Source organism: Podarcis melisellensis (genome assembly GCF_964234715.1).
Source record: "Podarcis melisellensis genome assembly, chromosome: 10".
NCBI classification, from domain to species: Eukaryota; Metazoa; Chordata; class Lepidosauria; order Squamata; family Lacertidae; genus Podarcis; species Podarcis melisellensis.
Genome location: NC_138542.1, coordinates 50,880,717 through 51,169,074, shown reverse-complemented (window position 1 = coordinate 51,169,074; position 288,358 = coordinate 50,880,717). Strand labels below are relative to the sequence as shown.

Here is a 288,358-nt window from a genome sequence, read left to right as displayed (position 1 = left end):
GTGGCACAAGGTGGCTTGGATGTGAACACCTATATACCTCATTATCATGAAACCAAAGTCCCTTAGGCAAACTCTCTTCACATAATGTTAAAGATATTATTCTGTTGCACAGTCATCTGGATGTGCCATAGGCTGTGTACACACTAAACCTAGAAAACACATTTGAAGGATATTTCCCCCCTCAAAGAATTCTGAGCACTGTAGTCTGTTAGGAGCTGCTGGGAATTGTAACTCTGTGAAGGGTAAACTAACAGTGCCCAAAATTCTTCGCAGAAAAGAATGTGTTTCAAATGCTTTGTGCGTATACAACCCTAGTCTTCAAATTCCCACTAAATCAGCACCTCAACATACTAGGGTCACATCCATGACATACATTTAAAGGTTCCCCCAAAGAATCCAGGCAACTGTTGTGTAGTAAGGGTACTGGAAATTGTAGTTTTGTGAGGGGCAAAGCTACAGACTCCATGATTCTCTGAGTCTAATAAGGGAAGCCAGGTGCTTAAATGCATGGTATCTTCAAGTGGCTTTGAAAGCAGATATTCTGAGAAAAAATGCATTCTGGGAAAAGTATGTGAATTAATAGTTTTGCTTGCAACTACTTTCCAAATGGTGTAGAGCAAGTGTTTTTTTTAAGGCTTCTGTGTGGTGAGAAATGACAGGGTATGGGCTTATTTTGGTGCAAAGTGGATGAAAATGCAGGATAGCCTTGACTAATCTAAAGTCTGTCTAATCTAATGTTGTTGGCATAGGAGATACTTCCTATTTCTGTCTAGCTTGTTTAGAGCAAGATTAGGGTATCCACTTTATCAAATATAGACTTTTTCATTTATGAAGCAGGCTTTGAAGAGGGAATGAGCAATTTATCCCATCAAACTGGCTTTCTCCTGACCCATTATGGAAGCTGTGAGGGGAGAAAGTAGGACAATGGTTCCACTCTTGCAACCACATTACTGTTATTTTATTATGTTGTAATTGTCATTAGATGCTCCAGATTACCGAGGCAGTGTAAACAGTACAGCTTCCAAACAGGAGCCATCAAATCATGTTCCCACACGAGAGTAATCTGCATGGTAGAAGTAAGTACTGTACCAAAACCCGCCTTCCCATCTGTGTCTCCTCATTTGCCTCAGCATCTCCATCAGTGCTGCAGGTCCTTGGCAGCCAGGGACTGGCCTAGAGGGGCTCTCAGATGACATAATCTGGGTTATCGAGTAATGTGAGAGTAGTTTATGCTTTTTGTAAAAATATGCCAGCAAAAACTGTATATCGAAGGTATTGAAACTCTCTTTTGAGAAAGTCCATTTCCAATCCACAGTTACCAACACTCAGCTGCATCCTCATATTGGTGGGCGAACCTTTAAGTGAACGGGCACTGGTAAATAAAGCACGAGCAGAGGTGGGGTTTTTTTTGCCCTTTGGAAGAGGTTCTGGGTTTTTATTTGGCTGCAGAGCGTGGCGAACTAAGTAACAATATTTAAATTAAAATGCAGCGCATGACGCGGACCGTAACAGTAGCAGGGCGGAAGCACCGTTGCGAGGTGACAGCGAGGCCGCAGCCGCCTCACGCACTTCAGTTACATAACGGCGACTTCTCCAAGGTTCGCAGCGCTGCCTCTCGCCGCCCGCGCGCTCCAGGCCACCCCCGTCGCCATCCGTGCGAGCCGAAGGACCCGAACAGCGCGCGCGCCCACGCCTCACCCATGTGTTGCAAACACGAGCCGCGCACGGGCTGGCCCAGGCGGCTACAATAAAAGCGGGGACGGGGGGGGGGGAGAAGAGCAGAGACACCAGTGCGCGCACCCCGTGCGTACGTGCACGCGCGCATATGTAACCCAGCGGCTCCGGCGCCCGCGCGCATTTACGCGGCTCGCCACGCGCTTAGCAGAAACCTCCACCGAAGCCCCGTGCTCATCCGGGACATTCGCGTCCGCCCTGAGGGCGTGGCCAGGAAGCCGGTTAGCCACGCCCCCTGGCCTCATTTTTATTTGTTTGTCCGTCGACTGAGGGCGGCTCGCGACTGGAAAGTCGCCGTTTCAGACGAGCTCGTCCCTCTGTGTGTGTGTGTGTTGACAGTGCTTTAAAGTAAACCGTTAAGTTTTGCGTGGCTCCCGAGCTCTGCGCTGCGCGCGCGGAGAGAGATACCCGCTCCTTCCCTCCCTCCCTCCGCCCGCCAGAAACCCGTAAACACATTTCAGAAACGTGAGGCGGCCGGAGGTCACGTGCCGCTCGGGCAGCCAACGGGGAGGAGGGGGCGGCGCTGGGCGGCTCCTGTAGTGCAGGGTTGCTGCGTAGAGTCACAGGGCGGGCGGCGAGGCGAGCGGCGGCGGCTGGTTTGTGGCTGCGTGTGAGGGGAAAAAACCCAGGAGGGGAACTAACCGCCGTCCGTTCAGCTGGAGCCGGGTTTGCGTCGAACTCCGCGGAGCTCTTCGAGCCCCCCCCCTCCATCTCCTAACCGCCAACTGCGTGGAGCGGGCGCGGGGCTGAGGAAAGAAGAGGTAATGCGTTTCTCGCTGGAGGCCATCGCCACTGCCACCGGAGCTGCCGCCGCCTCCACAGCCGCAGCTGCCGCCTCCACCGGGTCCTAGAGCCGCCGTCGCTGCTGCCTACGGCCCTCCGCTCCCCTTGGCGCCCCTGTTTCTTCTTCTGTATAACCCCCCCTGAGGGTGTTTTCCCTCAGTGGCGGGACCCCGGCTCGGCATGAGGCGTGACGCCGACTTCATTTATTCCTGAACAGCCGGCAGCTCTTTACCTTGACTTCTCTTCCCCCGCCCCCCCCCGCAACATCCACCGGCCTCCGCCGCCAGGAGAACCTGTGAGGGGAGTAACCGGGCGCCCCTCGGAAGATGGGGGTGAACGCGGTGCACTGGTTCCGCAAGGGGCTCCGGCTCCACGACAACCCGGCGCTGAGGGAAGTCATCCAAGGCGCCGACACGGTGCGCTGCGTCTACATCCTGGACCCCTGGTTCGCGGGCTCCTCCAACGTGGGGATCAACCGGTGGAGGTTAGTGAACGGAATGAGTGGGCGCGAGGATGCGGCTCTTTTTTTATTTAGCCGGTCGGTTTTTATAAATCCCCATTCAGAAGCTTCCCGGTTGCGGGTAGGGAAAGGGGGGGGGGAGGAAATGGGAGAGGTTTGGGCGTCGTCTGCGCACGCGCGTTGGCTGCTGGTTATACAACGCCGTTTCAGGTACTGTGTAACGCCGGTGAAATCAGTCTTGACGTCCTGGCACTCGGAGCTAATGAAAGGACGGCGCACTTCGGCCACCCGCTTATGTTCTCAGCATGACTTGATTTTTAAAGCTTGCCATTTCCCATGGGAACGGATTGCGTCGTTAACTTCTTAAGCAACTGCGCTTCTCTCACTGCATGCAAAAGAGTGCTGATTTAAAGCGATGAATAAATTCTAGCCCATGTTGGTGGTGTCAAAAGGATTTTTGGGTACTCAGAAAAATTGTATAGTTCAATTGTATAGTAACAAATATTTGTGAAAGGCTCCAAAAGTTATACCCCATTACATGTTTGTCACTGTCCGCTTTAAAGATGTGATCTTTAGTCTTAGCTTTCACTTTAATGCCCTTGCTGTGCAACAGAGGCTTTGCCGTCCTGGGTTATATATGTGTGGCCATGATGCTCACCTTCCTCTTGCTAGCTATGACCTACTCCTAATTATGCCCTTTCCAGCCTCTTCCTGATGCTGGCAGCACTGGGGTAGTTGCACTTGCAGTTCCTTCTGTTGCTGTGCAAAGCAAGACATAACCTCACTTGGATATTTCGCAAGCGGTATTATGCTCATTTTCCGACCACAGACATTGTGAGACTAAGAGGCCTACTAAAAGTTGCTTCGAATCAATAAAACATTGGGGAAACTTGTGTATATTTGTATGTAACTGTTCCAAATGGTACTGAAAAATTAGGCAATGAGAGCTGTATCTGACTTTTTTTTGGTGAGTTCAAACTTAATAGGATAGTTCTTGTCACATAAACACTGTTCAAAACTGGTGTCTGGTCACTAGCAAAGGTAGACAAATGATATGGACTACTTTGACATTCGTGGAACACAATAAAGATGAAGAGGATTAGCAATCGCTGTAAGGAGTGTGCAGGTCTTTCAAAGGAAGCTTCTTAGTTGCATTCTGAACTAATTAAACCAGTTTATTGTGAACCAGAACTGCTAGATATCCATATGTGTTCCATGGCTAATTCACAGATAACTAGAAAACTTGGTACATAATGCTGCTGGGCAACTTTTACTTGAAGTAGTACTGGTGTGGGGGCAGGGACAGGAGTCTAGTCTAGTCTTCTAGTTTATATTATGCTACTTACTATGCAGTATGGATGGTAGCAATTTCTTGGTTATGGTAGATAGTAAATATTTCTGCCAGGGCCTCTTTCGGGTCTGGATTTAAGCTGCTAAAGGTATGTTGTCATCTGTTCACCATTTTAAAAATTGTGATTTTAGAAGTCAAAAATAGGGTATTGAATGAATACTTGGTAAAATATATCAACACTGTATAGTAGGCACAAGGAAATACTAGTGGAGATGCTTAAAACTGTAAGATGTAAGGAAAATGCATAGTACACTTGTGAATGAATTTTGTCTATTGCTGTCATACTGACATGCCAGGTGCCTTGCGTGGTGTTACTGACCTCCTTTCTCTTGTCCCCATTCCTGGTGCATTTGCTATAGTTCTCATAATGTAAAAACTTTAAAGTTGAGTCTGAGTTTCTTTGTGTAATGTTTTTAATGCACCTTATTTCTTAGCTAACAAGTTGTTCAAGACGAAAGTGGCTCAGAATATTTGTGACAGATCCTGTGTACTTCATTCTGTAATGTGTTGTTGTAGTAAGACTTCTGTGAATCTTGCTCTGAATTAAGTGGCTAGCTTTCATTTGGATGCTGTTTTGGGAGTCAGAACAGTTTTAGAATTTCTCAAGTTTTGCATTAAATCAACATTGAGATAGTATATTAATTTAAAACTCTACTTTGAGACATATTAAGTGAAGTGAGTCATACATGGCAATAAATATTTCAAAAAAGAAACCAATATTTATCATTTCAAAACTTTTTAATTGCCAGGGGTAGTAGATGAAGGCAACATGAAGCATTTTCTTTTTTGTTCTTGAACTCTGGTAAAATGCAATACCAGTTATTGGTTAAACAATTAGCCACAACAAAAGGACTTCATAGGTCGGGGATTATCAGTTATTTTTTAAAAGATTAGATCTAGGCCAGAAGTGTACTTACGGTAATTCTTAAAAGAAAATAATATTGTGGTCACTTGTTAAAATGCTTAGGGGGCTGGTTAGACATATATCACGGGGCCATTTCTATCATTAGTCCCAGGGGCCTTCAGTGTCTTACTTATTAGTTAGCTAGCTTACAAGACTTAAGGTTTTTTGAGTTTCTAATAAAGGTATTCCCTGATAGTGGATTTTTGATTTTTTTTCTTTAACCAACAAAACTTCACATGCTTTAATTGTCTCTTTGATTTGTCACTGTATACCCGAGGTAAACATTACCATCATCAAAATTGAATGCCTTGTGAATGTTGCTTGGGTCCTGCAGTTGAGGAAAGTTGGAGTATAAATAAATAAAAGTTAACTGGTAGTGGCATTCATAATTTGAGTTAAGGAAATTCATTGTGACAGAGTAACTGGAGCAAGTAGATAGAACAGCCTTTCTTCAACATGCTGCCCTCCAAATGTTTTGGATTTAGGTTTCATCATCCCAGACAATGTGTCATGCTGATTGAGGATGATGGGAGTTGGAATTTGAATCATTTGGAGGGCACCAGGTTGGGAAAGCTTAAATAGAACGCTGGACTTCTGTCTCAGCTAGCCACAGATTCAGTGACTTGCCCATTTGTAAAATGAAAGGGGGGGCATTTGCAGCGGGTGCTGTAAATATGAATTAAGAATGAGTTGAGAATTGAAAGGTTCCACTACATAAATACAATATATTGTAACTTTGTGTAGTAGCAAACAATGTGTAGTAGCAAACAAACATAACTGCTACTGCTGTATTACTTAAATTGGTCTTCTTGGAAGTGTGTGTATACCTTGTTCTGGGCAATATAATCATTTGTAAAGGTAAAGGTACCCCTGCCCGTACGGGCCAGTCTTGACAGACTCTAGGGTTGTGCGCTCATCTCACTCTAGAGGCCGGGAGCCAGCGCTGTATGCAGACACTTCCGGGTCACGTGGCCAGCGTGACAAGCTGCATCTGGCGAGCCAGCACAAGCGCAGCACACGGAAACGCCATTTCCCTTCCCGCTGGTAAGCGGTACCTATTTATCTACTTGCACTTTGACATGCTTTCGAACTGCTAGGTGGGCAGGAGCTGGGACCGAACGACGGGAGCTCACCCCACCGCGGGGATTCGAACCGCCGACCATGCGATTGGCAAGTCCTTGGCACTGAGGTTTTACCCACAGCGCCACCCGCGTCCCAATCATTTGTAGACATGTTTTAAAAGTATAGTGGAACCTCGGGTTATGTACCGTCCTCCTTACGAACACTTTGGGTAACGAGCTCCACTAACCTGGAAGTAGATGCTCCTGGTAGCGAACTTTGCCCCAGGATGCAAGCGGAAGTCGTGGCACGGCTGCAGCATGATGCCCCATTAGCGAAAGCGCGCCTCAGGTTGAGAACGGTTTCGGCTTAAGAACAGACCACTGTAAATAAACAAATGTTAACATTGATCAAATATGTAATTTTATTTTTTGCATTTGGAACAAGAATCTTTCAAACATGTTTTTAATTGATTTCCCTCTGCAAGAGTCATGTTGTGTTTTAACCCATGTTTTCTGAAATGGGTGCATAATTCTGGTGTAGAGCAGGGAGTATATTCACTATATCTTGATGACAATACGTTAAATGAATGGCTTCCCTACTCCCCCTGAAAATCCGCTTGTAAAGCAAATAGGATCCAGTTCCTGGAATCCTCAGGAGGAAAGAGTGCTGTTGTGCTCAGGTCCTACTTGCAGGCTTCCATATGCATCAGGATGGCCACTGTGAGAACAGGATGCTGGACTAGGTGGATCACTGGCCTGATCCAGCAGGGCTATTCTTACGTTTTTGTGTAAATATAGTGGGTATAAGAGGAATCTGGTGGAATGGGGATGATCATTCAGGGCTCTCCTGAATACACAGAGCGAAGAAATGTGTCTTAAGGGTGGAATAGCACTGCATGTCAAGGAGGGCATAGAAGCCAATCTAGAAAAGGTGCAGACTCCTCCACAGAAGCAGGGTTTGAAAAATAATGTCATAATGGAGACATATTATCATGCTCCAACCCCCAATCAAGTTGAACTTGAAATGGAGAAATAAATCAGAGGGATCCAAAGTGTTAATAGTGGGTGATATTGCATAGAGTTATATAATGACAAAGAGACAACTTTTCTAGATACCCTAAATGACTGTTTTTTTAAAACAGTTGGCTAGGGAATGAATGGGGCATGGAGCTGGAATTAATTGTGTTGACCAGGACCTAGAGCAAGATGTAAGTGTTGCTAAACTAAGGCGAACAGTGGCCATAGTGATATGAAACTCAATATACATGTAACTGGGAAATTGCCAGTAGAAATCCAAGGTTCTGTATACACTATATCTTTAAAGCATATTCTTTCCCTCAAAGAATCCTGGGCACTGTAATGAGATGTTGATGGGAGTTGTAACTCTGTGAGGGCTGAGCTACAGCGCCCATAATTCATTGAGAGAAAGAATGTGTTTTGAACATTCTTTAAAACTATAGTGTGTACACAGTTCAAAACAGTCACATTTGACTGAAAAGTAAACTTATTTTAAAAATGAGTATGACAGGGAGAGTCAAGAGAATCACATCTCTTTTAAAAGCTTGGAGGTTATTTAAAGCCATGGCAACAGAAGGTCAACTAGAACATATGCTACAGATTCAGGGGCAAGAAGGCACCCCCCCAAAAAAAAATTGAATAAGAGAACATTAAAGCAAAAAAGAAGCAAAATATTATGCAAAAGAGGGAAGCAGAGGGAAGGAATTGAGTATACATTAGCAGCACAATCCTACATGTGTCTGCTCAAAAGTGAGTCCCATTGAAACTGGCTATAGGGCTGAAGCCTAAAACAATAAAAACTGATATGTTTGAATATGTTGGAAACATATTCAGTTTCTGTCCAAGACATGTTTGGATCCTGATAAGAGATGGAAAGGTGTGCTAGGGAAAGATGGAGAGCTTGGAGCGAGAGTTCTAGTACTAACTGACAGATCACTGGGGCAATAAATCCACTTGAGTTCTTAAGGAACCCAAATATAAAATTGCTGATCTTCTTACAATAATGTATAACTTGTTCCTAACATTAGCTTCTATACTAGAGGGCTGCAAAGTAGCTAATTGAACATCCAGGAAGTTACCAGCTAATTATAACAACTGTTCTGTATAAATTGGTAGAAAGCGCTATCAAATTATCAAACAAGCTTCTGCCCTGCTAACATTTTTTGAGAGAATTAATAACTGAAAGGATAGGGAAGATCAAAATGATCAGGAGGCTGGAGCATAGTCCCCACAAGGAAATGTCACACTGGCCTGGTTTCCATGACATGGTAAACCAGACTGACTTCCTGGAGTTGTATGGGCTCCTGGAGAGAAGCTCTAAACTGCATTGCTCCTCCCCAGTCTTGAATAGTCCCATGGTGAGCTAAGCAAAAGTTTGACTTAGCTAGCAGTTTTAATCCAGTGCTGTGGTTAAGCACTCTCCTCGCTAACCATGAATTGTAGCCTAGGGTTATTCCTGTATTGCATGTGGACAAGGCTGTTTTCGGAGGGAAGAATTGTTCAATATGGCTCTAAATTTGTGCACTGGCCCAGTGTAACAACATGCTATAGTTTGAATATGAATGAGCTGACATGAACTGCAGGCCCACTTGCCATCCTCTTTCCCTTTTTACTCCATGAGAAATGATATAAAGCTTGGATTACTGGTTAGCAACATATTGTTTGTTGCTGCACCCAAACTGGCAAGGAGTTGTTTGTTCACACTACAGATTGCTAACAAGCCAGAATACCAAACCAGGATTGAAGTCTGTCTGTGTGATTTGCTTCCTGCATTTTTATCTCTAGTGTTTTAACCCTTACCTTAAATGGTATTACTTTCAGCGCTCTTAAAATTGTCTACAAGTAAAACATAACTGTTTAAATGTGGAACAGTATTCAGTAACCACAGATTTAATAGGTATAAGCTTTTTGCTTACAAGTATGTGTGGTCACCTGTGGAATAGCCTGTTGTTAGGCCTTCTCTGCATTTATTTATTTATTTATTTATTTATTTATTTATTTATTTATTTATTTATGCATACATATACCACTTGATTGGAAAAAATATTAAAGTGGTTTAGAAAAATATAAAACAAATTTGAGAAAAAATCATAACTATATTGAGTTACTCTGTTTCTGTCTGGTGGCATTGGTTTACTTTACTTTCATATTGACTAGGCATCAGCAAAAAGGTCATTATTATGTGGCTTCAGATTATAGTAACTGAAGGAATCCCTCAAATTCTAAGAAATTCTCATTGTGAGTCACTCTCTAGGCTTTGGGCAAATTTTCATCACTCTCTCCCCCCTCCATTTATTAGTCACTTGCTACCTAAAGGTCAAGGGACGCGGGTGGCGCTGTGGGTTAAACCACAGAGCCTAGGACTTGCTGATCAAAAGGTCGGCGGTTCAAATCCCTGCAACGGGGTGAGCTCCTGTTGCTCGGTCCCTGCTCCTGCCAACCTAGCAGTTCAAAATCACATCCAAGTGCAAGTAGATAAATAGGTACCGCTCCGGTGGGAAGGTAAATGGCATTTCTGTGCGCTGCTCTGGTTTGCCAGATGTGGCTTAGTCATGCTGGCCACATGACTCGGAAGCTGTACACTGGCTCCCTCGGCCAATAAAGCAAGATGAGCGCCGCATCCCCAGAATCGGTCACGATTAGACCTAATTGTCAGGGGTCTCTTACCTTTACCTTTACCCAAAGGTCTCTAAGCTACTTACAGCAAAAAAAGACATACAATACACAATACCATAAGAGGGAAATCATATAATACATCAATATTTCATATAACAAAACATCTGGGAGGGGTAGCAAACACCATTAACAATACTCAAATAACAAACAAAGCAATACTCTGACCCATTAATTAGCAAATAAACAAAACCTCAAGCTTCTCCAGTCCAAAAATCATTCACATAAAAACAACACCCTCCTCCCCATTTTAACCTCTCTACTCCACTCAGAAGTATGGTGTCAACACCATCTGTTAGAAATCAGCGGGTGGGTCCAGTGTCTTCCAAGGATGATCTGGCATCTCTCCTCTCCCTTCATGGGGTGAAAGGTAGAAAGCAAAGCAGGAAGATGGTAATGAGAGTTTAACCTGCTTTGCAGTTGACCTGGTCAATGCTCCTCTCCTGTTGTTGGTGAGGGAGTGGTGAATGATTGTAATCATAACCACTATATAACTACAGGCCATGGAGATCAGTCGAACAGTGCATACAAGCACTACTTCCAGCTTGGGCAAGAGGGGACAGACAGTCATGGTGCTGATGCACTTGTAAACTCTGTTCTCCTGGTACTCAAGCTACATAACTGTCCCTTCAAGAAACAGATTCTGGCAGGTAGAATGTAGGTAGGTAGTTTCTCTTGGTAATAAACTAAGGTGCTGCCTTTTAGAAATTACTTTGTCTCTTAAGTTGGGATTTAATTTTATGCAGAGTTGTATCTGACTTTATTTCTGGACCAAAAATGTAAATAAATGTTTAGTTGATCAACAAAAGAGTGAAATAAGCCTGTTGAAATCAAAATGAATTATTTTAGAACATCATACTTTATCAACCTTATACATGGTGAATGCTGACGAGAGCTTTTGAAACTACAAGACTGACATTCTGAAGCATATTAAAGCACTTCATAGGACAGTTTGATGCTGCTGTCTGGGATATCACTTTTAAAAAAAGAAAAATGGCTTCTGTGTAAGATGATAAAATGAACAAAAACAGAAGCATCATTAGTCCTTTATTTGCCTGAATACTTCAGCTAAGACACCATAGACCAGTACAGTTGTATAACTAACTGAATGAGTCATCTGTTAAAGAAGCAAGTGTTTTGAGAACTAAATAATGTCAAGCAGTATATAAAGATTTGGTTATATCGGAGAAGACCAGTTTGTTCAGTATAAATACAGCATAGTTTGTACAATGATAGTGACACAATGGACTTTCCTTGCAATGAGCAAATGTGTGTACCTGCTATATTGAATGTGATATATAGATGATGTAAGATTCTGTCCTAGAAACCTTTACCTGTTTATCTGGCATAAATTCTATTTATGATAAGCACATGTACGGTAAACAGACTTCACAACACTTTTTCTTCCATGAGTTCTTTCTACTGTTCTCATTGCAATGGACATTCTTAAATAGCATTTTAATTTTCATTAATGGGAATCCAAATATGGAAGATTTTAACTTTAGTTTTTGTGTTTGTTTTTAATTGCATGACTAGAGTAAATGTTCTCACTAGTTTAATTCTCATTCATTGAAGCAATATCAGTTCTGCTTTTCAGGATCATGGATCCTTCCAAGGCAATTTATACTTAAAATAAAAGGTGACAGCAATAATGCAACATTGTTAACTACAGAATTGAAATCAATACAATGTTGATATTACTAAATAAAAACAAATCAACAGCAGATGATATAACCATATGTATTACAGCCACCCCCTCACTCTTAGTACTGTGGTACCTCAGGTTAAGTACCATATACAGTATTTCGCCCTATAGGACACACTTTTCCCCCCTCCAAAAATGAAGGGGAAATGTGTGTGCGTCCTATGGGGCGAATGCAGGCACCCTCTCGCTCTCCAGGCTTCAGGAAGCTATCTGCAAGCCTTGGGAGCCCGCGGGAGTTCCCGCTGGGCTCCCAAGGCTTGCGGACAGCAGCCTGCAGCCCGAACCCCGGGGAGTGCAGTGGAGATATCCACAAGCCTGGGGAGACCGGCGGGAGTTCCCGCCGGGCTCCCCAGGCTTGCGCATAGCAGCCTGTTCTGGGGGCTGGGGTCGGGGGAAGCTTGGGCTTCCCCTGCCTCAGCCCCGTGCCTGGGGGAAAAATATTTTTTTTCTTTATCCCCCCCAAAAAACCTAGGTGCGCCCTATGTGCCGGTGTGCCCTATAGGGCGAAAAATATGGTACTTAATTCGTTCCGGAGGTCCGTTCTTAATCTGAAACTGTTCTTAACCTGAAGACCACTTTAGCTAATGGGGCCTCCTGCTGCCACCGTGCCACCGGAGCACGATTTCTGTTCTCATCCTGAAGCAAAGTTCTTAACCCAAGGTACTATTTCTGGGTTAGCGGAGTCTGTAACCTGAAGCGTCTGTAACCCGAGATACCACTGTATAGGATACCAGCTTAACTAATTGGAAATGTAGTTTGTAGGATCTTTCTAAAACAAATTTGAACAGCTGTCAGAGAAGGAAGTTCTATAGATGGGACTGCCACCAAAAATCCTATCTTATATGTCTGCCAGGCTAATTGTACCCACAGCCTCCAAGGCTGATCTTAAGATCTAGGCAGCTTCCTATTTGTAGTTGATCCTTCAAGTATCCCAGTCCCAAACCATTAAGGGTTTCAAAGGTCATAACCATCACTTTGAATTGGACCTAAAAATGAACTGGCAACCATTGCAGCTGTTAAACTATTGTAGTTATATGCTCGGAGCACCTCATCCAGCCAACATTTGGGCAACGGCATTTTACCCTAGGTGAAGTTTCTGAAGTATCTCCAGAGGCAGCCCCACATGGAATGCTTTGCAGTAGTCAGTCTGGATTTAACCAGGACATCACTACCTGATTCAAGATCTGTTTAATCTAAGTAGGGCTGCTGCTGGTACACCAGCTGAACTTGGTAAAAGGCACTCCTTGTCCCACCATCTGTGCTATAAATGCACATTATGCTTACTCACCTAAATTCTATGTTATAATTACATTCTATCTAGTGGTGATTCATATTTTCCCAGGTTCAAAAAATAGTGTTTTATCATAACTGAAATATGTAATATTGTAACTAGATGATAACTACAGAAATTTATGTAGATAGTGTACAAAAAATGAGTGTTTCTTACCCACACAAAAGTGATTTTGTGACACTGCCTTAGAGAAGTTGAGGGAATTTTGGTGGAAGTGTTTTGTCAGAACTGAAATATATAATATTATAACTAGATGCTAACTACAGAAATTTATGTAGATAGTGTACAAAAATGAGTGTTTCTTACACACACAAAAGTGATTTTGTGACACTGCCTTAAAGAACTTGAGGGAATTTTGGTGGAAGTGGATTTCCTAGCTCAGTTGATAGACTCCCCCACCCCAATTGTATCACATCCAAAAAGAGGTAATTAATAGGTAATAAAATTAACATTTTTTGAAAATTGAAAAACACTGATGACAAGCAATAAAAACATGTTAATTCTCAAGGTGAGCCTCCCCCCCATTTTTTTCAAAATTGAAAAAAGGGTGAAATTCCATGTTAGTCATACATTTCAGTAGGTGAGCATTAGTATGTCTTAAGTGGGTATTGCCTACTCTTTATATCAGGTACATCCATAGTTTGTTTCAGGTGCCTAATCCGGCCCTTCACTTCATCAAATCTGGCCCTCTTTGAAAAAAGATTGGAGACCACTGCTTTATATATATTGACTTTCAATATTCAGGTTTAACTTCTGTGCATCCAGACTTCTGAGCAAAGTTTTGGAGTCCTAGAACTTTCATGATAGAAAATCTGAACTATAGTTTTGTTGGGCACTTTGATCCATTATGCCATAAGAAAGAAAGAACTTCTTTAGTCTGTACTGTAGCACTTTCGTCAGTAGCCCTACATAGATATTGTTCTGACTGCTGCCTATAAACGGTAAAAATTACCATTTGTGATACTAGTTTTGATCACATGCATTTGGGAGAATGGAAGAAAACTAGATTGGTTGGCTTCCTTACACTGTACTATATTCTTTCATGTTGTAGAAGGCTTTCTTATACTATTTCTTACACCTTTCATAGCACAGTTGCAATTTTAAAATAAGTATTTTTGAAATTTGAATATTGTGTGTTCAAAGATGTAATTTTTCTGCGAATTATGGCGAATAGTTCAGCTGTGGTACCCTTTTTCTGTTTCAGCAAATGTCTGATTTATTTCTGGCTGGTAATGCAGTGTGATCTCTTCAAAACATTGCAGTGATTAACTTGAAATTCTAGTTATGAAACTGTGTTGTAGCATGATCCTTAAAGTAGGTCATTGTGACGGGAGTAGTCCAAACAGGCTGCTGGTTGCTAGAGCAACGACCTATTTAAGAAGCCCTTTCTGTTGATTCATATTGAAACAATCCTTTAGAAATCATATAAGGAAATGAGTTAAAAGCTAACACAGATGGAGAGAAATATTAAGGGTTTGTTATACTGGGTGTCTTTCTCTTCCCTACTCCCTTTCCCCAATCTGTTGGGGACTTTGAAGATTAAATTGTATATGTTCTGTTCTCAAGAGGTTCTCTTTCCATTTAGGCCTCCTTTGCACACTTAGATTGATTATCATTTTTCTTAAAGCATGCATAGTATTGTTTCATTTAATTCTAACTTGATAAACTGGTGTTACAAATTATTCAGTGTGTCTGTATATTGAGTTTTCATGCAAAGTACTTAGACATTTTAAATAGAACAATGTAATTCTGATTATGTGCAAGGAAATAGTTGAATATGTTATGTTAATAGCTTGCCTTTTCCTCTGGGAAAGTGAAAATGGCATTTTAACCTTAAAACAATTCTGAAAGAAGTAGCTGAGGCTGAGAGATTATATGTTTGTATCTGTAGTTAGTGAGGAGATTTGATTCTGGATTTCACACATCCAGACTCTAGTCATTGCACTACACTGTAAGTGTATGCATGGATGTACACACAGAGTAACAAAAATGGATACATACGTATTTGAAAATCTTTGGTTGATCAGCAGAGGAATGCTTTGATCAGCTTTCAATGTAGCATTTGCCTACTCTGTAAAAGTTGAAAAGATAGATGTGAGAGCAGGGTAGAAAATACTTCTAGAATCTCAGAAGGGATTGTCAGTAGTGGGAGCGTCTTCCTTTCATCTGCATTAGGTGAACAGAAAAGCTAATAATTAGTTGTGTATTTTTTCTTTGCTTATTTTTGCCCTCTAGATTCACAAACAAAGAACCAGTGTGATCTGAAGTTGAGAATCAGATCAAGATGGAGTGGGGGATCAAATTCTTAAAGCCAATATGTTCACTTGTGGACCCTGGGCCAATCACTGTCTCGCAGCCTAACCTGTCTCACATGATTGTAGTGAGGATAATATGGAGGGAGGAACCAGTACCCTGCACATCTTCAAAATCTGCTCCTGTGTATTGGGGACCTTCTGGAGCAGATTTGGGGTTGGGAGGAGAAGAGAGTCCTGTTGCATAAACAGATCTTTACTGGTACAGCATTAAATACAGCTGTCTGTGTGCTGCATCTTGAAGCATGTGCTTCTTGGAAGAAGAGGCAGAATATAAAAATTGCAAATGAATAATAAGTGCATAAAGAATATCAGTTGAGCTTGTGCAAATAATATTTTTCATAGCACAAGATATCTAAGAACTATAGGTTATGAATAGTAGCTTTCACCATTCAAAAAATAGAGCTTATAATGGTTGGGGTGGGCAAATGGGGCTGGGAATGAGAGTCTAGGATCCAGCAGCTATGGGCATCTCTGCCTCTGCTCTAGAAAAGAACCACTTTTTGAGGTTGGCACTGTTTATTTGAAATGAGGTAATTTTGATCAGACTTGGGTGATAATTTTAGAACTGTTCTTTAAAATTGTTAATTTGCATTTTAATAAATTCATAAACTTGTATGGTTGCTATACAGATTATAGGTCACATTTGATACTTAAGACTACATACAGACGATCACTACTGTTGAATAAGAACAACTTCCTCTTCCACTTAACTGAAGTACTATGTTTGCAAATAAGATAAAAGGTAAAGGGACTCCTGACCATTAGGTCCAGTCGTGGCCGACTTTGGGGTTGCGGCGCTCATCTCGCTTTATTGGCCAAGGGAGCCGGCGTACAGCTTCCGGGTCATGTGGCCAGCATGACTAAGCCGCTTCTGGCGAACCAGAGCAGCTCATGGAAACGCCGTTTACCTTCCCGCTGGAGTGGTACCTATTTATCTACTTGCACTTTGATGTGCTTTCGAACTGCTAGGTTGGCAGGAGGCAAATAAGATAGGTGTTACATAAATATCTTCTATAGCTTCATCTCTGATTATATGGGCTAAGAGCACTCAGGTCATAATATCAGACGTAGTGTACATAATAGAATTCCTCTAAAAATGAATTGTTGTTGAATTGTGGCTGTTCAGCTGGTTGCCAGTCTGCTACTGGGCCAGGTTCAAGGTGTTGCTATTATTATACAAAACCCATAATAACTTGGGACCAGTTTACCTACGAGATTGCCTTACCCCACATGTGCCCACTTGAATGCTTCAATCAGTGGAATTGGCACTAGTATAGGTGCCACAAAATACCCATTCCACATTTGTGAGAACTCAATTGTTTAGTGTGGCAGCACCTGCACCTTGGAACTCCCTGCTTATTGATATCTAGCAGGCATTTTCTTTGTATTCTTTTTGGCGCCTACTAAAAACATTCTTATTTAGGCAAGGCTACTGAAATGCTTAGAAATGCTGGTGTGAATTTTAATCTGTTTTAGTATTTTAATGTTTTGTTTTAAATAATTTTATTTATCTTTTTGTAAACCATGGTGAGGTGTTTTTGGTTTTTGTTTTACAATCAAGCTGTTTATCACTTTTATGAAACAAACAAACAAAAATACTGATGGCTAGAAAGAAAGCATTCCAGTTTGCAGTTTTTTCTCTCTTTGCCACTCAGCTGAGTTATTTTGGTCACAGTGAGTAGGTTTTAATGCAATCCTTTAAAACAATAGTTGAAATATAAGTCTGTCTTAAATATCAGTGCACATCTGTGTTTCTGAAAAATGAGAAACATACCCATCAAACTATAGGAATATTGCAGAAGACCTGTAGGATTAAGCAAGGCAGGCAGTTGACTTAGTATTGCTATTCTATAATTACAATTGTTCTAAGTCTGATAATTCAATTTAATAAAGGAATTTAATTATGCAACAATGAACTATTAAACATTTCTAGGAATGCTACCATAAATATATGAGATGAATTAGAAAAAGCTTAAAGGTAAAGACTTATACATTTCTTAACAAAACTGCTGATCTCAGCCCCCTTCCCCTGGGGTTTGGCTATATCATGCTTAGAATCATAGAATCATAGAGTTGGAAGAGACCACAAGGGCCATCGAGTCCAACCCCCTGCCAAGCAGGAAACACCATCAGAGCACTCCTGACATATGGTTGTCAAGCCTCTGCTTAAAGACCTCCAAAGAAGGAGACTCCACCACACTCCTTGGCAGCAAATTCCACTGTCGAACAGCTCTTACTGTCAGGAAGTTCTTCCTAATGTTTAGGTGGAATCTTATTTCTTGTAGTTTGGATCCATTGCTCCGTGTCCGCTTCTCTGGAGCAGCTGAAAACAATCTTTCTCTCTCCTCTGTGACATCCTTTTATATATTTAAACATGGCTATCATATCACTCCTTAACCTCCTCTTCTCCAGGCTAAACATGCCCAGCTCCCTTAGCCGTTCCTCATAAGACATTGTTTCCAGGCCTTTGACCATTTTGGTTGCCCTCCTCTGGACACGTTCCAGTTTGTCAGTGTCCTTCTTGAACTGTGGTGCCCAGAACTGGACACAGTACTCCAGGTGAGGTCTGACCAGAGCAGAATACAGTGGGACTATTACTTCCCTTGATCTAGATGCTATAATTTAATGCTTAAATTAAAATTGTTTCAGGAGAAAAATGCATTTTAAAGTGTATATCTAAATTCATTCCAGTTGACCCTGCTATTATATCTCTACTTAAGCATTCTGTGTTGAACCAGACTCTGGTCCATAAAAATTAATAGTGTGATAAATCTGTTACCATTCTGGAATTTCTTACAATGTAAGATCACTCTTTGCCATTCAGGAAAATGAAGCTAACTGTATTAGGCACATTTAAAGGTAAAGGACCCCTGACAGTTAAGTCCAGTCGTGAACGACTCTGGGGTTGCGGCGCTCATCTCGCTTTACTGGCTGACAGTATTTCCGGGTCATGTAACCAGCATGACTAAGCCGCTTCTGGTGAAACCAGGGCAGCGCACGGAAACATAGTTTACCTTCCCACCAGAGTGGTACATATTTATCTACTTGCACTTTGACGTGCTTTCAAACTGCTAGGTTGGCAGGAGCTGGGACCGAGCAAGGGGAGTTCACCCCATTGCGGGGAATTGAACCACCGACCTTCCAGTCGGCAAGCCCTAGTCTCAGTAGTTTAGACCACAGTGCCACCCGCATGTATTAGGCACATTTAGCAGCACATAAAATTCAGTAGTTTCCCATGAATTGTTGTACCTGAAATATAATATAATATGAAATTATAATTAATGTAACAAAGTACCTGAATTTGCTTTGATGAAGAAAGCAAAGGTGTTTGACAGCTAATAGATTCTGTGGAAAACATTCTGTGCAAAACATTTAAATCCTGTCTGAGCTTAATCGTCTTAAGAGTTCCAAAAGTGCATATTGGTCCTGCTATTATTCCATTACAGATATCACAGAGTAATACATCTTCTCTGAATTTGCTGACATCTTTGGCAGCACTGTAAACTGCTCTGTGATCCTCAGATGGGCAATATTTAAATTTATTTAATAATAATAATCTTGACTATTGATTTTTTTTGGCAAATCATCTACACAGTGAGACTATGCACTGAGAAGATGTCAGCAGTTTCGTGTTCCCCATCCTAGTGTCCATCTACATGCTGTTGGTCTGGAAATAATAATCCCTGACCATAAGATATGCTAGCCAAGACTGATGTAGTGCAGCAGTATCTAGGGCGTACAAGGTTGGGGAAGGCTGCTAAAATGTGAGGTTTTATTATAACACCAGTTTTTACACTATTAGAACATTTACATGAACCCTTGAATGTGTGCATAATTGTGACAGTTGGGTCACAACTGTTCCTTCATGCAGAAAATCTTGTTAACTTCAGAGAGGCTTTTCAGAAAATAAATGTGTCCCCCCCTTATATCTTCCTTACAGGTTTTTGCTTCAGTGTCTTGAAGATTTGGATGCCAATTTACGAAAGTTAAATTCTCGTTTATTTGTGATTCGAGGGCAGCCTGCAGATGTGTTTCCAAGGCTCTTTAAGGTAAAATCCGATGCTTTTCTCCAGTGCTGTTTCCGTGCAACTTCTATACATTTATCAAGTTGTTTCAACGTAACATAATGTATTCACATTTGATTTGGAGAGCTCTTGAAACTCACACAGGAACATGAACAGATCCAGCTACTCTGGATCAATGGTCTCTTTTTTTTAGTGCTAGGGCAAAATTTGAAAAGCAGTACACACACAACAGGTTCAGGTGTGTAACTTTTCTCAGATATATATAAAAATGTTCAAAATTAAAACTCCCTTCAAAAATTGTTTTATTTTCATTGTGATGCAATACTGTCACAATACACTGTACATGTACACAAACATTAAGATGTTTGTAGTGAGAAACAAAAAACTGCTTAGGGTATGTTTTGGTAACAGTTGCATCTGCTCATTCCTTTCTCTTTTGTTCTTCCTTCCTACAAAGCTGTCAAAAATTGGTAGATATTTTTCAAGTGAAACAAAGGTAGAGTGTGTGCAAAAAGACTTATGAAAGAGGAAAGGCCTGCTTCCATATATTAATGATCCTGTTAATCTGGATTATGCATCTGATCAGTTGGTCTTTTCAGGCAGTGGCTGAAAAAAGTGAATATTAGGGATATACTTGTCAATTTACAGTGGTACAGACGCTTCAGGTTACAGACACTTCAAGTTACGGACTCCGCTAACCCAGAAATAGTACCTCGGGTTAAGAACTTTGCTTCAGGATGAGAACAGAAATCTTGCGGCGGCGGCAGGAGGCCTCATTAGCTAAAGTGGTACCTCAGGTTAAGAACAGTTTAAGAACAGACTTCCAGAACAAACCCAAGGTACCACTATACTCTTAAGGCCTTTGAGACTGCATTTGGCATAGATATTCATTTTTCTGCAAGCCTGTACTGTTACACCTATAGCTTCCTGAGAGGAGGGAGCTATAGATACTACTTCAGTTTGCTTAAATCTTTCATGGCAGAACTCTTGGCTCACATATTCTGTGCGGCCAACTACAGTTGCAGAAATTCTGAATTTTTTGGGCTGTTCATATGCTACTGTATACATTTGGCCACTTGTGTTTTTGGTTTGACTGTATTAATGTTCATATATGTTATCCCTATTTCTCCATGATCTGAAACAACTATCCTTTTAACCCTTTTTCAAAACTGCAGGAATGGAACATTACAAAACTTTCTATTGAGTATGACTCTGAGCCATTTGGGAAGGAGAGAGATGCAGCAATTAAGAAGTTGGCTAGTGAAGCAGGAGTGGAAGTCATTGTACGAATTTCACATACTTTATATGACCTAGATAAGTAAGTTAATAGTTTTCTGAATTTAAAATGAGAAAGATAAGCTTCCTGGTAACATAATATGCAATATATATAACTTTTAGCAATGATGTGGGGAAAAATCATTACCATATTTTCCATGAATATGTTCCTATTTTTGAATGTATTGCTTCATAAATATTGTCACATAATGATTTGGTTCCATACCAGTCAAATTTGGCAGCTTACTTACCAGTGTTTTCAAAGTGTGGAAAGTGTGTTCTATTTATTTATCGCATCTTGGAATACTCAGTATTCACAAAAAAATAATAATAATTTCCAGCTGGGGAGGAAAAAAGCTGCCCCAGAAGCTGTCCTTTGAAAGCAGTGCATGGACACCATGCTTCTTGCTTTTGCGAAGCACTTCCAGGCAGCACTCCTGCCTCCTGTTTGAGCCCTAAGTCTTGCGATGCTACCAAAAGATAGATTTTCCTCCCCTCTCAATCACCTGATAGGGAGAGGAGCAAAGAAGGAACTTTTTGGGAAATTTCAGCGGCTGGGGGGGGGGGGGAGAAAACCCTTGGACTCTGCACTTTCACCCATCAGCTGACCTCATGAGAGGCATCAGCCAATGAATAGGTGGGCATAGTCTGGGGAAAATGGCATTACAGGCCAAAATTGGCTCTTCATTCCAGATGAAAACTGCAGTGTATGGCTTTCACTAGTTTTCTTGTCACCTTTTTATAAATATTTCTTGTCTAACTTATTTCTATCATTAATTCATAGGTTGGTTATTTGCCTGGGTGGTAATGCTTACACTTGCAGTGTACAACTACAGTGGTTGACTCTTTAGGCTTTTCTGTGGACATTTGATAAAGGAATGTAAGCTCTGTAACTGCAATATAATGGGACTGTTATTTGTAGATATAAGAGAATTCATGTCAAGGGTAAGAAAAATATGCAGTTTCCTACAGTGTTTTGTAACAACATTACCTTAAGTTAAAATTTTCTTCCATGTTTTTAGGATTATAGAATTAAATGGAGGACAGCCACCCCTTACCTATAAAAGATTCCAGACTTTAATAAGTAGAATGGAGCCATTGGAGATGCCTGTAGAAACTATTACTGCGGAAGTAATGTCAAAGTGTACCACTCCAGTTTCTGATGACCATGATGAAAAATATGGTGTTCCATCTTTGGAAGAACTAGGTAATCCAAGAAACTTCATTAATATTCTTCCCACACTACAAAAATAAATGCCAGTATTTTTAATGGCCCTTCTGTTGTACTGTCTGTGTTCGTAGAAAATTGACAATCAGGGCTGCGCACAAAAAGTCTGTCCCTGGTTTTCCCTCAACCTGTGACCAAAGGGATTATAAATCCCTGACACTGTAGGATACAATAGCTGACTTGAAGAAGAATAATGAGCAAATGCTGTTGGTTAGTTAGTATCACGTTGATAGAAATATCCTTGAATTAATTCAAATTGAATTAATTCATTAATTCAATTTGACTGTCAAGAGAAGCATTTTTCCTAATACACTTAATTTATTCTCCCAGTACTGTATTCAAGGTGGAGTGTCTAAAGCTAGTAACTTTTACAAGAAGAATGAATAATCTCTCTTCAGAGGACACTTACAACCATTGACTTAAAAAAACTTTTATTATAACAGAAAATAGACCTGGTTTGCTTATTTGACAAGAAATATGAGTAAGACTGTAAGACTTTGTAGGGGATCACATACCTTTTATTTCAGTTAAATACAAACATTTGGTCAAAGGATATCAATCTAGATGCATGGGCATTAGAGACCAATTATAAATTCTGTATTCAGCAATTCTTGGAATCATAGAATTGAGGTGAAAGGGATCCTGAGGGTCATCTAGGCCAGTGTTCCCCAACCTTGGGCCTCCAGATGTTTTGGACTACAATTCCCATCATTCCTGACCACTGATCCTGTTAGCTAGGGATCATGGGAGTTGTAGGCCAAAACATCGGGAGGGCCGCAGGTTGGGGATGCCTGATCTAGGCCAACCTACTGCTATGCAGTGCATCCATAACAGATGGCCATCCAACCTCTGCTTAAAAACCTCCAGTGAAAGAGAGTCCACCACCTTCCAAGGGAATCTATTCCACTGTTGAACAGCTCTTAGTACTACTACTACTTTTATTAATGCTATATCCATATGCACATAAGCATTTTTCCCCATAGCAGGGTTACTTCTGAGATGACGAATGTAAAATTATTGTTATTAATCACCTTCCACATACCTCTTAAGGAGATGTACAAAATATAATAAACAGCTAAAACAATTAAAAATAACAAGAAAATGTGTTTAAAAGGAAACCTAGTCAAAATACGTGAAGTTGATTGCTATCGTTTATCCTTAAAAATTCTGAGGGAAGCTGTTTTATTACGAAATGAAAACAGCTCTCTGTTGTTCACTTGCTAGACATTATTGCATTACAGCAAATGTTTCAGACACAGCAATAACAAAATTTGGGCTGTGTTCAGTGGTGCCCTTCTATTTTCAGAAGCCCATTTCATTTCAACAGAGACCTCTAATAGTGGTGGTGGGGGGAAGTGATTTTTGTAGATTTCTGCACCCTGTAAACCAGCTTTGGAGAGTTAAGAGACCCTTGGGTAGAGTGTTGAAAAACAGCTGAAGGGAAATGGGGAATCACCTTCTTTCCCCACATCAGCAGAGACCTGTGGTATTCAGAGAGTACAGTCCTACCTTGGTTGACGAACGCCTTGCGACTCAAACATTTTGGCTTCCAAACGCCGCAAACCCGGAAGTGAGTATTCTGGTTTGTGAACATTCTTTGGAACCCAAAGCCATCCTGCAGCCAATCAGAAGCTGTGCCTTGGTTTCCAAGCATTTTGGAAGTCAAATGGACTTCCGTAACAGATTCAATTCGACTTCCGAGGTACCACTATATCTGCAAATGGAAGGAATCATTCCATATGTCGAAGGGTACTTATGGATGTAGCCACTTGTCTGTTAATTAGAAAAGGAAATAAAAGATCTTTATTAATTTGGTGGGTAAATATGTAGCACTTTTGAAGCCATGCACATCTTTGGAATCTTTTTGGAACCTAGAAGCTTGTAGTATTTGGATATTTCCCCCTCTGTTATCCTTGATTTTTAGCATTGATATGCTAGCGAACAATTTCTCACTTGGGAAAATGAGATTCTTGACAAAATTGTTTGGCTGCTATATTTATAATTATTTTATCTTGCAGGTTTTGATACGGATGGATTGCCTTCTGCTGTTTGGCCAGGTGGAGAAACAGAAGCTCTTACAAGATTGGAAAGACATTTGGAAAGAAAGGTACATTCACTAGCCTTAACAGACATCAGTTAATCATGGTTTAATACCTTGTATAGAGGTAAAAAGGTACTGACTAGCATCTGAGGATTTCTATGCTACCTTTCAAAACACATCATCCCATGAAGGCTAAAGTTCGGTACAAAAACTAACTAAAATAACATCAAAATATTAAATACTAAAACACAAAGAGCAGCATAGAACAAAGTAGGCCAACAGACAAACAATTTAAATTGTACCCACCATTTCCCAGAAAGATGAACTGAAATAAAAAGCTCTTTCACACCTACCTAAAAAGCAGATGGGGAGGAGTGAAATGTATCTCCCTTGTAGAGGTGATCTTCCAAATATTCTTGTTAACTCTTCTAAAGAAATATAATTCAGCTACTTGTTTATGCCTTTATTAACTGGCTCAAGCATATGGCCCTTGAGGGAGGTGTCAGTATTGTATTGTTGCTGTATTTTCACATAGAGTTCACCTTTTCTCAGTACCTTTTGATTGAAGACCAATTGTTGCTTCTAGAATTTACAGGTAAATAAACTGAAGCTGGTAAACGTCAGTGGTTCCAAATTCTGAAATCTAGGTTTGCCATTAGCTGTTGCCAAGTTTCCTTTTTTAAAAAAGTGATTATAAGGGGGGGAAAAACCTGAATGAAAAATGTACATAACCTTTTCTTTTTCCTTAAGGCTTGGGTAGCGAACTTTGAACGACCACGAATGAATGCAAATTCTCTTCTTGCAAGTCCCACGGGACTTAGTCCTTACCTACGATTTGGCTGTTTGTCCTGCCGCCTGTTTTACTTCAAGTTAACAGACTTATACAAAAAGGTATGAACCAGCCAACTTGAACTGTCAAATACTCATTTAATAATAAAATAAAACTTTTGTTTTTTTAAAAAATGAATAATTTATTGTGCTATCATTTCAGGTAAAAAAGAACAGCTCTCCTCCTCTTTCTCTCTATGGCCAGTTGTTGTGGCGTGAATTCTTCTACACAGCAGCCACTAATAATCCACGCTTTGATAAAATGGAAGGCAATCCGATATGTGTGCAGATTCCATGGGACAGGAATCCTGAGGCTTTGGCAAAATGGGCAGAGGGCAGGACAGGATTCCCTTGGATTGATGCTATTATGACCCAACTACGTCAGGAAGGCTGGATCCACCACTTGGCCAGGCATGCTGTAGCATGCTTCTTGACTCGAGGCGATCTGTGGATTAGTTGGGAAGAAGGGATGAAGGTACATTTCTTTGTTCCTTAATTGATGATGATTTTTCTTTTGTATTGGCATTTTAAGATTTCAGTTTGATATTTTAGTTATGCAGATATTTCTAAATTTCAGGCAGCTTTTGCTACACAACCTATTTATACAGAATATGCTGTATCTAGTGCTGTATTGTTGGCTTTTCTGTTCATCAAGTTATATATAATGGTATTAGGCCATGGTATTTGTCTCATCCTTTGAATAAATACTCTGAAAAGGCAGTCCTAAACACACATACTAGGAAGTAAATCCCACTGATGATGGAATTTACTTCTGAGTAAACATGCTTAGGATTATACTGTAACGGTAGATATTGCTATGGCTTTAGAGTGGAATTTATAGCCCCTTAAAAAATAGTGAACGCTATGCGCTACTTGTTATATAACTTAAGCAAGGCTAGCTAAATAGCATCATCTAGTGGAGAACAGGCATTATTACATGCCACTCTCAAAGCTTCCTATGTAAATTTTCTTTACACTGCTCCCTCAAAAACAAATGCACAGCTCTAAAGCTGTTGAGAATAATACCATGAACATCTGATCCTGTGGACTGTCTTCATAGCTTTTAAATCAAGTTAAGACACTAGCGAAGGGGCAGCATCTCCCACTACTGCCTTGCTTTCAAAGAACTGAACGAACCTATTATGTTCACATTTATTCAGTACAGTACGTATCTTATATTTAAGCCAGGTGAGCAGGCAACAGTGTCCAGGCCAGCAGAACTGTCTAGGATCACTCCTTTTGCAGTGATGCCCATTTTAAGATCTCCTTAGTTTTGTTTCTCATTTTTAGTCTAAGTTTATGTATATGAGCCACTTTGTGCTTCTGGTGCAGATGAACTCACCTAGATAAAATTATTACTGCTGATTAAGCACAGTTTGGAATTCTGTTGGGCTCTGCTGTGTGTATCCTCATATGCCTTGCCTCAACAGGGATTTGGAACAAGAATTTACAGTATACGTTCCTCTGCATTATGTCAAGCGTAGGAGTTTTATGTAACTCGTCATAGTCATTTTAGCAGCCATGACTCTGATGGCTTTGTCTTAATGCTTCAAAACTGTACAGCATTGAAAAAGTATTTCTCAAAAACTATTTGGGCTGACAGAGTTTTTGTTTTAAAGGTATTTGAAGAATTGCTCCTGGATGCTGACTGGAGTGTGAATGCAGGCAGTTGGATGTGGCTGTCCTGTAGCTCCTTCTTCCAGCAATTTTTCCATTGCTATTGCCCTGTGGGCTTTGGCAGAAGAACTGACCCTAATGGGGACTATATCAGGTTAAGTACCATCGCCAATTATTAGAAAAATTAAAGGGTTAAACAAGCTGTTCTATAAAGGACTTGGTGACTTAAACTTTTTCTTCTTTTCTTTATAAGACGCTATCTGCCTGTACTCAGAGGGTTTCCTGCAAAGTACATCTATGATCCTTGGAATGCCCCCGAGGGTGTCCAGAAGGTTGCAAAATGTGTAATAGGAGTGAATTACCCTAAACCAATGGTAAATCATGCTGAGGCAAGTCGCTTGAATATTGAAAGGATGAAACAAATCTACCAGCAACTATCACGATACAGAGGATTAGGTATGGTAAAATGTTTTGATTTAGAGAAGTTCACTTCTTTCTGTACTTGACTGCTTCTCTGTAGCCACAGGGCCCAGGCATAATGAGTGTAACTAGGTGATTGAAAGGATTGGCAAATGAAAGACTGTTTCTCTTGTGCATTTCATTCATGTCAACTGTTTTATGTTGAACTGTTGTGTTAAATTTTGTGAACCACTCTATAAAGGGTTTATCCAGCTAAGGTATACTCTGAGTAGACCCATTGAAATCAATGGAATTACATAACTCAATTGATTTGGAGAGAGTACTCTGAGGATGACTTGACCAGATGCAAATCGGAATTTTTCAATGATCCATTGGATTAGATTTTTTGAAAACATGGAGTTGGATCCATTTTTTAGTCATAGTAAGTGTCTAACTTAGTTGGATACAGCTCATTGCATTCTTCTGTCTGGAAAGAGAAAATGAACATTCATATGAAAGGAGAATTTGCTGCTTTTACATACTTTCCAGATACTGATCTTGGTGCTGCCTTTGTGGCCCCCCTCCCCCGTTCCTGCATTTTTAAAATCTTTGTATTCAAATTCAGACTATGTTCTCATGCCTGGATGAACAGTCATAAATTTAACAATACTGCCAATCCTTGTAATTTTCTTCTATGATCTGTTTCTTGGAGGACCTAGTTTTCATTTTGGATGAAATACAGAAAGGCCACCAGCAGAATTGGAAAAGATAGTGACTAAACAAAAATGCATGTTCTTCATTCTGATGCTAATGTATTTTGTTTTGATTAGGTCTGCTTGCATCAGTGCCTTCTAATGGGAATGGGAATGGAAATAGTGGCCTAATGGGATATTCACCAGGGGAAACCCTTCCTAGTTGTACCAATGCCAGTGGTAAGTTCTACCTATTCTTAATAAAAGTAGGCTGGGAAATAGAAAGCAGTAAAATCTACTTAAGACTCCAATGACATTGTATTGTTTAGCAAATCTATCTTACCAACTTTCGAAAATTAGAACTTCAATAGCATATGGTCATTATTATTCATAATCACTCAGTTAATAGGTAAAGTGGACATCTACACACAGACTACAGATGGGATAGGGTTTAATTCACTCCACAGCTTTTGAGGGAGCATCATGCCTCTTATCTCAGCACCTGGACTGGAACACAATTAGCCAATAGTCAATTACTGCATTTTCCACAAATAAATGTGCACTGAAGGCAGTTTAAATAAGTAGTTTCCAATAAAGTACAAGGTTAAAAGAACTCCAACACAACACTCACAGTCTAAAAAAAACCCAGAAAGGCGAAATGCAGTGTTTTCATTTTATTTGTACAGCATCCATTATACTGATACCCAGTTGCAGGTAGAGGTCCTTTCCACTACAAAAGGGGAACTCTTCAACTTTCTTAGCGTTTACATCTGAGTATGTTATATGTATATATTAATACTGATAGGATATATATTAATAATATCGTAAAATGCAGTTGTGATGACTAAATATTTAATAGTTCTTTTCAAAATAATATGCAGATGTAGTTCTACAATACAGTATTTCGAAATCGGGATTAAGGCCTTTTCTATCTTGGTTACTTTGAACCAAGAGGAAAGTACTTGCAAGTCATTGTTTGCATGTACTAATATTCCTGTCCAAGTTCAGTTAACATGCGAAAGTAGAGATTACACATGGATTTGATTAAGAAAATGGGCTATGTAACTAGCACACAAAAACAGCTCAGGCAGTTTAGTATTTCACATGCTGAAAAAGTTCTCATAGCTTTCAGATTGTAATATTCAAAACCAAACAAAAATAGTTTGGGGGACTGACCAGAAAGTCTAATTTCTTGAATGGCAAAGGAATAAATGCTTCTTTCAGGCAGGATCATAAACGAATTGACAGTCTAGCCAGAAATTAATTTTATTGTGACTGTGGAAGTGTCTGCATTGCACTGGGACAGAGATACCATTAAAACAAATTAACTATTGATAGGAAGCTTATACCTTCCCAGAAATGAGTAGAGCTAACCATACAGATTTGTGTTCTTCCAGGATCTCAAATGGGAACAAATGAAGCCCATACAGGAAGTGTTCAAACATGCACGTTAGGAGAATCTCATACAGGAACTAGTGGAATTCAGCAGCAAGGTAAGACAACATTGCTTCAGTTTTGCATTAAATTCCTCAGAAGTCTAACTTATTTCAATACTTTGGATTATACAAATTGAACAGGGGGAATGAGGGGTTTCCTGCCATGCCGCCTGTAATTATGTACACCTTGTCTCTATCAGACAGGTTCCTTTTAAACCTTCTTTAAGTGAATGTATCTCAGCAAAAAAATCTGGCCCTCTCCAAGAGGAACCAAAATAAAGTCAAGAGAACTTCATGCTGAAGCATCAGAGTTTGTAAATCAAAGAAAAGTTTATCTCCCACTTGCCCCTACAAAGTTTCAGATGCTTTTAGTACCAATTCCCCAGCTACCCTCTGTGTAAGTGTGTTGTTGAGGACCAAGGTGCAAGAGGAAGAATTCTAGAAAATAAATGGGACTTCCTCAAGTGGGATTTGCATTGCATTGCCAGCAATCATACAGGTTGTCATTTAAAGAGAGCTAAGTATGCCTGAATAATTAAGCACTGAAATCTCACTGGCTTTAGAGAAAGTGAGATAGTTCTGTCAGTATTTATCCACCCATATGCTGGAGTTCTACAATTTTCAGCTATGCAAGTTAACCACAGATCCCAGCTGGAACGGTGGAGAAGGAAGTAAAGCAGGAACACATGGGACTTCAAAATTTTAGCCTCTTAGGTATGCACACAGCCAAAGGCTATTCCTTGGGGCCAAGGGCACGGGCTGCAACAAGACTAATTTTTAGATTTCCCTATGTCATGGGTAGGCAAACTAAGGCCTGGGGGCTGGATCTGGCCCAATTGCCTTCTAAATCCGGCCCACAGACAGTCCGGGAATCAGTGTGTTTTTACATGAGTAGAATGTGTGCTTTTATTTAAAATGCATCTCTGGGTTATTTGTGGGGCACAGGAATTTCTTCACCCCCCCCCCATATAGTCCGCCCCCCCACAAGGTCTGAGGGATAGCGGACTGGCCCCCTGCTGAAAAAGTTTGCTGACCCCTGCACTATGTATTCACCAAGCCTAGACAACTACCTTTTAAGATTTATGTAGCTTACACAATTGACAGCCCAGTTGGAGACACTTACATTAAAATGTATTATAATTGTATGAAGAATTTCTAGAACTTTGATCAGAAAAATTTATTGCAGATCTATTACACATTTCAAAAATATTTTAATGTGTTTTTAGCAGGTTACCCTCAAGGGAGTGGTATTTTGCATTACGCTCATGGGGAAGGCCAGAAAACACACTTAATTCAGCAAGGTAAGTTCTATAAACATCTGTGATGGCATTATCTGAAACTCAAATAGATTCTTAAAGTAGGTCTTTGGTTTCAATTTGCAGGAAGAGCATCTCTTGTTGCTGGAATGTGCACTGGGAAACGTCCAAATCCAGAAGAGGAAACTCAGAGCATTGGTCCCAAAGTCCAGCGACAAAGCAGTAATTAATTGGGTAAAAATAAGAACTCTGAAGGAAGATATTAATGATAGAAAACCACATGCTGATGTCAGAAGGAAAAACTAAACATGCCTCCTGAATGGTTAAGAACATAGCTTCCATTAGAGGAGTGGACCAAATATCATTGAACCTAACATCCTGCGTGGCAGTGGCCAAGAGTCCTGACATTCAGTTTATGCTTTTAGCAGTTGCATGGGACTACCATATGACTTGTGTTGCCAGTTCTGCTCCATTTAGCTTAACTTGCCCCCACCCCTTAAAACTGTGCATTCGCTTTGTCTATTTTTTGAGCTTGCAGAGTGATGATAACCATCCACTTCAGTCATCAGTTATTTGTGTAACTTTCTATGAGCAGGGAAAGGGAACGATTTTGTTTAATTTGACTCCACTCATTCTTATGCTCTTATGCATAGTTTTTCTACTGAGAAAGTGGAAGTTTCCTTTCATTTATTACCATTACATTATACAGTTGTCAGTCCTGCAACTTGCTTTTTTCGTCCCTAAGCTGCAGCAGGTCTAAAATACTGTCCTGTTGGCAGCTTCGAATCTGCACCCCCATAAATATTCATGTTCTGCTCTCCCCCTTTAGAGATAATATCCAAATGCATACCCAGTGTAAACACTGCACATAGATTTATCTAGGTTGGTTGCAGTATTTTTCTGTAGTTCTTGCACGTCTTTATGTTGCTGCAAATGTGCATCCGTAGGCCTATGAAGTGTGCATTTAGAATAAGTAGCCATGCCTGCTCTGAAGCATATTTTGTACTGAAGCAGTTACTCTGTTCTAGCCTGTTTAGAATAGCTGGGGCCATGTGTTTTCTTCTGCAGCTGTAGAGCAGGGTTTGGAGCAGTTAACAGAAAATTATTCTGTACAACAAATTACTTAAACGTCCGTATAGTTGGGAAATCTCACCTATCTTTCTATGACGACCATACCAAGAACCCTAAATATTTATATAACTGCTGAGTATTATCAGCTGACATAGAAGGGTTGAACAGTTTATTTTGCTGTATTTTTATCTGTATGCCTGAAATATTTATTGTAAGTATGAAGAATTGCTCCAGCAATTATGTTTTGATGTGTCACCTTAGTTCTGAGCTTTGTTTAAAATAATTGTGGCATTGTGATCTGAAATATGCCATATCGGTATTATGGATAAACATATTGTCAGACTTCACTTAACATTGTGCTTCCATCAAATTCAATCCATTTTACCACTCTACACACTCCTTTGCCTCAATCGGCAGCTTCTTGACTAATTTACAAGATATAAAAACAGCCATCTATTTGCCCTGCACTATTTATATTCTGTTCAAGTTTTATTGACTCCCTCCTTTATTTTACACTTTGAGGCACACCAAAGGTTGTAGGGCTATACCTCAGCGGGAGAGCATCTGCTTTGTATACAGCAGGTCCCAAGTTCAATCTGGCATCTCCAGGTAGAGCTAGGAGAGAAACTGTGAAAAGCGGCTGCCAGTCTGTAAGCAATACTGAGCAAGATGACCAGGTGCTCCAAGTATAAGGCAGCTTTCTGTGTTCCTAAGATCTAGACTTATAGGTCAAGCTCTTATGGCTAATTTTGTCATATTATCTCTCCAATAGGCCTCTAGAAAAACTTTACTTTTGTGAGTTACTGAAAGTTTAACATAGCATTGTGTGGATCATGTAAAATTTGGTAGCCTACACAAGTACTGAAGATTGGAAAAAAAAGACCAGTCTGCTCTTCTTAAAAACACAAAAAATGCATTCTGTAGCTGCCCATTATATTTGGAAATATTTTTTACCTACTCAGCTTTCACAGCAAATATTTGGCTGCAGTCCATCACACACTTCCCTGGGAGTAGGCCCAGTTCAACTCAGGGGGGCTTATTTCTGAGAAGACATGCGTGCAATTTCATTGTTAGTTTGCAGTGCATGTATGTCTATGGACAGTTGTCTTTGCCTCTTTTTCTTATCTGTTATTTTTTGACAGGGCTGTTTACAATATACAACACAAAAAGGTATAGCATAATAATGATAAACATAAATAATAATAATACACATAATTACACCCACCCATTTAATAAGCCACAGATCATTTAATTAGCCAAAGGCCTGGGAGAAGAGGAATGTTTTTGCTTGGAGCCTAAAGATACATAACAAAAAAAAGTGCCAGGGAAGCCTCCTTGGGGAGAGCATTCGACAAGTGGGGAGCCACCTCATAAAGGGCTCATTCTTGTGTTGCCACCTCCAGACCTCTTGTGTAGGAGGCAGATGAAGAAGAGCCTCAGGTGATTACTGCAGGGTCTGGGTCAGGTCATATGGGGAGAGGCAGTCCTTGAGGTACTGTGGTCTTGAGCTGTTTATAACTCTAGGTCAGAACCAGCACTTTGAATTGGGCCCAGAAACTATTTGACAGCCACTGCAGTCGGGCCAAGGCTGGTGTTATAGGCTCAAACCATCTTGTCCTCGTGAACAACCTGGCCGCTGAATTCTGCACCAAAACTGGGCCTAAACTGTAATTGAAATGGATGTAGAAAATGTGTTTCCTCCAAAAGTGCCTAGATCTGGTCTGCGACCACTCGTTGAATAACCTTGCCCAAGAAGGGGAGGTTGGTAACTGAGCAGTAATGACTTAGATTACTTGAGTGGTTTTACCACTGCCTCCTTCAAGTAGTCAGGGACCACTCCCTCTCGCAAGGAGGCATTAATCACCTCCCTTGCCCAGCAAGCTGTCCCATCCTTGCTAGTTTTTATCAGCCAAGAGGGGCAAGGGTCCAGAACACAAGTGGTCACCCTGACTGATACAAGCACCTTGCCCACAATTCATTGAACATAACAGGATTAGACAGTGCTCTGGACATCACTTACTTGTGTTCTGAAATTCCCAAATCACCATTCTTTTTTGTTTGGACTTCCACTGCTAGCAAGAAGCTACACATTGTAGCCTTATGGCACCTTACATGCAGCACAACTTATGCAAGTGATGAAGCAGTCATTAAATTAAATTATGAACAGACAATGTATGCAGAAAATGTGATTCATTACATATAAAAACATATTAACAAATATTAAAATGTATGCAAGGTATGGTAACAAGTTTCAGAAAGAGAAAACATATAATATTTATTGAGAATTAATTCCTAATGGACTGATTCATTTTTGTCTTGCAGCTTTGCTGAAAGAGAAGGATCCACACCCTAAAATTTCAGGGCAAAATTATTTCACTTCATATTGGAATTAAAAGTTTTTGTGAGAGTACTTGTATTAAAATGTGCATTTTCATGCATTTATTTTCACACAGTCTGAATGGTTGTAAACAAGTATGTTTTTTAATGCATTGTTTCTAACTGGTATTTCTATGGTTTTTAAACTTTTAATGACTCACAAAGGGGAAATAGAGAATTGTAAATAAAGCATTTGGTGATGAATTTGGTAACTTACTGTAAATATAAGCATTCATGATTAGTGATAGACTCATCAATATATTTTTGATATTTCATGTATGGCTTTCAGAAAAGGCTTTAATTGGATGGATATAAAACGGAAACTGTCCAGACAATGATGACCTTGATCATTTTTAGATTTAATATTTTTAGATTCGGGGCAGGATTTTTGACCCCTTTATGAACCAAACTGTCTTTTCAAAATGGTCAGCTCTTATATGTCTGTGTATAAAATGCAATAGAGATGTTACTCTATGAAAATACAGCTGTATATAAGTCTCATATGCCAATATTTTGTTAAACTATGAAGTTGTCATGTCTGATGTTTTGTCCTTGTATTTCCCACTGCCTTGTTCAATCACAGTGAGGATGCCCTTGTTAATAAAAATGTATATACAGGTTGTTTCATTTAAGTCTTGTTTTTGAGCAGATTTTGTATTGGTCTAGTCAACAGTTTTTAAGAAGTGCTAGCATACAAGTTTTGAATTGCTTTTACCTTGTGTTTATAGAATTTTATAGCTTCAAATAGCATTTGAAGAGTTTAATCACCCTCACTAGCTATTGTCCTAAGCACCCACAGCCAAGGAAGGCACATATCTGATAGCTAATCCTTTACTGACAAAAGTGCGTACTTAAGGCAACTCTCACAGTGCTCCAGAAGTCCAGTTACTGAACTTAAGTATGGAACATGTTTACTTCTGATATTTTGCCTCTTATCAGGGTAGTAGTTCCTGTTACTCCTTTCACAATGAGTCCCTCTGCATTTCTTTTCTGCATTCAGCTGGAAGCAGGTTTATCCCTGGTTCCATATGGCATTTGTGGTAATGCTATCTTCTACATTACTATCCTGACAGTGGTACCCCGGGTTACATACACTTCAGGTTACAGACGCTTCAGGTTACAGACTCCGCTAACCCAGAAATACTGCTTCAGGTTAAGAACTTTGCTTCAGGATGAGAACAGAAGTCGTGCTCTGGCGGCACGGCAGCAGCAGGAGGCCCCATTAGCTAAAGTGGTGCTTCAGGTTAAGAACAGTTTCAGATTAAGTACGGACCTCCGGAACGAATTAAGTTCTTAACCTGAGGTACCACTGTACTTGCTCTGGTTTTTAGTAGTAAATATTTGCTTTAGTACACAAAGAATTTAAACAGGATATAAAAAGAAAAAGACAAACATTGCCTGTTTAATTCCTGAGAACAGGTAACATATTACAAGAAATAAAATAGTGGCAATGCAGGTTGAAATGCTCCTGGTTAGTTCTATAGTAAGGAACAGGGAACTAGGCCTAAATCTGGTATGCAATTCCTAAGTAGCTGATTTTTTGAATTTAACTGACAGCAGTGCAGCAAAGTGCAACCATAAAATATAGAGCAAACATCATAGAAAGGTGGAGCTTTTTTCTGTCACCAACTGCTTCACAGTTCCACTCCTCCATGCAAGGTGAGTTAATACAACTTTGCCAGTTCCCACATTAGAGGTTAGCACCGCAGTTGCACTTAAAGTTAGAAAAAACACTGCAGCCCAGGTCTTGAAACATGGAGGACTCCCAGGAAAACACTTGAATGCAGTAGTTTTTGCAACCATTTTGTCTGGATTCTCCAGAAACCAGAATAAACTACTTAAACACCAGTTCTAGAGAAATGTTTCATATGAAAGCATTCTTTATGGTTTATTACTATCCATATAAATCTTTAGGAATAATAAAAATCCAATGAATTTATTTGTTAATCTGAATGGTGAAAGTAATCAAGCTTTTTGCGGAGTTCTTTTTTAAAAAATAAGATAAAGTCAAACCTCTGTTCTTGTCAAATTGACCTATAGAGGGTGCTCCAAGAGCTAAAGTATGATTTCTTCTTCTTCACCTCATACATCTCTGGGATAGCCAGCACTTTTGTAAACAGTATACAAACAATATGCCCAGCCAGTGCTCCATAATCTAGATTCAGAGAGTAACTTCAGTTCATCTCTTGTGAAGAGCGAAAGAGTGCATCTGATGGTCAATAGCTACCTTTCTGAAGGGAATGTGAAAGCCTGCTTTCATCTTTAATATAAACAAGAATGAGTGCCACAGAAGGAAACACTTTATTTCTGAGAACCGCAGGTCTTCCCCCCCCCCCATCTGTCTTGCAGTGTGGGGAAGTGTTTTTTAAACCATTCTTAAATTGTAACCCAGAAAGTGTTTTCTGTTCTGCACGGTAGTAGTTTATTCTACTAAAAGGGCACTTGTGCATCCCTATAAGTAATTGCACACCGTACATACAATTGGATCAATACTTACATCCCAGACCTGCTAATTGGATAGAGAGTTGACGCTTTTTGTTACCACCTGGAGAGAAATCCCTTATTGTAATGAGAACAGTTCCTTATAATTTGTTTTAATACATTTTTGTCCTGCTCTTCAGCCAGAAAGGGATCTCAAGTGACTTACAAAAAAATAAGCAAGCTGCCTTTGGCCCTCCCTGCCCTCAGCCTTACCGTTAAATTAACAGACACAACACAAAAGGGGGAAAGATGAGGAGGGAGGAGGAAAAATGTAATCTTTGGCACCAGGTCTTAAAAATTACTGTTCTTAGAATGTTTGGTTGGGATGGGACAGTAAATAAAATGGATCCATTGTTGATTGTGTGGCAAGTGTCAGTTAACTGTTGCTCTTCAAATAGCAGCTTTTGACAGCTCCCCCCTCACTTTTGTTTTTTCTAATGTCTAGACACTTCCTCTCCTCCCTCAGGTCTCATTTGTACCCAGCATTCTTTGCCCCTCCCTGCTACCTACACATTTGAATGAACAGTCAAGGTGCATCTCTTTGAAAGTCTGTAGCATCCTGCTAAATGCTAATCCTAAAGCAGAAATCAAGGGAAGTAGTGAAGTTTTCACCTTTTGACAAGACCTTACAAGTGACCAATTTAGCAAGCAGTTTCATAACACGCGTGCTGTAGTCCCATTTTGTAGGTAACATTTTCAGGTTTCAGACTCAAAAGAAGAATAGAAGCTGGATTACAGGGGACTCTGGTGTTCATGCATGCAGGTTCTGCACAACAACCACCCACTGTTCTCTTGAAAATACAGACCCATATTTCCCGTTTAATTGAGATTTACCGTTGACACAAAATATCTGAAGCCAAACAAAAACAGCAAATACTGATTAAGTGGTGGAGGGAAAATATGGAATGGCCTTTTGACGAATGCAACACATGGACACTAAAAAACCCCACTGCATGCATGAATCTGAATACCCTTAAAGCAGTAGCAGCTCCCAACCTAAAGCAAAAACCAGTGTCCTCCCTTTTGTATGTCCCTCCAGGTGTGCTAGCAGTATGCTGCTCTGGTTCCTATTGTGCTACCAGGTCCTGCATTCCCCCATTGCATTATTCGTTGTTCACTCTGCACAAGGAGAAGAAAAGCAAAGGGCTGGATCAAGAATACACAGATGCTTTTCTTTTGTGCTGGGAGAAGATTCTTCATCATACTGATTATGGAAGGTAGGAAGAGATGAGTAACATTTTGCAATGGCCGCTTAAAACAGGTGAAGCCTGGGATGGTGGTAAAACACAGTGGGGAGTTTGTGAAATTTCCAAGTGTTCCCAATTACACTAGCAGAGCCTTAAAATAGTACAGTGATTGGTTCAGCATTTAGCTTTGATACTGATTTGCTACAGCATGCCTGCAGATTCCTTATTGAAGTGATGCTTAGAAGGTGAACCATGGGCAATGCCATAATCCATACAAAATAATTTAGGTTTGGGAAGTACAAAATGATGGAAGCATTAGTCTGGTCTTCCTTCTGTGCATCTGGTGCAGTAAGTAGTGGTGGTGAAAGATAGTAATTGAAATATTCAGCTAACTTCCATTGGATTTAGTTTAATGTACCAAAAAGCAGAAGACTGTAATATTTGCATTTGCAAGATTAAAGGCTGGAATAATTGACTTACCTGGGAGTGTGAGCCCTATCGAACTCAGTGGGACTTCTTTTTGATCAGACATGTCTTGGGTTGCACTGTCCGGCAGCTGTTGACAACCCAATTCATTAATGCAGGACAGAGGATGCAAGAATATCGGCAGCTACACACAGTAAGCATCCCTCCTTCCATCATTATCTCTAATATGTGCTAATGACTCTATAGCTAGATAAGGAGACTGAGTAATTCTGATAGGCCCCTCTGGCCAAGTAAAACTCTTAAGATTTTCATAATTAAAATCCATACAGATTTCATTAATTGAAGAAAATGAATAGACTTCCCCTGTAATTAACTCCTTCACTCAAAAGGCTAAAAAAGAAAAAAACCAAACAAAAACATAAAAGCAGTTGCGGTTATGTGGTATCAAAGTTGAGCATAAGATAACGGTGTGCTGTTTCACTCTCACCAGTCCCCTCTAATTAGGACCACAATCTCACTTATTGTTCAAAGTCTTAACTGTGAATGGTATTCGAGAGATGTTTTACATTAACTCACAGCAGCCAAGGTTCAGCTCATATGGACTTCAGGTTGACACGGGCCATGGCAGTAGATTTTATTTTATTTAAATTATCTATTTCCAATGTTTGCTTTGAATACAGAATCCAGCATCCTTGATCATTGGCTATACCAGATGAGGATAATGGAAGTTATAGTCCAACAAATTTTGGTTGCCCAAGATCAAGGAAGGTTGTTCTATGACATACTTATTTGGCAGTGTCCAGGCCAATGAAAGTGAACAGTAGACAACAGAGAGACTCAGAGAAGTTGCTGTGTTAAATGTAGGAAGGGGAGTGAATGAAAATGGCCAGCAGGGTTGGTGGCGGGTCACAGGTTCCCCATCAGTGTTTGCAGCAAGCAAAGGGGGCAGGAATCAAAGTTGCCCTAACAATTTGAGGGAGAGCAGCAGAGGCACATCCTAGTCCTTTCTCTGCTGTTGTCTACTCTCCACTTCCTCACTTCCAAGAGGGAACCCTCCAAGTTGGCACTGCTGTCCCAGTGTAGGCAGTATGGTTTCTCTAGATGAGGCCATAGTTCAGTGGTGCAACATTTTTCTTGCATGCAGGTGGTCTCTGATTCATTCCCTAGCATCTCCATGTGGAGTGGGGAATGTCCCTTTTTCTGAAACCCTGGGCAGCTGCTGCCAATCAACGCTGATCATACTGAGCTAGATGGACCAATTCATTCATACCTCATGTTACTGACGCTTCAGGTTACGTGTTTTCAGGTTGCGGACCGCGGGAAATCCGGAAGTACCAGAACGGGTTACTTCCGGGTTTTGTCACTCGCGCATGCGCAGAAGCGCTAAATCACGCTTTATGCATGCGCAGAAGCGCCAAATCACACCGGCATCTGCACAGACGCGGCGAATGCTGCGGGTTGTGGACGTGCCTCTGTCACAGATTACGTCCGCAACCCAAGGTTCCACTGTAGTCTAACTTGATATAAGGCAGAGCCCTATGGGTTCTTCTTTTAAGAGTAGTGCTCAGACTTGCAGCCATATCATTTGTTTCATTTACTTGAGGCTCTCAGATCAGTGAGAGAGTTCTCTCTTTTTATGATCAATTATTAATCAAAGCAGTCTAGATTTCACTGAAGACACACAACTTTATGCAGCAAGATACAGTCGCCCTGATCCAGGGAAATTAGGCTTTCACACACATATTGGAGAACTGCATGCATTGATCAGATACTTACATGAATATGGAAGTTGTGGAAGGAGAATTTCCTTCCTCTAGCAGCCACCCCACCCCACCCTTTACTGCTCAGGAGGTCCCTCTGATGCCTTGGGGCTAGAGGTACGAATTCTAATGCATGCCCAGCTACATAGATCAGTGAAAGGTGCATAGGTGACCTCCGTATTTGGGTTGGTATTCCATTTACTCTTTATTACTTGCTTGATAATAGATGGCAAACAGAAGCACAGTGGCTAATTGCTGCTTAATTTCTACCTCCTCCCACCCAGAGGTCCTGTGCCTTTAAGAAGTCTAACAGGCAGAAATAGAACAGGTGAAGCTTTTCCAATCACTGCTTTTTCATGTCAGGAAGCTTAATGGGTTTCCTGTCTCATAGTGCTAGAATGATGCTGTGGCAGGAGAAGGTGAAATTTCAGTGATCGGCAATTGCCAGTCAGGAAAATGGGTGACTCCACCCCTTTTCATTTAGGGAAGATGGGATCTAGCTGTTTGTGGGACTTGATAAACACTAGCAGCTCTATAGCACTAACCGCAGGCAGCGCTTTGGAAAGGCAAGAGATACTGTATAGTGATGATGCTGGGGGAAAAAGAAAAAAAAGAAGAGAAATTGGGGTCAGGAATGAAAAATACAAAAGATGAAAGTGAAAAGGAAGCGCTGCTGACAGAAATGACTAAGGCGAGTGAAAGAGGTATATTATAAAGAACATCTATTTTAAAAATATTAAAAAGGAAACTGATGCAAAGTCATACAATGTTCCAGAAACACAAGTGAAAGAAAATTTGCAACACTAACAGGAGACAAAAAGTGAAAGAGATGTTTTCCGAGTTAGTATACGCAGCAAATCTTTCCTTTCCTTTTTTACTCCCTTTATTCTTTAGAAAAATACCCATTTAGGTCACAGAGTCTGTAATGCACTTTCTCCTGCGGCTTAAGAGGAGAGGTTCATCACTGAGGTCCACCTGGCCTTTGTCCTTTGTGTTAGTTCAGATGAGACAACATAGCTCAATATAAGCGCATGCACAAACCTATAAGTGACCTGTTCGCCACCTCCTCAGTCCACCTCAGGCATGTATCGTGTGGAGAGCCGGCCCTACCATGAGGCAGAATGAGGCCTTGGGCAGGAAATACTGTGGGGCAGAAAGTAGACAAGAATTAATGCAACCATAAATGCAGCCTCAGTTGCAGTGGAGACCATTGTCTTGGAAGCACAATAGCAGGGACCATTAAGAAGTAACTTAAGGAGTTAATTCTGTTATTATTCTGTATGGCAGCTGATTCTAATTGGCTGGAGATTATAGTCAGCTGGGAGTTAGCTGTGAGGAAGACTGTTATCTGATAGTTGGAAATGGAGGGAAAGGAGAGTTCTGATGCAGTTTTCCTCCTTTATGTAGGCTTGACCTCTAGTTTACTTTTCCTCAAGTTTCTGGTCTGCCAGCTTTATTCCAGTCACCCTGCTAAGTGGGAGAACCAACTTGTCCTTCACCTCAGACAGCAAAAGGGCTTTGCCTGGCCTACAACTGGGAGGGCTGCTTTGTGAGTGGGGCTGCTGTTTCCTGTGAGGGAGAACATGGCTCTGAGCAAACTGAACTGATGGTTGACTAACAAAGCAACTTCCTCCAAGGTTTGTGGGCTGACTTGCCCTTCAGGTCAATAGTCGCCACGGCAGGCCCTGACTGGACTCGGAGTCCTCAGAGGATGAACCACACCACAGACCACAGGCCAAGGCTCTTGAGGAGCAGGCAGGACCCCCTGGAACCAGAGCTGAGGATCCCCTTAAGGGAGATCCCTGCTGAAGAAGGCTTGGGGTTGTCTGGGGAAGAGGTGGGCTCACCCCCAGCCCTCCAGAACAGGAGTGGCAAAAGGACCAGGCTGCAGAACGATGGCCTAGCATGTGCCTACAGCCATTGTGCGGCTCGTGAGTAAGCAATCCCTGAAACACCTTCGCTACAAGCAGCTGGGTTTGGGGTTTGCTCTAGGAGGCCAGAGGTTTCCCTCTTGAGTCTTCCAGCTGTTGAAAATGCCACAATCTTCTGGAACCTTGCTGCTTATTTCTGCTCACCTCTCCTTGCTGTGCTGTACCTTGCCTGAACTCCTCGTTACATGACTTTGCCTCTGGATTATGTTTTAGACTAAGATGGTATTTCTGTGCTTAACCTTGGTTTGTTTGGCCTGGACTGTACCTGCAGCCCTACCTATCTCTGGGAGCGTTTTGCTAAGAGGCTTCCTTCCACCTCCTGAGACTGGGACCCTAGCACTTGAAGTCACCCACAAAAGTTTGATTTTGTGACACAGATTGGTGAGTACAGTAAATAAATAAAGCTACAGCTGTATGCGTGTGTATTTTGCCCTGTACTTCAGGGATGGGTAAACCAGTGGCCTTCCTGATGATGTTGGATTCCATCTCCCATCAGCTTCAGCCAGCTTTGCTCATGGGCCAGGAATGATGGGAGTTGGAGTCCAGCAACGTATGGAGGGCCACAGGATCCCCATTCCTCCCTATAAATGTTCTGTGAAGATTTAAAGCTGTATAAATCATCTTACAAGGATAAGTAGTTATCTCTCTTGACTCCTTCTTGGTCTACACAAATGTCCTATTTGTCCAGTCTAATTAGTGTCAGCTTGTACAGGTGTATAGCATCTGGAGCATATCCAATTAAATGAGGGGACTTTTTACAAAAGAAAACAGACCAGGGCGGGAAATTCTGAGAAGAGTGACTGAGAGCAGAAGCTGAGAAAAGGTTAGCTGAGTTTCCTGTTAAAAAGCTCCTAATTGGAATGAACACTGTTTGCTCTGAGGCAAATCTTTGAACAGGAGTGTGGTGGTCCTGTAACTGGGTTGTACGCTTGGGGAAAAGCATGTGGGGGTTTTTTTGACACTGGATGGGCTCTTAAACAAATTGAGGAACTGTAATCCTTTTACTTCTCTAGTTTGTAAAAGCAGTTTACCAAACTACAGTGGTACCTTGGGTTAAGTACTTAATTCGTTCTGGAGGTCAGTTCTTAACCTGAAACTGTTCTTAACTTGAGGTACCACTTTAGCTAATGGGGCCTCCTACTGCTGCCGTGTTGCCGCCACATGATTTCTGTTCTCATCCTGAAGCAAAGTTCTTAACCCAAGGTACTATTTCTGGGTTAGCGGAGTCTGTAACCTGAAGCGTCTGTAACCCGAGGTACTAGCTCTTGTCTCTCTCTACTGAAATACACTTTTTGTGTCAGCTTTTGCCATATGTTTTCTGCACGGTTTGTCTGTGAAAAGTGGTGGACCAATAACCTCAACCTATGCAGTTTTGAATGGTTAGGGTGGCATGCTTGTGGCACTTGTTATATTTGTGTTATATGCTAAGGCATTTCTTCTAATAAATAGAATCTTACTGCTTAATAATAATAAATTACATAATTAAATACTTTGATATACTGATTAGTTATTTGCATTTCTAAGTGGTGTGTCCATAAAACCAATCCACAGAAAATGGGGAGATAAAATGATAAAAAAAATCATTAAAACCTATTCCTTCAGTGATAGGTTTGATTTCCTGCACCTAAGCGGCTCATGCTGGCTGCACTAACCTATTTCCCCCCTTGCTGCTTCCCTGGCCTACGAGTACATTCCCACATACAGCACTATCTCTGCTAAACAGGAGCAGTTCATCAAAAGTAGAAGCTCTGATGAATAAGCAGTAGTTAGGGGACCTGTCCAAATACCTAAGACTTGTACTTAGATATGGGTGAACCTGTCAATTTTGGTTTCATCCAGTTTCTATTTTTTCCAGTTTTAAGTTCAGTTCTGCACATCTCTGCACAGTGTACATTAAAAAAAAGTTGTAATGAAAATTCACCAGCATTTTAGTGCAGATTTCTCCCAATGTACACATTTTTGTGCGCAGTTTCCCCTAATATTCATTTTTATATTATTTTCACTATTTTTATGCATTAATTTTTTTAAATACATTATTTGTTTGAAGAACTGAATCGCAAAATTTGCAGAAGTGTGAGTTTCAAAGGATACCTGTGTTTTAGTTTGCAGATTGTTTCGGAAAACATGATTTAGGTAGATTCACATTAGAATTCAAGCAGAACTGAATTTCTCCCCTACTTGTACTATAGCCATCTGCCTGCTTCTAGTGGCCCACATACTGCAAAGCACCTGCAAAAACCTAAGCTGGATGAGTACAGACTGTACTTGGTATATATGCTCAGTTGGTTAGAGAGCAGTGCTGATAATGCCAAGGTTGCAGGTTCGATCCCTGTGTATTCCTGCATTTCAGGGGGTTGGACTAGATGATAATCACGGTCCCTTCTAACTCTGTAATTGTCCTATGATTCTATGAAATAGGGAGCTTACATCTTTCATGAATTGTATCCTTTCACATCTTCAAATACTGTACTTCAAACTCTTCCAAAGCTGATTTTCATGGCACAAAATTGCCTGATTATTTTGCACACTGCTCTCCCCCTTCCCAATCAGGTTATATAGTGAAAATACAGAGAAAAGATAATGCCTTTGCAATACCAACTTCCTAAACATAATAAGTTCCAGAAAGGGCTTAGGTATTAATATAAAACCCTATTTTAAAACTCTTAAATTCTAAGCCATTTAAAAGCGGTGGCAACTTAATTCTGTTTAATCTTAATGCTCTTCTGAATGTAATGTTTAACCGGTGTGTGTGTGTGTGTGGTACGTATGCATATGCAAAGCAAATACTCCAAGATAAAAAAAGAACCTCACCAGGAAGCAGCCAAATAGATCCATTTTCTGTTTTATAGTGTTAAAACAGGGCCCTGCAGATACTGTTGTACTCCATGTCCCATCAGACCCAGTCAGCAAGGCTGGGGATGATGGGAGCTGAAAATGAACCACGTCTGGAGGGCTGCTGTTTCTCCATCCCTGCATTGTGTTTGCGTCACTGGAGTAATCCACTCCTCTTTGTGAGAATGCATGTTTTCAAGATATTCTTTTATAGGGGACTCATGAGCTTGTGGCTCTCTGGGGCTGGTAGGAGTTGCAGTCCAACTGCACCAGGAGGACCACAGGTTCCCCATCCATGCCAATGCCAGTAGAGGCTGCTCCATTGGAGTAAATGGGGTGCCCCTTCCACCTCAGTCTTGATTCTTTCAAACCCACCTGCCTTCTTGCTTACAACCAGTTCAGGGAGTGGCATTGGCTCCCAGCTTCCTCCTACTTAGTCTTAGTATTACTCTTTTCGAACTCAGCAGAAAGGAGGACAGCTGCAAAATAAGAACTAGTTGTGTCTGCCTGTCATGGGCTCTAGCTCCATCTGCTGTTAGTCTCCATGTCTTATACCCTACTAGTCACCACTGGCTAACTACCCCTCTCTGATGCGGATACCATGCAAATGTGGCTTGAAATGCAGCCGGGGAAATGTTTTAAGCTGCTAATGTGAACATACTCTTAGAGTGACATTTGTAGGAGGAGGCAGATTAAATGAGTCAAGGTTGTTGGTTAAACCACAGAGCCTAGGACTTGCTGATCAGAAGGTTGGCGGTTTGAATCCCCGCAACGGGGTGAGCTCCCGTTGCTCGGTCCCTGCTCCTACCAACCTAGCAAGTCAAAGTGCAAGTAGATAAATAGGTACCACCCTGGCAGGAAGGTAAACGTCGTTTCCGTGCGCTGCTCTGGTTCGCCAGAAGTGGCTTAGTCATGCTGGCCACATTACCTGAAAGCTGTACGCCGGCTCCCTCGGCCAATAAAGCGAGATGAGCGCCGCAACCCCAGAGTCGTCCATGACTGGACCTAATGGTCATGGGTCCCTTTACCTTTACCTTTATGTTTACACTGTTCCTCCTTTGGCATGTCCCTTTAAAGTACCTGGAAAAGTTCTTATTATCAGGCAAGCTTATCTGATGTAGCTTTTGCTTGTCGCCCATGGTTAAGCTTCAGTGGAAGCTAATCAAGATCAGAAAGGTGAAGTGTTCTGCTCTGTTCCCGTGGAATTCTATCTATGAGATGAGGCAACTCTCTGTGGTTTTTTACAAGACCCAACAGGTCACAACAGGCCACCCCAAGAACCCAGCCAGCCCCAATGAGGACAGAATTCCAGCGAGCTTCCTCTCTGAACCAATGCTGAGTTTGACATGTCAAGAAAAGCTTCTTATTATGGATGCTTTAGTTTAGTTGATATTCCTACATTGCAGGGAGTTGGACTAGATGCCCCTCAGGATTCTTTCCAACTCTACAATTCTATGATGAACAGCTGGTCTCAAGGGTCAGCATGGCTGGGCAACTGCCTTCAGCCCAGCAGGGGCCACTAACAAGTCCCCTGGACTGGCTGCAGTGAGGCTGTGGACTCCCTGAGGGTGGATGGGTGGGGGGTCCATAGAGGATGACTTGGCAAGGGCCCTAAAAAACCTGAGTTCAACTTACACTGCCAGCTGAGACTATGGACCTTAAGCTTCCTGAATAAGAAGGATGGGGGATCAGGGGGAAGAAGCCAAGCTATTGTATGCAGTTGCCTCTTCTCTGCCCCGTTGTGCAAAAAAACAAAACAAAACCAACAGCACCAAAAACCCATTCATTCCATTTTGACTGCCTTTAGGGTATGTCTCGCTGAAAGCTTCCTGTGCTCGTTTTGGTGCCTTAACACAGGAAGGGCAGAAGGTATATTCTCGGGGCTATTTGCAGAAGATTAGCAAGACATGCTAATTCCCAACAGGATAGCAGTTGTAGCAACAGCAAAGACTAAATCTCCCCCCCCCCCTAAATTAAACTGCTGAAATGAAAGCTTAGCTGTGGGGAGGGGAAACCAGGACTGGATTTTTATGTGTGAAAGAAGTACGAGCTGGTTCCTAGTACAGTGCTACCTCAGGTTAAGAACTTAATTCATTCTGGAGGTCCGTTCTTAACCTGAAACTGTTCTTAACTTGAGGTACCACTTTAGCTACTGGGGCCTGCTGCTGCTGCCGCACCTCCGGAGCACGATTTCTGTTCTCATCCTGAAGCAAAGTACTTAACCCGAGGTACTATTTCTGGGTTAGCGGAGTTTGTAACCTGAAGCGTCTGTAACCCGAGGTACCACTGTACTAAAACGTATCTTTGTGGTGAGCATAAGAGGAAATCCCTTAATTTTAAACTTGGGCTCCCTCTTACCAGAAGTCTAGAGATCTGCCTATCCTTAGCATGTACTAGGAGGCGGAGGAAATAGATAAGCAAAACCAGGTTCTCTGCAGGTACTGGATTAATGCCAAAGACATTCCAGTCTAGGTAAGTTATGTTGCCCCACAGGTAAAATGTACATTAATTGCTCTCCCTCAATTAGCCTCTGGCCCAGTCCTTGTCTTTGGAAGGTTGTCTTAAAGGGAATGTGGCCCTTGAGCTGAAAAAGATGGATTACCACGGCAGGAACAGATGACAGGAAGGACCTCTAGCTGTCTAAGACCCTGGAAAGCTGCTGCCATTCATGGTAGACACCAGTGGGCTAGATAGACCAATGCTCTGACCTGGAATAAGACAGCTTCCCTTGTTCTTAAGTTTTTCCGATCCAGTCACACAGAAATTAATGGGAGATGTGCAAGACTGCCCAATAGACAAAATGGAGCCTCTTCACCTTGGCCTTTGATACCTGAAATATAGGATCCATTCTATCATTTACTGTAAAAACAACAACAGATATTTATATTGAATCTTTATATTGGTGTAAGTTGTCCCTTGGACCTTATGGTAAAGGGTGGGTAAGAAATCCAATAAATGCTATTAGTAATAATCAATAAAGTTCATTAGACTAGATTGACAGATGGACTGTTCTTAAATTCCAACTACATTTTCACTGATGCACTGAATTCTATGTAATTAATGTGAATATTGACAATGTGTTAGGCCCCTTCACATGTCTACAGGAAGATACATACCTGGAAAAAACAACAATCCCAGCGCCATCAGACAAACATTAAAATTCTGTATTTTTTCCAACATGGGGTAACGTCAATGTTGATGGAAGGGATGGTGGAATGGGAAATGATCCTCGCTGTAAATGCAACTGTTTTTCCTAGAGGTTCTTTAGTGAGAATGGGAAATGGCTCAAGTCCATGAGGCCCCAGTCCACTCCCATAAAACAACAAATAGCCCTTGAGCATCCTTTACCTGGTGCCTCCCCCATTCAGCTATAGCTTCCAACATTTCCAGCTGGCACATTCCCCAATCACTAGACTTGCCCAGTTCTGTAAATTATCTGAAACTATGCCACATGCAACTGAGTTCCACTCTGTGGTTGTTCAAAGCAGGACATTCAGTGTGGTGGCACCCCTCTAGGTGGAATATTCGACACGCACCAATGATTTTTAGTCTTTGGCAAATGTTGAAAGCTCATTTGTTTACACAGACTTCCCAGAGCCATCTCTCTCTCTCTCTCTCTCTCTCTCTCTCTCTCTCTCTCTCTCTCTCTCTCTCTCTGTTGTGTATGGGGCTAAGCAGGTTTTGTATATTGTGCTTTATGTTGCCTTACTAAAATAATATTGCGTGCTTTGCAAATTTTGTACATGGCTTGGTGTTTCCCTAAATATAAATATTTGGAAATAATTCGAATATAAATATCCATTAGTATTGGCAGGAAGGGGAAGCACATGTGGGGTTTTCTACCTCGAGACTGGTTCAGTGCACAAGGGATGAGCAATTCTGTCCATTTCCATTTCTAAATTTTCCAGTATTAAATTCACTTTTTCATGTTTCCACATCAGTCTGCAAAGTTTGAAAAATTAACTTCCTGTGAAAATTCACCAGCATTTTCATCTGAATTTCTCTTAACATACACCTTTGCATGCAATTTTGCCTAATATACACATTTTTGCAGGGCAATTTCCCTTAATATTTGCTTCATATGTATTTCTGTACTCATCATTAGGCTGGAGAACTGCACTGCAAAATTCTGAGATGTGTGAATTTGAAAGCATAACTGGGTTTCGGTTCTTGTATCGTTTGGAAAAGTGTGAATTAGGTAAAGACTCTCCTCCCTGGAAGAGAGGGGAGTGGTTGTGGGCGGGAGCCCGAGCACCGCCCCTAGCAGGGGGCGTTAGCCTCCTGCCTCCACCTCACCTGGCTGGCGCCCACGCCCCTCGGCAGGCACTCAACCAGGTGCCTCAGAGGGGGCGTGTTCAGCAGCCTTTTGCTGTGGTGCCAGCCTCTCCCCGGCCTCATTCTTCGCTGTCGTCCCGTCACGAGTCACCCACCCTCCACTCCCTTTGAGTCAGGGCTTAGGTCATTGGCCTTGCTATGGACCCTAGGTTGGTCGCCCTGGTTGTCCAGGGGGCCTGGTAGGAGTTTTTCCATTTGGCATTAGGCTTTTTGGTTTTTTCGCCTACCTCGTAGCAATCGTCACAACTTTTGTGGTATTGGTGGGTAGGTTAGGCATTGGAATAATGTGTTGTGGTGTGTCGAAGGGCTAGGTGTGGCCATCGCCTATGCCTTCAATTTTTGGGTATTCCGTTAAAGGAATCTGGCGGTCGTGTATTCTGTCCGATGCCTGTTTGGCGGGAGGCCATGGCACGACCCGCGGTGACATCAGGGGAGAGCCTATAGTTGGATTAGCATCAACAGGCTCCACCTACTGGTGAATAAACCCACTTGTTTTAGAGATCCAATGCCTAAGCCAATACCTTTTCACTGCTGTAATCAATAAAGTTGTGGCCTTTCCTTGCCCATTAACCTTATATCACGTGTCCTTGTGTATTCATTTCACATTGCGGGGGTCCTCGAACCACAAATTTGTACTTAAATGCAAACTGAAGTGAATTTCTCTTCCATCATGGAAGAGAATTGGTATGTGTTGGATGTGTGCACTTGGTATGTGTGTGTCATTTCCTACTCCACCTCAGACAGCCAAATGTATTGGGCTGGCCCTCCATTGAGCTCATTATGTCACCAGGGCTCAGCTGAACACTAAGTGATCCACCCTTACACATAGGTCATAATCTTTCTCACAGGATGTTCATAAGCCAAATGAGGACCAGGGCCACAGAAGCAGTTGATATGTGCATGTAAGGTCCGTATAGTAAAAGCCATGATTTTCCCAGTAGTGATGTATGGAAGTGAGAGCTGGACCATAAAGAAGGCTGATCACTGAAGGATTTATGCTTTTGAATTATGGTGCTGGAGGAGACTCTTGAGAGTCCCATGGACTGCAAGAAGATCAAACCTCTCCATTCTTAAGGAAATCAGCCCTGAGTGCTCACTGGAAGGACAGATCCTGAAGCTGAGGCTCCAATACTCTGGCCACCTCATGAGAAGAGAAGACTCCCTGGAAAAGAGCCTGATGTTGGGAAAGATGGAGGGCACAAGGAGAAGGGGATGACAGAGGACGAGATGGTTGGACAGTGTTCTCAAAGCTACCAGCATGAGTTTGACCAAACTGCGGGAGGCAGTGGAAGACAAGAGTGCCTGGCGTGCTCTGGTCCATGGGGTCATGACTAAATGACTAAACAACAAATGTGCATGTAACAATGTACCTGGTCTACAGACAATATAAGTCAGATACAACCTTTTTTGACCAGTGGGCACACTTTGAATTTTGGGAGGGTGCTGTGGGCACCAGTTACCAAAAAAATCAAAAAGCTGCTATGCTGGGGAAGGGCAGCATGTCATAACACAAAATTAGAGAACCTTCCCTCAGAACCTCATCCTTACCATAGGAAGTCAGCTATATCCTGCTGGTTCTGATTTTGGAGATCATACAATATTGGTTTTGTATACATTGATGCTGTTGCTCTTTAATAGCAACAAGGAGCATTACTCTGTACCAAGAAAAATATTCAAAGTGGCAGCCCCACACTCACTCTCATGTCACAGGAATTGCTTAGAGATTACCTGCACATTGTGCCCCATAACTTTCTTTCCATGAGGCCTAGAAACTTACTTGGTTTAAAATGAAGCTTAGAGTTTGGGCCACCTGCCTAGAGGCACCAGTGAAGGTTTTTGCAGGCATCAGGTTTGCAACCCCTGAGATACAATATAAGGTTATCATGACAATCACAGCAGAGAAGAACACAATATACATGCACACAGATGGTGGATTTTGTTATACTGTACTCTTATTTCGAAAAGCACAATCAAAAATAGTTTTTAAAAGGCTTTAACTCAGAACTTATCTCCCCTTTAACATGAGTGGCCTAGTTTTGATGGTTACAGTGAGGAACTTGGTTATATGTTCCGTAGTTTTAGGGTTGGATTTTTCCATTAAAATTGAAATGTCTGTAACAAATTATGCTTGTAAAACACCCTTCTGTGAGAGAAACCACAAAGCATGGTTCGCCTAAAACCCTAGAACAATATCTGTAATTAGTAACAATTACAGTAAAACCATAACCATCTATTTCTTTAGAACATTTTTGATGTCTCAACACAAGGCCACGATTGCAAATGGTGGCTGAGCAATGGCTGAAGGCATAATTATGGAAAGCACACTGGCTCTTCCCCCTCTGCCAGTTTTAATTAGGACAGATTAAAATATCTAGCCGATGCAGATCTTAATAAATCATTTATAAGCACACATGTGAGATAATTGCATGAAACTGGTCACAGGCATCTTTCAGGGAAAGATAGGCATACTAAAGATGGAAAATTGAGCCCAGTAAAATTCTCATTTTAGGTGTACTCCAAATAGTGCCTGCATTCAGATATAATGGTTTATTTTTTTATGTAACTAAGATTAGCCTATCCCTGGGTTCATTAGCTCCTCCTTCCCCTCTTTCCCTTCAGCGTAGCCACAAAGAGAGTCTGCATAATGGAATCATAGAACTGTAGAATTGGAAGGGGTTCCAAGGGTCATCTAGACCAACCCCCTGCAATGCAGAAATCCCAGACATATGGCCATCCAACCTCTGCTTGAAAACATGCAATAAAGGAGAGTCTACCACCTTCCAAGGTAGTCTGATCCACTGGTATGGTCAGAAAGTTCTTCCCAATTTTTGATGCTTTCACTTCAATTTTTGATGCATTATACATTGACATTTTGTCTGCATCTGACAAACTGGGATTAACTACGGCTTAATCTGTCTAGACTAGAGGCATCTATGCATACAAATTAGCATATGCAATTCTTTTTCATGGGCCTGTTTCCAGCTAGTTTAGTTGCCTACCTAGAAACGCACCTGGTTGTAGTCACATTTTCAGGTGTACAAAAATCATAAAGTGATGCAGCACTGGGACAGGACTCTACCCATAGAACCTGTCATTCTCTCCCTCTTACTATGAGAAAACTAGCCAGGATATGAGCAACAGGGGACTCAGCTACATTGGCAAAATAAAAGTGCTTTGTATGCATTTTCTAACACTATGACGCCAGATGGCGCTGTGGAGTTCTGTTTTTGCCAACCTGATTTCTCATACAAAATTTAAAACACATTTAACTGAAACGCTTCTTTGATGTGTCTGGATTCAGCCTGGGACTTTGCTGCAACAAACTACTGGGGGGGAAAGCTACAGTTTCAGGGTTTGTCATTCTGGTGCTGTTGGAGGGCAAGCAAAATGAAAGAACTCTTGTCACTGTAGTGCTGGAATTCACTGGTTATTTAGTGTAATCAGTCTGTAGTGTAAATTAAAGGATTTTCCTGTCTTCACCTGCTTGTGTTGGTTGTCCATGGCCCCCAGGAACACCTTAGCCAGCTGTGAATATAAATAGTCTGACTTTGCCTCCCAGCTCTCCTCAGAGAAGTTCTTACCCTTAGGAAGGGCACACCTCCATTTTGTAATCTTAACAAAATGGAGCTGTGCCTTTCCTGAGGGCAGGAAGCCTTTGTTAATAGTATCCTTGGTATGTAAGGGAAATGCATGGGGAAGCAGTAAAACCAGCTCTCCTACTTCATTGGTTTCCAAACTCTGTTGTTTGAGCCCAGGCATTCCTCAATCATGGCGGACATCCTTTCTGGAGGGACAGCTTGTTCGCCACTACCTGTCTCCCCCTGCAGTGCATAGCCCAAGGGGCTTATCATCTCTGGGTGTGATCCTCACTCATGCAAGGCAACAGGGGAGCCTAATAAGCCTGGTCAGAGTGCCATGTTAATTGTGTGTACCCTAGAATATGCCTCCCCCCCAAATACTCTGACACATATGCAAGTGTTCTTTGGAACACAAACTAAGAGAATCCCTGAAAAAAGAAAGTTTGGACACTATGGAACTATTGCAGAATAAACTGCACAGAAAAAGGAAAATGAGATGTGAACCCTGATATCCCCACCTGTGCCCACAGCTAAGGTCTGATACCCCAGTTGCTTTAGAATAGTTTCCCCATTTCAGATGTTAAAAGGTAAAGGTACCCCTGCCCGTACGGGCCAGTCTTGCCAGACTCTAGGGTTGTGCGCTCATCTCACTCTATAGGCCAGCGCTGTCCGCAGACACTTCTGGGTCACATGGCCAGTGTGACAAGCTGCATCTGGTGAGCCAGCGCAGCACACGGAACGCCGTTTACCTTCCCGCTAGTAAGCGGTCCCTATTTATCTACTTGCACCTGGGGGTGCTTTTGAACTGCTAGGTTGGCAGGCGCTGGGACCGAACGACGGGAGTGCACCCCGCCACGGGGATTCGAACCGCCGACCATGCGATCGGCAAGTCCTAGCCGCTGAGGTTTTACCCACAGCGCCACCCGTGTCCAACATTTCAGATGTTGGGGACCTGCATATCTGATTTGGGGCTAATCTATGCTAAGTTCCAACATCTGTATGGATGGCTTGAAGGGCAGTAAAGCCCACACTTGTTCTCCTTACCTCCGTTAATGTGTGAGTCCTGTGCCATTTGGGGTATATGCTGCTGTTCTGCAAAAAGTTGAATTGGGCTATCTAGTCCCCTAGTTTAAAACTGCCTGGATGGACCTGAGCATGCAGAATGTCCCAGGTTCAATCCAATTGAAAATATCAGGTAGCAGATAAAGTGGAAGACCCAGTGTTTGAGACCTTGGAGAGCAGCTGCTAGTCAGAGCAGAGAATACAGGGGGAGAGACTGGCAAGGATCTGATACAACACTGCTTTTTGTGTTGCCTCCCCCCAAAAGGAGTAAAAACAACAACAATAATGCATGGGCTTTCTTGATTGCCAGCCAATGCCATCGACCCCAGGTGGCTTACAGGGAGTTGCTGTTGCATGAGCAAAGACAGACTTAGCAGCTGCTCTTCACAAACCAGATTTGGTTTGAAGTTTGGCAGTTGCTAACCATTATCTTATTTGACAGCTTCAGTATCTCTAGAACATGATTTACTTACTGTTCCTTTGTCACATGAAGGTGAATTAGTGCAAACTAAGGGATGGGATTCCTGCCAATCTAGCAGTTCGAAAGCACGTCAAAGTTCAAGTAGATAAATAGGTACCACTCCGGCGGGAAGGTAAATGGCGTTTCTGTGCGCTGCTCTGGTTCACCAGAAGCGGCTTAGTCATGCTGGCCACATGACCCGGAAGCTGTACGCCGGCTCCCTCGGTCAATAAAGTGAGATGAGCGCCGCAAGCCCAGAATCGGTCACGACTGGACCTAATGGTCACGGGACCCTTTACCTTTACCTTTAAGGGATGGGAAGAAATTTATTTGAGTTCACATTTAAAGGTGACTTTATCAAATCCACACTTTCCAAAGCAACATGAGAATTGAAACAACCATCCTTCGAAATCTACACTTTTCTGAATTTTGCAATGCAGTTCTTCAACCAAATAATGTTTACCAAAAATTCATGTATTAGGGAAAAGTACACATAAAAATGAATATATTAAGAGAAAATAAACACACAAAAATCAATTGCTTGCAAAAATTAGTTTGATTTATATATTTAAAATTTAATTAAAACTGCATGCAAAAATCTGTTCGTTAGGAGAAATTTGCACTAAATGCTAATTTTCATGAGGATTTTGTTTTAAAAAATCTGCAGACTGCTTCAGAAATATGGAGAAGTGAATTTAAGATTGGAAAAATGAGAAAATGGGAGAACCAAAATTGACAGAGCCTTCCAGTCTTCCTAGTGCAAACCCTCCTTCCTCTCTACCCCAAAATGTCATCCTGGAGATGGGCATAAAAGAAGATTTTGCAAAGTGCTCAACACAGAATAGGATCATGGACTACCTGCATTCTGCATTCTGCAAGATTGATAATTTGGCCCTGAGCTAAAGTCTACTAGCCAATTGGAAGAGAGCCTAAGACTAACCAACACTTGACTAAGCTTTATGAACCAAAGCAGCTGAAGGGACAGCTCAGAATTAAAATAATAATTATTATTCTTATGAAAGCTTCCAGGAGTGGTAAAGCCCTTTAGCTAAAAAGCTCAGTGCTATGCACTGAGACACCTTAGGAAAATATAGATGAGCACACTGGAGATTTATGGTGACTTTGTAACACTATATTTTCTTAATAAGGGAACAGGTGGAGCAGGAATGGCAAGGTTGCAGGAGCAAGCACACAGGCAGTCTGTGTTATTCCCAAAGTAGCAGCAGTCAAGCATTCTGCCAAGCAAACCAGCTCGCTGCTAGCCAGACCCAAGCTGCTGCTGTCCAGCTTTTCCAGACAAGCATCAGTACCAGAGGGAGATGATCAAGGCCTTAAGCTTAAGACTGGGTTTACAGAGCCAAGCCTGAATGCAGACACAAGACCACAGAAGGCAACACAAAGGAAAGCATAAAAATAAATGAGGGAGACAGTACACCTGGGGACATCAAAGTCTCTGGGAGCCCCTCCAAATGTCCTTTTTATTGTGTGTTCATATTGATGGTGCTCGTTCAGAGTGGTCATATGCAACCCCACTTTCAGCACTATTTATACAGTGGTACCTCGGGTTAAGTACTTAATTCATTCTGGAGGTCTGTTCTTAACCTGAAACTGTTCTTAACCTGAAGCACTATCTCTGGGTTAGTGGAGTGTGTAACCTGAAGTGTATGTAACCTGAAGTGTATGTAACCCGAGGTACCACTGTACCTCAAGATTTTTGGTGTTGGTTGTGCTGATTCATTTCAGGATAGCTCTGCTCTACTTCAGAAGAAATGCTTCTGAACACCAGTTGCTGGAAACTGCAGGAAGAGAGTGCTCTGGAGCTCAGGTCCTAATTGGAAGTTTCCCATAGGTGTCTGCTTGGCCACTGTGAAAACAAGATGGTGAACTAGATGAGACATTTGCCTAATCTAATGCCTCGATTTTCCCAGTGGAAACACAACCCTTGGTTGAATGCCTGGAACCCCCTGAAATCCTGATACTACTCAGCAGAGTTTAGTGGTGGTGCATAACCTTTGTAACAGTATGAACCAAACTCTCCTATCCCTAGCTATGAGGTCCTCCATTCAGCACCATTTGTTCTTAGGTTGTAATTTTATGAAAAGTATTATTCAAACATGGTGCAAATGAGTCCCGTGCAGTTATGCACAAAGACTGATCCCTTTTGATTGTCTTTTCATCATTCAGTGCAATCGGTACCTTACATAATCTTGTCCTATCTAATATTTCACAAGTATTTTACACATGAAAACAGTATTACTGCTCTAACACTAATAATGAACCCAATTTACATTTTGCATTATTTTTAAAAACTCCAGTTATAATTTCCAAAGCAGTTCAGTTCAAATGCTTATTGACTAAAATAAAAATCAGAATGAAAATATTTGTGCAGTAGATGTAGCAGTAGCAGAGGACAGGAGAATCTTCTGCTATATATTTTGGAAAAAAATGTGTTCTCCTCACATTGAAAGTTTCCCATAGGTGTCTAAGATATGTAAGATACCGTAAGGCACCTCTAACATACGGTTACCAAATTTTGCATGATGCTTGACTTATTGGTCTTTGTAGAATTGACATCGAACCACTATCTGTCAGTTTCAGCCCTCTTCATTGGAATGATAGCATTGGCCTACACTACAGAGCTTGTTAAGGCTATTTACAGTGTATGAGAAGCGTTTCAAGCACGTTGGAAAAAGTGGTTCACGAATGCTAAGTATAGTAATTAAATTAAACATCTATTAGGCAATACACTTTCTTAAACAGGTCCAGTGTTAGACAGCAGAAAGGCAGACACTGAATGGGTCAATGACTTTCTTATTGCTGCAGGAATAAATTTTCAGAAGTACCAAGTCCCTTTAATGTTTTCTTCCTCATGATATAACTGACACTGTCAATATCAAAGTTAATCTTCTTTTAACAGCAATTTTAGTGAATTACTGTTGCATCTGGTAGGATGACCTGTAGCTTACTCTTAAAATATTCATTATTCATTCATAATGCAAACCCTTAATATGTAAATCTTACATATTTGAATTTTATTAGGTAGTCTATCCATTGGTAAGTAGACAGAAATGGATTCTGTTTTGATTCTTGCAGAATTTTGAAAATGTTACTATTGTTGGAATTCTGTTTCAGATAACATGCTATGGGGCAGCTATATAAATTCAGTAAATAAATACATAATAAATTCGTATTGGGTTGTATCCAATACTAGTTCTACTCTGAGGAGACTTATTGAAATTAATGACTATGACTAGCAGGTTGGTTTTTAAAATTTAACTTATATCTAACTCAGTAGAAGATCTCTATGCAGTTTACAAATAAAAATGTAAAAACCGTTTCTTAAAAACTCTGATAAAAGCAAACAATAAAATCAACATATTATTAAAAAAGTATTAAATCTGCCATTTTAAAGTATACTTACATGTCTGGGTAGGCTTGGTGAAACAAAAATAAAATGGTAGGTGTTAAAACAATACAGTGAAATTGTCTGTCTAATATAGATAGGCAGGGAGTTCTAAAGAGTAGGGGGTGTCGTACTGAAAGGTGGTCTCCTTTGCATGGATGGCAAGTTGTCCCATTTTTTAAAAAACTGAGCGCTACCACTTGCTCATCACAACCATAAAGCAGAACTCGTGTTTGATGTGTGCCCATCCATATGTGGATGGCTCGTTGGCACTGTAAGCTTCTATGTGCATGACCTACACAAATTAAAATTGTGTCTGGTTCCTTTATGGAATTTTTTTGGGGGGAAACTTTAAACTGCAAAAGTATGTGGAAAGTGACTGAGCAGTGATGTTCTAAGGAAGCTTGCCAGAACATTTCCCAGACAATGTAGCCTTCTTCTGCTTGTTGTTGTTGTTGTTGTTGTTGTTATGGTTCTTATTTGGGAATGCTATGAAAACTCTGGGATATTAGAGAGAATCAAGCAACAAAACCATTAAGTGGAAACTTCACTCTGCTCCCTACATTAAAATTGACGCTTTGGTTAACTTTCACAAGCTGGTGTGGCAGCTGATTGATGAACAAGAGAAAGTGGCTGCTGGTGTCACAGTGGCTGGCTCCATTACTGCTTTTGCTCAAGCTGTGCCCTTGGGTTCTAAACATAAGCTGAATTGAGTGTTAACTTTGCTAAATTATTTTATTTCTTTGCAAAGGTTGCAAGCTTATTGCCCATTATCTTCTTAGATGGAGATCCTGCAGTAACTTGATTTGGGGCTTTATAATACCGCAAGAAGTGCAGGAAACTAATAATAACCACCAACAGGGATCAGTCAGAGAGTAGCCTAATAGGATGGATGAGAGAGCTCATTGTTAGCAGAAACTGCCTCCCTTCCTCCCAACTGAAATGTTGCATTGGTATATCCGATTAGGAATGGAAAAGAGACTGTGAATTTGTGGTTTCCCACAGGTATGTCTCCAACCTGGATGGGTTCAGTAAAGATCAGTTATGTTTAAGGAAGGTGATTACTATTGCGAAATGTGCAGCATTTACAGGGCCAGCCCAATATAGTTTACTGCTTGAAGCAAATGACAAAATGGTGTCAACTTCTCTCCCCACTTCCTTATACTGGAGTGGCAGTTGAATCTGACTTCAAAAGTGGGGTAACATCCTCCACCACACCTAGAGCATCTAGCTACCTTAGGAGGCTTGGTGCGGGTCATGCCTTTGTCGTCTGTCTAAAACCATAAACTGCTGCCTGACTCTGCCTAATGGTAGAGCTGGCCCTAACCATTAGGTGAGAGCTTGTATCCTGTTCTGCTGGGGCTTGAGGCCCTCAGGGTGTGAGTGGGTGTCATCATAAATACCAGAGCTGCTTCCAAGCCAGGCCAGTCAGGACCCTGAGCAGCTCTTGGGCAGTCCTGCAAGCTGAATTTGGGAAGAAGTTGTCTCAGCTTAGAGTCATCTGAAGCCTTTGAAAGGCTGATAGGACATCTCCTTCTGGCCCTTGGGACTTTCTGCAGGCCACACCCCTCACTGCCTTTGCTTTACACCATCCTAGAGTGTTTGTGCCAGGCTGGAATGTGTCCTCTGATGTCTCCTGCTTGCCTGAATGGAGGATGAAGAGGGGTGTGCATGATGATGTGTAGAAATGAGTGTACTGTGTAGTGCTAACATTTGTTCCCATTGCTCTGTCCACTTTTGCCTCTTGCCCCTGGAAGGTTGCCCAGCGTAGTGTAGTGGTTAAGAGCAGTAGACTTGTAATCTGGGGAACCGGGTTTGCGTCTCCGCTCCTCCACATGCAGCTGCTGGGTGACCTTGGGCTAGTCACACTTCTCTGAAGTCTCTCAGCCTCACTCACCTCACATAGTGTTTGTTGTGGGGGAGGAAGGGAAAGGAGAATGTAGCCACTTTGAGACTCCTTCGGGAAGTGATAAAGCGGGATATCAAATCCAAACACTTCAGAAAGGAATGGAATCCACAGAATGAGAAGGGTTCTCTCCCCGATGTAGAATTGGGGACATATTGTAACTATAACTGCCCCTCATCTTACACCTCATCTGCAATGCTTTTCTGCCCTGCTTCAGTTTGTTCTAGGTAGCCCCCCCCCCAGGTCCTGGTACAGAGGACATCCACATACCTCTCCTCTCCTCCCAATTTACCCTTGGGGATTAGAGTTGAGTGGGGAGGAAAAGGAAGGAGGGGTGTGGTAGCAGAAGGTGGAAGTAGGCTAACCATAAGTAAAGGCAGATCAGGCCAAATGTAGAGAAGAGGGGAATGTAGGTACATTATGGCTATCTTACACCTGCCCCAATTCTCTTCTTCTGTGAAACTGTTACACAGGGATCTCGGCTTCCCTCCTTCCTTTAAGCAGAGGCTTGACAACCATATGTCAGGAGTGCTCTGATGGTGTTTCCTGCTTGGCAGGGGGTGGACTCGATGGCCCTTGTGGTCTCTTTCAACTCTATGATTCTATGATTCTAGGTTAAACTGGATGTTTCCCCTGATCCAGTCCAATACATAATTGCTCACTGTTGTAAGATTGTAAAAAGCATATTTACCTAACTATTATAGTGAATATTTCCAGTGCTAAACATATGTGAGTGGAGCTACTTTTCTCTTGATCTTGTCTCCTGAGTAATTCAGAATTCCCCCCGCCCTGGAATTATCAGTGAAAAAGGACCAGATTAGACAAGACAAATTAGTGTACCCAGCTCCTCTAAGCCCACCCAAAACCTTTTCCCTAGCTCTGCCATTCATGCATGTATAAATGGGGGTGGAACATCTGAATATTGTATACATGTGTACAGTTCAACACCTATAGGTGAAAAGCAGGTGTTTTCTTTAGTACATTAAAGCAACCAGACGTATGAATGGTGGAGATACGTTATGCTGCAGGGTGAGAACTCAATGCAAGGCAGTGCCTGGATTTTTATCCCCCAAGCTTTGTGGCTGTGTGATACATGGGTGTGTGCAACAAATGCCATGGAAACCTAACATGGTGAGTCGTCATACCTGTACAGTGGGCCACAGCACTCCAACTGTGTGATCGTCACTTAAGCAATTTGCTCAATATAGGATACTGTACTGAAAAAAGAAGTTGCACATGCTAATGAAGAAACATCTATGAGGAAAGCTTGTGGGAAAGATTAGTATTGTGATTCTCTCTGATCTCCATTCCTTTGAAGTGAAGGTCTGGTTTGTTCAATAGATTCAAGTTACTCCCCACTGGGGAACTGGATGTATGCTATGGGAGACTCTTCCTGTTGCAATATGTATGTTCCTAATTGCTTGCAGCATTGTGCAAGATGGAACCAGATTTTTTTCTTGTGAGCAAAAATGGTTCATTTCAGTTGTGAAGGTGCCATGTGTATGTCATCTGCTCTCAGCTGCTGTGAATATTCTGAATAGGACTGTGGAGCAAAAGTAGCTTCAGGCTCTGTCACTTTGAAAGCAGGTCTTGCTCTTGCTAGTGGGCATAAATCATAGTTGAACTGCATGAATACCTTTGTTTCCCCCCAGCTCCTTTAGAATAGTGGTGTGGAATTTCCAGCACATAGGTCTAATTAGGCCCACCAGGCTGTTTCGGTCAAGCCATGCCTACCTGTTCTACACATGATGACATATATTTGCAAGCTCTGATTATCAGCTGATCACTGGAGCTTACGTCTGCAGTGCCATGCAAGCCCTGACAATCAGCTTGCAGGGCAAAGGGCAAGGTGCTTTGTAAACCTCCTTAGCTGCCCAAGACAAAGGACAAGGTGGCACCCCCCCAACTTTCTGATTTTTTGACAGTGGATTCTTACTTTAATTCTGATGATGGGGCATCTTCTCCCACCCCACTTGAGAGCTGCTTTTCAGGGTTCAGGACAGGCTATGTGGCACACACAGAAAGCTCCAGTACCTTCCTGCAATTCGCTATTCTTTTGCATCTGCCCCATGACTTGGCAGCCTCATTCTGCCCTAAGGGCAGGGCTTTCTTGGTGCACCTCAAACTCAAAGATGGAAGGTGCAAGTGATTCAATGTCCCATCAATAACTAGAATAGCCTCTAAGCCCCTCTTCACCCACCTCTAAGATCCATAGGTTCATGGTAGACCTCAGCAGCATGACTAAAAATCCTTGGGAATTGTGTCAGTGAATGTAGCTCTGGGACTATTGCTTTGCCTGCAATGTATATATTAGGAGAAAAGCACACAAATATTTGTATAAATTCTCATGCAGACTTTAAAAATTATCATTTTTTTAAAAAAAACAACCTGCAAGTGTTGGTAGAAATTGGGGGAAGGGTGAACTGAACTTAAGACTGGAAAAATGAGAAACTGAAGAGTTCATCCCTTGTTGCAGCAATTAACAAAGTACTGATCAACTTGAAAATGATAGAATTTTCAGGAGTAAATGAAGCAATAAGTATTAAATCACAATTAGGTTCAGTGCTCTGAGAACACCTTCTCCACCAATCTTTTAAATCTACAGATTCTTTTTTTGGGGTGGGGTGGGTGTAATACTTACAGTTTGGAACAAGAGCTTTTTGGCAAAAGGAATTGCCACTGTCACACAGGTGGTGGGTGCCAAGAGACATGGAGCCAAAGCAGGGAGGTATCAGAATTCTTGAGGGAACTCCAAGGTTTGCAGAAGTAGAAAAATTTTGTTGAAACAAAAATGGGGGCGGGCACAGACCAATGAGCATATTGTCAGTAATCAGACACCGAGTCAGAAGCTGCAGAGGCACCAGATGGGGAGTCATTTCAGGGCACAGAGGTGATTGCTAATGATAGAGAGAGCATTGTACCTGAAGCTGTTAGGCAGAAGCTCCTAGAGGAAACTCCCAGGCCTATAGGGACAGAGACTGGGTGCCTTCCACCACATGTCAACAGTCCAGTGGTTCAAGGAATTCACTGGGAGGAAGCCTATGGAACAGAGGAGGGGGACCCCATCTTCAGGCTAGAGAGCTGGCCCTTTAGGGCTCTGAAGGCCTCTACAAAGAGGTGGAGACTGAAGGAAGGCATCTGGATACAGAGGCTTAAAAGGCCTCATTCTACTTCCAACCTTTGCTAGAGCAAGTTTCTCGCTTACAGCTAACCATGGTCTGGCAAGCTTTGACCCTGCCTCTCCTTGTCCTTTGTGAAATCAGACCAGAACATGACAGATGTTGAATGTCAATTGGAAAAGAAAAATGGAAACTGAAGATAGGGGAATAGAATGGCCTGCTGGAGGAAGGCATGGCTGGAACCATGAAGAGGAGCAATCCTATTATGAGTTTATCCTGTAACATATTGTTGCAGGTCACACTTGTAGAACAGGATCTTTGGGGGTTTGCACCAGTCTTTATGTAATTTTGGTCAGCAGGTAACAACTTTTAGATATAAACAAGCATTTTTTTTAAAAAATGCTTAAATCTCCACCTTTATGACTCCTTTCTTGTTGTTACTAATGACAGTTTCCCTCTTAATTATTGTTTACTGTGATCTTATGCTTGTTTCATTGTGCTTATTTCCATTTTGACAGCCACCTTAAATCCTGTGAATGGCTGGGTAAAAATAGCCTTTTCACAAGACTGTCATTCCAATCCAGCAAGAGAGAGACCCTGAGCATCGGTGTGGCTGATGTGGTGGGTGTGCATTGTGTTGCTGCTCCAGCCCCGCTGAACTTAATAGATGCTTCTGATGAGCATGCGGAAGTGAATTCCCCTGGGACCCTGGGTGGCATGTAAACAATAGAACCTATTCTGGTGGCGAAAGCCATTCCTGCAAATTTCAGTCTTGCTACATTGAACAGCGGTGAGCTCCTGCTGAAAAGCCTTTATTAAAACACTATCACTGAAGCATGGTTTGCAGGCTTTTATTTCAAATACAGCTCATTGGGGAGCCGTAGGGCTGCAAAGGAGAAAGTATATCCCCTCTCCCACTAGGACACACTCTGCCACTTTACTAGTCCTCTGTACTGCTAAGCCTTTAGGCATCTGCTGACTTGAAGGATATTTAAGTTACAAGAACTGGAAGTGGCAGCTTGGTGGATCATATTTCTCTTAAGTACATGAATCTCTGTTTAAGTCACCAGCTGTGCAAAGTGAATAAACCACACTCCATTCCCATACTCTAAATAGTTTGTCTGCTACTGGTATGTGAGGGTGGTGTGGTGTTTGGGATTGCCTGAGGGGTTTTTCAAAGGGACAGAATCTACCACCGTGTATGACCTATTCCACACACCCCTCAATTTCTCCTTTGTTAAGGTGTCATAATTAACCTTCAAGCTATTATCTGAGATCAGGACGTTCAAGGGCAATTTGGGGTGGGGTGAGGGGGCTGGCGCCTTCTCAAAAGAAAACTCTGTTGGAAAAAAAATATATATGGGTGTGTTCATGGAATGTACTGCATGCACATTCCTAGGATCCTGATCCAGACTTATTAAGGATTGTGACAGAATGCAAGAAGCTGACTGAGCAACTATAATAACTCTGATCAGCTGGCTAATGTGTGAGATTACCTTCTGTTCTCATGAACTACACACACACACATCTCGTTTTAACTAGGGCTGGAACTTAATAATAACAACAGTTAATTGCTTAATTGTGTGGATTTTAACTGACCATTCTGTTGAGTAAATGTGCCCATCTGGGTAAAAGCAATATTCTTTTGCTTTGAAAATTTAACGAAGAAAAGGATGGGGGAAGAGAGAAAAAATTAAAGACAGTAAAATAAAGAATACAGTGTGTGTGTGTGTGTTTTAATAGTAAAAAGCAACAACACACCACTCTACTATTCGATCCATGAAAACAATCCTAAAGCAAGAGGTATTGCCTCTTGTGTAAGAGAGAAATGAGTGCTCTTCTTTTAAGATGGTGCTTCTTGTCAAGCTTATTTTTATCAGCACTTGTATCAGGGACATAAGTAGTTGCCTTATGTGGATTAGGTGCACTGGTCAATCTAGTTCAGAATTGTTCACACTTACTGACAATGGCTTTCCAGAGTCTCAGGCAGGGGGCTATGTGATAGATAGATAAAATCTGCTGCTTCAATTGCAGTTAGTTGCTGCAATGTTTTAAAATTAATCTAGCCAATTATTACTCTATTAAATGTTGCAGCTCTAATTTTATCTACAACTAGCTCCTACACACCGGCCATGATACTGTGGCTACCAATTCAAATTAGCTTCCACTTAGTCCTTGTAGCAGATATGACAGATGTGCAGCCTGGCTTATGAGCTATTGTGCCACCTTATGCATGTTTAGGAGGGTTAGGATAGGTTCTGTGTCAGCAGTGTCAATGCACTGATGCAGAATGTCATGTAGTCACAGCAGTACAGGGCAGCGTGCTACAACAATAGCAGTACCCCTGTTGCTGGAAATAAAGTAATGGCCTTGCACAAAGCAGTTGTATGATGCAGAATTGGACACAGAGGTATGTGGCATTTGGGATTATTCATAAATTACATTGATTTATGTTTAATGAATTCTGCTGCACTGAGAAGCCTGGAATAAATGTATTTTATTGAACTAGCTCCAGGTTAAAAGAAAGGGAGCATTTCCCCACTTCTCTCCCATACTAGACTAGGTACCTCCAGCAATGTGGCCTAATGCAGGGACCAATGAAGAAATGCATTCTATTTGCACCACTAGGGAGGCCACATTTAGAAACTGCAGATTGTCTCCTCCGCTCTTTTTCATTTAACCCTGGGAAGGAAGGAGGAAATTAGAAAGTAGGTTTGGGGTTGCTCAGTGCAGCCTGTATGTACATTGCCATACATTGCCAAAAAAGGGAGAATGCATCACTAAAGAAAGAGGACATTAAGAGGGCATGTAGTTACAGAAAAAATGCATTTGCTGATTTATATGTATATATGCAAATTTCATGGGACACAGGTGGCGCTGTGGGTTAAAGCCTCAGCGCCTAGGACTTGCTGATCGAAAGGTCGGCGGTTCGAATCCCTGCTGCGGGGTGCGCTCCCGCTGCTCGGTCCCAGCGCCTGCCAACCTAGCAGTTCGAAAGCACCTCCGGGTGCAAGTAGATAAATAGGGACCGCTTACCAGCGGGAAGGTAAACGGCGTTTCCGTGTGCAGCTCTGGCTCGCCAGAGCAGCGATGTCACGCTGGCCACGTGGCCCGGAACTGTCTCCGGACAGCGCTGGCCCCTGGCCTCTTAAGTGAGATGGGCGCACAACCCCAGAGTCTGTCAAGACTGGCCCGTATGGGCAGGGGTACCTTTACCTTTACCTATGCAAATTTAGAAATACTTGCTATCCTGTAAAACAGGAGTGAGGAACTTCTGGCCCACCAGGGGTTCAAATTTAACCTGTAAAGTTGTTTTCCCCAAAATATCCTGTTCTCCCCAACACTTGACATCAAATGTGATGTCAGGTACAGGGCAGTTAGAGATATGGCTGCCAATGCTCAATTGGAACCTTCAAGTGTGTTCCTGATTGTGCACTGGCAAATCAAAGCAGGTTTTGATTTTACCAACCAGTGCTTGGAGTAATAGCACCAGCAAGTTTCCTAAGGGTGACATCAGGTGACTGACAAGTTGGCTTCTTTGCTTACCTGTCAAATTTGGCCCATAAGGCTGGGATCCAATAAGAATCTGGTCCATGGAGCCAAAAAGGTTCCCTCACTCTGATTTAAATAGAAACGCAATAGATCTCACCTAGAGGAAAGACTGGGACCAGGTGACCTGCACGTTCTCAGTCTGGGGTCAATGTGCAAGTTGTAGAGGGGCAGCTTCAAGGCACCTGCTGCTCTCCCTTCTTATGGTTCTTTATCTTGAAACCACACTTGGACCAGGAAACCCTTTGGACAGAGAACACATTCAAATGGATGACAGCCTCAGTTCCCCAAAGAGGACTGTTCTCTGTCATTTAAGATGCATGGCATCCTAGCGGCCAAGGAAAGATGTATTGAAATATGGAGTCATTCTTCTTCCAAGCTTAGGCCCTTTCTACTTTGCCATAGCAAGTGGAGAGGCCACAAGGAGAACAGCAGATTATTCCAAGGCCAGATTCACACTATACAGAGTTCCCTGTAAAGAGCAATTGATTGTTAAACCACTCTGGGAATTGTAGCTTTGTGAGAGGAGTAGGGTTCTCCTAACAACTCTCAGAACTCTTAGCAAATGACAGCTCCCAGAATCATTTGGGGGTAAGCCATGAGTGTTTAAAGAGGTATCATAGTGCTTTAAATGCATGGTGTGAATGTGGTCTTTGTCTCTTACACAAAGCAGAATGAGTCTGTGGATATGTTTTATGTCCCTAGTTTCACAAGAGGGCCATTTTGAGGAAAGGATGAAGGCTCTTGGGCCAATTCCATACACATATCACCCAGGGAACTACTAGCAAGTCCCAATCCAAGGCCACCAGTCCTTCCATACACTTTCCTGGGCAGAGAGCCAGACCAACACAGTTTATTACATGAGGCAAAAGACAAGATGGCGCCCCTTGCTCATTCCGTCTACAGAGGCTGACTAGACTTGTAGGTAAATCTTGTGTCAGCCCTGACAATGGAATGACATCTTCAAGGGCACCTGTGGGCAGCAGGCTAGTTTAGGAGGTGTATGACAGGGTTGTAGATGGCTATGGTTCAATAGGAGTTGGTGGGGTGTTGACCTTTAAAGCCCTGCATGGCTTCGGCCCTGTATACCTGAAGGAACGTCTCCACCCCTGTTGTTCAGCCTGGACACTGAGGTCCAACTCTGAGGGTCTTCTGGTGGTTCCTGCACTGCAAGAAGTGAGGTTACAGGGAACCAGACAGAAGGTTGTTTTGGTAGTCATACACACCGTGTGGAATGCCCTCCTGGCAGTTGTAAAAGAGTTTAAAAAACTGCATATTTTTTGTAGACTTCTGTTTCAAGAAGCCTTTAGTGCTTGATGTTATTGTTGTGGTTGTTGTTTTTCCCATATTTTTATTGGAATCTTCCCAGATTGGCTGGGGCAACCCAGTCAGATAGGTGGAGTGTAAGGAATAAATAAATAATAGTTGTTGTTGTTGTTGGTATGCTGCATCCCAGCACATGAGATCTGAGGTGATTGCCTCACTCTGCCTAATGGTTGGACCAGACTTGCCTGGGCAGATGCAATTAAAAGTTAAGTCATGTGATCTTACTTTAGTTAATCACTGTAGCTTATATTGATGGTAATGAGTATAAGGTGAATGTTTATAAATGACTAAAAAATGTTTCCACAAGAGTTATGAAAATATAACACCTTTGGTTAATAAAAACAGATCTCAATCAGAGGCTAGAGAAACTGGGGGGGGAGAATAACTCTTGCATCAAAAGAGATATATGTTGGGCTTGTTCCATAGTATAAACTATGCTGACCTCTTACTGTTTTGTTTACAGTGATTTAGTTATTCTTGGGTGGAGAAGGGAGCTAACCTTTGGCTGAGTTCATTTTTACTCCCCTTTTAAGGGTGGGCCTCCACCCACAATCCGTTTCTCATTACCCTGACCAAATAATGATACATAAGGGAGGGAAACAGTGTCAGTGTTATGTTCCTCCTGGTATGGTTTGTGGAAGCTGCCTCTGTTTGCTGTCCAGATGGATGGATTGACTTTGAAATGCCTGGCTCACTTCTTTCTGACACCAAGCAAAATAAACTTTAGGAAATAAATGTTGAGGTCAGCTACATCCTAGTTCTGCTCAGGCAGTTTGGGAGTGTCTAATATAGATGGAATCCATCATCATCATCATCATCAATAAAATAGCAACAACATCAGACTAGAAACCCAAAGTGTTTTTCCACCCCAGGAAACAGAGGCCCTCAAACATTTCTACTTTCTGACTTGTTATTTTGACCTTATTTGTTCCTGTTATGCAACAAAAGCTACAGTATCCACACTGGACTCTTGCTGTGAGAGTCAACAAAAGCCTTTCCATCAGTTGTAGTTGTTCCAGTATGTTGACTGTAATATCTAGTGTGTTCATTATTCATCTATTAATTGTAATTTTAAAAAAATGGTTCCTGGACTCCCATTTTGGAATCCAACCCATTAGGAAGGGCCTTTTAAAAGCTCAGTGGCATTTCCTATTTGTGTGAACTTCCTGTCAGTTTCTTCTTTATCTACGTGTGCTGTGTGAAATCTATGTCGCTTCAGGTGAAATCTCATATGAATTTCTGCAGGAAAATTATTGCATGTTATAATTAATATTTGCTCAGACATTTCCCCCTGGCAGATCAGTATGCTTGGGACAGGCATGAATAATTGCTGTCCCATAGAGGGAGACAAAATCTGCTACTTGTTTTCTTTATTTAAGACATTCTTTAAAAAAATAAACAGTAACAGAAAAAGGAGCAAACTTGAGAAAAGATGGACAAGGAAATGAATGCTGATGGTAACCATTGAGAGAGTAGCACATAAATCAGTAACAGAGTAGGAACTTGAAGTGTTTCAAATCATAAACATTTCCAAATAAAACTATATTTTAAAGGGATCTGCTGACTCAGTGTCTCTGATGACAAATAGATTACAAATCCATTTCTGTTTCACCCTTCAAAAATATTGCCCCCGAAGACGCAGGGTATCTGTCCTGGTCTACACTGTTTGCCTCTGAGCTCTACCACCCTCTTGTCCTGCCACTGGTCATGCCTTTACTTTCTGTAACCTCTTCTTAGTTCTGGACCTGGTCTCCTGAAGGTGCTACAACCACTCCCACTGGCAAATTAGCTAATCCAGTGTGTTGAGAGCAGAAGAATTCCTGGGCAGCCAGTGTGCCAGGTTCAGGTGAAAGAAGAAGAGGAGTTTGGATTTGATATCCCGCCTTTCACTCCCTTTAAGGAGTCTCAAAGCGGCTAACATTCTCCTTTCCCTTCCTCCCCCACAACAAACACTCTGTGAGGTGAGTGGGGCTGAGAGACTTCAAAGAAGTGTGACTGGCCCTAGGTCACCCAGCAGCTGCATGTGGAGGAGCGGACACGCGAACCCGGTTCCCCAGATTACGAGTCCACTGCTCTTAACCACTATACCGCACTGGCTCTCAAAAGTTTGTGGGTGAAGCATGTCGCCTGCCAGGGCTGCCTCCAGGTTTGAGAAGGCCCTTGGCAAAGCGCCATCTTCTGGTGGCTTTTTTATGTCAGTGCCCCTCCAGTATGGGCGAGCTTACCTGTGGCAATGGAAGGCTGCTGTAAATGGTTATCTGTACTGCTTTCTCTCCCTTCTTGGAACTGCCTCTAAATGTGTTGCTTGCTGTGCTTTTAGCCCCTGGCTGTCTGAGTGTGTCTCACTCTCTTGTGGGACTTCCCTGCCCAGCCTCTTCTAGGCTGTTTGGCTCACCTCTGCAGCTGACTGTTGAGCTGACAGCGTGAGCAGGGAGCTGCTGCACCAGCTGTTTCTGACAAACACACCAGTGTGGCTGGTGCTTTACAAAGTACAGGATGGCAGGTCCCTGCCCCAAGGTGCTTACAATCTAAAATCTTGAGTAAATGTAGGGTTACAGTGGATCTTGGTGACACTGCAAGATCTTTTGCTGTTTAAATAGTGGGCTTTATAGGCAAACCCCCAAGTGGCCATGCCAGTGTCCTTCCTTTCCAAATGGTCACTGAAATACACTGAGATTGCTGAGTTTTTTCCCAGCCATGTGGAAGCACCAGGAGTAGTAGATGCCATTGTTTCTAATGCCATTCCCCATTTGGGGCTTCTTGGCTCTGAAATAGTTCCATTGTGTAGAGTGCACTGAGATGCTCTGTATCAAATCTGATAACCCAGCAGGGCCTGAGGTTTGACATCCTGGCTTAAAGGATAGATGACAGAAGGCTGGGGGAAACCTGCAGCCCTCTAGAGGTTGGGACTCCAACTCCCATCTGCCCCAGCTAGCAGGGGCAACAGTCAGGGACGGTGGGATCTGGAGCCAGCATCTGGAGGGCTACAGCTTCTGCATCCCAGTGCCAAGATATTTCTGGGAAGAGCTTCGTTTTCAGTTTAATGTAACCTGCATACAGTTTCCCCACAGTGAACTGCGTCCTCCAAGGCAGCTCAGGATTAAACATAAACTATCAATACACAGCTTCATAATCATGATTGGGATATATGTGTATTACAACTAGGCACCTCGAGGGCTCGTGTTTTGAGTTGGCGTTAGATAATCTTTGGCTGGTTAGGAAAGGCTCGAGCAAATCCATTACTCTGCACCACGCAGAGGCTCTTTTTCTTCACCCTCCTCCTTGTTTTGAAGTACGTGTTGCTGCGCCATCTGGGCTCCCCTATAACGATGCATTCTGTAGCCAGTGCCAACGGTGCTCGGATCCCTTCACACACACCCCGCAGCCCCACAGCACACGTTAAGGAAAACGCATGAGACTACAGGTCCTCACCTGCAGAGGAGATGCCACACATCCCAAAACGGTTTCCTGGCTCTGAGCTGGAATGCTAATATTTCTGGGCTGTAGTGTGCAAAGCAACTTGAAGGGGGGAGACGACAGGCACTCCGGCAAGAATCTGCAGCTGCCGCTGCTGCAGCCTTCGTATCTTGGTTTCTAATTTCTACTACCTGCTTCAGAGAAATAAATGCATGCCAAGTCTGGAATTTGTAGGGCTGGTCCAGCAAACGAAAATCACTGCTGCTCATTCCCACCGTCTATTTTGGATCAGCTAAATATATCCTGCGGGTTCCTCTCTCACACACACTTTTGGCCCTATTTTTCCTTCCCCTCATCTCTCTCTCTCTCTCTCCCCGCACTTCTCAACTGCAGAGTAACGGAGAAAGACAAATAAAATCACCCTGGAGCGGGCTCGAGACAGCGACGAAGGAAACCCACCACCCACTTCCAGCTCAGCACACCCAAGCGAACGCGGGAGAGAGCGAGAGCGAGAAGGCTTGGAGAGCCTGTGGATCCCACTACGAATTCCAAAAAGAAGAGAGAGGGAGAAGGGGAGGGGAAAGTGACGCGAGGGGAGAGGGAGGGTTGGGTGGGAGAAAGGTAGCAATGAAATTAGCATCGGCGCTCCCATTGGATCTCTCCGCGTGCGATTTGCATTAGCCTCGCCTCTTCTCCCAGCCGCCCCTCCCGCCTCTGCCGTTCTTTGGTTGGCTTGGGTTTTGCGGGCTAGTGCAGTGCAGGAGTCAGGGAACCGAGGAGGAGACAAGCACCCGAGGCGGCCAGCGCTGCTGCTGCTGCTGCTGCTGCCCTGCTGCCGCCGCCGGGAGTTGGCGAAGAGACCGAGGGACCTTCGACGCCGCGATCCTTTGGCCGCGCTCGCTCGCGCGCTCTCTCCCATGCCTGTGCGCTTCGCGTTTGCGGGTGGCGGCGGCGGCGGCATTTCTTTATTTTGATCGCGAAGGAGCTGCTCTGCGCGCGTGCCAAAGCGAGGAAGCTGCGAAATAAGTACGTGAGAGAGGAGGAGGAGGAGGAGGGCGCAGGTCTGTTACTTTCTCTTCTCAAAGTTTCCTGCTGGTGCAGTATGAAGTGCAGCGATGGCAAGGAGAGGTAAGACGGTGGTGAGGACGCTGGAAGATCTGACCCTCGACTCGGGTTATGGTGGTGCGGCAGACTCCGTCCGGTCCTCCAACTTGTCTCTGTGCTGCTCCGATTCCCCCCACGCGGCTCACCCCTATGGAGGAAACGGCTGGCAGCATCTAACTGACTCGATGCACAGTAGACACAACAGCTTTGACACCGTCAACACTGTCCTGGTGGAAGACTCCGAAGTGCTGGACTGCGCCGAGCAGCACTGCTCCAGGCTGCTGCCTGACCTTGAGGAGGTCCCCTGGAGCCTCGACGAGGTGGAGGCGGTTCTCCTCCTCCTGCAGCGCAAAGAGGCCAGGGGGCCGGTGGGGGTGGGCGCCGCCGCCAGCTCCAGCAGCGTCGCCAGCTCCACCACCACCATCAGCAGCGGCGGCGGCGGAGCCCCCCCTTCCAAAGATGCCCTGGCCAGACTCTCCACCTTGGTCAGCCGCGCGCTGGTCCGGCTGGCCCGAGAGGCTCAGCGCCTGAGCCTGCGCTTCGCCAAGTGCACCAGGTACGAGGTGCAGAGCGCCATGGAGATCGTCCTGGGCTGGAGCCTGGCTTCCAGCTGCACGGCGGCCGCCCTGGGCGCGCTCTCGCTCTACAACATGAGCAGCAGCGGCGGCGACCGCTTCAGCCGAGGCAAGTCGACCCGCTGCGGCCTCACCTTCTCGGTGGGCAAGTTCTACCGCTGGATGGTGGACAGCCGGGTGGCCGTGCGCATCCACGAGCACGCCGCCATCTACCTGACCGCCTGCATGGAGAACCTCTTCCGAGAGATCTACGCCAGGGTCCTGCAGCTGGGCGCCGGGGCCGCCGCGCCCCACCCCCAGCCCCACCTGCACCACCTCCCGGCGCAACAGCACCCAAACAACCCCCCGCAGCTGCCGCCGCCGCCGCCACCGCCGCACCACCACCGGGGCCAGTGCTCGGGCGCCGCCGCCGCTCTGCCTCCTCCGGCTTCTGGAGCAGCTCCTGCCGCCGCTTCGGACAACAAGGACCGAGAGAGCAGCGGCAGCAGCAGCGCCGCCGCCGCCGCCACCAACCACCACCACAGCAACGAAGCGCCAAAGTTTACGCTGGAGTCCCTGGAGCAGACGGTCAACAACGACTCGGAGCTGTGGGGGCTGCTGCAGCCTTACCAGCACCTCATCTGCGGGAAAAACGCCAGCGGTGAGTCAGGCGGGCGATGCGCAGGGCCCTGCCCACCTGTTGTTGTTGGAGTGCCAGGGACGGGAGGGGGGAGAGGGCTGCAGGCCGGGCGCGCTCTTGGCGTGCGTGCGCGCAGCCTGCCCACTAGGGGTGGATGGGGGAGATGTCTGTGCACCTCCCAGGGCCACCCAGGAGGAGAGACATCATACAGTGTTTGGCCCTTACAGAAGAAGACCAAACATCTTGTGGGCAGGAATGGCCAAAGGATGACTTGTATGGGAGTTGCACCTGCAAAGTTTGCTTGCCATTATTAGACTGCAATCTTTATGCAGGCTTGTGGCTTCCAGAGCTGGTGGTCTTCTTGTTCCTTATGGGAGAGAAGCCTCAGTGAAGAGATGAGACTGGTGTCTAGGGTTGTGCTGTAAATCTGTACATGAACTCGGAGGCATCTCCAGTCACTTTTGTTGTGCTTACTTGGGAGTCAGCTCCCATTAAACTCATTATTTGATTGTGAAAATTAATGGTGTTTCCTGAGAGGTACCTTGGAATTGTTGGGGTGGGGTGGGGGAGTGGCAGTGCAGTTGGGATGTTATTTCTCATCCACTGTTGTTGGTTTTACATCCATGCTCTTGATGCTAACGCTAAGTGGCTGAACTTGATTTCCACTTACCTGTAACAATGGAATAAGCTGCTCTCCCAAGGTTGCCAATTCACTCCTCTGACAGGGCTCCTGTGTAGCATGCCAGAGAGAAATGAGTTGCTGCTCATCACCGAATCTCCATACAGGGAAAAGCTTCAGTTTCTGCCTGCTGTGCAGCTGTTGAATAAGAAGGTCTCTTCCCTGCTCTGGAATGTGGCAGCTTCAGTCTACTGTTAATTGTGTTCTTTCATAAGGCTATACTTTGCGCCCAATTTTGATGGAGAGCTGTATTCTGTGGTTGTCTTTGGAGAAGGGCTGTACACTGTAAAGACAAGGTGTCTGGTGGTTCTAGAGAAGGTGGTATTCTGTTTCCTCTGATAGTATCTGTGTTGAAGCGGGCTGTGGGCTGCATACCTGTAATTGTTTTCAGTGGAGAGATGTACACTGCAGTTCTAGTGCTGAGGAGAAAGCTTGTGAACTATGCTCATCTAAACTGCTTGGAGCTAAGGGTTGTGTGCTGTGCCCAGACATTTCTTGTGCAGAGATGCTCATGGCCATGCTGAATGTGGTTGTGCTTTGCACCCACTTGTGTAGTCACTAGTTAAAATGTAGTTCTGGTAAGAAATCTGAACAGAAGTGTTCCTGAAATATTGCCTCTTGCTCTGATAATGGTGTAGAAATGGTGAGACTGTGTTGTAGATGGCCGCACTTCATGTCTACCTGTAGTGCATGGAGATGGGTAATAGGGAAGCAGTTTTTGGGGGGGTGGTAGGGATGTTCAAGAGGGCTGTCTTTCTCCTGTACCCTGTATAATGCATTGTTGGGCATTCTGGGGGAATTATTCCACCTAGGTTGGCTTCATCACCATCTTAGATCGCTTGCATTCTTTTATTCACAATGCTTCAGGGATCTGCTTTAAAATCTACCCATCTGTAAACCTGGCTGGCTTCTAGAATAATAACCTACTTCTTAGGGGAAGGGCTATAGCTCAGGGGCAGAGCATCTGCCTTGCATACAGAAGGGCCCAGGTTCAATCCCTGGTATCTCCAGGCAGGGATAGTCTGAAATCCTGGAGAGCCCCTGCCAGTCAGTGTAGACAGGTTTGAGTAATGGTCTGACTCGCTATAAGGCAGCTTTCGACATTATTCTCCTCAGCCTCCCTCAAACCTTCAGTATGTTACATTTATTTATTCTTATTTTGTATAGACCTCTGAATCATTAAACTGTCTTAAGTGGTGCACACACTAAAATTATCAGTAAAACACAAATAAAATCAGCAAAATATTTTTAAAAGGCCCAGCATACAGAAAGCAATTGCAGTACGACACGGTTGTATAAAACAGTAAGCAAATAGTTGCATGAGCAACTGTTGGGGAGCTTGGCTCCTTGGTTTCACCAAATCCCACTGGACTTTGCACACTTTCCAGATGTGCCACAGCCAGTTAAGAAGCAGCTGGTTTGGCACACTACAAAAGGGGAAGGAATCCTCAGCCCAGGTGATGGGAAAAGTGCCAGCTCCCAGCTTCCCAGAGACTTCAGATTAACAACTTCAAAATGGCTTTGGATATATCACTGATTAATCTTCGTTGCCACTACTCTAGTTCAGCCACACGAGGCCCATCCATACTGTTGTCTGAAGTGGATTATAAGCTTCCTGCACCTCCATTAATTTGCCATTGTCCATATGACCTCCTCCAAATTGCTGCCTCCACACATGTTCCCTCTCCCTCAGTCTGGATTTTCTCATACCAAGGATACTCTGGAAAGGGGAGGGGATGTGCAAATTTGTGATCTTTCTTCAACAAAGGTAACCGCAGAGGTACCAGCTGCAGCGAGCGCGTTGGGTGGAACGGGGCACTGCCCCACTGAGCTCAGTCTGCCCATCTGTCTACTTTCTCACTTACATCCAATCCAGAGAGTGGCTCTGGCTGCAGGTTTCCTCTTCCTTCATCTCAGTCGGGAGGAGGAAGGAGACAAATTAGCTGGCTCTGCCTGTCATTGGCTTTGGCATCACCTACTGTAGACTGCTCTGCCTTCTGTTTTACTAGTCCCAACGGGCACCAGCCACCACTGAGAGGTACTTTATGCTCCCTCTGTTCACAGCTGTGACGGTCACCATATTTCTTGCCAGCTAGTTTGGAAGCTAGTTTGCTTGCCTAGTCTGGGGAAGTTTGTGTCTGTAGGTTTTACACTGAACAATGGAGGGCTGACAGTGTGCTTCACATCAAACCTTTGGCACACGTGGCACAGAAAGCACATGAGGACACTGAAATATGAATGCGGCCCTTAACTGATTCTAAAAACTGGGTGCATGTGCATTCAAAAAGCCATTGCTGTTGTCCCCATGCATGTGTGCACACAGCTCAAGGAAAGCTCAAGGTCTCCTCCAATTTGCAGGACAAGGCCATTGGATCCTGTCCCATTTTTCCTTCTTCTGCTTAGTGGCTCACCAAGGACAGGGCTTGGTGGTTGCTTTCAGGTTTGGGCTTGAGGCAATCATGAATAAGCCCCACCCTGCTGCTTCCTCATTCCAGTTCCTTCCTATGTCCTCTTCATTCTGAGACTGCTAAGTAGGTTTTTATTTTATTTTTAATGTGAGGTAGCAGTATAATTATTTTAAGAAACCTACCTTTTTACAGTCCCCAAGTCCTTTCCACCCCTTAACTTCTAACAATTTTAATGGAACATGGAAAAGCTGAGAACCTGGGATGGATACCAGCTTCTTCGTTGAATTTTGACCCTCTTTTCACTTTACCAGCCTCTTTCCCACTCATCTCTCTCCCGACTCCCATTTGTGAGCAAAGCACTGAACTGTTGATGGCTCTCCATAAGGTTTGAATCATACAGATCTAGGGATGTCTGGTGGGGGGAAGAGACGGGGACCAGGATTGTTATTATTATCCTCACTTGTGCATCTCCAGAAATGTGCACAGTTCTGTTAAGGACTGGTGGCGGAGGCAGAGGAAACTTCCTGACATTCCTGGCTTTTCCTTTTCAGTAGGTATATGTGTGGATAAGGATAAAAAACACATGTGGTACTCCCTCCCCTCCCCCAGAAACTGCAGCTACAGTGGATGGCATGGTGGGAGGGAGGAAAGAGATATTTGGGGAGGGGGACGTCTCTGAGCATTATTTACTATAACATCTGCAGTGAACTCCAGGACCGAGTGTTTGGCTGAGTACCTCTGTTTTGTCTCCCTCTTCGCTGCTGTGTATATTTTTGTAGAGGCTTCTCATATGTTTGGGCTGCATATTGCGCACACACACACACACACACACACACACACACACACACTTCAAAAGCCTTCGTTTTTCCACAGGAAATGGTAGAACTGTAACTGAAGCTGAGAGACAGAGAGAGAGAAGAAATAAAATTTTGTTACGTGGGAGCTGCTCAACGCAGTCTTTTGCTGGGGAGATTTCATTCATGTCACTGCTTGTTTACTGAAAGCTTCAGGCACAGAAGATGCAACAAAGCTGATGCATCAGCCTCCCTGGGATAGTTTTTCATCTTTTAAAAACGGTGTCCAACCAAACTGTAATGCTTCCCCTCCCTGCCAACAAATCCAGACAGCTTCATAATGGGAAAGGCATTACAGTATGTTATTCAGATGCACACATACTGTAGGTGCAGGGCTGTGGTATGAGCTTTCACGTTCAATGGGATCTAAGCTGTGTTTGCATTATTATGTGTGTCTCACCTCCACCAAGAGATGTACCCTTCTGATATAAACCTTGGGAGGCAAAACCAGAATCTGAACAAGCCAAGGTGCAGAATGCTGAAATCAAGGGAACAAAATTTAAGCAACTTGAATCTCTTGTTCTGATACTCTGTTGTATTTTAAGATTCTTCTAAAGGGCACAAAAGGATATTTCATAATGACCAACTCATGTTGAACACTGTACAGTGTTAGCTTTCCTTTTGGTATTATGGCCCAGTTTGCACATAACACAAAGCCAAACCTAGCATGAATGAGTAAATGTTCAGGCTTCCGGTGAGGAGATTGCCGCTGCTTTGCTCCCCTCCAGTCATTTTGCTCCTGTGCTGATCTTAGACCATGATTTGGCTTAGTGTGCCACCTAAGCCAGGGCTTGTGGCTTACCTTTGTCCAGACGGCCAAACATAAGACCATCCATATACAGTTTAGCTTAGTTTGTAATGGCTCCGGTGGTGCAAGAGATAAACAGGTAGCATTATGAGACACAGCTGAAAGGAGGACCTTCTCATTTTACATTCATGGATTACCAGGGCAAGGTTTAACTGTATCCCTTAGCTTAACCAGACACTGGAGGGACCTGTCAGGAGTAAGCATGGACCAATGGTACCAAATAGTATGGAAAACAGCCGTACTAGAAAAATTAACCAATAAACTGAAACTGACATGGGGTCAAACAGAAGAAGACGCCTTTACCCCGGTATGCCTCCCCTTTATCACATACACAGCCCAACAAGACAATGACAAGAATCCACCAACAGCATACAAATCAATATGGCTAACCTGATCCAAAACACCCACCCACCCCACTCACATGAAAGCAAAGATCACCACAGCCAATCGCAAACAAACAACCACATCCTAGGCCAACCCCAACCTCTCTCACCACCAAAGGAACACAAGTGAACAGCACAAGCAACGCTGACACCAAACCCTACATACATTAAGGGTTTGAAACATAGAAACATCGCCACCCGACCCCACCCCACCCATCTTCCCTCCCTCCACCCCCCTTTTTCCCCCCTCCCCCTAATGTCTCAACAAATGAAATGGATTTGTAAAAATGTTACATGGAAAAAATATGAGAGATGTTACACTTCCTTCTGTAAAACAAGAAAATCTTTAATAATAAGAAGAAACTGTATCCCTTAGCTCATGCCGTATAAGTGAATGGTTAACATTCATTCCTATGGGGGAAATGAAAAAGCAGCATGTGACAAGATTATGCTTGCTAGCTCACCGTTCCAACCCTGCATGGCAATTCTAGGGCATGACTTCATTGATGGATGGGAGGGTGAGGGGTAGAGCAGAAGGATTCAGGTAAAGGAGTAGAATCTTCCCATCCCTTCTAATCAAATTTAGCTAGTGTGAAATAATAGTGCATGCAATTAACATAAGAGTCCATCTGTCACTAGAATCAATGGCATGACTTCCACTGATTACAATGGACCATGATCACGCCATCTCTGTTGCAGCTTACTCTAATATTTACGAATGGTCAAGAGTAATGCTCGCTGCTACTCAATGCATGTACCTGGTCATTGTCAATCTTCCCTTATTTGTAAGACAGAACCCTCCAGATGTTGTTGGACTACAATTTCCATTGGCCATGCCATTATACAGTATGTACATTCTAATTTTAACATACTTACCTCTTGCAAGATTTGATGATTTCATCATACAAAGAGTTCTCCTTCAATCTAGCAGCTAAGCTCATGCAAAGCTTATTGTTAGAATCACCAGATGCAATGAGACCAGAGATTCTGTACCTCTTAATTATGTGCAGAAGTAGAGGAAAATTCAGCAGTCATAGCTTTTCTGATCCCTGCATGATGAGTTGCACTCACTAAAGCTCCCTTGTATAAAGTTACAAGAGCTCTTCTACCTTTTGGTATCTAGGCACACTATCTGTATTGCAGTGGCATGTTCTTGCAGTGGAGGTTGCCTTGATCTGTCAGGCTTAGCATTTGCAAAGCTTTCTGTGCTATAGCGTTACTTAACATCACAACACCGGTGCATTAACCCTGGATTTTGGAGGCAACTAAGTCTTACAGTACAATCCTATGTGTGTTTACTCAGATACTGAACTTGTTCAATGAGTTTTGCTCCAATATAGGTGTGTATAGGATTGACAGCATGTTCATAGTAGAGCTAGTTAGTGGTTATAATAATGAATCTTGTCTTATTGGCTACTCCTGCATTTGGCTTAGTTTATTGCCAAACAGCACAGTGCTATCTCATGTTAAAAGAATAATAGTGTTTAGAAGGCTTGCATGAAGTGTAAACATCTTTTCAGAAGATGAGAACAAAACCTAAAAGCAAAGGAGGTAGATAAGATTATTTCCCTTTGTTGAAAGCTCAGACATACTCTGAATTTTTAGAATACCAAAAGGGAGGTTTCTGCCCCATATATCACCCTGATTCATGGCTGAATTCATACACCAGAAACTCTTTGGTTCAGGTACAGGTATGGAACATAAGGTAGTAGATCAAGGAATTGGCACAAAATTGGAATTGCATTAATCAAGGTTTCACCCCGAACAAGTATGTATCTTTTCCATTCAAATATCTGATGAAGGAATAAAGGTGTATTGCATCATAATGAAGATTCTGCCAAGGCAGTTCTTTATAAAATTAAAAACAGCTGCCCTCACTTGGTTGCTTCTGTTTAACCCATTTCAGTCTTTTTGGTTCCTGTCTCTCCACTTCTGTGCTGCTCTTTTGTGTACTACTGTTGTTAGTTTATTGTAGATGTGTGCTTTACTGTATTGTTTACAGCATTGGGTGCAATTGGTAGAAAGCCAGGATATAAACAGTAATGAATAAAACAAAACACGAAATGATTTCATGAGCTGCCTAACAATTTTTGGGCACCATTCAAAGTGCTGATTATGACCTGGGACCAGTATATTTAAATGACTTATTGCTGATAAATGAAACCAACAGGACAGACCTTTCTGGTAGAAATACAAAATAGGCATACTTAGTAGCAGACTGTAGAGTTCTTGGTTTTTTGGAGATCCATTTATCCATTTTTGTTTTGGGTAACTTGTTCTCTGCTTACCTTGATTTCCTTTGTTTGCACTGTCTGATACTTTTCTTTTTTTAAGGCAGCTGCTTTGCTGTTTTTGTGATGGTTGTTGTTGTTGTTGCTGCTGCTGTTTTTATAACGGAGTATGGCAGCCTTTGCTAACCTGTTGCCCTACTGAGGTTTTGGACTAAAGAGCCTATCAGCCTTAGCCCGGCATGTTGACTGCCTTCACCAGGCTGGTGCCCTCCAAATCTGCATGTTGATCAGGGCTGATGGGAGTTGTAGTCCAAAACATTTGGAGGATACCGAGTTGAAGGCTGATGCATTTTTAATTGAGGTTAGTCAATAGCCACCTTGATGCATTTTTAATTGAGGTTAGTCAATTGCTATCGAGTGCTCTGTGCTTCAAACTGGAAAAGCAGGTTAACAGTCTCATAATACTTAAACAGCTGATGAAGTGGACTGTAGTCTCGAAATGCTTGTGCTCTAAAAAATAAAGTGCATTAATCTTTAGGGTGCTACAAAGACCAAGTCTCTTCATATTTAACCAGCTACTTCAAACCAACATGGCTATGAACCTGGAAAGCATATAAGTAACTTGTGTTCTTTGCCAACTATTGTTGCTGGAACCTGGGTCTATAAAGGTGTTATCCAGTATGAAACCTGCTAGATCACTGAAGGGTGCTCCAAGAGATGTTACATCCTGTGTCTCATACTATACCAGATATTATACTAATGACGGCATCTGGAGGATGAGACCAGTACTGTATGTGCATCAAATCCAAGACGTGCATTTATAGGTAATGCTTCCAGGTGAGGATTTGGAGCTTGTGTTCTCTTGCTTTTAAGAACTAGATATGGAAGGCAGGTGGATGGGTCTGTCATTACATTACATACCCCAGCTGTGGAAAATCTCCACTGCTTTGTTCTCTTATCATGTTTTTCTTTCCTTGGTCCTCCAGGAGTAATGAAGTCATAATAGCTTGCAATTTTATTGGGCTGCTGCTAGTCCCCTAAGGTATAGCAGGGATTCTTTAAAGGTGAACATACCTATTTCACACTTTCCAAAACAACATGCGAACCGGAACACAAGCCCTCCTTCAAAATTGGCACTTAGCTGAATTTTGCAATGTAGTTCTCTAGCAAAATGTTGTTGTTGTTTAGTCGTTTGGTAGTGCCTGACTCTTCGTGACCCCATGGACCAGAGCACGCCAGGCACTTCTGTCTTCCACTGCCTCCCACAGTTTGGTCAGACTCATGTTTGTGGCTTCGAGAACACTATCCAACCATCTCGTCCTCTGTCGTCCCCTTCTCCTTGTGTCCTCCATCTTTCCCAACCTCAGGGTCTTTTCCAGGGATTCTTCTCTTCTCATGAGGTGGCCAAAGTATTGGAGCCTCAGCTTCACGATCTGTCCTTCCAGTGAGCACTCAGGGCTGATTTCCTTAAGAATGGATAGGTTTGATCTTCTTGCAGTCCATGGGACTCTCAAGAGTCTCCTCCAGCACCATAATTCAAAAGCAGCAATTCTAGCAAAATAGAGCAAGCAAATATGCATCTACTAGCCATAGGTGAGCATATAGTACTACTACAAATATATTATATATGCATTATATTAGCAGGGAGTCCTTTGCAAAAGAAACGTGTAAATTAGGAGATGTTCACGCTAAAATGCTAATGAAATAATGCTGTAAAAATATCACAAAGGGAATACAGAGAACTAAAGAGTGGGGAAATGTGAAACAGAGAGAAACTGAAACTGACAGGTTTGCCCATCTCTGAGGACTAGCTATGTGCAATATGAGTGAGAGAAACAAGCATAGTGTGGGGTCTGATATCACTGAGCTAGCATGACATCATGTGGGCTGAGCTGCCATATGGTGAAGCAGTAGCATGCTCACAAAACTGTGGTTAATAGCTTGGCTTGATGAAAAATATGACTCTGGTTGAAGCACATCTATGACTTGTGCACAGTCAAAATCTACCACTGCACAATATTCATTTGTGAAAGTAAGAGCGGTGTTTTTTCTATCAAGCCCTTAGCAAGAATATTAGACCTACAAACACTGGGATGCATGGGTGTGTGGAATCCATGGGGAAGTTCCTTTGCACAGTTTCCTGCTGAAATGAATTGGTTTTGTGCAAAAATTGTTTTTTTTTTAAATAAAAAACTTAGTCCGTATTAATTTCAGTGGGGCTTGCACACAGGGTGGATTGTTTTCAGAATGTTTGTGTATGAATGTTTGTGTATCCTGGGAATACAACTTGCAATCAATTTTCCCTTCACACATTCTTAAGAAGGTCCACCTGGTAAGCTGCCTGAAGATGGGTAGCTTTTGTAACATTTGGGTGGTAGGATGAACATCTTCGGATGTGTGTCTGAGAAACACTTTAAAAGCTGTAAAATTATGCGTAGTAGCTACCTCGTTGTATCATTGATGAGAACTGCACATGTCCCTGAAAAGTCACCAAGTGGCCTAATTCTGATTGGGACTGTAGCACATGGGGAGAGGCACGTAGAACTCTTCCACTTGCCCTGCCACTTTCTCCAGGAAAAACCCAGTGTTTACCACTGAATTGGAACAAACGTCAATGGGATCGATGTTTGCTCTGATTTAGTGCTAGTGGACAAGCTGTTATGCCTTTCCTCCAGCACTGTGGTTCTGATGAAAACCATTCCCTACAGAAGCTTTTATTTGACTTAGAAAGGAAGCTCCTGGTGGTTCCTGATTTTGAGAAGCTCCTATTGCTTCCACTCCTCCTGCACCCAATCCCACTAGGGCTGGCTGAACCACCAGGCAGAGTGAGGTGGCTGCATGTGGTTGCAGATGCTGGGTGGTGATTGGAGCCCCTGTTCTTGGTCTGCCTAACCACCCTGCTATTCCTTGCCTCCAGAGCCGTCACCCTGGAGTTGGCGGTGGTTGTTCATTGGTGACCTGGGCTAGGTTGCCTGTCTTGCCTATTCATTTTCTCCCAATGCCTCACAGACCGTTAGAATTCCTGCTCCGTGATTGCAGTCATGGGATTTTTGTCTATCACATGACGGTGTATGTTTTGACTCCACAAAGTGGGAAGTGACGGAGACAGGATGTTTGTGTAACTGTGTTCCGTGAAGTGGGACTATTATCCTTTGTTCTTTCTCTTTGCTGTCTGATGCTAGAGAGATAGGGAGCCATGTTGCAGTGCTCCGTGTGTGTTTATATGCAAATAAAGTAGATTAGCCAAAATGCTGAGTTGCTGAGGTCTGTCACGTGAACTGCGAAGACTCTGTGGATCCCTAAGTGTGCCGGTGTCTGTTGGCATTGGTCACTGTGATGTTCGGGCAGAAGAAAGCTTTTGAAGCTCCCGAACGAACTACCAGGAGGGAGAGAACATGCCAGTCGGGCATGTGCCTCTGCCAGGGCCCTACTCAAGAGTAGGAGGAGCTCCTGACACAGACATCACTGGGGGGGGATGCCCCTTGACCCAAGTGAGCAGGCATTGTGTCTGCCTGGTACTTAAAATGGCATTGCAAATGCGTACACATTATCTGGTGACGTGTTGTTATGCTGTTGCCAACCTGTTACAACATTTGTTTGAGCAGCCTGGGATCAGGTGCCAGGTGGAGTAGCGAGTGAGTGGGTGCAAGAAATTGGAGGACAGAGGCACGTGTGTCATATGGCCTGCCATGGCCTCCTCCTCTCCCCTTCTAGGCTTCTACCCTCAGGTGTGGTGGAGGATGCTCTCCCATTGCCAGTGTTGAAGCAAGATTCAGTGGCCAGTCTGTTTGGCTCCTGGATGTGGAATTTGCTCTTTGCTTCAGCTAGCAAAATGTATTGGGGCATGCCATGCCTCTCACACTGTCCAACAGAGCCCAGCAATCCTCCAGAGATGCTCTTCTTTTTTAAGGGTGTGTGTGTGCAGGTGGCAGCAGTGGAGTAGAGAGGATGGGAAAGTCCCCTTCTACAGGCTTTATTCTTCTTCAGCATCTCTGGATCCAAGCCATTGTATTATTTAAATCTTTGTTCAAAAATTAAGTTAACGTTTAAAAAATCAAGTAATATTTAAAGCACTGCTTGATGGAAGTTCAAGCAGAGAGATTAATAGCAGTGCAAACTTAACAGTATATTGTTGGATTTGGCAGTTGCAAAATGAGAGGGTCTGAAAATCTCTCATATCCTTCCAGCGTCCTTCGTAAGAGAGTGAATTATGCAAGCAAAGCATGTGAACTCGTGTGTACAAACACAAAATCTGAAAAATTGTACCTACTGCTTTACTTGTCAAATGATTTCCTGTCTATTGAGCCAGTCTGCTATGAAAAACGTAATAGATTGCATGTCTTTTCAGCTTGGTCGAGCCAAACTGATTTTCACAGAGGTAAGGAATTCCTAAGCTGTTCAGACAAATATCAGCGCAGACAGCTCATTTAAAGAAATCCTCTGCGTTGTTCATAACACATCATCAGCATCGTCCAGAGGATCTGAGGCCCCAAATAGCTCTGCATTGCTTTCCTAAAGTGACCTGGTCCAGTTGCGCTTGGAGTTCTGAAAAATGACATGTTATATAAGGACCTTGTTAGGCAAAGAGAGGCAGCTAAGTAGGGTGACAGGAAGGGGCAGCAAACTGAGACTTGTTTAATGTATTGTTCTTGCATTTTTACTGCCAGGGAGGTGGAAATGTGCCTGTGGAATTTTTTTGCCTATGGTGCCAAAGCAACTTTTCCTGTGCTTTGTAACTTTGCATCGTGACTTTGGGAAGGGGGTGCCATTTTGTATTGTCTTTTTTAGTCCTGGTACCACCAATAAATTTCAAGGAGTGGCCCTGCATTGGTAGGGCATTTAAGAAGGGGGAAACTGGAGTCACTTACTGAAAATTGAGAGCGGTGGGACGTAAAAAAAAAACCAAAACAATCACCATGGCGGAAGAAGAAAAAAGTAATTTAATTTTGCCCTGGGCACTCAGACTGTGTAGCTGTTTCAGTGCTACTGGGCAGAAACCTAGGAAACCCTCTGAAGACAAAACAGAATAATAGTGCAAGCAAGCCGGTGGTAGTAAAACAACTCAGAAGTGCCTTCTTGGTGACCCCCACAAGTGGCATGTCTGATACTAAAGAAGTTCAAAGCATGAATACAGGCAGTGCTTTTTTCCCTCTAAAAAAATAGGTACTCTCATTTTGACTCAAGAAAACCACCATTTTATAGTTCAAATCGGGGAAAATAAATACAGTAAATAGACAAAAGCACAAAGATTCACAAAATGTTTAGAGGGATGTGTACCCCCACGTCCCCCCAGAAAAAAAGCACTGAATACAGGTCTCATGGCTGGTGAGGACTGTAGCTCAGTGGTAGAGCATATGTGTCACATTGACAAGGTGCCCCATTCAGTTTGTGGCACCTCCACTTAAAAACATCCGGTAATAACAGATGATGCTATATGGTTTTTTCCTAAGATCTTGGAGAACTGCTTTCAATCAGCATAGACAGTTGGACCACGACTCCCATCAAATCTGGCCATTGGCCATAGTGTCTGGGGCTGATGGGAGCTGAAACTTGACATTATGTGGAGTGAACCACAATGGCAACTTCTAGTCTAGATGGACAAATAATCTGGCCTGGTATAAGGCAGGTTCCTGTAATTGCTCAATATCTCAAACTTACATTCCCAGAAATTTGTGTGTGAAGATGGGCAGTGTCTGTGTGGGGGGGTTGAGTACCAGCTCCAGTTGCCCTTCTCAATTAAGTTTGCCCACCTTTCCCCCTTGGTCCATACTTCCTCTGTTTCTCCATTTTTTAGATTCTTGTCTATGTACCTTCTTCGCCCAAATCCTGTACTGTCAGTCAGTTGCTCTCCAGACAGTGACTGTGTTAGTGCTACTGTGGTCCATCATGCATTGACAATATCACAGTGAGACTACTGTAAGGCACTGTATGTGGGGCTACTGTTGTTCTTGGTTTGGAAGCTGTAGCTAGTACAGAATGCAGCAGCTAGGGTGCTCAGTGAGACCCATAGTTATATGCACACGACAGCTGTGCTGAAATAACTGCACTGGCTGTCTGTTAGGTATCAAGCCATGTTCAAGTTTTCATTACTGATGTGTAAAGCTCTAAATAGCTTGGGATCTGGAAACCTAACAGACCACCTTCCTCACCTTCCTCATTATCTCCTTGGCCAGTCTCTCAGATACTCCAATGAGGCTTTGCTCATAATATCTGTAATTGGCAGAATGTCATCGTATGATAACTTGAAAGTGGGCCTTTTCAGTAGTGGCACCCACTCTCTGGGGCACTCTCCTACATGGTGTTTATGAGGGGGAAACAGTGGCAAGTTTCAAATGCTTTTTGAAGATCCACCTAATTGTGCAGGATTTCTCTGGTTCACAAAATTCAGTGCTCTGTTTTAGTGATTTTTTAAAAAAAACTAATGGATACTCTGCTTTTGTTGATGTTATTTCTTCTTCTTTTGTTCTGATGTGGTACAGACATTTCTTTTTCTTCTTTAAGCATTTTACTGTGTTTTAAGTAAACTACATAGAAATGTTTCATGTTAAACAGTGTGTATGGAAATAACTAATCTTGTGCCCTCCAGATTTTTTTGTACCAGGTTGGCAAATGCTCCAGTAAGCTATGATGGCAGTAGTTTGTGAATTGCAGTGATATCTATTAAACCTGAATTCAAATCCCCACTCAGCCACATGTGCCATCTTCTTTTTTTATTAACAGAGCTAGAAACACAAGGTGGATGATTAGCAAAAATATATATTAAAAACCTGCTGAGCCACTTGCAATGCACTGCAGAGGCGATTGGCAAATCCTTGAAGAGTTGAGCAATATTTCCTTTGCTGAGAGGATGCCAAGTTTTTCAGCAGCATCAGAAAGCTAAAAAGAGGAAAGAAAGATAGAAGGTCTGCTTGTGAATCTGAAATAAAATACAATACAGAAAACAACTGGCGAAGGTTTATTTTTCAAAACATATTCGAGAACCTATTTTATGTCATCAAATGCCATAATACCTGGTGGGTGGGGGAATAAATTACTAGAACTGGTGAATGTTTATGGACTAATTGGCACATGGCCTGAAGAGAGTGAGCAGATGCAAACTTGCACATGTTTTCCTGTGAGTAAGAGCCACTGAACACAGGTGGACTCACTTCTGCTTAGGGCTGAGCTACCCAGGGTTCCAGTTATGACTGACCGGATGCTTATAAGACAGTCATCACAGAGCCTGTTTGATTTGATTTGTGTGCCCTCCCTTTTAGAAGCCATTTCCGTGTTAATTTGAAATTCTTTTTCTTTCTCTCTCTTGTGTGTGTTTTGGTTTTGTGCTGGAATGACAAAGATGGGGCAGAAACAAGATTGCACTTACAAATTGCTTTTGAATTGTCAGCTATCTCTTTTTCTTTATTTCTAGCTTAGACCTTTCTCTATTTGGGGAACCTGTAGCGCTCACCTCACAAGCTTCTCGGGGTGGGGGTGGGGGGGAGGAACAGGAAATTGTTAGACTGCATTGAAGGTCTCTGGTCCCCTCTCAGCAACCATGAACTTGGCAGATGGTATATGGTTGTGCCACATATGTGGGCACATCCTAGGCCACAGCCTTTGGAACAGACCACATGCAGCTGTTCTTAACCTAGCAGAAAAGGCAGGTAGCTCATTCTGAACTTCTAAAAGGAGGGTTTGGACTAGTTCCTAGTGTAGCTATTAAAATTGAGGGGAAATGCTGATGACAAAAGATTATCTTAAAATGGGTATGTTTTTTTAAGATTCAGGGGTAAGTTTTTTTGCATATTTGTTTTGGGGAGGAACCTTCCTTGCACTTTCAGTGAACAGCATCCAGCAGTGTCAAACAAAGCGACCAATGGCCACAAGTCATGGTGGCTGTGTGCAATCTTCAGTACTGGAAGTAGTATGCCTCTCAGTATCAGTGGCTGAAAATATTCACACGTGGGAAAGTGCTGTTGCATCCAGGTTCTGCTTGTAGGCTTTTGCATAGACATCTGGTTGGCCACCATGAGAACAGAATCCTGGACTAGATGAGCCACCAGCCTAACCCAGCAGGGTTCTTACGTTCTTAGTAAAAGACACAGAATGAGGAATGGGAGCTGGTCCTCAAAGCATCATTACAGAGCCATGTGAAGTAAGCCTCCCCTTCACAACAGGAAGTATACATCCTGACAATCTTGATGGGGGCAGATAGAGCATGAATGAAAGGGAACCTCAGTGTTGGTGGGGAGATGAAGAGAAAGTGTCTCACAAAACAGTCCATGCGGACTTCAGTATGAAGCATGGGTACCACATATGAAACAGAAAGCAGGTGTTTATGGCAGTTTGGACAGGAGCAAGGGAGCCCCTCAGAGGGATGGCACCCCATTAAGCTTATATACGGTACTTACCTACTGCTTCTCCCGCACTAGGGCAAAACTATCCTTAGGAAGTGGAGGAAATGGATAAGCAGTGATGATTATCAAGTGCACTCCTTCATGCTTTGGATTTGATGCAGCACACTTGCCAAAAATAAGGATGGTCACCACTGAGAGTTATGTTCTGTTTATCATTACAGAGCCACATGGTGCCTGTTTTCCAAGTTGTTAATTTACTTAACTGTTTTGCACAAGGTTAACTATGAAACCTCTAACCATGAATCAGAAAGCTCTAATCAACCAGCAGGCTGTTGGGTGCTTGGGAAAGAAAGCGTTTTGCAAGCCCTATGCTTGGCACTTCCCAAATGCCAAGCATAGGGCTGGCAAAACCCCTGCACAGCAGTTTCAAGCTGGTTGTAGGGCATTTGGGAGACGCTGTGCAAGGGACTTGGACAGCTCTCAGTAACCTGATGTCAATATGCTATCAGGTAATTAACAGGTAGCTTGTTCTGCCCACCTGCCAAAGTTGGCCTGCGGGATGGGAAGAGATAAGAATCTTACCCCACTGGGCCAAAAAGTTCCCTTCTTCCACTCTAATGTGACATTATACCTCAGGATGGAATCAAGAAGCAGATTTCAACTTTAAGTGGGCAAAGCTCCTGCTGATTTCACATCAGTAGGCTTTGTCTGTCTCCTTCCTATCTTTAATAGAGAAATAATAGGAAGACATTTATAACAGTATTTTGTAGTGTCCTTTCATAATGCACTTTGAAAATTGATCAGTCACTTTTCGAAAGGATTCCAAGTGGCACAGATCTGCTGGAGGGTAACTTTTTTCTTCCTTTAATGTTGAAATAATAGCTGGGTTTTAGCTTTTAATTTAAGTTTAAAAGCAACTGTGACACATTTAGCTGCATCGCGGACAGATATTTCTAAGGCATAATATTCTTCTGACTCTGTTTGTAGGTGATGGCAACCTAGTACAAAACCTGGATACTTTCTGAGAATCAGATGTTAATTTCCTGGCTTAAGCTACTTCTTTCCTCAAAACTCAAAAGGGACTGAATGAGATAAAACACATAGAATGTTCTCAAAAGCAGCTTGGGCACAGGTTACAAAAAGTACCTGTGTTTTGCATTCGGCAGCTATGGGGTTATGCAAGTGATGTGGAATGCATCTTCACATCAGTGGAACAGGACTGTTCTTATTTGTGCATAGGAAATTGGTTTGTACCAGGGTCAGACTATCTATCCAGCTCAGTATTGTCTACCCTGACCAGCATTATGTCTTCCCTACCTCAGTTACCAGGTCCTTTTAACTGGAGATGCCAGGGATTGAACCTTTTGTATGCCCAGCACTGGAGAGCCAGTGTGGTATAGTGGTTAGAGTGTTGGGCTAGCGGTGTTTCTCTAACTTTGAACTCTAGCTGTTGTTGGACTACAACTCCCATTATCCCTGACCACTGGTCCTGCTAGCTAGGGCTGGTGGGAGTTTTGTAGTCCCAACACCATCTGAAGACCCAAATTTGAGAAACACTGGGCTAGGGCCTAGGAGACCAGGGTTTAAATTTCCACTTAGTCATGAAGCTCACCTGGAGTGACCCTGAGCCAGTGGCAGAATCTTAGCCTAAGCAACATCACCAGGTTGTTGTGAGGATTAAATAGGGAAGAGAGAATGCTGTATGCCCCCTTGACTTCCTTGGAAATAAGGTGGGATATATATGTTTTAATACAATAAATAAAAATAAGATAAAAAGCCTTTGCTCTGCTTACTTGTACATAGTTGTATAATATAGTTTTGGTGTTTTTGCATGAATTTTGCTGCTTCAGCCATTTTAAAAGCTGTCATATTGAGCAACTTTTCTGGAAACCCTCCCACAGTATCCCAAAGCAGGGCCTTTGGCACTGCAAAACCAGACCTGTGGAAAATCTGACCTGGTGGACATTTGGCAGGCACCAGCTGTACTAGGTTTTTGATGCCCACTGAAGACTTTTAAAAAATTTAGACAAGCCTTCTTAGAGGATTGATCCCAGCTGTGCATACTGTTATTTTATGTGAATGGTAAGAACTGCTTTTTTATTATATACAGATGTGTTAAATTCTTGTATACCACTTTGAAATGTTCTGAATTTAACACAATTAACTTTTTAAAAATAAATATGCACATCATCTTAAAATTATGCCTTTTCCCTTCCAAACCATTGTTTCAGACATATGCAAATATATGCAGATAATCTCATCCAAGATTGTTTTTTTTTAAAAAAATTGGGGAACAGTAGCTCTAATATTTATTCCTATAACTTCCAGGATTGCCATCTGCTGAAAGCAAGGGAATGCTCAGAACAGCTCAAATACTTTACTGTTTCTGAGCTAACCAAATAAAACTAGCTTGATGATGTGTTCTCCATACATGGTGAGCAATCTGTCAGGCAGGGCAAAACTGTCCTGTATAACAGGACTGGTTATTTACAGGGCTAGTACCAGACTTGAGAGGATCCTCAACACTGTGCTGCCACTGGGCTCCCAGCCCTCCAACACCCCCTCCATGTGGCTGTGCAATATTTTCCCCCTCTGTCATTCCTGCTGCTGTGCAGGTGGAAGCATCATCATCACTGACCACCCACCCCCAGAGACCCCTGGGCATCTCTCTTTGATGGCTGGGCGGAGGTGCTGCTTTTGAATTGGATCTAATACTGGCTCCCATCTGCAGTGGATGCTTTCCATCTTAATTTACCCAGAATGCAATACCCTAGCCCTACCCTTGTGAAATGTGGTCTAGAGAGGGGCCCTTCTGAGGCTCAGATGATAGATTCTTTTGTAATAAATAAACACAAAAATATTCAAAATTTTAATTAAAAACTTGCTTCCTGATTAATTAGGAATTCTTTTTTATAATACAGCCCCTAAACATGTTTACTTAGGAGACAATCCTATTGAGTTCAGTGAAATTTAGTCTCTAGCCTAGAAAGTGTGTTTACAATTGTGTCTTTTAAAAAGGTTTTTAGTCTATTAATTTAACTGCACCCTAGTCAATGCTCACAGCAGCTCTGCTTCAACACTCGCAGTGTGAAAATCTGGAAGGCATCTGGGACTGTCAAGCAGAGACTATCAAGCAGATAATATCTAAAGAGTCCTCCAAGGGAATGTTTACAAAGTCTGGGGCTCTTTAAAACAGCCTTGTAAATAAGTCTACAAAAGTTACTAGCCTGCATTTTTTAAAATTAGCCTGTTGGGGGTAGACAGAGGTGGGATAAAAACTTGGCCTCTTCTCCAACAGCCTGATGGCTATTTGCATTGGTGTGGAGGAATGGAGGGCCAGAACACCCCATCTGTCTTCTGCCAGCTTTTTCACTCATGGCAGCCATAGCTCTGTAGTAGAGCATCTGATTTGCTTATGGAAGGTCCCAGGTTCAATGTCTGGTAGACAATATTGAGCTATATGGACCAATGGTGAGCACTTGAATCCCAGGCTCCTTTAACAAATGCATCTGTGAGACAGCTGTGGCTCCCTTTAATTAGATGAAAACCTTCTACAAGGCTGGGTTTGAGACCTGCTGAAACAAAGTTTGTGCCGGTGATTAAAGCAAAGGAGGCAGCCCATTTAAACCGATAAACGAGCAAAACTTTCAAGGAACTCGGCAAAAGAGTTCAGTGCTGAAAAGCAGCCAAGACTGCTGTGCAAGTAAGTACTGGACTGACCTGTTCAATAAATGCAAACGGTGTTTGGCTTTGCTTGATGTATGAGAGGAGTAAGGAAAAACCTTTGCACTTGTACAGCTGATGTTGTCCCCACTCCCTTTAAGGCACCAGATGCCAAGATGATCACAGAGAGGGACAAGCAAATGTCACAATGGAGGAGACTATCCTGAGCTGTGTGTTCATGGAACAAATGTCTCTCAGAATTTCCAGATACAGGTAGCTTGACATACAACCCATGCAAACAAAAGTGTGCCATGGCCTTGGCAAGTGGGAAGGCACCCGAAAATGATGCCATGCTAGTCAAAGGTCTATAGGCATTTAATGTGCACACTTTTTAATCTTTAAATAGCAGCCACGGGAGAGGGATAGAGATTGTGACACATGGGTATTTCCTCTATTATTAGTGCTGGAAGGGAAAATTTCCATTGATGCCAGTGGAAATTTTCCTCCTGGGGTTAAGCTACACAGCTCATAACTATTAGAAAACATGCTTCCGTAGCTGTGGTCCCTCCAAAATGAGATCAGACTGGCACCCTCCTTGTTGAACCTCAGGTGCATGGCAACGACTTTCTTATTCCAGCAGGCATTTTAAAGTAGTGATCAGTTTTATATTTGGCTTTATGGTGAATGATTATTGCTTTACTATTTATGGTCTGTTTTTATGTACATTGCCTAGAAACGCTTATCTAAGGTATATAAATGACATAGACAGAGCAATAGATAAATATGTACACATATTTAACATCATGTGTAGTTTGGCACAGAGAAAAGTCTCAGCAATAACTAAAGCAGCCATGAGAATAAGGAATAGGTGCCTATTGCTAGTGAATGTTTGTTATTAGACATGTACTTTTAAGAATCACATGTTGCATTTCTAAGGTGTGTCATAAAACATAAAGTATGAGACTATCCCCAAGTGTGGGCAGACCAACTTGTTATTACATTTCCATGGTTTCAGCTTGGTTACTGGAAGAGAAGTAATCATTCTGAGGCCATGCATTATACTAACATTGCATAATTTTATTTTCATTCATTTCATTTATATCTGCCTTTTTGCAATGCAACTTAAGGTGGCATGGCATACATAGGACCCCCATTTATTCTCATAAGAACCATGCAAGATAGTTTATCTGAGAGTTAGTGACTGGCCCAGAGTCACCCAGTGAAGTTTGTGACTGTGGGTCTCACTGATCCTAGACTGACACTTCTAACTACTATACCACACTGACTCTCAAAGATCAATGGTGACACTAGAGACTGCAGAGATTATCACAATGCTAAGATAAATATTTGTGTAAAACTGCTTTCTCCATTGGAATTGAAGAGGAAAGTTCTATACCATAACTAGGGATGGGGAAGAAATTCTACTCAATTCATGTTTAAATATGAACCTACCTAATTTTCCCTTTCCGAAACAATGTACAAACTGAAATGCAGCTAGAGAATTTATACTTCTCTGAATTTCACAATGCAGTTCTCTTGTAATGTATACAAAAATACATATACGAAGGTGCATAAAAATGCATGTCTTAGTGAAAATAAGAGACAAAAATTGATTATTTTAGAAAATGCTTTGCAAAATGAGTATATTAGGCAAGGTTGCATACAAAAATGTCTGTATGAGGAGAAATTCACACTAAAATGTCTACGAGTGTTCATGAGAACCCCCCCCCCCTTTTTTAATGCAAACTGGTATGGAAATGTGGAGAACTGTAGAGTAGAAAAATAACAAATTGAGAAAAACTGAAATTGACAGGTTCTCCCATCCTTGCCCTCAACAAATAGTTGAATCAGGGGCTGAATCCAGAAAAAAAATGGCTGAATCACATGGAAGTGCCTGTCTTAGTAAAGCAACACATGTTTCCTTTTGACAGTTAGAATGATCACTTATTGTTCCTGAATCTGTTGTGTACTCCGCAAATGTGATGCTTTCAGACATAAAAAATGATGCTTGAAAATCATTCCCCCCCCCCCAAGTTGATCTTCAGTTACTTTCTTCTTTGTTGTATTCTGAATGCCACTATTGAGGGAGGAGAGCTCTGGAGTGATATGCACTTAATCATCCACAAAGTGAACAACTGACACCAGATAGAAGTACATATTATATCAAAAGCTTTAGTGTTTCACTCATCTGTAGCAAGCAATGATGAGAGGGATGCTCCCCTCACCTGGCAAATTTGCCATTCCCATCAAGTGGCACAATGACCTGTTGCTATCAGATTGCCTGGTACTTGCTGTCAGAAATAGCTGGCAAAATTCCTCTCCAGGTACTCTCTCTCTTTTTAAGGGCTTGCTGCCTTAGGGCAATGTCCAGAGCTCCAGCTAGTTAGGCATCAGTTTTGTTCAGAGGTGACTTAGTGTTGGATGGAGAAGCACAACACTGAACATGGGTGAATGTTCAGGATGAACACGGTCATCCTCCATGAATGTTGTAGTTGTGCAGTGATTTTACATTTCGGACTTTCAGGCAGTATGCAAGTCTCAACAACTTGGGGCAAGGTGACTTAATGGATCCACCTTGTCACATACAGTATATCCCTGTCTAGCAAGTGAACTCAGATGGGGCACTGCTCAGAGTATCACATGCCTCAAAGGTGCAGTTACTTTGTACTAGAAACTGGCTTTTTAGTGTCACAGTGCCAGCCCTCTGGAATAGATTACCAGCAGGAATTAGACAGGCACCCAGTGTTTAGGCACCTACTGAAGATGTTTTTGTTAAAAGGCTTTCCCAGAGTGTATACAATGCTGACCTAAATTGGGCCAACTGTCTGACTCTGTACATGGTGGCTTCCTATGTTCCCCTATGGCCTTCTTGCTTAAGCATGGCTCAGCTGAAACTGAAAGTCTTTGATAGTCCTTTCTGCCCAGAAGGATCCAAGCAGGCAGCCCAGGGCCAGAAGATTCTTCACTGTGAAGGCTGCCAGCTGCGGTTCAGTGACACAAGGCCGCTGCATACAGATCCAGCAGTTTCTGACAGGTCACCCTGTTAACAGATGGACAAAGCTTTCCCTCAAATGTGTCAGGTTCACTAGACTCTGGAGTGGGTTAGGGAGGGAGGAAATTGGCATTGAACGGACTGAGAAACCTTTTCCTCGGGCATGTCAATTTCACTGGGGACTGCAATGGTGAGGGAAAGCAACAGTGGAACTGGGAGGCAGACTGTGCAGAAAGAGGGCACAGACCATCAACTGTAGCCTACCACATCATGCATTGGAGGCTAGCTGCAGCCATGGAAGCAGAAGAGGAAAGGGGACTGGCCTCTCCCCCCAGTAGCTGGAGGGAATGTAAAGGTAAAGGTAAAGGGACCCCTGACCATTAGGTCCAGTCGTGGCCGACTCTGGGGTTGCGGCGCTCATCTCGCTTTATTGGCCGAGGGAGCCGGCGTACAGCTTCCGGGTCATGTGGCCAGCATGACTAAACTGCTTCTGGCGAACCGGAAACGCCGTTTACCTTCCCGCTGGAACGGTACCTATTTATCTACTTGCACTTTGTGCTTTCGAACTGCTAGGTTGGCAGGAGCAGGGACCGAGCAATGGGAGCTCACCCCGTTGCAGGGATTCAAACCACCGACCTTCTGATCGGCAAGTCCTAGGCTCTGTGGTTTAACCCACAGTGCCACCTGCGTCCCTTGGAGGGAATATGGTGACCTTTAAAGTGAGAAAACCTGAATGGAGGTAGTGTGCATTAAACCTGGCGCTGATAAATATTACCAAGTGGCTATGAAAGGGTTTGAAAATGCATGTATGGTTTCAGCCATCTAGCAACACGTTTGATAGGCAGGGCTGATGTCTACATCCTGCTCTAAAAAGTGCATTGTCAAGCCCTTTAATAACAACTTAGTTCTCCTTTCCTTGTTTTTTGCCAACCCTGCTCAGATAAGGTTGTATTTCATTGTGCTGCTTTTTCTTTTACATCCCTTAAAGGAGCTCCCCGCCCTACCTTTTGTATTTTAAAGGGAATGGTTCCTGAATCGGCTTTTGGGAACTGACTGTGGAGTTGGTGCAGTCTTTGTCTTCATCTTAGCATAGACAGACCTAACACAACAGCAGGTTGCTGAAATGAGGAGTAGCTGGCTCAGGTTGTGTCTACAGCCTCCAGTGCAGTTTAGGCTCTAGAGATGCTCCTGCTGAATAATTTTATTTAAATGTAAATTTGGGTTACATCCACAGCAAATGGATGGTGTTGTCATGCATCCCATCTCCCTTGGTACTGGGCAACCTTGGGCCAGTTTACTTAATAGTAGCAATTTACTGTATTGTTTTACTGCTCAAGAGAAGCCAGATTTCTGTGCCTTGGAGCAGAGCAGATAATGGAAACCAAATGGAAATTAAACTGTGCTTGCTCTAGCTGCTTTATGCATGCAGAAACTGTAGGAGGAAAGAACATGTTCTTTCCAGTCCTATGAAATTGCTGGACAATACCCTGTCCAGCTGGCCTGTTTGGGAATTGGAGGTCAGGCAGAGGCTCCTTTTTAAATATGTTTCTTCTCCTTCTGAAGATCTGTTTCTAGCATAGTCAGAAAGGCAACACAGGAAGCCAGACCAGGGAAAAATAAAATCCCATAATATCTTCAGGGACTTTATCAGAATCTTGCCAAGACAGTTGGCCACATCCAGAAAATCCTGAACATATGATGTATGGGGGTGGGGACTACAATTTTTTTCAAGATACCGTAGGGCCAGTCTCCCTAGTGAAGAAAGATTTATCTTGATGCAATTATGCAAGCAACTTTTCTGGCATGCTGAAACAGGTGTCTCTTATTGGGAGTTTTGTACGTTCTAAACAGGTATATTATTCCGGTTTTAATCAGTATTAACTTTGCTGTGATTCAATGCTATGGAAACTTGTTAGTTAAACTATGGAGCTCACTAGCACTTGGGTGGCTTTAGGCAAATTCATGGAGGATAAAAAGGCATCGCTCACTACTAGGCATGATGGCTAGAGGCAGAATGTCTTTGAATACCATTTGCTGGGAATCACAAATAGAAATGGTGCAGTTGAACTTATATCCTGCTCATGGGCTTCCCATAAACATCAGGCTGCCCACTACAAGAACAGAATGTTGGACTAGGTCGGCCTTTGCTCTGACACAGGAGGGATTTTTTTATGTTCTTAAATCCTAGCAGTTAAACAATGATCCAGGCTTTTGGCAACCACAATCCAGAAATTTCCCTGACCCACAAATGAGAGCTTATATTTCGTGATGGCTTCTACAGTGAACAAGAAGCAGAGCTGGCAACGCTTCCATTGTAAGTGGGAACCATGACCCAGTTTTAAGGTTGATCCCCATCATGCTTTGCAATTTTGGCTATATTACTGCTTCATTAAAATCATTTTGCACCCTTAGCCTCTATTTCTATCAATCTTGTTGTCACTGAGATTTCCTAAAGCATATTAAAAGATATGCAGACTAACCTGACTGCTGTGGACTGAAAGCTGCTGCTTTGCATTATGCAGCCTTCATAGAATAACGTATGCAGCATTATGAATTATTCCACATAAGCAACAAGTATTCCTACTGCACACATTCTGCTTTCTGCTTGCCATTAATTAGAATACCTGCTGCCTCTAGATTCTGGGTTTCTCTGTATACCTACCAGGCCAGGTTGAAGGTTCTTTAGTTAATTCACAAAGACTTAAGCACCTTGGGTTCAAAGTAGCTTATACTCCATCTTGATTACAGTACTGAGATTCTCTGATGTGGCTGTTAGGTTCAGTTGTTCTAAACAAGGGACCAAGCTTTTAGGGTGGCAGGTCCTGCCCTGTAGAACTCACTGTTAGAGGTTCAGCAGGAACCAGCCCTGCCTTCTTTCAAATGCCTTCTGAACGTGGTACTATTTAGACCAGGTCTGCACACATATAAGATGGTGGATACCTGGCTTACTAGTAGTACATGTGAAAAGGATCTAGGGGTCTTAGTGGACCACAAGCTCAGCATGATTCAGCAGCAGCAGCAGCAGCAGCAAAAAAGCTAATGCTATTCTAGAACCATCAATAGAAGTATAGTGTCCAGATCAAGGGAAGTCATAGTACCACTCTATTCTTTGGTCAGACTTCATCTGGAATACTGTGTCCAGTTCTGGGTGCCACAATTTAAGAAGGATGTTGACAAGCTGGGATGTGTGCAGAGGAGGGCAACCAAGATAATCAAAGATCTTGAAACAAAGCCTTATGAGGAATGGTTGAAGGGGCTGGGTATGGTTAGCCTGGAAAAAAGGTGAGTGAGAGGAGATATGATAGCCATCTTCAAATATCTTAAGGGCTGTCACATGGAAGATGGAGCAAGCTTGTTTTCTTCTGCTCTCGAGGGTAGAACTCGAACCAGTGGCTTCAAGTTAAAGGAGATAGGAGATGCCAACTCAACATCAGGAAGAGCTTTCTGACAGTAAGAGCTGTTCAACAGTGGAACAGTCTTCCTTGGGAGGTTTTGGACTCTCCTTCATTGGAGGTTTTTAAGCAGAGGCTGGGTGGTCTCTGTCATGGATGCTTTAGTTGAGATTCCTGCATTGCAGGTTGGTTGGACTAGAGGCCCTTGGGTCTTCTCCCCAGCTCTACAATTCTTTGATTCTATGATTTTTTCTTGTAACCAACCAGTATTTGTTGATATTTTATTGCTGTTTTTATATTATGTTTTATATATATTTATAGACTGGTTGTATTGTATTTTCATGCCATGAGCTGCCTTGATATATTTTAGGAGTAATAATAATAATAATAATAATAATAGCCATAAAATATAGCTGATACAGGACAGGCATCTCTCAGCGAAAGGGATTTGCTCATACTGTCTTTTTCTTCTCTACCTGCACCCTGATCCAGTTCTGACTTCTGTCACTTTTGAGCTATCTGCACAGAAGACTTGCAAGCCCAGAAGTGGAAAATTACTAACAGCTGTTGTAGCTATGGTTCATCATATTGATCCAAAGGAATGTCTGGAGCTCGAGACAGAAGACATCATCTTATCATAGCTAGGACTACTTACTTTTTGTTTTGTTTTTGCCTACTCTTTTGTTCTACCTTCTTAATGACAGCTCGACCTGCAGACCTTAGCAGGTGATGATGTTCTTTCCATGCCATGAAGTTTCATCTGCCGATTCCTGTTGATCGGTCTTCTGTAAAACGCACAGAAGTAAAGAAGTAAAGCTTGAGTCTTCCCTTGAGTCCTCCCAGCCTTAAGAAGGCACTGTGAATCACAGTCCTGTTGTGAAATAAAGGTGCTACTGTAAAAGATTTCCTAGATGTGGCTCCCAACAAAAAATTATAAACACAAGAAAACCTCAAATATTAAAAACTTCCCTTCAGATGTCATCTAAAAGTCATATAATTGTTTATCTGTTTGACATCTGGTGGGAGGGTGTTCCACAGGGAAGATCCTCTGCCTGGTTCTCTGTAAATTCTCTTCTGCAATAAGAAATGGCCGGGGCTGTTGAAGGCTTTAAAAGCCAGCACTTTGAATTGTGTTCGGAAATGTACTGGGAGTCAATGCTGATCCTTTAGGACCAGTTTTATATATGGTCCCAGTGGACCACATATATATACTTGCCCAGGGGTGGCCTGCCCCATTTTGTTCCTTGGGACAAAATGGGAGGGTGCAGAAGCGTCGCTTACTGGGGTTATGTGGTGGTTTCCTCAGTCTGCCTAATGGGTGGGCTGGCCCTGTGGCTGCCTCATCATTCTGTGACAGGTCATGATTTTTCTCCTTTTAAGAGATAGGGAAGAAAGATCGATCAATTAAAACTTGCCAAAGGCCATCCAAACTGTATTGTTGACAATAATTGAGTTCTTCTAGGGCAGCCTTCAGTAGCCTGGTGCTCTTCAGATGTTTAAAGCTACAACTTCAAATCCCAGACAGCATCTGGTGGGCACCTGGGTGCTGAAGGCTGTTGCAGGCCCAAATGTAATCCTGTATACCATGGGTGCATTCTACCTGCTGCCATTCCCCCTTCTATGCAGCATTTCTAAACCCTGCATGACAAGATATGCCTGCTGAAATTCGTTTTTTCATTTTTCTTAAAGCTATAGGATACCTTCCCTTTGTCCCTGATCACCCCAGCCCCTTGACCCTTCCTCACTCAATTTGTTGAAATTAATTTAAAGACTTCATCAGTTGAGAAGTTGGGGGTGGGGAACCAGCTAAATATATTGAAACTTAATTAAATTGTGGGAGTTGCCAACCCTGTAGCATAGAAATAGGCGTTTGGGAAGCAAATCATGATTAGCTGAATAATAATAATTTATGCAGTACAACCAGGAGCAGCAGCAGAGGTAACTGGAGGCCTGGAGTGTTTGTGTCATTGTTAACTACTCTTTTCATATATAGAGCAAAGGAGATGGGTATTCGCCAGTCATTCAGAAGCTCACACACCTGCTGTAAATGCTTTGCAACACTTATCAAAATGTCTATTGCAGTGTAATTTTCCACTATAAACAGTAGTTGTCCCAGGAGAACATGACAATATTTTCTCTCTTTTTAATGATGCACCACCTTCACACAGTCACGCCTGTGACAGCTTCTTTTTAAAGAAAAGTTTGGGAAACGTCAAATAATTTATAAAACTGTATTTTATTGCAATGTTACCCTTAAAGCAGGGATTGCCTTCTAGATGTTGTTGGACTACAGCTCCTAGAATTCTTTATCGTTGGCCATATCCAACGCCTTCAACCTTTCCTTATAGGAGTTGGTCTCAAGTCCCTTCACCATCTTGGACACATTCCAGTTTGCTGACATCCTTCTTAAATTGAAGTGCTCAGAACTATAGGCGTCAGATGAGGTCTGGCTGACACAGAAAGGATAAAAGGGTGGCTTTTAGTCAAATTATTTTGAAGTTTGAAGAATGCATTAGTTATCTTTGCTCCTAGTTTCCACTACCTAGAGAAGAGGAAGCACAAGGAGGGTCCTTGTAGCTTGGAGAATGGGTATTTCTAAAGCTAGCCCCAAAATTATCCTGCTTACATTGAATATTTCGGTGCTAAAAGATGTGTTCTGAGATCCAAGGCTACAAAAAAGTCACTTGAAATAATATATGGTTTAGTGAATGAAATGCATGAAAATGAAGGTGGCTTCATTTTGGGCTTCTGGGAAAGGGGATATTATGGACAATGCAGGCAGGAAGAAAAATTGATGGATGATTGAGGATTTTTATCTTTAAATTTGCCCATACTGAGATGTTTGAGAATCGCTAACATAAGGAGGGAAATGTGCACATTTTAATGGTGATTTCCATGAGGACTAGTGAACCTGAACAAAGAAAGAAGAAGTGCCCACACCAGTTTAGATAAATTTGATCTGCTTAAGGTTTTAAGACCCCTATTCCAATTAAGAAAAACAAACATATGTTTGCATCTGTTGGCCTTTTGACTTAAAACAATTATAATAAGGCATGCATTGCTTTTGTAACAGAATAATTGTAACTCATAAGTTGTGGGAGCTATAGAAATGAACCTTCAAGTTATAATTTCTAATGTCAAGCTTCTGCAATGCAATCAATATTTCCATACAACAGTAAATAGAAAGATGTTATGTGGATACAGTCTCCAGCTGTGTAGATTAGCTGCCAGCTGTGGCAAGGTAGCTATGCTGTTAGCTTGTTATGCTAATAATGCCTGTGACTTATAAATCTCTGATCTATTATTATGTCTATCTATTTGTTATTATATCTATCCATATGTCTATCTATCTATCTATTATCAAAGTGGACTCCTTTGGTATCAAAACCTTTTGAAGAACATGAGGTGACGTTCCCTGTGCCTTACTGTAGATTATTTCTTTTTAAAGAATCTGTGTTCATAAGAGCACGTTAAATATTCTGTTTTAATTTCTGAAATTAGCAATGCCTGCATTCACACACCATGTTAAAGTTTGCAGCTAAACCATAGTTTATTGTGATGTGAATGAGTCTAGGTGAGCCTCGGGCTTGCATGCTCCCCTCCCCGTAAAACAAAATATAGTTAATCTTAATCACAGTTAGCTGAGTCTGATGAAATGACAAACCATAGTTAAACAAAAAAAGGGAGTGAAAGCTTCTGAACTCCAAGGGGTAGGATGCAAGGCCAAGACCTGATTAAGCCCAGTCACATAATGATAAACTGTGTGTGATATACAAACATGTCCATTTTGTCTCCTGCCCTTTTTTTTGTAATGAAGCCACCGGAATTGTGTCTGTACAGGCATGTAGTTCTTAAATTGTCCTAGCTTAAACAGTACAGGTCACTCCTTCTGCGTGTGCCTCATTTTATACATTGCAGACCAGCTTTTGCTTCACGGCTGCAGTGTAGTGAGCTTTGTTCCAATTTGCTATCCACTTATCGCTCCCCAAATTCTTCCCTGTTGTCTGAGCAAATGCCTTTCATTTTGCACTAGTGCTGTGATTTGTTTTCCCTAAGTGTATTACTGTACATTTATCTAAATGAAATCTGATCCTATTTGAATTTGCCCATCTCCCTTAGATCTCTGGATCATTTTGTACTTTCAGTCTCTTTGCCACTGCGTTGGCAAATCCTTCTAGTTTAGCGTTATCTATAGACTTGATCAAAGGACAATATACTTTATCCTCTTGGCTTTTAATGAAGGCATTGAATAGAAGCTGTACCAAGCACTCCCTCTGGTCATGCACTTCTTCTTTGAGGTCATTCAACCAACTTCACAGTAAAATATTTTTAACAAGGCAATATCTGGTATACTGAGGGCAAGAGTTACGCAAACATTTGAGCCCATGGTTGTGACAGGCTGGGTTGTTAGTGTAAAGGCTGATCATTACTGTCCATTACTGCCCATCATTTCCTGAGCCAAGCCAAGATCAGCTCTTTGAACTCACACCACACCTACAGATTCCTCACAGTTTTGGTTTGTTTATTTACTATTATTTATTCATTCATTGTACTTCTACCCAAACCTTCATCTTAATAGACCCTAGGGCAGCTAACAAGAATCTTAAAGCCATGCAAATGTCATAACATCATACAAATATCATAAAACAATTAAAATGAGAAAAAAATCAACATCAACTTTTAAAAATACAGCAGCAAAGCAAGACCTACAGCTAGCCACCAAATGCCCAGCAAGCTTTTATGTCTTGAAGCAATGCTGAAACTTCTGCAGTACTGGGGAAAATCTAATCTCAGTTGGGAGTTCTTTAAGTGGGGAGCTGGCCCAAAATATTATAGGAACAGCCCGTTTGGCTAGTTATGTTGTAGAGATCGTTCTCCCCCAGATTTCTTCTGTCCACCCTTATTCATTTGCCTTCAACAGAAGTGTTCAGACACTTAACAGAGTTGCTCTGTGCTTGAAATTATGCAGTGCTGTGTCATGAGCACATATTATTTAAAGATAAGCCATGTAGCTCCTCAAACTTTGAAGTGTTTTGTTGAGTCAAACTGAACTACATTGAATTCATGGTCTTCCAGCTACATTTATTCCCTGTTAATAGTGACTGAAAAGACATATGGCTTTTTGTCTTGGTAGGACACATATGTACAACTGTATAAAACCATGAGTTGGGGCTGATGGGAGTTGGAGTCCAACGTTTGAAGGGGCACAGGTTCCCCATCCCAGCTATAAAAATAACTCTTTTGTGTTGTCTTTTTGCATTGTGCATGCCTTCAAGGTGGTGGGTGGGGTTTTGGTTGTGGGGAGTCAGCAAGAACAGAAAGATACAGGTTTATGATGGGCTTATTGGTCTCATGGTGGCTTGCCTGTAAGGATGCAGATTGACCTTAGCTGAGTAATACAGTACATTATTTGCATGCTTAATGTCCTGGCCTTAGCATCCTGATCTTTTCCACTGGGGAATAGTTCTGCCTGAGACCTAGGGAGCTGCTGTCTGTCAGAGAAAGCATTGTCATGATTGATAGGCAATTAGTAAGAATTGGTATAATGGTAACCTATGTTCCTTTCTTGAAGTTGCAAGTGTGCAGAGAGAACAAAACTTAATAGAGCAATTTTATGCATGTCTTATGCATCCTTCACAGAATTCCCCAAAACAAACTACAGTTCTCATGCTTCTTTGGGGGAGGCAATGTGATTGAATTGTATGGTGTGTGCACAGCCTTATTCTTAGTTAAGGGAGTACCGTATATGGACATATAGGAATGTAGCCCTAAACTTGCAGTTTTGTATCCTAAGATGAGTAACAGGGAGTTTGTTTTCTTCTCTGGCTACTGGGCAGTTTTTATGATCAATTCAATTCACTTGTCACATTTAGAAGCTGAACCATTTAGATTAGCCTCTGTTTTCATCTATACTGCTATATATACATATAGATACACAAAATTAAGGCTGTAAGTATCCTATACATGCATGCACACACTCAGCAAGTCTTACTCAGTAGTCTTACTACTTCTTATTTTTAATGTATTTTTATTAAAGATTTCTTGGTTTACAATAGTATGTGCAATGTCTCTTTTTTCAAGTTACATTTTCTACAGATCAGCTTCATTTGTTGAGACATTAGTGTTACATTAGGAAGAAAAGAGGGAAAGAGGTGGAATGGGGAATGGTGAGTGGGGGTGGGGTCAGGTGGCAATGTTTCTATTTTACTTAATGTATGTGTGCGGTTTTGTGTCAGCGTCGCTTGTGCAGGTTCTCTTTCCTATTCACTTGTGTTCCTTTAGTGGTGAGAGAGGTTGGGGTTGGCCTAGGGTGTGGTTGTTTGTTTGTGATCGGCTGTGGTGATCTTTGTTTTCATGTGTGAGTGGGGTGGGTGGATGTTTTGGATCAGGTTAGCCATATTGATTCATATGCTGTTGGTGGATTCTTGTCATTGTCTTGTTGGGCTGTGTATGTGATAAAGGGGACAAAGAGGTAAAGGTGTCTTCTTCTGTTTGTCCCCGTGCCAGTTTCAGTTTATTGGTTAATTTTTCTAGTAAGGCTGTTTCCCATACTGTTTGGTACTGTTGGTCCATGCTTACTCCTGACAGGTCTCTCCAGTGTCTGGTTATGATGTTTCTGGTTGCTGAGAGTATGTGGGTTATGAGTTCTTTGTGATGTGAGTGGGCATTATTGTCTTGGAAGATGTTTAGTAGGGCCAGTTCTGGGGTTATTTCTAATACATACTTGCTTAATTATTTTGCATATTTCTTTTATGGCTGTTGTCCAGAATAGTTGGATTTTGGGGCATTTCCACCACATATGGAAGTATGTGCCTATGGAGTTGCATCCTCTCCAGCATTTTGTTGAGGTTCCTGGGTGTATTAGCGCTAATTTCCTTCTAGGTGAGTTTTAGAGTGAATTCTTTCCTTTTCGTTGATATGGATTTAAAGGGGGGTTTAAACCACATTCTGGTCCACTGAGTGGAGTTAATCTCATAGCCTATGTTGTCCTCCCATTGTTTTTTGATTATGTCTAGGGGGTTCGTGGGGTTTGGGAGTAGTAATTTGTATATTGCGGATACCATCCCTTTGCTGTGTCCCTTTGTTTTTAGGAGGAGGTTTTCAAAGGTTGTCAGGGGTCTAGTTGCTGCTGATTTTACTACTGGATTGTTTAAGAGGGCATGTAATTGGTGGTGTGTTAACAAGGGCATTTGGGTGTCTTCTAGTTTGTCTTGTATTTCTTGTGTTGATAAGGGTTTGTTATTTTTATATAATTCTGTTAGGCGATATAGGCCTGTGGTTTGCCAGGTTTTTATTTGTAGGTTTTGTGCTGCGTGATGGAATAATGGATGGTATGCCAGGGGAATTAGTGGGGATGGGGTTGGGGACAGTTTACCTATTTTTGCTTTCCATGCTTTAAGCATGGTCTGTGTGTACCTGTTAAGTTTTGTGGGAATTTTCCCTAGTTTGTTTGGGAGGAATGGGTATGCTGTGGTGCAGGTGTTTTCAACTGTGTCCCTCTCTAGATGTATCCATTGTTTTGTCTCATCTTCTAGTATACATGGGATTATGTGGCACACTTGGTTGGCAATGTAATATGCTTATATGTTGGGGATTCCCCATCCTCTCTCTGAGGAGGGGAGGTGCAGGTATTTGTAGCTTATTCTTGGTTTTTTGTGTGAGAAGATAAATAAGTGTATTTTTTTCTGCCATTTACAGAGTTGGGTTGGGGGAATCCAGATTGGGAGGGTTTGGAATGGGTAGGTTAGTTTTGGGAGGGTGATCATTTTGATCTGCAGTCTTACTTCTCTGTAGATATGGTTAGGATTGCACTACATGGCTATGGAGTTATTTTTCAGCTCAGTCTGTATTTGTCTATTCAGATGTAAGCGTCACTGAGTTAAATGGAGCTTCATCCAGTGTAAATATAGGTGTGCAGCCTTATATTTCCATGGGAATAGAGTTTAAAGAACAGAATTTAATTAAGCATTTTACTGCTGACCTTGAGAAGGTTTACATAAAAAGCTATGCTCTTGTTTGTACACCTTTGCTGTTGTAGCAGCTACAACAATGTGACACTTTAATATATAACAAGTATTCCTAGAACCTTGATAAATTGAGCACTTTTCTAGTGCAGTACATTTGACCTACATAGAATTACTTCCTTTTGGAATCTCATCAATTCTCTGTGGATTTCAAGAAATGATAATTGATGGGTCAGAGTCCATACTATGCATTTCCTTTTGTCAGAAAATCTTCATTCCAGCTTTAACAGGTTTGCTGGCTATATATTTAACAAAATATTAAAATGTGAAGCCTCCCCAGTCTTGAAGGTTATAAACTAAATAATATTATATATTCATATGGATTGATACATTAAAAGCAGATGAAGTGAAAGAATGGTAATTTGAAATTAGCTAGACATTTCTGGGTCACATTCATATATTGTGTCATGCCAGTATGTCACTGATTTTATTTGAGTTTCACAATGGGAGAAAATTGGCTCATTAATTTCAAACAGCTATCCTTTCACTTCTCTATTACTGATTGTTTATGCAGTTCTCATGCAGATTGATATCCACATCTCATCTGTAAGATCTGCTCTCTCAATTTCCCCTTCATCCTTCAAAGAGTTTCTGGCTCTTTAAGGCTAGGAGGAAGACCACAGACTTCTACTGATATAAGAAGGGCTGCTGCAGTCCGTGTCCCCTTTGCATCATTTGGATTGTTAGAAGATCTAGGCCACATTGCAAGAGCCCAGGATGTGGGTCCAGCAGTGCCCTATTTCCTGCTGGAGTTGCAGCATTGGTATGGGAAGTAATTGCATAATGAACTTCTCATTACCAGAGTAGCACAGAAGGGACACATTCTGAATTGGTTCACATGCTGCAAAGTAATGCCGGAAGAGGCCCAAAGACAGTTGTGCATGCAGGCTCCCTAGTGCAATCATGTGGGCAGCAATATGGAGGCTGCATGTGTTGTTTGATGCACATTGATGCACTGTCAGGGAGTAGCAATTATCCAGAGGAAGCTATTGGTGATTAAAGGCAACATTCAAATTTACATGCTGAGAATGAACTTCACCACGGCCTATTATGGAAGGATGTTTCAGAATTGGGGGCAGGGATACCACAAAGAACTCATAACCCACCTACTTTCAGCAGCCAGAAACACCAAAACCAGACACTGGAGAGACCTGTCAGGAGTAAGCATGGACCAATGGTACCAAATAGTATGGGAAACAGCCTTACTAGAAAAATTAACCAATAAACTGAAACTGGCACGGGGACAAACAGAAGAAGACACCTTTACCTCTTTGTCCCCTTTATCACATACACAGCCCAACAAGACAATGACAAGAATCCACCAACAGCATACAAATCAATATGGCTAACCTGATCCAAAATACCCACCCACCCCACTCACACATGAAAACAAAGATCACCACAGCCAGTCCCAAACAAACAACCACACCCTAGGCCAACCCCAACCTCTCTCATCACCAAAGGAACACAAGTGAACAGCAGAGAACCTGCACAAGCAACGCTGAAACCAAACCCTACATACATTAAGCAAAATAGAAACATCACCACCTGACCCCACCCATCCTCCCACCCCCTCCCCCTTTTCTTCCTAATGTCTCAACAAATGAAACTGATTTGTAAAAATGTTGCATGGAAAAAATACAAGAGAGAGACATTACACATACTTCTGTAAATCAAGAAAATCTTTAATAATAATAAAAAAAGAATTGGGGGCAGGGGGGAGCTGTGAACATGTTCTCTCTCCTATTTTATCCTCACATCAACCCTGCAAGGTAGGCTAGGCTGCGAAGTCACAATTGGCCCAAGGTCACCCAGTAAGCTTCACAACTGAGTGTGAAAAGGGCCACCCAAATGATCCAGGGGATGGAGTGAACCCTATAAAGAAAGGTTGCTGCGTTTGGAGCCTTTAACGTTAAAGAACAGATGTCATGGAGGAAATGGATAGAGTAAAGTTGTTCTCATAATGCTAGAACTCATGGACATCAAATGAAGCTGAATGTTGGAAGATTTAGGACAGATAAATGAAAGTCCTTTTTCATGCAGTGTATGGTCAAAGTATGGAACTGGCTGCCTCCCAAGAGGCACTGATGGCCATTAACTTGGGTTGGCTTTAAAAGAAGATTAGGCAGACTCATGTAGGACAGGCATAGGCAAACTCGGCCCTCCAGATGTTTTGGGACTACAACTCCCATCATCCCTGATCACTGGCCCTGTTAGCTAGGGATGATGGGAGTTGTCCCAAAACATCTGGAGGGCCAAGTTTGCCTATGCCTGATGTATGAAAACATCTGGAGGGCCAAGTTTGCCTATGCCTGATGTATGAAAACACTATCATTGTAGTCCCAAAACATCTGGAGGGCCAAGTTTGCCTATGCCTGATGTATGAAAACACTATCATTGTAGTCCCAAAACATCTGGAGGGCCAAGTTTGCCTATGCCTGATGTATGAAAACACTATCATTAGTAGTAGTCATTATGGGTATGCTCTACCTCCACAGCTGGAGGCAGCAGCACTTTCAAATACCAATTGTTGGAAACTATGGGAGGGGAGAGTGCTGTTTTGCTTATGTTCTGCTCCCTGGTTTCCCACAGGCATCTGGCTGGCCACTGTGAAAACAGGATGCTGAACTAGTTAAGCCATTGGCCTGATCCAGCAAGCTGTTCTTAAGTTTTCATGATTTGAACCTGGGTCTTGCAAATCCGAGTCCAGCATTCCAACCGCTACACTGCGCTGCCGGAGTTAATTACTGAAAGGTGGGCTCTCCATGTTTCTTTGTGTTGCCTGCTGAGCTTTTTTTAAAAAAGGACTTCTGAAATAATGTCAGGTTGCTGAATCCCTACATTATGAGATTGTAAATACCGACAAGCTGGTGACCAAAAATTAATGTGCCCCTTTTCAATTAGCACATTATAAGCTGGTTGAGCGGTTTGCTTCTTGCCATAGGTGAAGTCTAATTTTGTTGATTGAGTCTCTAGTCCCATGGCCTTTTTACCTATTGATTTGCTTGTTGCCTCAGCGTCTGCACGTCCCATTCCTTGTCGGTGGAGATGACCTTGTGCCCATGAAATACCCAAGTGATAGCAATTTACAGCTGAATCAGTCACAGCCTCTGAAACCCTATCAGGGAATAACATGACTTGATAAAGGTTTGCCATGTACTCAGGGTTCTGTTTTCATTCTGCCAGAATTTAAATATCCTGAGACCTGCTCTAGGAAAACAGACTACTCATTAACAAGGAACATTTAAAGGTGCATAGACGCCTCAACTCAGGGATCCAGAATTATGCAAGGCTAGAAATGTCCCTGCCGTGCATTAAGAAAAAGGGCTGGGGAATAAGTTTTATTTATTTATTTAGCCCCCCCCCCATATTAATTAACGTATGCAAATAAATATATAATGAAATAATAAAAAGGACTAAAAATAAGTGACGTACAGCACACTAAAACAACAACAAATGTTACAAAAATACACACCATTAATGTAAATTACTACTGTAATAAAAAATACCGTTTAAAATTCTTTTTTCTGACACACTTGCTCAGTCAACACCTCTCAGTCTCCTGATTCTCACCAAGGACGTCTGTCTATTTGTAGTTAGAACTGACATGTAAGATGATCTGTAGACAGAGATCTTGTAGCAGAGGAGTAATGATAAAACAGTGGCCAGGCTTGAGGGACAATATGGGATGTTTGCCCACCTTACATGAGGAATCTATTTTATACTTCTTTAACATGACTTTCATGCAACAGTCAGTCAAGAAGTGAATCTCCCATCATGAATATCAGTAGCATTGGTTGTTCCTGATATTTATAGGTATGTTTTTTGTTTGTTTTTTTAAACAGCTAGACATATCCTAGACAGTGAAATAAAATGAGCCTGTGGAACCGAAGGGAGATCTCCTTCTTTTTGTTTACCATCAAGCCAACAAGTTGGTTATTCTGGTGAATAACCTGAGCCTGATAATTCTGTTGCTTAAGGTCAGATTGGTAACTGGTAATATACCTCACCAACCAAGCATTAAATGCTGGAAGAGCATGCTGACCTGACTGGAAATCTGGTTGAGCAGGGAGAGAAAGTGGTTCATTGAGTCAAGAACTATGGAGGTCATGAGCCCTCTTTGACCCAAGTTCTGGTCAAGTCCTACTTTTTTTGTCAGGTGTGGGCCAGGTGGGCATGGCTTAGGGAAAGCAGGCTGGTAAGCCAAATTGTGCTGGAGTTTCCCTAACCTGCCTTAGGGTTATGACTAGCAGCTATAGTAATGGATTGAATTAGCTGATTAAAACATACCTCTTTGCAAGAGCATTTTTGAACACTGTGTTTTAGTATTGCCTCTTTTAGGAATTTTGGATCTCTGTGGTATTTTTGTGTTTTTAGTATTTTATGGTCTTTTTGTATTGAATTTTTGTTATAAACCACCTTGTTATTTTATATGAAAGGCAGTCTATAAAGGTTTTAATGGTTTTTTTTAAATAAAAGTGAACACTTGGAAAATGCTATTGAGACTTTTTAGTAGCAAAGGGGGAAAACATGGGGTTTTTTGGATGAAATTGTGTGATGTGTTTCAAATTAATATCACGGGCAAAATGGTAACAATTTGTTTTATAATAATAATACTGCTTTCTAGTGATGTATAATTAGGATAAATTTCAGACCTGTGTCAATAAAATTTGGAATAAAAATTGGACTTGGAGAAGTTGGATAACTGGGCAAGGGTCAACAATACTGGGATTTTAATAAAGTAGTGTTCAAACATCAGTTTGTTTGTGGAGAGCAGACGGAGACAGGTAATAACATCAGAGAGCAGTACAAAACGGAAGGGGGGAAAAGACTGAAGTGTTGCCATGTAGAGTTCCTCTCTGAAAACACCCCTTCAGAAACAGAACATGCATTGTGGTGCTATTGCAAAACAAGCACACACAAGTTATTTTGCAAGTTCCTGATGTGCCTTTTTAAAGCCTCTGTGTACAATAAAGAGGATTCTGTGGCTAGTGCTGCAGACCATTATTAATTTGACAGTACTTTTAATGCTCACAAATGAGTACATAAAATAATGCTTTGAAACAGGCCTACACAAATCCCAAGAGTATGGCATTGATAGCCTACCAGAAGCCTTTTGTAAACAGAGTACAGTGGTACCTCAGGTTAAGTACTTAATTCGTTCCGGAGGTCTGTACTTAACCTGAAAATGTTCTTAACTTGAAGCACCACTTTAGCTAATGGGGCCTCCTGTGCTGCCGCGCCACCGGAGCACGATTTCTGTTCTCATCCTGAAGCAAAGTTCTTAACCTGAAGCACTATTTCTGGGTTAGCAGAGTCTGTAACCTGAAGCCTATGTAACCTGAAGCGTATGTAACCTGAGGGTACCAGTGTATAAACAGGCACCCTTAGAGGCTACCTCAGCTATGATGCCTCACTCTGGCGGTGGTTTGTTGGAGAGGTCTTGTCAGATGTGAGGTCCTGGAGAGCCCTGATGGGCTTGCAGTGCTGCAGCGAGGGAAAGAAAAACAGATAAACAAGTGGGTGGCAGGTGGGGGAAGGAGAAAGGGGGGGGGTTAGTGTGTGGGGCAGGGAAGGCAGTGACTGCGCCTCAGGCTTGTGCTAGGCCTGTTCTCTCCTGAGGCTGATCTTGAGGTAAGAGGAGCAAAATAAGGAAGTCACAGACCAATGAAAGCGAAATAAATAAGGTGATAAAACACCCATACAGCAGTGGACTCAAACACCCAACATCATTTCATGTAACATAATACAGCTACGGATAGCAACCATTTATTTATTTATTGAATTTATATCCGGCCCTTCCTCCCCATGGAGCCCATGTGTCAATGTATCAAATACCCATGTGTCAATGAATATACAGTACAAAACTCTCAGTGGATAAACCAGTATGAAGGCTGTGCAAAACAGAAATAATAAACACTCCCGTACTTCTAATCTTGTTCTCGTGAGTGTTTATAAACACTCCCAAGAAAGCTGAATGTAACTTTCTGGTTTACTGTCTTGAGGTAAGAAAAGCAGGTGCTAGCTACAAAATGGACTCTCACATCAGCACCGTACAATTAAAGCACATTTATACCACTTTAACAGTCATGGCTTCCCTCTAAGACTCATGGGAACTGTAGTTTAACACTCACAACTACAGTTCACAGGATTTTTTAAGGTTGGGGGAAAGCTTTAAATGTATGTTGTGGATGTGACCTCAGAAACAAGGGGTGATTATGGTAAGAACTGGCTCTTGGATTCAGATTCTTCTGTGCAGGAATGAGAGGTCTAGACAACCCTAGAATTAGGAATTAACTGGATGCTATTGTGTGTTTGCTGTTGAATTGGGTGTGGAGACGAGTTTTTAATTCCTGTTCACATCCTGGCCTATTTCAAATACTCTTCAAAAAGATTAACTGGTAAATCTGCCCTCCTAAATTCCAAAATGCATACGGAGTGGTGGTGGGGTGGAGAGAGCTGGTGGTTCATCTGGAAGTAGTTTGTCATTTCCTGAAGGATAAACCACACCAGCCTTACCTAATCAGGTGTTCTCCATGTTTTGGACTAGAACTCCCCCTATCCCTGACCATTGGCTATGATGGTTGGGGCAAATGGGAATTGTTGCTCAAATAATCTAGAGGGCACCAGGTTTGGGAAGGCCGAACTACACATTACATACAAAAACACAAAGAGAAGCTCTGATGGGATTTTTTTTAAAAAAATGTTAATTATTTATTATTTGTATTTTTAACATGTCATACAGAAAATGAATATTGACCTTAGATAGCTGTCATCCTGAGTGAATGAGTTGCTTAGATTTTCTCTCATGCATCTGTTCTTCTGCTCAAAATCAGTACCCAAGTTGTCTTTGTGCTCCTGTTGAGGTTCCAGATGGATGTTTAGGGAATCCTGTGGGTTGGAAAACAGCTGTGGTGGAATTGTGAGTATCAAAATATCTGGCAAGGGAAATTTTGCACACCCCTTCAAAAATTCAGTCTTCCAAGTCTGTTGAAAACACATCAAACCGCTGAGGCCTTGTTACACATACCAATATGTAATTTGTAGCTTGCTTGTGAATGCATTATTTCCAATTTTCACGTATGTTATTTTAAAGGAAACCTGAGGAAATGAAGCTTCCTAAAGCCTTTAAGGGGCTTGTAATTTCAATTCCCATTAAAGTTAATATGTGAACAGAGCCACCAAACTCCTTAAGATGGGGTTGAAAACAAGCACTCAATATTATGTTTCCATGTTAACAGAAAAGTTGCCCTAGGGGTGTCATTTTAATAGATGATGGACAAGAGGGTAGTTAAGGGCTTCACAATAGTGAGAATGAACAGGAAGAGCCATGTGTCAACAGGAAGAGAGGACAGTCTCTCTGGAAAATACTCCTCCATGCTACAGAAGTGTTTGTAGCACCCACAAGTCCCTTTCTGGCTATTTAACTAGCTTTATGGAATGCATTTCCTCTTCATTTCTTCACCAAAATCAATCCGTTTGTTTTATGACATCTTTATACAAGCAAAGAGACTGACTGTCTTCTTATATAGCAACTTTGTCCCAGTCCCTAAAGCAATAGAAAGCTGGTTTCTTAATCCTTGCTAATGATTTAAACCCCCATTCGCTGAACATCAATCATCTCAGCCTCCAGTGCCTAATTTTTCAGTCACTTCCTCAAAAATATTATATAGTTTTCTACAGGCATCCTCTGCACTTTCTTGCACAACATCTTGAAGCCCTCAGTTTCCCCGCTTCAAATAAATTACACACATTTCCAAAATTTCAGAACTGTGCTTTTCATGTTTGTTTGCAGACTCTTTAGATAGAATCTGGAAACTTATGAGGCCTTGAATAGCTGGTGGAGCCAATGGAATGATGGGACTTTGGAGCTGTTGGTGCTCACAAATAGTTTCAGATAGTGCCTTGGGTCAAGGATAAAAACAGGGAATGTAGAGCACAGAACGCTCATCTTTTGGGAACATGGCCCATGATACAGCTTTGGGGAAGCTTAGCAAATCCGTATTTGATAGGTTCCTGCATGGAAACCTACCTGGGAGGCCCATATATGAAATGATGTAGAGAGTATTGGTTTCAGCCAGTTTCCTATGTTTCTCTGTACAGTAGTACCTTGGTTTAAGAACAGCTTAGTTTGTGAACAATTTGGATTAAGAACGCTTCAAACCCAGAAGTAGGTGTTTTGGTTTGTGAACTTTGCCTTGGAAGCAGAACATGTTCTGCTTCCTATTGGGTGTGTTCCATTTGTAAATTGAGTCCCTTGCTGCTATGGGAAAGCACGCCTTGGTTTAAGAACGCCTTGGTTTAAGAACGCACTTCCGGAACGGATTAAGTTCATAAACCAAGGTACCACTGTATTTGCAAGTCTGTTCCATCCCTTTCCCACATTTATCTGGGATTTAAAGAAAAACTGCAAGATAATTTTGTATTGAAATGCTCTTTTATCACAAAAACACATATTTAAATGTATTTTATCTTAATGTACTTATTGTACTGTAAAATATGCATATGTAGCACATTTTAGTAGATTTTTTTTTTGAGCCAAGAACTGTGTGGCAAAATTAAGAAAAGCGCAGAATTCAAAGGATAATTATGTTCTGATTTGCACATTAGTCCAGAAGGCACAGATCTGGTTAGTTCACAGCAATCAAATTATTCCATAATGCCTATATTAATGCATATTTTTAAGCTATTATTATATAGAGCATGAATAAAAACTCATTGGGGGGGAAAGAGAAGGGTTATTGGCTTTTTAAGTTTGCATGTTATCAGGCAAAATTGCACTAACCTCAAACCTAAATTCAGTATCTGCAGACATTGCTGATGAGAGAGAGGATATAATCCTATATCAAAGTAATGTAGCCACTGCTATCAGTTGAAGCTCATAGAGATTAGGCAGAGCAAATAGAAATTTGGAAAAGTTGGGTTCCAATGAGATGTGAAGTTTTTACAGAGCCCTGGAAGGTACTTGCAGTCATCTTAATGTGGAAAACAAATGTACAACCCAGAAATATGCTGAGTGAAGGGGTTTTGGTGGCTCTGAGCAGTGTGTGTCAATGCCCTCAGTCCACTCCCCAGAAGTAGCTATTTGTGTATGGTTGTGGGGCATTTCTGGGCTGTCACAATTAATCTTCAGCATTCCTTTTTGGAAAATTCAGAAATAGAAAAGAAATTATCTTGGTCTTCCCACCCTGTAATTCTGCAGCATCTGAATGCTACTGCAGTATGTCAAAGGGTGAGCGTGGAAATCAAATGTTTGAAGAAACATTGCTGCCCCAAACCTTTATGCCTTTCTTGGATTAGCTTTTTAAAAAAGCATTTGCTCCCACTAGCCCCCATCTTCAGTGATTTCATTATCACTTGAGATATAATGGAAAAAACCTTTTCATCCCTGCAGTAACATGAATTCCCTCGTGCTTGGAGCAGCCCCTTTATTGGGAAATGTCCTCTATAACCTTAACAAAAACAAAATAAAGCATACTGAAGTTTTATGCCTAATAATATGAGGCAGAAAAACTAAAAAGGGATATGAAAAGTGATACCCTTTTATTTTCAAAGGCAATTAATAGGAAAATCTGTATATTTAATGACATGTCCTTTCTTTCTGTTAGTTTGTTACTTGTTTCTTTCCACATGCCTGTACAAAGTATATGGAGGTTTGTGTCAGGTCAGTTGGCTTTGAATGGTGGTACTAATGTTGCATTCTTCACACTGTGTATGGAGAGAAGCATATTTTGTGCAGATGGTTTCAGGGGTACAATTTTTAATCTCAGTCTCAGTGTTGAAAAGCTTTCCACTGGAGGAAAAACCCCTTGTGTAGCTATTTCCTATTCTATAGAATACATGGGTCCTTGGGAACATGTATATGTGAAAATATAATGCGTGAATGCCACAAAATACAACTGGCTTTGCTGTGGTGGAGTGTTATAGCTTGAGGCTCTAATAACCCTCTACATTCTTTGCCAAGACATTTGCATTTACTTGTCATTACACATGCAAGGAACTGGTATATTTGCTTCAGGAAATGTTCTTAATGACCTTTAAAATACAACCCCCCCCCAAGAATCACAGGATCTGGCTTTTTGTAAGCTTTTGCATTGGTTGAAGATTTATATTCCTAGATACACGCCTAGACCAGTGAACATTTCTGACTTTCAGTGGTGTTGCTTTTCTGCCTAGATGATTTTTATTTTATCTCCTCCTCCTCTGTTACTGTTGGATATGAATGTCTGAGTAGTCCTCAGGGTACCTTGTCTTAAATTGTCATGAAATCTTCTTCCCCAGTGAACTGAATGGTTTGCCTTCCAGAGATACTTTAGTTGAGTAGTCTTCAGGTTTTTCAGACCCGCTTTTGTCCATGAACTAATGGGACCTAGTTTTAATGTTTTTTGTAAATGTATCATAGCAACATAAGAAGGTATTGTATATTATGTCAGCCTGTTTGACCATATAACCCATTGTTGTCTACTGAGCTTGGTAGCAGTTCCATAGGCCTGATCACTTTGCCATTACTTGCTATCTGATCCTTTTAACTAGAGATGTCAGGGATTGAACCATGGTCTTTCTGTGTTTTTCTCAGTTTAACATATTTTTCAGTACTATAAGCAGGCTTGTTCAACCATCATTCTTTCCTTTTTTCTAAATATCCCAGGGAAACTGTTTGTGGGTAAGTGTAGAAATCCTGAAGAGAATTTTTGCTGCACAACTATATTGCAGTTCCTCATTGGTTGATTCTGTGCCTGTACAATGGACTTTCCCCTCTTTTCCTCTCGTATGCCCCTGCACCCCTGAAACTGGCTATGTGTCTTAAAAATCAGCCGCTTGTAGCTCCAACTGTAACAAAAATTCAATTTGTAATTGTTGTCTGAGTAAGCTGTAAAGTACTTTTAATATACCAGCTATGACAATTCTATGGTAAACCATGCTACACATCATGCATTTTATATTGCTAAAGTATCAAAGTGAATTTTGGTATGTAAAGCATACTTAAGAAAAAAAACCCAAGCTTGGCAAAACCCCCCCCCCCAACAATTTTTCCAAGAATTTTCTGTTCCTCCGTAAAACACAATAGAAAAATTATATTCTTATTATTATTATTTGAATTCATATATTGCCCTATACCTGGAGGTATGGAAGTGAGAGCTGGACCATAAAGAAGGCTGATCGCCGAAGATTTGATGCTTTTGAATTATGGTGCTGGAGGAGACTCTTGAGAGTCCCATGGACTGCAAGAAGATCAAACCTCTCCATACTGAAGGAAATCAACCCTGAGTGCTCACTGGAAGGACAGATTGTGAAGCTGAGGCTCCAGTACTTTGGCCACCTCATGAGAAGAGAAGACTCCCTGGAGAAGACCCTGATGTTGGGAAAGATGGAGGGCACAAGGAGAAGGGGGCGACAGAGGACGAGATGGTTGGATAGTGTTTTCGAGGCTACCAGCATGAGTTTGACCAAACTGCGGGAGGCAGTAGAGGACAGAGGTGCCTGGCGTTCTCTGGTCCATGGGGTCACGAAGAGTCGGACACGACTAAATGACTAAACAACAACAACCCGGAGGTCTAGGAAGTGTTACAGTTCTCTTCGTTATATTAGGTTTTGCTGGTAGGTGCCACAGAGGCAGCATGGTTCCAAGTGTTTTAAGAGCTTAGGTTTTAAAAGTTCTTTTAAAAAATATTATTGTGGTTTGCTCAAATAATCCTGTGTGCAAATTGGTTATCTCATAGACCACAGGAGCAGAGCTGGAGAGACTTCTCAGTGGATTCTGAAGCTGAGAGATTCTTTGATTACATGGATAACTGAACTTTCAGTTTCTGTTATATGCTCAAAATAGATGCACCTTGCTTCCTGGTCTCCTCAGTTTTCATTTTCTTCTTTAGGCCAAGCTCTAGAAGGCAGTACAATAAGTATAATGACCAGGTTATAAGTACATTCTGGTCCTCTACAGATTTTTTCCCCAATAGCAGTGCTGAAATACTTTTGGATGACTTCATCCTGAGCTGATATTATAGCAACTCAAACTTATGGATGTGTGTACGCTTTAAGAGCTTTTTATTTTAATTCAGTTAATTTGAAAATATTGAGTTTAAGTGCTTTGCTGGGGGGCGTGGAGCCACTAACACAATCTTCCAAGTTGAAGGCTAGCATTACAATTAGCATCAGCTTTTTGCTGGTGCAAATAGCAGCGGGAGGAGGAACCGTGGCTGAAACTCCAATCTACTGTATTCCCCTTGCTGCAGCTGTTACCCGGTAAAGAAAAAACAAGTATGGGAGGGCCGGTCATGTTATTCGCATCTACTTTGGCATGTTTGTGATTATTATTGGAAATGCTAGCTACAAATAAGAATGCTGGAATCCCTGGTAGGAAATTGGAAACAGGGACAGATATATACTCTTTATATGTATTATGAACCTCCACATTTCACTGAATTGTAAACTAGTTTTCTCCTCTGTTAATATGTACAGATCCCCACAGCCTCTTGACTCCTGTACATTTTCTATCTCGCTCTGGTAGCCATTGGCAAAATTGACTGCATTTTGCTCCTCACACTAAGGGCTCATCCACACGTTAGAGACGTTTTTATTTGGTCCCCGTGCTTTCCCTGGGAAAAGTAGCAGGTTTTCTGTGGGTTGATATTTGTTCTGATTCAGCAGTAAACTGTTTTTCCAGTGAAAGCGGCAAGAAAATAGACCCATGCCTAGAAATCATGGGACCCAAACAGAAGAAATCATGGGACAAAGGGAAGTGTGGTTGATCCCAGAGCTGATTTCTAATATTCTACTGTTCCATACTTAGAAAGCTGAAGTGTGAAGTATGTTATCTTGAGAGGGCAAAAATCCAAAATAGCTGTTTGTTCTGTGTACTTTTTAGATCCTTATGTGCACACAAAAATACATTATGAATGGATTAGGATTAGGATTAGGATTAGGGAGGGAAAACCATCCAGACATCAGTTACTTTTATTAGATTACAACACATACAGTTTTACAAGGTTTTCTTTAGGCCTTCACTGATGCAGCAAATAGAATTAAGCTGTCCAAACAAATTAAAACTATCAACATCAATATATTGTTAGAAAGTTTCCCCTTTCCATGCCATTCAAGATGATTCAGCCAAAGTTTTATCTTCCACAATCATCTGACCTGCATTCCTGCCACACCCTTGCGTTTAGAAGAGTTTTATTTTCTTTCGCTTAGAGACAGTGAACTCTTGACAGTGCATTCCTGAGCAAAGCTAGAGCCAGTGGGTAGGCTTTGGGAGGATATTTTAGACCACTCTTGTGCATCTTTCCCTTGAGTCATCATTGGCTATTGTGAATCCGCTGAACTCTGAATCCTAGTTCAATAAACGTCTTTGCATAAAAACTCCAGGTTTATTTATTTAATTTCTGTGCCGCCATTCATCCAAGGATCACAGGGCGGTTTATAATATGCTAGGCTTACTCAGAGTAAACCAACTGGAGTTAAAGGACATGACTAATTTAGCTTCATAAATTCAGTGATTCAATTCTGAGTCTGTCTTAGTTGGATACAACCCACCATGCCTTGAGTTTTGCTTTTTGACTTCCTTCATCCCCACTGCTTCCACCAGCTCCATGCTTAGCTATCATAAACTGCAGGAGCCAATCCAGCACCTGCCAGTGCATCCACACATTGCCAGCCTCCCCACTGCCTGAGACATCCCAGTAACTACTAGCTATGCTGCTGGTGTGAGGTCAGGTATGCAGCGGCACACTTCCCCATCAACCATATCTGCTGCTGGTATGTGACCTCTGATAGATTGCTCCCAAGGGAATGTGGCCCTCAACAGGAAAAGGTTGGGTGTTTTTTTTTTTTGCTAATTTCTTTTGTTCTGTTTATATATCCATTGTAGGATCATTCTGATTACAGAGATGCATAAACCAAAGGCTATACAGTGGTACTTCGGGTTACATATGCTTCATGTTACATACGCTTCAGGTTACAAACTCCGCTAACTCGGAAATGGTGCTTCAGGTTAAGAACTTTGCTTCAGGATAAGAACAGAAATCATGCTCTGGTGGCGCGGCAGCAGCAGGAGGCCCCATTAGCTAAAGTGCTGCTTCAGGTTAAGAACAGTTTCAGGTTAAGTACGGACCTCCGGAACGAATTAAGTACTTAACCCAAGGTACCACTGTAAAATTCTTTCTGGGAGTGACTTGAAGGTTACAGATCCAAATAATACTATTATTTAAAGTAGGCTGGAAGAAAAAGGCAGGTGAATGGAAACTTTAAAAGTTGATGCCACCACCTGGATTTTTTTATATTTTCCCAAGTTGGACAGGTTTGTGAATAACATTCATGGTGATGGCATTCTGGATTTCCTGTCTTCACTGAAACATATAGTTTTGACAATTGATACCTACAACATCCTATACAATTTTGGACCTGGTTGGCCAGTTTTATAAATGCAATGTAATAAAGCTTGATTGAAAGCCTCAATTAGTAAACAGGAAAATCCACATGGCTATCATAATGCCAAACTGTTATGGAATTCTGCAGCTTGGGTAAAATTTAAAATGCAGGTAGGTAGCCCTCATGGTAACAGAGACAGTGATGGGAGGAAATTCTGCTATTTTCTTTTTGCAGAAAAATCTCATATGGTCTATGCCCTAGTGCCCATTCTTCTCAGTCTTCCTGCTTTTAGAAATCTATTCTCTTTCTCTGGCTTTTCCCACGAGCCCAAATCCTTTCTTTGAAGTACAACACAAACATATGAATTCCAGGTTCTGAAAAACAGATGGATGGCTTGCGCAAGAGTGGAAACACCAGAAAAAAAATAGTTGGGGAAGCAAAGGGGTGACAAAAATGGAGAGCAGGGATTCTGCCACACAAACTAAATATAAAACTACTGTGACTGAAATCCAGGGGAAGCGATTGGAGTAGTGGGAGATACTTCGGGGTGGGGAGCCCCCAATTAAATATATATATATATCCCAGTAGATATCTGACATGCTTTTATTGGGTTAAAAGACATTCCAAAAAGGCATTGCAAGGATCAGTGCAATGAAGGCCTATTCATTATTATCTTAGGGCACACCCATCACCCCAAAGCATGGTAAATTGGTTTTGAAAATAATGAAAACCTTGTCTGAAGGAAGCATTCGGTGTCAGAGGCAAATCAGCAGATTCTAAAATATTTCTACATGTACCAGGGGTAACATAGACTATTTGAATATCCTACAAGCACTCATTGTTCACCCAACAGAGATGTGCATCAGGCTACAGAGGGACCATTACTGCAGAGTTTGGCATTTTTCAATGGCATGCAAATGATCTAGTGAGTGCAGAAATCAGTGAATACCATAGTAGATTTTACTGCTTTGTGCTGTGCTCTTTTACACAAATCTACCATTGATTTTACTGGCAGCTTTGGATACTTTTTTCATAGAAATGTATGAGGCTACTTTATACTGAATCAGTATAAAGCTCAGCAACTTTGGGGTTTGTCTAAAAAAAGCTCAACAACTACTTTTGGGGTGTCCTGGTTCTTACTTTTTGAAATATGGCAACCCTATTGAAGCTAACAGCCATACTCCATTTCTGGGGTGGTTTGAGGGGTAGGAAAGATGGGTTGTTTGGCACCACAATATTTTAAAGCCAAGCCAGAAAGTGTATACTATTAGGAGAGGCCTTGATCTGCCTGTCTGTTCCCCTCCCACACCCAATGCATGCTGGGAGTTCAGAATAAGATTTGCAGCTGATGTCATGGAAGGCTCGCAAACACCCTAATATTTGGGTGCATGAGGGCTATCAATATCAATTGAGAGCCAGTGTAGTGTAGTGGTTAAGAGCGGTAGTCTCATAATCTGGGGAACCGGGTTCGCTTCCCCGCTCCTCCACATGCAGCTGCTGGGTGACCTTGGGCCAGTCATACTTCTTTGAAGTCTCTCAGCCCCACTCACCTCACAGAGTGTTTGTTGTGGGGGAGGAAGGGAAAGGAGAATGTTAGCTGCTTTGAGACTCCTGAATGGGAGTGAAAGGCGGGATATCAAACCCAAACTCTCCTTCTTCCTCTTCAGTATAGGATAATTTGTGGCAGGCTTCATCTATAAATAAAATGGATTCTAGGCGTGCACAGATTTCCTTAAACAGCAGCCTCTTCCAGCGCACTTGAGTACTATGGAGCAAGGCTTTCCAGGTAGCTGATATTGTGACAAGACAAGTGTGAGCCCCTTTGTAGTAATTAGAAGCTATGGCTGTTATCAATAGGATATTCAAAAATAGTTTATGTGAGGGAAGTGAAAGGTCAGTTGGTTCAGCTTTGCAAAAACTCTCACGGCCCAGGAGCACGAGCAATTGTATTGGCAGGAAAAGCAACCAAATAGAAAGGGAAGCTGAGGGAGGCAGCTTACAGGCGGAATAATTGAATTAAGGGAGCATAGTGGACAATAGGCTGAGAGCACACACCTGAAGGCTGCAGAGGAAGAAGCAGCTTGAAGCCTCAGGGAACTGTGCAACTGAGGAAATTAAGAGCAAGAATCTCTCACAGAAGGTTATTTTAGTATAATTCAAGTATAGAGGCTATACTTCCATTACTTATTTTGAAAATAGTGGGCTATCTCCCCTGCACCCCAGTGCATGTACATCTTCCTTGGTTGCATTGATACTTCAGCTGAACATTTGCTGAATTGCTGCTCTTGGTAGGAAAAAGAAATGTATGCACTGTGGTGCCTTCTCATTAGGAAATGTGCACATGGTTTGCCTGTAGTCATGAAAAAAAGTGTAGCAAAAGCAGTTGACTTGCTACTTGCCGTTGAGAAATATCACTAGCCTAAAAATGTGACCACTCAAAGAAGCCTCTTATTGCTAATGCTCTCTTACTGTCTGACCTTAAACAGGTTTATTCTGAAGTAAATACCAGTCAGTTCTGCAAGAGTTGCTTCCTGATTTGGGCCTAGTTAGTACATTGGTACTTTGGGTTAAGAACTTAATTCGTTCCAGAGGTCCGTTCTTAACCTGAAACTATTCTTAACCTGGAGCACCACTTTAGCTAATGGGGCTTCCTGCTGCTGCTGTGCCGCCGGAGCACGATTTCTGTTCTCATCCTGAAGCAAAGTTCTTAACCTGAGGTACTATTTCTGGGATAGTGGAGTCTGTAACCTGACGCGTATGTAACCCGAGGTACCACTGTACTGGGAGTCACTGAACTGAATGGAGGTCTAGTTATAACATTCACTTATCCTAAAATAAACTACCCATTTACTTGTAGATTCATGTGGAAGGAGAAGATAGATGAAGGAAAGGTGGAAGAAGCCCTGATAAAATGTGGAGCTCTTGACTTCCCTCACTTTCATCTTTGGGTAACTGACCCATGTAAGTCAGGTGTGGAAAGCCTCAGGCCTGGGACCAAACGAGGGCCCTCCAATGCTCTCTATCTGGCCTGTGGCCTTCTCTGAAGGCCACACCCCTTACAGACCCTACTCCATACACTACTTGAGTGCTTGTGCCTGACTGGAATGTGTGCATGAGCTGTGATAAATGCACTTTGTTTGCCTGAATGGAGAGAAGTGTGTAGGGATGTGTGCATAGAAACCAGTGACTTGCATGGCTCTGGAAAAAGTTCTTCAGGCCTATTGTATGCACTAACAGGGTTGCTATTAATCTCCGGCGCAAAGAGGTGACAAGAGTTTTACATCTAACACACAGTAACTGGTAAATGACTGTCCTTGATTTTAATTGTGCTGTTTTCATTTTTGTAACTCTTATATGGTAGTATTGGAGCTGCTTTCTTGTAGCTTCTTCCCATGTATCTGAAGTGCCCAGCAGCCAATCACAGCATTGGTTCTTACGGATCCTGGATGCAGATGTTACTGGAGTCGTGTGGGAAGAAGTCATAGTGAACCCACACTGCTGCTGGTAACATGTGAATTACTTTCTACTCAAAAGCAATGCGAAATCCATAAAATGGAATGGAACGAAGTGATTCAGTATGCTCTTTTTTTGCTCTCAACCCAACCAACCAACTTTGTTTATACAGATTGTGTGTTCATTTCCCCCCAGGTCCATGGTGGCCAGCGTGTTGTCTTCTGGATGTTGTTGGACTTCAACTCTCATCCTCCCTCATCATTGGCCATGCTTGCTGTGGCCGATGCGAATTGGCATCCAACAACATCCTGAGTACAACATATTGGCTACCCCCTTCCGGGTGTTCCACACACAAACTAGCTAACTTGTGTAACAAGCTAGCTAGCTGGGACATGTTGCCAGTAGCAAGCTTGTATATGTACCTAGAATATTTCTCTGTGAATAAATCTCTCGCCCTGTTGCTGCTCATTAATGAACTGGGCACCGAGAATAGAGAGAATTAATTTGCAGAGCAGATGAGTTTGGAGTCTAAGCCCTTTCAGGCTTAAATTCCCCACCACCCTTGTTTTTAAATACAAATTATAGGCTGTGAAACAGCCATTGGAAATCACAGAAGTCTTGTATATCTGAGCAATACTATTAACATTAACAATATTAACCTTTGGTAAATAAAAGAAGAAAAGCTGTTCAGCACCTCAAGATATTTGCTCTGTCCGTGACAAAAAGAAGCATAATTAGCTATGAAATTAGACATGACATTGGAGAGAGCATTTTGGCACTTAGAAAAGTCGGCAGTGGCATCAGATGCAGTTTTGTGTGAAGCTCTTGCTGAGTGACGTAGAGCAACCAAATCCTCCCTTGAGGCTTCATCTCAAACAGAGCAATGATCTTCACCAGTAGTACCGCTGCAGGAAACTCAGACAGAATACTAATGATAGAGCAATGCACAAACAGAGCCTTACTTCAGCGTGGGAGGGGGGGAAATCCCCTAAACAAATCAAGAACATCACCACCATGAATTTATTCAACAGAAGTTTTGTTGGTGAAGTTAATAATTTACAATTGTAGCTGATACCATCACACACAATAGCAATGTGCTCACAAGGCTCCTGATGCTATTAAATATGCATGGAACTGCTGGATGAGATTTCAGAGTAATTAGGGTGAGGAAAGAACGGGGCTATCAATATGTAGATGTGTGCACCATAACTCTTAACAGTCGCTCTAGCGTTATAAGATTTTGTCAGGAAGCTGTTCTTCCCCAGCATCTTTCAAATTTAACTGTGTTGTTTTAAAGAGGGATGCTGCCTTCTGTTCCTTTGATGCTGGTGTACAAGAGAGATAAGGGCAAAGCAATAGAAACACCATCATTTAGCAGATTGGTTAGTTAAACATTAAAATAATGTGAGAATGGACTTCTTCAAATGCACACCTCCTGTTTTACAATAATAAATAAATCACAGCTCTGTTGACAGTGATGGCTGGAGCTTCTAAACAGAGCTATTTAATCTAGGGGTGAGGAACCTTGGGCCCTCCAGATGCTGTTAAACTACAAGTCCTATCGTCCCTGGCCATTGGCCATGTTTGCTGGGGCTGATGGGGTTGTAGTTTAGCAAGATCAGGAAGGCCAAATTTCCCCACCTCTGGTGTAATCTGATGCTGCAGGATACAGTTTTAGCAAGTGCTGCTAGGTGCACAATCTAGAAATACACACACAATGCCTGTTTTAAAATACAGTGGCTGCATTTGTTGCTGGTTTGTTTACTGGCTGACTTCATAGTGCTCACATTAGTATTTAAAGCCTTAAATGGCTTAGGGCTCAAATATCTCAAAGACTGCCTTCTCTACAGATCCTCCTGGCAGAAGGGCCCTCTTGGTAGTTCCAACTCCTTCAGAAGTTGAGTGGGTGGCAACCTGGGAGAGGGCATTCTCTAAATGGCCCTCAAGATACACAGAGATACATCTGGTGCCTTCTTTATGTAGGGTTTTTTTAAGGTAGTTGCATGCTGAACATGCATCTTTTAACCCTTGCCTTTGACACCTGAGATACATATTTTAGGACCCTATTCTCTTGATTGTAATTTGTTTTAACTTTTATTAATATTGTGTTTTTAAAATGTTGTAACTTGCCCTGTGGTCTGTGAAGGTAAGAAATCTTAATACAAATAACAATAACAACAATATATAATTAATAATGGAATTGCACTGACCATTGATGTGGTAGTGGATGCATTGTAAATCTCTGATGCACATGGGTATAAGGGCATGGGGATGGAAACCAAAGCATCATGCTGCACACTTGCTTAACATGAGGATATATTTTGAACTGGTCATAATCATGTAAGAGAACAGCATATCTATAACCCAAATAACAAACACTCTCAGATTTTTGAACAGCGGAGGATGAAACTATTGCAAAGTAAATAAATGCAGTGCCTACCTTATGAGGTAGGGTCTTCAGCAATTATGTCAGGGTGGAGGAAGTCTGCGACGCAAACTGTCATAGGAAAAAATGGGTTGCAACAATGTGTGTTCCTTTTTTCATTTGTAAAATGTTGAAGGGTATGTTATCGCCTGCTCCCCTTTAACAGACAGGACTTTTTCTAGTTGACTAGATAGGCTTCTTTAAACCATTGTGGTGTAGTGATTAGACTGTAGGGATTAGGAGCTGAGAGACCATGGTCTAAATGTCACTCTGTCATAAAGCTAGCTGGGTGACCTTGAGCCAGTCACTATCTCTCAGCCTGACCTACCTAGCGGGGTTGTTTTGTGGATTAAATGGAGAAGGGGATCCCTGTACATCACCTTGAGCACCTTTGAGGAAAGGTGGGATATACTGTAAATGCAATAATGATGGAAACAATGTGGAAAAGAGTTTGCATCGTCTGAAGGCATATGATGTAGCAACCATGATGAAGCTGAACATGCGTAGAGTCTCGTCAGTGCCTGAATGGAAAACCACCAGGGAACCCTTTGTATGATGCCTTGAGTTCCACAGAAGAAAGGCAGGACATAAACTTAGAAAATATGTTCCCCTTTTGGGCCACTGATGTGCCACATCAAAGTAGTGAAAATGTCTATGGGCTGCTGCATTTTATGGACCTGTCTTCAAGCCTACATTAGCAGTCACTAGCTAAGGCACTATCCAGTAGTTTAAGACAGCTTCATGCAGTAGTATTCTGCTTCCTAGTCTTAATGATTCCAATTTGTGGTTTATTTTAAAGTCAAGGTGACCTGAAGAAGCTGTGTGCTGTTTTTAGGGTGGTGGGTAAATGAGTCGATCATGCAATTACACAGGAAACTCCACAAAGCTTCAAACTGCACATCTTGAACATAAATGAAAATGTCCTTTATTTCTCATTGCTTTTTTGCTCACTACTTTGGCCAGGCTCTTCCCATTTTGGTTCTTTTACAGCACCTAGTGAGCATGGATTGGCACTGAGAGCAGTTCCAGACTGTTGCTGCTTTGTGGGTGGGATTCAGTCAAATATTAGCAAATTTCATTTGCTCAGTTAAAGTGAGTATGTTGCTCTCACCAACAGACCCACTTCCTTCCTTTTGTGGTAAGGAAAGCAATGTGAACATACACTTTAAAGTGTGAGTAACAATTGCTTGAAGGGATGTTGTGTAACCTCCCTGCAAACAAATCAGAATGAATGCTTAATAAACAGCTTATGTCATAAAATCTACCTGCAAACAACACAGGGTGAGTGCTAAAAATAAACAGGTCATCTGGAAGTGCCTGCCCTCCTCCAAAGCAATTTATGGATAGTTAGTTTTCAAGATGTTTGCTGAATTTTATCTCTAAGTATGATGTGAACTACCTTGGTAGGGTTAATCCCTGAAAGGTGATCAATAAAAAACAAAATATATTTTCTCAGCCTTTTAATTTTTGATTAAATTGTTTGACTGTTGTTTTTTCTGTTGCTTTGATTACTGTTTTACTGATGCTTCTAAATTTTATTGTTATTTTGTAAGCTGGCCTGGAAATGTTTACCACCACTGAAGGCTGAAGTTTATAAAAAAAATGCAAAAATTTCTCCCCTGACTTCTAACCTGTATGCATTACTCAAGACAGCATGCAACCTTTAAAATAACCATATCCCCGTAAAACAGCAGTACCAAATGAAATGGAACGCAGTGGAGGCAAGCACATCCCTTTAAAGCAAGTGGGAAAGGAGCAAGAACAGTCTCAGTTTCCCTTTAAGAATCTGAGATCACAGCATCCGAACTTAAGCGTATGTGTAAAGAAGGGATGTGTGTTTGCCTCATGGGAGATTTGTAGGATCAAAAAGTGTGTGTTTGTGGGATGATCTGACGATAACTCAACCCTTCAACTTTTACATTGTTGGTTTTATTATTTGTGTTAGTTTGACTTCTGTTGCATGGAAAGATAAGTGTTCTTTGATGGAAAAGAATGCATTGTTCCAAGTGACTCTACCTGAAGTCTATCTGGCTCATTTTGACGAGGCTAACAAAACAGTGTGCCGTCATTTCTTAGACCAGTTTTACAACTTTTTTCAGTTAGAATCCAGCTAACTAGAGAACCACATGATAGATCAGCATTGCAACATTTGTCTTGTGCTAGAGTTGCAGCATTTTCTGGCACAAGGAAAGATTCTTAATGAAGTAACGAGCTTATCACATACTGCATTTTTCTCCAACTAATCCCTGAGTGGCAACATTCGTATAAAATAACGAATACTGTATGCCATAACTCCTAGTCCAAAGTATAAATGCTGAAAACCATATCACACACATGTTGAGGGATCCCTTCCCTCCAGCTATGTCATTGAGCCACACAGCTAAAAGTATAAAACTTGGAAGAGGTGGGAGCCTGCACAGATAGAAATGGCTATCTGCTTCACAGGTCACCTTTCCACACACAAGGAGCTGGGATAAACTCCATGGCTTTGGGGTGGTGGTGGCAGTACTAAACATGTAGCCCCTTTGTATCCTTGTTGTTGCCTGTTTGCACGAGTAACACACAGAGAGGGCTTAATTCATGAGTAGTGCTGCTTTCATTGTCATCATTATCACTTTCATTTTCTTATGGCTCAATGCGCAAACTGCTGCATGCACACTCCTTTTTTTCTCATGGTATTGCTTCAGAAGAACAGTACTGTAGTGCAACACAAAGATGAAAGTTAGCTCCTACTAATGCAATTAATTTGTAGACGGTATGGCTTTTTCCAGTGACTATAACTCCTTTCATTCTTATTCTCATTTTAATGCATGATGGGGTTGAGGATGAGTGGTAGAGGTTTAACCAAGGGCAACTTTAATGGTTAATAAATTATCGGGGATTTGAAGGCAGGGTTCTCAGGTCAAATCGGTCCATGCTATCTGCTAGGTCATTCTGGAAATTTAGTTAGAGATTACCAGACTAAAATCAGTATTAGGCTATGTTGGCCATTGAGGGTTCCCTTTTTGAAAAGAAGATGGATCCAGACCAGAATTCCTAGTAATTTTTCATCTTGTCTCTCTTTGCTTTGACACTGGTTTTAACACTGTTTTACTTAGATTGCTCCTTGAAGAATTGTGAATGTGGGTTTTTAAATTTTCCCTTCCCAGGAATGCAGAAGTTGTCTAGTTGTACCTATCAAAACACTGATAAACATTCACTAAAAAAATCAAAATAGAGAGCTGAGGCTTTGTTTGTTAAAATTAGATTAACAAGAACTGTATGCAATGATGTATATTCTCTCTGACCTGCCTCCTACCCATCCTGTGTCTACTCAATCTACTGATTTGGTTGAAAGGCAGAATATCAATCCAGCTCCCTGCTCCTGTTGTTGAGGAGTTGTCCATGATGTTGTTTCCCACTTTTACCAATGATTAACTGTATGAAAGGATTCCTCTCAGAACCACAGTGGTTCTGAGCTCTATCATTTGCTTTGATCTGCTTATGTTCTTCTGGGGATAAGAGTGTGGGTTTTTGTGTCATGTCTTTTCTGAATGCTGTTACCTAGACTCGTTCCACTGGAGTTTGGAAAACCTCTTCATAAATGGAAATTTCCTCACTGCATCATAAGGTATTGGGTGAATTCACATTCTGTAGGATCAGTTCATGGAGGTTCAATTTCATAATGTGTGAAGGCTGAAAGGGTTGGGATTTTGAAAGTAAAATGACATGTAAGCAGATTGGTCTGTGACTGCTGCAGTTTTTCAAAAGTTTGTACGGGCCGTTTTGTTGAAACCACTATGTGGGGCAATCAAACCACACTGCTGAAACGTTTTATCTATCAAGATTCTCCCCTGACTAAGCCCCTCACCAGCCTACTCTGTTGAACTGCATTTAAACTGTGATAGACTCTCTTGCTTGCCTGCATGGTGGATTTGTGTGTGTGTGTGTGTGTGTGTGAGTAGTAGTAGTAGTAGTAGTAGTAGTAGCAGCAGCAGCAGCAGCAGCAGCAAGGGTTGTGTACAGCCTCCCAGATCCATTTTGTGACCTATTCCAGCACTTCATGGTAACCCCAACCTGGGTCAACCGGGGTGATCTAACTTGGATGCAGACCACAAACCAAATTTTGTGCTTGCATAGTGTTTAAAATACTAATTAAAATGTGGTTCAGAGGAGAGGGAGGACTCCACCGAATCCTGGATCCCAATTTGGTTCAGGATCTAGGATTCATCTAGAATTGGTGCACAGCCCTATGACATCTGCATGGCTGGAATGTACCCTACTGCACAAAGGTAAGAGTCATGCACATTGACCCCCTTGCTTTAGCCTTTGGCCCTTTCCACCCTTGACAGGTGTTGCACCTCCTGGAAGGTTGGTTATGAAGAAATCTTCTGCCCTCAGACTGAAGGGGTTCCCAACCCTGTTAGAGCCTTCCATCCTGTTGAATACCTTCTGGATTGGGGAGCACCACGCAGCGAAAAAGAAGCCCCAAAATGTAGCAAAACCATGCAAAGTCCTACTGAATGCGTAAGTGTATTCTGGACTTGGTTTTTCAAATGATAGAATCACAGACCTGGCTGTTCTTCCTGACAATATTTGCGTGTGGTTGAAGATTAGAATAATCACTAGTGACAACAGTTCTCTAGAGGAAAATGGCCATGAAATTTCCGAGTTCTTTACTAAGGGAATTTAATTACTTTGGACCAGTAATAGCTTTACAGAAAGACAATCCAGAGCCAAATAAATTGCTACAATGAAAATGGATTATTGTCTTTTAAGACAAGACTGTCCATATTATGCAAATTGCAGTGCTTAGCATGCATTGATGGAGAGATTAAAAAAAACATTGCAATCAATTTATCATGGAGTTCAGGATACTCAGGAGAGCTAAGAGGAACGGAGCATTCCGCATAACATATCTTCTAACATTCTTCAGCAAAGGGAATATGTAAATCATTTTTTCACTTAATTTTTAGCCAATGGGCTATTCAAGCAGGGTAAACTTATGGAGCTAATTTCCATACCTCAAAATGAGAAGTTCAGTTTCCATTGGGGAACATTGGTACGCAGGTCCTGTATATTTAATAACATTGCTGTAGAATTTGGAGGCATTCTTCAAAGAACGGAGTAGGAGGAACATAGATCTGTACTCTTTTATCCTATTATAAGAAGAAAACCATCTGGGTACATATCAGCATCTAGTAAATATTCTTTGTCCTCCAATCCACCCAGGACATGGTGATTTTATTAGTAAAGCATCATGGTGAAATCGAGGTTATCATGGATAGGGCCTGAGAGTTTTAGGTTTACAAAACATTTGCAGTTTAGTGCTGTATCCCTCCAAAGCTGGAGGGTGTTTTTGATTAACCAATTATCCTGAGCCCCTTGAGGGAGATTTTGAGAATTCAGAGTGGGAAGAGAGGATACTGTGAGTGGATGAATATACAAATCTGTTCACTGCTGAGCCATCTAAGCAGCATTTGGGCTATAATCAACTCAATATGTAATGCAAATTAAAGGTCCATATGAAATGGACTCAAGTCAGGGGAATGTAATCATATCTGTCTGTCTTTGAGGGTGAAAGCACAGTCTTCAGAGGCTACTTCTGGTATTGGATGCTATAAGAATTCCTTGACAAACAGAGTGGAAGTGGTGCATTAGAAGTAATTGTGGTTTAAAGGATGGGGAGTCTCCCCCCTTTTTTGTTGAACCTTTCATTGCTTCCTGCTCTCACACAAACACCCCCCCCCCCGTTCTGGTAAGTGGTGTAACAGAATGTGTAGTTCAGGTCTGGCAAACCCACAGCTCATGGGAAGAGGTGGGGTCAGGCCTTATGGCATCCCGGCTTATGACCATCAGGCCTTATGGCATCCCGGCTTATGTTACCATCACCAATAGAGAGTCAGGACTCACAGGCAGAAGCTGAGCCACCTCCAAGCCCAAGAATAACTTCCATACAAGCTGTGAACTTGATTTCCCTGTGTGTATGGCATCTCTTGCTGATGTTCTCCGACCTCCACACATGACCTTGGACTGTGGCATGACCTTGCTCTCTGGACCATTCCATAAATGGGCTGTTACATGGCAGTCAGCTGCTCCTTCCTTCTGTTTTAAGAACAGAAACAGAGTACCCTTACTCAATAAACTACTTTACTTTAATAGAATTCTAGAGTTGGAGTGGATCACAAGGGTCATCTAGTCCAACCCCCTGCAGTGCAGGATTTTTCACCTGACATCAGGCTCAAACCCATGACCCTCAGGTTAACAGTCTCATGCTCTACCAACTGAGCTATGATCTGGATTTCATCTTCTTCCAGACTTCTCTTTCCCTTATTAATATGTGTGTGTGTGTGTGTGTGTTCATTGGGAGTTCAGCTGGAGACTGCTCAGGGACCACATACATAGTGGCTTAGAGTAGTTCAAATTCCGTGCTGAGAAAACTATGGAGATAAGTTAATGTGCATAGGTTTAGATAGTTTGATTTATTCTGTTTTCAAAATTCAGATTTTCAAGTCGGTTGCAACTTGAGAAGGAAGAAATCAAATTTGAATAATGTTATGCAGAGAGTTCAAGGAACTGTGCAGGGCACAAAAATCCCGTCTTTAGACCCCTGGAAAACAAACCCCCAAATTTGCTTCCTCTCTCTGTGTTTGAGACACATGGTCAACACTTTTAAAACACCAGTTTTTCAAGTTGTACATGAGCTTTCAAGTTTTGCACATTTTGAAGTTGTAACTTAAATTCTTAGGCTGACAGACATTATGTCCCATGTTTACGTAATAGATCTGCAGAGATTTTGTAGCCCCTGACTTTAATAGAGCGAATGTTACTCTTTTTAGATTTTTTTATTTTATTTTTATGCATGGATTTTTGTTCAACTAAGCAGAGTCACTTTTGGAGATAAAGGGATTTATTTTACCCTTGCAAGATTAGAAGCTCTGTAAGACTCGCCTTACACTGTCAGGGATGCCCAAGGTGATTACTGAGGCTGTTGATTCACTGTCTTTGGTTGCTGTCCGGGGTCACTGTTGGGTGATTTGCTCTGAATTCTAAACTGTGCACACCTCTGCATGCAAATACCAGATAATGGCCTAGAGCAGTGTTTCCCAAACTTTTTTGGGCAACGGCACACCTGTTTACTGAAAAAAAATCTCACGGCACACCACCATTAAAGCCCCGCCCCGTGACGTCAGCGCGCAGCGTCACGCCGGGAGGGACGCACGAAAGTGAAAGTTTTTTCCCTCCCCCTTGCCGGGGAACCTCCAAGCTTTGGGGGTGGGAGGAGGCAGCAGAGCGAGGGACTGAGGGACGGCGGCAACTGAGGCGGCGACGGCTGTTGTGGTGGTGGCGGCGATAGCGGGCGGAGGAGGGGGCGGCGGCGGGGCTTGAGGAGCCGTCGCCGGGAGTTGCTGCTGCTGTTGTTGCTGCTGCTGCCCGGACATGCCGGCCTCCTCCTCCTCCGCTGTCTCGCGCTCCTCCCTTTTGCACGCGCTGCCCCGCCGCTCGGCACCACCACCGCGGAGCCGCCCCCGGCTCGACGCGGATCCTCGCCGCCGCCGCCTCTCACCGCCCGACTCGCCCGCCTCCCTCCCACGGCACACCAGCCAATGTCTGACGGCACAGTAGTGTGCCGCGGAACACCGGTTGGGAAACACTGGCCCAGAGTGCCTCTTACAACCATTAATCTGATACTGAAAGAGAGAAATGAAGCAAGAACCCACAAATTATCTGGGCATTTTTTCTTTAGCTTCCATCTCCAACTTGCTTCTTATTAACCCTCTGATAGGGTAAACTATTTGAACATGTGCTTAATCTCAGGTTTAAAAAAACAATTTGATTTCTAAATCACCACACAATGCTTTTGTTTATACTTTTTATGTGTCATATTTAGTGATAGGTAAATCTTCAATTTCGGTTCCTATGAACAACATCCAAATTTGAACACACAGGGGAGAGATGTCTGATATATCTTCTTTATGGTTTTTTTATATTTAGTTCTCCACATTGGTTTGCAGTGTTTCTCTCTCTCAAAATTCATTAGAATTTGAGTGTGCGTGTTTTCTAATATACACATGTTTACATGCAATTTTGCCTAATATACATATCTGTGCAAAACAAGTTTCTCTAATATAATTTATTTTTATTTGATTTTTCACTAAATGCCCTTTTTGTTCACATTTCTTTGCTTACCCAAGTAATGGGTAACGTCAAAATGGGCATGTCAAACACTGAAATCCCTTGACAGAGAGATTTGATGCACCTCTGAGAGGATTCCTGTCTAGAATTGGGTGGGTGGCCTGCTGGAGGTGTGCTATACTGCCTTACCTGGTTCTTCTCATAGAAATCAAGCAGCAACAATTACCTGTGTAAGTACTCCTGCTCAGTTTCTTATGATAACCCCAGTTAGTGGGATGTAAGGTAAAGGTAAAGGTACCCCTGCCCGTACGGGCCAGTCTTGACAGACTCTGGGGTTGTGCGCCCATCTCACTTAAGAGGCCAGGGGCCAGCGCTGTCCGGAGACACTTCCGGGTCACGTGGCCAGTGTGACATCGCTGCTCTGGCGAGCCAGAGCTGCACACGGAAACGCCATTTACCTTCCCGCTGGTAAGCGGTCCCTATTTATCTACTTGCACCCGGAGATGCTTTCGAACTGCTAGGTTGGCAGGCGCTGGGACCGAGCAGCGGGAGCGCACCCCGCAGCAGGGATTCAAACCGCCGACCTTTCGATCAGCAAGTCCTAGGCGCTGAGGCTTTAACCCACAGCGCCACCTGTGTCCCTAGTGGGATGTATCCCACCCCTACTCCCCAACCAACTGCTCTAGGGATCAAATACCCCTTGTAGTCTAGGAGGGAAAGTAAACTAAAAAAAGAAGAAGTCTTGTCTAGGTTGAGGACGTAGGAGACTGAATGTCATAAGCTCTAGAAATGTAGCAGAGCCACTCAGGTAATGCACCACTGATGATGCCTTGGTTCTTTGTGGGCATGGAAGGCTCTGTATTGACTGTGTTGCTATTTGCTGGCTCTATTTGTTCTTCTTCAGACTGGCCCAGAGAGCACATAGAAAACTCTTCTGAAACCAAATATCAAAGCTTCTTTTATTAAAGTTAATTTAGCCTACAAAGCAGAAAGTGGTGGTTTGAGAGAAACAAACTAGAAAAAGAACATGTTACATAATTTCCAGCACCCTGTGAACAACATCCAAATTTGAACACACAAGAGGAGAGAAGTCTGATAATATCTTCTTTATGGATTTTTATATTATTTTATTATTTATTGAATTTATATATTGCCCTATACCCAGAGGTCTCAGGGTGGTTCACAGAATAATATCAAAATATACCCATTTGCTTCAAAATCACCCAAAGGCCTGGTTAAAAAGGAACGTTTTTGTTTGGCGCCTAAGGGTGTATAATGAAGGTGCCAGGTGAACTTCTATGGGCAGAGATAGTTCTATGGGCAGAAATATATTTCACTGAATGCAATAGCACACACAGACTGATAGACAGACAGACAGACTAGTTATAACACTGGTTAAATAGCTCCATGGTTGGCAATACACTAGATAATGCAGGGCTAAATAAGGCAGTTACAGTAGTTATACAGTAGTTATACAACTGTGAAGAATGTGCATATCAAATTATCACCATGACCAAAAGTACTGACTGACATCTGTTGGTGAGGAAATGTTACAATGCACAAACCCAGTTACCAATACTCATAATACCTGTCATAGAGGTTTTTAAAACCAGTGCATCTGATTATCACTGGGGGTCTATCACTATAGTTACTCTTTCCACTGTGTGTCTCTTGGACCAAAGTGTCCTCTTATCAGCTACTTAAACTGGTACTTGGTTGTGGCTTGAGACATACTAAAAATACTTGATATTCACACGGTTTGTGCCCAGCATTTCTGGAAGCTAGATTTCTTAAAAGCTTCTTTGGATATCTGGCAGGGACTTAATCTTATATATATATATATATATATACACACTTGCTAGTCAGTAGCAGCCAATGGGACAGTGCAGGTGGGGCTCTGTTGCTCTCCCTGCTTCCCAACACTGCAGGTTGCTGCTGCTTACTGGGAGATATAGGATGCGGGGATCTTGAAGCAGTGCTGCAAATGGGGGCAGCAGCATTGGATTGGCTGCACCATGTGTTGCCACAAAAGCAACAGTGACCTGCAGTGTTGAGAAGCTGGAAGAGCAACGGAGCCCGAGCTGTGCTGCCAGCACCAGCTGCGGCTGTTGCTAGTCATAACCTGTAGTTGCAGCTTCAGTAGTTCATTCTGCACTTGTCAAAAATGCTGTGAGTCTTTTGAGGCATCTCTGCTTCAATAGGAAGACTTATTAGGGGAAGTTAAGCAGCAAACGATCAATACAAATTGCAAAAAATAAGGCTTTGGAAATGTAACATGTACCCAAAATGGGACTTTTGAAAGGGTGATACAAAGAGGATACTGATTGGGGTATAATTATCTCTAACTACATGATGAGAAATGATGGCGAACATAAACATAATATCAGTTGAAATGAATAGCAAAGGATTTAAGATATTTCTGGAGAGAACTAGAAGGCACTGAGAAAATAACCAGAAAAGGAACAAAATTTGACATTACCTTTCTGAGCATGTACATCCTTTAGTACTGCAAAAACTTCCGTTGGTAGTTGTATGTACAAGCTAATAGGCTTCTCATCTGGGGGGATTACGTCTTGCCCCACACTGTTTCTGCATCTCTATCATCTCCCCGTTTGCTGCTGCTCTGCTCAGCTGTACCTAAAGTGATATGAGGTGATTATTATTTTTTCCATTGGCATTTCTTAAATGATGTTGCTGCCAGTGGAGATAAGCAAAATAAACTTAGTTGCTGCATTAAACCAGAATCCACTTAGAAGAGCATCAGTGCAAGTTACTGAAGCAAGTTGAGCTTTGTGAGACATCGCTTTTAATCTGAGATTTGTAGAAGTTGTCACATTGCCCCACCTCCCAAAGATTTAACTCACTTTTATAAAATGTGTACACTTCTTTTCATTGCAGTTGTCTTGAATTTTCACCAAATGAGTTGTCTTGGTTGGTTAGGCCCAAATTACAGTTAAGCATGGCTCTGCCCCAATTGTGTGTGGAGGGTGAGGGGTGGTGGTCCGGTTCAAAGAGCAGAAGTGTGGAGAAGGAGTGCTGTGCCCTCTCTATACCTCTTGCACCCCAGCATTTCTTTCTCAACTCTGCTGACATCTTCTGTGGTAGTGATGAGAGACATCCGGCCCTCCATATGTTGTTAGGCTCCAGATTCCAGCAGCCCCAGCCAGCATGACCAAAGGTCAGGGAGTTGCAGTCCAGCAGCAACTGGAGGGTTCCATATTGGGTAACTCTACTGTGTGGATGGGTGAACACAGCAGTTCTTCAAACAGCTCTTGTTTATTCACAGGCCAGAACAGAACTGAACTGAAGGGTTCAGCCAGCCTGCTTATATAGAGCTCCAGTACAACACAACTGTAACCACTTTCTGTAACTATCCAATCACTGAATGTCACTTTCAATCCCCTATTTGCATATGTGGACCTGAGTGAAAACTATCTACAGTATCCCCCTGCTGGCCCAGGGTGAGAACTTCAGTACATAACACCTATGCTATTGGATCCCATCTGAGGAGACAAATCATGTTGGCAGACAGTCTGCTGTGAAGGAAGTCACACGTTGGGGGGGGCAGTCTACCACTCCTCACTTGTGCACCCATATTGCTCTTAACATCTGACCTCTTACCCTGTTCTGTACATGACTGACCCAGGTTTAAAGACATGGCTGTGCTGCTGCTGTTGCTAGAGTCTTGTTTTTCTTTTATAGTAAATGACTGTATCATTTGTGAAACAAGACATCATCATTTTTGTATTTTTCCAGCCTGGCTGCCAAGGGTGTGATTGAGGTATATCTAACAGATAAGGAACACACAGTTCTTTCTTTTGGGATTTCTTACGAAATATAGACAACTTGAAATGAAAAGAAACATTGAAGGCTGGAATAATGACTGTTTACATGGCCAATGCTTCCTTCCAGCCTATAGGAGTACTGTAATTCCAAGAGTGAAGGGCTGAGTAGACTTACTGATTTAATTTATAAATCATTTTCTGTGAGAATCCCAAAACTGTACTTCCAGCCTCGGTCTTAAATAGAAATAAAAGCGTGTCAGCTGCTCGGCTCATTCCTGTATGTGAACCAAAGCACATGCATTGAATAACTCAGGAGCCTAAGAAGAATTATTGACTATTCTTTGCTAGTGTGCACACTGGATAAGAAAACCTTTGCCCCGATTTCTTAGAATTGTAGAATTGGAAGGGACCACAAAGGTCCTCTAGTCCAACTCTCTGCAATGCACATAACGAGGGTATAGCTCTGCCAAAGCCTGTCTGCTGCTGCTCCTCACACCACAGAGGAAGAGGTTAAAAAGCCCTTTGTATTTGTGTCAGTAGGGGAAGCAAATGTTGCTGCCCCATCAGCCCTTCCTCAATTAAAATACAGTCATACCTCATGTTATGTCCGCTTCATGTTAGGTTCTTTCAGGTTACGTCCCACAGTGACCCAGAAGTACCGGAAAGGGTTACTTCTGGGTTTTTCTGCTTGCGCATGCGCAGAAGTGCAAAATGACGTCACACGCATGCACAGAAGCGGCGAATCGCAACCCGCACGTGTGCAGACGTGCCACTGTGAGTTGCGTTCTTTTCATGTTGCAAATGGGCCTCCGGAACGGATCCCGTTCGCAACCAGAGGTACCACTGTATGGCCCCTGTGAACAAAAAGGACCAGAAGATGTGACATCAGCCTTGCCCAAACAGGGAGGAAATTGTCATGGAAAAGTGATTGCAGCCCACTCACACTATTCTATAAATGGCATTGATTTGAAGGCCAGTGACTGTCGATGTACAATGAAACAAAAATGTGTGTGTGATTATGAATCTGACATTGCGACTGTCAGCTAAGGCTGGCGTCTTGTCATGTTGTTGTTCCTGATTCTCTATACTTTCCCTTAACCATGCTAGCTCTTTCAAAGGGCGTTGTTTACAAGATTTCTAAATGGGGGACTAAAATGGATAAGTCAATATGAACAAAGGGGTAGAAAATTATCCTTATTATTATTATTATTATTATGCTTATCACATGCTGGGGACAAAAACATGGAGGGCAGACATAATCCTGTCTTCTGATCTTCCTTGGTTGATCTGAAATCATAGAAGGGGTTGGGAGCAAGCCTAGATGAATCATTACTCAGCATGGAAAGTCTTATGTTCTTAAAGAAGTTAACTGGGCAGCTTAAAAACTCAGAACACCAAGTCTGCAACAATGAAACCACTTATTTTGAAGCCATGCCATTTTTTGTTAAGTTAGCAAGGCCACCTTCAGAGGAAATTGTTATAGGTTGGGGTGATTATAATCTATATAGTTTAAGATTAAGAGAAACATTTCTTTGTAGAAAAGATATCTAATAATGGGAGTGTTTAGACTTGAGAATTGCTGATTTATCCAAAAACAATTGGCTTAATCATGCTGCATTTATGAGGAACAGAGAAAGAGAAATTGGAAGATTAAACAACAGTAGTGAAAAATTTGTGCTGCAAAACAAAAATTGTTTCCTTCTATTCTGAGCGGAAGTCTGCAGTACAGATTTAGCTATGATTAAATCTTACATTTTGCAGAATGTATAAAAACCACCCATTTAAGTTATCAAGGATGATTGCTCCTCATGCATGATTTTGCTCTGAAAAGATGTCGAACAGCATCTTTTCATTCTGTCACAGCAAAGCTGCAGTTTCCCGTTTGTAAAAAACAGATGTTCAGGATTCTGCTTCTTTCCTTCCCAGCTCCAGCACCTGTTCAATTTTAACATTATCCCTCTACTTGGGGTGCTTTCAGATGTATGCTATGCAGGTGACTGGTGCTGTTATCCAGAACATCAGCTACCTGCATTGTACGCATTCATAGTGCTGGTGGTACAAACCAGTGCTGTGCCAAAAATATCTCCTGCAGGCTTTTCTTTTAACCATTCTACATCAATTAATGAGAAAAGAAATTGTATTTGAAACTTATTAAAGAGGAAAGAAGAGTTCAGTGAAATACTCATAAGTAGGGTGCAAGGGTGAGTTACAACAAGTCAGGTAAATTATAAATTCCCATATCCCTGTTGAATATGAAATATTCTTAGAGACCAACTAAGTTTGTTACTGGTATGAGCGTTTGTGTGCATGCACACTTCTTCAGATACATCTGAAGATGTGTGCATGCACATGAAAGCTCATACCAATAACAAACTTTGTTGGTCTCTAAGGTGCTACTGGAATGAATTATTTTATTTTTTCTTTTGTTTTGACTACGGCAGACCAACACGGCTGCCTACCTATAACATGAAATATTCTTGTTGAATATGAAATACAGAGGCAATAGATCTTCTTCAAACAATAGAAAAGGAGGGGGGAATCTAGAGTTGCTGCAGGAGATTAAGGAATTATTTATTTCTTTAAAATGACCCCTGCATTTTTATTCAACAGCTCTTTGTTTTAACAACAGACTATGGCCTAAGGGGTGGGACGCAGGTGGCGCTGTGGGTTAAAGCCTCAGCGCCTAGGGCTTGCCGATCGAAAGGTCGGCGGTTCGAATCCCTGCGGCGGGGTGCGCTCCCGCTGCTCGGTCCCAGCGCCTGCCAACCTAGCAGTTCGAAAGCACCCCCGGGTGCAAGTAGATAAATAGGGACCGCTTACCAGCGGGAAGGTAAACGGCGTTTCCGTGTGCGGCTCTGGCTCGCCAGAGCAGCGATGTCACGCTGGCCACGTGACCCGGAAGTGTCTCCGGACAGCGCTGGCCCCTGGCCTCTTAAGTGAGATGGGCGCACAACCCCAGAGTCTGTCAAGACTGGTCCGTATGGGCAGGGGTACCTTTACCTTTACCTTTATGGCCTAAGGGTGGCTTGTTAGTTGGGGAGCCACAAATCATGATCCCTGTTTCAGAAGTAACAGAAAACCAAGTCTTCCTGATATATCTTACTCATGGCAGGGGAGGAGCAAAGTAATCAGGCAGTGTACAGTAGCATGCTGCTTATTCACAGTAAACCAGTGTGAGGAATCTTTGTTGATCCAGATACTGCTGAACTGCAACTCTCATTCAGCCCAAAGGCCAGACACCACAGGGCTTATAGTTCAGCAACATCCAAAGGGCCAAAGGCTCCCCACACGTGTAGTAAACCACAATAAGCCAAAAAATCTGGCTTATATTGTTGATATGTGCAAAAATGGCAATTTGTGTGTGTGTGTGCAGTTCTAGCACATCTGCACAGGCAGCCAAGGAAAGGAACATTGGAAAAGAGCTGCTGTGCTGTTGAAAACAACAGCTAGTCTTTTGTAGGATCTTTGGATATCTTCCTCATCCTTTTGTTGAACAGTCTTCCAAAAACTTGTGGTGGGAAGCTAGAAATATGTGTCTCTAACTTTCAGACTAGGTGCCTCTGTGCTTGAGATATATATGCTGGTGCAGCAGGCACATTAGCAGCAAGCAGATTTGACAGAATCACCTAGAAGGGTATTTGCAGTGAGATACAAGCCTAATTTCCTCTCTTGGGAGACCCTGACATATCTTCAATTGGTCCTAGAAAATTAGAGAGAGACGGGGAAAGAAAGCTTGTTTGGGGGCAAGGAAGCCTTGGCTGTTTCTGCCTTGGGAGAAATACAGTGTGAAGGAAGAATTTGTGTGGCGACAGTGTGTAATGCAGAAAGCCTGTAGGCCAGAGGCCTGAAAGAATGATCAAAATAAAGTGGAGAGATAACTGCCAGGGGGTGGGAGGTTGGAAAAAGTCTTAGACCTTCCTACAGCCTTAGCTTTCCAGGGCAGGATGGTCAAACACCCAGAATTCTCTTGGCCAGTATAGCAATTTACTGTCTTATCTGGAACAGTTCACCCTATGTGATTAATTGCCTGAAACCTAAGCTCACATACTGTTATGACAGTCAGGAAAGGACTCCAGGCCCCCGTGCTTTTTGCCTGTTGTTATTCTTCCCTAATGGCACCTCCTTCTAACTAGTCCAGGGGTAGGAAGCCTGGTGCCCTCCAGAGGCTACAACTCCCATCAGTAGTAGCCGTCATAGCCAATGGTCAGGGATAAGTTGCAGCCCACCCCCTCACCTGCTGTGTGGCACACCTGAAGCCCTGCTTGCTGCAGAAGTTGTGGGATCCTTTCTTTTTTCATTGACACACCAGTTTTACCAGCTTCAGGGATTGTTAAATGTAAGAAGAACCTGTGGCCCATCTAGTCCTGTTCTCACACTTGCCAACCATATGCCTATGGGAAGCCCACAAACAGGATCTGTGCACAAGAATGCTCCCCTGCTCCTTTGGTTGCATTACTTCCTCCAACCATGGAGACAGAACATATTAGTAGCCATTGGTAGCCTTACCCTCCATAGATTTGTCCAACCCTCTTTTAAAGCCATACAAGGTGGAAGCCATCACTGGCTCCTGTGGTAGCAAATTCCATAGTTTTACTATGTGCTGTGTACAGAAGTGCTTTCTTTTGTCTATTCTGCATCCTCTGCCCACCTGCAGTCTGAAGTGCTACAACCCAGATACAAGTTTATCCATTCAGTGAGAATTAGGCCAGTAGTGTTCAGATTTTCAGGTGGCCACCCTGCATATGGGAATGTGGATAACACTGCCTGGAAATACAGCAGAGTACTAAGGATTGCTGTGCAGTTTTTAACCAAATCAAGTCAGTAGGTTTCTGCTGTTGGCATTGTTGGAGTTAGGGGTTCATCCTTAGCAAATAATCATCAAAGCTTCTAGATCCTTGGATGAAAGGTACTGTAGATGCTTCAGATACCTCATGTACTTAATTAAGTTCATGTTCCATGCAAAGAGATCTGGAGCTCATGTCCTAGATATACTGAAAACATTAATAATCAAAGATGAAAAAAGGTAGACATTTCACTCTCTCTCTCTTTTTGCTTCCTGGTGTATTTCAAAGTAAGTATTCCACCCCTCCCAAACCTTTATACTAGATTCTGAGACTTGATTTTAGAGGATGAATATCTATTTCTCATATTACATTCAGAGACAAACATGAGTTCTTGCTAGCTGCATAGGAGCCTTGCAGTGCAACCCTATATGTCTACTTGGAAGTAAGCCCTGTTAAATATAGTGGGACTTCTTCTCAGGTAAGTGTGTATTGGATTGTACTGTTAATGTGAATGAACATGTAATATGGTGTTTCAAATGTTACCCAACCTTTGCCAGTCAAGCCAACCATGTTCTTATGCCTATAGGATAAATGGAATGTAGCACCAGAAGAAGAGAAATTAGGGACAGGAATTATTCAAATCCAGAGTTTCAGTATGGAAGGGGAGGGTCAGGCTTGGAACATGACCCTCTTGCATTTGGGATTTACAAGCTAGAAGCTGCACAGTGATAACCCCAATATAGCCTTCTCCATTCATATTAAGGCATTTCCCCTCCCTGCCTCTGGGGTTAAGTATAGATTCCTTATTGCGTGGTGAGTTCCCGCCCCCCACCAGGATAAATAAAGACTCAAGACACCATAATTTAAGGTTAAATGGGCGAATTAGGCCACAACTTTATTGAATTCAGGAATGAGAGGCATTGGCTTAGGCATTGGTCCTATCGACTATCCGGCTCCAGCCCATTTGCTGGAGACACGGGAAGGGTTAACACCATAGGGGGGAGTCTCCTGCTGAGGCACGTCAACTAGGAGCTCCCCCGTGGTTAACGCTCGGGGGCGTGCCTTTGGCTCACACCTCCATAGGCTTCGGACAGGGCCACGGCCCCCCGGAGTCCTTTATCGGACCACCCTTCATTCACTGGGGGGAGGTGATGGCGTTCCTCCCCCCCACATCCTCTTAACCCCTTCTTACCAATGCCTAACCGCCACACGAGCAATTGCTCGCCGCCAATACTCTCATGCCTGAAACCAATCCCTTGTTCCCTTTGCTATATCCATCAGCTTTGCTATAGCCATCATCCAAATGTCATTTCCCACATCTGAAAGATGCACGCCATCAAGCCAAATATCATTTCCCGCATCCGAATGAGGGCCTCATTTCCCGCAGCCGGTAGAGGGCCTTGCAGTTGCCCGGGTGGTCAATGACCCACCCAGGGCTGCCACTCTACGCACCACCGTCCGATCCAAGGCTTTCCTAGCCCTATATATGGCTATTGGGCACCTGCTATCTCTCCAAGCCCGCCTTTCCATCAACAAGGCCCAAAGAATGCTGATGTTTGGATAAGAGGCCTTAAGTTCCTCAAAGCCACTAAAGATATGCCACATCAAGTTGACTGCCTTTCTGTAAGCTAAATCCTTTTCGCCTAATTGGATAACTAAAGCATCTGGGGGGCCCTCCGCTGCCGCTCTGGCCCTAATTGCGGGCAACATTTCGGCCCAGCGCATTCCCCTCCGAGAGATCCAAGATATATTGATGTAGTTAAGGTGCGGCCCGAGACCGGAATTGATGGCGCGGACCCTGGCCCAATGCACAATGCTGTGCCCGATTATCCAGATGCGCGCCCTCATAGCTCCTGCACCCTAGGTCCCCGTTAATTGCATGGTTTCTATCCCAGTGGACAGTGCAGGGCCTATAATCCAAATGTGCAGCACAACGTCACCTGAAAGCAAAAGAAGGTAACAAAGCCAGGTCAGATATTCTGTGAACAATCACAAGGCCTTACGAATATATCCCTTAAATGCATCAGACTTCCACTGCCCCCAAGTCCTTTATCTTTTCAGCTGAGAGTCTCAAATGCACTGCTGTGGTGGCGGCCACAATCCTAAAGGAGTTAGCCGCGAATTTAGCTGAGGATAAACCGCAGGCAGCAATCTCCCTTCGCATAACGCGCGTGGACTGATGCTGTGCAAGGCGGGAGCCAACCAAATGTATAAGGAATGGACCTGAGACGGTTGGTCTCACGTACATGAAATGTTTAGTGTCCTTTACTACTGATCGGTTTTGGGACATTGGACATGCAGGACTAAATTGGATCTGAACAAGGTCAGGTCTCTCAAACTACCCGGGGCAGCGGAATCTGGTTGGCCCTTACAAACCACTTCGCCAATGCGCATAGCGCCAAAGGCAATGGAGTATGCAGCTGAAAATAACCGGGCCTTGTCCTCGGACCAACAGATATCGGTACTTTTTAAAAATATATAAAAATATATTATTTTATTTATTTATTTATTTATTTATTTTGGAATTGGCATAGAATGTCATAAGGGCCTTCTACCATCACTTTTAGGAGGCTGCAGCCTGCGCCAGCCCTACAATAATAATAATAATAATAATAATTTATTATTTGTACCCCGCCCATCTGGCTGTGTTTCCCCAGCCACTCTGGGCGGCTTCCATAGAAACATATCACACATTAAAAAACTTCCCTGAACAGCAGCCTTACAGTGCCCTTCACACTAAGAAGTCCACACCAGGGTCTATGGATTAAACAACCTTACAGAAAAAAGGAGATTGCCCCCTACTGGATGTTTAAGAGTCTTTGCTGCATGACCCAGCACCCTCCAATGTACCAAGTATTGCAGAGCTTCAGCCTTGGTAGGAGGTGTGTCAAGCCTAGGATTTTTAATTTGCCTTGAGGCGTGTCAAGCCTAGCTTTTATTTATTTATTTATTTATTTATTTATTTATTTATTTATTTATTTATTTATTTGCTTGCTTGCTTGCTTGCTTGCTTGCCTTGGAACTCCATAAAGTCCAACCAAGCCTTTTTATAAGATCTAAGCGTGGACGGGGCTCCTGAAGCTAATACTCCCTTCAGGACATCACGTTCCCAAGGCTCCAAAGGCGCTCCCAGAATGGCTGTGGCAATTTGCTGCGCCTGGGCATCCGTGATGTCATTGTTAACCCTAGGGGTAAATTTGATAGAGAAATAGATGTTTAATTCTAAGCACAAAAGGACAAAGGTCCGGGGCAGATTTGCCACTCTAGGAGAGTGCGATAATTGCCTTGACAGGACACTGACAACTGTTTGATTGTCGGTCCAGAAGCATACTTGGTGATTCCTGAACTCGTCAGCCCGCAAATGCCATTGCACTTTTCCAGGAACTTTAACCCAACCTTCAGGTCTGACTTGACCACTTTAGAGAGGCGCACTCAGTGTTGCGGAGCACGCAGTCCCGCTGACAGCTTAGCCAATCGCCCACAAAAGGGGCGCCCAGGGGACACTACCCAGCATGCAAAGTTGAGGTGACCGAAGCGTGAATTGACTTTGACCAAGGGTGACCTTCTTGAGGGGAAGAAGTTGCAGAATTAATTTTTTAAGTGCTGCTAGCCTCTCCCTTGGTAGGCAGGATGTCTGTGCAATAGTGTCCAATTCAATACCCAAGATAGGTTATAGTCAAAACTGGACCCTCTGTTTTGTCCGCCACCAAAGGTACCCCAAGCTCCTCGGCCAGGGAGGTGAAAGCCTCTAAAAGAGAAGCGCAATCAGGGCTATTACTAATGATGGGGTGGGGGAAGAGTTACCGAGGTAATGGGTCACCCCTTCAGCACCAGTTCTAAAGCGAAGACCCCAGTCCAAAATTGCACTAAATGACTCAAAGGCTGCACAAGCTACTGAGCACCCTATCAGCATAGATTTGTCTATGGAATAAGCCCCCTCAAATCTAAAACCTAGCCATAGAAATTCCTCAGGATGAATTGGCAGGAGACGGAAAGTCGACTCAGTGTAGCACTTAGCCCAGAGCGCCCCCCTGCTGAACCTGCGCATAAGCTTTATAGCCTGATCAAAGGAGGCATATTTCCCAGAACAAGGCTTCTGTGGCATTGCATCATTGACTGAGCCACCTCTAGGGTAGGATAGGTTGTGGATCATAGGATACTCTCCTGGAGTCTATGGGGGGGACAATGTCTAAAGGTGAAATGAGTAAACCCGCTATAGGTGGCTCTGAAGGGGCCGGCCACCCTCCTGGCCAGAAATTTCTTTAATTTCTTTTTGCAATAGCTGGCATTTCCCAAACTAATTCTTTGGTTTGGGGGGTTCCCTGAGTTAGGGGGTAATGAAACATGGATCTTGAAGCCATAAGAGAAACTCTTTCCCAGGGTACTTTGCTGTCTCTATTTTGGGGTATTTATCGAGAAGGGTACTAAGAGGTGAGAGCTTAACAGAAGAGAACACCACAGTCAAGGGCCAAATTCATACCAGTTTGTGGCTGTTCTCTTTGGCGGGTCTGTGAGCTTTTCAAGACCCCTGGTGGAAATGCCCCCTGCTGCCCGGAAAGGGCTGTTTACCTTTAAAACATGAAGACGCTGGGTGGTTACCTAGGCACATCTCACATTCATGCGCATACTTACAATTTGGCCCCTGGCACACACCCGTGTTGTACTCCCAGCAAACCTTATGGTGAGGGACTCGCTTAGCTTCAAATTTTCCAACTTAGAGGGATCTGGCTGCTTCTTTTCCACATAGGGACCCATATGCTCCATCCAGTAATTCTGGTCGCTCAGGACCCAGCAGGTGGTGGGCAGCAGGAAAGCCTTTCTGAATCGTCCTCGGCATCAGAAGGCTTACTTCTTTTGCTCTTCTTGGCCGAATGCTTCTTCTTACTTAGACTTCTTTCTCCCTTGCCCATCATTGGAGACTGGTGCTGTTCTGTAGCTGCTGACACTTCCTCTTGCCCCTGAGTCTCTTCCTCCGATGATGTTTCAGAGCCCCCTTCCGCAGTAAAGGCTGAGGTTGTGAATCCTGTAGAATACTGGGAAAGTCTGAGGTATACTGAGAGGCAGAATGGTTATAATTGGAAGCATGAGTCCTACCACCCGAGGATCTGGCATGGAAACCCAGGGACACGTAGAACCGTAATTATGTGTGAGGATGCATAAATGGATTGCTACCCAAATGTGGAACCCTAAACAAGGAGGCCGAAGTGCAAGGGAGCTCCTCATTGCTGGACAGAAGTATTCACTAACCACTAATCCCTAATGGCAAATGAAACTGGGATCAATTGTTTATTATTTATCTATTTTAAAAGGGGTCCTTTAGTCCAGCCCCCTGCAAGGCAGGAATCTTTTGCCCAATATGGGGCTTGAACCCACAACCATGAGCCTGCACACTTCTTCAGATAAGCATGAAATGTATCTTCAGATACACACGAAAGCTCATACCAATAACAAACATAGTTGGTCTCTAAGGTGCTACACGAAGAATTTTTTTTATTTTTTATTTTGTTTCGACTATGGCAGACCAACACGGCTACCTACCTGTAACTACAACTGAATGTTGGCAGCTCTACTCATGAGTAGTCCTGCTCTTTGTCTGCATGGGCTGCACATCTGCAGCTTCATTACAGCTCCTGTTGGGAGGAGGAGATGGGACAAGCGGGCGACTTTTAGTTCCTTCTCCCTGGAAAAAGAGCTACTTGGTGCAATTGCAGCCTGAATTGCCAAGGATGCCCTTGGCCTGTTTGTCCATATTTTTCTTTTTAAAGCCTATGAGCCATTAATAGGTTGAGTTGTTGCGCTGACCTTCTTTTTTCCAGCAAATAACAAGTGCCTTTCATTTGCTGTCCTTTGCACACCCCTTAGCCTGAGAGGGAGCAGAAAATGCCTGCAGTGATTCTCTGCTCAGCACTCTCTCCCATTAGTTGTCTGATTCTAATGTGGGACTCATTAACATAGAAAAGTCACCACTCTTTTGAGGCACCACTCTTTTATTCTGCCTCCCCCTCGCAGTAATGAATGACCTGAGGGAGGCAGTTGGCAAAGAAGACAGGCCTGCCTTGGGTCAGATGAGTGACCCAGTCAGGGATGTCAAGAGTTCTTCTTGTTTATTTTTTTTTTAAAGAAAAAAAATCCCCCTGGGAGGAGAGGGGGGAAATCACTTGCTCATGGCTGGGGTTACAAAACTCCCTAGTGTAAATGCCAGCTAAAATAAATATATGCAAAATAAATAAAGCCCAAAGAACAAGGTCAAGCTAAAAGCAACAACTTAGTGTTGAACTGCTTGGAAGAATTCTGTTTCAGAGGAAAAATATTCCGTAATTTTATATCTATCCCCTTGTGATGTATAGGCATGGATAGGAGTCACATGCCTTTAAGGCATGCATATATATGCATTAAGAAGTGGGCAGCACCTTGACTGGGAAACAAAGGACTCGCTGGGGAGAAATTTGTCTTCTATGCAAATCTTTAAAGGTCCATGAGCTGAGTTCTCTTCATGTCTGGACTTTGCAACCCCATTTGTCACATTCCCAGAGTCGATAACCTATTCATAAATAAGAGATGTCTGTTTTTGACTAGGAAGTATGTCATTTGCCTAATTCCCTTTGACAATAAACACAGTGCCCAGATCCTTATATGAATGGAGCCAAAATGTAGTGGTGCACCTTGGCAATTTTAGACCCTGGACGTAGTGATCTTACACCCTCCAACCCCACTTTAGACAGCCATGTTTAGATGCAAAGTACATTGTTTGTACTTCATTCATGATATGTTAGAGGAGGGGTGGGCAATGTTAGAGCTGGCAGCCAAATGTGGTCCTCCAGGTCTCCTCCTCTCACTGGCCCATGGGACTCAGGCCACACCCCTTCATTGGCCCTGCTCCATACTTTCCTCAAGTCCTTTTTCCAACTGAAATGTGCCCCTGAACTCTCCCTGCTTGCCTGTGGAGAATAGAAAGATGAATATGGGGGTGTGGGTGGTGTAGAAACCCCTGTGTTTAGTATGGCTGAAATGTAGCCTATTGGAGAAAGCTGTGAGTTGCTCTCATGCTCCATTCTCTGGTAGGCTGCTCAAGAGGGAGTTGTCTGTCTTTAAAAAGCAGGAGGGAAATACTCTGAGCATGTCCAATTTCACATTTGAAAAACTTGCTTAAATCATAGCACCATCATGAAAACAGGAATAAATTTGAACTTGCTTGTGTTGCCAGGATGCTAAATATATTTACTTGAGAATAAGCTACATTTTGGAAGTAGAAAATGATAAAATATATGTTGTTAAAATGAAATATATATCCATGTTCATTCCTAGCCAACTTCCAACAAATTATGCTGGGTGGGGTGGTGGTGGATCTAACCTGTGGCTCTCTAGATGTTGATGGACAACAACATCAAGCCTGGCCAGCAACAACTAGAGTGGCAAACACCAGCCACTCTTGGCCTAAGGCAAATGAGGGAAATGCAGCAGGAGACTCACCCAGACCCAGAATCTTCATAACAGAAGAAGACTATATATGGCACTGCAAGACTTTCACCTGGAGGGGGAAAATGGACCCCCCAAAGCTCCAAGGCACTTGAAAGAAGTATGACTTCACTATGAGGAAGAAGCACTTTTTAAAAAATTCACCTGTAATATTAATATTTTGCCATTTGTAAATGCCTACATTAAGCCTGTCTGAATTGCTTAAGTGCAGTTTTATGGGGGGAAAGAGTACTCAGCCATGCACTGAAAGGATATATGTTTAATCTACGAAGTTAGCTTTCTTGAAGAATTAATAAGGATGTGTCTGCCTCCCTGCTTATCTGTCTTTTGACCAACAACAGCTTTGCAGATTGCTTCCCAAGCACAGTGCCCAAGTGACTGTGGATAGATAGTGCTGAGAAACCTCACACTTGGGGGAGAGTATATTGGTTTCGGTGAGTCATCCATTGCTGAAAACCTGATGACACATTATTGCAGTAACAGATTTGGGGAAACAAGTTTGTTTCCTTAAAACACAGGCTGCAATATAATACATTCTTCCCTTTGCAATGGTGACCTGTGGTATGGCAGCACTTAGTCAGCCTCATCAGGTGGTGGAATGTCATACACCAAACATGGATTTTATGGGACTACCTTTGCTGTGCCCTTAAAAGGTCATCTTTGTTTTTTCTTACCATTCCCCTAGTTGTAGTTTGATTTGATGTGTTCCCACCCATCTTGTTTCTTACCTTTAACTTTAGGTGCATGTTCTGACATCAGTGGCACTGGTCTGGTTTTCACATAACACGAAACCTTGGCTTATTAAACAGTGGCTTATGGTGTAGTGTAGTGTTGTGTGTGAGCCCTGTCCAGCAGCTTAACTATGGTTTGTTTACTGCTAAAAAAAAACATGATATGAAGCCATGCTTTATTGTTTGAATACAACCTTTTGTTAGTTTTAACTATGGCTTGGTGTTATGTCTGACCCTAGCACTCTTTCTTAACCATGGTTTGTCTGACCACTCCCTCCCAGATGCCCAGTAAACTAGAAAGACACAAGGCAAGAGCAGCTGGAAAACAAAACAGACTTTGGAGAAGCTAGCCATGGTTTGCCTGTGAGACAAGTTGTGGTTGACTTGTGACTTGTTAAATGGAACATTGCTTAGTTTAACATGTGAACCAGGCCATTATTTTTAGAATCCTTGCCTTAGGGTGGGTTGAGCCTAGTAACACATTTCAGACAATGATTAAACAATAATAAGCAAACAGGGAAGCAAATCAACCTTCCCATAATAGCTGATTTGAATGGCTTGTGGTGGCAACAGAGACTCCCTCTTCACCACTGTCTTCTTCCATCTTATGGTGTTGGTTGCAACTAGTAAGCAGGTGGCTTTGACGAAGAGTAGCAGCCACAGCTGAAACTTCCCAAATACTCTTCTTAGATCTTTTTGGGGGTGGGGGTGGGAACAGAGTTTCTTCGTTTTGTTTTATACTTGCTTCTTATTAACACCTAGTGCCTGCTGCTGCTACCACCACATTCCTCATTGTGCCTGCACACAGAAAACAGTGATGAGACTTTTGTGTGCTTGTGCTTCTTTTTGCCATTGTAGTAAGGATGAGCACCTGCAGCAGACTGCTCTGGTAGGTAGTAGGCCCCCTAAGGAGGCATGAACCTTGGTAGATGCTGTTCTGACCTTGAGCAGAAGCCTACAGGGCTTCAGCACCATGGAAAGGTCCAAGTGAGCAACTTGCTCATCAGTATCTGGGAGCTGACTGGAGCCTTTTATGACCCAGATCTAGATCTCTCACTTCCAGAAGTGGTTGGATTCATAGCTCTCATAATGTCTAACATTTGACCATGCTGGCTGAGGATGATAGAAATAGGAGTCCAACAACATCTAGAGAGCTGCAAGCTCCTTACCCTTGCTTTGCTAAACTTTAAAGACAGCAAGGCTCCCATTTAAGTCCGATCAATAGATTGATTGGGTCTCTTGCTTAACAATACCATGACCGTGGTTAGTCCAAGGCTACTGGGCATTTTAAAACTGCCTGGTCACTGATATTGAAAAGAACTTATGGAGGCTGCTTTTCTAACTTTATGAGTTGAGCTATGCTTTGCAGGAATGGTTCAGCCTTCCATAGGCAGACTTCCATAGAAATGGACACATATTCTCACCTGAGATTTTCCATTCTAAATCAAGAGATTATAAATACGTTCAAAAAAATTGATCTAAAGGCTGACCACCTGCTAGTGTTCCCCACCTCTTAACACAAAGAACAGACCAGCTTCTAGGTGCAAACTCCCCCATTCAGAGCTTCACACTTCTGTATCGAAGAGCTTATCTGAAATGTTGTTTCTGCAGGGGTAGGTAGGAATCATGCAAAGGGCACCCATATGTTATATGCCGAGGACAGCTTGGAACTGAGTATCACCTTAGCAGTGGGCTGTAGGTTTTGGACTGCTTCTGTATTCATATAAGAAATCTGATTAGCGGGTTGGCTAGCATGAATTAGTTTTGCAGAGACATTGCTGGTGGCTATCTGGCCATTTCTGTTAACGGTCAGCAATTTGTTGTAATTTGGCATGTTCTATACCTATTAACAGTTTCTCTTCTTGTTAGCACCTGGCATGTTGCCTCACTTAGCATCTTCATCAGATTAGTATAGGTTAACGTGAGAAATGGTGTGCTTGGACTTCTGTCTCTTTTTGATGCTTATTCTGCTTGGCCCACTGTGATTTCTCCCAGGGGATTGTCCAGCTTAATTTGTATTAGTCAATTTCTGCAGTGAGTAGAACTGCTTACTAGTAACTTTTGAGATTTAAAGATTAATTTGGGTTAGACTGGTGCCTAAAAAAAGCCCTGGTTAAATTCATGCATCTAGCAGAATCAAAACAGTTGATTGATGGAAACTTCCTTATCCCAGAATCCTATTTGTGTAACCTGATATCTCTAGCACCTAGCATAGACTTATTCAAACTGCAGTCTGAAAAGATTTTAATTAAATAAGAAAATGTGATGGTGAGATGATCTGTGAAGCCTTGTCTTCATTTATACAGTAATTAATTTTATACAAATAAAAATCTATATGCAACATCCCAAGATTTTCTTACTCCCTTCCAAAGGTGAATGCACTGGAAATTCTTCTGTGATGCTTTGTTTTTCTGCTTAATCTTATGCATCAAGAGAGGTACAGGACTAGGGATACATTATAGGAAAGCATAAGTTTCTATCACAGCCCATGTTCATCATATGCAGCGCTGTTTTGGTTCTGCAGCAGTTTAGCTTCCAATAAAAACTATATAAAATTACCGTATTTTTTGCTCTATAAGACTCACCTTTTCCCTCCTAAAAAGTAAGGGGAAATGTGTGCGCGTCTTACGGAGCGAATGCAGGCTGCGCAGCCATCCCAGAAGCCAGAACAGCAAGAGGGATGGCTGCTTTCACTGTGCACTGATCCCTCTTGCTGTTCTGGCTTCTGGGATTCAGAATATTTTTTTTCTTGTTTTCCTCCTCCAAAAACTAGGTGCGTCTTGTGGTGTGGTGCGTCTTATAGAGCGAAAAATACGGTATGTTTTTATCATGTTACTCCATTTCATTTTAGCGCAAAGGAAACACTTTGCAAATGGGAAAAACTGTTATCAATTACATATTGTTTGAGGACTAAAAACAACAGTGAATACGAATCATATTGACTGGATAACTAACATGGAACTATTCAGTGAACTTTGGTAATTCCTTCTTCCACTTCCATAGGAATTCTCCATCCTCTCTATACCAGACTCATGGGTTGTATTCAACATAGCACTAAGCAGTGCACAGAATGATTTCCCCCTCGCCTCCTCCCATGCCCCCCTCAGATCTGGAGTTTTACCCAACCCTCCAGAGCAGATTGGGGGATGACACAGGTAGTGCATGGGAAGGGGGAGAGGGGGAAGATGCTGCAAAAATGTCATTGAATGCACCTCATGTAAACAGAATATTTAAAAAAAACAAATAATGTCTATAATTTTACAAAAGTTTAGTAGATACTCAAGAATCCTTTTAAAGAAGCAGCATGTGGATGGCTTAGCTTATACATCAACTTTGAAAACTTTATTGTGTAGCTTTGGCAGAATTATTCAAGCCCTGTTAATTTAATTGATTGCCTGTATATTTTAAGTAGAGGGGAGTTCTTCGTGTTCATTGGGAAATCTTACAGCCTCAGATGCTCCTTGGCTAATTACTGGATCAAAGTGCGGCATGCAGAACATGAGCAGATGGGGAAAGGAAGATTAAATCCATGATGGACTCATTACATTTTTAGATCTAGAACACCAGAGGGTTGTCTCAGCAATAGTATTCCAATTATGGAATACCCTCTCCTCTGGTGTTTAGGCTGGTGCCAACTTTGGTCATTTATCAGCATCAGCTGAAGATTCTCCTCTTCTGCCAGGCATGGTGAATGGGGCTTTATGAGCTTGAGAGACAGTATGCAGGCAAGTAAGTGATATAGTCGATAGATGGACATGGGTGTATTTTAAAGTATTTTTTATTAATATGTTTGTGTTTTACATTGTTGTGACCTGTCTTGAGATCACATGTGGTATAGGACAGGATATGAAATAAATTAACAATTAAAAAATTAAAAAATATTTGTTTCAGCATTAGAACCAATAATTCAGAGAACATTTCCCCAGTACTGCTCCATCCCAACAGTACAGTAGCCCTATAACTGAATATGAACAACTGAGGCCAAGTTTGACTTTTCTCAGAAGTCTTAGATTTTTTGTTATGATGTAACAGATACAGATTTATTGTCATAATGTTAAAAATGTCAGAATGTGAACAAAGGATTTCACTCTATATTTTGTCTACTTGGGGACAGATGGATTCGTTTGTCTGAAGGAAGTTTATACTGAAATTCTTCCGTGTGTGTGTGTGTTTCATCTGCTTTCTTTCTGGACTTGGAACAATGCCTTCTGTATAACTTTGTTTTGTTTTGGTAGCTTTGGCTGAAAATAATTCATTTCTAAAAAGACAGTTTTAAAGGCTTCCATAAATTCTTTTGCCTGTTGGCATTTCGGATTTGTAAAAAGATTCAACATGAAGCTTTATTAACTGTAGCCATAGTAATTTCAGAGACACTGGTTATGCTGGAAGGCTTTTGGACACTTTGTATTCATAATGTTCTGAGAGTGTCTAAGACAGTGTGATCTATAGCTTTTAATCAGCTAATGGGTTGTCTCCCTCGGAAAAAAAACATAACTGCATTCAATCTTGTTGAAAGGGGTTTTCTTAACTTGGAGTAGGATTCCATATGTTCTAGAGCAGGGGTGGGGAATTCCTGATGTTGGTGGACTCAAAGTCCCATCAGTGCCAAGAAGCATGGCTGGCCAATGGTCAGGAGTGATAGTAATTGTAGACCAGCAGCCACAGGTTCATGTCCCTGTTCTCTACTCTCTGCTAAGGCTGCAAGTGTTGGGCCATTAGAGTGACACAGCAAGTAATACTAAGTTAAAAATAACATACTGTTTTGGTTAAAATACTGGTGTAGTGGCTGAAGCGAGTAGATGTTATGGCTGAACTGGGGTCTGGGAGACCAGGGCTTGAATCCCCCACTCAGTCATGAAGCCGGCTGTGTGATCTTGGGCCAGTCATTGTCTCTCAGTCTTTGAGCTCCTTGGAGAAAGTTGGGATATAAATGTAGTACATAAAACAGAACAAACCACCTTGGGATATTTTATTCTGCAGAGGTTTTAACTTGGGGGGGGGGGGTTAATTCTGTCCTGCTTGCCAAGTAGAGAGATTTTCCTATGATGGTAAAAGAGCAGAGTTACATTAGTCAAGCAGAAAATTCATCTTTCATCTCTGGAATTGGAGATGGGGAAGGAGTGACAGGCATTTACTGGCTTCTAGCTACTCCTCATTGGTCAACGGCACAAAGTCATTCCATCTCACTGTTTACAATGCAATGTGCTTGACAGTCTCCCTCTCAGGGGGAGGGTGGACTGATGTGCTAGAACAGAAGGAGGAACAGGACAGGAGTGTCCTGCTAGGCAAAGCCTGCAGGGAGGAACAAGCCAGCTGCCTGGTTAGTTAATTTCTGTGCTATCTGACCCAACATTTCATCTCATTTTAAAAATAAAATAAAGGTAGAGTAGAGAAGATGCTTACAATGATGCAAGGCAATCTATATTTGAGGAAGCACCTTTTCAGTCATTTTATCTGCTGCATTTTTTCACATGTGTCAGTTTCTACAAATATGAAATGTAGGTACAGTATAAAGTGTGCCTTTTTATATTTTCTCTTTTTAAATGTAATAATACAGTAGTACCTCAGGTTACATACGCTTCAGGTTACATATGCTTCAGGTTACACACTCCGCTAACCCAGAAATAGTGCTTCAGGTTAAGAACTTTGCTTCAGGATAAGAACAGAAATCGTGCTCCGGTGGCACAGCAGCAGCAGCAGGAGGCCCCATTAGCTAAAGTGGTGCTTCAGGTTAAGAACTGTTTCAGGTTAAGAACAGACCTCCGGAATGAATTAAGTACTTAACCTGAGGTACTAGTGTAATTAAATTTCCCTCTATTTTGTGCAAAAGAACTCCCTAGTGGATGTTAAGACATTTTCTACTAATATAATAATGCTGGAAAGACTGATTACAAAGGTGTAGATACAAGATGCAAATTCTGTAAGGGTAGAATGTCATGATCCAGAAAAGATGATGTTGCACTGTAATGCAGCAAAGTCTGAAGATGTTTGTAGTCAGTATGCAAATGACACTCAGCTCTGTCTCTGTTCCATCTGAATCAGGAGAGGTGGCTGAGCTGTTAGACCAGTGCTTGGAGGCAAATATGGGCTGGATGTGGACCAGTAAGAAGCTTAATCCTGAGGTGTTATGTGTCCTGAGTTCTCATGTCTGGGAGGTGAGGAGGCAGCCTGCTTCGGATGAAATTGCACTCCCCTGGAAGGAGCAGGTTCGGAGCTTGGGGATAGTCCTGATTTCAACACTAGAAGATCAGGTGCCTTTCTTCAGCTCCAGTTGGTTCACAAGCTGGACAGATATGACTTGGTCACTGTGCTCCATGTTCTGGTAACTTCTAGATTGGATTAGTATCATGGGGGTACTAAATGGGGCTGGCCTTTAGAAAGCAAAATCAACTAGTCTGAAATACAGCAGCTAGATTACTGGCTGGGGTTCCAGTTTTGTTTTGGGGGACTAATTCAAGGTGCTCACATTAGTGTTTAAAGCTCTAAAAGGCTCAAACCAAATCTGAAAGATCACCCCCTTACCTGCAGACCCATTCAGGTTCTAAAGTGGGCAAGGGTCCCCCTCTTGGTACTTCCTCTGCCCTCAGAGGCTCAGGGGGTGGTAGCCTAGGATTTGACATTTTCTGTGGCATCCCTAAGTTGTGGAATTTCCACAGAGGAGCATCTGTTGTCCCCTTCATTATTCAGCTTCTGGTGGTTGCTTGAAGATGCACCTCTTTACCCTGCTTTTGACATTTTAAGGACCAACCTTATTTCTGTGATTGTAAGTTGTCTTAAACTCTTTCTAATACATGGATGTTGCAACCTGCCCTGAGACCTTAGGGTGAAGATTCCTTGAACCAATATATGGATGAGAGGCCACTTAGGAACCTCAGGTACCATGCTTTGATCTCCTTGGAGGAACAGTGGAATGTATACACAGCAACTGAATACATTGATACCATCTGGAGATTTCATCTCTTGATAGGGTACGTTAGCCATTCTCCTCTGAGTAACACAAAAGATCAGCATTGCATTGCACCACTCACCTGGGGCATGTAAAATCCCTTCAAGGCAAAAAGCTTTGCAGATCCACTGCTGAAGTCTTTTTATGACTCATGTGCAGGTGGGCAGGCTGGTAAAAATTAACCTGAGTCAACACTGTTCCCCCACCATCCCCCTATACACGTTATGCTTAGTCTTCCAGAGAGGGATTTTATCTCAGACTTGCAGTCAATGGAATAAATTGAAGCCCCGGCTCCAGCTTTCAGATCAAGTCTGATTCCAAATCCTTCTCAGCCATACCGCCGATTAATTAAGTGTTGTTTTTGTTTTGTTGCTGCTGTAGTACTTGATTATTTATTTATTTATTTCATAACATTTATACACCGCTTGATTGTAAAAAACCTCAAAGCGGTTAACAAAAGACAAAATAGCAAATTCAATAAAATTTACAACTCTACTTCAAAACCAGCAAAAATTAAAATACTAAAATATTAAAATTACTCCCAAAATTAAAATACTAAAATACTAAAATTACCCCAACTTTCTAAGCATCTGGGTAGGCTTGCCTAAAGAGGAATGTTTTTAACAGGTCCCGAAAAGAGTACAGTAATAAAGGCACCTTCTTGATATCAATAGGTGAGGAGTTCCAAAGTGCAGGTGTTGCCACATTAAACAATTGAGTTCTTACAAATGTGGAATGGGTATTATGTGGAACCTGTAATAGTGCCAGTTTGCTGATCGAAGCAGTCGAGTGGGTACGTGTGGGGTAAGGCAATCTCCCAGGTAAACTGGTCCCAAGTTGTTAAGGGCTTTATATGCTAATAGTAGCAGCTTGAAGTTGGCTCAGTACAGTGGAACCTCGGTTTTTGAACATAATCCATTCCGGAAGATCATTCGACTTCCGAAATGTTTGAAAACTGAGGAGCAATGGGTGGTCAGCAAAATCCATTGAGAAAAACGTAAAACACACAGCAGAAGCCATTCGACTTCCGAGATGCGTTTGAAAATGGAAGCAATTACTTCTGGGTTTTTGGCGTTTGGCTTCCAAAACGTTTGGCTTACGAGACACTCAAAAACCGAGGTTCCACTGTAGCAAATTGAAACCAGTGCAGATCTCTGAGCACAGGTGATATATGCTGGCAAGGCCTCACTTCTCTTCCAAGCAGTTCTGGTTCTGATCTGGAGGCTGGGGGAAAGAGAAGCAATAGGTAAAATATAGTATCGGGCCATGTGGGATTTTTGGACCAGGGCAGGGACTTTCTTGGACAGGAGCTCTAACTATACAAAACCGTCATCACTTACAATGTGTCTTTGTACTCCCTACTGATGCAAGCTCAGTGCTGTGCCGTAAGGTGACTTATTTTGGTAACTCTCTTCTGAGTTTCAAAGTTGCTTTCATACACTCAGAGTTTTGCATGCCGATGAAACAGAAGAGCCTTATTTCCATTATTAGTTCTGCCATCAGCTGTTTCCTTTCATCTTTGACATTACAGTTCTGATGCTGCGTTTTAAGCGTAAATAAATAAATAAATCAAATTGTGAGTTTTGAATTGAGTTCTAGGAAATGACAACTCAGTGGAGATAACAGAGAGTGTGCAGTGTTGGGCCAGGAGCCTGAGAAGAGAGTCTTTCCATGAACTACAGCTACTTAAGGAGTGACAGAAATATTTATGCTCTTCAAATGCCTTGGGTACAGTCAGTAGCTGGGCCATTCAGAGCATGCAGTAATGCATTAAGACAACTGTGGGTTTTTTTTGGGGGGGGGAGAGATCTTGACCTCCAGACTGATTGGCTCCAAATTCTATGTGATGCTCCAGAGGTTTTGTATTGCTGGCACAAGTGTGTTGGATGCTGAACTCTGTAAGACCAACACCTATGACTTTTTAGAGATTCAGAATCATAGAATTTTAGAGATGGAAGTGACTGTGAAGGTCATCCAATCCAAACCTCATCTCCTTGCTATCCTCACGCAACTAGAGCACCCTTTCCAGATGGCACCCCAGACTCCACATAAACACCATCAGCAAAAGAGAGCCCAACACTTGCCAAGGCAGCCTGATAATATTATCACAAGAATATCGGCTGCCGTTTACAGTTGCATTACATCTACCAAATTCACAGGCCAGGATTTCTCTGGCAGCAATAAAAACCAGACTTAACAGTGCATTCTGGGTAAATAAGATACTTTTACTGTCTCAAAAATTAGTTCAGGCTCATAGAAGATAAAATGAAGCGTGGGCAATTGTGGGTGCCAGAACAAGAGCATACAGAAGTATTAGTGCCCAGGAATTGATTGCAGAAGCTTTGTGCTAAATGGTGCAGGTTCCCCACCAGGGTTCTGAAAATAGCAGGCTTTGCAGGTGAGCTAGCTGTTTGGGGCATAGACACTTCACACAGTTGGATGAATATGTTTCTTAACTGGATTAAGCTACAACTGCAAGAGTTGAATTGCCATGCAGGAGGTGCTCTTTGGACAAAATGGGTTTCAGCTAAACAAAATAACATTGATTATTCCCTTGGTTACATATCCAAGTCTGGCAACCACATTCAAAGGAAATTGTTCAGCAAGATAAATTCAGTTAGCACAGCCCCACAAAGAGTGGGCTCAGGAATCCAGGTGTCATCTTGGCAGAGATAGCTGGCTAGAATCTGTTTTTCATCCTGTCCTCCAGTGCATTCTTGCAGAATAATGTTTGAGCTATCTTAAAAATACTGTTGCATGCCAGGCCATTCTCTGGGTGTTGTGAGACTCCAGGGGTTTGGTTTCTTCAGAATGAGGGGCAGTAGAGGCTGGGGTGTCTTTAGGATATATGAGTTATTTACACACATATACAACCTGAGCATATGATGGAGGGGCTCACAGCATTAGCTCTCTCTTTGCCATTTCCCCTGTCCACCACCAAACCAAAAACAACAATCAGTGTTTTGTTTTTTTAAGTGCTCAAGAATTCAAACCTGAGAACCCACATCCTCTGGTGGTTGAGATCTTGTGACATAACAGAGGGCAGTGCAATTGTCATGGCATCAGAGGCGGAGGCAGCTGCACGCGCACCTGGAGTGGTGCACATGCTGCCTGCAGGGGCGCCACCTGCACTGAGCGTCAAGCGTCCCAGGGGGGCTGGGGGCGATGTCACCCCCTTCCTCCGCCAGTGCATGGCAGAAGGAACATCTCAATTCCACACATTCCTGGGTGAAGCAGATTTCCTTGAGCAGCCTTGGATGTTTGGGACTGCAACTTCCATGGCTGGGGTTGATGGGAGTTGCAGTCCAACAATATCGGGGCTGCAGTTGGAGAAGCCTGAGCTTGAGCCATTCCTTATTTATTACATTTTTGTGCTACTTTTCCTCCCAAGGTGCTCGGAGTGGACTACATGGTTCAATTCCTGCCCTTTTGATCCCTGCAACAAACACGTGAGCTAAGTTACACAGAGAAATAGAGTGACTGACCTAAGTCAGTAGGAGAGTTTCATAGCTGTGAGAGATATGGGTCTCCCTGCTCCTAGTCCAGCCATGTCACCAGAGGCCAGCTGATGACTTCATGCAAGAAGTGAGATGTGAATTGGAAACTTCATAGCTTGCTTGAAGCCACTGTTTTACACCAATTCCTCAAATATACACAATTTCCAAACTAGCTAACTAACTAACGCAAGCAAGCAAACTTGTATCCAAATTGCATATTTAAAAAGACAACACTTCTTGCTGGGTATCTTGGACCTCATGCCCCATCCTGCCTCATGTAATAAATTATATCTCCACACATTCTCTGTTAATATACCTAGTTATCCTTTCTTGAGATGCACCTTTTGATCATCCCTGCTGCCCTGCACCCTTTCACTCCCCCTCCTCTCACACATGCTTCCTCATAGTTGAGCAGTTGTTGTTTTTTAAGGTGCCAGTACCCACAATGAAGTTGTTACAATAAGTGCTGCACTTTTAACATGGGGGGGGGGGGGTAGAGAGGTGCTGGTTCTGCGTACCCTTGAGTACCTCCAGAAAAAAAGCACTGGTTCTGAGTCTGCTGGATTCATTGTCTGTTCCTCCTGGCTGCCAGCTGCCTCCCTTATCTGTCCCTTGCCTCCCTATGGTGTCAGGTTCTCCATCTTTCTTTCATTCCCTGAAGTCTCAAAATAACAGAAGCATGTGGACTGAGGTGATGCTGGGTAAGAGAGAGTTCCTTTTATCTGCTGCTGCTGCTGCTTTTGAAGCTTAAGAGCCTCTTCTTACAAAGTATGGATCCAGGCAGCGGCTGCTATTGTAAACCACTTTGGGGGTTGTGATCATGGGGAAGCAGGATAGAAATACAAAAAGTCAAGTGGGACCAGAAATAAGAAGTCTCAGAGTGGTCCTCTTCAAAGTTCAAGCCACCCCATGTCCTTTTCCAGCTCACTTAATTCCCTTCCTCCTCCTCCTCCCCATTGTCACTTGTCAATAGTCACTCAATAGTTCGTGGCCACTAGGAATAGGGGAGCAATTTGATTTTGCCTTCATTTTAGTGAAAAACTACCTAATTCACACACCTTAAACCAATACACCAGATGAATACACAGCTATCCTTTGAAATTTGCACTTCTCTGAGTTTTGTGATGCAATTCTCCAATCAAAATGTACAAAAAGGTACATATTAGGAGAAAGTGTGCATTAAAATACTTATGTTTGTGGAAACAATATTCAAAAAAATTAATGATATAAATTATTATTATTATTATTATCCTGCTCTGAAGGAACCCTGGGAGTAGAAATGCATGGTAAGAGTTTCCTTTTGTCCTTCAACTTCTGTATTGCAAATTCAACTTCTCTGAATTTACAGTGCAGCTTTCAGCTAAAAAAAGATGCATATTTTAGGAAATCCTACTCTGAGCAGACCCACTGAAATTAATGGAAAGTTAGTCATGTCCATGAACTTACATTGGTCTACTCTTAGTAGGACTTGCATTGGATACAAACCATGCAAAATTGAAACAAACTGGAAATAGAATGGTCTCAGTTGAAGGAGTTCAGATTGAATGAAATTCATGATCAGCTCCTTCAGCCCATGTGTGTCTTCATGCCAAACTGGTCTCCTTCCTATCTCTCTCACTATCCAAACTGCAGGGGATGGTGATTGCTATTCATTTTGCATGGTTAAAACTTTGAACCTGCAAAAAACCAAAACCAAAAATCAATCACTGACTCATTTAAGGTATTCCCCTTATCCCGCTTTCTACTCTGTTTTTCCTTGCAAGCACTGAATGAGAAATTGGGAAGCTGCCAACTGGGTTTGTGCCCACATTTGTTCCATGAATCATAGAGAGATGGATGTTAAATATGTCTGCCAAATCCATAAAACTTCAATGTATAAACAGAATTTTCTTCCAGTAGGTTTTGGCTGTACAATTAGTGTACTTATGTGACCGACTTCAGATTCTCCCCGTCCCCTTAGTCTAGTCTATTTTTCCATATGTATAATATGGAGTTTGTCCAGGTATACAAAAGGCTTGCTTTAGACCTTCTGTGCCATTTAAGTTCAGTTCAGGAGGAATCAATCTCAGCTGATACAAGTAAAACTTCTGCTTCGTTCCAATATAGTGGGTGTCATGGGTGAACAATGTCATTTTGTGTGTATTGTAATTGCTTTCGATTCTGTGGAAGTTAGATGAATAGCAAAATGGAATTTTCAGTATTTCTGTAGCAAGAGGTCAAGGGGGAAGGACAGCCCTGTTGCTGAATATATTATACTGAACCAAATCTATGTTGCCTTTTCTCAGCAGAGCCATCTGTTTTTATTGTACAAATTAGCTGGGCAGCAACATCTAATCCTCTAACTGGTTGGTGGAACATCTAATCCTCTAACTGGTTGGTGGAACATCTAATCCTCTAACTGGTTAGATTACTCAATTAATCCAGTTAATTAATCCAATTAATCCAATTAAGCCAGTGGATTTGTAATTGGCTGACTGACCGAACCCAAAGGGTGCTCATCAATGGTTCCTCTTCATCCTGGAGAAGAGACTAATGGGGTGCCACAGGGTTCTGTCTTGGGCCCGGTCTTATTCAACATCTTTATCAACGACTTGGATGATGGACTCAAGGGCATCCTGATCAAATTTGCAGATGACACCTAACTGGGAGGGGTGGCTAACACCCCAGAGGACAGGATCACACTTCAAAATGACCTTGACAGATTAGAGAACTGGGCCAAAACAAACAAGATGAATTTTAACAGGGAGAAATGTAAAGTATTGCACTTGGGCAAAAAAAATGAGAGGCACAAATACAAGATGGGTGACACCTGGCTTGAGAGCAGTACATGTGAAAAGGATCTAGGAGTCTTGGTTGACCACAAACTTGACATGAGCCAACAGTGTGACGCGGCAGCTAAAAAAGCCAATGCAATTCTGGGCTGCATCAATAGGAGTATAGCATCTAGATCAAGGGAAGTAATAGTGACACTGTATTCTGCTCTGGTCAGACCTCACCTGGAGTACTGTGTCCAGTTCTGGGCACCACAGTTCAAGAAGGACACTGACAAACTGGAACGTGTCCAGAGGAGGGCAACCAAAATGGTCAAAGGCCTGGAAACGATGCCCTATGAGGAACGGCTAAGGGAGCTGGGCATGTTTAGCCTGGAGAAGAGGAGGTTAAGGGGTGATATGATAGCCATGTTCAAATATATAAAAGGATGTCACATAGAGGAGGGAGAAAGGTTGTGTTCTGCTGCTCCAGAGAAGCGGACACGGAGCAATGGATCCAAACTACAAGAAAGAAGATTCCACCTAAACATTAGGAAGAACTTCCTGACAGTAAGAGCTGTTCGACAGTGGAATTTACTGCCAAGGAGTGTGGTAGAGTCTCCTTCTTTGGAGGTCTTTAAGCAGAGGCTTGACAACCATATGTCAGGAGTGCTCTGATGGTGTTTCCTGCTTGGCAGGGGGTTGGACTCGATGGCCAACAGCAGATTATACAGTCTCTTCCAACTCTATGATTCTATGATTCTAATCCGTTATAAACGTGCTCCCGGTTAAATCAAGAAGCAGATTTTTAATGTTTTGAATTTTATTTTTAGTGCAAGAATATGGCTACTGGTCTTATAACAGACATTCCTTCCTGTGTAAGAAATAATGATGTGTGGTGCTTATTCTGACATATGCATTTTTCTGTGACATATGCATTTTTCATCCAATAACAAATTAATTGTATTGTTTTATTTTAAATTGTTGGGGATTATTTTTTCTCATCTGCAAGTGTTTGTGGAGTAAATTGATTGCTCAACTAAATTCACATGATTAGGCAAATTAATGGAAGACAAGGCTATTAATGGCTACTAGTCATTTTAGCTGTATATGACCTCCAGGATCAGAGGCACTTGGCCTCTGTGTGCTACTTGCTGGGGAACAACAATAGAGGAGAGCTTTGTATGGGAATCTGGTTGACCACTGTGAGAAACAGGATGCTGGATTAAATAGACTTTTCTGATCAGGCAGAGTTCTTCTTATGCCTTTATACACAAGCATCTGGAACAATGTGCTTCCTGGGTTTCTCAAAATACTTCAGCTTGAAAGTCAGATACAGGTCTCTCTTTTTTTAAGCTGAAAGTGATTCTTCTGTTTGACTTACATAAAACTAAGTCTTCAGGTTTTGCAAATGAAGAGGCAGTAATAGTAACTCATTTTCCAGGTCAAAGAAGCTGGCGTCTGTCTTTATGGCTGAAGGTAGTTTTGTGGCAGAGGACATTTAATTGCAAAAGATCTTGCGCTCTCAGTTGGTGGCTCAAAATTCAGTCTGCCCTGAAGCAGATGCTGTAAAGCAGGTGTGGTGTGTCAATTTTTTTGTACAGTTGGCATATCAAAACCCTAGCTGAATAAACAGATGGTAGGAGACCACAGGTACTATAGCTCTATGCTTAGGTATATATTCCATTGATAGGTAGAAGAAACATTGGGGCAGTCGTGTATGATCCCTTTAAGTTGCAATCAGCAAACCTTACATACAGCAATTGCCTTCTTTGTGTTACTGCTTATAATGCTACTACAACTAGTTGTTATATATCATAGTATCTTCATCCTTAATAAACATTAGCATTGCAACAAAGACTGGAACTAGCAGCCAAAGTGTGGAAATTATGATAGCAAATACAATACCCAGTGCAAAATATGTAGTGTATGTATTACTAAGAATAGGGATTCAGATCTAGCATTGCCATCTGCAGTCGTGGATTACAAGAACATTAAAAAGAGCCATGCTGAATCAGACCAGGTGTCCACCTAGTATAGGAACTTAGACTTTGAGCTTAGACAGATGATCTAGCTTCAAATCCTGAATGCACTTAATGGTTTCCTATATGACACATGCCTTACCTGCTAAGGCATTTGTGTTATTTAAATATACCCCTTTATCACAAAACACCAGACTTATTTACTACGCATATTATACATATAGTTGCTCGATTGTAGGGTTGTTGTGATACAAGGGGACATTCCTTCTTAAAAGGTGTTATGGGTTAGTGGCAGAAGTAGGATACTCTGATATGGGAGGATCTGGCTGCCAACCACAACAGATACAATGACTGCAAAATTGATTAAAGATTCAGGTCATCATTTTCTGAGCTACTCTTCCTAAAAGTGACAGCACTATTAGAACACAGTATCTGCAAGTGTTTGTGAAAGTGTTGTCATTCCACACTACATTCCTGTAATCCCACATCCACCTGCAGAATACAAAAAGGTAACTTCCCTTTTGGCTGTGTAATATGTGTTCTAGAAAACAGCTTGATGTGTAGAGCATTTGGGGGGGAGGGGTTTGGTTGCATGGAGTTCTTTGCAGGTACTAGATTAGTGAGGAAACAATGGGGAATAAACAATGAAATATAGTGGCCCAAAGCTGGTTAACTGTTTCCAATCTCACAAGCATAGTTTGGAGACTGGGAAAGTATTGGAGGCTCTGGTACTCCCTCCCCTCTCTTTCCTTTTCAGAGCTAACCATGGTTCAGCCTGGACCAGTGTTGATACAACTGGCCAGCTTCAAGCCAGAGTTTGCAACCATGATTAGAAGCCTGGTTACAGCTAGCCATGGCTAGTGATAACACCAGTGCTGATAAAATGCTGTATTTTGAATATGACTAAGAAGGGAAAGGGGAGAGAGTGTGCAAACCTGCAGCACAGACTCCATGCTGAAGCCATGGTTAAAAGATCGGGGACATAAGTAACAAGGAATCACTGTAATTTTATGGTCTGAGAAAAAAAACAGTATGCCCCTAATAGAAGGGCTATAGAGCGAATGGATGTATGTGCAAAGAGACTCTTAGGGCTTACACATTTTTAAAAGTGTAAATGTTCCTGGTTTTTCCTGGACCCTTTTGAATAGTGTTCTCTTTCATCTATGCTTAATGTTTTCTGACCTTACTGGAAGGTTATGGTGAAATGAGCTAAGGTTTGTATGAAGAAGGGTAAGATTCCCACGGCTGTAGTGTAGTTTCAGGCCTCCTGGAGCACCTAGAGGCACTGTGCATACCACAAGGATGCTCCCTCCCCCAGGAGAAAGCATCCCCAACGGCTGTGCACAGAACTACAAATAAGCCTTTAATTTGAAGTGCTAGTCAAGCTGCCTTTTGCATTTTGTATGAATAAGCTTGTTATAATAACCCATTTACTATGCACCAGTCTCTCCAGCTGCTCTCTTTACATTGAAGCATGTTGTTATTTTGACCACCTGGTCAAAGAGAGCATCTGCTTTAAATTAATTAGGTTCCACTTCTTCTCTTTTTTTTAGTTTTTAATTAAGAGGCTTCCTGATCCCTTCCTTTGCTTTCTTCCAAAATCCTCTCCAGCTCTTTGTATGTGCCGACAAAAAGGGAAGTAAATCATCTGATAAATAAAAAGCAATGTCATATTGGAGTCGAACTACAGTGAGCCCTGCCAAAAAGATGCACAGAGCACTGTCTGAATCCAGCTGATTTGCCCTCCAACTGATTTTGACAGCGTAGTTGCAAACAAAAATAGTAATAAAAAAGGGATCCTGCTTATACTGCAGTAAGCTTAATGAGCAAAGGAAAACTGCACAATCTTGCAATAAGAGGAGAGAAGGCAGGGAAGGCACTAGAAATAAGATGTGTACATCTTGTTGTGTTGAAGATTCTGGTCACCACAAGACTCAGTGTAGCAGACCCTGCCCACAAAACAATAATTGAGTATGAAAGGTAGAGAAACAGACTTCCTCTCCTGTAATATGTGTCTCCTCATCTTGTCTACCTCTTGCTCTCCGCTTCAAAGGGGTTGGTTTGCACAAAATACATTTTCAACAAGCTTGCAATGCCTCTCAGTGACTCTAAGCTGCCATAGCTAATGCCCCACCCCAATACCTTAGGCAGCCTATGCAACAGATCATAGAGTTGGAAGTGACCCTGAGGATAATCTAGCCCAGTATTTCTCAAACTTGGGTCTCCAGCTGTTTGTGGACTGCAACTCCCATCATTCCTAGCTAGAAAGACCAGTGGTCAGGGATGATGGGCAGCTGGAGACCCAGGTTTGGGAAGCACTGAATGCCCTGCAGTGCAGGAATATACAGCTGTCCCATATGGGAATTAAACCTGATGGAGTCATTACACATAAATAGATGAAGGCAACTGAGATGTACTATGAAGTTGCTTTAAGTGATTAATTAAAGCAGGGTAACTTATGGATCAATAAAAACAAGGTATCCCCTACCCTCAGGCTCACAATCTAAAATACAAGACAGAAAGGGGAAGAGATATGTGGGGAAAGAGGAACACAAAGAAATCAAGGCACCAGTTCTTCAAATGGCCAGCTGGAATGGAAATAGCTTTAGGAAAAGATGCAGCAAAAGGAGTTTGTCCCTAAGCAGAGCCAGTGGAGTGGCCCCAGGGAGGATAAAAATCAATGTTTAAAAAAAAATAATCAGATTTTTAAAAATTTAAATTGGATTTTTACAATCAAAAGCTTTTGGAGTAAAAAATCTTTCTAACGATAGTTTTCTATTTAAGTTACATTCTAGTCCAAAGGCTATTCATCAGGAAATATAAAATCATTTAACCACATTGGTTAACAAACATGGATACATATGCTATAATGTTATTGTTTTAGTTAAATAAATAGTTTAAATTGTTATTAAGGAAATGTTTATTTTTCTCCTTCCAGTAAAGTATAGCAGAAAAGTTTTCCAAATATAAACACTAATTTCATAATTATCTGTCTATGTATTTCTAATAGTATAACCAAATCAGTAATTTTTGATATACTGTATTTTTCGCCCTCTAGGACGCACTTTTTCCCTCCAAAAATGAAGGGGAAATCTGGGTGCGTCCTATGGGGCGAATGCAGGCTTTCGCTGAAGCTTGGAGAGCGAGAGGGGTCGGTGCACACCGACCCCTCTCGCTCTCCAGGCTTCGGGAAGACATCTGCAGCCTAGGCAGCCCTGCGGGAGTTCCCCGCAGGGCTCCCCACGCTGCGGATAGCAGCCTGCCGCCCGGCGCGAGAGGCGCCCACGAGCTCGGGGGACAGCAGGGAGGCGCAGCGCCGCCATCCCGCTGTTCCTCGACCTGGTTCGGTTTCCCCGACCTGGTTTTGGGGGGGGGGAAATAAAGGATTTCCCCCCCTTTATTCCCCCCCCCAAAAAACTAGGTGCGTCCTATGGGATGGAGCGTCCTATGGGACGAAAAATACGGTAACTATAAAAACTACTGAACATTTATTATTCCAAAAATGAAACCTTCATCTGGTTGTAAATATTAAGATTATATCAGCAAGAACGAGTCTTTCTGTAAAAAAAGATGTAAATCAAGTCTGGTGATTTAAATCATGATTTAAATCAATTTGATTTAAATCAAATCCACCCTGAGTGGCCCTGCTTCCCTTCTCTCTTTCTGCTGCATCCTGATGGAATGGCTGCTGCCTGGTAACAGATGAAGAGGGAAGTTGCTCCAGGAGAGGATTATCCCTCAGATACATCACTGTACAGTATTTTATTTTATTTTTTGGTCTGGCATTTCCAGAATCTGGGTTTGAGAGCAGAGTCATGGAAATAGTGCTTCTATTGTGAAGTGAGGGTACTCTTTGTGTCTAACTGCACAGAATAGGAGGCCCAGGCAGCTTTCTAAGGCTTGATATGGTTTCTAGCAGGGCTTTCTTGACGCATGCCCTTCCAAGTAGTACAGACAGGACATTACGGAGTGTGGCAAAGGAAGGAGGAGCAATTATTCAAAGTACTTTTAATCTTTCTTTAATTAGAAGACATGCTAAATTAAACGGCCCAAGAGTGATCCCGCAGATGTCAGCTTAGTTTGAGATATTAATTGGTATAAGGAGCTAATGTTGTGCTAAGCTGAATATCTGCATTGTTATGCTTGTACATACGTTATTAACATTTTAGCCAACTTGACCTATATATGGTTCATGCAGCGTATTGTCTCCTCTCCACCCCCCCTTCCAGTTATGATATTGGAGAAGTCTTATTTAGAAGTTAACAAACAACCCGGCATTTCATAATCCCTTCTCACCCCACCCCCCACTTTAGAGGCCAGATCCCCTTTGAACCCATTGAAAAACAGTGTTCTATTGTGGCAGCTTTGTTGGGGAAGGTAATCAGGATGTATCTGAACTGTATACAATCACAGTTGGATGCTTACAGAAAAGCCATGCCCCTTGCTTTGAAAAATGGAACTTTGTGTGTATTTAGTTAGTATTTGTGCAGCCAGCAAAAAAGGAGGAGAAAGTTAACTGTGTCTCTCCTCTGGTGCTCTCGGCAAGAATCCAATGTGTAGAATTTCAAAGGCACTAGTGTAGATTCAACTGAATGTATTTTCCCCATCCCTCCCAAAAAAGAATCTTAAATTTTGTTCCAAGTCAGCTGAAGAAAAACTGCAGCTAATTTGGTATAGATGGCAGCTTGCTAAAATGAGACCCAAGATGGTTGTAATGCAGAGACTGAAGAAGGCAACGTTTGCTTCCCTGGAAGGTTATCTTTCTTAGGCAGATGGAGTAACATAGAAATGAGCAACTCTGTGTGCTTCTTACTATAATTTATTTATGAATACAAATGACTCCAATATGTTCCTTGTCATTTTTTCCTTCCTCAGCAATCACAAGACCCCTAGGTAACTGAGCATAGATGGAAAAGAGCTGGGCATATTGGATTCAGTTCTCTCATGCCCTGTTGGTTTATTTGCATCCGGCTTCCTCCCGGTTCACCCACAAAGCTAAGCCATGGTTTGTTAAACAATTGTTTAATGATCATGAACTATCCCACAGACAATCAAACAAGCCATGGTTTATTTCTCCCAAATTTGGATTGTTTTCCAGCTGCCTTTGTCAGTTGAGTGTCTCAAATGGGATAGGCAAAACAAACCATGCTTAAGGAAGGGTGCTATGTTTTTGCATAACTCCAGGCCATAGTTAAAACAAACCAAGGTCATAAGCCAAAAACAAACCATGGCTTCAGATGGTTGTTTGTTTACAGTAATCAGAAGGTAGCCAACTTTTTCTGGGCCATTTTGAAAAGTGAGCATAGCAACCAATCATATTGTTAGGAGTCATTCTGCAAAGAAACAGAACAGATGATTGTAGCTTTAAGAATTGTTCTGTGAGTGGTTTTCTAGGCTGATTAGGTACCACTAGTGATGAGTACAAAAGGAGGAGAAGTTGCAGTTGGAATTTGCCTGCAAAAGAGAACACCCACATGCTTTCTGTTTGTAAGGTTGTAAATAAAACTCTTGCTTGAGTATTTTACACCTGTCTCACGGTTCTGTCATCTGCTGCCAGGAGGATACAGCGCCAATACATATGACATCAGGTGACTGAAACGTCAAGTCACTACTGCAAATGAAGCATCGGGAGTGTAGTCTTAAATGTGCCCCTAATTCTTCCTTTGCAGCAATAGCTTGAATTTGGCGCTTTTGTGGCGCATTTTTCTGCCACTGTGCAGAAGCTCTTTTATGATTTTATTGTCTAAATTATGCCAATAAAGGCTGAATGAATGAATTCCCATGCCTGATGTCATATGACTTCAGGCATGAGAAAGGTGGGTCTGGTTCACCTGACACACACAATCTCTGAGGCCTAACGGGATACACGGGCCAGATGTTCCTCACTATTGCACTGAACACTTCTGAATATCAGTTGCTGGAAACAGGAGTGTTGAGAATGCTGTTGTTATGCTAAGGTCCTGCTTGAGCATCATATTTCTGGATCTGCCTTGGTACACCTATTTTGTATTGCCACCAGTGCTTAAAATTAGGCACTTAGCACACAGCAACATTCTTAACAGCGCAGTGAATTTGCTCATGCACAGCTAAGGGTGACAATACGGGGGGGACGGGGACTGAGCAAGCTAAGCTCCACTCTGGAAGGGGGAAAAGACTTGGAGCACTGTCCTATGAATATAGATTTCTCTTTCATATGCAAGAGCATTGACACACACCTGGTTCTGAATAGTTAAATTGGCTTTTATCTCTTGCTTCTGTTAGGAGATCTTTCCCCATGCTCTGATGAACATTTCCTTCTGCTGATCAGAGCTCCAGTCACTTGTCACTCGAGTACTTCTGCACCTGACAAGTGAGTTCTTATATGAGCATATAACAAGCATCAGTATGGGTGTTGAAATGACAATTGTGTGTGTGTGTGGCACTTGGCAATCACAGTTCTCTGGACATTTATTTATTTACTTCCTTCATTTTGCCCAAAGCAATTTACAACCAAACAAAAAAACCCACATTGATACATTAAAACCAAGGGGGAAACTAATTAACACTAAAACCACCCCACCCTGTCTCATTCTCACATTTGAAATACATATTAGAAGATTTTGAATTTGTTCAAACAAATATATGGTAGCAACTGTATTCCTGTTAAGGGAAGTGTGGTTTCTTGGTAAGCTGCAATTAATTGCTAAGTGCAATCAGTGAGACTTCTGATCCCTGTTGAATTAATGGGATTGGAAATATTCAAGGCTGCAATAAAAATGCTGTTAATAACATAGGAAGAGCCTGCTAGATCAGGACAGTGGCCTACCTAGTCCTTCAAACTGTCCTCACAGTAGCCAACCAGGTGCCTATGGGAAGCCTGCAAGGAGGACCCAAGCACAACAGCACTTTCCCTTCCGTTTCCAGCAGCTGATATTCAGAAGGACGCTGCCTCCAACAGTGGGGAAACAACATATCCATCAGAGTTGGCAACCACTGATAATCCACAAATTTGTCTAATCCTCTTATAAAGTCATCAAGTTGGTGGCCACAATCACTGCCTCTTGTGGGAGCTAATTCCATAATTAAATATAAAGGTAAAGGTAAAGGGACCCCTGAGCATTAGGTGTAGTCGTGACTGACTCTGGGGTTGCAGCGCTCATCTCGCTTTATTGGCTGAGGGAGCCGGCGTACAGCTTCTGGGTCATGTGGCCAGCATGACTAAGCCGCTTCTGGCAAGCCAGAGCAACGCATGGAAACGTCGTTTACCTTTCTGCCGGAGCAGTACCTATTTACCCACTTGCGCTGTGACTTGCTTTTGAACTGCTAGGTTGGCAGGAGCTGGGACTGAGCAACGGGAGCGCACCCTGTTGTGGGGATTCAAACCACCGACCTTCTGATCGGCAAGCCCTAGGCTCTGTGGTTTAACACCCCCCCCCCCGTGTCCCAATTCAAGTATGTGCTATGTGAAAAAGAGCTTTATTTTGTCCCTTCTGAATCTTCCAACGTTTAGTTCCATTGGATGTCCTTGAGTTCTAGGGTTGTAAGAGAGGGAGTGAAACTTTTCTCTACTTTCTCCTCACCGTGCATAATTTTATACATTTCTATCATGTTGCCCCTTACTCACCTTTTCTGCGAACTGAAAAGCCCCCAGTGCTGTAACCTTTCTTCATAGGGAAGTTGCTCCATCTCCTTAATCATTTTGGTTGCCCTTTTCTGAACTTATTCCAACTCCACAATGTCCTGTTTGATGTGAGGCAACCAGAGCTATACATGGTATGCCAAATGGGGTCATATTGGCAATGACTTCAAGAATAGATAAAGAAAATTGAGAGTGGATGGGTGGGAATTAGTAATGTACATTTTCCAGTAATAATTTTTCCAACTTCAGCAGAGTTACTGCAAAAGTTAGGATATGGGTCAGCAGGGAGAGAATGAAAGTGCTATATTAGAATTCTTATCCTGTCTTCTAGGTGGATTTTGAAACTGTGTGAATGAAGTGGAAATCTTGGCTATGAGGCATGTATGTGTATGTGTGTCTTTTTTATCATTATTCCCTCTGTTGTGGTTTCAACCTTCTGTGATTTAACAGTGTGGTGTAACAGTCATCCAAATTCCCCCACCCTCTCACAGAAGGTTTTAAAAAGGTCTTTGTTTTATGGTTACTCCTCCAGCAATTCCTGTTCTGACACAGGGGAAAGGAGTGACTGAACACTTTTGCAAGCATTAGTGTCTGCACAAATCATGTTAAGTCCACATTCAGAAGGTGATGAAAAGGCTTGGACATATGATTGCACACAATCTACATTGCTAATTTGCAGTGTATAAAGTAAGGTTGGGTAAATCAAAAAGAAGTGAAAAGTGATTACAGAACGCCAGCTGAACCTCCCCCCCATGTTGTGGGATGATGGAAAGGTGGATGTTGGGGTTAATTAGTAATTAGCAATAAGGCGTTGGGGAACAGCAATGCATTCTTGTGTGAGGTTGGCTTCAGTTATGTTTACTTGAGCATAGGGGCATCATTGTGTGAAAGGCAAGCTAGCAGGAAAGCATAGAGAGTATAGTCAGGCTGTGTTTGCAGGTTATGCTAAATCATGGTGGATGAGCCTGAAGAAAATATTGGGCCCACATGCTCCCCTTTTCCACATGGTGAGAATGATGACTTCAGATGAATTCAATTTCACATTTACAAAATCCCAGATTAACACACTTGAACCAGGAATCCTTGTTTAAAAGAAATTTGGGTTAGTTTAACAAATCATTGTTAACAGCTTCATAACCTATGGTTTGAAGCTCCGTTGATAAGACACTTACATTTGAACATAATGCTATACTGGGATTCTGTAAAAAGCGAAACTAAACTCTGCTCCACAGGGGAGAAGGAAAGCTCAAGCTTGTCAGCATATAACACTACCTTCTGGGCACACCCCTGAGGATCCAAATGACTTAACTTCCTCTGATTGCACCCTGTTTCTCCAAACTCAAAGCCACCAAAGGAGGGGAGGATCATTTCCTAGTGCAGATAACTCTCTAACTGTGGTGCCTACAGTAGAAGCCTTGTCAAAATGGTCTGCCCTGGAGGTTCTGGAATTTGTAAAGGAACTGAAAAGGAGTTCTGCAGAATATGGAAGAAGTGGACAGTGGTACGTTTATCTCTCTCTCTTCAACCTGGAGCCATTCAGTGAAGGTTGGATGGTTGGTTATGCAAATTCGGATTAGGCAAATTCATGGAGGATAAAGCTATCAGTGGCTATTCACCATGGTGGTTATGTATGACCTCTAGTGTTGGAGACAGAATGACTCTGAATACCATTTGCTGGGGATCACCTGTAAGAAGAGTGCTGTGGCGCTCAGGTTCTGCTTGTCATCTTCCAATAGGCATCTGGTTGGCCAATGTGAGAACAGGATTTTTGACCAGATGTGCCTTTGGCCTGATCCAGCAGGGTCTTCCTAAGTTTTTTTCATGTTCCAGCAATTAACCAGTGTTAAAATGCCAGTGCTAACACACCCAAACTTGAGTCATTTTGCTCTCAATTTACTGCAATGAAACTAAAGCAAGTATCAGCCTGAGGACAGCAACAGGTTGAATTTCCAGATAATGAGGCACTGAGGATCAAGGATGGTTTCAGAATTCCACATTTAAATAGCAAAAGATCAAATAAATGAAGTAGCGAATATCTTCAACTCTCAAGGAGGACAGAAAAGGTTCCAGTAGGAATACCCTGTTGACTGCCTTTATATACTTAATTCTTTCACCTTTTCTCCTCCTTTTCCTAAGATTGCATTCCTGTTAAAACAAGTTAGCTCTGTGCTTTCAGATTTTATCTAAGAACAGCCTCCCACCCCCAAAGAAGAATGGCTTTGTTTTTAGGGAAAATACAATACTGAATTGCAAAAATTCCATAGACTTGAATTCGATTTGCATTTTGTGTTTTGGGAGGGTGAAAATACATTTTTAAAATTCATCTGTACATGAGGATTCACTTGTGATTGCTTATGTGATTCTGATTTACAATGTTAGCCATGCACTTCCCCCCACAGCAGTTTTCCAGCTCCAGGCTGGTACAGACATAGCGTCAGCTTGCCTGTTAACTAAGGTTAAGGAAGTAGGAAGAGTGAGCCAACAGAACATGATGTCCCTCTCCCAATCTCTGCCCTGCTGTGTACACATTCACCCCACCTACTCCTCCTCTATCACAGTAAGGCCATATTTGTGTCTGAATGCCCTTAACCCTGCTTACACATGGAAGTAAACTCTGAAAGCAGCCTTTGAAACCCATTGCTAATCCCTTGACCCTAGTCTAAATCGGAATTGCCTCTCTGCCACTGGTTTTTTTAAAAATGCTATTGCGATTATTGTGAGCCGCTTTGAGCTCAACATTTGTTGTTGGAAAAGCGGAATACAAATATCAAATCAAACCAAATCTATTGACTCCACTAGGATTTTTGTGGGGGTTTCAGGCGTTTGAGGGGGTGGAAAAGGCAACAAATGCTTAATTACCGTCTGGTATGCCTATGCCTGCCAAACAGGTCTCAAGACTGTGTTCTGACATATTGTTTAGCTTCCAAAACTGATGCATGACAAGTAACAAAGGTATGTATCTAATAGCAATTTTCTTGCAACTGGCAAAGGCTGCAATCCTGCACATTGTTATGCTTTTTAAATCCCATTGAGGTGAAAAGCCGATTGATATTCTGTGCAGGGATATAGCAGAAGAACTAAGTATCTCAGCATCTTGTAAAGTAGCTAAAATGCACACAGAGGTTACACACACACACACACACACAGCCCAACATACGTTTTTCAGCATTAACACTGCAGTCATGCACTCTCTGCCTTGGGCGTAAGCTCATCTGAACTCGGTAGGAGTAGTAAACAGGCATAGGATCGCACTGTGAAATGTTCAGAATCCTAGATACTGGATTTTAGGATTACTTTAGCTCCCCCCTGCTCCCCCCACCCATCCAAATTATACCGTGTAAAATCAATCTAGTACAGAGGAAACAGTTCAGATCCTGTTTGAAGCCAGAGCCATAATCATCATAATTAGTCTATGTTTCTGTTTGCCTGCACTCTTCCTAGAGAGAGAGAGAGAGAGAGTGAGAGATGATATTCTGTCAAAACGGAATAAAACCCTCGCATCTGCGGGTTCTTTTGGAAGGAATTGCATTCCATTGCAGCACGTTGGTCTTCCCTCCCTCCCTCCCTCCCTCCCTCCCTCTCTCTCTCTCTCTCTCTCTCTCTCTCTCTCTCTCCCCACCCCCCTCCCCTCCATCTCCACCCTTCAACAGTAATGACAGTGGAGATATGAAATACCTCCAAGAGATGCTGTGGCAGAGACTGGCTGGAAGGAAAAGAAGAGGACAAACTCTCCAGCAAGTTCTACTGGGCAAGCCTTATTGTAAAGGAGAGTTGCACACCAGAGCACATAGTGGTAGTAAATCCAACTTTGACCCAGCCTGGGCTTTCTCAAAGGCATGGGAGCATTATACATGGTCAGAGCATTGGTCAATCTGGCTGAAGACTGTGTACACTGACTGGCCACAGCACTCAGTGGCGTAGCGTGGGGGTGCAGGGGGGGCCAGCCGCACCGGGCGCAACATCTGGATGGCGCGCTCATACTCGCAGCTCTCTGCCCCTACTAAAATCCACGGGTTAGGGGGCGCAAATTACTTGCCTTGCCCCGGGTGCTGACAACCCATGCTACGCCACTGACAGCACTCCAGGGCTTTCAGCAACAGACTGTCCCTCACCCACCTAGAGATGCTGGGGATTGAATCTGGGACCACAGCCCTTCATGTGGGCCACAGGAGGGGGAGGTTTTCCACGCTTGCCCCTTTTGGAGACCTGGATCAGGGACAGCTACACAGAAAAAAGACTACCCAGAGTTTTGGGACTACAGCATTTCATTCACTTCTGTATTCTGGATTAAGAAAAAGGTGTTTGCAGAGAGAGAACAGATGGAAATTAGACAAATTTTGAGTTATAGATCAAGTTGAATTTATGATATGCATGAAGAATTAACAAACAAGACTAATAAAATAAACTACTATTCCTTCAGTTTCTACAAAGGAAGTCGTCTTGTAAAGTTCCTACATATTTTTTATGGAATGACTGTATTTGAGTAGCTCTCTCTCTGTATGTTTGTGGTGTTAAAGCGTTGATTTCAGAACTATTCAAGTGTTTTCCCCGGGTCCCATAAGAAAAGAAGACAGAATCTCCAATAAAATGAAAGAAGGATTTGGAAATGGAAATAACTGAGGAGGGACTAGGCAGATGTGGCAGAAAAAATATGACTATTTAATTTGTTCCCTGTTAATATTCAGATTTTGAGCAGATGGTTTGCAACATCTGTGTAGATTCAACACATATGTAAAAAGGACAGTAGGGCATGTTGAAAAGGATGTGGAGAGGAAAGGCTGTCATGAGCATATGTGGCTGTGTTATGAATTTTTGCAAAAATGGACTAGAGAAGATTTAAAAGATCTCTAACCGTGGTATTTCCCTATGCCTAAAATTAACCTTGTTAAATGGCATTTAGAGGTGTGTGGACTTTTTAAGTTGCAAAAACATTGGTAATTGATTTGCTTATAGTTGTAAAGTTATTTGTAGCTTTGTATTAGAAAATGTTCAGGTTCCTTATATGGCAAGCATTGATGCATTGTAGTTTTGCAAAAAAAACAAAACAAAACCCTATATGGACAGTTAATGGTGTTCAGAAGAAAATTGGCCCCCTTTTCTGACAAATAAGAATAATCTATTTCTGAAAGGTTCAAAAGCATTTCTATTTTTTTAAAAGCAAAGGTTTATTTTGGCAATCCATCATGGACTGTTCATCTTTTAACACCCTAACTGGCTTGGAAACCAGATACCCTAAGTTCTAGTTTCTTGTGTGTGAACCTGCCCAAGTATTAACGCCATCTTTGGAAGCTTGCTTCTGGGCTCTCCATCATTACAGGTGAGGTGGTTGGTGAGGATAGAAGAAGGGTCTTCTCAGTTGTGGTGCCTCACTTTAGAAATCTCTTGCACCAGGCAACCACCCCCCCTTTTGTCCAGGCCTTGTAGGTCTTTTAGTTCTGTTCTTTGTTGGTACTGATATTAACACTTTATTGAAAAGTTTAATTTTATACATAAATTATTTCCACCTCCCATCTTCCACCCATAGACATACCGGTATATCTGCAGTGACTAAACAATATGGCAAGGTCTCTGCTAACTACTTTGGTATTTTAGTAAAGGTAAAGGTACCCCTGCCCGTACGGGCCAGTCTTGACAGACTCTGGGGTTGTGCGCCCATCTCACTTAAGAGGCCAGGGGCCAGCGCTGTCCGGAGACACTTCCGGGTCACGTGGCCAGCGTGACAAAGCTGCATCTGGTGAGCCAGAGCCGCACACGGAAACGCCGTTTACCTTCCCGCTGGTAAGCGGTCCCTATTTATCTACTTGCACCCGGAGGTGCTTTCGAACTGCTAGCTTGGCAGGCGCTGGGACCGAGCAGCGGGAGCGCACCCCACCACAGGGATTCGAACTGCCGACCTTTCGATCGGCAAGTCCTAGGCGCTGAGGCTTTAACCCACAGCGCCACCTGCGTCCCTCACTTTGGTATTTTAATGTTATCTATATATATATATAATCACTTAGCTTTTTTTGTAAGCTGTTCTAGAAGTCCTTTTTGACTGAAGTGTGATATTAAATGCTTTTAATAAATAAATAGAATTATCATGTAGTTTAAAACCTTTGAGTATAGGATGGGACTGTGTGGTTGAATAGGATGTTGCTGTTATTGTTATAATGCTCCTCTGTTTGGAAGCACATTTTTCTTTAAAAATCAATTAACATAAGTATAAAAAATAAGAAAAATACATTGGCCACTCTAAGTACTAATGTAATGGGTGAAACCCATCTAAAATAATGGATTTGCAAAGAAAAAAGTAAAAAGTTGGGTTAACAAATGTATTTATCCTCAATTAAAAAAGGTAAAAGTAAAGGAACCCCTGACAGTTAAGTCCAGTTTCGAACAACTCTAGGGTTGCAGCACTCATCTCGCTTTACTGGCCAAGGGAGTTGACATTTGTCCACAGACAGTTTTTCTGGGTCATGTGGCCAGCATGACTAAGCTGCTTCTGGCAAAAACAGAGCAGCGCACGGAAATGCCATTTACCATACCGCCGGAGCAGTACCTATTTATCTACTTGCACTTTGACGTGCTTTCAAACTGCTAGGTTGGCAGGAGCAGGGACCGAGCAACGGGAGCTCACCCCGTCATGGGGATTTGAACTGCCGACCTTCTGATTGGCAAGCCCAAGGCTCAGTGGTTTACATCACAGTGCCACCCGCGTCCCAATTTACATTTTAGTATTATCTCTCTCAAAAGACACTGAAGATCAAGACAGCCTTGCAGAAATGAAGAGGTTTAGAAAGTGCGGCATGAAAATTATTTTGGACTGAATAGGTGCACTCCAAACCATGTGGAATCCAGATGTTTCTTAAGCTTTCTGGTAAGGTAACACATCCAGAGCTGATGACTAAACAAATGGGAATTTTGTTACTGAACACAGTAGGACTTTTGAGAAGAGGATGTGAATAGGCAGGGCAAATGCTACCCCCTCTTTTTTTGCTAACTTTGATAGCAAACTGAAAGAATGACAAGGAAATGAAAGAAGATATAAAACAAAAAGCAAAATGTTGCCATCCTTCCCACTGTTTGTCACAGTGGTTTTGCTGAGTGCTGTTCTACGTGTCAGCTAGCCTGTCTTCTCTCCCACAATGTGCGCTAAATAAATCCTTCAAGGAGTATTGTCTCAGAATTACTAGTGCTAATTGTTCAGTGGCTTCAATTACTGGTAATTTGTACTGCAAAATTTGAGTGCTTTGGAAGGGAGTTAGGACGTGTTCCAACGTTGTGGCTCTAAGCCCGAATCCAAATTATTTCTAATATTATAGCCATCATAGAGACAAATTTGAGCACTGTTCAGCCTCATTGGGAGAGTTGAAGGTTTGAAATAATCTGATAGGCCAAGGGCCAATGTGGGATTCCTTCGCAATGCAAATATCATCTGAAAATGGCTCTTCAGGGCTGCAGCAAGAGAGAAAAGGCTTAAATTCATCCTCCATGCCTCTTCCGATCCTGTTGGCTATCAGTCCCCACAGCCGGATCAGATTGCATTATTTTAAACTGTACGTTTAATGCAAAGCTGTGGTTAATGTGACATCTAATGTGTTCCATAGATCATATATTTTTTCCTTTCCTAGTCTTTTTACAATGTCATAGTAAGAAATGTTGCTTGGCTGTAAAAGGAGACTGAAATGACATTCCAGGAATATTAGTAGCTGATACGGGTGTAGACAACAGATTTAGATAATGAAATTCTTTTTCGCCAAAAAGAAAAGGAGGAAAAAAACAAAGACACACACTCCTGTTTGAGAATTAATGACACAGTTTCTAAATGTCACACTGTCAGCATCCTCATAAATTTCAGGCAAACCCTTTGTGCAGACTTCTGCACATTAATATTTGTAGGGTTCTTGGAAATCTGGTGCTGCTTATTATAGCAACGAACCTTTAAATTGACCTTAAAGCATATGATATAATGAGATGGCTTTTCATTACAAGAATATGTTTTAAACACCAGCAAAGTGGAGGGAGCAATGTCTTTTCAGAATGTTTCCCAGTCTTTTAGCAGTTATTCAGCTGCCCTACTTAAGGGAGAGGAAGCTGTTGCCTTGGTTAGGCAGGATTTCACATAAGTCCTTTCTTGTGCACGCACACCCCTTTGCAATACAAAGCTTGAATCCTGGGAATTGAAAAAATGTTTTTACTACCCCACACCAGACAAATTTGCTCGTTCCTTTCTTCTCAGGAAGGAAACTGGGATGAATGAAAGGCAGAAGAAAAACAACCACAATCTTCTCCAAAACAAAACAAACCCCACCAGATTTGGGAGTAAAGTAGCAATGGGGTGCTTTGTCTCTGCCTTGAAGATCTATCAACTAATGCCTAGAAATCTTTGGGGGAATATGGCATGCATCTGTTTGATACCAAAAGTAGCAGGGCCATGCCTCTGTCTCCCTTTTCTCCCAGTAATTGCTCCCTGTAACAGCAAACTCATGGGGTGACACTGAGAAATGGAATATCCTGGAAACTCATAGAATCATAGAATCATAGAGTTGGAAGAGACCACAAGGGCCATCGGGTCCAACCCCCTGCCAAGCAGGAAACACCATCAGAGCACTCCTGACATATGGTTGTCAAGCCTCTGCTTAAAGACCTCCAAAGAAGGAGACTCCACCACACTCCTTGGCAGCAAATTCCACTGTCGAACAGCTCTTACTGTCTGACTATAACCCTGGCTGACTATAACCCTGAACAGGAGCACTCTTCTTAGGAGGTAAGGACTCACTGCAGGCTTTTGTTGCAGGTGGTTCAGTTTGTGCTTATAATACAAAACACATGACAGGATGTCATCACAGCCCATATTTCCCTGCTTCTACAAGTGGCAGCCATGAAGTGGAATGGAGCCAAGGAAACTTGCAATGCAATGATATCACCTCATGGCCATAATCCAGCACAGAGTTAGTTGCATTTATGCTATTAACTATGCCTAAGACTGCATTGGCCTGTGCATTTTGTATTATTAAATGTTACAGGCGAGGGAAGAAGAGGAGACATGTGGCAGTGCCAAGTGAGGAATTCAGTGCCAAATTGTCTAGTGCAGTGATGGCCAAACTTGGCCCTCCAGCTGTTTTGGGACTACAACTCCCATCATCCCAGTTGTTAGGGATGATGGGAATTGTAGTCCCAAAACAGCTGGAGGGCCAAGTTTGGCCATCACTGGTTTAGTGGAACGGGGTGTGTGGCAGGGATTGACAGAGCAAAAGCCCTCTGAATTGGGAATGCAGGTGGGCAAAGAGCATATTGCTTCCGTGCTTCAATTGTAAGCTTTGCCGAGGAATCTTCCTAGGAGTTTTTGGAAACAAAATGTTGGACTTTGCAAACCTGGTGTCTTCCAGATGTTTTGAACTACAGTTCCCTCAATCTCAGCCAGTACTGCTGGGTCTGATAGGAACTGTAGTCCAAGACATCTTGAGAGCACCAAGCTGACAAAGACTGGACTAGATGGACCTGTGGTTTAATCCATCAGGGCTTTTCTTAATGCACTTAAGCGCTGGAAGAAAATAATAGTAATAAAACTAGTAATAATAGTAATGAAATAAATAAAGTAATAAATAAAATAGTAATAATAGTAATAAAACAACGACAGCAGTTAAAAGCTTGACAGAAGCTGATATACAGTAAGCATCACATTGTAGTTAACCAGTTAGGAAGATGAAACAGTAATAAGAATGAGAATTACTGTTTTTCTTCAAAACAAAATTCAGAAATGTTGTGTTAGTCTTTTTGCAGTAGCCATGGTAACAATGTCATAGTAGAAGATCAAGTCAAACTAAGAGAGAGATACCAGGTGATCTTTCTCCTAGATGAGGTGATGAAATGCACCAAGCACATGAAAAGCATGATTAAGAATCTTGCCAGATTTTTCTTACAGCAAAGCAAGTAACATTAAACAAAGCCAACTCAGCAAAATACAGGAACCTTGATAACACTTAAAACATGCAGGAAGAAATAATAAAAGTGACTTGAGCAACTTGGAGGCATTTCCCCCACAGAAATGTGTTTGTCATTTAAATGTTCCATGTACATTCTCATAAGCTGCTGAATTCTCAGTTCTGTTTAATGTGGGTCTTGGATGTTGCGCATGAATTATTTCCTCTCCATCAGACTGCATTGTGGGGTGCAAAATTGTAATAGGTTTTCTAGGAAGAGAGGAGAAATGATGAAGGGTGTGTGTGTGTCAGTAAAGAAAACTACAGGAGATGTAGTTACTACGTATCTCGTGAATGTGCAGAACACTTGTTGCTTTGAAAGCATTGTATATGTTCAAGGCTGCCAGGCTGTTGCAAATGATTTAAAAACAGTCAGCTCTGCCTGAATTGCAGAAGAATTCTAGATACACCCTGAAGGTGTCTGGTTAGGTTGACATAGTTGCTTCTTGTAGGGTGACCATGTGTCTTTCTTGCTTCAGAGACGACAGTCTTCTATTTTGAAGGGCTGTCAAATGACTCTTATCTCTTTGAAAGAGGTGTTTGAAGGGCTCTCCACTCCAAGCCCAGTTTAATGATAAAGAATCATAAGAAGTAAGAGCAACCGTTGCTCATCACACTTAACAGCACCTGGTCAGCAGACTGAGCAGGCCCACATGGTACCTGATGTCTTCCTCACTAGTGTGCGATGTATTGTATTTTTATTTAAATTATAATAATTGTTTCTGAATTTTCAAAAATTGTAGAAACTACCAAATGCAAATGTCATGCCAATTGGTGTCCTTATTTTTTTGGTGATGCAAATCCTCTTTTTTGCACTAATTAACTGGTTGTTTTAGCTCAGGGGTCAGCAAACTTTTTCAGCAGGGAGCCAGTCCACTGTCCCTCAGACCTTGTGGGGGGCTGGACTATATTTTGGAAAGGAAAAAAAAGAACGAATTCCTATGCCCCACAAATAACCCAGAGATGCATTTTAAATAAAAGGACACATTCTACTCATGTAAAAACATGCTGATTCCTGGACCATCCCTGGGCCAGATTTAGAAGGTGATTAGGCCGGATCTTGCCCCTGGTTCTTAGTTTGCCTACCCATGGTTTAGCTTCATGGTGGCCCAAATACCATTAATATTGTATCTGTTTCTTTTCTCTTTTTCTCAGACAACATTATGCCATTTCTTCTCTTCACTTACTTGGAGTTTGAATACCACTGCTATGTTGCCACTGGTATACTTCCTAAAAGGAAGGCTAGAAATCCATTTAATGATGATGAGGTTGGCTGTTTCTAATGCAGTTGCATCAACCTGCATATTTGTGGTCGTCCTCTCTTTATGCCGTACCCAGCTTCCTGAAAGCCATGATACAGCATTGTGCCAAGAGAGTCCACTTGTCAGATCCTATCTACTTATTTACTGATACGTTTGCAATCATAGTATCACTTATGCTGGCTTAGTGAGAATATATATGAATTAATATGTGCAAGTAAAGATCCAAGGAGGCTGTGAACACATACAAAATGATTCTATGCACACTTCATACATCAGTATGTGTGTCTGTTTTCCTTCTCATGGGAACCATATAGGCATTATTATAGAGTCAGGAGACCCCCAACTTTTCTGGTAGCTGAATAGTGAGCCCATGCAGAACTGTTTGGGTTCTTACCATAGTATTTAAAAGGTATGCTAGTACTTTATGGCTGTGATCTGTTATCTTGTGCATGTTTGCTGTTTTTGTAATGCTTACACATCCACAACATGTTTTCCTTGTAGTTCTATCATACAGAATCTGGGATAATTCCAACTCTGGTTTTCCTTGGCTGTGTTTCTACACCATACATATACAGCACATTCTCTCTCCACCCAGTTTCCCAGCAAAGAGCCCTGAGGACTGCAGTTTACCCCTCAAAGCACTACAATCCTCAACACCCTTAACAAATTGGATTTCCCAGTGCTTTATAAGTTCACAGTGCGTTTCTCTTTTTGTCTTCCCCCTCTGTCTAAAGTTAAACCTGGCCAGGCAGAAATGGAAGATTCTAGGAGGCTTCCCTCTTAAGCCACTGATTGCTTTAAAAAACCAAACGCTGCTGTAGAACACTTTGCTGCATTTCCTTGGATTTCTGAAGAATCTTACAACTCTTGTTGTTTAAAAGTATGAAGAACCAAATGCACTATTGCATTTTATTTTCTTGCTTCAGGGTTTAATACAATTACAGGGGTAGAGATTCAGTATCCTTTTAAATTTGGATTGACAAGTACAGCTTTAATCAGGAAGTTTCCTTTCCTCTGGAATTAGGTGTTAGTAGATGAGCTATGGATGAGATGCCTCTATTATCAGGCTAGGGTGGATTTATGCTGTTCTTTGTGTATTTCCACATTACTTTATTATGTAACTTTTACAAAATGTAAACTTACGCAAACCACTTGCAGAGAAGTATGATTTCAAGACATATTGTGACCTCAGAAGTTCTTGTGTTTCAGAACGATAGAACTAAGCAAAAAGGGCACTTTTAATTCCAGTGAAACCATGTTAGACATCCTTTCCAGGGGTTAGCCTTTTCTTAGTGAATCACTTTAAAGTATTCCCCAGATTATCTGTTAAAAATATATTTTGCAGTATTCAAAATAGATCAAACTTGGGTAGCAAACAGATTTGTCTTGTTTCTTTGTCTTTTCATATTACATGCATTATGATTACCTGTATTTGTGTAGATATGCAAAATAAGTATCAGGTTTAATGTTGAACTCACTAAAATATATGGTAGTATTGCCGATGACAGAGAAAACAGATTTGAAATCATATTATCTAAGCTATGGCATGCTTACTCAAGCTGGATGTATAATAACCCAGTAAAGGAGATTCTGTAGCTGTGCTCTTAGCACCTTCCAGAAGTGGCCCTTCCACTAGACAAAGTGAGACAACTGCCTCAGGCCCAGATGCTGGAGATAGCATTCTCTTCCATTGAGCTGTGTGTGTCACACAGCCTGGCCTGTGCCCCCATAAAGTACCCTGGTGCCCTCAGTTGCCATGGAAGATAATATCCCATTGCCACTGTTGAAGTAACATTCAATTGCCAGTCCAGTTGGCTTCTGTATGTGGAAAAGGGCCAATGTCTGCCCTTTACTGCAGGCAGCAGGAATTTTGGACTAGTCCTGACATCTTTGTACACATACTCCATAGTTAATCTGTTGCCACAAAAACAAAGAAGAGTCCTGTGGCAACTTCAAAGACTATCAGATTTTGATGATGATGGTTAGTCTTCAAGGTGCCACAAGTTGTCTGTACAGTCAAGGGCATATATGTGTATAGGTATTGTCCTTTGAGGTAATTGAATGCAAATCGTGAGCTTCCACTTGACATCCCAGGTTCATCCCCTCTGTGAGAGAGCTGAGGTCATTGCATGATCAGGTTCACATGGAAGATCCTATTATGGATAAAGGATCACGTATGCATGACTGCCCCGATTCCCATAATAGTGGTGATACTTTTTCAAACAACTGCCACCACAGGGGTCAGGGTGGCCATAGATACCTACACAGAGACGGTGGACAAGCTAATATCCTGGTGAAGTGGGCATGGTGATTAGCAGTAGATTCTGCATAGAATTCATTTATGGAGCAAGATGTGCTGACTACTAGCTCAGATGCCTTTAAAAGAGTGACTTAGCTTAGATGTCTTTAAAGGGGAATTAACCCAGCCCTGGAGGATTTAGTCATCATGATAGCTGTGTGGAATTTCCAGTTACAGAGGCGGTATGCTTCTGAACAGCACTCTGGGGAGCAACAGTTGGCGATAACTCATGCATTTGCACTCTGCTTATGGGCTTTGCAGAGGCATCTGGCCAACTACTGTGGGAAGCATAACACTGAACTGTATGGACCGCAGGTCACATTCAGAAATACTCCCTTTATGTTCTTCTGTTGGCAGCTGCACATGTGAACCAAGCCTTAGCTTTCATTATGTTTAAAATGCTGCTGTTCTTGCTCCGCAAGAAAGATCTGCACGTGAAAAAAGCGTCCAATCCTAATTTTAGTGTGTGGGTGGACATTCTTGAATGCAGTAGTCTGGCTGCAAAAGATTTCAGTCTCGGCAAGAGGAATATGGCAACCACCCAGAAAGTAGTGCCTCCGGCTTTGGCTTTGGCCAAAGCCTGTGTAGACTTTGTTAATCTCATGTTTTGGATTGTGCATCTAACCTATACATCTTTTAATCTGCAAAAGCAGTGTGAGAGCCAGTGGGATATGTATGAACACTGGTGGGTTTGTTCTACAAGAGCATCAAATCCACCTTGATTGTGTAACCTGAACTTACCAGGGTGCAACCAATAGGCAGTTGAATCCCACCTGCAAAATAATGACTGACTGAAAGCAGCCCTGGTCCCAAACCATTCAGAGCAGCTTTTGCCAAGCTGGTGCTCTCCACTTGGTTTGAAGAAGAAGAAGAGTTTGGATTTGATATCCTGTTTTATTGCTATCCGAAGGAGTCTCAAAGTGGCTAACATTCTCCTTTCCATTCCTCCCCCACAACAAACACTCTGTGAGGTGAGTGGGGCTGAGAGACTTCAAAGAAGTGTGACTGGTCCAAGGTCACCCAGCAGCTGCATGTGGAGGAGCGGAGACCCGAACCTGGTTCACCAGATTACAAGTCTATCGCTCTTAACCACTACACCACACTGGGAGTTAAGCTACAACTCCCCTCAGCCCCAGCCAGATTGTGCTGGCTGGGACTGAGGGAAGTCATAGTCCAAAACACCTGGAAGGCATCAGGTTGGCGATTGCTGATTTAGGACTTTAAAGGTCAATATTTTGATTTTAAGTTGGGCCCAGAAATGCACCGGTGCCCAGTGCAAGTGATGCAGTATAGATGTCGCATGTTCTGCCTTCCAGCCTCTCACCAGTGCCTGGGGAGCCACGTTTTGCACCAGTTGATGTCCTTCAAGGCCAGATGTTGCATGACTGCTACTTGGTGCTTGTGTGAATGTAAGCTTCCCCCAAGGACATGACGACTACACAGATAATGCACCCATTTAGGAAATTGCACTTAGTGGCTTCATGAACTGCCATGAATTAAACTGTACAAACAAGTCTTGTACGCTTCCAAGGTTAGGGAGAAAGTGGTGAGCCAGGAAGAAAGAAGGCTTATTTTTAAATGAACGATTTTCATTTTAAGTCAGATAACACTTCGGATTTGTCACCCATGACTGCGTCTCATTAATTATTTTTGTACAGTTTCATGAAACGTTTTATTTGTTCTGATTATCAGTATTTCTCTTCAGTTGTGGCCATTGAACTATATTCCATCTCCCCCTCTCCCTTTCTTTCTTTTTTAAATGGCCATTAGCAAGAGTTGAATGAGCTTTACTCTAACGGGAGAGAAAAGTGATAAAGGGGTGCGCCAAAGTTTAAACAAAAGCAGATGACTGTGATAGATTCTCTGGCAGGGAATACAAAGGAGTGCCACTATGAATCTCTTGACTAAGTGGCTGAGAGATACTTAGGGAACAGCACAATAATAATTCCACTAGTAGGAATGTTCGTGAAGCAATGTTTTAAAACTAATAGACTGCTTCACTAAAGTACTTTAAGCCTCTGCTGAACATTACGAGATGAATTAATCAAACTCATAACTTAGTTTAGAAAAATGTGTCGTGCCCCTTATTTTATCGGCTTCTTCAGATTTCTCAGGGCCTTTAGAGACACCCTTGTTTTATTGGGCACACTGCACAGCTGCCTCTAATCTTCCTGGGTAACGTTACTGCAGCAAGCAACGTGGTTGTTTTCAGGAAACCAGTTTCTTACTTCAAACCACTCACTACATTTCTTAGCAATGCTTGCCCAAGAAGGCACAAGTATTGTGCATGCTTTACTGCAGGGGTAGTCAATATGGTGTCCTCAAGATGCTGTGGACTGCAACTCCCAGTTGTGATCCAACAGAATCCAGAGGACACAATGTTGGCCATCCCTGCTTTACTGTATTGGTGGTAGTTCCAGGGGTGTATTGGGTGTTAGTGGAGGGGTAGTGCCTCTTGTGAGGGGCATGTGGTGCTCCTTCTGGGGTAGTTTGTCCACCTTTGTTCCCTACCCTACACTCAGCTCTCACTTGTAGTTCCTAGAAGCTGTCCACAAGCAACAGCAGCCACACCCCAGGAAATGGCTTCAACTGGCTGGATAAACCAGGTGAGAGTAGCTGATTGGATCTCAGAGTTATGGCTTCTTCTGCATGTGAAGAAAGGCTCTGGCAGATTGTGTGGACGAGACCAATAGTGGGTCCGACAGTCAAGAAGGCAGTTTCTTCATGCTGTAGTGAGGGGCAGATGGGGCTCATCAAGCTGGGAAGGGAGCCCATCTTATAGAAGGAAAATTCTGGTCCTAAACCTCCACTGCTTTGTTGGGATAACTTTGGGAGAAGAAAAGGCTAAGGAGTAAACCCTACAGAAATCTGGAGTGGAGTCCCCAAGATGGTTGGATGGTGCCTCTTACACCTCCTTTTGGCAACTTATACAGCCAACCTGGAGCCATATGCATTGCTCTTCTTTCCTTTGGACCAGGAAAGAAGGGCAGTCCAGGAGCTCCATACATACTGCCTAGGCTTGTGCCCTGGGGAGGTCACTTAGGTGCTGCTAACACAGCAGTTCAACTTAACCCTTGGAGGGGCACTCCATTGTTTCTTGAGACTGATTTACTGGGTAGTACCCGTGAGATCTGCAATAGAAAAGTCTGAGGTTTCTTCCCTTTTGCCATTAAGAACACAAAAAAAGTCTTGTTGGATCAGGCCAAAGGAACCTTTGGAATTATCCAACGGTTTTCCAGCTTGCTTCCTTCCTTCCTTCCTTCCTTCCTTCCTTCCTTCCTTCCTTCCTTCCTTCCTTCCTTCCTTCCTTTCTTTCTTTCTTATGATGCTTTCCAGACTTTGTATACACATACACTGCAGTGAAACAAAACAGCAACATGTAAACACCAAAGCAAAGCTATCCTTTACCCACTTCTATTACATAAGGATATGGATATCACTTTCTGTGGTTTGCACTGCTAAAGACAGAAAAGTGTTATCATCACAGTAAGATAACTAATCTAGAAATGCAACCTCACTCTGTTCTGTTTTAAATTACTCACCAAATCACTTCCACGTTTATATTTTATAACAATAAAATTGCATTTTTGTGCTAAATTAAAGAAAGTTTGGCTAAATGTTTGTTTCAAACTCAAGCCCTAAAAAGCCAGAAAATGCAAATAGATACTTTTAGCATTTACTTCTTTTGCACTGCCAGTCTTGTTATTGTGTGTGGGTTATGGACAAAATCTAGAGGTGAGGGCATATTGAAATTCACTAGGCTGGAATTAGATATGCTTCTTCCTCTGGGTGTATCTCTAGACATTATGGGGAAGAAGATGTATTTCTTGATTCTCTCAACTATGATGGGATTTTCAGAATGCTGTTGGGCTATTGCAGACTTACTTTTTTTCAGCTGCCTTTCCAAATCTAGATATTATTTACTTCTTATGAGCACAGCAGGCAGATATTAAAAGGAAAGGATACATTTCTCCATCTGTCTAGTCAAATTTACTTCTCCCTCTTTATTTATTTTTACTACATCTAGGCTTGCACAGATTTGGCTACATCTAGATTTGCATTGTTTTGTCCCGTGCAGCTGCCCCATTTTAAAACAACAATAGATCTTTTGCTGCATCTTGATTTACAAAGGCAAATAGATAAATACCTGGGCATTTGCACAGAAGGAAGGAAGAAGACAAATAAATGCACAATGGCAAATTGTGAAATGTTGTGGTTTCTGCTTCTGATTGATTTGGGTGTGTGGGTGTGTAGGGGTAATGCCTATAGATTTTGCATATTGAGAAATAATCTATTCCTGGTTCTCAGACTATGAGAGAAATATGTGGTTGCATTTGGTATGTTTTCACCTGAAGTTCATTTGCAGGTGTGAGGGCGCCCAACAAAAATCACTCTCCTTAAGCTATTTGCTGCATGAGGTAAATGGCAACCGGAACTGAAAGTAGATTCTGGCCCTTAACAGATAACAGCTTCGGGAGATGGGGGTTGTCACTGAGGCTATGTGGAGGGACAGCTTAATCCCCTGCATTCTGGACCCCTAATCCTAAATGCCCCTTTGTTGCTGCTGCTTGAAAAGAAACCCAAGATATGTGAAATGCAATGGTAGATTTCACATATCATCTAATGTGAACACTGGGTTAGGAAGCCAGCATATATTGTAATTGTCCTTGCAACTGAGGACATTTTTTCATATGAGGAAACTTAAAACAGTTTTTCTTCTCCCTTGAATTAATCTGCAACACTACATGTTAAACTATTGGCTAGAATGTATGTTTGATTTACAAATGGCTCCCTTATGCTAGGAACTGCAGTTGATTGCAGGCAATCTTTCTTGTGTTTTCATTTAATCCCTTCTGCTTTCTAACATTCACATATGGCAGACATAGCCAAGGAGAGACTCCAAAGAACTTTGTACAGTCATGTGTGCAAACTATTTTTAAGAGAGTGTTTTTCTTGGGAGCAGTGCTTCTGTTCTGCAAGCTATATATATAAAAAATGAAATTGGGAGAGGGGGGTGTAGGAACAGAGTATTATGATTTACCTTCTTTGCTATTGTATCACAGAGATTAATTGTGTAATTGTTGTTAATTGTTCTCAAGATGTATAGTACTATGTATCTCACAGTGTGTGTGAAGCATTTGTAATACTGCTTCCTTTATTGTAGTCATACATCTCACTTTATGGGTCTTATTTTCAAGTGAGATATTTAATCCTCTTGCAATAAAACCTAAGGCACCAATGTACTCATCAAATGCAAGCACTGCACCAATTTAAATTAACAGACTAACAAACTACGAAGCACTTACCAACATACACAGCTGCTTCCACCCCATCCCATGTCTCCCAAGTTTTAATGCTGTTGTTTCTATTGTGCATTTAACTCTGGATATTTATATTTTAATGTTTCAGTTTCTTCTGGTTTTTATATTTTGTAAACAGCTTAGAAGCCTATTGCAACATTAGGGCATGTTTAATTTTTCAGTTTTCAAATGTGAGGGGTAGTAAAATGTTATAACAAGACTTGGGAATTCAAAATATATTTTGGTTAAATTAATATAATTAAGTTTTGCTTCATATATATATATATATATATATATATATATATATGCAGGTTTTGGTGTCCTCGGGTGTCTTCCCGTGTAAAAGTTGGGGTGTCTATGCGACGTTTCGACGAGGTCTCACTCGTCATCTTCAGGCTGGTGCTTTCGGCTTCTTGTTACTGGAACAGAGCAGGATCTCAGTGTTTGAGTTCCTATAAATACTGTTGAGGGGGTGTGGTGTATAGCCTCCAATGTTCTGGGCAGAGAGGAAGTTCCCAGGCTAGTGTGCCTTTTCTTCTTTTGTTCCTTAATTACTTGAGGGATATCTTGAGTGATTTCTTGAGTGATATCCTGAGTACCACTTAGGTGGGTCATTAGGTGTGGATTAGTTGCTAAAGTCTTTGTGTCTTGACCTCTTGAACTTTGTGAAGAGTTTTTCTGAGAAGATGGCTGTACTGCACTTAGTTGTGCTCTGGCTTGGCTTCGTGTATAGGGGCGAGCTGTGGTTTTGTGGCCTGTGTCAGCCAGATCTGTGTAGGGATTGCAGGGGGGTGCAGCATCCGGAGGTGCCACCATGGTTTGGCTACTGGATGGTGTCTGTAATTTATCTGTGGAGAGGGTCTGGGTTTGGGTCTGGTGTGGTTGATTGGTGATAGCGTTCTGTGTGCCTCTGGATCTGGTGTCAGTTTTTGTGGGGAGGGCTAATTTCCAGATGTCTGGCAAGCGGGATGTGTCGTCACGCTTGTTCATGTTGTGAGGGTGTTTCTCTATCTCGATGGCTTCCATGATTATTCTCTTGTGGTGATGTTCCATGTTAAAGAGCAATTTGGAATCTGCAAAATTAATTTCGTGTCCTGTTTCTTTCATGTGTTGGAAGAGAGAGGAAGTTTTTTCTTCTTTTTTGACGGCATTCTTGTGTTCTGCGATACGTGCATTTATTCGTCTGTTTGTTTGTCCAATGTACGTGGCTGGGCAGACTTTGCAGGGTATTTCATAGACCCCTTGGTTTTCCAACTGGATTTTATCCTTGGGGTTTCTGAGGATATTGGCTATTTTTTGGTTGGTGCAAAAGGCTGTTTTGATATTGTGTTTATGGAGGATTTTGCTAATTTTATCTGTAGTGCCCTTGATATAAGGAAGGAGGGCCATGCCATTGTTTTCTTCTGTGTCTTGGTTTTTGGGGGGTGTTTCTTTTTGGATTAGCTTCGTAACCCTGTTTTGCTGGTATCCATTGGCAATTAACACATTTGAGAGATTCTGTAACTCAGTTGTCAAGTGGTCTTTGTCAGCCAGGCGTTTGGTTCTGGAGATGAGAGTCTTGGCTACGGAGTTTATTTGTGCAGGGTGGTGGTGTGATTGTGCATGTAAGTAGCGGTTGGTGTGTGTTTTTTTCCGGTAGATAGTGTGTCCTAGGGAGCCATCAGGTTTTTTGTAGATTAGGACGTCAAGGAAGGGAAGTTGGTTGTTGGCTTCTATTTCCATAGTGAATTGTATTTTGGGGTGTAGGCTGTTGAGATGTGTGAGGAAGCTATCCAGTTTTTCCTTCCCGTGTGGCCAAATTACAAAGGTGTCGTCAACATATCTGAGCCAAAGTTTGGGTTTGTGTTCTGACTTGTCTAAAGCATTGGTTTCAAAGTGTTCCATGTACAGGTTTGCGATGACCGGTGAGAGGGGTGATCCCATAGGTGCTCCTTCTATCTGTTTGTATCTTTGTCCATTGTGGATGAAGTACGTGTTGGTTAGGCAGTGGTTGGTCAGGTCCAAGATGTATTCGGGGGGATTGTATTTGTTTTGAATGGCTGTCAAGGCTTCATTAATGGGCACTTGTGTGAAGAGAGATACAACATCGAAGCTCACAAGTAGGTCATTAGGATGTAGGTTTTGCTTCTTTATTGTTTCTATGAACTGGAAGGAGTTTGGAACGTGTGAAGAGATGGATTCTGCATAGGGCTGAAGTTGCTTGGCGAGAAATTTAGCGAGATTTTGTAGAGGTGAGCCTATGGAGCTGACTATTGGTCTGAGTGGTGTTCCTTCTTTGTGTATCTTGGGGAGGCCGTAGAGTTTGGGGCATCTGGATGATTTTTCTCTGGGGATGATTCTTAGCTGGATTTCTTCACTGATAGGAGAGGCTTTTATTTTGGATTTGGTGGTTTTTTCCAGATAGGTGGTGGGATCTGTTTTTATAGGTTGGTAGGTAGGATCTTGGAGTAGGTTTGATAGTTTTGCTTGGTAGTCCGATGTCCCACAAAAACTGACACCAGATCCAGAGGCACACAGAACGCTATCACCAATCAACCACACCAGACCCAAACCCAGACCCTCTCCACAGATAAATTACAGACACCATCCAGTAGCCAAACCATGGTGGCACCTCCGGATGCTGCACCCCCCTGCAATCCCTACACAGATCTGGCTGACACAGGCCACAAAACCACAGCTCGCCCCTATACACGAAGCCAAGCCAGAGCACAACTAAGTGCAGTACAGCCATCTTCTCAGAAAAACTCTTCACAAAGTTCAAGAGGTCAAGACACAAAGACTTTAGCAACTAATCCACACCTAATGACCCACCTAAGTGGTACTCAGGATATCACTCAAGAAATCACTCAAGATATCCCTCAAGTAATTAAGGAACAAAAGAAGAAAAGGCACACTAGCCTGGGAACTTCCTCTCTGCCCAGAACATTGGAGGCTATACACCACACCCCCTCAACAGTATTTATAGGAACTCAAACACTGAGATCCTGCTCTGTTCCAGTAACAAGAAGCCGAAAGCACCAGCCTGAAGATGACGAGTGAGACCTCGTCGAAACGTCGCCTAGACACCCCAACTTTTACACGGGAAGACACCCGAGGACACCAAAACCTGCATATATATATATATATATATACACACACACATATATATATATTGCATTACTTGACATTTTCAGACGGCAAAATTAAAATTCTTTGGACTTCCAAAAGCAACTTAAGTGCTTTTTTTATCAGATGTAGACTTTCCAAGCTAAATGTTGTCTAATCACAAAAATAATGGCAGATTTGAATTCTTCACACCCCAAAAAACATTTTTAAGATCCCTTACTGATAAAATTTGCAAATATTAAGTTTCTCTTCCTAAAATGACACATCTTACTCTGGCATTCACACATACATAAAGCACACACCCCAGTCATCAGCTAATCCCTCCCTCCCTCTCTCACACACAAATATCAAATATTGGCAGCTAAAAAAGCCAATGCAATTCTGGGCTGCATCAATAGGAGTATAGCATCTAGATCAAGGGACGTAATAGTGCCACTGTATTCTGCTCTGGTCAGACCTCACCTGGAGTACTGTGTCCAGTTCTGGGCACCACAGTTCAAGAAGGACACTGACAAACTGGAACGTGTCCAGAGGAGGGCAACCAAAATGGTCAAAGGCCTGGAAACGATGCCTTATGAGGAACGGCTAAGGGAGCTGGGCATGTTTAGCCTGGAGAAGAGGAGGTTAAGGGGTGATATGATAGCCATGTTCAAATATATAAAAGGATGTCACATAGAGGAGGGAGAAAGGTTGTTTTCTGCTGCTCCAGAGAAGCGGACATGGAGCAATGGATCCAAACTACAAGAAAGAAGATTCCACCTAAACATTAGGAAGAACTTCCTGACAGTAAGAGCTGTTCGACAGTGGAATTTGCTGCCAAGGAGTTTGGTGGAGTCTCCTTCTTCGGAGGTCTTTAAGCAGAGTCTTGACAACCATATGTCAGGAGTGCTCTGATGGTGTTTCCTGCTTGGCAGGGGGTTGGACTTGATGGCCCTTGTGGTCTCTTCCACCTCTATGATTCTATGATTCTATCCACACACACTACCCATCCATTAACCAAAACAAAACAAAACCAAGCCAACCTGCTCATGCACAATTACCTATGCTGTGTGCTACTTTCTAGACTAAGGTTACCAGACGTCTCCGGATTTACAAATCTGCCCCCTGACAAAATCCATCTATTTAGTAGGAAGTTGAAAAGTGTCTCCCAATTCATTGAAAATAATCTGGTAACCTTTTTCTAGACTACTTTATTGCTTTGTGTCCCTCAGTTATGATAGTTCTTCAAAGAATTTAGTGCTGTTGCTGCTACTGCAGAGTTTACATTGTAATACATCCCTTCCGTACCTTGAGCTACCTTGGTAGTTGTTTTCCCAGTGCCCATTGTACTTTGTGCCTCTGCCCTGGGAAGAGAAGACCTGGCAAGCGGGAGACCGAAACACAGAGCACACAGAGCAGAGGGTTGTTCTAGCTACTACATTCTGTGATTTGATGGTGTGTGCGTATGACTGCCTACTAGACTAATTGCAGACTTGGGCAGGGGCATCAACTAAGGGGGTATTTGAAGGCACATGAGATGAGGTTCACAGGTTGTCCATCTCTGCTCTAGGGAGGCATAGGAAGGCCAACAATGAGCAAGGGATTCTAGTGAGAATGACAAGAGAGAAACAGAAAGTGGGTCAAGGGCTGAGAGCAAACTGCAGTTGAGTGTGTATCACTGCATGTGACACGTACACTTCATGGTCTTCATGCCACTAGGGACGCACAAGTATGATCAATTCACGCATACTGGCATGTTTCTTTAATAAATGGGAATGTTTTTGTAAAACTAGCTGGCAAAGATCCAAATACTCATTTGCATCATGTACCAAGATCTTTGGCTATGCAAAAAAAAAATATGAATACAGTGGTTGCTTCTCCTTCCTTTAACTTCTGTGACGTGCAGAAAGAGGGAACAATATTGTCCTTGCTTTTATATTTTTTCACCTTTCAAGATGTGTGCATATTTGTGTTTGACTCCTTATCCTTTACCATGTGTGCAAAGAGAAAAGAGTGTGTTACTGTCTCCTTATCCTTTCCTTTCATAATACATTCTTTGGTGCTGACATTCCAGTTATGCGTCTCCGTAACACCACCTCAATCATAATTGCATTCATCCATGAAAAACCTTCACCCAGCATATTTCCCAGGGTCAGAAGATATGTCAGAAAGCCTTTTAAAACTTGCTTTTCTACCATTACCTATATTAATCATATTCCCCCCCCTACATTCCCCTCTGCATAATAGTCTTGGCATCTCTCTCCCCCCCCCCCCCCCCGCTTCGTGAAATTATTTTCACATTGTCATTCATTTGCAATGTATGCTTCTGCCATTGCGGCCTGTTTCCATATCTCCTAATGTATCTTTCTTGCACTGAAAAGCAAATTTTGGGTGAATTGACAATACTACTCCTTGCATATATACTGGAGACAATTGCATGCTACAGACAGGATTGCATTGGATGGAATTAACATATGTAATTTGGAGAAACCAGTCTGAGTATGCCTGCTCTGGGGAGCTAGTGATAACCAGTGCTGTTGAGATTGTAATATGAGTGTGCGTTATGTCTGTGTATTTAAGGGTAAAAGCATGCCGATATAAAATGATTTGGGTATCACAAGAATGGCTTTTGTGGGTTGAGATTCCAGTACAGAAAAACAGAGTGGAAAGGGTTAGTAGATTACACAGACTTACCCACCCACCCATTACCTGTACCATATGCTCATTTAGTGTTGCAGAGATGAGGGTTGAGGATTGACTTTATATGCAGTCTTGTGGTGGAGTCTTAGAGAACCCCCCACTTGGGTGTAGGGAGAGAGGATGAACAAGGAAGGTGAAAGGTTACCTGCACAATAGTACCGGTAGTTTTTTCCCATCTCACAAGAGCAGATCAGGAAAATAGAGAATGCGGGGAAAAATATTACATCTAGATTTGGTATTACTGTCTTACCATACTGGTGTATACATGTGTGGTAGTATCTTCATCCAACGCTTCATTTGTCATATTCTGTTATCCACTGCCTCTAGAGTTCCCAGACAGTAATATCCTCCTCTCTCTGCCTCTTGCCCCAGGCTCCATTCATTTTCAGGCAGTGGCCAGGTGCAAGTTATCCATAGGCAGTATCAAACAGCAAAGATAGCAGGAAGGAGGACTGGTGGGGTACATTTTTTTATTAGGAAGGCGGTTCAAGTTCAAGACCTCTCCATTAGCTTTCTCTGAAATTTTGCAATGTTCTGCAAGGCAGGTAAAAATAGAACACTGCAACGTATCAGAGCCCCCAGATGTGCTTTGTGCACCTCTAAAAATAGCTTCAGTGACACTTTCTTCTGCCAATGGACTTTGTAGGCAAGGATTAAAGTAACCACGGAGAAGTGGTAGACAAAAGACAGAAATACTAAAATAGAACAATGTTGGTGATACCCCAATTCCTGGGTCCAATAATAGCTAGTAAATCACAGCACTGGAGAGAACTTGCTTCAGATTACAGCACTGTCTGCATCTTTGGATTTTGAAGTGGTATATTTGAACTTCAAATGGATAATTATGTCATAAATATGCATACCAAGTTCTGCTGCAAGATCTCACATATTCATATTACAGTGTCTTTGCCTGACAAGCTTCCCCTGAAAATGGGTGTGGGTAGTCAAGCTGATGTCTGAACTCAAATTGAGAGCACACAAGCTGACTTTCATTCCACTCTGTCAATCTTCAAGGGAGCTATCCCATTACGATGCATTTTGCATCTGTCTCTCTCCCCCCCCCCCCTGCCTCCCAGGTCTTTAAACAGGTGCAAAAGTGGAGTTAGTATTCAAATAGCATTTCCCCCCACTCTGATCAAACTTTTTTATGGTATAAGGAATAACCCAATTGCAAAATACCATTCTAGTATAATAATGTAATATTGTTACAATAGTATAAAAATGGATTTTTATCTCTTTCACACCAATGAGCAATTTGTCTTCTTCCACTAATTAGTTCTTCGTTAGAATGACAGCATGTTTGAATCTTTAGATAGGATTGAAATAATGGGTACTTGATTGATGTACTTACTAGTTTATTAATTGCAGATACGTCTGCTATTGTGGAGCACTTTGATACTGTGTAGGGTTTCAAAGGTTTGTCAATCAACCACAATCCCAGAGTTCCATGATGCATGTATATTTTACTGGAGGGGAGTAGCTGAGTAACACATGTCCATAAACAGAGGCTTCTGTTCACAATGGATGAATTCGTTCCTGTTACTGGGTAAATCTTAAGACATTAAAAGAGAAATAGGGGCATACACAAGCTGAGCTGCTGCTATTCCCCCCACCCCAATGACAAACAAGTACTATATTGTGCTGTGATGAAACTACAATAGTAAAATAAAACAGAAGTGTTTAAGGACCAGAATGTACATCCTACTTTCAGTGTGCATATAAATGCCTATATTAGTGAAAATAACATACAAAAATGCATTATATTAGTGGAAATTGCTGTGCAAAACCGTGTATATTAGGAAAAAATGCATACCAAATGAGTGTATTAGGATAAATTTGTACTAAAATGCTGATGAATTTTCACAACGACCTTTTATATATAAAAAATGCAATCTAATGTGGAAATGTGGATAACTGAATTTGAGAAAAACCAGAATACACATATGTTCCCATCCCTAACTCACATAGTCACTATTTTGTACCTGACTCTGGTTGGTGTGTAGACTACAGTGTCCTAGTAAAAACAAATCCAGTAAGCCTAAAGTCTGCCTGCCCCTAGTCTAGTGTAGCCCCTGAGCACTAAAGCCCTCTTAGAATCTGCAAGACCTTGTGTGTTATTAGCAACCCCAGCTGATGGCCAGACATGCTCTTAGCAAAAGGAAGATTTAGCTTGCCCCCCCCCAAATGGTTGGAAGGGAGACATTTCCAAATAATCCTCCTTTCTGCTGGAATATACTTTTGACTTTAGGAAAATCAGACTTGGTACATTACATGTATTTATTTAAATATCATAGGAGCCATATCTTTTCCAATGCAATATTCTGCCGCAATTACATACAGTTTCAAGGGCACTGTAAGTAGGTATGTAATAGTTAATAGTACTTTACAAGAAAACCGAGGGGAGATTAGGGATAATTGTAAGTATTTGGGTGTGGAACTGGTGAAGAGGCTTTTTATTGCCTTATCTTTCTCAGCTTCCGTCTTTTTACGTGCAGAGAGGTGGGGAAATGATTTTCAAAAATGTAGAGGTCAGTTGTGTCATCAAGTTAATACTCCAAGTCATGCTTAGTCACTTGTCAGTTGGGCAGATTTGTATTTACTATGTTCTTTCTTTATTGTTTTTTACACTCAGTTCTGCCTTTCTGATTCTCAGAATTGCCAGTTGTTAAGCAGGAAACAGTCACTTCTATGCCAGTAAACTAGGGGTCAAAATGAAAGTTCAGATTTAACAAAATTATTACATCATGTTCGAGACAGTTCCCTAAGATGATATATCTTCATTTTGAAATATTTGCCTCCTTGGCTCATATGTTGACCCAGTGCAGATGTTATCATCAATCTCTTTAAATATATTTATGAGATTGGGAGTGGGCCACAGACTTGTATATTCCTTTTCCTTCCCATGTCTCCTATCCAAAAACCAATTTCTCCACTTAGCATTTATTTCCTTGTCATTAACCATGGTTTCCCATTGCATGTGCACAGATACAGCTTCTACTCTGGAGCATTAAACCATGCAAACCATGGTGTGGAGACATTGCTCCAGATGAGGAACAGCCAACATGTTGTTCTCCAGATGTTGTTTGACTCCGAACTCACACCAGTCCCTGAAAGCATGGCCAATGGCCAGTGATGATGGGAATTGTAGCACCAACAACATCTGAAGGGTGCCATGTTGGCTACCCCTTCTTCAGACAGAGAGAAAGGAGGGTGAAGGTAAATATTCACTCAGTTTACATAATTTGACTCAAATAGATTTGTTGTGTTGCACCTGCATTGAAGCTCCCTAAACAGAACATCTGGTTGACATTAAACTTAAATTATCTTCGTATGATTTAACAATATGTTGTTGTACTTTTGTTGTTTTACCATTGAGGGTGATGGTCGGGTTCTCCTTTGCTATTCCATCTTCTTCATAGAATCATGGAATTGTAGAGTTGGAAGGGACCCTGAGGATCATCTAGTCCAACCCCCTGCAATGTAGGAATCTCAACTAAAACATCCATAACAGATAGCCATCAACATATACTTAAAAACCTCCAAGGAAGGAGAATCCACCACCTTCCAAGGGAGTCCATTCCACTGTCAAACAGCTCTTACCATCAGAAAGTTCTTCCTGATGCTAAGTTGAAATCTCATTTCTTGTAACTAGAATCCATTGGTTTGGATCCTGCCCTCCAGAACAGGAGAAAACAAGCTTGTTCCATCTTCCATGTAGCAACCCTTGAAGATGACTATCATATCTCCTCTCTGTCTCCTCTAATTCAGGCTAAACATACCCAACTCCCTCAGCTGCTCCTCAGCTCCTCTTTGCTTATCATCCTGGTCACCCTTCTCTGCACCCTCCTGGCTAGTTAATAACCTTCTTATATTATGGTTCCCGGAACTGGACACAGTATTCCAAGTATGGTCTGACCAAAGCAGAACACAGCGGTACTATTACTTCCCTTGATCAGGACACTATAATTTTGTTGTTGCAGCCTAAAATAGCAAAATATAACCACTCAAGTTCATTTTGATTCTTCCTCATAAACTGGTTCTTCCAAACACATCCCTTATATTCAACTACTTCAAATTTATCTGCATCTCCTGAACACTGAGATAAAAAGATACTTCCTATTACAGTGGACGTTCGGGTTGCAAATGTGATCTGTGGGGGAGGCACGTTCGCAACCCACACCGCCGTGTCTGTGCATGCGCGGGTCGCGATTCAGCGCTTCTGCACATGTGCAACGTGCCGAAATCTGGAAGTAACCCATTCTGGTACTTCTGGGTTCGGGACGGTGCACAACCCGAAAACACAAAACCTGAAGCATCTGTAATCTCAGTGCCGTTTAGAGAAGAAAAATAATATTGATCATTGCTTCAGCATCTCAGCTTGAAAGAAAATTGCTGTTATAATAGAATTTTATTGACTTTGTCCCGTATACGTTAACAAAATAAACTGCATTTAAACTCCACATAAAAGTATAGCACATTTAAACCTCTACATAAAAGTGTACATAAATTGAAATTCTCATTGTAAAAACACTGCAAAATCAGGCATTAAAATAAAATATTGAAATAAGGAAGACTGTAGTTGTCTAAAATAAAATACAGATACCTTTTCCTAAAACTGGAGGCTTTTACTGCAAAAGAGGCTACCTTCCAAGTTACATATTGATCACTTCCTTGTAACAGAAAGCTTAATTCTTAGGTTACTCTCCAATAGTTCATGTTCTTTCTTAAGGACTCTGAACAGCAACTATAAAGAACCTTATAATCCTCTGGGCCGTTCTATCTGGCCTTCATTACTCTCTGCAGGCCACACCCTTTCCTGGTTCTGTTTTGTACCTTCCTTGATAATTTTTGCCTGGGTTATGTGTCCTTAGACACATTAATTTTGCTTGCTTGGCTTGAGGGATGTGTCCCTCTGTCCTCCTGTACAAAAGGAAAACAAACATTCATTGCTCCACCCTCTTTGCATTTGGCCCCGCCCACCCCTGACCTACAGCCCCTGCGGGTGGCCTAGAAGGGAATGTGGCCCTTGGGCTAAAAAGGCTATAGGGTGTTCTCTAATATCAGAATAAAGCTGACATCCAAGAATATAATGAGGCAAATAGAATTGCTGTTGAATTATGCAGAGTTGCATCCATGAGTACCTTTTATATAATCACATCAGAAGTTTATTTACAGTTAATAGCAGTAACCTCTGATTCCATTCTAACAACTGAAGTGCAATTCTTCCATTAAACAGAACACTTTGACCTCCTTCTTCTTCCTTCTTTCTGGGCTTATCACTCTTTCATCCCCTCCTCCCATTCTCATTTTGCCTTCAAGGAAGGCAAATAATAAGAATCTTGTGGCTCTGTCTTTTGCTGTATTTGTCAAGTGGTGGGAAATGTACCTTTGAGAGTGGGAAGGCTGGTCGTGTCTTCTGGCTAATTCATATAATCAGCAAAAGGGTGAGCTATCGCATACCCTCCAACATTCCTCAGCTGAAAATTGGGACGCGGCTTGCGCTGCTGCGTGAGTCAGCTAACCACCTCGCCTGCCACAGCAGTCCTTACCTGGCAGCGGCTCACTCCCTTTCCTCCTCACTCGCTTCCTCCACCCGCTCTTTCTTTTGTAGTGTTTAAACTGTTAATAAATATTATTTTAAAAAGAAAACAAAAAAGAAAAACAGAAGGGTCCCTCAAGCACCGGTTCATCATCCTCACCAAGTTTGGCAGCAGCGGTGCTGGAGGGATAAAACAGGACTATATAGATCAACAGACAAAACCAAGTGCCAGGCTCTCTAGCATGCTTTAGAAAAGCTGTGTTTCTTTTTAGCACTTTTGCAAAGAAGAAGACGAGTGTATGGCTTTTACTACATTACAATGTGAGTTCTGACAGTAGGATGGCAGAACTTCCCAAGCAGATTGAGAACATTCACTTTCCACTGCTAATAACCAGAAGGTTCAAGTTGTGCATATGTTTCTACCCTTTGGGAGTTATTGACTGGAATCCAGACTTAGTCATGCCTGGAGTAGAGTCATTGAAATCAATGGAACTTAAGTTAGTCAGGGTGAGTCTGCTCTGAGCACGATTAAGTCTGTTTCATACCCACTATGTCATTGCTGCTGTACTAAAACATTTGCTTTTAATCATTGCAAGCCAGTTCTAAGCTAAAAGTAATTGGATATATGAAGCTATTGTGTATCACAGCACCTAAATAGTCCATTTAACCCAGTTTATTAATTGCCTGCCCTGATTGATAGTGGCTAATCATGGTCTCAAGCAGATTGAATGTAAGGGTTTGTCCACATTTCTGCTTGTCCTGCCACTTTCCCCTGGGAGAACCCGCTCTCTGCTGAATCGAAGCAAATGTCAGGTGGGTTTTCTGCATATTGATGTTTGCTCTGATTCAGCTGTAAAGAGTGGGTTTTCCTGGGGAAAGTGGCAGGGCAAACTGAAAACTGCTCAGATCCATGCCTAGGAAGCATGGGACAAGCAGAAAACCTCAGAAATTTTCTAGGCACTGGACAATTGAAGTGTAAATGAGCCCAAAGCTTTTATAAATACACAAAAACATAAGAAAAGGCTTGATGGACCCGGAACCAGAGTCCATCTAGTCTAGCCATGGTTCATAGCCATGGTCAGCAAGATGCTTTTGGAAAGTACACAAGTAGGGGAGATGGCAATTGTATTCCCCTCATTGTATTCCCCACATGCGCAATTGTATTCCCCGCATACGCCAGTGCGGTGTAGTGGTTAAGAGCAGTAGACTCGTAATCTGGTGAACCGGGTTCACGTCTCCGCTCCTCCACATGCAGCTGCTGGGTGACCTTGGGCTAGTCACACTTCTCTGAAGTCTGTCAGCCCCACTCACCTCACAGAGTGTTTCTTGTGGGGGAGGAAGGGAAAGGAGAATGTTAGCTGCTTTGAGACTCCTTCGGGTAGTGATAAAGTGGGATATCAAATCCAAACTCTTCTTCATTGTTTGTTCCTAGTATTTGTTACTAAAAGCTATACTACTCATGAACATGGAGGCTCTATTTAACTATTTACTATTGAGCCTTTCTCACACTCTCAGAGCTCAGCACAAATCCACTGAGGATTATAGAAGCTTATCATTTCCATCACACATGGACAGACACTAGCCTTGCAAGGGGGTCTAGAGAAATTGGTAGTCCACAGTAGGTGCCGAGATACACTTGTGTTAGTAATTTCTGGCACATCATCAGTTGTCAGGGAATGAAGAGGAGTGGTGGAAGACACCAGCTGGGGAACCTCCAAGGGAAATCCCAGAGGAGGAATGCTCAGAGCCCGGGAATTGGTAGTGGGACACTGAGGAGAGGTCAGAGGAGTAGCTGGATGCTGAAGGGACAGCAAGGTTTAGTGAGCAGGAGGAACCTGTGAGAGGGAGCAGTTCAGACTCTGAGGCTGAAGCAGAGGAGGTGGGTCAAGAGACTGCTGGAGAACCTGTGGCACTCTAGATATTGTTGGACTCCAATTCCCATCACCTTGACAATTAGTTGTGCTGGATTGCCAAAGGTTACCTACCCCTGGCATAGGCTTTCCTCTGATAGCTTGAGGGGAATGGGTGTTTGAGTCCTGGGCCATGACTAAGTATATATATGTACAATTAAGCCCCCAGAGTTTCAGGATCCTCAACCAGGTTCATCATCTATATGTCACTGGAACAGAACAGAGATTCTGGAGAAAACTGAACTGGACCCAGCTTCTGCTATGTAATGTAGTCATGTGCAGAGTGGAAGTAATGAGGCTGATTGACAGGAGCCAGGCATATCAGGAAACATGCAATACCAAGTAACAGGGCAGTACAAAGAAAGGACATTTATTAGCATAATTTTCCAGTGACACATGAGAACAGATTCTGCAGTTAGAGTTTATAGAGATGTTGTGCAGGAGTCTTTGATTCAGAATGACAGGCAAAAAATATGGCAGGAATAGCCAGCAAAACAGAAGCCGTCTCTTGCATATTCAGACTATAGGAGCCTGACATGCCTACCTACTTGTCAGATTTAAACAGTGTGACTGAAGCAGAAAAAATACACAACTCATTAAGACTGTATTGAAATAAGGAAGACCTTGAACTGAGTGGGGGCATATGGAGTGATTGCTTCTTCAGGGATGCTAGGCTTTTCAATTAGAACAGGTCATCTTCAACCTTAACATTTTCTAAATAGAGCTAATGTGGTCTCAGAGCTTGGATAGAAGTGGACTCACATTTTGGCCCCTTACTCAGCCCCTTTTGCTGAGTGGCTGGTAAACTGGCCCAATACACTGGATTTATGTGCTTCTCTCAAACATACCCTTGCTTTCCTGTATAAGCGGTGTATAATAAGTCTAACTAATTCACATAACAACTTTAAATCTGGTCCCCCCCTCAAAAAAAGCTGAGTGAATATATGTTGGCTTGGCTTACCAACCAGTCACTATTGGTGTCACCACTCACTTCCTTTGCCATCTTCTGAGGCCTCTGACATGCACAAAAGGCTTGGGAGAAATGCAAGGTCTTCTCTCATGTCTTGGAGAAGGCAAGAAATATTGTAAGTCTCTCTTGTTGGTCAGAAAGGACTTGTGCTGCTCTTACCTTATTGAATACAACAGTATAAAAAAAAAGCAAATTTTGTTGTGGCGCAAACGTTTGTGAACTAAAGATAGTCCATAATAAAGTTGTTTGTCCTCAATACTTTGTTGTTCTATAGGATAGTTTTATACACAGTTCACCTTTGTCCCTCAAAAGTATTGCAGCAGCTATATAGAAACAAGCTTAGCCGGTGTCCTGCCCAAGCTGTGAATGTTTCCTAAAACACTTTTCTACAACTCTTTGCAAAGCACAGGAATTCTGTGTCCCACGCCCTGGGATTCCGTCTCAGCAGATTAAACTCTGTCAAAAAGATTCCCTGAAGGCAGGATTTTTGAAAAACACAATGATGCATGATGCTGAATTTCTGGAGTGGCTGGACATAAGTAGGACATTCAGCTACCGAGCATGTCACTGCCTGCAGGTAACTGGAGTAACTGCTTCCAGAGTCCTGATTAATTCAGCACAGTCTCCAAAACCTTATCCTCTGCTATCTGTGTGGCAACTACTATTCAGAGCATCAGCAGCTTTCTTTTATTCCCAGAGGTATCCTCACAAGTACAACTGAGTTTGTCACAGGCATCAGTATTGGCATTCTCATCAGAGAAAGGCCAATTATTTAATGGGGTGGGGCAAACGAAGTGGTCCTCCATTTATCAATAACAAGATTGGGATACATTAGGACCTATTATTAGGCAAAAGGGGCTTGAGGGGACTTGCTGGATTTGCTTTCAGATGTGTATTTATGTGTATATTCTTTGGTGATGAACATTAGGGCCAGTTTATTGGCTTTATTTATTTACCAACCACTTTGTGCCCCATCTTTTTAACCAAAAGTTTTATGATGACTTGGTCAGCTTCCATGCTGTTTTTCTTCACGTATGTTCTTAAGATGTTGTGTTGTAGGAAAGTGACTAGAAGATGAGGAAATTTGTAATTTGGACATCTAGACAAATGGTCCTGGTGTACACATTCTACTTGTTGAGCGATTCATACAGGAGAAATGATGTGAGACTAGACAGGGGCCATGGCTTGGTGACAGAGCATGTGCTCTTCACGCAGAAGCACCCCCAGTTGACACATGGACACCTTTGGTTTAAAACGGGTCCCAGGATTCAGTGCTGGGAAATATATCTGCTTAAGAAGCTGAAAGGTCACTGAGTAGATAGGAGTAGATAGAATTGGGGTAGGTGGACCAATGGCTGTGATTCATTACAATGTAGCTTCACGTGTTTGAACAGACCTTTAAAATGTTCTTTAAAAAGGAATAATGAAAAGCTGCAGTAGCCTTGATTTTAAAAATTGCACTGAACACCCCCCTTCCCTTCTCTTTTAACTCCAGGTGTCCCTTGCTTGCCAGAAAGTCTGAATCTTCACAAAGACCAGCAAAGGTCAAATAAGCCAGGGGAAGTCCAGATGTTTAGCCAATCAGAGTTACGGACCATCGAGCAATCTTTGCTTGCAACGCGTGTGGGAAGTATTGCAGAACTCAGTAAGTACAAAATCATTCCTAACCTTTTCCTCCATTACTTTTTATGAGCAATTATGTTCCGGTTTACATAGAAAAACACATCAGGGTTGTGGAGGGAACCTGCTGTGGCAGGAAGAAGCAGAGTGACTTTTATACCCTGCCGGTGGAGCAGTTTGTAACTCAAGTTTGAATAATGGTTAAACACTTTGCAACGTAAGATCCAGGGAAGAAGCCAGCCATTTCAAGCTTGTTCGCAGATTTTCTAGAATATTGCGTTTCTGTATTTCCAGAGATGGAGAATCAGCTATTGTTTGTTTCTCCTTCACAAAAGGCTTTGGTGCAGGCCTGAGACCTGCACAGCACCTGTCAAAGCCAGTGTTCGAAACTCCCATTGCTCTTGGCGCATTTTGCAACAGGGAATTTCATTAGCTCAAGCAGCTTCTGAGCTCTGGGAGCAGTACCGCACCTAAGATTTCAGATTAAAACTGCAGAGTGGAAGGAAAGGAGGACGTTTTTCTGCCTCCCCACTTCCAGCTACTCTCTGAAAACTGGAGAAGAGACCCTCTTAAGAAAATTAGGAGGGTGGGCTGGGGAAGGACTCGATCATGTGAAAAATGAACATAATATTTTAGCTGCAGTTCATTCATTTTCATCTTTGTATTCTTGTTATAAAAAAGCATGCCTAGACATTCCATTGTTGCACCCATAACCTAGGTTTAAGGTGCAATTTAGCTCCTAGCTTTCATATCTCAGTTTCTGACACTGGTCAAAGCCTTTGCATGTCTGCTGCCTCCTCCCATGTTCTAATACTCTTATGAGGTGCCAGTGGCGTGTGGTCATTGGACCAAGGGGACTAAGATTGTTCTCTAAATGTTCCCCAGGTGCCTCATTCCCATAGCCTGGGAAGCTTCTGCCCAACTTAGGGAGGGAGGTGCGAGGTTCTGATGGGTCGAAGATCCATCCTGCCATCTTCCCAAATCCCATGCAGCTTTTGGAAGGAGGCAAGAGGGCTCTAACATCTTGTCAGAGCTCGGGCACCTCCTTCGCAAAGCCCAGGAAGCTTCTGCCTGGCTTAGGGAGGGAGGCATGATGCTCAGGTGCATCAGGAGGTCACAATGTCACAAGCATGAAATCAACCTCCCACACCCCTCACAAGTTAGCACCTCTGGCCCTAACTGTTCCCCCATTAAAAAAATCACCGCATGCCACTGTGAGGTGCAGGCTTATGGCTTCACAGCCAGCCAATATCACGCCCCCCATTTTTTAAATTTCATTTACCACACAGCCTTATTAAGAGTTCTGTAGAATTCAGAAACTTGCTTGCTGTTTGTGACATTTTGCTCACTGAGCGTTAGCAAACATACTTTTTGAATGTTATGGATGGAAACGCACATGCATGAGGAATCTGCGTGATTTAGCTGTGGGCTTGAAAAGGGTTACACGTCTAAACTCCCCTCTCTCGATTCTGCTTTCACTTTATAAAAAACAGCATTGCAACTCACATATAGAAGTTTGCACCTAACTTGCAGTTAGCCCCTTAATCCCTGCTCTGCACTTATTCATTCGTAGAGCACTGTAAATCAAGAATGTGTTTTCCTGCTTTTGCACTTTAGTTGTTGCCCTTGTTGCTCCATTGCCTGCACTTCTCCATGGGTGGGGAACCTTTTTCAGCTCAAGGGCCACTGTCTGCCCTGTGGAACATTCTGAGGGCCACATACCAGTGGTGGGCTGGGCCAGAGAGAAAAGGTGGATGAGTAATGTATGTGACTTTTAACCTTTATGTGTGGCTGGAATGCACCCTACTCTTGGCTGGCCCAATACATTTTGGCCCTTGAGGCAAACCACAAAATGGCATCCCCATCTCCACTGGTGAAGAAGGGATGAGTGAATATCTAAACAAGGGGTGGGGGACTAAAGACTAACATCAGGATCTGCTGCCCCTTTGGATCCTGCCGCCTGAGGCTGTCTCCTCACCTTGCCTCATGTGAGGGCTAGCCCTGAGCCTACTCTACAAGTCAGAGGTTTCGACACACACAAATCTTTCGATCCTCCATCCAGACAAAGATGAGGTTAAGAACACATTTCAGCCAAGCAAAAGTACTCAAGGAGGAGTGGAGCAGGGCCACAGAATGGTGTGGCCTGTGGAGGGGGCATGGCCTGGGGGGGCATTTCCCAGGGGCCCTGCATTGATGTCTTGCCTTCACTAAAAGGGAGTGAACACCTAAAACCTATTGTTAGCTGTCTAAGCAAGTGCCCAAGACAGGTCCTGGACAGAAAAGTTGGTAGAGTCAGCTAAGTACTCCCCTAGTGGCATTTGGAAACTCTGCTGCTTCATTACTCTTCAGAGGCAGGCCATCCTAACAACTCCATCACTTTTCTGTGGGGTTGGAGGGAGCAGCAAACCACATAGTGACCTGTCCATGACAAGCATAGACTCCCTTTCCCCTGCTGGTCACTCCTGTCTTACCCAATAAAGAAACCCAGACTCAGCCATGTGCTCTGACATATTTGCAAGAGTATGCATATGAAGGCAGTGAGAAGCAAGGCGGGGAAGCAGCTTAGAAAATTGCTGTGATGGAAACTTACGGGAGATTTGACATTATTTTGTGTTTGGCAGCTTATTAAAAAAAATACGAGAAAGAAAAACTAACTAACTGTGAACCAAAAGTCCTCATATAAAACCTAACACAGACAATGAAATAGGGGGTGGAAAACCCTCAAAAGCTGTTACAAATTTTGGGGATGGAGCAGGGAAATCTAAGAAGCAGGACTTACTTCCACTGCTAGGGATTTATCTTTGTGGCCACCATTTCTTCCCCTAGTGGCCCTTGTAAACAACACTATGTGATATACAGTATACTGTTGCTCTTGAGGGTTTTGGAGACAAGAAAGTGGCACCTACCAGTCAGAGGTTGTCTGCAGGAGGTCCAGGTGGTGACAGTAAGTCTCTCCCCCCCCCCCCACTTAGTCCCCACTGATATAGTGGTAAATTTTGACGTGCAAGAGCTTGTCACAACAGCTCCCAGAGCCACACACACACACACACACACACACACAAAAGAGCTGGTGAGGGGTGGTACAGTGGTCAGTATATTGAACTTTGATTGGAGGGACCTCAGTTCACATTTCTCAGCAATGAAGTTCAGTGGGTGGCCTTGAGTAAGTCCTCCTAACACAGACCTGTCATCCATTCCCCACCCTACCCAAAGCTTAGACTATTAGCAATTACCACTCTGGCAGAAGACATTATCAGTTGCTCTTGTTGTGCTCTCCTGTGTTCCTTCTCCACTACCCCACAGTTACCCTCTTGCCCCTGAAAGCATCAGTCAGAGTATACCTCCCCTCAAATTCACAGCATGTTCACTCAGCCCTAAAAAGAATGCACCAAGTGAAAAAATAAAACAGCTTTGTTTGCACCTCTATAAATGGAGAAGCAAAATGGAGTATTTGTCTAGTCTTTCACCCAACCCTGCTGCTCCTAATTGTCATTGAAGGACTTCTAAAGACTCCCTTCATCACTGAACCACCTATTCACTGATGTGCTGATTCTACATTTCCTAAAATAGGCAAATGAATCGGCATGTTCTGTCAGAAGCTTCTGCTGCTGCTGCTGTCTCCTGACATGCTGATAATAGCACCACTATTTATTCAGAATGTGTTTACGGGCTCTTGCATTCTTGGAGAGCTTTTGTTCTTTCAGGCATGGTTAATCAACTGAACTAGAGACCCTGGCACAGGGAGGGGGCAACAGGAATCCATGGACCTCTTTCTCTTCTGACATGTCCTCCTGCTGGGGCTGCAACTTCTTGAACTGGCTGTGTATCCATGACTTTAACACAGCTGGGCACCTGGAAATTTAGCAGTGGAAACTCTCCCTGGCATGGCTATGGGTTGATGGTGGTTGTGGGAAATTAACATGGCAGCTCCCAGCCACCCACTGGAATGCTTCCCACCATTGCTGCTATGTAATTCCACCAGGGTTTATCAGCAGAGGATGGAGCCCACTGGAGGGCATTTTCCCCAAGACTCCGCTCCAACCTGGAACAGGCTTTAATGGACAGCATAAGGAAGCTGCTAGGGCCACTTTTCCAAACACCCCACCAAAGTCATTCTCTTCTTCTCCTAAATTTGTCAAGCTGCCAGCTTTCACACTTCCTCAACCAGATTTCACCCAAGCATCTGATAAGTAGAATTTTCCCCACCACCCAACTGTCCACAGCAGCTGATCCCTTCTCTACTCTGTCAGAGCCTAGTTTTGCTTCTGTACTGTAGTAGGGAATGGGGCTTCCTCACCGCAGACACAGATTACATCAAGTAATTTAAACAAGACGTTAAACCTGGGTTTGGAAACAAAGGTGCTTGCCTGAGGATGATTGGCAGTTTCTAGCATCCTCCTTGACATGCAGTTTTCATGTCCATTTATGGCTGTTTCCAAAGTAACGTAGTTTCTTGGAATTAGAATATCACTTCTCAAGAAATACACACAATAAAACATCATGTTCGGATGCAAGATCTGTCAAAGAATGCATTTTCTTCCATGGAGGAAAACACTGAAAGCTGAACGGCATGTTCAGAAATACAGCATGGCAGATCCCTCCTGGGAACATACCACTTCAAATTGAAGGTGGAAGCCTGTATTCCTGAATGTTTCTTTGCAGTAAACAAACTCCCAGCTTGTTGAAGCTAAGGACCTTGGTAGTACAGGGATTCTGGCAGAGGCAAAATTTTAGGTTCGGGCAAAGCAGGACAAGGTAAAACAAAGCAGGACAAGGTCTAGATTCTGGTAGATGATCAAGAGATTGAGGACCAGCATAACAGTAGTTTATCATTTTTGAACTGGGTGAAATGTATAAAGAGACCTTCAAAAACATAAATTCAGTCTATCCGAAAGCTACTTAAAGACAGCCTCAAAGTAGAATCATATCACCCAATCTCACTGATAAACCAAGACTACAAAATATTAACATCAATCTTGGCCAACTGCCTAAAATGCTTCCTGCACAAACTAATTGCCCCAGACCAGACTGGCTTTGTTCCCAATCGCAATATAACAGATCTCGTTAGGAAACTACTGAATTTGAACACAGCTAAACAACCAAATCCACACTGACGATCATGTCCCTTAAAGCCTTTGACTGCATGGAATGGAAATGCCTAACAGAAGTACCGTGGTACCTCGGGTTACAGACGCTTCAGGTTACAGATGCTTCAGGTTACAGACTCAGCTACCCCAGAAATAGTACCTTGGGTTAAGAATTTTACTTCAGGATGAGAACAGAAATCGCGCAGTGGTGGCGCGGTGGCAGCGGTAGGCCGCATTATCTAAAATGGTACCTCAGGTTAAGAACATTTTCAGGTTAAGAACGGACCTCCAGAACGAATTAGGTTCTTAACCCGAGGTACCGTACCACTGTATTAACCAACAAGACACTGCAGGGACCTGTCGGGTGTCCATGAACCACTGGTACCAAGCCATAAGGAAACCACCCTACTAGAAAAGCTCACAAGCAAACTGAAAGTATAACAGGGACAAACAAAGGAGGACACTTTCACCCCTGTGTGGCTCCCCTTTATCACTTACACAACCCAACAAGACAATGACTGATCCCCACTGCCATCAACATATGAATCAATATGGCTAATGTAACCTGACAATGACACCCTCACAGAAACAAAACATTCTTCTACCAATCAGACACAACCAACCATACCTTGGGCTCTCTGACCTCACGCTCAGCCAACAAATAAGACACCAGACATGTGACCCTGACAAAAAAGCTCCACTCAAATATTCTCCCTCATCTCTCCCTTCCCTCTCCTAAAATTTCTCTCTCTACTTTCTCCCCCTCCCCCTCTCTTTCCGCCTCAACTTGACATCGTCTACAACAAAAATTGTTTCAAACTGACTGTAATTTGTTTGTATGATGGGTTCTACAATTTAAAAACAGAGACACTGAATATACTTTTGTTACTTATGAAAAATCAATAAAAGCATATTTTTAAAAAATATAAATTCAGTAAATAAAGTACAATTGAAGTTTAACAATCAATAAAAAAGCAGAACTTAGCTAAGAAAATTCAAAACAGAACCATTTATGTTTTAATGGGCAACATGATTGCTTTAATTCTGTCTGCACTTCTAGATGATACCATAAAAGAAAACAAGACTTGAAGATAAGTTGCTTTAGAAGCGCATAAGGATAAGCTAGGAACAATTAAGCCCAAACCCATGTGATTAATATTTTATATTAATATTAACCAGGTAATTAATATTTTGCAGCAAAAAAAAGTTGAAAAAGAAATTGCAAACTTGTAACCATTACTTAATCATTTGTGAACCTTTAATATGATGTCCAACTAATTAATGGTTAACACTCAATCCCTTTTATCGCCTCATCCCTCAAGTCAGAGTTAAAGCTATTGTGCTAAAAATTAGAAATTGCTTAGAAATTAGAAATGCTTAATATTGAATTCTTTTGCTTTTGGTCAGTTTACTTGTCTTATCCTTACAGCAGCTTAACTTTGCATCCCCCCTTTATTTTCGCCATTGAATTATGATTTTGTTGATGCATTACAAATTTCAGTTATTATTGGGAATAGTAATCAGAGCAACAGATGGGCATCAAGAAAGATACACAACAATAATAATTTACTCTTTGTATTTCAGTATTTCATTCTGATATGTTCCATCCTTGATTGAGGACCTGCTGTTGCTAGGCAACTCATACGAAATGGTCCCTTGTTTAGATTGCTTTGGTTCCAAACAAAACAAGGCAAAGCATTGAAAGGGAAACAGAGGCACAACATCTGGATTAGGAATAACAGCCAGGACTCTTAGGCCCAGCACAATGTTCTCCAATGTTGCATCTCAAATGAAAACTGCCTACCACCTAACATCTTCAAGATACTGAATCATGCTAATGTTAGAATGGTGTGCCTATGCATCCATGATTGGTGGTTTCAAGTATATGCACCTAAAAAGAGAGGAAAGATTAATTTCCCCCACTTGTATACTGCCTAAAAGGGTCATTTCAAGGTGGTACATAATTTCATAGACATATGCATTAAAACAATACAATCATAATACACTAAGTGAAGTGCAGCTGATTACTCAAATAGTTGGAGGGTTAGCTTTCTATGGGCACAAATCATATAAAAAAATGCATGGTGTGGTTTGCATGGTGTGGAGGTACTGTAAATTACAAGGTATTTCCAAAAGGTTTTCTGGCAGTGCAGTGAGCTGGTTTGCACAACACACTAGGACATGTCCTTTTAGGGGGTGAAACTTAATTTTTGCAAATTTATTCAGTGAGGGGTCTTAAAAATAGGTTTTTGGGTGTGAGGAATTCAAATCTGCCATTTTTGTGATTAGACAAAATTTAGCTTGATAAGTCTATGTTTGATGAAGAAGCACATAAACTGCTTTTGGAAAACCAAAGAATTTCAATTTTGCCTTTTGAAAATGTCAGGTAATTGGTCCATATCGCATATAAATTATAAAGGGTTTAAACAATAATTCACCTGAACTGAGTAATCTTAGGGTAACCATCCTGATTCAGGTAGTAGCAGCTCTCAATTTGTCTTTATTTTTTCCTCTATATTTTGATGGAAGTTGGCTAACCGAACGTTTCTACAAAATATTACATGGTTTCAAGGGATTGGTATGCAATGGAGCACACATCCATTTGGCCCTGATTCTACAGGATGACTGCACACAGAATCCATTCTCCCTTTTTCAATCTCTTGGGGAATTATAAACATCTGAGGGATGTAGGATTCATTCTGATCATAGTCATTTCCTAACAGCAGGAAAAGCGGGTGGGGAGTTGTTAAAATTAAAGGTTTGAGTCATAAGAATATTGTAAAGTAAGCAAAAATTGCAATACTCTGAAATCATGGTGGCTGCAGTTTGTTGGTTTATTCCTCCTGTGCCAGCGGTCATTTTCTGTTTTTGGTTTTAAGACTATATTTTTCTGGATGATTAGTCTGTGCCTTTTTGTATTCTTGCAAGTTAGTGCAGCAACAGTTCTCTTGCATGCAGGGACACACGTGTGTGTGTGTGTACTTACCAGATTGCACTAATTGATTAATTAAGTGATGACAGCTACATCACACATATACTTACAGCTATGGTGTCCTTTTGCAAGAATCCTTCTTAGTAGCAAGCCCACAATTTGTGATATCTTTCCTACTTGATTTATTGCCAAATTCCAGCCTGAGTTTTCTACTAATACCCCTTATTAAACCTAAGAAATCTTCATGGCTCCTCCCAATTTTACAGTGCAGCTGTCCAGCAAAACAGAAAAAAATGAAAACATACATGCACAAGAGGAAGGTGTTTATAAAAATGCATATACAGTGGTGCCCTGCAAGACGAATGCCTCGCAAAATGAAAAACACGCAAGACAAAAGGGTTTTTTGGTTTTTGCGTCGCTTTGCTAGACGAATTACCCTATGGGCTTGCTTCGCAAGACGAAACGTCTTGCGAGTTCTTTCCCTTTTTCTTAAAGCCGCTAAGCCACTAAGCCGTTAATAGGCGCTAAGCCGTTAATAGCCGCTAAGCCGCTAATAGCCGTGCTTTGGAAGACGAAAAAACTGCAAGACGAAGAGACTCCGGGAACGGATTAATTTCGTCTTGCGAGGCACCACTGTATTGGTGAAATTAACTTATACAAAATTATTATATGTGGGCGGAATTGCTTTGCAAAATGTGACCACTGAGCAAAAGTGCATACAAAAATGTATACACAAATGAGCTACAATGATGATGAAGTTTCATGGGAACTTTATAAAAAAATATGGAAATACAGAGACACCGAGAAACCAAAATGGATACATTTGCCCAACTCTACTTGTAACAGGGTGTAATAATATAAAAATAAGAATCCATGAAAATCTCTCTCTCTCTCTCTCTCTCTCTCTCTCTCTCTCTCTCTCTCTCTCTCTCTCTCACACACACACACACACACACACACACTACAATCACCAGCAGTCCTTTGTCCACTGGCTGATGGATGAAGCCAGGTTGACTTTCTCCTTTCCACCATCTTTAAAACTGGCTGTCATTCCATATGAGGCTGAGACTCCAAAACCACAATTCTAGTAAATGAATGTTGCCAGTGGAGTTTTACTCCCAGTCTCTCACACCTACTCCTTTAACTGTAGGTATTTATATTAAGATCGTGGTTATTCTGAAGCGTATTCCAGCTCCACATATGTTCCTATTCAATACTGCATGAATACCAGGAAATCTTGGTTATGCAATCATAGGTCTCCAACAGAAGATTAGCAGATGTAGGAAGAAAGAATAGAGTTTCTGCTTCTTGAAATAGAGGTGGAATTTGACCATATGCTTTCAGTCACAAGGAAAACAAATACTGTGTGCTGAAATGAATTTCTTGCCAGGAGCAACATATTGGAATGTGTCTGGCTCCTTTTGCCAAAGGAAGTCATCTGATTCAGAAACTGTGGCTTCAGATTTGGGTATAACATATGTTCCATGTGCGATAGCGCTATTTCCTAGTGAGAAAATAGCAGCAGCCTTTTCTATTGGTGGGGGTGCCTTTGAGATATTTCCTGAAGGGAATATGTAGATTTGTCAATGTGTTTGTGTAGTGCCACTTACTACACATTATTTTATTTTAATTGTATTCCATTCTCAGCCCAATATAATGTGCTGCTTCCCCCCACCCCCTTATACATTACTGAAATTGCAAGATACTCACTACCCTGGGCATATTGTTCAGCAACCAACTGGTGCTTGGACATCATGGGTATATGTAGATGATAGTATCTGTGTGACTGGCACCGAATAACAAAAGGGGTTCATGCATTTTCCCTACGTATTTTCTGTATTTTCTTTTCTGTATTAAAAAAAGGATGTAGGAAATAGTACTGAGTTAAATCACAGGCAGAGCAGGAGTGCCATGTCTTCATAATATTAAGCTGCCTTGTACTGACCAGGTGGAATAAAACATGTCTCTCCTACATCGGTCTCTACAGCCATAGCAGGCACTGTTACCAGTGGCGTAGCGTGGGTTGTCAGCACCCGGGGCAAGGCAAGTAATTTGTGCCCCCTAACCCGTGGATTTGTGCCCCCTAACCCTAACCCCCAGTTGTTGCACCCAGTGCGGCCGGCCCCCCTGCACCCCCCACACTACGCCACTGACTGTTACCTTCCAACAGCTTGACTTCACCCCCAAAGGCATACTACTTCATTGTCTCCCGAGGCAGACGGATGCCAGAGATACTGACTGGCCTTAGGCTGGTGCCACATCTAACCTGGCATTGTCTACTCAACCGGCACCAGCTCTCCAGGGTCTAGGACAGAATCTTTGCCATCACCTGCTACCTGATCCCACCTGGGGTTGCCAGGGATTAAGCCTGTGTGCAATGCATGTTCTGTACCACTGAGCTACAGATCCTTGGTAAAGCTCTCTAGAGCAGGCATCCCCAAACTCGGCCCTCCAACTGTTTTGGGACTACAACTTCCATCATCCCAAGCTAACAGGACCAGTGGTCAGGGATGGTGGGAATTGTAGTCCCAAAACATCTGGAGGGCTGAGTTTGGGGATGCCTGCTCTAGAGTCTCCGGCAGGGGTCTTTCCCCTTCTCTCCCACTGAGCCATGGTCCCTTCTTGCTCTTTAAAGTGAACCGAACCTGTACCCTGAGATCATCATCTGCGGCCCTTCTTCCTGCACCCCCTCCACAAGAAGTCCAGAGGATGGCAACACAAGAACTGGCCTTTTTTGCAGTGGCTCCCTCTCTGTGGAGTGCTCTCCCCAGAGATGTTCATCTGGCACCTTCATTATACACCTTTAGGTCCCAGGCAAAAACCTTCCCCTTCAACCAGGCTTTGGGCTGATTAACATATGATGCGTTTTAATTGTGTTGTGGGGTGCGGATTATTGGTTTGTTTTTATTATGTGTTTTGTGGGGGGGGGGGTTCTTTTGTTTTCATGTTGTGAACTGCCCTGAGATTTATGGATGAAGGGCATTATACAATTATATATAGACAGAGAGAGAGAGAGAGAGTGTGCCTGTACTTCTGAGCTGAGCTGTTTGTATGAACATCACCACAGCTTCCCAGAATGCCTTAGTCCATTATAAAGAGAGAATAATTACTTCCTGGCTGCATAATGTTGTTGGATGTTGTTGTGCTTTCCCATTACTACTTTCACTAATACAAAATGGATAGAAATTGAAATAATAAATAACTCTTTCTTGGAAATGTATTATTTGCCTTAGGAGTGTGTGAGCAGGCCTGGTGTTAGGGGTCAGCATGGTTGGGCACCTGCCCGTGGTCTGGAGTTGATCCTGCTAAGCCTGTAGCATGCCACACAGGGGCTGTGATGGTGGCAGGATGGCAGAGGCACCACCACCAAGCAGGGAGTGTTGGGCAGGCGCTCAGTGGTAGCACCATGCAGCGGATCTGCTAAAGCCTTGCGCCAACGGTACATCAGTAATGTTTGCTCTTCTGAATAAATCTTACAACCTAACATGAATTGCCACTCTTGATGCAACCACGGCCTCTATATTTCAGAATGGTGCTTAAACAAAAGAAGGCCTGAGGCTGAGCTATAATTACACCCAGCCATAGCAATGATCCTAACTTCTCCCTTTCCAGGCGATCTGGTGTCTCGAGCAATGCATCACCTGCAGCCGCTCAGTGCGAAGCAACATAGCAACAGCACCCCCATGCACCACAAGCAGGGGTCGCTCTACTGGGAACCGGAGGCCTTGTACACGCTCTGTTATTTTATGCACTGCCCACAGATGGAATGGGAGAACCCGAACGTGGAACCCTCCAAAGTAACGCTACAGACGGAAAGGTAATGATCTCCTTTACCAACAGATCCACAGTTTTCTTATTAGTTCCCGAACGCAGGCTAGGCACTGTAGATTTCTCCATTAAGTCTATTTTGGTTATGATTGCTTTTTCTTCCTGGAATAAATTTCGCCTGCCATTAAGTGCTCTGTGGCTGACCCAGAATATATCAAAAATGACACCCAGTGGCTACATACTGCAGATTGGTTCCAGATGTCTATTTTGGAGAGATCTCTTTCACCCCCCAAACTTTGTTCTCTTTTTGTCTCTTGGCTGTGCCTGTGATTTTGGAAAGGAAAATTAGAGGTTCTGTTTGTAGCTTAACAGGTTTGGTTTTAAATGTGTTTTTTTACAAATTTAATGGGCTTCAGCAACTGTAATTTGGGACTCAGGGACTGAGTAGAATATACGCAGTATGAGAAGAACAAGTTGTGGAGTCTATTACATTGCTAGTAATGCCTGTTGACATTCAGAGGTGACTTTGAAACATGTTCATCATTTAAGCCCTAGTTTTCTGGTTTTAGCCAGACTTAGAAGGCCAAAGAAGAGCCAGGATAAGAGTTGCATGCGTACAATGTGTGTATGTGTGAAATAAAATGTCCTAACTTGAAAAATTTGTTTGAAATAAGGGGAAATCTTTTGGGAGATGTTAAAGATCCGCATGCCAGAGGACTCTGGTATAACCTGGGTTGACCAAAAGTCAATAATGCTTCGGTTGCCTTCCAGTAGCCCATGAATAGATTTTGGACCAGTAACAGCTGTTTGCAGTAAAGCATCTTGTGGGATCTGTGGCTGAGTGTATCTCAAGAAGTCAGTGTATTTTGTTATGGGAGAGCTGCATAACCTGTCACCCATGAAGCCCAACTGAGTCCACCAACAAGGCTGGCTCCATATATGAGGGGCCTCTCAGCTACATGTCATTTACTCCAGTTCAGCTCTCCCACTTCTTTGCAGACTTGCCCTAGAATGGGCTTGCTTTTAGTACAGTGGGTGACAGCAGCAGAAATATGCAGCAGCAACCTGCCATCTCGATTTTTCCCACAATACCTCTACATCAGATGTTGCAGAACTACAGTTCCCATAATTCCCACTTATTGGCCATGGTTGGTGTTCATGTGAGTCCAATAACATCTGAAGGTCCACAGATTCATCATCCCTGCCCTACATAGCATAACTTTGGGGCATTGTAGGAATGTCAGAATGCTTCCCACTTCCTTGCTGCTCTCACACAGTACATTTGAGGCAAGTAACACAGTTAAGCAGGAGGGACGACCTGAAACACTACTGGACCCTCAATAGCTGCTCAACTATGCTGGGTACTGGTTTGGGAGAAGGGTTATAGTTCAGTGGTGAAGCATCTGCTTTGCTTAAAAAGGGGCCCAGTTTCAGTCCCAGGTAAGCTGGAAGAAAACCCTGCCTGAAACTCTGGAGAGCTACTGCCAATCATTGTTGAATATACTGAACTAGATGGGCCCATTTTCATTTTTTTTAAAAAATAATATTTATTACTTTTAAACCTTACAAAAAAGAGAAAAAGACAAGAAAAAAGAAAAAGAAAAAATAAACAATACAATACAATATATAAACAATACACAACATTAACACATTAAACAAACAAAAAAAACCAACACACATCATACCATCTCAATACCCTCTCTTTCATTCCCTTGTTTCATCGACCTCCTCTCACCACCCTTTCTGTATTCCATTTCTATTAATTATTTCAGCAAATCCTTTCCATCTTTCTCCATTTTCTATCATATGGTTATCTTAACATAGTTTAACCTTATTTTCCATTAATACTATAGTACTTATTTATACTTAATTCATTATAACATTTCTACTAAAGCCATATAATTCCATTCCTTCATTTTTCTAACACTCATTAATATTACATTATTTCTATATATAAACTTTAAACTTTTTCCAATATTCTTCCACCGTCTCTTCTCCCTGGTCTCAGATTCTGCCGTCAATTCCATGTAGTCCGTCAACCTGGTGATCTTCTGTCTGAGGCTCTTAACTCTTTTCCAAGTCCCTTCTGCGTGTCTTCTTCATAGTTGGGCCCATTTTCAGTCCCGGGTAAGCTGGGAGAGAGCCCTGCCTGAAACCCTGGAGAGCCACTGCCAATCATTGTTGAATATTCTGAACTAGATGGGCCAGTGGTCTGACAGGCAGCTTCCTGCTCTACTTCCTAGTGGTTCAGTTAAGCTTCTGTTTTTGCTGCAGGCTTTCATACATGGCTGAAGGGCTGCATTTGGTTTGGTGAGTGACAATTGTGCAATCCTGGGTTATGGGTTAGGTCAGTTTGACATGTTTCACCTGAGTTCTCTGTTCAAGTGCTCTCAAATTGATAAAATAAGAAAAGAAAAGGAGTTTTGATACATTTAAGTATACTGCTAATATGATCTACTATTTATTCAGTAGTTATTAATTTATATGCTGTACAATGATAGGGATGGGCAGGCATCAAGCTTGAGGGATCTATTCCTCAGGACCCCCAAAGTCCACCTGTTGCAGCCAAGTGCAAAACGGTGGCTTAGAAAGGGAAGGCAGATTTAGAAATAAAGATCAAGGTGCCTCTGAGTATATATTAGGACAGGAATTAGTTTTCAGTACCAAAACTGAACTCACTGGTTTTTTTGTACAAACACTCTTTCCTTGTGTCCCTACCCTCCCACCAAGTTTCCATTTCAACAACCTAATCTGGGTGGGTGGGGTGGTAGTGGAAGTTGTTGATAATACTAAACAATTGGGAATTAAGAAATCCTTGGTGATCTCCTGAAAATCACCTAGAGATCCCAAGCTACTTTTTTCCTGCCTTTGCCATACAGAATGTGGAAGTCGCACAGCCACTGCTAAAAGGACTTAAAATCTACTTTGGACAAACAAAATTACCGTATTTTTTGCTCTATAAGACTCACTTTTTCCCTCCCAAAGCATAAGGGGAAATGTGTGTGCGTCTTATGGAGCAAATGCAGGCTGCGCAGCTATCGCTGAAGCCAGAACAGCAAGAGGGATTGCTGCTTTCACTGCACAGTAATCCCTCTTACTGTTCTGGCTTCTGAGATTCAGAATATATTTTTTCTTGTTTTCCTCCTCCAAAAACTAGGTGCGTCTTGTGGTCTGGTGCGTCTTATAGAGCGAAAAATACAGTAGATGAAAGAAGTAGAGTTGCCAGGTTGCCACCCGGAGCTGCTCTCCTTCACATGTCATCCTTTGTTTGGTCCCTTCAAAGGCCTTCCTCCCTCGTCTGTAGTAGCAAGCAGAAAAAAAATACAGCTTTTTAACATGGCAGATAGGGCAGGAGTGGGGCAGACGATGCCCCAGCTGGATCCCACCCCCTCCTTGCCCTCTTCAAGATTTATGAAGCATTTCTTGGTTGCAAACTGGCACCTTTACAAAGAAGGGAACAGAACTTAGGATATATATAGCCAGGTGCATAGAACAATGTGACAAGCAGGCAAGAAGGATTAATGGTGATTCACACAAGGTCATGTTTAGTTGTATATATTATATTTTCCCATCCCTGCTTTCAATAATGAATCTTAGTTTGTCTATTCTCATTCCTTTGCACTGATGCACATTTCAAATACTGTAGCATGAAAATAATAATAAGAAATAAAAATAATAAAAGGTAATAAAATGCAAGCTAGTTTTGACATTTGTCAACAACTGCCCCATCCCCTAATTTAGTTACGCTGCTGCACTTATTAAATTGTTAGTATTCTTGAAGCAGTTGGACTGTATTGAAATCAGACAAAGGTCTGTTCCTTTTTAAGCCCTATTTGACAAATTTTCTTTCCCTGGAAAACCACTTTAGGAACTGTGGTAATGTGGTAAAGGCCAGAGTAAGCTTTCTGTACTGTTGCCAGGACCTTGTGGTTGGCTTTGGAAGGAACAAAGATACCTTCTGCTGCCTAATCAGATGTGCTGTGGTGTTTAGCAACAGAAATCTCAAGCGCAAAGGATATTATAGAGGCCCAGATCTTTCCACGGACTGAGTTATGTAATCTGCTTTTTCTGTTCCAGTTTTCATGCTGCCTCACAAAAGCAATTGGTTAATGTGGCTTTCAAAAGTTTTCTTTTGTATTTAATTTCCACCAAAGGGATACTGGTGGTATTCCCTATTGTAAGTCATCCTTTTTAGTGTGTGATTTATTGGAAGCATTTCCCCTTGTGAATCTCCCTCTCCCTCTCTCTGATGCTTGAAAGAAAAATGAAATTATTCTTAGTCACATTTGTTTCTAAGCATTTTGCTTTATCTTATCTGACTTCCAGGTGTTTTTCTCTATTCTTATTAACTTTGCTCTCATATTTGCATTTTGTTTTGTTTATAATGGAAAGAGTTAGATTGTTTCTCATTCCCTGGCTGTTTTATCCTGGCTTTCAAAATTTGACCCTCTGTAATTCAAAGTGAGATGTCCTTGGATGTTGTCACTGTAAGTGGCTTCCCTGCTTTATAAACACACACTGCTTTATAAACAGACACACTTCTTCCCAGGGCCGGCCCACCCATGAGGCAAAGTAAGATGACAGCTTCAGCCGTCAGAATCGACAGGAGCGACGGACCTCAATGTACAGTAGATCTTTATTCGCTGCTTGTTCCTGATACAGATCTTCATTCACTTCTTCCCTGACAGGGAGGGGGCGCCATTTTGTGGTTCACCTTAGGTACCAAAATGTCTTGTGCCAACCCTCCACCCTCAGACAGAATCTTAAAAATAAGAGCACAGTTGTGCAGATTATTTAAATGGTGGAACATGAATAGCAAAAATCTATTGCAGGGACGGCTAATCCATCTGTCACATGCACCCCTCATATTGTTTGTGCTCCCCAAGTTCTCCCAAATTTGTCATTAAAAAAAAAAGTTTTGACAGGGCCTCTGCTGTGACGGCAACAATTTATCACCCCAATTTTATCCATTTAAAACAAAAAAATAAACAAACATATTTCCCCCTGACTTTTGTGCCCCCTCAATGCCCTCCAAGATGTGTCAGCCTTAGGAGGAAGGAGGGAAGGAGAAGAGGAAGGAGAGGAAGATTAACTATTTTGCTGAGCACTTCAACAGGTTCCCTCCTTTAAGTAATGCCAAAAGGTTTTGTGGCTTCCCAAATGTGTCCTTAAAAATAAAGCCACACCCATTTTTACTCTTTGGCCATACCAGAGAGAATGTCACTGGTGAGGCGCTATAGCATTGTATTTTTCAATATCCATACAAGTTGATAAGGATCTGGGAGTGTTTTCCTCGAAATAATCTACACCCTCTCAGCCTTTCAAGTCTGCTATTGGTTTTGTTCCTCTCCATTCTGCGTGTGCTTGTCAATATGATATACACCCCCCCCAAAAAAAATTACAGTCACATTTCAGGGGGTGAGGGTAGTGTCTTCTCAGTCTTGCTGCTCCGCCCTTTTGAGCAAACGGTATCACTCCTGGGGTGAGGAAAGTGAGTGCGGCATCACTCCTGTTCTCTACTGCTTCCGCATTGTGGTGGTCCCTACTGACATAGTTTATTTCTGAGCATTATGTCCTATGGGTTTTCTGGATGTTAAACAAGATGTATAAGTCAGCCCTCCTTCTTTGGGCCTACCTACATTTATCTTTAAATGCCTACTGTTGCTTTACACCTGAAGCCACTTTTTATAGTCCCAACAGGATCGGCAGGACTAAATCAAATTCAGTGTCATGCTTCCTCCTTCTTAAGTGTGCTAACTCAGTAGAGGTGCTACATTGATTGCTGGGGGTTCCTTGCAAGAGCTGGTTGGCGCATTGTCTCTGTTTGCTAATTTGTGTGGGCTCCCTTTCCTTGATAGCACCTCACCTGCCAACTATATTGGCACAACCCTTAACATTTCCCTCAAACTTGCTGTACAGTATTTCTTTTCCTATTATTCTGACTGAAAGTGTAGTTTTAACTGTCTTGGAATCCACATTAATTTTATTTGGCAGCATACTGGAATTCCTCTCTGATGTTTGGGCTCCTTTTGGGTTCATACTATGGCCTTAAGGTGAAAATTTCATTATACCATTTCTGCTGCCCCCCCTTTTCTTTTTCCCTTGAAGCCTTAAATGATTTGAAAGAGTCTGTCAACCATCCCCATTCCCTACCCTGCCTTTTAATTTCCAGTCTGAGTTGTGTGTGTTTGTCTCATATTGTTGAATGTTATAGCAGGTGTAGCCTCATTTTGCATATGTGTTTTCCAGCCAATGTATAGTGGGACCTGTTAAGAAGTAAAATGGAGTTGGGGCGGTGGGAATGAAGACACATTAAATTAACGATAAACCACCAGAGGGCTTTGTGTATGGCCTATTTTTTGTTTTAAAACTCTGGGAATATATCACTAATATTGCTGGCTCCTATCAGGAGTGTTTTCCTGACTAGGTGTCATAGCACATGTCTGCAGTAGTTATAACTATTGTTGTACATAGGAAATTTCCATAAGCACAAATGCTTATAAAACAAAACAATTATTTCTTTATTAAATTGATATGGCCCCTTTTGTGTAAAGACCACAGGGTGGCTTACAACACAGAACACAAATTTCAGTAGGTGGCATAATATCTGTACAACAGAAAAATCAAAGCAGTTCTATAAATACTACTATAATAATAAGGAAACATAATAAGATACATGTTCTCATAATAGCAACGGCATAAAATAGGAGAGGAGCAGTGGGGTGTCTAAGTTACAAAAACAGTGCACAGCAACAAAATCTTCTGTCTATCCATGTTGTTGTTGTTGCTTAGTCGTGTCCGACTCTTCGTGACCCCATGGACCAGAGCACGCCTGTCTTCCACTGCCTCCCGCAGTTTGGTCAAACTCATGCTGTTAGCTTCAAGAACAGTATACAACCATCTTGTCCTCTGTCGTCCCCTTCTCCTTGTGCCCTCCATCTTTCCCAACATCAGGGTCTTTTCCAGGGAGTCTTCTCTTCTCATGAGGTGGCCAAAATATTGGAGCCTCAGCTTCATGATCTGTCTTTCCAGTGAGCACTCAGGGCTGATTTCCTTAAGAATGGAGAGGTTTGATCTTCTTGCAGACCATGGGACTCTCAAGAGTCTCCTCCAGCACCATAATTCAAACACATCAATTCTGCGGCGATCAGCCTTATTTATGGTCCAGCTCTCACTTCCATACATCACTACTGGGAAAACCATAGCTTTTACTATACGGACCCTGTCTATCCATAGGTAGCTCTTATTTCTGACCCCCACGGAAAATGGACAGGACCCCCCCCCCAGCTCTCATCTGGGAGCTTTCCTCTCCTCTCCCAGTCTGTTATCCTCGACTTCACTTCCTGCCTTTTCACCATCTATCTGCCACTTTCACATATACCAGAAGTTGAGAATCTTTTTTTTCCTACTGAGGCCGGAATCCCTCAGGGGCAATTTGCTGGAAATTTATCATATGCTAATATGTTTATGTGCAAATCTAGAAATAATTCCTACAATTCAAATAGGAAAACAATGCATCTTACCACGGTGGGAAAGGCTTGTGATCTGGTGCATTGTGTACCTTCTCAGTTTCCAGGCCAAGTGCTAGCTTTCCATGGACCACTTAAAGGCCCCTGCTTCCCCTCCTTAGGGTTCATTATCTTTAAAGCAGGCCTGCCGCAGACAGGCCTTCAAACAGAGGAGTGTCTTCTGCAAAATAGGGTATATGGCCACCTTTTTTTTATTTCCCCTTTCAGTCAGGTTAAAAAAAAAGAGCTGTGTGAGACTGTAAATCTTTTTTTCTGAGAAATTTTTATTTTTCCCCAGTTGGCAAACATTTCCCACAGCCTTTCAGCTCTTCCTTTTTGGTAGCTTTAATGCCTTGCTTGTTGAGTAAGGGAAGTGCATGAATGTTATAAATCTTGAAGTTTATAAGTATAAACAAAAAAACCACACACCTGATTAATTCTTACAGGCTCAGACTTGCTGAACAAATTACAGGTATAGCCCCAGATGCAATACCCCACCCCCACAGCATATTAGACATTGGGGTCACATTTTTCATCTTTCTTTAGTACTCTATTTTTCAACTCCCCCCCCCCCCACCTTTAACGTTACAGGTTCATTATTTGCTTGAGAAGGCATAAAATAAGAAAGAGGTTTCAAGTCTCTTAACGATGTCAGGAAACAGAGAATGGAACACACTGTATATCACACTGAATGGCTATGTGGGATATGCCCAATTGGGTTGTTTTTTTGCTCTGAAATTTGAGCTACAAGGTGTAGAGAAACTCCAGATCCTAGGACTTGCCACCTTTTGTGCTCTATTGAGCAGGTTTTGGTTTGGGTTTATTTTTACAAAATCGTGTATCTGGGAAAAGAGGTACAAGTTTGTGTTTTATTTACTTTAATTATATTGTGCTTTTGTGAACACATGCACCCATGAGTTCTCAAGGCAGCTGAGAATAAGACTCAAATGACACATGACCACAGTGGCTCTGCCCCTTTCATGCATACTGCTCCATTTTGCATGGTTTTACTTGTTTTGTAATTGTTAATGGTTTTATCTGTTTTATAGCTGTATAGTATATTACTGTAACCCACACTGGGACCTTATGGTGAAGAATGGGTAAGAAATCTAAACAAACAAAATACAGCATGAGCATGAAGGATATAATTCAGAGGACATTAAAGTCAGGTAAAACTTGCAGCTTTTGAAATATGTCATTTTCAACACATCTAAAATTTGTGGTAGGGACTTTTAGCAACCCTTAGCATCAAATTTCTGAATTTTTATATGGTCACCTAGAAGAGAAAATCTTGATGTGTTCCTCTCTCTGGCCATTGCCCTCCTTCCATTTTCAGTGGCTTTTTAGTAGTGACTATGTACCATTAGGGGTGGATTTTGGAGCCTGGGAGAGAAAAGGAAAATGGAGGGACCTCTTAGGTGCCACCATCATTGAGATATCGCTTTGCCACTTGCATGATCGGTATTAGTCCTGCACTCACTGATGCTTTGGTGTTCACAGCCAGGGGCAGACTGCCTTTCAGATTTGCAATGGATGAACATCTCTCCTTTCCTATTTTGGATGCATCCTAAAAACCAGAAATACACTCACAGATATTTTAGAAGCTTAGCATTTTGTTTACAGTACTTACATTTTTAATGTTTATATTGTTTAGCTTTTTAAGAGATTATATATGGTTATTTTATACAGAGCTCCTAATTAATACGTAAAGTGCTTTAAAAATATATTTTTTAATGCAATCATTTAGAGCAACTAAACTTTTCTGGTTGTAAGTTCAGTTGTGTAGTGAAGAGAAACCAATTAATGCATGCTGCTAATGCAGTGTCGGATTACAGTGTTATCCCACAGAAAGCGATCTCTAGCTTATTTTTATCCTACTGCCTTTCAAATTACCGCACCGCTTTAATTTTGCCTTCCTTATTTTCTTCACAAGATTACACAAACATTTAAAGAAATCCCTGTTGGTGCTCCATGTTGATTCTACACACATATGTACCCAATCAAGACATTTCACATATAATTCAGTCCTGCACAATCTGTGACTCACACAACCTATGTGTCAGACCACAACCCACCAGCCATGGATTCATAGTTTGACAACCAGTAAGCCAACAGCTTGGTGGGGCTGTGCTACTTCCCTGACCTCCCTCTGACTGAGTCTCAATTGTATTCCCCAGCTGATCTGCTGCAAAGAGGACGCTCCTCTGCTGCGCTTGCTGGTATCTTTCTGGCCCCAGGGGAATATCTTTCCATTTGCCTGGGTCTAACAGTATATCAACGTATCTCATTTAAATTAGTTGATTTTATTGATTCCGCTTATTCTTCTCTGCTGTGCTGTGCTGCTCCCTGTGGTTTAGTGGTTTTTTGTTGTTGTAAGGGCAGAGGGAGCATAGCATAGTGCCAGAGCAAATCCTCTGCTTGCAGAACATCCCAAGTCCAGGTCCTGGTATCTCCAGTTAAAACGAGCTTAGGTAACAGCTGATGTGAAAGAACTATGCCCTAGACCCTAGAGAGCTGCTATCAGTCAGGATAGACAGCAGGAATGGAGGAGAAATATGGTCAAATTTCACATCTTCAAGGTAGTCCTGATTCAGAGACAGCAGAGCAAAATCACATAATTTTATTTCTTAAAAGACCCTGATGTTGGGAAAGATGGAGGGCACAAGGAGAAAGGGATGACAGAGGACGAAATGGTTGGACAGTGTTCTCGAAGCTACTAGCATGAGTTTGACCAAACTGCGGGAACAGTGGAAGACAATCGTGCCTGGTGTTCTCTGGTCCATGGGGTCACGAAGAGTCGGACACGACTAAACAACAACAATTTCTTAATGGTTGAGCATCAGTCATGTTGCATGGGCAGAGCATAGCTTTGTTGCTGACCCTTTAAAAAAAGAAGAAATAAAAAGGCTCAATGCTGTGTGCTCCAGCACATAAGAAGGGAAATGCAAAACCTGCAGAGAGAGGATTTTCCTGAGAGCTAACACTGATCTTCCGAAGCCAAAGCCTGGAGAAGCTGTTTGACAGTTTTATCTCAGCAGCAAGTCCAGCAGAAGTCTTGAGGCAAAGTCTGAAAGGAGGTTGCAGTGGATGAAACAATTGTATTTCTTCACATTGTGCCTATTAAATTTTCATTTTGCCCAAAATGAATGGTTGCCATATTTGAGGCTTTTTAATCTAGAAAAAGAAATGGCCAGCATATCTATCCTAACCATGGCCACAACTGCACTATGCATTTTAAACAGTATCGTATCACTTTAAACAGTCATGGCTTCTCCCAAAGAATACTGGGGACTGCAGTTTCTTCAGGATGTTGGGAGTTGTTTGAACACCTCATTCCCCTCACAGAGAGGTTTAACCCTCTTCCTAGACGCAGGGCATTGAAATCCATGCTATTGGAGCTTCAGGGTGTGTGTGTTGCCATCTGAGGGATCAGCTTCTGGCCTTGTCTCTGTAGACACTGACTCCTCAGTATCCTGCTCTACCTCAGCAGAGGATGCCTCCTCCAGTTTGAAATCCAAGTAAACGTGGATCTTGACAGGGAGGAATGCTCCATCTCCCTAAGGACTGGATCCTGCTCTGGACCTTCATGTGTTCCCTTTAGGTGTCTTGTGCCCTCAAGGAAGTCTTACCCCAGAATTTGAGATGGCCACAATACTACAATATGGTACAGGCATGGAGAAATCAGTTACGCTGCTCATTATTAGTGATGTCATGGAGCAGATATGCTTTCCAAAAGACTCCTGTGAAACTTGCGTAGACTTTGGTCTTTCGCCTGGGGAAAAAAATCCATTGTCAACACTGGATGTTGCACTGAGATATCCTGTGTTCTTACCTGTGAATAAGTCCCAACTGACATGCATAGGATTGCACTGAAAGCTTTATTTATTTATCATTGTTGCTTCAGTTGGAATAAAATGTCAATATCTTGAAATCTATATATCTTCCTTTTTGTGCCTAGAGAGTCTACGCTTTCTACCTTTACTTCTCTCTTCATGATCTTTTCATGATGAGAGTGCTCACCTTCCTGCAAGGCACTGGGCATGCTACAATGTTAGAATTACAGTAAGAGACCCCATTACATTCCTGGATCTTCCTGCTCAAAATCAGTGGTTGTCATCCTGAAAAACATTCTCTTGATAGCAGCCTGAAAAGAAACATACTGGTTTTTCATGAAAACTGTAACAGGGTCATCCTTCTTGGTCATTTAAATGTATTTTTAATATTGGGCAGACTTAAGTTCAATCATATTCTGGACCAGGTTTGGCATTACACTAGTTTTGAAATTAAAATTTCATAATGTCATTTTTAAAGCTTCTGTTGCCTTTTATTCAAGAAGGGGGAGTGAATGGTCTTCCCTCTCACTCTGTTTTGATCTGGGGTTGGGCAGATAGAGCTTTGGTAAAAAGGTACTTTATAGTGATTTTAAAGAAATCTGGTGGCCGTTTTCATGGTGATTGTGGGTCTGAAGGTTTTAATAAGACTCAGGTTGACACAGAAGCATGCAAATCTCTCCCATACTGTTCTGTTTGGGTTAGAAAGGTTTTTACTGTTTCACTTGTTTTTATAATTGTAAACTGTTTAACTTCCTTTTTTTTTAGAACTGTTTGATTATATTATTGTAACAACGTTGAAGGGCAGGTAAGAAATATTCTATGCAGCACACAATATACTGCAATGGGAGGAAAAATAGCTTCTTTGTCTTGTTCTTCCTAGGCCGTTCATTGTGCTGCCACCTCTGATGGAATGGATCAGAGTAGCTCTGGCTCACGCAGGGCACCGTCGCAGTTTCTCCCTGGACAGTGATGATGTACGGCAAGCGGCCAGGCTGTTGCTACCAGGAGTTGACTGTGAACCTCGGCAGTTAAAGTAAGTCTGTGCAAAAAAACAACAACCCCAAAAAACCCCAACCTCAATGTGATTCGTTAAAGAGATTGCTGTGGTTTAACAAGCCGAGCAAGGGTTCAGTTACATACTCTATCTGCTGATTTGCAAGTCGCTTTCTAATCTCCCCTGCCCCCTTTTTTAAAAAGCCCTGTATCTCCTTCACATGGACGTTGAGCCAGTTTTGGAATCTGCAAGGCTTATGTGCCTTCATGTTTAAATAGCTAGATCAAGCCCCCTAAGCCTTTTCTTTTGAATTCTGTTTGTATTTCCCCTTCTTTGCCATCAGATGCTGTTTCCGTAATGAGAGAGTGAAGTGCTCACCTAATTAGCTCGGTCTTGCTGTGTTCCTTTGCAAAATTCAGAGGTGTTATCTAAAAGGCATCTTCCCCTTCTTTGCAGCAGCCATGGTTTAAATAGCATATTTTTCACTGAGAAGTACTTCCAGCTCCTGCTGTAAGATTTCTGTTTTTCATGCTGAATTTCTGTTTCTGGAAAAGAGGTTGCTAAGAGGTTGCATTGCATATTTTTAAAATAGAAAAAGTATGCAGCGGTATTGCAGCTAGTGGTTTCCAAATGCCGCTGTCAATATGTAAGTTATGCATACATTTTATATTTTTAAAGAGCTTGTTGCCATTGTGCTCATGTATGTGAAGGTACAAAAGTGTTGGGTTTTGATGTATCCTTCATTGTGGGAGATTTTATTTAGATTCGCTTTTTATATGGAATGACTTATGCTTCGGCATTATGAGCCTGTAAAGGCAGAAATTCGTCATCTAGTTGCTTAGTAGCTTCAGAGGAGAATGAAGCTGACAGTCCTTGGGCTATTCTTCAGAGACCAGTAGATTCAAACCCATGTGTGCATATTATTATTATTATTATTATTATTATTATTATTATTATTATTATTATTAATTTTCAGCAGCTTGGCAGTGAGTTATAAAAGACTCCCTTCTTATCTGTGGAAAGGATTATATGTATATCCCTTGAGACAGCAGCCGCTGTGTTGGCAGGGTCTGATGTTACTTGCTGCAATGCAAAAATAAGTCTATGCATCTCAGATTGTTTAGAACCATGAGAGACTGTGCATGGTAGTAGCTTATGGGAAAATGACATCACTGATTAATTTATCAGAAGCCCCTTATTAACGAGCCAGATTAATGAGTTGCCCCTTTTTTGTATGTTAAATCTCCAAGGAAGAGAATAGACATGTTTCTGTATGCCTTCCTCTTATTTTTGTAACTTTGCCCTGGTGTTTGTGTTGTTGTTGTTTAGTCGTGTCCGACTCTTCGTGACCACATGGATCAGAGCACACCAGGCAATCCTGTCTTCCACAGGAGTGTGATTGTGTTATGGACAGGTTTTTGCTACCCTGGTACAGTGGTACCTCGGGTTAAGTACTTAATTTGTTCCGGAGGTCCGTACTTAACCTGAAATTGTTCTTAACCTGAAGCACCACTTTAGCTAATGGGGCCTCCTGCTGCTGCTGCTGTGCCACCGGAGCACGATTTCTGTTCTTATCCTGAAGCAAAGTTCTTAACCTGAAGCACTATTTCTGGGTTAGCAGAATCTGTAACCTGAAGCGTATGTAACCCAAGGTACCACTGTATTTCACTGAGCATAATAACATACCTCTGTTTGATCAAACTGAAGGCTTATCTAGTCCAGCCTCAGGGCCAGCCCTATCATTAGGCATAGACTGAGGTGGCTGCCTCAGGTAACAGAAGGGAAGCAGGGCGTGGTGCAAGGTGTTGGGAAGGGGCCTGCCTCTGCCCCCTAAACTAGACTGCTGCCCTCAGGAGGATGCCAGTGTTAAAATAAGAATGGACTTGCAGTTCTGTCAGCTTATTTTATGTGAAATGGGGGTGGCATGTTGTCCTTCGCCTCAGGCATTGCAGTGTCTTGGGCCAGTCCTGAATCCAGCATCCTGTTTATCACACTGGCCTTCCGGATGCCTCTTGTAAACCTACAAAACAGGGTATGAATGCAAGAGCACTCTCCCACTGTTGTTCCCCAGCAATTGATATTGAGACTTGCTGCTTCTGAATAAGTGCTTAGGGCTAAACAAATATCCCCCCCCCCCCATATTAAGGATCGCTCAGCATTTTCTCCACTTTTGCTTCAAATGTGAATTTGAGTGAATTGGATCTTGCCTTCTCTTCCCAGAGCAGCTGTATCACACCCACTGGTGTAGTTGGGTAGTAGGATGAACTTGCAAAAAAATGGTAGCACCCCCAATAATGTGTAAAGTAAATTGTAGCTCCAGTAGTAGCTTGCAGCGGAAGAAAAGAACAAAGATTTATTAGCGCTAAGAGCCAGTGACACAGCATTATCATTATCACATAAAGACATGATAAATTTGTGTATATATATATATATATATATATTGCCACAACATAGCCAAGAGGCCAGATTTCTGTTATCAGAGAGCAAATACTTGAGGAATAGGGGCAAAAGCAATTTAAGAAGTAATAAGACCAAGTGTGTTTCAGGCCATCGCTAGAAGCATCAAAGCAAAAAATATTACAGAGATCAACTATGAAAAATGACTCTCTCTCTCTCTCTCTCTCTATATATATATATACATGTGCACATGTGTACAAATACACACTTAGGGTAAATATATATTCATGTGTGTAGGCATATACACATATCTTATGTAGTATTAAACAGTATTTAACAGAATTTTCCCTTACAAGTAGGTTTGGGCAAGACAATAAGGCTGTGGTATAAGGGACAACAAGAACCCATAGAAATTTTTCTAGAAGTGCAGGATGCAAGTTAGTCCTGTCTGTCTGCTCAAGAGAAACATATATGCAATGGAAACTTTCTGGGTGCAGGTCTGCACTTTAAAGCTCCAAGTCCAACTGGTTTGTTGTTTTTTTGCCTCAAAGGTCTGTCTAGCCCAGCAACCTCTTTCTCACAGTGGCCCACCGGATGCAAAGAGGGTCCTGGATTATAACTCATTGGCAGAACACATGTTTGTATAAAGAAAGTTCTGTCCCTGGCATCTCCAGCTACAAAAATCAGATGATAAGTGATGGGAAAGAACTTGTCAGAGCTGTTTCCCCTCCTTAAGAAGACCTCCTTGGACCATGAAATGCTAAATAACTATTGCCCAATGGTGAATGTTCCTTTTGTGGGCAAGGTGTTGTATGTAGTATTGGTGGCCTGGCTTCAGGCATGCTTGGAGGAAACTGATTACAGTGGTACCTTGGGTTACAGACACTTCAGGTTACAGACTCCTCTAACCCAGAAATAGCACCTTAGGTTAAGAACTTTGCTTCAGGTTGAGAACAGAAATCACTTGGTGGTGGTACCTCAGATTAAGAACAGTTTCAGGTTAAGAACGGACCTCCAGAACGAATTAAGTTCTAGGATCTGTAATAGGATCCATTTCAGTCTGGCTTCAGACCTGGTCATGGCACTGAAACTGCCTTGGTCATCCTGGTTGATGAGATTTGTCGTGAGAGAGATGGGGTGGGAGTGTGACTCTGCTCGTTCTTCTCAATCACTCAGATGGCTTTTGATACTGTTAAGCACAGTATCAGATCCTGGAGCATCTCAGGGAGGTGGAGGTTTTGGGCACTGTGTTTCAGTGATTCCGCTCCTGCCTCCACGGCCTCAGAAGAAAGTTCAGTTGGGGCTTTCTCCCACGATTGCAGCCTTAATGTATCATTATTGTTTTGGTATTGCCAAAGAGGAGGAAGGTGCTTGTGGTATTTTCAAAATAACACGGCCACTACTGGGCACTATGCACCTTGACTTTGGGGCAGTAGGGGAATTTGCTGCTTTACCTCCTGCTAGTGCTGCTTCCAGCTTAAAAGATGCTAGAAAGAGTAGGGAAGCAGGAGGTCTTTTGAGAGCCAGATAATAATACAAAATGAGTTACCCATCTAATGAGATACAGCACCCTTTTCATATGCCTCTCTCCTTGAGTGTCCTTGTCCTCATCCCAAATTTTGAATAATCCTCTAATTCCAGCTATGACTGCTGCAATAATTAGGTATGGAAACACTAACCCAGCATGTGGCTGCAAACAAACTCCTTGACAAACATACAGCAGTCCCTAGGTACGGATGATTCCAGAGGATAAAGAGGATTTGAATACTTACAAGGTCATATTCAGGTTTCCTGATGGGAATCTCATCCTCTTTTGCTAACCTTGCTAACACCAGTAATGAGGAATTATTGAAGTGTTGTCTCTTCTCCCCCCTAGTTCACTTCAACTCTTAATGCTATGGGAGATACAACTTCAAATATTACAAAATGTATGATTTCCTCTCTTATTATGTACATGTCATGTTTAAGGTAAAGGTACCCCTGACCATTAGGTCCAGTCGTAACCGACTCTGGGGTTGCGGCGCTCATCTCGCTTTATTGGCCGAGGGAGCCGGCGTACAGCTTCCGGGTCATGTGGCCAGCATGACTAAGCCGCTTCTGGCGAACCAGAGCAGCGCATGGAAATGCCGTTTACTTTCCTGCCAGAGCGGTTCCTATTTATCTACTTGCACTTTGACGTGCTTTTGAACTGCTAGGTTGGCAGGAGCTGGGACAGAGCAACGGGAGCTCACGCCATTGCGGGGATTTGAACCGCCGACCTTCTGATCAGCAAGTCCTAGACTCTGTGGTTTAACCCACAGCGCCACCCGCGTCCCTACATGTCATGTTTACTCAAGGCCAAACTGGATGAGACATGAATGGGACTCATGAATTGGATTGGCACTGGAAGAGAGGTAGTTAGTTCACCAACCTCATGCCATTTCTCTGACCTAGTTTGCTCCCCCAAAACTAACTGCCCTAGTGGGGAAAACGTACAAGTACCTTCATATTTCCTCCAGAAAAAGAAATGGTAACTTTGAGGAAGAATCAAGGGAAATGATGCAGGAAAAATACAAAACTCCCAGCTATCCCAGCATCCAGCTTTGATCCAATTTACCCCCTCCTATGGTTGAGCAGTCAGGTCTGTGTCAAAGAGACCCTCCGCTTCCTTTTCAAATTTTCAGCCATTTCCAGGTCTGCTCTAAAGCTGCTGCAGAGATTGGATCTCTCACTCACTCACTAAAGTTGCATCCTTCTGGCTCTTCTGATGTACTGTGTACCTTGAGGCTGAGCAACATGACTGTAGACCAACTGCAAGCTTTGCATATGCAAAGAGCCTCCTGGAACTTGGCATACACCTCAGATTTCCTGCTGATTGCCTCCTACTCCCAAATAAGAAGGGAGGTGTTGGTTTAAATCACCGATTTCCTGTTTGGGATTTAAAGATCAGAGAGGAGGAATATAGGAAGCCACCTTGTATTAGGTCAGACCATTGGTTCATCTAGCTAAGTATGGCTTGAGCTGTCTGGCAGCAGCTCCCCAGGATTTCAGACAGGGAACATTTGCAGACATACCTGGAATTGATCCTGGGACTTAACTTGCATGCAAAGCAGTTGAGCTAAGCTGCCCTACTGAAAATAAAGCAAATAGATGCGAATTCGTAGCATTTTTAGTTAAACATACTTACTCAGACGTAGGTCCTGTTGATTTCAGTGCGGCTTATTCCTGGGTGTGTAGATACAGGACTGCAGCCTAAATGTATGATTTAAACTACTCGGCCAGTGCTGTTATTGGGAATCCTGCTCCCTGCCTGTTTCCCCCCCTCTCTTGTTTTTAGAACCTACTCCTGATTCTCTTCAAAAGTCAGTTTGCATTTCACAAATGGCTCTCTTTAAAATGAAATTCTACACACCAGACAAAACTTTTGTCTGATTGCAATCTCTTTTCCTGTCTCCATACGTGGGACCCAAGTGTTGATCTTTCGGCAAGGATCTTTCTCCCTGCCCATCCTTGCCTTCCACTGTTGCCCAGCACTCTGCCCCTTCCATTAGTAAAAACAAAAATCTTCTCTACGTCTTTTTCATCAGGCAGGAGAGGAGGCTACTGGGGTAAATGAAATGCAAACACTGTGAGGCAGCTTACCTTCATGTTGAGTACCTTCAGTTGCCATTTAGCAAGGATAGGAGAACTTGGGGCTCTCCAGATGGTTGCTAGGTTTTTCTAGCGACTGGTGCATCACCTGCCATGGCTTGGTGGGCAGAATCTGCCCTGTTGGTAGTGGGCTCACCACTGCTCCCTTTGACCATTGCCAGCTGTGCTTCTGCAGAGGGGATGCTTTCAAGTTTGTCCTGTTACCTCTGGGTTGCAAAGATAGCAGGCAAAGCAGTTTGAGGCTAAGATGCAAGTGCTTTGCGTAAGACCACCCCATGAGTTCATATGTCTGAATAGTGCTCTAGTCTGAATGAAATACAGTGGTACCTCAGGTTACAGACGCTTCAGGTTACAGACTCCGCTAACCCAGAAATAGTAGCTCGGGTTAAGTACTTTGCTTCAGGATGAGAACAGAAATCGTGCTCCGGCGGCACGGTGGCAGCGGGAGGCCCCATTAGCTAAAGTGGTACCTCAGGTTAAGAACAGTTTCAGGTTAATAACGGACCTCCAGAACGAATTAAGTTCTTAATCTGAGGTACCACTGTACTGTATCTTTCTACTGTTTTTGGATTTTTCTTAATCAAAGAAGATAAATATTCAGCTGTTGATATTGTTGAGAATTAAGTGCTCCTATCTTTTTGCATACAAGTGCCATTGTTGTTTGATCAAAGGAAATCTGTTTGATTGCTTTTGCGCTGGAATTTAAATCACAAACAAGAAGGAAGAATACATATACTGTAAAACAACAGGGCATAAATAGCTAATCACAATCCCAGGAGAGGTAGCTGTGTTAGCCTGCTGCAGCAAAAACAACAGTCTTAGCTTCTTAAAGTCTTAGTCTTGTAGCTTCTTAAAGACTAACAAATGTTGCTCCAATAAATTTTTTAGTCTTCAAGCTGCTGCAAAGGCCTTTATTGTTTAATTATAAATTACTTTCCTAAGTTGAAATGAATTGAGATTCTGCTGTTATCCATGCAACCTGAACAACTTAAGAGGGTGCTGGCATGGGAGCACGTGTTGATAGAAAAACTGTCTTTTTCCAAGTAATTTCTTTCACATGAGAAGCTGTGATGGGTGGCTACGTGCTTTTTCAACCTTTTCCTGGAGCTTGCTCCTTTCCAAAACCTGGAGCTGAACTCTGACAACATGGACAGATTCCCACTACATCCGTTAGGGTTTAAGGATCTCTCCTCTATAGTGCACCACAATGAATCACAGGATAGCTGCCCTCATGCACATTGCTGGGATTTCCCTGACTAACATGTGTTCAGTCAACTAATGGTGGCTGGGAAGGGGGATCCTTTTAGTTTGAACAGTGTGCAGATTTCCAGCAGTTACCTGAGCAATGCACATTTGATTGTTCTGCCAGATGTGCAGGGTGGTCACTAGGGTTGAGATACATTAGGCACCCACTATCTGTACTTTCCGGGGGTGGGGGGAATGGAATACATTTTTCTTTTCAAGAGCTTCTCTAGCTGGATGAAAAGGTTGCTGCCTTAGGTGTTCATTGTGCATAATTGTTAACCTGATTCCAGATGATCATGGCGATTATAACTATTTTAGCTGGTTTTTTAATGATGAGATTGTAAATTGCCTTAAGACATATATGTAAAAGGTGATCCATTAAGTAGTTGCCTGATACAAAAGAGGACCAGAGTCCTGTACTTTTTAATAGCTGCATCTCTTCTGCACAACAGATAAAAGTGAAAGTGTCCTCTCCTCTTTTGCATCTGGTCACCATAAAGGTTGCAGCACCTTTTCTCCTCTCCCCCAGGCATTCACAGATATTTAATTCTTGCTGTTTCTGTGCTGTTTTTTGTTTGTTTTGTTAAAATAATAGATTTTAAAACTGGGTTGCACTGATAGCTTCTAGTTTGATTTGCAAGCTGCCCTGGAAACCTTATGGTCAGAATGCAAAATCATCACATTATTCATATGTTGCCTTTCCATGCTCAAAGTGGCTTACAACAATACAAACCAAAATCAACTGTCACAAGTACAATATCATAATAACAGCAATAATAAAATAAAATGCAGCAGCAGAAAAAGCACATTTCAGTAGCATACAACGTCTAGCATCAGCCAAAAATAGTGTTAGAAGCATTTTAAACAAATAATTTGGATAGCATTTTGGTTCATGAGAATCTCAGTTTTCCTTAATGCAAAAAAGGCAGAACATTTGTTTCTGACAGTGTGTTTCCTTAGAACTGCATGGGTTGCGTTTCTGATCCACAGTCATATGGCTTTAGAAAAAGACTAGTGTGGTGAAAATCTCTGAAAGAGGCTCTCCTGTTCTGAAATACACCTGAATATTCCTTGTGAACAGCACACAACACATGCACACAACTCAGTGCCTCATCACTGGATGACTCGCACATAAACCGTCTCGACAGAAAGGATTGTGTAGGAGGTGAGGTGTAATCTGTCTGGGCTGCTTGATTGTGGTAGCTGTTTCATACAAGAACGTCATCCATTGATAAAAGTCATTAGCTGATGTGCTAATGGATGATTTCAACATACCCATAGCTTTCTCCCTGACATCACACAACTTCTTGCAACAACAATAAAATATTGCACACACAAAAAAAATGGGGAAAGATGGGAAATGAAGCATATAAATGTTGAGCACACCTCTTGGAACAGACCATAGCTCAGTATGAAATGATGAATATGAAAATGATGCATGACTACATTGGCTACCTCTGAGTAGACTGAGAAACAGCACAAGGTCAAGTGGTGAGCTTCAGTGTGAATTTAAACTTACAATATCCATTGCTCTAGTCCGGGTTCAACGCTTGTCTCCCCTATAAACCACTGCTTTTCCAGTTCCATTTTCACAATTTATAAGGTAAGCGGTGGAGCCTCAAACTTATTTATTTTAAAAAATTAAAAGGGAAATGAACACTAGCTGATTATCTACTTCTTCACTTTTACAAGCTACACAGCCACAGAAAACAGTAGATTCAGACACACATGTATGGTAGAGGTGAAGGGGGAAATTTCACAGTTCTTTGATGTCATTGTCTTTTCTTGCCAAGACAAATGTATTTCTTGCAAAGGATTGGCATTATCTTTGGACACATACTTCTAGCATGGAGCCAGTCCTGTTTTGTGGGTATGTGTGTGGCACTTCAAAACCTGCAAGCAATCTCTTAGGAGCAGATCTGTAAATCTAGACTGCTGCATTTGAGTAGCTTAGCTGTATTTGCATTGGCCGACGTTCTTAAGGGTCACCTGTACTGAAGTTTCAACTTCAGTTGTAGAAATAGTTCTCCTTTGCGGTACCAACTTCACACGCCAATGCTTCAACATACAGTCCTACAGGTCAACCTTCCCTAACTGTTTCTTGCATGCCTTTCAATTTGTTCGTCTTTTTGGCTTCTTTATTTCTTGTTGTGCCACATTGGCCTAGTGCAAACACAATGGTCCCAGTCTTAGATTGTGAAAGGTGCAGGTCTGTGTGCTGTTCTTTTGTGTCACTGGAACAAATTATCTTCTCCCCTTTAGTCACAGAAGAGAGACCTAACCAAGTTCAAATCTTGGTTAGCTCAAATTTTAGATTATGGTGGCCAACCATTCAGGCATGGGAAGAGAATTCACTTCAGGAAAGGAGTGCAGTCTTGCAGCTCACATTGAGTTGTACCCAAAAGTGGCCTAACAGTGTAAGCCTCTCCCTTCCTCCAGACCTGATCTCAGATGGTTGAAATAGGTAGGTGATAATCAGGTACCTTGGATTGTGCAAGCAAAACTATTTGCTACTATGAGAATTCAGCACTGGCTACAACCCACCACCTCTAAACTATTGAGCACAGTGAAGGAATTCGTCCCATTCCCATCTGTACTTGCCCTGTATAATAGTATAAATGCACTGCTGCATAATCATAAATAAACTGCTTGCTTTGTACTTTCAAATCCACTTTTTCTGGTGAAAGAAGTTCTCAAACTTTGCTTTCCAGAGCAAAATAGTTCAATGCTCCTTATATTCAGTGTGGTATGCTGTGGCTGTCAAACTGCTGCTTCAAAGTGATATTGCACTGAATGGTTGTTGTTGTTTTAAACAGTGCAGCTGCTTAGCAATAAAAACAACAGCACAACACTTGGTATATAGAAAGGATACTCCATGAAGCTCAAATTAAGAAAGGGAGGCATTCCTAATATTCTCAAAATTCCAAATGACTAATTGTGTAACTAGTTGGGGATAGTTATAAATAGCCCAATGATTATCTCAGATCCTGTGGGCCTGATTTACATTTTACCATTCAGAGTGAGTGGCTGATTTGTAACTAGTTGGGGGCAGTTATAAATAATGCTATATAAGCATCATAAACCCTTTATGCTCTCAGGTTCTGTGGGTTTGATTTGCATTTTCTTTATGGCAGCATAAAGAGCGCTAACTGGGCAGGAATTTAATCTGCAATTATTAATTAAGCTATCTGCAACTGAATTTAATGGAATTCTTGGAGGCCTCCTGTAATTATCCTTAGCATGTTTTAATATCAAATCCTCATTCAGAGATGGCAACCCACAGAACTATTTTTAATTATTTTTTTTTGAAATCACAGGTTTTCACCTGCACATATTGAACATGCCTAGAGTGTCATTCAAATGATCTTGCCCCCAACCCCATAAGCAAGTGGAGAGGAGAAGAGGCAGAGCTTGTGCACCAGATGGGTGAAGACGAGCTCCTCTTTGCTTATTGGACCAGATTGCTTATTGGACAACCCAACAATTATATGATAACGAGGCAGAACACTTCATTGTATGGAATATAATATAATGAATAAATTGCTCATCATCTAGCCCATGAGTAGGAAACCTCAGGTCCAGGGTGAGGCACAAATATGACCCTTAAGGGATTTCTCTATGGCCCTCGGGACTCTCCTTGGCCAAGCCCTCCCCCCAGCCGCACACCTCCCCAGCTCTGCACTAAAGTGCTCTCTCCTGTTGGAATATGTCTTCAAACTGTGGGGTTCCTCTTGCTCGCTTTGATGGGCTATGGAAATATGTGTTTGCTTGCATATAGAAACCTCTGTGTTTCTCTGGGTTCAATGTAGCCTACTGAACAAAAACAAGAGTCAAAATAATTGTTCTGGCCACTTTTGTCCTTGGCACCATCCACCCCTGACATGAGGCCCCTGGAAGGTTCCCCATGAAGAAATGAGGCCCCTGGACTAAAAAATTAAAACGTTTCCCCGTTCTTGAGCTTGTCCAACCTCTGCTCAGTGCAGAATGCAGCCATAGCATTCCTAACAAATGGCTAGGATGGTCAGATGAAAAGAGGGATATGGGGTTCCTACACATTTAATTATTGTGCAGTAGTGATACTAAAGATGTAGGAGCCCATTCCTCTTTCACCTGGACACCATACAAAGGATGTCCAGCAAAGGAGAGAGCCCACTACCTGCAAAGGCAGTTTTGTTGCACCATCAAACAGCTCTTATGATACACAGATAAATACCAAAAGTTCAAGGATTGGGAGGACATAGGCATTTACACAATCCGTTACCTGCCTCCCAGAGGGAAAGCAATTCCAAAGAGAAACTGCAAGGCCATTTTAAAGTCCTACCTGGTTTCAGGTAGCTCAGGCTTATTCATTTGCACTTCATTTGGAGCACAGGGGAGAGGGCCTACGCATACTTACCTTGTTTGAATCCTTATGCAGCAGGCCAGCATATGACCTGAAAAGTGCTGCTTCCCTAATATACAGCAAAATTATATGGGAATCAGATTTAGGCCACCCAATTGGGCATTGACTCTACCCTGCACCACAGAGAACTAGTAGGCTTCCTACTGACCGCAGCACAGTTAGCAATAGCTCAGCAATGGAAAAACCAGACTGAAATACCCCATAACATATGGGAAAATAATACCTGGGATGCAGCAATGTCTGAGCGCCTCACCAGACACAGGAGGGCAATTAATGGCATTACAAATGGGACACCTTTGGAGAAAGGTGGACCCCTTTCTTTAACTATGTTAATTACCAAAATCAATACCTTGCTATACCAACTGCTCAGTATTCTCAGCGGAGAGGTTATGTTAAGTAATATGTTTGAATGTTGAATGTGTAAGTGTATGTCTAAAGACCATGGATAAAACAAATACCATTAGATGTACTGCTGGATAAGTGTTTAATGGTTTTTGTTTTTGTATTTTGTTTAAAAACCAATTAAAATTTGTTTTCATTTTTTTTTAAAAAACCCCAGCTCTTTACCTTTAAGAAGTTTCCATTGATTGACTGATTGATTGATTGATTGTACTCCTAGCTTGTCCTTCACCAAATGGTCCCAAGGCACGATGCAAAACATGTCACAAGTACATGTGCTTGTGGAAGGGAGGTTGTTGGGTTTGTCTTTATTTTTTATTTTGTTACATACTTGGTGTTCTTATTTTGTATTTTTATGCTGTGAACTGCCCTGTGGACTTTGTGTGTAGGGTGGTATACAAATTTAATTGATTGATTGATTAATAATAAAGCAGCATAGAACAGCAATGCAAGATGTCTAATTAAAGCATCTAGCTAAAATCTGCTTCCCTGAGATTTCTACCCATTGATTCTATTCCTGGTTGCTACCTGAGAGGTGCTGGTAAGAGCTGCATGACAGGCAAATAATCCAACACGTGCTGATTTTGCCATCACTTCATCTCTATCCTGGAAACATCTACCTAGTCTTGGGTTCCTTCTTGCTGCATAAATGACAGAACCCCCACCAGTCCCTGTTTGGCAAACATAGCTAGAAGAATCTGCACATACACCATAAATTTGGAGCACCCCGCCCCACTCCCTGAAATTCTGGAAACTGTAATTTACCCCTCACAGAACTGCTGTTCCCAGCACCCTTAGGAAATTCCAGTTCCCATGATTCTTTATGGGAACTCATATGGTTTAAATGCATGGTTTGTATGCAACCGTGGTGACGTAGGATTCATTGCATATAAGCTTTCATTGACAAATTGTCATAAAGGATGTTTGTAGCTACGATGGTCTTTATAGTTCATAGACAAAACGTGGCAGTGGTCAAATGAATGGTGGAAGTCTGCTTTCTGATTATTTCCTAACATAACTGTTTTCTTCAATTTGCAGAATCGACGACTGCTTCTGTGCTTCTCGGAAGCTGGATGCAGTAGCCACAGAAGCCAAATTCAAGCAGGACCTTGGGTTCCGAATGTTGACCTGTGGCCGTACAGATCTGGTCAAACAGGCCATATCTTTGTTGGGGCCTGATGGAATTAACAGCATGAGTGATCAGGTAAAAAGAAAGAAAAACTTACTGATTTTTTTTAAACAATGAGTTGACAATTTGAAATTGTAAAATGGGTTTTAATTTTTTTATATATAGACTATTGAAGAAAATACGCACGGGATTCTTCTCAAAGAATAACCCATCAGAGTTCCACACACACTTTTCTCTTTCTTACAGTCTGGTTAAACCTTTTTCTGAGATGCAATTTGGAATGTGGACTGTGGAATATGGACTGGGTGTGTACTCCCATGTGTGGGGTGAAATAGCATCTCTCTTCCACATCCACCTATTTTCTCGCCCGTCCTCAAGTTAAGAATGTGGTTGGTTTTTTCCCCTGTGACTCATGTGCTGCACATAACTATTCTTTCCTAACTGCATCTGTGTCTAATGCCATTGTGAAAGTTAACACTAATCACAAGGGATATGTGTTGATCAGCTGCAGTGGGCATTGCAGATTAATACAGATTGCAGCCAGGAAGTCTTTGTAGTGAAGGGTCAGTTAATCTAATTTTCCTCCAAACAGGGCAGCATTTCCCTAGAGCTAGCAACTTTCAACAGTGCTGTCTGGCATTTCATTTAAAATTAAGTCACTGTGTATCATGGACAATCGTACAAAAGCATCTACTCCTCCAACCGTTAACAATATTGGCAGTCAGTATAAAGTGCCCAAGTCTAACCTGTCAAAAAGAAGCTCATTAAATTGCTATAGAGGAACATTTTCACAAAAGAAGGGCCCAATATTCTGATTTTTGTACAAGAGAAGTGTAACACAATGGATTCATGACACTGCAGAAGACCGTGGAGTTTTAATGTTTATCTTGATGAAGGCAAGGCAGTGTTCACAAAAATTGAGCAAAGGATTTTTGCAGGAAATTCTTAAAATTATCCACACTTTTATTGAAAACATCCTACACCATAAGTGGCATGCCTTCTTATGACATCTCCGAATCAAGCCTTAAATAAAACAATCCCATTGGAAGCTGATCAATGTGTGGACTTTAATGTTCCCACAGGGCATGACTCCACTGATGTACGCTTGTGTGAGGGGCGATGAGGCCATGGTCCAGATGCTACTGGATGCTGGTGCAGATCTAAATGCAGAGGTGAGACCGTTTTTGTGATTACATGTGTTTAGCTCACATTTTCATGAACATGTCAAATTTATGGAGAGCTGCAGCTATCCGAAATCAAGGATGCAAACCTCTTTGGGTCTTCCCAGAGCAACTTGGTATTGAAATAAAATCTATTTAAGAAGACTAAAAAAGAAAAAGAAAAAAGGTTTTCTTTAGTGTCAAATCCAGATTAAATGTCATAGGGCTCCCATCCTGAACCATATTCAGGAGCTTCAGAGCTCTCATCCATCTACCACATTTTCTCCTCCAAGAGAAGCAGCACCCTCTGGAGTCAGGGCTCACTGATATGAGCTGCAGTGGTTAGCTGTCAACACCATCAAAGACCTAGCTCTTTCAAGGTGGTGGTAAATCTGTGTCTGTGCTGTACCATTTCTAACTGTTGTCAGGAATTGCTTAAAATGAGTGTTCTTCCTTTAAAACCAAAACCAAAACAAAAAGCCTCCACACAACAGACTATGCATCAAAGAGAAGAGTAACTAGGCTAGCCTTCTACCTAATGTGCTAGTTTCCTAAGTGCAGGGAAGCATTTTGTAGAGAGGAATATTTGGCTATCTGAGCCCCCACCTGCATTCTGCAGTGGTACAGTCCAGACACAACTTAGCCACTTCAGGAGAAACAGGCCAGCAAATGACTTGTTGATTCAAATCGGAGAGCAGTGTGGAGAAGCAAAAATTACAAGCGACAAAATTTGATCCATATGAGATCTTTGCCTTTGTAGAGGCAGCTTTTTACATATGGTCTTGCCTCTGCTTGGAACATAAAAAATACTGTGTGGTTGGGACGATGTTGTTAGTTATTCTTACTGCAACTGTGTCAACCTACCTACCCACAATTTAGGGCTTGCCCCATACTTTCTAGGCACAGGTCTGAGCAACTTGATTTTGAAAAACCAGTATATTAATTCTGTAAAATGTGGCTGGAGTGCATTTGGTAATCAAGTTTGATTTGGACAGTCTTACAGCACAATCCTATGCATGTTTGCCTGGAAGGAAGTCTAACTGTCTTCATGGGGCCTAACTTCCTGGTAAGTGTGTATAGGATTGCAGCTATGAAGTGCTCTACTATGCATACCTACTTAGAAGTAAGTCCCATTGAGTTAAATTGGTCTTTCTCCCACGTAACTTTGTGTGCACACATAGTTGAGATTAAGGCCAACTGAACTCAATGTGACACACTTTGAGTAGACCTGTACAACTTCTTTTCCTGTCTACACCAAAAATTTGTAGGTTATACATCAAACAGACACTGCCTGTCTGTGATCTAAACTATCAATATAGAAAAATAATGTGTTTTATACAGCTGTCAAGAATAATAATTTCAGTATATGTTGTCTGAACATACTGGTGTATATTTGGTTCATTATTTATATTCCATTTGAATCATGGCAGCTATCAAGTTAATTTGTCTAAATTAGCATACAAGTTTATAATATAAGAAAAAATGTGTTAAACAAACCAAGTCATTGTTTCCACAAAGATTGATATAATTATAGTACAGTGACTGAAAAATTGAGATTTGAGGCTGCAGTCTTTATACACCCTTTCTAGGGAGATTGCCCTGTTGAAAGCGGTGGGACATAATTCTGAGTAGGCATGCAAAAGGATTGCATTGCAAATGAGCCCTTTTACCATCCTTACCAAAGCAAGTGCATATGAGAGAGAATCTGCATTTTGCAAAGTTCCAAAATACGTTAAGTCAGTTTGGTTTGTTAGCAAGTGAAATCCACTATTGTCTGGTTACTGTTCACTGAAATGTGTGGTTGGTTGTTAACTTCCGTTCTCAGGATGTTCTCACCTATGATCAGTGGCATAGCGTGGGGGGTGCAGGGGGGGCCGGCCGCACCGGGCGCAACATCTGGGGGTTAGGGTTAGGGGGCGCAAATCCACGGGTTAGGGGGCACAAATTACTTGCCTTGCCCCGGGTGCTGACAACCCATGCTACGCCACTGCCTATGATGCTAAGAGGTCATCAAGCCTGCAGTGCTTCACTTGAGCATGTTGCTAGAGTGGAATAGACAGGAGAGAGCCATTTACACATAGAATGTATTTTCGTAACACAGTTGGCATTGCCATTCATAACAGAGGTGCAGGAAATGCACAAAGCAATTTAAAAAGCATCATTTCTGAAACTTGCCTTGGAGTCGATTTGCACAAAAAAAAATAATGCTTGGATGTGGGTGAAACAGTTGTCACACATTAGCAATCACAGACCCTTTTTAGTTATGCACTAATAGAATGCAATCCGCTTACCATATAGAAACAGCATTAATTGCATGTAAGCAATTAACATGAACATGCTTTCAAATTAAAAACAAAATACAGTATCGCCGGTGGGGCCCAAGCAGGATTGGAACTACAACGTGCTGAGAAGGGTGTGTGTGTTTTAACCCTTCAACCTCTGTAGCAGTTCTGATAAAACACGTGTATCCCTCCAAAGTCCAGGAGGGAACTTCCTGATGAGCCTCTCTCTCCCTATACGCTGCAGTCCCAATTCTGCTCTCCCTGCAGCAGCTATTTAATTTTTATAAAATGTGCACATTGAAAAAAAAATGTATTCTGTTGGTTTTCATAGGTGCATGCTAACTGTTCTCACAGAATTAACTTCAAACTTCATTTGGTCCCAGGTTTCTATTCACACTTTCCAGAGGGGCAGCCATATTACAGCAAAAACAAGCTTATTGTGGCATAAGCTGTTGTGGGCCAGAACCAAATTGTGAGATGTAGTAGTCAGACTTCAGCACATGCCTTTCCCCTGATTTTTATGTTTTATTTTTACCTTGTGCCAAGGAAAAAGAAATGCACTCCTGTTGAAGCTAAGGGATATATATCCCATCTGCTTTCATACAGTCTGAGCATAAGAACTGCAAATATAGAAAGTACATTGCCGAGATTTTGCTGTCCTTTCAATTTCCTTGCTTACCCTCAAACCTCGCAAAGTGGCCTAGCATGGGAGTGCTCAGAGCTGAAATTGAGATTCATGGACATCCTTTGTTATACATGAAACAAAAGCATGATTGGGTTGGCAACTGCTGTGGCACGCTCAGGAGCAATCAACTGCAACTGCTCTCATGAATCCCGAATTCTTACTGTGTTTGGCCACTTTAGAAGCTATAGCTATTGCCATAGGGATATCTGTTTCCCTTGTGAAGAGAAAGTGCATCTCCAAAGGGAAAACAGTTCATTTAAAATGATAGATGGATTTCTTTGCTGTCAAATCATCAGCGGAACAGAAAATAATGCAGGGGTCAATTCAGTGTGTGTGTGTGTGTGTGTGTCTGCACCTAATCAAAATCCACTGTAGTTAATTAAAAAAGAACATGGTGTAATTTTAGGGCTGAAAATGGCATTTAAACATTAAATCTAAATGAGTGATTTTTCACACCATCTTTCTCCAGGGATCTGTTTGCTTTCATTTGTTTCACATTTTTTAGTAAACTGACCTCATTTGTACCTCTTGGCTTAATTAATGCTGGAATTGGAACATAATTATTTTCACATTCACACTTCTCCATATTTTGCAACACAGTTCTTGATTCAAAAAGTGTACCAAAATGTTAAAAAATTCATACTGTAGGATAAACTAACATTTAGTAATGCACATGAAGATACAAAATGCATAGTTAAATACAAATTTTGGTGCAGTTTTTTTTATTACTAGATATCTCACATATGAATTTGGAAACAGGACAGAAAAGATTTATGGATGAACACAGCGATCTCTTTCTAAGAAGTGCATCAGAAAGGAATCCTAGGAATCTGGAGAGTGTTTGGGGGCATATTTTATGGTGCTTACTAAACTATAGTGGGGTATTTGGGTTTCAACATTGCCTTGTGTACTGAAAGTACTCCATAGGACATACAGTACTCACTGTTCCCCTTCATCTCCTTACTATAGGGGAGCTGTAATCAAGTTGTCTTTCAGGGACGAGTGTCCACCATTCCTGATCTTCTCATTCAAGAATCTCCATAAAGCTTTCAATGAAGCACATTGTTCTTTGGAATGCAATTTAAAAACCATGGATCTAGATGATAGTTATTAGATCCTCAATCACAGCTCGTAGCTAATCGACTAATAGCAATCAGGGACAATAGAAGTGGCATAGGCTTCAGTTAAAGGCACAGAATAAAGTTAAGGAAGTGTGTTGATTTGCTAACTAACATTTTGATTAGATAAAAGGGGGATGGGAATGCAGAGGGTTGTATCCAGTGGTGACTTTGCCTTGGTGGAAAGGGGTTCCATTAGCCAAAGTTGGAGAAACTGATTTTTTGCTGACCACCCCACCTTGCCTATTTGCAGCTCTCCACCCTGTATCCTGTTCTGTTACAGAAGGTCCTTAGGAACTGCTTTTAGCAGGGGACGAACTGTAGGGTTCAAGTGGGTAGCAAAACGTGTGAGAAGAAGCACTTTTCCGCAAAGGCACCGGCACTACTGGATGCAAGCCAGAGACAATAATGGTCTAGAGTGCCTTTTGCATGCTTGCTTGCTTTTTCCTCTGTACCAAAGTGTGCCTGGCATTCTGACGAGCTTGTTTTGTTTAGATATAGCCTTTTCCCCTCCCCTCAAGAGCCATTTATGAAAGAAAACTCCTTTATCTGTTTATAGGTTATCAGTACTCCTCATAAATATCCATCCGTCCACCCCGAGACCCGCCATTGGACCGCTCTGACATTTGCTGTGTTGCATGGACATATTCCTGTAGTTCAGGTATTGCTGTTTTTCCCTCTGCTCCATCTCATATTTTCTTTCCCATTTGTTAGGTTTTAATTGGCATTCATCCCCATAATTGGCAGCCATTCCCATATTGGTTCCTCCTGCTTCTTCTTTGTTTGCTGTATAGATATAGGTAGAGAAAGATTTTATATATATATATAATAGCATTATTATATATAGTTATCAGTAGGACAGGCAATCCTAAGCATGTTTACTAGGGAGTAATCCCTAGTGGACACAATGGGACGTACTTCCAAGTAAACATCTGTAGGATTGCACTGTAAGCCAATATGAAGCATAAACAGGGAACTTTTAAAATGAAGCTGTACCAGTTATGTCCTACTGACTCATTCTTGGCCATGTGTTTTGTGTTCCTCTGTATTTGTGTTTTTCTCTTTCTTTTTTTAATTTTAGCGAAAGTAAAAACTCTGTTCCTTTTTTTCTAATGTTAGTGAACATAATGTTAATCTGGTTTCTTCGCCCCCGTCCCTGCAGTCCTTTGTTATGTTCCAAAGCTAAAAAGACTGATTCAACTCATAGATAAGAATAATGCTAAATAAAGAAAATGTAGAGCACTCATTGCCAACCTTGTGCCAACTTGGACTGCAACTCCCATCAGCCTCAGCCAGCACCTGCTATTCCTCTCTCAGAACACCCATCCAATGAATTCTGATAAGTCAACAAACAAAAAGAAGCATTCCTTTGTGCACTGCATAATTAACAGTGGAATGCATGGCCGTGAGATGCTGGTTAGTATCAAAAGCTTGGATGGAGGATGGATATATCAGTGGTTATAAAGCCTTGACAGCTGAAACTGGAACCTCCACATTAAGGGATGCTATACCTCTGATGGACCAATTGCTGGCCACAAGCATAGTGACTACTTCTATCACACCCAGCTTATGAGCTTTGCAGGGGCATCTGATGGGTTTATCTCATCTAACTGTGATCCAGGAAGGCTGTTTGTATGTTGACTGTCTCTAATATGATTTTCCCCATGGCATTATTTTGTGGTGAACGGATGTATCTGCAGCATATCATCTAATGCCCTGTCTGTTTGTGCAACTGATAGAGATGTCCTCCTATGGGTCCATGACCAATACAGTCAGCCCAATACATTCTTCCAGTGCTATCTGTTGCCACTTTCACAGTTTCCTTGAGTCAGTCATTTAAATCATTTTCATTGTTTCTAGAGAAGTGTGGCATTTTTCAACCACACCACATCACTTTTATCTAAGCAAATTACATACACCAGATTGATCTCTCAGGTGCTTGCTAGTGTGGCTGGGCTGCAATGTAAAAATTGCACACCTTAATCTAGAGCCCTACTAAATTGTTATGCTGCTACTTTTGTTGAATAGAGAACGAGGAGATACCCAGAATGAGGCGTAGAGGGCACACATCTGACCTGTTCTGTCTCTCTCCCCTCCCCCATAGTAACAATATGCATTTCCAATTCTTTCTCACTAGATATACCAGTCGGGATTTATTTAATTGTCCTTGAAAAAGTGGCTATGTAATACTTCTGAAGAGTTTAATTTGCTGATGTTTTTTATATATACAAATATCTTAGTTACACTGACAGACAGACACAAATAATTATTTGCATTTAGAAGGTCCCTGGTTTAGTCCCTGGAACCTTCAGTGAAATGGATCTTGGAAGGCTGATCTGGGAGAAATAACTGTCTTATAAACAACATTTTGTTTATTTTTGTTTATTCATTATTGCATTAATACCCCAACTTCCCTCCAAGAATATCAAGGTGCCGTACGTGGCTCTCTCCCTTTCACAACAACGCTGGGAAGGTAGCTTAGGCTCATCACTAGTGACTGGCCCAAGGTCACACAGTGAGCTTCATGGCTAAGTAGGGATTTGAACTTTGGTCTCCTAAGGTCCTAGTCTGATACTCTAACCAATACACCACACTGGCTTTCTGGAGAATTGCTGCCATTTTGCACAGTACTGGGCTTGATGGACCAATGGTCAAAAGTCAATAGAAGTTCACATGACTACACTGATCTTAAATAAACTAAGGCTGACCTTTAGGTGAAAGGTTTCCTCAAACCCTTAGCTCTTTTTTACTGCATCTTCACGAAACTCCCAGAAACCCATTAAAGTGAGGGTAGAAGGTGTTCCCCTCAATCTGATGAGCTTCAGAATGATGTTATGAGATGCTTCCCTTATAACATCTATTTCAGTGAAATTGTTGGGGGTTTTAAGTGCACAAATTAGTCATGTCCCATTGATTGCTAGTTCACATAGCCTTCAGGCATGTACATGACAATTAGGTGCACTGTGCAGGGAATTGTGAATGGTCCACACTTGTTTAAATGGCCAGGTATTTCTGCAATGAACTTAATGATTGAAAAAAATAAGGTGTGCGGGTTCTTTCCATCTGAGCTGAACTTTTTACAAGCCTTAATTTGGGTGTGCCCAAAGAATTTGCTCCATCACTGGCGTAGGCTGCCATTTTGAATTGCTTTATTTTATTAACATATTTTTTAACAACTTTCAAGATAAAAACTTTTTCAAGGCAAGAAAATGTAATTCACCAAAACATCTGCATAAAACATTCCACTTGGGTGCTACACAAGCCAAAAATATTGTGTCAGTAACGGATAAACTACAAGTCATAAAGTGTAGGTTAAATGACATTAATAAATTAAAAGCAGTCTGAAACATCCAGGTATTTAAGGCTCATTTAAAAACAGGTCCCGTTCACATACTACATTAAACCACAGCTTTGCTGTTCTCCTGTTTCTCCTGTTGCTGAGTGGAAGCTATGGTTTAATGCAGACTTTGCCAATCTGGCCCCCTCCATATGTTTTGTACTACCACTCTCGCAGATGAAGCCAGCAGATGCTGACGGAGGCTGATAGAGTTGTAGTCCAGAACATCTGGAGAGCACCAGGTTGGTAAGACTGATTTAATGAGATGAGCTACCCAGGAGTGCTCAGGGGACTGCTTCCCTGCAGACTTGGGCAACATGAAACATGTTGCGCTTCTCAAAACCCTTTAAGCTCCAGCTCTGTTAGAGTTTGTCATTCTAATACAAACAACCCCATGCCTAAAGCATATACCACTCTTAACCTACATATGCTGTCTGTAGAACATTTCCCCAAACCCACACCTTTTTTAATGCCTGTAACATATAAACCTGGTTTATTGCATGAAAATCAAATGAAAAGTTATATAGAAAAAAGTGGAACTTTCAAGACCCCTCAAGCAGGGCAATTGCAACGCTGGCCTTAGATATCCTGTGAGAACATAGCAGGCAGGAGGATATTTGAGAGCAAGTAGGGACGCGGGTGGCGCTGTGGGTAAAACCTCAGCACCTAGGACTTGCTGATCATCAGGTCGGCGGTTCAAATCCCCGCGGCGGGGTGCGCTCCCGTTGCTCAGTCCCAGCGCCTGCCAACCTAGCAGTTCGAAAGCACCCCTGGGTGCAAGTAGATAAATAGGGACTGCTTACTAGCGGGAAGGTAAACGGTGTTTCCGTGTGCTGCGCTGGCTCGCCAGATGGAGCTTGTCACGCTGGCCACGTGACCCGGAAGTGTCTTTGGACAGCGCTGGCCCCCAGCCTCTTAAGCAAGATGGGCGCGCAACCCCAGAGTCGGACACGACTGGCTCATACGGGCAGGGGTACCTTTACCTTTACCTTAGGCGTCTGGCTGAAACCAAATAGCAAGCCAGCTGGTGATGTATCACAGGACAACCCCCCAGAGAAAGCTGGCAGGCCAAATAAACTTTTGAAACAAGGGTGGAGAACCTTTGTCCTCCGAGTGCTGTTAGAGCCAAGCTTCCATCATGCATGATCATTGACCATGATGGCTGGGACCGATGGGAGTGAGGAGTTCCACAGCTTGTGGATGATCACAGGTTCCCCACCCATTGTTTTGGAAGATTTTGAGGGAGAACAAAGAGCATGTGGCTGTTGTTAGGAAAGATGGCTGCCAGGGCAGTTTAGTGGCTGTGGAATTCAGAGGCCTAGCTTCACTTTTCCAGCACCAGGGTTTTTCCAATGGTGGTGCAATATAATTTTTATAGGGAGTCAAGAGAAAACAAGGAAAGGAGCTTACTGGCACCCAGAAATGAAGCACTAGACAGTTGGGTTAGGTGAGCTTAAATGCATGGAACATGACATCTCATTCCATCCAATGCCTTCTTCTTTCCTACTTGTCCGCATTCCTCCCTTTATTGAAGACGAATGAAATACTGTCTGAATAACCAGCAACAAAAGTGGGGTGGACAAAAACATCCCTGGGTGGTCAATTGGCAACCAGTTGTTGTGTAACTTGGCCCTGAATTGGGTGGCCTTTAAGCCAGTTAAACTTCCTTCTGCATCAGTGGAGCCTCCCAAATTCTTACTGTCACATTTAAATCATCAGCTTTAAATGGTGAATTTCCTTTTGTAGCTGTTGCTGGATGCAGGAGCCAAAGTAGAAGGTTCTTTGGAACATGGTGATGAAAACTATTCAGAAACTCCCTTGCAACTGGCAGCAGCTGCAGGTAAGGATTTTTCTGATCATGAACATTCCTTAGCTTAAAAAAAAAGTGGCTAAAGGGAGTGAAAAGCACTCACTTTTATTGATTTACAGGAAATTTTGAACTCGTTAGTTTGCTTTTGGAGCGAGGTGCTGACCCCATGATTGGAACCATGTACAGGAATGGCATTTCCATGACTCCTCAAGGTGATATGAACTCCTTTAGCCAAGCTGCTGCACATGGACACAGGTAGAGTTGGAAATGCTAATTTAAATGTTTTAAATGTTCTCTTTGTGTCATGATGCAAAAATTGCAAACTGTGCTTTTGCGCTGTACATATGTTTTTACATATGTAAGCATGCTACCAGATATGTGAATAGATATTAGCCACAACAGCTAAATGGAACCTAGCTGTATTTCTGGGGCAGTATTTCTGAGTGCGAAAAGCATTGCTAGAAACAGACAATGCGGGAAGGGCCTTCTGTCATTGCTGAGCTATAGGTGGCTGTCGAGAGAAGAGACAAGTCAGTGCTGGGAGATCAGTACAAAGAGAACAAGCCAGGAGTCCCAAAAAGGGGAGGAGAGAGAATACCATTACCTAGACAAAGTTCCAGCCTGAACAGGAAGCCTTTATAGCTATTCTAGACAAGGAGGACTAATGGTCATCCAAGGTGAGCAGAGTCACATATATTATCTAGGGAGATGCTCCAAGCTATAGCTCTGATGGCTCAGCACATGGTGTAGCTGTCTGGATCAACTCTTGACACCCTCCCACCCTGCTTGCAATCTCCCAGAAGCATCTGACTGCCCCCTGTTCAAAAAGAGCAATGTAACTTTGGTTTAATCTTGGAGGATCCTTATGTTCTTAGTAAAATGTCAGTGAAAGGCAGTCTGCCTGTTTTCTTTTGAAATCTCGTGGAAATAGAAGTTCATCATCATCAAACCTTTTATTGGCATCACGTACAAACATCCAAAACAATCAATACAGAATTACCACTTCCCCAGTTGCACAAAACATTTGCTAAAAGAAAGGAGGCAGAGCAGTCTATCGTCACATCTCTAGGTCTCCAGGGAGATCAGACGTCTGCAGTATATTTCGACAACAAAAAACCAAATAGAGATATTTAGCCACTAACTTGGTGAGCTCCTGATCATTCCCCAGTAATAGAAAATGTATGACCTCCAACTCTGGTTTCCATTTGGGGATACAGAGTTGATCTCGAAATTACTGACAGAGATCAGCATATAGTTTACAATTAAGAACCATATGTGTAAGGGTTTCCACCAGGTGGTCTTCACATGGGCGAATTCTTTCTCCTTCTACCCTGCCTGAGAACCTTCCCCAAAGGAGGTTGGGGAAATAGAAGTTAAGGCACTGGCTGCAGTCCCATGATCCACAGATGCAGCTTAACTAGATTTCCTCCTTAGTTTTTCTAGGCAGCAGATCTCAGTGTGGCTTTCAGGATTACATGTTTATGAAAAATGGACTTTGGAAGGGGGTTCACTGGGAGGTGGTTATGTAGTCCTGTCCATTGCAGAATTGAAAGATCTCAACTATGGTCCCTGTGCACAGATGAGGAGCTTGGTAAATAGTGGGAAGCTTTGGGAGAGGTCTGTGAGAATCAAAGCTGAGCGCAGGAAGCAATCCAAGAGCTGTTCAGTCTGAAGGACTAGTGAGGACTGCAGGCACAGAACTATCGATCTGCCAAGTCTGGAGAAAGCAGCCATGGCAAGGCAAGGCGGGTAAAGAACCACAGGAGGTCAGCCCTAAAGGGGATGATTTAGAGGCTGGGCAAGAGGGGTCGAAGGACAGAAGAAAGGTCACAAGAAATGAAAGTGATTTTAAGGTGGGAAAGAGAGGTGGAATAAGCATGCCAGATACACATATCTACCAATGTGTGAGATAGAAAGATTGAGGCCTGGTTCATAAATGCACATGTATCACTGAAAGGCTGATAACTCTGAATGTTTAAATAGTTCCACTGAAAATAATGACCTCTGAGGTGTCATGAGGTAACAAGCAAGCTCTCTATGGTGTTAGATCAGCGATGACCCACTTTCACAGCTACGTCCTACCTTGGTGTTGCAGTGACCAAACATGAACATGTGGTCTCTCTCTTAGAAGGGAAGGGTCTGTATGTCTGTGCAAGAAGGCAAGGATTGCAAGGAGTTAAGGTGGAAAAGGGGGACAACAAAAAGGCAGTTTCTCCCAATCCACAGTACAAAACCCTGAAGAGTTATCTTTGCCACCAGTCTTGCTTTACTGTTCTCTGAGCCCTTCCAGCAAAGTTCTACTCCCACTCCCTCATTTCCTTCCTGAGTTTTATTAATTCAGGGGCTGAACTGATACCCTTCTATAGAGGGAGCTTAGCTCTCAAAGCTTGCACTTACTTATCTATTTAGAATTTTTTTATATATACCACTGTATCAAATATATATATCACCACGGTTTACAATAATATAAAGAAAAAAACCGGACAGTAAAATCATAAAAAGTTAAAAGAATTCAAAAGCATAAATAAAACTGGCAGATCACCACTTATGTATTCATAATTGCCTTCTGCTTTGTTCTTTGCTTTGAACACACAAACTCTCAATTTACCTGGAAGATCACGGGATTGCTACTGTATGTACAGGCACGGAGAACCTGTGATCCTCCAGATATTGTTGGAGTGCCAACTCCCATCAGCCCAAGCCAACATGGCGAGTGGTCATGATAGGAGCTGGAATCTAACAGCATCAGAAAGGCCACAGACTCCCTACCTGTGACTTAATGCATTGTCACCTTCAGGGTCTACAAATGGCAACAGTTGTAACTGAGCACAGAGTACACTTGAGATTCTCAGGAATCTGAATTATCTGCCAGATACCCAGTTCTGCCCTAAATTCTATAAAGATGCGCAGGAAAATATCAAAATCTCTAACTGTAACGTGGAGTAAGAATTTGCTGCAGCCTCATATTGACTAAGGATGAATACAGATGTGACATCTGGATAGCAGTGGGCTTGTTTGTAAGCTAGCAGTGCAAGCATACCTTTCCCCTGTTGAGGGTTGAGCTCTGGATAAACAGATTCTGCATGCTTGTAATCAAATCTGATAAGCTAGTGTGTGCAATGTCGCCAAAGATCCTCTCCCAAACCCAGAACAGTTTGCAACTGTTTATTTTAGTTTTTTCATTTTTTAAAAAAGGTGGGTGAATGTATAAACAAATAAATGTACAATTGGTTCTTTAAATGAGAAGAGATGTAGCTTCCTTGAAGCTTTCGGTGGTGGCCCCAGGATTCATTTTGATGGAATTTCTATCTATTGGGCAAATCGTACACCCAGCCAGGCAGCCAGGTCCATCTCTTTAAATACTATATCTGTCTTCACCCTGAGAGCTGTGGATTGTGCTATCGACTGGAAATATTGAATATGTATCCCCCTTTATTTCACTGCATGGCATAACACACACCCGTCCTCTTGACTAACAGGGGAAATATCTTTCCTCCCTCTATAAATACATACACACACTCGTTAGCCCATCTGCTCTGGAAACATTGCTTATTCTATCCCCCACAGGACTGAACATGCGCAGCTAGCAAGATCTAAGCATATAAGGTAGGTGGGAGGTAAGGGAGAAGATGCACCCTGGTTTTGATTGATTGTTTCTAACAGTTCATCAATTGGAAGTGTCTCCATTGAAGATGAATGGCATCACACAGGTGTAAGCCTGTTGATGAGCAGAGGATGAGAGTCTCTGTCCTGGATGCTGGACTTGCAGCTGCAAGCCCAAATAAGTTATACTGCACCAAGAAAGGCATTGCTTGAAAGCTGATTTGCTAGAGGATCTAGTTAGGTGAACTAACTAGATTTAGCATTCGCTAGATAGCTAGTTGGCTCTGGCTTAAACTGTTAAGAGTTCCAACCCAATGGCCTTTCTCCTCCCCCATCCCCACTCTCTTTTTGCCCTGTGATTGACAGGAACGTGTTTCGTAAGCTGCTTGCTCAGCCGGAGAAGGAGAAGAGTGATATCCTGTCTCTGGAGGAGATACTGGCTGAGGGAACTGACTTGGCAGACAGTGCGCCAGCTCCTTTGTGCGCCAGCCGCAACAGCAAAGCCAGACTTAAAGCTCTGAAAGAGGCTATGTATCACAGTGCTGAACACGGATATGTGGATGTAACCATTGACATCAGGAGCATAGGTCAGTTTTGGTTTCTTCCGTTCTTTTCTCTCCCATGAGCAATGACTGTCAGAAATCTGGTTTGATGGCCTCTGTCAGCTGAGCTGGCCATTTTTTATTTGTCCCAGAGTTCTTGTCAAGGCAGAAATCGGGTAACTTTCAGATGCGCCTGGGAATTCAGGAGACAATTTGAATATTAAAAAGGGTTTAAATACATGGCTAGAGGTTTTTATTCTTCCTATCTTTGGCATTTTTGTGGATTAGATAGTAAATTGGGATTGTATCGATCTGAATTTGAAATCCCTTCAAATTACCTTTTAAATGATATGTCTGACCATATTAAAGCACTTGTTTAAGTCACATCATCAGAAGCATCTCTTTGGATGTGCCCCACCTGTGCTTCTTCCCCTACCGCCACCTCCTGCCATCTCTCTTACTAAGGAACTGCAATTTCTGTGAATTTTCCTATTTCTGTGATCATGTCCCAGTAGACTTTTGTGCTATACTTTGGGTATTTGTAGTCCATACACACACAAAGCAGCACAGGCATTACTTTTAAGCAGGGCAGTCACTCTGTTGAAGGAATCATATCCACTTAATTGTTTGAGAACTAAAAAATCTGGATACACTTGCATGTGAATAAACCATCATTCAAAAGAAAAAAAATGCCTTCTTTGATTTTACACCTAGGCACCTTTTTAATTGATTAAATGATGATTGATTTGATTAGAATGACATGCAACCCTCCTCTTAAGTGAGCACACTTTCATAACAAGAGACTGGTTGGGGGGTACTTACTCAGGAATAGATCCTTAGGTGAGAAGGCCTCTGTTTGACATTGCAGGCCAGAATCCTTTTCATACCAGAAACTCAAAAGCAACTATCTTCTGGTCCTAGTCAATTTTCCACTTTAAAGACTAGGAAGGTCTTTCTTCCTTAGGAGTGAAATTGACTAGATTAAGAACTACTTGTTCTGGCATTGAAAAGAGAAGCGGAAGGCCTGTGCAAAAAAAGGAAGAGAGTTAAAAGCAGCAGTATCAAAGGCCCAAGCAAAACAAAAACATGTGTAAATAAGGAAGGCTACTTTATTCCCATTTCAAGAGCACACTGTTTCAAGAGAGGAGTTAACACACCTGCAATTAATAAACACATAAATAAAAAATATGTGAAAATAGTATGTTATTCTACAACATCAATAGCTGCTTATTTATCAAAAATAATTTTTATTTATGTTGTGGATTTGAGGCATTAAAATATTTAAAAGAGAGACCAGTGTGAAACCTCTAAGGCAAATAAATCTTTAATTCCTTTAATTTAAGTATGTTAGTTGACTTAAATCTTTAAGTATGTTAGCATAAGGCAGAGGTACAGAACTTGTGGCCCTCCAGATGTTGGACAGCAACCCTCTATGCAACAACATCTGGAGGACCACAGCATTCCCATCCCTGTTATAAAGTAAATAGCAAAACTATCCAGGGGAGAGGACAGGTTCAAGGCAACCTCTATGTAAGGGAAGAAATACTTAGTAGGTTTCTTACTATGCTAAATGCTTACATCCAGAATAAGGATAGGGATAAATTTAGTACAGTTCAAATGTTAATGCAAACCTACTGAATTCCCCCTTTCCAAAACAATATTGAAACCCGAAGCACAGTCATCCATCAAAACTTGCCCTTCTCCAAATGTTGTGATGCAGTTCTCCAACCCAATAATGTGTACCAAAAAATCACCCATCCCTACTAGACTGCTATGGCAGCATATCTGTCATGCTGTTATTTCTTGGTTAAAACTAAAAACACTTTGTCAGTTATATTTTTAAAAGTAAAATATTAGCAAAATTCTACTAAAATGAAAGTGTCATAATGCTATGCTGCTAATTTTTAACAAATAAAGTGGGCACTCGATCACTCCCACTTTAGCAGTGTGTGTCCCCCCCCCCAATAATCCCTTCAAATCTATACATCAGATCTAAAAGAAACACGAAATACCATGGGGTTGTTGGTTTCTTTGGTCATTTCATGGGTTGTAAGGGGAAACCCCATTTAAACGAATAAGTACTTACCACCAAAAAACTAATTGATTTATTGTGTTTAATGATAACTTGTAATTGTTTTCCAAGTGGCTACCAAAGGAAGTTGGACTTTGCATACCCATGGGCGTCTATGCCATACCCATTGATGCCTAGCAAGATGAAATTATGGGGGGGGGGAGTGCTATATAGCATGGCAAGCCAGTTGCAGTTCTTCTTGCAGCTTACTTACAGCAGAAAAGCAATGATTTATTAGTACTAGGAGTCACCAATCTGAAAGCAGCTGAGACATAAAAAACATATGGGGGTTTATAGCTCATTGGGGAATGTTGACGAGTGTCAGTTCCAGGTGGGGTTTTTTGTATGTTCATGTAAGATGCTGTCAGTGTGCCCACCTCCCACTGAGTTTGTACACTTTCTCCTCACCATCACTGTTGCCGCTGCCTGTTCACTTGCCTCTTCCGCTCAACATCCTCTCCCCAAGGGAGAGGTGGGTCTTTCTGCATGTTCTTTTTTCTCATTTTTCTGCTTGCTTGCTTGGAAAGGCCAATTGAAAACAGTAGCAACAGTAAAAAAGAGGAGCGACAGGCCCAGGAGGTTCTAAGGCTTGACAGTGGGCCCCCAAATGAGGTGTGGGCTTTGACAGGTGCCCAGTGAGGCCAGCTGCTAATGGTGATCCCAGCAGAGGAAACAGAATGGGTGGGATGGAATTCAAAATGTGGTCCAGCATAAGATCTCCATGTCGTTAATCTAAACCTGGGTATTTAAGATATGTGCAAATCTTTAAGATAACTTTAAATTTTTATACAGGTGTCCCATGGACTCTGCATACATGGTTAGAGTCCTTGCGAACTGCCTTTCAGCAACACAGAAGACCACTCATACAATGCTTGCTGAAAGAATTTAAATCTATTCAAGAGGAAGAATACACTGAAGAACTTGTCACGCAAGGGTTGCCTTTGATGTTTGAGATCTTGAAGGCAAGCAAGGTGGGTGAAACTGGCATTATTACACCACAATTGGGATCTATTACTGTTATTATTTATTACTGCACTGCTCTTCTGTACGTAAAACACTCAAAAGTGGCTTAGAAAACAAAATGCCCAGATAAAAATATTAAACTATAATAAGAACATTGCATCACTAAAACCATCACAATTTGAGTGCAGAACACTCTTTACATTAGCAAATGATCAAATGTTAAAAGCTTGTTGAAATAAAAAAAGTTTTCAGCTGAAGTCGCCCTGCTAAGATAGTATGCAGATCCATGTAGGACTGGGAGCAACTGTTAGCCAGTGTCAGCAATACTGGGCTGGATGGACCCATATTCTGGCTCCATGGAAGGCAGCTTTCTGTGTCCCTAATTCAGTGAAGGGCACAAGAAGAGGAAGGAGTAGGGAGGGAAGAACATGTGAACACAGCTGTCTTTCTCATAATGCTAAGCCATAGATTCGGGTCTGAGCCACTAAGGACAGATCTACACCATACATTTCAAGCACATGCAATTCACATCTAAAGCTCATGGCTTCCCCTAAAGGATGCTGGGAACTATAGTGTTTTAAGGGGGTTAATGATTGTAGCTCTGCGAGAGGGAACTTTCAGTTCCCAGTATTCTCTGGGGGGAGTAATGTGCTTTAAATGTGTATTGCATATGCTTTAACTGTATGGTGTGGAGCTGCCCTTAGACATACAGTCATTTTTGCAAATGCATAAAAGCAACACTGTCGCTTTAAAAAGAGAGAGCCAGTGCTCTCCATCCACTGCAAGGATAGCTTAATGTTCACACTCATGGTGAGCTCAAGAGCCGACAGAAGCCAGGTCCTTGCGGTAAAAGTGAGAGTCATCCAGGTCAGGCAATAAAATACAGGCAAGGGAGGCTGATATCCAAAGGAGCTGAGATGTTAGTTTAATCTAGCTGACTACTTAGAATGGTCCAAGAAGGGAATTGTGTGTGTGTGTGTGTGTGAGAGAGAGAGAGAGAGTTTTCAGATCAAATGAATTACTTTCCCCATATTTGTTTTCCTCACTTTAAGGTTTTTGAGATGAGTTGATATGACCTATTTGGCTTTTAAAAACACTCCTTACATGTTTACTAGGAATTTTTTTCCAGGCCCATTTTGAATTTCATGCCAAAGAGTTTGATACAGGCGTATGTTCACATATTTTGAATATTTCCTTTAAACAAATACTAAACAGTTTTTTAAAAAACAAATTCAGTAATTTGACAAGGGTATGTATTAGTATTGTTAGAGATATGAAACACACACACATATACACACACGTAGGGAAATTGGAGATAAACTTTGTTTCACTATATATAAACTAAAAAAGGGGGGGTAAAGGACCCCTGACAGTTAAGGGCAGTCACAGATGACTCTGGGATTACGGCACTCATCTCGCTCTATAGGCTGAGGGAGCTGGTGTTTGTCCGCAGACAGTTTTTCTGGGTCATGTGGCCAGCATGACTAAGCCGTTTCTTGCGCAACAGAATATCGAAACTAGAGCAGCGCATGGAAACGCCATTTACCTTCCCACCAGAGTGGTACCCATTTATCTACTTGCACTTTTTGATGTGCTTTCAAACTGCTAGGTTGGCAGGAGCTGGATCTGAGCAACGGGAGCTCACCCCGGTGCAGGGATTTGAACCTCCGAGATTCTGATTGGCAAGCCCAAGAGGCTCCGTGGTTTAGACCACAGCGCCACCCGTGTTCCTTATATATATAAACTAGGTAACACAATACAGTGGATCTTGGCTTTCAAGCATCTTGGAAGCTGAACAATTCGGAACCTGAATGCCTAAAACCCAGAAGTGAATGTTTCTGTTTTCGAACGTGCCTCGGAAGTCGAATGGCTTCTGAGGTGCATTTCTCCAATCTCTCGATGGAATTTTCCGACCGCCCATTGTGCCTCGGTTGTCAAACATTTTGGAAGTCGAACAGTCTTCCAGAATGGATTACATTCGACAGCAGAGGCACTGCTATAGAATAGAAGATAAGGAAAGGCTTCATTAAGTTCTGTGCATGTGGAAGGAAATAAATTGTGCCAGGAGGAGGGGGATGAGTAGCATTTTTTCTGAGCTTTTGCATCTCTATTTACCAAATCAAATAAAAAAGACAAGTTTATAAAATTTCAGTGAACAGGGAAGAATGGAATGAATCCCTTCCCTCTGCTTAAGGTGTGAATTCTCCCCTGAGGTAGATTTATTCTAAATGCTGGTGACTGTTGTGGCATTACCTGTCATCACTTTCAGTACCTCTGTGTTAAAACAGTTCAGAATAACCTGGACCCGAAGTCTCCATAAATGTGCGTCTTGCATTCTCCATATGAGAAGTGAACATCAGGTACACCAATGTGGCATGCTAATATAACATGCAATTAACTACTGTCACAGAAAATATAGTGCATCAGCATGGATTTATCTGGAAACTAACCTTGGATTACCTTGCACTTAAATCCTTAGTCATAATATCTCCCAAAGGGATATTTCAACAGTGGTTTCACGAAGACCCCTGCTGTTTTTCATAACAAGGAAGTGCTTGCTGAGACTTCCTGTGTTGGAATAAGAATGTACTGATTCTAGGACTTGTATGCCCTCTTCTGGTCTGATACTCATAGACCTCAGACTATGTTCTTAAATCTGAGCTTTTGCTACACATGTTTTAAAAATCCTTTCAAAAGAGAGTCATGTCATTGCTCCCAGCAACAATTTATGCATCACCTCTGATTAATCGTGCTCTGTTGTGGAAGACCCTTAGCTCGACTCTAACTAACATTTTTAAAAATCTATTTTGTCAAGCTATTCATTGCGTCTAGCTGTTACCACCAACCTCTTGAGGTTCCCTAGCTCACAAATGTTGACTAATATTAATGATGTATGTGCTTCTTAATAATGTACAAGTAATCTTACAAAGCGATGTTTAATCAGTTTTCATGGAGCTCATGCATGATTTGTACCCAAAGAAAACTCAGCGCAAAGAGAACTAGAGAGAATCAGGGCTGGCTGCCTTTTTAGCACTAAAAAATGTCCAGGGTAGAGAAGGATGATGTGGCGCCATCTGTAGAAACCTAGGATGCTTCCAGACTGCCACTGTTTTCAGGTGGGATTCAATTATATACCAGCAAATTCAGGTTAAACAGCTATAGATGATTGGGAGATCCTCGATAATACACCCACGTTCCCAGAATATTGGATTGGTGGTGATAAGAAATGTGGCAAGAAAATGCAGTGGAAAGTGTGTGAGGGTGCTTGATGCAACATTATATGCAACATCATATAATCTTCCTGCAAGCAAATCAGGATGGATGCTCATTAAATAGCCAGTGGCATCTAATCTCCCTGCAAACAGGTCAGAATGAATGCTCAATAAAGAGCACCGTCAGCAACAGGATATTGCTCAAGTGTTGAATGAGTTACTACTGGATAAGGAAAAGATGGTCATCTGAAGAGTCTTACACAAGGGCGGGGGAATACAATAATAATCCCACATTTGTTGGTATTGTTTAATCTTACAAGAATAAGCTGGAAAAGCTAAATAGATACTTTGTGTGATGGCTGTTCAAATATCAAACTATGGAATGTCTTATGTTTAGGACAATACATTTCCTAGCCTTGTGCCATGTTTGTTAGCATTACCAATTGCTCAACATCTCTTCACTTCAGACTTCAATCTAGACACTTACTTTAGCCATTCATTTTTAAGTAAGCAGGGACCATCAGCCAGTGGTAGACCATGTGCTTGTGTGCAAATGATCCTAGTTTCAAATACTCTCAGATACTAGGGCTGCCAAAGACCTCTGTAGCCGAGAGGAACTTGCTTTGGAGTCCTGCTGCCTGTTGAAGCAGACAGTATGATTTGGCTTAAAGCAAGCTGCACAATAAGAATTCATGTGCAGTTCATATATTTTCTCACACTGAACATTGGATAAACTTGGGACAAGGTGATGGGAATCTGCCTTAAACTGAATTATTTGGTCCATATAGTACGGTATAGTTTGCACTGGCTGGCACAGGTCTCCGTGATTTCAGACTGGGGCCCGTTGTGGCCATGGGAAGGCCTGGTGGGGCCCGGCCCCTTGCTTGAAAATTGGGGGAGCCTTGTCCCACCCACCCCTGCCACCCCAGATGGCGTCCCTGATGCACAGTCTCCTTCTTTCCTTTCTGTAATGTATTTAAAACATTTGACTGCCTCTTCCTCTTGGCAGAAAAGGCAGAAAAGAAACAGCGTGGGAATGAGAAGGCAGGCACCAATTCTAACTTATCTTCTGTTGCAAAGTGTTGGATTTTTATTTTTTACTGTGGCACTAAAGGATTGCAATTAAAATACATAAGGTGAAATAAATTAGAATTTAGTGCTCCTCAGAGACTCTCCCTCCACTCCAATTAGGTAACTTTTTGCTTTGGTTGGTGCCCAAGCCTTGATTACTTATCTTGGAGCAGGTCTACCAACAAGCTTGGCAGAAAGGAGCAAAGCGATCACAAGCTTCCTAACTGACATTATCTTGTGGCAGTCTGTTTCTTTAAGCCAGGGATAGCCGACATGATGGTGTTGCTGGACTCCAACTCCCATCATGCATCACCATTTGTCATGCTGGCTGGGGCAGATGGGAGTTGGAGTTCAATAACACCTGGAGGACACTCCAGATTTATTTATTTTTACTACACCTTCCCTTATCCTCAGCCAGCATGGTCATGTGACTGGGGATTAGGGGAGTTGTCCAAAACATTTGGAGGGGACACCAAATTGGGAATGAATGCTTAAAGCAATGGAGTGCAGCAAGGTAAGGTAGGCAAGAAGGTATCATTTTCCATCCTTCTTTAAATATCAATGGGGCAGAGGATGGTGCTGCCCCATCACATATAGTTTGGCTCCTTAGTTGGACACTAACTTAATTGGGGTCATTTTTTAAAATGCTTTTCACTGTTAAACATGTGACACTTGACATGCAGAGTGCTAGCATGTAAAGTAGAGGGCTGGGTGGGAACCTTTCTCTCTTAAAGATTCATTTCCCACAAGTGAGGATCTTTTATGTGGGCGAGTATTTCAGCAGCAGACTCTCTGACCTGGAATCTGAAGCAGAACAATCACTCTACTATGTGATTTTCTGGTCCCTGTAAGAGTCATACATGTTTCTGTCCTTCATGTACACTGGCTCAGCCCCATCACCAAATCTAACTGCATTCACAATGGCATGCACATTTTTGTTTTGTTTCAAATTTGATGGTTTGTACAAATCACCCATTTAATGGTTTGTATATTGCTTAGAGCAATTATTTTATGAGGCAACTAATAAATACATTTAAAAGCATGCAATTCATCTAGCATTTTTGTGGTTTTCTCCCCTGATTTCCTAAACATACATTATGGTCATTTTACAGTATCCTCTTTCATTACACACTTCCAGGGGACAGAATGCTAACCATTTTCTCATCTTTCCCAGGAGCAGTCAGTTCCTTTGTATTCAACTTATTTCTATCCAGTCTTAGTTCATATCAGTAGATTTCTTTACAGAGTGTTCTCTTAGCTTTTAATTTCAAGATCATCATTTGATTTCAAAATGTTCCTAGCACATGGAGTCTAATTTAGTGTTTGCTCTGTAAGTGAAACTGAATATCTTTCTGCCTATTCCTAATAATCCCTGTGCAGGATTACTGTGTGTTAGGTGACCTTTTCTACCTGTAAGTCTTGCTTGCTTCAAGATTCCTCTGAAGGGAAATGTAGAAGATACTGGATTTCTGGTGGCATTATATCAGGAGAAAGTATGACTAAAAGTCTGCCCTTGGCTCTGTGTGATCAGTTCCCATTGATGTCAAGTTACATATACTTCCTCCACAAAAGACTACAATTTGGCCTTTCTTTTTAACACCTGCAGATTTTCTGGGCTTCTCAGGAGCCCATGGCAATACACTTCAGTTTTATTTTATCGTTTCTCATAACTAGAAACCATTGTTTTGTTGTTTCTCATAGCTAGAAACCATTGTTTGATTATCAGGCACCAATATGTCTTCAGGTGCTCACCTAGACCATGGGTAGGCAAACTAAGGTCCAGGGGCCGGATCCGTCCCAATCACCTTCTAAATCTGGCCTGTGGACGGTCTGGGAATCAGCGTGTTTTTACATGAGTAGAATGTGTCCTTTTATTTAAAATTCAACTAACGGTTATTTGCGGGGCATAGGAATTCGTTCTTTTTTCCCCTTCAAAATATAGTCCAGCCCCCCACAAGATCTGAGGGACAGTGGACCGGCCCCCTGCTGAAAAAGTTTGCTGACCCCTGCCCTATTCCATTGCAGTAGCACATTTAGAAAACATGGTCATATGCCTTTCTGGACAGGTTGGATTTCTCTACCCAGAGCAGTGGCATGTCCTTTTTGGCTTATGAACATAGGAAGCTATCCATTTGTCCCAGAATTGCCTATATCAGTGTCTCCCCACCTGTGAGTCATGACTTGCAAGTAGGCCGTGTAGCCTGTGCAGATGGGTTGCAAGCTTTATAAGTAAATCCAATATAATTATAGCTTGTAATCCCTAATTGGTATCATAAATATCTCTTAACAGCTTTTTGTTTTGTTGGCATATTATAATGTTGTGTTGACACCTATAACCAAACTTCGGAAATGCTTGAGTCTTACATTTTAATGCTTGGGGACTGCTCTTTGGTGGCAGTAAAGTCCAAAATCCATGTGACAGTAAAATGATGGGTGACCATACCAAGTAAATTTGGACTTGTGGGTTACCATACCAAAAAAGTTGGAAGCCTTTGGTCTACACTAACTGACAATGGCTGCCTAGGGCCTTAGATTCAGACAAAGGTCTTTCACATCACCCTTGAATGGAGACATCTGGAATTAAAGCATAAACCATACCATTAACTTATGATCCTGTCCAGGTAGGTTTTCTCAGTTAATGCCTTCAGGGATGTAGCCTTGAATACGTAGGCTTCACATGCTGCAGTTTCAGTACACTTATCTAAGGGTACACAGTAACCGAGTGCCACTCTAGATATTCTAGATTCTAGATATAACCACTGTTATATGGATTAGTTGATTTTAGGAGCAGCGGGGGAACCTAATAATGTCCCAGAGCAGTTGTTTGAGATGATGATAGAGAAAGTTAGAATATCAGCAAAGGTTTGCATGCTCACATTTTCTGGAATCCATGAGCATATGCTAGTCATTCAGCTAACTCCCCAAAGTGACTCTTCTGATCTTCATAGTTATATTTGCATTTAGTGTTTATTTTGTTGTATTGTCGTTTGTTTTAGAATGAAGTGATTAGTCAACAACTGGCTGTCATATTCACTCATTGCTATGGACCCTATCCTATTCCTAAGCTTGTTGAAATCAAACGCAAGCAGACATCTCGTTTAGGTAAGTGTGCTGTGAGTTGTAGAACATGTGTGGCACGGTCTGTTGATCCGCACTGTTGTGCAACACACATTTGGTTCATTGAGGTTTGGTCACTGGGGGAAACCAAGATAAATAACAGAAGTATAGGATTATATAGACATGCTTAATCATGATGGACATTGCATATAGTTAGAAATCAGAAGGGACCATTAAATCAGAAGGGCCATCTGCACTCAGCCACATGCATACATAAGGGACTGCATCCATTCATGATCATGCCTTTATACATGAAATACACATGGTTTGGCTAGACAGAAAGGCACACCAGTTGTTCTGCAGCTGTCCTTTCCTTCGGAGGTCACCAAAGCTTGAGGACTGATGTCTTCGAGAAAACTGAAATTTTGTCATCTAGACATTGCCACCCAAAATTTAGAATTTCACACCAAAATCCAAGTTTTGAAATGTGCAATATTTGGAATGCAGATAGCTAGGTTTTTTTCATTGTTATGAATGGTGGAAGTGGTAGAGAGAAAGAAAATGTCCTTGTCATTATACCCTAGAACCTGATGTCCTCTGATACAATTGTTAGGCAGTAAGTTCAGAATTGACAACACGTAACTTGTGGAATTCACTGACACATGCTGTGGTCGTAGCTACTAGCTTAAACTGATTTTTAACAGAGTAATCCTGTACTCACAACATGCTGGGATCAGAGCAATGCTACCACTACACTGGAATTCATATTGTAAGAGCATTGTGCTTTGTGTTGTTACCTTGTTGTGGATCTGAGGGCTCTCCCACATTTCCTCTTGTCCCATGCCGAAAACACAGTTTTCCACTTGACCCACACTTTCTAGGCATGGGTCTGAGCTGTTTACCCCTTTCCCCGCTCCTTTCCCAAGGAAAACTCACTCTTTAGTGCTAAATTGGAGCAAATGTCAATCTGGAGAAAACCCGAGTTGCTGTTTGCTCCAATTGCACACTAAAGAGCAATTTTCCCCAGGGGAAAGCAGTGGGGCAAGAGGAAGTATGGATAAGCCCTGAGATAGAGCATTGGATATATAAGGAAGAAAATCTTTAACCAGGAAGCCTAGTACTTTTCATTTAACACTCTGATTACAATCAGTGAAGGTGATGGTTATGACTGCGGTCCTATTTTGGGTCTTTGTCAATTATGACACCACTGTGTTGTCAAACAGAACAAATTAAAGCAATTGTCCATGCTAATGTGGGCACAAGTGGGCACAGTCTTGTTAATGATGGAAAGGTGCACCAGATTTAAAGATCTGTTTACATAGCTGTGGATGTTTAAAGATAATGGTCTAAAAAGGAACCCAAATCTTCCCTAGATTGTCACTATTTTGCCTGAGGGATTTAGTTGCATACCAGCAAATTTAGGTTTGTACAGTTACAGGGGATTAAAGTACTCTAATACAAACTCACTTGTAAATATATATATATTCGAATTCATTTTGTTTAATTAAAAAGTGACAAGAAAATGGATGACAAAGTGTGGGATAACAATCGATAGAAAGTTATCCAAACTCCACACAGACAAATCAGAATGAATCTCAATAAAGGCACATGCCTCTCTCAGGCAGCTATCAGGATCAAGCACAACCTGTGTTTTACCTTACTCCCAACTAAAATGTCTTCCCACTCATTTTTGTTTTGTGATTCCAGATCCTCATTTTCTTAACAATAAGGAAATGTCAGATGTTACGTTCCTTGTAGAAGGAAGACCCTTTTATGCACACAGAGTATTATTATTTACTGCATCCCCAAGGTAAATATATGTATTTGTAAATAAACCTGATGAAACCTAATTTGAGTATCAGGGAGAATACAAAGCAGGAAGCATTTATAGGTTATACAACAGGAGCTTGCAGTGAAAGTTGTATTTTAGCAAGAGAGAACGCATCATAAGCTGCAGAGATTCCCTGTGGATGGTACCTTGGAAGTTCAGAAAGAGACAAGCTTTGGGGCTGTAAATGTATAGGCTAGTAGAAAGATCTGTTGGGAACAAGAATTGGACTTCAAAGTAGGGGAGGCAAGTTTGCATAGAGGAGAGGTGGGTTATATATGTTATTCAGAGCTGCCAAACTGTTTTCCTGCAGCAGAAAGTACATCTGCTGAAATCCCCTCATTTACACAACTGTTTATGGTGCAGAGGACCTGTCTTCTATTCTATCTGACCAACAGTGCAGGAGCCTAGCTTCCAGTGGCTTGTCAAAATAAAAGTGCTGGCTGGTCTTTAAAAGGAGATGTAAGCTTGAGCAGAAAGCCTCTAGGGCCATCCCAGAGGAAGCCCTGCTCCTAGGGGATAGCAATCAACCATCCAAGAGGTCTTTGGTGGCTGGCCTTACATTGTGTAGAGGGAAACGTAAGGGACTCATAGCATAAATATGTAAAATGTCATATTTCCCAGGCTGCCTTTTTGTTCCCCCTGTATAATCTCCCAGCCCCCCACCCCCACCCCCCAAAAAAGAAATTGGACAGCTTCAGTAAAACATATTAGACCTAGAATGCAAATACTTTTCTTGCTGGATTTGCCAAATCTCTTGTTTCTGACAGCCTTGTATTTTAATCATGCAGCTGGCAACTTAGGCAGGAAGGAACTGCTTGCAAGGGAGTGCATGGAATGTAGGTGCATCAGCAGGCTGGTGGGTTAGGACAGAGTGTTCCACCCCTTCTCTGGGCCTAGCCTAGAAACCCAACAGGACTCCCAGAGAAGGGAAGCTCTTCTGCCTTGCCCAGACTAGAAATGCAGCAGAGCACTGCTGGAGAGGCTGAGCTCTCTTTTTCTCCTTTGCAAACCTACAGCAAGCCAGTATTTTTTTTATTTTTGTTGGCAGGCCAGTAACTTTTATAGGCAATTTTACAAGGCTGTTTTAAAGCTTTCTGCCTGCCAATAAGTTTCATATGGGCAGAGCTCAAAAACATTAACAGTTTGTAGGCAATATAAACAAGTCTAAGCTACTGGGGTTTTTCCAGCCTTGCATATCAGCCTCTTCTGACGTTGCCGCTTTGCCAAGTGGCTGTTCCTGTGCCTTTAAGAGACGCTTGATAAAGATATGCAGAAATCAGTAGATGAGACTTTTCATGATTCTTAAAATAAACATAATCACTTGCTGGTTGCTATGGATCACACTCTTACTAAAAGGGCAGCTGCAGGATACCTCAGGGACCACCTTAGCACTTAAACATTCCTGTCCCGTTGCTGCAATTTTTAGGAGGGACACTATTTCTGGTTCCCCACATGCCTGAGGGCTGCTTCACTTCCACTAGGAAGTAAGGGTTTAAGTCCAGTAGTACCTACCCTCCGGAAGTGCCTTCCTATGGTAAGCAGCAGCAACCATGTGCTTTTGACAGTTAATTAAAAACCTTTCCATTTAAGCAGGATTCCCTTTGTATGTGACCCTGCCGTTTATAACTCACTTTGGATTTTTTAAAAATGTTATATTTTATGTAATTTTTATTATTTCTTGCATTATATATTACTTGACGTGTGCCTCTCTGGTGTTCTTTCGAAGTTTGTCCATAGAAATAAATGCAGGGAGCAGCTCAAGAACTGGCAACCATCAGCTTGGTACAATTTTTTTGAATTGCGCTTAGTACCCCAATCCTAGAATGCTGTCACTGTGTACTTGAGTGACATCTTTGCTATGCTGACATAATATTGTGCTGGCGTTCAAGCTGGTAGCCGCCAGCCCGTGAATTTTTTCCATGGCATATTATTCTCACAATCTGTCCTGAAAAATAACAAAAATCAGTGTGTTTGAATATTTTTGCGTAGGTTTAAAGCCCTCTTGTCCAGCAAACCTGCATCTGACAGCACTTGCATTGAAATCAGTTATGTGAAGTATCCCATTTTCCAGGTAAAGTTCAATACACTGCGGTGTCTTTGTATAATAAGCCAATGGTAATTTGCGGGAGAGAAAAAACATAACCAGTTGGAAGCCAGATCACAAGTGAATGGTGATTAACTATTTTATGGCCTATGTATGTAATCTGTGTTGCAGTGTGATATTGTGAAGAGCCAAATAAATATGAATTTTATACCAGTGTAACCCAGAGCTAAGGAAATTCTCAAACCTGAAATGATGACGATCAAGCAAACAAGAAGGGCTAGTTGCACAGGACCCTGGAGTACCCCTCCCCTGACCAGTACACCTCCTTCCCAGAGATCTGTGTAGTTCCAGAAATTTCACTAAGTAGGGGGTGATTCACACAGATTCAGGCTTATCTTTACAGCTTTCATTATAGTGGTTTCCACCCTCCTTTTCTGATATTCTAGTTCCGTGCGCTTGTTGTCTCATGGCAGGAGAAATCTGCATCTGAGTTTGACATTCCTTTTATCCCTTGCTTGTGCCTGCTCTACATTCACCAGCTTGCTAGATGTTAAGGATGCATCTAGTTCTTTTCTGTATGGAATAGACAAAAGGTGCTTTTCAGACAGGGGCTTAATTTGCAAATAGGTCATTGGTAAAAGTCTGTATTTTTTATGTACCACAAAGGGTAACTCTGGATTAAGGAAAGGAAATATGGGATGACATTTTGATGCCAGTGATATCATGTGGACAACAAACATCTGTCTTAGAAGCACCCTTGGTCCTCACTAAGCCACAAGGATCTCCCGTCTGAGCTTGTCTTAATACCCTGCTTGTATGCAAGGCAGAAGTGGGTCACAAAGATTTCCATTCAGAGACAAAAGCCCTCAGGAGCCAAAGTCTGATGTCAATAAAGGACTCCCATGTGATCCATTGCTGGCTGAGATGCTACCTTCCTGGCCATTGTCTTGCCAAAGTAGTACATGCTCTGGTTATCTTCCAGCTAGACTACTGCAATGGGATCTATGTGGAGCTACCTTTGAAGGTGACTCGGAAACTACAATTAATCCAGAATGCGGCAGCTAGACTAGTTACTAGGAGTGGCTGCCGGGACCACATAACACTGGTCCTAAAGACCTTACCACTTATTTTATCTTGTGTGCAGTAGCCCATAAATGGGGTGGGAAGAAGAAATACGGAAACTACGCTTGCATTTTTTGTGATCTATCAATCTCTTTGTTATTTCAGCTCATAATGCAGTATCTGTACTATGGAGGTGCAGAGTCACTTCTCATTAAAAACAATGAAATAATGGAGGTAAGTGGCAGCTTGCTCTACTGGTTCATTATAAATATGCAAAGAAATAGTAAAATAAAAAAGTAGACTTCACCAATTGTGAAAGGGCTGTGATTCCACATGAAAAAAATTAATGAATCAATCAATCAATTGTCGGAAATATGAAACTGGGAGGGAATAGAAAAAGGAGAAGTTCATTCACCAGATCAAAATTCAAGGTGTAGTTCAAGGCAGGCACAAAGCCCAGTTAGTCCTCCTGTTACGTTGCCTGTGTATTTAGCCAGCATAAGAACAATAGTTTTCAAAGACTTGAAAACAGTAAGATAACATAGAAAACTGCCTTATACAAATCAGGCCAATAGTTCACATAGCCTAGTAGTTTCCCCTCTGCAGTGGTCGTGGTTTCATACAGGGTTTTAGTTTCCAACCCTTTCTGAAGATTCCTGAAATATGAACCCGGGGCCTTGTGGCCCTTCCCTTCTGCCTCTCGTTCTGTCATTGCACACATATGCAGCCATATATTTTTGACCCACAGTGATCAAACAGGTTTTTCAAGCACTATAAAAATCAACGCACTATTTTTTAGCAGTGACCACGTTTTCATAGGGGGCAGGGGATAAACATGAGATTGCAGAAAGGCAGTAGACTCCGTCATTTTTGGGGTCATCTTATTTTATGCATTCATTTTGAAACCTCCACGTTTTCCTCAGTGAAGTCTGACATTTGATCTGACTGGTTTTGTAGCTTGCCATTCACCGGCAATGAGTCCTCTAGGTTTGGTTTCATCACCTCCTTTCCTCTTTGCGGTGGTCAGAGGTAAAATAGCAAGAAGAATTATCTGAATAATATGATGCAAATTTGCCTTAATTCAGCTGAGCTTCAGTTTGGGCAGCATAAAACATTTGAAAGAAAAAGAACAGGAAATGAGGTGAGGGATGAAAAAAATTAACTGCTAATTCACCCCCCTCTTGTTCCCCTCCCTCCCTCCCTCGCCCCCTCCCTTCCTCCCAGGTATATATTGCCACATGGCACCCATATCTCCACAGCAGTGTGAGATTTCAGGGGTTCCAGGCACTTTCCCAGGGTCTGTGTTTCTGTTGGAAATGAGGCACAGCAGAGACTGTGGTGTCTTTATGATATATGGTTTTATTTACACACATATACAACCTTAGTCTATATGGAGTGAGTGCAGAGCCTTCACATCCTAAGAGGGTCTTGTCTTCTCCATAAGTACAGCATTAGATTCAAAGAACAGAATCTTTGTTCTCTTTGTTCCAGCCTGTCATCTCCAGCTCAAATGGTGTTCCACCCCTCCTTCTTCCTCTCACTGCTAACCCTGTTTCCTCCTACATATGTCATCCAGACTTGAAATCCGAACCCTTCTTGTCCACCAACACATAGCTGGAGCAGGCACCCCATCCCTCCTTTGCCTGGCAGTCTTCACCTTCTGTTGGTGTCCTTGATGGGCCATCACTGGCCTTTGTCACCTGCTAATGGTCCATTTTAGTGACTATGCCAAGTTGTCCTGGTTTGTTAGCATAAATTAAATCCAGGGGGTTTCAGCATTTGGCACAGTTTAATCAAATCGCACCCACAAACTCTGGAACCAAAGCACATAACAATATTTTCTTTTCTCCTGTTTTTCAGCTTCTGTCTGCTGCTAAATTTTTCCAGCTTGAGGCATTGCAACGACACTGTGAGATCATCTGTGCAAAAAGTATCAACACAGAAAACTGTGTGGATATTTATAATCACGCCAAGGTAAAACTGCATTGCTCATTTTTTAAAAGCGTTTTTATACCACCATTCATATGGTATCACAGTGTGGTGTACAATCAAATGTGGTACACATATTATTATTATTTTTTAAAAAAGCATGCCCAACCGACAACTGAGCAGAGGATTTCTACCTCAGTGTAAATAGTGACTTTGTAGCCTAGCCAGGAACATGCTCACAAGACTCCAATGGCACGTTCCCTTCTGGCATTCACCAGGAGTGGTATTCTAGGCAGATATACTCAAGAGCCTCTCCAGCTGTCATTGAAGAACAACATGGGCGTCTTGTATGTGATATTTTCATGTGTTGCTCTTCAATTGCAGCTCCCACAACTCCTTAAGAGTCTTCACACGACTGCCTAATTTGTCCATACACATCCCTTCTTGATTTATCAGCCATCTTTCAAATTCCTTAACTGTGTGTGAGCCTTGAGTGGGAAATCACAGCCATCGCTTTTATCATTCATGGCTTGGAGCAACGGAGCAACTGAGCTTAGGCAGGCCTAATAGAATTTCTGGTGTTTTTGTCATTGAAGGGCAAACCTCCATTCTAAACTGCACACTTACATCCAAAGGTCCCTTCCATTTCAGCAGCAGAGTTCCATCTTGCAGTGTAGGTTACTGTTGAAGAAAAACAAGTCCAAATCTCTTGTCTTGCCTGCAGAACTACTTCCATGGAGGGTCGACAAAGAGATGTACACACACACACACACCCCCCACATTGCTAGACTATGGAACTTGGGACCATACCTTATAGTGATGGCCACCAGTTTTAATGGCTTTAAAAGGGAAACAGGCAAACTCATGGCGGAGAAAACTATCAATGACTGCCTGTCAGGGTGGCTGTGTTACTTCCAGTATCTGGGGCAGTATGTTTCTGAATATCAGCCCTGAGTGGGAAGAGTACTGTTGCACCCATATTCTACTTGTGGGTTTCTCATGTGCTTCTGGTTGGCCACTCTAAGAACAGAAGAATTGTTTGGTTTTCTTGGTCTGAACTAACAGGGCTCTTCTTAAGTTCTTAGGATTTCTGGCATATATCTGTGAATAAATTTGACTTTTTTTTTTCTTTTCCTTTTCTTTTCTTTCTCCCCGCCCTGGGCCTCATTTCCTCTGTCTTCAGTTTCTTGGAGTAACAGAACTAGCTTCCTATTGTGAGGGTTACTTTCTAAAAAACATGATGGTCCTCATAGAAAACGAAGCTTTCAAACAGCTGTTGTACGACAAGAACGGAGACTCGTCTGGCCAAAACGTACTACAAGATTTACAGAGGACGTTGGCATCACGGATCCAGTCGATTCATTTGTCATCTTCAAAAGGCTCCATTGTATAAAGTTCAGGAAGAGCCTGATGTTTCTGACGGGGGGGAGGGGAAGCACCACAAATGAAAACGTTGCTGGTGCAGTTTCTTAAGAGAATATACAACGCTATTTTTTCCTGTGGGAGTATTACATTGCGGTTGTGGGCCAGAGGTGCTGTCACTTGCTTGAAACTTCCTTTGGGCAAAAAGTTATGGTACATGTGACTCCTATGCATTTTTGGAACTACAAGGATGTATTGCTGTTCTGTGAATTGCTGTTCAGATTCTGAACGCGGAAGTGCTGTCGTGCAGCTGATGCCAACTGAAGCTGGGCCATGCACCCGTACGTAGCAGAAGCCCGTCCTAGACCAAGAATGCCACGAAACAATTATTTGACAAAACCAACACATCAGGTTGTTTTTGTAACACAGTGTCATACTTCTTCTTCTTCTTCTTTTTGAGACCTGCACTCTCCCTGCCCCATAGTCCATTGTATTGCGCATTTGAGAAACATAAGATCTGGTAGTATGGCGAATTTTTAGTGGTGGGAACTTTTTTAAAAATGTTCATTAAAAAATGGGGTGGCCTCTTAGGGTTCCCCCCCCCCACTTTATTTTCTTAAGCTCCAAATTTTGTTTTCAACATATTTGAGAATGTATGTTACATATTAAGTTTGGGGTTCATTTTTTTCTAATTTTTGTTTTTTTTATGGTAAGATGTACACTGTGTGAACATACATCTGAAAAGGTTCTGCTCATACACTTTACTTTTAAAAGTGGGATAATCTTGCCCCAATGGCTCACGGTTACACCAAAGAGGTGCATTACCAAGGACTCAGTAGTTGGGGTGGGGAAAATTGCATGCTAACTGTGGTTTGGGGTTTAAAACAGCAATGAAATTTTAACATGCATTTGCATGGTAACGGTACCTGTGAAATGTTACGTTTGTGCTTAATTTTGCCAAGAAAAAGAAAACAATGCAATGTTAGTTCTTTGTCAAACTCCATTTGTGAAATATATTTCAGAGTTTCGTTTTCTGGGGGTTCACAATTCCCATGGAGAATAATTTTAGAGAAGATGATTTGTAGTTATTATATGAGAGAGGTCAATAATGGGTCAACAATTCATGGGAAATGTTGGTATTTTGCTACTGGGAAGAGGTTATGAAGAAGATGATTTATTTTAATTATATATTAAATATGTACTATAGACTGATTTCTTGCCGTATAATGAGAATGTGTAGGTTATGTGCTCATGGAAGCCTGTAGCAGGCCTCAAGTTGTTTAGCAGCATATTTTTAGCAAGACGAACCTATTAAGTGCCACACAGATTCCTGACCATTTAGTTTGCAGGGACTACAGTAAAAGATCATTTCCATCAGAATGTTTATCAAGCTACCTTTTCCTTGATGAAGTTGTGTCAATTTGCTTGCCTTGCCCTGCCTCGCCCCACCCTGTTGTGCCCCTGGGAAAATTATGTCTGGAAATTTTCATAATGCCAGTTCAAAGTAAATCCTAGGTCTTTTAAATAAGGTGCTAATTCACTTTGACAGATTTTTTTAAAATGTTCAGGAATCCAGTTTTTTTTTATATTGGACAACAAGAAAACAAGGGGCTGTTCTGTGGCTCTAAATGTCAAATCCTCCTTTTTTGTTTTATACCATTCCTGCAGCAACACTGCAAAATTGCCTAAACTACCGGTAATGTTACAGAGGCACAGCATGGCAATTGAATAATGGAGTAATGCTCACCCCGGACCCATTGTCTGTAATGGGCAACTTGGCTTACTGTGAATTTTGCACTGCAGTGCTGACAGGGACAATAACCTGACCAGTGTGATTACTGTTCCCTTGGGTGCTTCCTTGCCGTGCTTCCTTGGTCACCGCAAACAGCCGTACACAAGGGATGGGTTGCTGTAACCCTTTTATGACATTTGAAGGGCCTCCTGGGTGTTAACTGCTGAGCTGCCAAATAGTGAGTGTTGGGGATCAATGCAGCAGGGAAAAGACTCTTGAAGGATGTTTTTCACAAGCAATACCAAGAGTCATCATTTGTGAATGTTGTTAATATGGGGATAGGAAGCAGGGGTTGTTGGTTGTTGTTTTTTTAAATTGAATGCATGTTCTATTCAATGCAACTGGTTGTGCAGTTTTCAAATGCCAAAAGCAATTTTATGCTTTATGGTATGTGATGCAAGGCCACGGTCAAACTGTGGCTTCTTGTAGGCCATCATTCAGCATTAACTACTTGTGAAAACAACCAGAGGCTATTGCTACTCACAGACCAGTTCAGCTCTAATATAAGGGGCAGCCAACCTGGCGGCCTCCATACATCAGTGGACTACAACTCCCATCAGCCCTAGTCAGCATGGCCAATGGTCAAGGATGATGGAATTTGAAGTCTGCTGACATCTGGATGGCACCACATTGGCTACCCCTGACCTAAGGCATACTTTTGTAGCTGAACTGGGTGGGGGAATAGAGGATTATATTCAACTAAGTTTTTCCCATAGCTTTTGAGTTCATTGAGTCTGCTCTGAGTAGGACTAGCATTGGGCTACAACCCAAGTTGTAGTCTTGGCTATTAATTTAGAAACTATATAGCACAACGGTTTGGATCTTAAGATAACAGAAGAAAGTTATTCCCTCCCAACTGCCTGTACCCCATCCTACATTATTCAGGAGGTCTCCTCCTTTGCAGAGGGCTGCAGGCAGGAGTGGAAATCTAGCTCAAAAAGACAGAAGGCCCCCAGCAGGAGATATGAAGCGGTGGTCAAATTGGGGCCCCTTGCAAGTCCAACCTACACGTTAAGCACCTCAGCCAAGAGACAAGCCAAACAAACTTATGACTATATAAAAAAACTGAGGTGTTCTAAAGTTTGCTGTAGTCTGTTCAATGGTGTGAATGTATATAAAAATATTTTGATTAAAATGCCATTTAAAAATAACTGAAAATTAATTTTCTAGGTATTTCAATTTTATTCTGTTGAGCTAACAGAAGTAAACGGTTAAATATGGAAAACCTGACAGAAGTAAGAAGTTAACACCGGGACCTCAGTAATAGTTAAGTGGGCTGGGGCTGTAGGTAAGCTGGCTGTAAAGGTGAATGGGAAACCTTCCTTGTGTGGAATTTCCTTTCTTAGGATTCCAAGCCAATGTTGGGGTTGCAAATGGAAATGATGACAAGAAGTGATCGCTTCCTTGCTACAGCAACGCCTTCTACTTTTGGTTATCCTTCCAGATGTTTTTGCTGTGTTCTTCAAAAAGAAGATTGAAGCAGGTCTGCCATGTCCCTCAAATGTCTGAGCTTTACAGGTATATCACTGTCAATGCATCTTGGATTAGTGTCATGGAACTAATTTAGGTAACCTCCCCTCCTCTCCTCACTCCCTCCTTCCTCACTTCTCCCTCTAAATCTAAAATCCCTCCATAGATTCCATCCCTTATAGCATTCGAGAAAGGGTCTCAAGGATACAGTATATGATTCTGAGTCGGTGAAGTATTACAGTGCGATCCCCAGAGGGCATCATGTGAGAGTGAGGCTGTGATTTAGCTGAAACCAGAACACAAGCCTTGCTGGATCAGACCCGTGATCCGTCTAGTCCAGCCTCCTGATTCCCACAGTGTCCAGCCAGATGCTGCCAGGAAGCCTAAAAGTGATCCATGAAGGCAGCCGTCCTACCGCGTTGTATACCCCTGGCACCTGGTATTTAGAGGTGCACTGTTTCTGAAAGCGCACACCCATTTAGCTGCCCCAGTTTGTAGACTTTGACAGGCTTATCCTCCATGAATGTGACTCATTTTTCTATTTGCTCAATTACATAAATATCAAGAAATGAGTAAGCAATCCAGTCATCTCCCCACCCCCAAATAAGCCATATAATCCTAGCTGGGGATTGTTATACACTTTTTTTATTTTAAAAAATTTAAATAATTAAAGGTTTATTGGCATAAACATGTACAGAATAAAAATGATGGATATGGCAAACAAAAATAAATGTAAAAGTAGAAAATAAAACACCGATACAGAGGAGGGGTAAAAAAGAAATCAAATCTAGCACAACGATATGAAACATTCTTTGTCTGAAAGATCAACTGTTGGGATTCTTGAAACTTTTCTTTATCATATGTATCCAGGTGGGCTGTTTGCTGCATCTTAATGTTTATAACCAAGTTTTATATCCAATATCTAAATATTTCTCTGAATTTCTGACTCACAGTTAATATTTCCAACAGACCCTTATGCCTTTAAGAGCAGTGTAGGAAGTATAAATTCAGTGGGTGCAACCTTTACCCTATGATAGAGATACATAGCTAAGAAAGCCTGCACCTGCACCTTTTCAATATATCTTAATTACACAGTTCGTAAATGTTACCATTTCATCAGCTTCCATTTAGCTCTTCTGCAGTGTGATCCTATACCTGCCTGTTCCAAAGTAAGTCCCCCTGATTTCATTGGGGCTTACTCCCAGGTAGGTGGGTATAGGATTGCTGCCTAACTCACCTCCAAAAACCTAAAAATGACTCTTTTCACTAATAAGTTGGTAATTTTTCACTCTCCCCAGTTTTTCCTAAAATTTCCTTTAGGCCTCTGCAGCCAGCTCCACAATAAAACAGCTCTCATCTTCTTCCTTTTCTGTAAATTATTTTAAAATGGTTAGGTAGAGAACTATCCTTAGGTATGACTCTTAAAGGGTGATATTTTCTCTCAAGAGCCTAAAACAGGGCCTTCCAGGGGAGGGGGTGGAATCACACAACTTGTTCTGTATTTCAGAACTTTTCTATATCCTTTTATAAGAGCTAATTTCCATATGTTTTCCAATAGGAAAATGATCACTTGCCTAAGGATTATACTGTGTTAGGCAAAGCCGTATGGTGAAGTTTATTACCCATAGACTTGAAAAACTGAAACAGGATCATAGGCGGCCATGTGTTTGTACTGAAAACAAAAAAAAAATACTTATTCGAAAGGAATAAAATCTGAAGCAAGAGAAGGAGGATGAGGGCTGGATACAGAATGCTAACTGCACTGGACAATTTTTTGAAAAGGTGACCATGGTGACCTTGAAACATTTTTTTCAAAGACAGGTGTAATATTTATAGAGCAGTGAAGGCAGGTTTGGAAGGACCCTCACTGTGTTCAATGCTGCTTTGTTTTGTTCTTTCCGGGGTCAAGGGGAAACAGCTATGGCAATGAATTGGCTAGTTCCAATGAAGTCACCAAAATACAACCACAATCCTGTAACTTTCTTTTTAACATGCTGATGGAGAAATGTATATGTGTGCCAATAAAGTTACATGTGTGACAGACAGCTTAAAGAATAAAAAGGCAGGAAGTCTGCATGGAAACAAGGGAGGGGAAAACTGACAAGCAAATAACAAGGACATTCTTTTTGTACAACTTCATAAGCAAGGACACAGAACCTGCTGTGACTCCTCTTCAGATGTTACATCTGCCTTTGTTCTTAAAGATGTGAAATAGATCAAGAGTTTCTAAGGTAAAAAGGGAGATTGGTAGTCGGGAGATCTTTACATCAAATATTACCATAGTCCCTGAATAAGTCACTTAGCTGTTATTTATGGGGGTTTAGCGGTTTCCCATTTGTCCGCAGTGCCTGTTACAGAATAATTTGCTCTCATTCTGATTCCAATAACTAATCCAGGGATAGGGGATCTCTGGCCCTCCAGATATTGTTGAACTGTAGCTCCAGTCATCCCTGTCCATTGGCATCCTCATTGAGGTTGATGGCAATTGGAGTCCAGCAACATGTGGAGGGCCATAGGTTCACCATCCCTGGCCATAGATGGAGGAAATGGAATAGGGACGTAGAGCACTTCCCTCCTCAGGCTGCCAAGGCCCAACCTTGTGCCTGTTTTTCTCTGTTAGAGAAGTAGAAAGTGTTGCATATGGACATCAACATGAAATGAAAATTCGGCTTTAACAGAGTTTAAATAGTTCCATTGTGTAGGCTGATGTGAATTTGTCTGAATGTACTTTTCTGATCAAATTTGATTGTCTTCATTCAGGCCACAATCTTTTATCCAGTAAGCCCCATTGAATTCAGTGGGACTTACTTCTGAGTGGGCACATATAGGCTTGCATTGTCACCTTTCTTCCTTTAGTACTGATACATTCCTATTGAAAGGTCTGTGGGAACATCAGCTACATTCTCCTTAGCACTTTTCTGAAGCATGTGCAGAAGAATTCTTCAGTCTTCTAAGAAATAATGTGTGTGTAGAAGTATACACATGCTGGGGAGTAAAAGAGGAACATGACTCTATCATTTTATTTTGATTTCTTTTTTAAAGTCACATTTGAGCCTGAAAATGTCTGGGTTTGGAAATGATTGGAGCGCCAAAGTACACCTAGTAATGAAAATCCTAAAGCTAAAGTCCAGTATATAATGTTATATTTTTAGGAGCATGCCCAATATATTTTAAATTTACATGTAGAAATATGAAGTGTGAACGCAACAAACACAAATTATATACGATGCAATCCTATACATGTCTATCCAAAAGGAAGCCCCATTGAGTCAACTGGGACTCACTCTCAGGTAAGTGGGTCTAGAACTGCAGTCATATGCCAAGTTATCTGCTAATTGCACTCAATGGCAACCCCATGTTTGCCCCTCTGTGTTGGCCTGAAGCCAGAAATGGAGAGTTTGTGGCCCCCCAGAGTTGATGGATTCCCATCAGCCCCAGCCAGCCAATAACCAGGGATGGTGAAAACTCTAATCCAGTCACATCTGAAGGTCACAGGTTCCCTATCCCTGCCTTGAGCTTTCAAGCTACTAAAATCAAATCCAAATTTTGAGTCATGGCAATGTTTATTCATCCTGCAACCCTTCTTTGGGGGATAAATTAAATATCCGGCCATTTATTATTCTGGGTTCCTTAAATGAATCCTTTCTTTTTTTTACTTTCCGTTCAACTGTTAAAACACTCTCCACCCCGCACCCTGCACACACATAAACCCTTGGCCAAATATTCCCGTCTTGTGTTTCGGCTGCCCACAGGCCACAAGCCACTTAACATTTGTGCCACTTCAAAGTAAACAGTCTGTGAACTGCAGCTGTTCTCTTTCTCAATAGTGCCATTAAGCGTTGCAGTATAGGAGCCCCATTAAGTTTCCTCCACAATGAAACCATTATGTAAAGGCAAAAGGATCTCATAACCCAGTTTGTTTTGTCAGAAACCTGAGGCTAGCCAACTGCCAGAGAACACAGGCATTCTTCAGGTTCAGTGTGGGTAACTTTGAAGGTGGCGTCCCGACCCCCCCACCCCACCCGCCACTCACCCACCCACCTTTGCAACAGCATCAGGTCTTGGCATGCCAGTTGCTGAAGGCAACACCTTTCAAAGACTTTACACCATTAAAGTACCTCTGTTTCTGCTCTCTCCCCTCCCCCCTCTCTTTTTAACTGGAATAGGTTAAAGCTGTCAAACTAAAGCACTTGCCAGATTATCACTGAAGTAGTTACACCGTGCTCAGCAAAATTCCACAGAGAATGTATTTATTTCCTGCCTTTAACTTCTGTGTTGTGCTGTGGGATATTAAACTCCTTCTTGTGGCTGTATTCCAAATTAGGTTTTCATCTCAAAATGCCCTTTTTTTAAAGGACACAAAGGAGCTATGAAGTTCACTTTCCAGGGAGTTCTATAGAGCAAAGATGCTTTGACAGTGTGATCGGCTGAATTCCGTCTCCATTGTTCCATTGGCCTATAGGGGGTTCAGTTAGGGATTTCACAGTGCTGTGGTGAAATTCTCTTTCATGAAAATGCACAGAGCAGTACTATGAATGGTTCTCTGGAAGCCTTTCCCAACCTAGTGGCCTCTGGATATTCTTGGACTCCAACTCCAATTACTCCCAGCCAGCATGGCCAATGGTCAGGGTCTATGGCAGTTGTAGTCCAATATCACCTGAAGGGTAGAGGTAGAGCTAGATCACTGGTATAATCTGTGGAGTTGAGGATTATTTGTATTCTGTTGGGTTCTATGTTGTCTGGTGAACTATCTAGAATTCTGAGAAACTTCTGTTGTACAAAAAAGACCTGTTCGACTACGTTGCTCTCTGGAATACCCTGTTCCAAGGTTCTGATGAATGGGTGTATAGTTCTATTAACTCAGGGGTGTTCTCTGACAAAGATACGGGGTATTCTTTATTATGTATCCATTTGTGTGTTTGTCCGCATACACATACATGGGATCTAATAGATAAATACAGGCATATAAGTAAAATGGGGGGGGGGATATAACCCTTCCTGGCTTTCATTCAGGTTCATTTACACAATGGCAGAGACAGAGATTTAAAAGCTCCTGAGTCCTAGAACAGTTGTAAGTCACTTTGGATTGCCTTGGGCAAGATAAAGCAACTGATATATTTTAATAATAGTGCTAGTGGTCGTGATGGAGAACCTGTAGCCCTCCATATGGTTTTGAACTGCAGCTGAGGTTGATGGGAGTTGGAGACCAATAACAGGTACCCTATCCCTGTCTTTGAAGAAGGCCAAGCCAATTGACTGTGCTCATGTTTTAAATATTATTCTTCACTCCAGTTCTGTCTTTGCTAGCAAATCAGTGGCAAATTAGAGGTGATCAGAATCTGCTTCTTGACCGCAAGCAATGAGAAAAGGTTGTGCACCTCTTGAGATCTCTGTAAGGCCTTCTAGCCATCACAAAGTAGCCTGGGATCAGCCCAGGGACTGGGGGCACATGCTGTAAGTTCCCATGGGCTCCTATGGGAGGAAGCAGGGTATAGAAATGACGGCAGCCACAACAACATTGTGATGATTAACGCACTAGATGAAATTGTGACTGGCAAGTGCATCATTTGATCTGCTGCCTGCTAGAGACAGCCACTTCTAAAGTTCCGTTTCTGCCATGAGGTCATGCGGTTTCCTTGAGCTAGCCACCTGATAGATAAAAGAGTTGGATTTGAATCTG

At 42.2% G+C, this 288,358-nt stretch overlaps 2 protein-coding genes across 9 annotated transcripts; both read left to right on the top strand.

Annotated features, from left to right (window-relative positions):
- The first annotated feature begins 2,195 nt into the window (after positions 1-2,195).
- On the top strand, positions 2,196-34,170 carry CRY1 (cryptochrome circadian regulator 1). 4 transcript variants are annotated; one of them, XM_081928276.1, is made up of 14 exons: positions 2,201-3,001; positions 19,235-19,343; positions 20,495-20,637; positions 21,617-21,801; positions 23,841-23,929; positions 24,614-24,754; positions 24,855-25,166; positions 26,311-26,462; positions 26,562-26,764; positions 27,538-27,639; positions 28,797-28,892; positions 30,065-30,136; positions 30,218-30,325; positions 33,485-34,170. In XM_081928276.1, exons 1-13 carry the CDS (start codon positions 2,844-2,846, stop codon positions 30,319-30,321), a joined length of 1,866 nt encoding a protein of 621 aa, XP_081784402.1. In that variant the 5' UTR covers positions 2,201-2,843; the 3' UTR covers positions 30,322-30,325; positions 33,485-34,170. The 4 variants fall into 4 exon arrangements, with proteins under 4 accessions (XP_081784404.1, XP_081784403.1, XP_081784402.1 ...); XM_081928275.1 differs by having other exon boundaries at positions 2,203-3,001; positions 30,062-30,136; XM_081928278.1 differs by lacking the exon at positions 30,218-30,325 and having other exon boundaries at positions 2,196-3,001.
- A 34,830-nt stretch (positions 34,171-69,000) lies between these two features.
- On the top strand, positions 69,001-282,370 carry ABTB3 (ankyrin repeat and BTB domain containing 3). 5 transcript variants are annotated; one of them, XM_081928194.1, is made up of 19 exons: positions 69,001-72,629; positions 208,829-208,978; positions 220,585-220,789; positions 232,962-233,114; positions 246,187-246,352; positions 247,360-247,449; positions 252,082-252,183; positions 256,606-256,699; positions 256,789-256,924; positions 260,237-260,275; positions 260,639-260,859; positions 263,678-263,856; positions 266,137-266,208; positions 271,128-271,233; positions 272,896-272,998; positions 275,009-275,090; positions 276,291-276,359; positions 277,986-278,099; positions 279,238-282,370. In XM_081928194.1, the coding sequence occupies exons 1-19, from the start codon at positions 71,426-71,428 to the stop codon at positions 279,445-279,447; spliced, it is 3,495 nt and encodes a 1,164-aa protein (XP_081784320.1). In that variant the 5' UTR covers positions 69,001-71,425; the 3' UTR covers positions 279,448-282,370. The 5 variants fall into 5 exon arrangements, with proteins under 5 accessions (XP_081784320.1, XP_081784323.1, XP_081784321.1 ...); XM_081928197.1 differs by lacking the exon at positions 252,082-252,183; XM_081928195.1 differs by lacking the exon at positions 260,237-260,275.
- The last annotated feature ends 5,988 nt before the right edge of the window (positions 282,371-288,358 follow it).

Excerpts from the sequence above, each read along its gene's own strand:
- CRY1 (XM_081928275.1), top strand. The coding sequence starts at position 2,844 with ATGGGGGTGAACGCGGTGCACTGGTTCCGCAAGGGGCTCCGGCTCCAC. Across the intron at positions 21,802-23,840 it reads TCCATCTTTGGAAGAACTAG|GTTTTGATACGGATGGATTG; the intron begins GTAATCCAAGAA and ends TTTATCTTGCAG. Across the intron at positions 28,893-30,061 it reads TAGTGGAATTCAGCAGCAAG|CAGGTTACCCTCAAGGGAGT; the intron begins GTAAGACAACAT and ends ATGTGTTTTTAG.
- ABTB3 (XM_081928194.1), top strand. The coding sequence starts at position 71,426 with ATGGCAAGGAGAGGTAAGACGGTGGTGAGGACGCTGGAAGATCTGACC. Across the intron at positions 252,184-256,605 it reads GACATATTCCTGTAGTTCAG|CTGTTGCTGGATGCAGGAGC; the intron begins GTATTGCTGTTT and ends TTCCTTTTGTAG. Across the intron at positions 278,100-279,237 it reads ATATTTATAATCACGCCAAG|TTTCTTGGAGTAACAGAACT; the intron begins GTAAAACTGCAT and ends CTCTGTCTTCAG.